The sequence below is a fragment of the Apodemus sylvaticus genome, chromosome 6, assembly GCF_947179515.1.
Source record: "Apodemus sylvaticus chromosome 6, mApoSyl1.1, whole genome shotgun sequence".
Taxonomy (NCBI): domain Eukaryota; kingdom Metazoa; phylum Chordata; class Mammalia; order Rodentia; family Muridae; genus Apodemus; species Apodemus sylvaticus.
In genome coordinates this window covers 113323816-113588898 of record NC_067477.1, presented here as the reverse complement: position 1 = coordinate 113588898, position 265083 = coordinate 113323816, and the positions used below count along the sequence as shown (strand labels likewise).

The following is a 265083-nucleotide window of genomic DNA, read 5'->3' as shown; positions in this document are numbered from 1 at the left end:
TTCTAAAATTAAAAAGCTTATTTTAAAACCTGGTTAGGGAAAACATTTATATACACAAATAGAAGCACATCTATCCTCGTTGCCTGGTTTATAGAAAGAAAACCAGGTCCATATATCTGACAACTTTCTAAGCAGCGTGATTGGTCAATGCACCTCAGAAGGATAAACTTGGTCTCATCTGAGTCCTGAGTCCTGTTAATAATGTGCTGTGAATCCAGGGGGTGGACTGGTCATTCGGTCCTTCCATAAGCCTCATCTAACTGAGCATGCTTTGTTTTGTGTTCTGACGCTATGCTAAGCCATCCACAGACCCAACTTCTCAAGCACTAAAAGGCCTCCATAAACTGCGGTGACCGTTTGCTCATCTCTGTGACACCAACCAACCACTGTCAGTGATAACCACTCTTAAATTTTGATTTTTCTCATACCCTTGTTTTTCATTTGGTTCTATTACACATATAGAACCTGAACAATATGGTAGCTTTGCTTTTGAACTTACCATACTATGTGGCTTGTTCCTTCAGCTCAATAGTATGTGGCTACTTATCAATAATGTGATTATTTTCTCCATGGTGGATTCATTTTTCTCCATTATTTAATAGTCTGTAGCAGAAACATGTCATAGTTTGTTTAAAAATTTTTCCCACTTTTTAAGTATTTATTAATTCATTCTGTATGAGTGTCTTGGCTGCATGTGTGCCTGTGTACCACATGGATGCCAGGGCCCATAAAGGCCAGAAGGGACCAGAACCCTCGAAGCTGGAGTTACGGATGGTTGTGAGCCACTATTCTGGGAACCTAATCAGGGTCCCCTTCGAAAGCAACAAGTACTTTTAATGGCCAAGCCACCTCTCCTGCCCCCAATGTATTTTTAAAGTGTCTTAACTTATAAATGTCTTTGTTCTATTACTAGAAATCTTTATGACATGGTTACCAGGTAAGAACACAGCATTTGGGATGATGAATCCACATTCCTATGCCACAGTCACTCATTTTTGGCTCCAGAAAAATCTTTTATTCCCTATGAGTGAGAGCTGTGTTTGTTTTTACACTGTCACCACATGTATCAGGTAGACAGAAAGATACCAAAACGCCTGTTCGTGGGACCCTGTGCCAGCCACTTCCTGTGGTCTCCATCTGATAGATAAAGGAAAGAAAGCTTGTACGCTAGACACAAGAGTACACAGAGGTCACAGAACTAGTGAGCGGTGGGATTGAGAATTCTCACTGGGTGCGTCTGAGCCTACAGCCCCCTGACCTGGGCTGCTGAGCTAAAATTTATAACTCAAGTAATGAGTGCTGCAGCAGAAGGTTGTGGTGCTATACACACACATACATACATACACATAGAATACATATATATATATATGTATATGTATATACATACATATACACACATACATGTACACACATACATATATACATATACATACACAGAAATATATACATACATATACACATACATGCATACATACACACAAATATATACGTACATATGCACATACACAAAAATATAAAAATACAGCATACATACATACATATATACTCACATATTTGTTCTAAATTCTAGAGAACACAGGGGATACTCTGAACATCTATCTACCAGGAGAAAGCTGGTAGTGTCTTTGCTGTTCCAGTTGCTATAACAAAGTATCACACTGGGTGGCTTTAAAACAATAAAGACTTGGTTCTCACAGTTCTAAGGCTGGGAAATCTAAGATGCTGAGAGAATCCATGCCTTCTCTCTCACAGAAGCTGTCTCCTCTGACTCCACAGGGAAAGGGACAAGGGATCTCTTGGTGGCTTTTTTTTTTTTTTTTTTTTGTAAGGGTACTATCCTTGCCTTCAAAGACTCTGGCCTAACCTACTAACTTCCCAAAGCCCAACTCCAAATACATCGAAAATTAGGCTGCAGTATATGAATTCAAGGGATTTTCAAGCATTCTACCATAGCATGTAGTACAAGGGGGCGTGGCTCAGTGGCAGAGGGCTGGGCTTGCCTTGCACAAACGAGGTCCTAAGTTGAATCCCTACTACCAAAAAAAAAAAAAAAAAAAGTTGAGAAAGAAAGAGGGAACAGGGAGGAGCGAGGGAGTGGTGTGAGCATTGGTACATTGACGAGGAAGTAAGATTTCGGCCTCAGAGGATGGAGTTTATCAACACTGTTTCTTTTTAGTGTTCTCGATGAAGCTCAAGGCCAGTGGTTAGGGAGGAAGTAGTGCTGTCATCTCCATCCCACAACGGCGAGGATTAACACCACACACATGCATGTATTTATGCTTTTAAATTATAATAACCCAGAAGAGTGTCTAGAAATAAAGGATATCCCAAGACTTTACCTTGAAAGGAAGCTAAAGAGCTAAGCTGGAAGTGTAGCCACGGATGAGGCTGAGATCGGTACTCATAGACCTCCAGGAGTTTAAATGTCACGCTCAGTGTAATAGGAATCCTTCAGATGGTTTCAATTAGAAGCACCTTTGTCTACACAAAATGAAATAGAAATACACATTCATGCAGGCCTGCCAGATGGTGCGACAGGTAAAAGGTTCTTCCTACCAAACTTGATGGCCCGAGTTCTGGCCCTACAATGCATTTGCCTGAAGAGAGAGCCGATCCCTGCAAGATGGCTTATGACCTCTTAGGCTCACATATGTTTGCACTCGTGCCTGCCTGCATGCATGCGTGCACATATACACAGTAAACAAACAAACAAACAAATAAATAAATAGATTTCTCAGTGGTTAAGACCATGTTCTGCTCTTGCAGAAGGCCCAAGTTTGGTTCCCAGCACCCAGGGACCCAACACCCTCTTCTGAACTCTGTGGATAGATACTTGGACTTATATGTGTATACACACACACACAACACACACACACACATGCACACACACACATTCCTTTATATATATATACATACATACATATATATATATATATATTTTTTTTTTTTTTTTTAAGAAAAGGGATACATGTGAACTTGAACCAAGTATGGAGTAAAGCGATATTTGGCTTTACCACATAAGGCCTTGCATCTAGTTAACTCCACCCCAGTTGCGACTTTCACTCCCATTCCCCCCCTGGGTGCGACCTGTTTTCCCTTCTACATATTATAAAATCCTACCCATAAAGAGACTAGCAAGCTTTGTGGCTTGAGGAGTAAGCGTATAATCTGGGCACTGCAGATATGAAGCTAGCAATGGCACTGTTAGGATAAACCTGGCTCACTGGCCAGGGGCAGGCCTGGGACAAGGAAGGGGATCAGAGGTCCCCTGGGTTAGAAGGGAAGCTCTAAGATACCAGCTCAGGATTGGAGGCCTGATGTGTATTCAGGAAAGGTGGCCAAGGCAAAGGTGAAGCCCCCACCCCCACCCCCACCCCCACCGCACGCAGTTCACTCCAGGGACGCAGACTTTGTATGCAGTTCATGGATGGGACCAGAGGGCTAAAGACTCCATCAGAAGGATTTGAGAGTTGGTGCTTTCCATCCAAGCCTATACTTTAACGGGTAGAGAAACATTAGGGGCTTCCCTGCCAGACCTTGATGATGTTTAACAACATTGCTTACCTCCTGGTTCCCGACCTCCCTAATGCTGTGACCCTTTAACACAATTCTTCCTGCTGTGGTGAACCCCACCATGAGATTATTTCCATTGCTACTTCATAACTGTAATTTTGCTACTGTAATGAATATATTTGCGTTTTGTGATAATCTTAGGTGACCCCTGTGAAAGAGTCATTCGACCCCCAAAGGACTGTGACCCGCCAGTTGATAAGGTTTACTTCATCTTCTCTTCCAGTATATCTTTAAAATTATTCTTATGCTTTAGTCTCTGAATCTCCAATTATGCATTATCTCATGTAATATTAAAATACTTGTATAGAATGTTTTGGTTCTGACAGCATGAAATACTGTGCTAATGTAAACTAAATCCTATATAAAATTATATGAAATGTAATGACATAGTCAAGATTAGAGAAGAAAAGGAGGGGGGAGGAGGGGGAGGAGAAGGGAAGTCCCAAATGCCAAGAGAAAAGTTAGCTCAGATGAAAGCAGTAAATCCCAGTTATGCAGAGTAACTAGGAAAAGTGGGGTCCTGGTTCTGTGCCTAAGAACCTAGGGCCCAAGGTTATAGACTGAGCTTTCACACAGGAAAATAATATATGCCCACAGACCTGGGAAAGACAGAATTACAACTGGGATTCCTGCACAAGTCCTGCTTAACCCTTGTGAAGTTCATGGCAAAGGGGCATAAAAATAAACGCTGCTCCAGGGGCTCACAGACACAGCACAGGCACTCTATGCTGCTCTAGGGGCTCACGGACACAGCACAGGCACTCTATGCCTGAGGAACTAGAGAGAAAGTCTCCACTGGGGAGTAGGGGTCGGATGGTCAGCCAGTAATGAACTAGGGTATCCTAAATGTACATTAATCTCCACATTAGTCTAGGACCCATAAAATTTCTTATGCTCTGGCAAGAAAAAATACAAAACATCAAGGTAGAGTTAGTCTTACAGTTTAGGGCACAAGATGAAAAGGAAACAACCTCATGCTCCCTCCCACACGGGAATCTCAGTGGACAAAACAGAATTAGAAACAAGCCAAAGTGAGGGAGATCTCACATACACAGCAGCAGGGGAGCTTTGTATCTGAAGAACTGGCTACAACTGCATACGAACTAAGACCATGAAGATCGGTTACAGGCTCATATTCCCAGCTATATGGGAGACTGAAGCAGGGTGCCTGCAGGGTTGTTGGATAATTTTGAAAATGTGTGTGTGTGTGTGTGTGTGTGTGTGTGTGTGTGTGTGTGTGTTGCACACACAGGTATCTGCTAAATCCTAAAGTGGGTGTCTGATGCCCTGGAACCCGAGTTACAACTGATTTTGAGTCACCCTATGTCTTCTATAGAAATGGTAGTCCTCTATAGGAACAGTAAGTATTCTTAACTGCTCCAGCCCAGGCTGCAGACTTAAGGCCATCGTAGGCAACTTACTGAGATTGTCTCAAAATTAAAAGTAAAAAGAAGGGTGCAACTATAACTCAATGATAGAAAGTCTGCCTAGCAGGAATAAAGCCCCAGTTCAAAATCCAGTACTGGAAAAAAGAAAAAAAAATGAAAGAGAGAGAGAGACTATTAAATATGTTAAATATTAAGGAGTTGATATTGAGCCTTTATTCTAAAATATTAATATATTGGATCTTATAAAAATTTAAAACTTCTAGCTGGTAGAATATACAGTTAACATGTGTGTAGCCTGGGTTTAGCACCTATCACCTGGTCTCAAAAATTAATCTCCTGCTCCCGGCATCCATAAATGTTGAAAGATAAGCTATCAACTAGGAAAATGTGGCCCACGGGGATTGAAGAAATATGTGTGAAAAAGTTAAGAGTTGGGAAACCAAAAGGGCACTCCAGGTGTGGCTCAGTGGCTGTCTTAGGGTTTGCTGTGCTGCGACACCATGGTCAAAAGCAACTCGGGGAGGAAAGGGCTTATTTCATCGTACAGCTTGTATTCCATCATCAAGGGAGGTCAGGGCAGGAACCTGGTGGCAGGAACTGAAGAAGCCACAGAGAAATGCTGCTTACTGTCTCGTTCTTCATGGCTTGCTTGGCCTGCTTGCCGTAGCTCCCAGTATTAGCAGCTGAGGGGTGGGAACACATCAGTCATCAGCCAAGAAAATGGACTTCAGATTATCCTGTAGGCAAATCTTAGGGAGGCATTTTCTCAATTGAAAGTCCCCTTTCTAAATGATTCCAACTTGTGACAAGTGGGCATGAAACTGACCATCACAGTGGCAGAGCACACACCTAGCATGCATGGAATCCTGAGTTCGAGTTTCCATACTGAGGGGGAAGGCGGGAGGGAGGGAGGGAGGAAGGGAGGGAAAGAGGGAGTTTGGAGTTACAGAAGGCAAAAACAGCAAGAGAGAAACAGTGTAGTGTTAAAAAGATAACAGGTAAAACTATGCAATACTTTAGAGAAAGACGTAAAAGTGTAAGTCCTCCCTCATATTAAAGAAACAGGAACAAATATACACATACATACACACATTCACATACAAGTGCACTCACCCATGCACACATGCATACACACATGTGGGTGCGCATACACAAACTTGTAGAATACTTGATATGCATGCACAAACATCTAGAATACTAGATACAGGGGCTGGTGAGATAGCTCAGCGGGTAAGAGCACTGACTGTTCTTCCAAAGGTCCTGAGTTCAAATCCCAGCAACCACATGGTGGCTCACAACCATCCATAGCAAGATCTGACGTCCTCTTCTGGGGTGTCAGAAGACAACTACAGTGTACTTACATATAATAAATAAATAAATCTTTAAAAAATGTAACTATTAAATAGTAACAATTAGGAGCTTAGGAGATGGCTCAGTGGGGAAAGCATTTGTCTCACACATAGGAGGATCTGAGTTCATATCCCCAGAGTCCATGTAACTCTGGGTATTATAGCACAGGCCTGTGATTCCAGTGCTTCTGTGATGAGGTGATCAGGACACACTGAAGTCCTGGACCCTTGATGAACAGCTAGCCTGGCATCCTCAGCAGTGAACAAGAGACCTTATCTCTAACAAGGTAGAAGGGCAAAGACTAACACCTAAGATCTTCCTGTGACCACCACATGCATGCGCGTGTACACACACACACACACACACACACACATACATGCCCACATGCGCACACAGACACACACACTTAAAAAAAAAAAAAGAACAACTATTCTCAATGTAACAATAGCATCTCCAGGAATAGATTGTCTTCAAAGAAAGATAAAACTTTAAAGACACTCTCAGACAGGACTAGTGGGTTCATGAGTGTATTAGGAGGAGCTATAAAGCCTGTTGAAGGTGTTTCTGCTGGGACTAACGAAAGAAAATCATTGAAACAAAGGTGAAGACATCAGATAGAACAAAAAAGGACAGTGACCAACAGACAAACTGTCTAACAAATATGAAACATATACAGATATCACTTACATAAATAATAGTAATAATATTTTTAAATAAACTATTTGGGATTAAAAACAAACTGCAAATAAAACACCAGCTAAGAATAGCATACAGCTACAAAGCAGCGCCTGCATGGAAGGTTCAGGGAATCGTGTGGAAGAGGTGGGCAGAAAGACTGAACCAGCCTGAGTGTCAGAAAGTTTGCTGTGAGATTGTATCTCTAAGTAATGCCATACATAAACTCTACATTCAGCAACTATAGATGGCATCATTTCTAAAGATCATTAGTGAGAAGGCAGAAAAACACAGACACTCGGACTATGCTCCATACCTTAAATGTTGTTGTTTTTGTTTTTGTTTTTGTTTTTGTTTGAGACAGGGTTTCTCTGTGTAGCCCTGGCTGTCCTGGAACTCACTCTGTAGACCAGGCTGACTTCAAACTCAGAAATCTGCCTGCCTCTGCCTCCCAAGTTCTAGGATTAAAAGCATGCATCACCACCACCACCCGGCCTCCACCCCTTAAATGAAGTCTTGGGGAAAAAATGGTTTTGGAGCATAAATTGGAGAAGGTGAAAATAAGTCAGAATTTATTTACTTATTTATTTATTTATTTATTTATTTATTTATTTATTTATTTATTTATTTATTTAGAGACAAGGTCTCACCATTGTAGCCTTCTTGACTGGTCTAAAACTGGGTAGGTAAGTAGTCCAGGCTGGCCTTGAACTCAGAGATCTGCCTCTGGCTCCTGAATGCTGGGATTAAAGGAGTGTGCCACCAGACCAAGCAATATTTCTTTTTAATGTTTGAAAAATTTAAAAGATGTTTTTTGATCATTCAGCCTTAGCAAGTTCAAGGACAGGGAGCACAGAAGGGGGCCTACTGATCATGAGCATGTATTGTTTTTAACAAAAATGAAAATCAATGCACTAATTTTAGGCATTAAAAAATGAGTAGCATGTAGAGAGTAGAAGGAACAATAAAGAGAACTACAGGACTGGAGAGATAGCTCAGCGGTTAGGAACACTGACTACTCTCCTTCCTTCCACTTCTCTGGAAGTGAGTTCAACTTCCAGAGACCACATGGTGACTCACAACCATCTATAATGGGGTCTGATGCCTTCTTCTGGTGTGTCTGAAGACAGCAACAGTGTATCCACATACATTAAATAAATCTTAAAAACAAAATAAAACTAGAGAAGCCCATTCTTTAAAAAACAAACAGTAACAATGCAGACCTTTGACAAAACTAAGAATGGACCTTATTTTACCTGTTTTTAGACACTCTTAAATACTTTAAGTATCAAAAATAATTTATAACTGGTGCTATCTAAAATTCAACAAACATTGTAAACCAGTCTATGATAAAGTTGATCCACAATAAAAACAAAAACAAACAGAGCAGGCTCAGGCTCAAATAAACAATATTATAAAGAAAAAACCCTTAGCTATAACCACAATAAAATTTTTTCATCAATATAGCACACATACATCCACAGTTTTTGTTTTTTAAGAAGTAGAAAATATGCTAGACCTATGACCACAAGCAAACATGGAATAACAGTTAAATCTACCACAAAGAAAACATGAGGTTCATGTGATTTTATAGTCAAGTTCATTTCCAGAAAATTGAACTAAAAAATGGAAAATTCATTTTATGAGGCTAGTATATTCTCAATAATAAAACCAGGCAATGACTATACAAGAGAGGAAAATATAAATCAGTCATAGTTGAATCATTAATGTACAAAGGAAAAGTCCTAAACAATTCAAATCCAGATATGTGAGGCTTTTTAATCATGCTAATTTGGATTTATCATGTACTGATTAATTACCAGAAGGAAAAAAATCTGTAATTTTAGCACAATACATTAATAAAAGAAGCCAGCCATGTGACCTTCTCTGAGGATACAGGAAAGGCATTCAATAAAATTTAACAACCATTCAGGATTTTAGAAAAACGCACAACTCTTAGCTAAGTGGGAAGAAACAGACTTTCCTAAGCCTGGGGGTAGGTTATATACTCAATAGTCTAATGTTAGAAGCATTTTTAAATTCAGAGAGAAATGGTGGCCATTATCATTGCATCCAGCTAACAGTGTCCTGAAAATATAAAATATGTAAAGACTGTCATCATAGGGGAAAAGTACCATGGCATGCTAATCAGCTGTTTAAAATTAATATCCCAGGATGATGGTACACCAGTATGTCTACCATATCAGAGGCTGGTTTTGATGATTTTCTGGCCTGTGATTTTTGTGTTTTGCTATGCCTTGAAGTCTTTGGTGGAAAGCCAGACATGATATATACTGGATTCATGAAAATGAAGTAAACAGCTCACTGTGAGGTTTTCTGTTATCTGGTTGGAGGTTAAGCCCTACTTACCGTTGGCCGTGGCTGCGGGTATTAGGAACTAGATGGCCTCTGCTGTCCTTGTTTCAGCGTCTTGTTGGCTTTAGGTTTCTCTAATATAATACATGGTGCCTGAGAGCAACACACAATTGCTTCAGCTATACTCTCTGGTCTTATAAAGGGATTCAAGTGATACAGTGATACAGTATAGGAGAGAAGAAGTCTGTTAGACGTAAGAATAAGAGGCAGGCAAAATGGTCCAGCAGGTAAAGAGCTTGCCACTAAGCCTGAGGACCTGAGTTCTAGCCCTAGACCCCACATAGTGGAAGGGAGAACTGATTTCAACAAGTTGTCCTCTGACCTTCACATGCAAGCAATGGGATGAGAACCGCTTCCCTACACACACACACACACACACACACACACACACACACACACACACACACCGCTGAACCTCCAGTGACTCAAGTGCAGCCTCAATTTTCCTACCCCGGTTCCCAGGGCGGCCCCTGTTTCTGGGCTTCTGTTATGGCTGTGATGTTCTTGTAACTCTAGCTCTTAGTTTAGAGGGTATTAGTTTGCTCTGTGACATCAGTTTCATGTTGGATTGATATACATTATCACATTCATTGATCTTTAGTCGATAATTGATATGTAATTATAAGGTTTAACATGTTAATTCTGCTGACATAATAATTAATATAATATATCTTATACATTTGATTTTCAGCATCATTGAGTATTTCTCTTATGGCCTAGGGTGATATCTAACTATTTTCTTTTCTTTGCTTTGCTACGTTTTGTAGACAGAGTCTCACGTAGCCCAGGCTTGCCATGTAGCCAGTGGTGACCTTGATTCAGATCCTTCTGACCAAAATATCTGAGCCCTGGGATGATAGGCAGGTGCCACCACATCTAGTTTATGTGGGGCTGGGCACCAGGTCCGGGACTTCATGTTTGCTAGGCAAGTGTTCACCTCCTAAGCTTCGCCCCCTGCAAGGGTGACAACTTCCAGCCTTACACTGAAGACCAGAAACCGGGAGGCTCCAATTAAACTGCCTTTATTAATAACGTATATGATTGGATAAATAATCCAAGATAATCCACATTAGAACTAAAAAGAGAGTTCAGTATGGTTTCTATATGTAAATTCAGCAGCATTATTATATATTAAGAACAAGTAGCCAGTCGGTGGTGGCACACGCCTTTAATCTCAACACTTGGGAGGCAGAGGCAGGTGGATTTCTGAGTTCAAGGCCATCCTGGTCTACAGAGTGAGTTCCAGGACAGCCAGGGCTACACCGAGAAACCCTGTCTCACAAAAACAAACACACATATGAACAAAAAAAAATCAACAAGCAAATGAAAATAGTCTATTAACTGTAGAAAGAAATCCCAATGGTACCATTCTAACAAAAGACAAAAAGCCTGCATGAAAAATACAAGGACTTTTGAAAACATATTTCTATTTACTCCTGGAGGATCTCACATGTGCATACAATGATTTTATCGTATCCTTCCCCAGGGCCCCTCCAGCTTCCCCAGTTCTGTCCTCCATCCTCCTTCCTAACTTCTTGTCTTCTTTAAAAAAAAAAAAAAATCAGCCACCGAGTCCCATTAAACAAGTGTGTTAGGACATGCATGTAATCACAGTAGCTGGGAGCTTTTGGCGGGAGAGTTGCAAAGTTCTGGGCAGCATAGGCTATCTAGAAAACTCAAGGCCAGCCTGAGCTACACAGCCAGGTACTGTCTCAAAAACACACAAAAACCTGAGTTAGAGGATATAACATAATGATAAAGTAATCTCTTACAATATTCAGGGTTCTTGGCTTCAGTATTCAACACTGCCAACAATCTCTGTGATTGTGCATCCACCTCCTAGGTCCCAACAATTCTGCTCTATAATACTTGCCTTTTTCAATGTGCCTTTTACTTCCAATGCAAAGGAAACAGTGGCTAACATTGTTAGTACTTGAACACAAAAACAAGACAGTTGCACTAACTGTTCTCTTCATTATTGTATTCTTCACTGTCTTGCACTCAAAGCAAATCAATAGTAGTAATAAATTCCATTTTATAAATGAAGCAATAAATTGCTAATAAATGTTATTAAATCTCAGAAACTGTCCTGAGTGCACATCATTTTTTATTATCTTTAATGAAATGGGAAACATGTATAAAACTTCTGCTTGCCGAGGCTTGATAGCAGTCTTTCCAAGAAAGATGTTTGGGAGTTGTTTTGAACTATGAGCTGAAGTTGCCACTATTTTTTTTCAGGGCATACCACTTTCACTTGAAAGAAAGACTCACAAACCATGGTTATTCAGAATTGGGGATTTGGCAGGCATTTTCTTAAAAAAAGAGAGAGAGAGAGAGAGAGAGAGAGAGAGAGAGCGAGAAGAAGAACAAAGTGAGCTTGTTACTTCGGGGATGGGGACTGGCGACGACTTCTGCTGCCAGCAACGAATGCCGAGCTCTCGGGCAAACCCCAGAATTTTGGAAGTTATGTCCATCACCACAAACTTCACAGTTCAAAAGAAAAAAGCTTTTGATTACCAAATTGGAAGTGTTATAGATAAGTGTGCACTTGGACATTTCATAATGAAATCTGTCCGCATCATAAGGGCACATAGATCAGCCAAGGAAACTAATGTTTCCATATAAGCAAGGTGGGCCAACAGATTTGTGTGACAACACTTGGATGTGATTTCAGAGTCCACAGAAAGTAAACTTTGAAAACTATTACTTGCTGAATTTGGATTTAGATTCTTTGATGAAGAATATCCAAAATTATCTGAGGCTATTAGATGCCTTGCTCCCCTTCACAACTACACATCTGTGTGATGCCTGCGCTTTTTCAAGTACTCCAGTGAAGACAACATATGGCAACAGGTTGGATGCAGAGGCAGATATGAGAAGCCTCAGACGAGAGGACGTCTGTTAGGACAGACATCATTGGGGAGATCTGGAAAAATGCAGAACAAAGCCCCTTTTCTCACTTATTTTTCGATCTGGAAAATAGTTCTTTTTCACTGAAAGATGAAATTTCTTATTGTTGTTTTGTAATAAATTTTAAAACAGTTTTGTTTCTCAGTGTCACGTTTGGATCAATAGACCTAATCCATATAAACAAAAGTCTTTAGTAATTTTTGGACAGTGTGGGCAGTTGTAAAAGGATATCAGGAGATAAACTTTGAGACTCTTTGCCCTAGAGATTTTTATCTCTAAAAATGTCCCATGTCCCACCAAGGAAAAGGAAAAAAAAGAAAAAGCCCAACCAAGCTACTCATAACAGCAAGGTTGGTGATTCCTCTTCAAATCCTATTAGTGAATTATATCAATAAGGGAATGGGTAAACACCTTAAGTCATATGATAAATAGCTTTTGAAGTTAAAATTAATGTGGTTGATTCTGAGATATCAAAACTTGTCACAAAAGGTAAGAGACAGAAAGATACCACTTGTATACATTTCCACACCAGAGAGTCTGACGTCATTACTTATGGACATGCCCATAAACAATAAGAACTCTTCCTTTTTCTTGGGGCTACCTGAGAGATCCAGGCCAACCCAGCCTCAGGAGATGGCCAGGTAGGTAAACCAGTCACTGAATCAGATCCCAGGAACCCATATAAACAGAGTCAGTATGGCTCCCACCTATAATCCCAGCTCACAGGATGTGGAGACATCCTAGCTAGTTAGGTTTGTCAACTGTGAGCTCCTGGTTCAGCAAGAAACATTGCCTCAATTAAAAAGGTGGAGAGCTATTGAGGAAGACACTTGGTGTCAACTTCCAATCTCCACAAAAAATTTGCACACCACCCACACACGTGTAAACATGAACACACACAGGAACACATGCACACAAAAATTAAAAAAGAAAACCCAAATCAACAACACCAGCACGGGAGTGGACAGTGGGGTCAGGGGAAGGAAGGGACATTTCAAATGTAGTCATGCAAACTCCTAAGAAAAATATATGAAATAAATGTAGCACAAAATTAACATTAACTGATGTGGGGCCAATAGGTATTGTTCTGAACATTGTTGTTTTCTGATCATCGCTGTTTATTTGAAATACTCTGGCTTTAAAGCAACAACTTATTTTTAGGTGCCATGCAGTTGCTCTCGATTAGTAAAGAGAAGCCAGCTAGCTAGATCCCAGTGAAATGCTTTTTTTTTTCCATCCAGGGCCAAAGGGCCAGCTGTCCGGCTTTCGCCTGTTGTTTGTTGAGCCTAATAAGCGATGAGCTAGTGGGGGGTTGGGAGGGGGGTGATGTCTTTTCTGTCTGCAAAGCTCTTGATCCTGGGTTCTCAGTCATGGCTGCCGAGGAAATTCTCCCCCAGATTTCTTACAGAACCCCTGCAGCTGTCAGGCAGGGCACGAAGCCAGAATACCCAGTGAACAACTCCAACAGGCACAGCGTAGTTCCCGCTCAGAGCAGAACTCCCTACACAAAGTATCCTGTTCCTGTTCCTTTTGAAGCCAGAGAGAAGCCTTTGATTTGTGTGGTGATGATATCATGTAGCCTGCTGGGTGTAGCTGGGCTCTGGGCACAGAGCTGAGAGGCAACTAACTAATTCCCCCAGCACTTCCTAACTCTCCTGGGCCCGTTGGGTAATTTCAGAATAAAGCAGAGATTATTATTATTATTATTATTATTATTTTGCTTTTAAATCCATGCATCCCATCCAGAAGCCCCTCCGCTTCTTGTTTTCTGAGTTTTTTTTTTTTTTAATTGCAAATACCCTGGGCAATAATTTTCAGACTTCATGGCCTCTGATAAGGAGGAAAGAGCCTGATATTCTGGTTTTGTTTCTGTTTGAGGAGTGTATGCCCAGAGGAATTGTATGTGTCCCAGATTCAACACAGCTGTTAATTAGAGCTGAGAACACTTGGTTGACCCCTATGTGGCTAATTGCTAGAATTGAGAAGCGTCTCTAAGGGCCTCGTATGATAACAACTGAAAATTGTACTGAGCCTCACCTAACGCTTCTGGAGCCAGTTCAGGACGGGAAGCAATAGGCTCCCCGCAGTTCCTGGCACTGGAGAGGCAGCTCTGTGCTGAAGGAGCACTATTAAGGATTCTCTTCAGTGATTAAAACACCCACATTTCACTTTGGATGTGTGGCTTGAGGCAGGGCGGTAGAAAAGGCTGGTGGGAGAGCTCAGAACTGTGCAGTGTAGCATGTGTGGCCTACTTCGGGGGGCTTTGGCTGCTCCCTAATATTGCAGCCAACACCAGCACCACCAGCACTTTCCAGGCTATCTCTATGTTACACGGGGGTGGGGTGGGTTATTCCTGTCGGGGACCCCCACACTGCTTCTAAATGAGCGGCTTGATGTTAAGTATTGGTTCCCACACCTTATGACTGCAATGACGCCAAGCTCTCAAAATGGGGCACACGTATGGAAACCACCTATCTTGCCACCGGGATCACCAGCGTGACAATCACTTCCTGTCTTCTGTCTGCTCTATAAGAAGAAGAGAACAAAAGGATATAACCGGAATCAGAAAGGTAGGGTGAGATCTGGAGCGGGGTGGGCAAGAAGAGGAGGCGAATAGCAGGAGGATATGTAAAGCTGACCCTCAAAGGGCTGCCAGGGTTGTGGGCCAGTGAGAGGAGAACCGGGTCAGAGAGGTGGGGAGAGGGGGAGGAGTCTGCCTGGAAGAGGGCAGATGAGACCTGCCAAACAGAGCAGCAAGGAAGGAGGAGCTTGTCCTTCTCCAGAGCTAGTGGGTGGGAGGGCAGGCAGCGGGGAGTGTTTGGGCCTTCTCAGCCAAGAGGCCCAGAGTATACCTCAGATAGTACTCTGGCCAACTCCACTACCTCAGCCTCAGCTTCAGCCTGGCCGAAGGAAGGTGTGCTGGAGCCAGCCTGTAAGGAGAGATTCATGATCCTTTTTCCAGGAGAGGTTCAAACCGCGAGTCCAATTCCAGGAAGTGATAGCAACCAGAAACGCGACCCAGTCAGCCTCTCCCAGGGCCAGGTTGGGGAGAGACCCAAGGGAGTTGGAGGAAAAGGAATTTATTTCATCGGCTATTAGAGCCAAGATAGGTTGTCAAGGGCACCCTGTTTCAGGGACAACTGGGGACTCTACGGGTCTTTTGTGAGCGTGGGAATCAAATTCAGGGCCTCCTGCATGCTAGGTAGACACTCCGTTCCTGAACTCTGGTCTCAGAGTCTCTGGTCTCTATTCTGCAAGGTCCCAAGCCTTTAATTGAACCTTTCACCTTCCTTCCAACAATATTCCCCACTAATAAATGTGTGTAGAGCCCCCTGGAATGCTTGGCTGTGTCCAACAAAGTAGGGGAAATGAGGGCCGCCAGGTACAGGCTGCAGGCTGCAGGCAAACGCCCTGAAGAAGAAAATCAAATATGCAAAGACTCACAGCATGCAGCCAGAAGAGCATGAAATTACTAGGTAAATGGTGCAAGAGAGACTCAGTGTGCAGAACTGAAATGGGATCGATGAAGGGCTCGAGTAGTCAAGGAGACTTACACGCAAGCGGTGGGCTCCGAGCAGCAAGACCGAGCCACAGCACGGATGGGCTGTCCCCGGATAAACTGATAAGGCAAGCGGGTCTCAGTCACTCAGGGACTCACGCTGGAGACCAAGTCACAGACTGTGAGCGTTGTGAGTTTACACAAAGCGTCAGACGCTGAAATTGGTCATGAACGTTCTCCTAGTTGCTCCACAAGCATCCTATCAACCCACACGGTAGCAGGCCTTGTGTGTGATAAACACGCGCCCTGTCACTGAGCTGCAGCCTCAGCCTGCTCACAGCTCAGAAGAAAGGGCTTTATTCTCAGAATAGGGAAACACTTAATTGTACAGACGGTAGGGTTCAGCATTATACTTGAAAAGATGAGTCCCAAAGAGGTCAGATGACTAACACAAGGTCAACTATAGTCAGGACAGTTCAAGCTTTATTTCCAGTGGATTTGTACTTTTCTTTTCTCTTTTTTCTTTTCTTCTTTTTTTTTTGTTTTTTTGTTTTTTGGAGTTTTTTGTTGGTTTTTCAAGACAGAGTTTCTCTGTGTAGCCCTGGCTGTCCTGGAAGTCGCTCTGTAGACCAAGCCGGCCTCAAACTCAGAAATCCACCTTCCTCTGCCTCCCAAGTGCCGGGGTTAAAGGTGTGCGCCACCACTGCCCGGCTTGTACTTTTCATTGATATGGATTTTTAATTTTTTTTCTTTTTTTGGCAATACTGAGGATTGAGCACATGCATGGAGTCATGATTCCCTATAGATAAGTATACTTTAAAATAGTCATTTTTGATTTTGGGTTTTTTTTTGGGGGGGGGGGTGCAGTACAGAGTCTTTCGTAGCCAAGGCTGTCAAGGGTGACCTTGAATTCCGAATCCTATTGTCTCCGACTCACAAGCGCCCAGATTACAGCCATGTATTGAAAAGCATAATTTTATTTATTTTTATTTTTCCATTTTCATGTGTATATGTATGTGTGTGGTTGTAGGCTGGTGTTGGGATTCATTCTTGGTCACCCTTCTACTGAATTCACTGAAACAATACCCTCTAATCCAACCCAGAGCTCACCGATGTGGCTAGTCTTGATGGCCAACTTACCCTAGGGAGTCCCCTGACTTCCAAGACTGCAATTATTAATGGGCTTCTATGCCCACCTGGCATAGCATATAGGTTTTAGGAATTTGAACTCTGGCCCTTCCGTATGCTTGCTTGGCAAACGCTTTAACCCTTGAGCCATGAACCCAGCCCAAAAGAATAACTTTAAATATTTTTAGTTTTTTATAATAAATGTTTGACCATATAAGCATGTGAAATATAGAAAAACCTCCAAATTAAAATCATTTATAATCACCTCAGCCAATTCAGAGATGTTTTGATAATTAGTAGACAACTCTGGTAGCTTTACTTTAGGAGCAAATATATCTGGTCTCCTTTAAGAAAAAGCATTGTAGGCGGGATAATGTGGCAGGAAAAGCATGAGATGTGAAGGTCAAGACCTCAGATCAAGCACTGTCCAGTCACGATAAGGTGTGTGATCTTCTCCCAGTTAATTAACTTCCCCAGGCTTTTATTTCTCAATTTGCAAAATGATCAAGGTCCAGTGATCCACTTCAGATGTCTGTTCTGAGTCTGAACTTCAAAAAAAAAAAAAAATCAAACATTGTAAACTTGGAACAGTTAATTAAAACAAAAAACAGTATCTGATGTTTTTAAAGGAATGTGGCAGCATGTTAAAATAGGCTTCTTCCTTTCTTGGGAGTTTTGGCCCAAGCTCCAATGCTGAAAACAATAGATTGAAGTGAGTGTCCTCCCCCACCCCTACCTCAACATCCTAAATGGGGTACAAGACTGCCTAGGCAGGACCTCCAGAGCAGGCGAGAACCAGCACTGCCATGATCAGACCTGCCCGGAGCTCCAGGCATCACAAGAGAAAAGTTAAACAAGGAACCTAGCCAATGCCTTTGGACTTAACCAGGAAAAAAATGTCTGCAGTGAAGAGACATCTGGCTGGAGATGTCTCAGGCAGGAGCATAAGGCCTGGGGTCCCAACAGAACACAGTGCACTCACATAAACCATAGGACGGACGGCTTGTGGCAGGTAGCCATGGAGAGGAGATGGACCTCAGTCATATTATGGATCCTAAGAGGTCCTTCTTGATGGTTCCAGCACAGGAAAACACTCTGTGAGATGGGTCCATTGGCATGCAGATAATAAGGAAGGAATTTGAACTAACTAAGGTGACCGTTGTCCACACTGGGACTGCTATGGAGGGAGGGCTAAGGGAGGAAAGGCCTTTAGGTCCTTCAAAACCAGAACGACAGCTGTAGGTCTGCTACTCTCCAAGGGCTCTGGGGTTACAATGGCAAGAGCCACTTCTTGTTCCCTGGCTCTTTCTGTCCTGGGCCCAAGTACAGTAGAGGAGGTGAAGAGACTGACCATGCGCTCCTTCAGCATGTTTGTGAGCCTGGATATGGGCCACACTAGTGGGCGAAAAGCGCTTCGTTTGGATAAGAAAGTCCTGGCATTAGATCAGATTGAATGTTTTAATACTAGAAGATAATCAGAAAACCAAAAGTAGAAAGAAAGATTTGAAAGACCATTTTAATGGGAGCCAGAGAGATGACTTCAACTGGTAAAGCACCTGTCACATAAACAAGAGGACCCAAATTCAGAACTCCAGCATCTATGTGAAAAGCCAGATGTGGCGCTATGCATTTGTGGTCCCAGCACTGGGGAGACATAAACAGATCCCTAGGGCTTGCTGCACCCCCACCCACCCCCCATCTAGCCAAACATTTTAGTTCTGGGTTCAATGAGAGTCTGACTCAAAAAAAAATATAAGGCAGAGAGAGATAGAAGACACTTAATTTTTTTACCACTGGCCTCCACACACATGTGCACCTGCACACACACACACACACATACCTGTGCACTTATGTGCATGGACATGTGCACACACATAGGCAAAGGGCTGTCATAAGATAGAACAATCACTTTCTGCTCAAGCCCTCTCAGTCCATCTTGTTAAATACATTATTTGCAGAAGAATATTCTGGTGAGTTGGGGGAGGATCGCCTGCCAGAGGGAAAGGCCGGTAGCTGTGCTTTCAAAATTAGACAATACAGCAATGGGGACTGAGGATATTGCTGATGTAAATCTGGCAGGAGTTTTAATGACTGTTCAGATGAAGAAGGGAATAGAGTGGATGACTCATGTGAGCTTTTAAAGTCTCAGGCTAGAGTCTCTGGGAGACGGTGACTTGATGGATAGCAGTGCCACTGGTACAGCTAAATGTGACCACACACTCAGGTCAACAGTGCTGCCTTTTTTTTTTTTTTTTTTTTTTTTTTTTTGAGTTCTTCAGTCGAGCATCTTCTGAGCCAATTTATGAGTCATATAGAAGAATTGATCTCATTGCTTTTCATTTCTCCAGTTTCTTCCCCCACAATGTAATCCATCATTTAGCAAGCTCTGGTTGAGTATCCCATATACAATGTATGTTCTGCTGGTCACCGTAGGGAAAGGTCAGCAGGGCACAGAATCTATCCTCAAAAGGTCTCAATCTATCTGTTCTCCCTGTTTCAGTGAAATAATTGGGGTACCCAAGTTTCTGTGGCCTGAGCCCTCATTAAGTCTGTCAAGCCGTTGTTCTTCATATAGAAAGGACAGAGCTTTCTGTACATTGGGTGAATCACCATCATAAGTACATGATGCAGCTGGGCAGTGGTGGTGCATGCCTTTAATCCCAGCACTTGGGAGGCAGAGGCAGGTGGATTTCTGAGTTGAGGTCAGCCTGGTCTACAGAGTGAGTTCCAGGACAGCCAGGGCTACACAGAGGAAACCCTGTCTGGGGGTGGGGTGGGGTGGGGGGAAGTACATGATGCTGTCACATTGTGTCCAAATTGTCCAAATTCAATTGTGCAGAATTTAAGCTGTTATGACATTATCTAGAAATTTGATCTTTGTCAAAACTGTACTTTCTAAATGTCAGCTGGCCTTCAAACTCAGCCTAAAAATCATAGGAAAAGAAAGGAAGAATGAATGAATGAAACAAAGAAAGAAAGGAAGGAAGGAAGGGAGGGAGAGAGGGAAGGAGGGAGGAAGAGAGGGAGAAAGGAAGGAAGGAAGACCTGCCCAAACAGAATATTAAAATTAGGAAATTATAATTGTATTAAAATTAGAAAATTATAAAAATTAAACAATTAAAATTGTGAAGAATTCAAACCATAATTGTTTCTTTCCCAGAGCACATGGCTGGGTATAAAAACAAGTGCAGAGTGAAAGACAAGCTGACATGGAGCAAGCAAATTACACGGGAAGATGTTATGGGGAATCTCACGTGTCTTGTTCCCATCTGAAACCGCAGGAGCATAGCCTTCACTATCCACGTGTCTCCTGGCAGTCTAGTCTTCCAGGCTCCAATCGATGGCTCATTAAACTCTGCTTGAAGCACCTCTCTAGCTCACATCTGCAAGCTCTTCCACATTCCTCCAGCAAACCAGTTCCAAAGACATATGACCCATATTGTCAGGTTTAATCAGAGAAACTAAAACACTCTAGTGGCCAACATGCTCCATTGGCTGCTTTTGCCAACCTGTGACCAAAATACCTGATATAAATAACTTAAGAAAGATTTGCTTTGGCTCCAGCTCAGAGGGTTTCAGTCCATCAGAGCAGAGAAGGCGTCTGTGCAGCAGAAGTGTGAAGAAGCAAGAAGCAATTATTCACATCAGAGCAGACTGGCTAGGAAGGAGTCTTATCACAGGTTGGTCCCTAACGACCTACTTCTGCCATGAAAGCCTCTTTTCCTGAAGGCTCTGGAGTAGTCTGGAGCTGCTCTTCCATAAATCTTTTTTTTTTTTTTTTTTGGTTTTTCAAGACTCACTCTGTAGACCAGGCTGGCCTTGAATTCAGAAATCCACCTACCTCTGCCTCCCAAGTGCTGGGATTAAAGGCCATAATTCTATAGCTAGGAAACCAAAACTCAAAATGTGAGCCTGTGGAGAACATTTAAGATATAAACCATGGGCTGGAGAGATGGCTCAGTGACTAAGAGCACTGACTGCTTTTCTAAAGGTCCTGAGTTCAAATCCCAGCAACCACATGGTGGCTCACAACCATCTATAATTGGATCTGATGCCCTCTTTTGGTGTGTCTGAAGACAGTGACAGTTTACTCATATACATAAAATAAATAAATCTTAAAAAAATAAACAAAAGATTTAAACCATAACAAATAGTGAGTCTTCAGTTTTCTCTTAAGTAGAGTGGTTAGAGAAAGATTCTCTAAGGATGTGACATTTGTGTGTAAAGGTCCCAAGGGATGATGTATCACATGCACTGAAGAACCCAAAAGAAGGCACAGACACCTAAACCACTAGGAAATGTCGAGAGAAGAGACTTAGAGAGAGACAGAGGCCGGGGATGCGAGCAGCAGCAAGGGAACCTAAAAACAGACTTGAAAGTAATATGGAATTTAGATGATCCTTAAGCACATCATTATCTCTCTCTCTGTGTGTGAGTGTGTGTGTGTCAGAGAGAGAGAGAGAGAGAGAGAGAGAGAGAGAGAGAGAGATCCAAAATGTTTCAACACTGGCAGAACAGTCAGACTCCTTTGCATGAAATAACATTAATTTTCATGAAGTTTTAAGATTTACCATATTCATGTTTAACATAAAATTCACATAATTCACATTTTAAACTAGGAAAACCTAAAGAACAAATGGATATTTGCAAACTGCACATGAACTTTCCCCTTCATCACTGGTGTTGCTGGACAGAGCACCGGAGTCCTGTGAACCCCCGCAGCCCGCCCGGCTCGCCCAGAGGCCCAGGATAGAAGTGTGATAAGCTTGATAAGGTGCCCAGTGGGGCGTGAGAGCTTCCAGCTAGGGTGAGGGATGTGGGGCGTGGCTGCTGAGGAGGCTAGAGGTGCTTCTGCTATCGGGCCTGGACTATCGGATGCCACACTATTTCATATCACTGCTGTTACCGAACTTCACCTCCTCAGGTCTCTTTTCTAATATATTCAGCAGCTGTCCTTAGACAGATGTTGTATTTGAGGAACACATGCGTTATTTCCACAACTGTGGTGTTAATTGTCCAATGTGTTCTGTATCTCCATTATTTAATCAAGGTTATGAGTTTGTTTGTGAGACTCACTATGTAGCCAATTCATGACTTACGATTCATGATCTCCATCCCTCAGCCTTCTGAGTGCTGGGGATGAACAGCACGCACTGCCACGTCTGACTGAGACTGGTTTAGGTGGTCACTTATATTGTTCTTATGTCTCTGAGTCGTCACATCGAGCTGCTGAAGTATTTTGTGATAAAGACAAGTCAAATTGGACTGGGGAGACAGCTCAGTCAGAGAAATGCTTGTCATGCAGAGCTAAGTGTGCATCCTCTGCATCTGTGTAAAAAGTCAGGCATGCTCAAGCCTGCACAAAGAACCAGGGAAAGCTGGGAGCAGAAGAGGTGTCCTCCCCCAGGTGCCAAACAGTTAGCGGTGAAAACAAACATACAAGTAACCCTACATGGACTCAACGGGTTGTATTTAGGAATATGTGTATGCAGTAACAATTAGTGGAGGAAAAGGGGGGCATGTATTTGAATGAAAGTGGGGAAAAAGTATATGAGATGGTTTGGAGGGAGGAGAGGGAAGAGAGAGATGTAACTAAACTATAATCTCAAAAATTAAAAAGAAAAAAAATTCAAATTTAATGGTTTAAAAAATAAAAAATCAGCCAGGCCATGGTGGCACACGCCTGTAATCCCAGCACTCTGGGAGGCAGAGGCAGAGGCAGGCAGATTTCTGAGTTCGAGGCCAGCCTGGTCTACAGAGTGAGTTCCAGGATAGCCAGGGCTACACAGAGAAACTCTGTCTCGAAAAAACCAATTCCAAACAAACAAACAAACAAAAACATAAAAAATCCAGGCCTGGGTGACCCCAGGGTTTGCTAGACTGTCCAGCTGAATCAGTGAACTCCAGGATCAGTGAGATACCCTGGCTCAAAAAATATGGTGGGGAGCTAGAACAAGACACCTGGTCTCGTGCGCGCGCACACACACACACAAACACACACACACACACACACACACACACACACGACTAAAATAAAAATTTAAAATATCCTTTATATTTCAGTTCCCAGCTCCCACAGGATGTGAACTGTATCTTCATAGAGCCGGTCTTTTGGGCCTGTGGTGAGCTTCCGCTTGAGGCAGTGCAGGGCAGTTTTGAAGGAACACACTAGTCCACAGGCCCACTATGTGTTCAAAGATGATTTACTCAAAACGCACAGAGCCTGGGAGGCATATGGTGACATATTCAAAGTCAAGCAGAAGTCTGAAAATCAAAATCCAGGTCTTCCAATTCCATTCTAAGTTTTTCTCCACTGGGAAAAATCCCTTTCCCGAGGAAGCTGACATTTAAGCAAATGGGTGGGTGTAAAGCACAGATGCGGAGTGAAACTGAATTACTCTCCAAGGGTCATTTGACAATTCTTCATTGAATGAAAACCAGAGTGTGTGTGTGGGGGGGGGAGGGAATTAGCTTTTTTTTTTTCTGCATGATGTGAGTTTTAATCCTTTTTATCGTTATAACACCTGTACAAGACAAAGAGGCACTGAGAATCCACTCCTGAAGAAATATAATCTAGTTTCTTTCTATAAACACACTGACAGAGGTAGATTTCCTAAAACTTTTCTATGATTCTGTTTTCTTGCAGCTGTACATCATGCCTCCCAAATTCCTCAACATTAACATTTATCAAGTCCCTCTTCTCTGTTTCCAAAGACTAAAAACTCCCTCACCATAGTCATCCTGGAAGACACACGTAAGGTTGGTGGCCAGTGTGCAGTGCGGTGAGTTTGTTGAGAGTACAATGCTTTATTAGCCATACACAGAACCATCAACTGGATCGTTTCTGCGAGTGTAGGTCATTCCCCTGGGGCTGCAGTAATCACTTCCCCGGGCATGTGGCTCACAGATGAAGCACAGGCTACGATTTGATTTTTCAACTCAAAAAAAAAAAAAAAAAAATCTAAGCAGAAATTCATCACCGACATGTTAAGAATTTGATGACTAAAAATAATCTCTTCACAAAGCACATTAATGTGGTGTGCACATTTGGGAAAAGGACAAGCACACCAGGGGATCTCAATAAGAGTTTGACATCAGAAATCAACCAGGGCCCACCTTTTGATTTGACTAACATCAAACAGCTGTCCCACATGTGCAAAAATACACTTGACACTATTAAATTATAAATGATTTAGGATACTGTGAGTACTAGCCTTTGATCCTCCTCTCAACTGTCTAACTCAGCAATGTTCAATAGAAATTCAATATATTTCATGTATGAAATTTTTTCATTCTCTGATATCACATTAAAAGGTAAAAATGTACCAGGTGAAATTAATTTCAATGATACATTTTGTTTAACCCAATATATTAAAATACTGTCATTTCAATATGTGCCACTAGCTACATTTCTAGAACCCATGTGGCTATAGTTTACCATATTGAGCCGTACAACCTGGCATTTCAGAACAGCCTTCCCCATGGCACCCCTCAACCTCCCAATACCCTCTTCTGTGGCTTCCGATATGATCATAGTTCCTCTAGCATAAACGTCTGGCTCACCTAACCAGACAACAGTCCAAGTTGCTTTCTCATTTGCTATTTTTTTGATGTGTCTATGTGTGTGTGTGTGTGTGTGTATGTGTACACATGTGAGTGAAGTTGTCCACCACAGAGGCCAGAAGACGGCAATGTGTCACATAGAACTGAGGTTCCCAGAAGTTGTGAGCCACTGGATATGGCTGCAACCAGTGTTGGAAGCAAACCCAGGTCTTCTGCAAAGCATTAGTTGCTCTTAACCAGTGAGTGCCTCTGCGGCTTCTCACTTGCTTTTCCTCTTTTTCTTTTTTTAAATCTTGTTTTCTCTGCAGCCCCAGATCAATATTTGACTTCAACAATCTGCTCGTTTCTGAGCGACAGACTTTTTCATCTCCCCTGTTTTATCTTTGTAGCCCTTCCTCTTAGCACACTATCTAGGACACTGAATCGCTTGGAGTGTGGGTGGTTTGGAGGGGACTTGGGCAGGAGGGCAGCTCCGAGAGAAGCTGTGCCGGCGAACTCACGAACAATACACCAGTTACCTCTGTGAGTCTTCAGCGTTTGGACAAGCTCTTACCTTTCATGGTTTCACCCAGTTCAAGTTGGCTTTGTGTGTCCAAAATACAAATTGTTTGACAGACTGCAGGGCACAGAGCCTGCCATGTGGCCCTAGCAATGTCTGAGAAACCCAACATATCAGGCAGAAAGAAGCACCCAACTGTTATAAAATCAACTCAAGCAAAGCAGTTGCCTTCCTATACTCAAAGGATAAGCAGGCTGAGAAAAAAGTTAGGGAAATGACACCCTTCCAATAGCCACAAACAATATAAAGTATCTTGGAGTGACTCTAACCAAACAAGTGAAAGATCTATACAACAAGAACTTCAGATCTCTGAGGAAAGAAATCAAAGAAGACCTCAGACAATGGAAAAATCTTCCATGCTCGTGGACTGGCAGGATTAATATAATTTAAATGGCCATCTTGCCAAAAGCAATATACAGATTTAATGCAATCCCCATCAAAATCCCAACTCAGTTCTTCACAGAGTTAGAAAGAGCAATTCTCAAATTCATCTGGAATAACAAAAAACCCAGGATAGCTAAAACTATTCTCAACAGTAAAAGAAATTCTGGGGGAATCAGTATCCCAGACCTCAAGCAATACTACAGAGCAATAGTGTTAAAAACTGCATGGTATTGGCACAGTGACAGGCAAGTGGACCAATGGAATAGAATTGAAGACCCAGAAATGAATTCACACACCTATGGTCACTTGATCTTTGACAAAGGAGCAGAAAACATTCAGTGGAAAAAAGATAGCCTTTTCAACAAATGGTGCTGGTTCAACTGGAGGTCAGCATGGAGGAGAATGCGAATTGATCCATTCTTATCTCCTTGTACTAAGCTCAACTCCAAGTGGATCAAGGACTTCCACATAAAACCAGTCACACTAATAGAAACTAATAGAAAAGAAACTGGGGAAGACCCTTAAGGACATGGGCACAGGGGAAAAGTTCCTGAACAGAACACCAATAGCTTATGCTCTAAGATCAAGAATTGACAAATGGGACCTCATAAAATTACAAAGTTTCTGTAAGGCAAAGGACACTGTCAAAAGGACAAAACTGCAACCAACAGAGTGGGAAAAAATCTTCACCAACCCTAAATCCAACACAGGGCTTATATCTAATATATACAAAGAACTCAAGAAGTTAGACCCCAGGGGACCCTATTAAAAAATGGGGTACAGAGCTAAACAAAGAATTGTCCACCTGAAGAAATTCGGATGGCCGAGAAGCACCTTAAGAAATGCTCAACATCATTAGTCATTAGGGAAATGCAAATCAAAACAACCCTGAGATTTCATCTCACACCAGTCAGAATGGCTAAGGTTAAAAACTCAGGAGACAACAGGTGTTGGCGAGTATGTGGAGAAAGAGTAACACTCCTCTACTGCTGGTGGGGTTGTAAGATGGTACAACCACTTTGGAAATCAGATTTGGAAATTATAGCAGGGTCTTCCGGAGGACCCTGATATACCTCTCCTGGGCATAAACCCATAGGATTCCACGGCATGCAATAAGGACACATGCTCCATTATGTTCATAGCAGCCTTATTTATAATAGCCAGAAGCTGGAAAGAACCCAGATGTCCCTCAATGGAGGAATGAATACAGAAAATGTGGTATATTTACACAATGGACTACTTCTCAGCAATTAAAACCAATGAATTCATGAAATTTTTAGGCAAATGGTTGGATCTGGAAAATATCATCCTAAGTGAGGTAACCCAATCACAGAAGAATACACATGGAATGCAATCTCTGATAAGTGGATATTAATTAGTCCAGAAGCTCTGAATACCCAAGGCACAATTAGCATAACAAATGACTCCCATGAAGAAGTAAGGAGAGGGTCTTGATCCTGGAAAGGCTTGATCTGGCATTGGAGGGGAATATAAGGACAGAGAAAAAGGAGGGAGGTGATTGGAGAATGAGTGGAGAGAAGAAAGTTTATGGGACATATGGGGAGGGGGGAACTGAGAAAGGGGAAAGCATTTGGAATGTAAACAAAGAATATAGAAAATAAAAATAGACTGGGAATGTGCCCTCAAAAAAAATAAATAAATAAAAGAAGAAGAAGCACCCAACTGGAGGTGCTGGCTCGAGACCAAGGCAGCGATACCAGCTAGGAGTTAGACCAAAGGGAGAACAGGCAACAGTATGGGAGCAGAGCATCCTGGGTAGACATTTCTGCAATGGGAGGTGGCAACTTTTTGCTTAGAGGAAACTTCTCACCAGGCCAGTTCCACAGTGTGTGTCTGAGGGTTGTTACCAGAAGCTCAGCCTAGAGCCTGTTCCTCCACCCTCTGTGCTTATATGAGCTGCTTAATAAACTCCTTCAGTCTCTGATATCACATTATGGGCTAGTTGGTATGGGTTTTACTATTGAAACCAAGAACCTAACCCCATTTTGGAGGTTACACCTGTCAGTCTTCTCTAGTACTGCCAAGTGTATTATGCCTCTGTTATCTGATTTATTTCCTTTAAATAAAATTTGTTGAACCTCTGGCCATGAAGGAGTAAGATTTGCACATATTATCTTCTTCAGTTTTGATTATGCAACTTCTTTCTGGTACCAAAGTCCCCCAAATTCTGAGCAGCTGACGTCCCTTGACAATTCCCGTCAATAGTTATAGTCATAAAAGCCACACGGAGACTTCGTGGTACAGGTAGTTTGATTATCCTCCCACGGATTATTTTATGGCCGTGCTGTAAAAAGGAAGAGAATATGGAGAAGAGAGGACTCTCCCACTAAGCCCACACCCACCCCACACCTATCGACTGCCTGTGTCCTGCTATGTGCCTGTGTAGGATGAGAAGATGAGACTCTTCCCCTTTCGCTTCCTACCTAAACCAAGCTGGTAGGCTTTTCCAATACAAGCTGATCTTTATGCTGTGCTCAAGATGTTGAGGAATCCGTTCTGTTTCCTATTTTGTCATGGAGAATGACCATAAAGACACCTTTGCAATACACAGATCCTCTCATAAAAACAGAGAAACCTCAACAGAGCAGTAACCACTCTGAGCAAAGTCAAAAGGCCAGTGACAAAATATTTGCAATTCATATCACAAATGGCTGAAGTCCTGATGTAAAAGATCCTGCAAATCAATAAAGTAATGACCAAAATTACTCCACAGAGAAATAGGCCAACAGAGACAGTTTATGGAAAGGAAACAGAAGGAAAATACTAAGACAAGCAAATCTTTAACATATGCAAAGGAAAAAAATGTGGTTTTTCAAATACTATGCTGACATTCCATTTTTTTTAACATCTTAGAATGCTACAGACCAAAATGTAGGCCAAACCATGGTGCTGGCAAGAGCTGGGGAGATGGGTATACTTATTGGTGAAAGTATAAATTGGAACTTCTAAAAGACAAGTTACAATTACACAAACTCTTAGCTGGCATCCCAGCTCTGGGAATTCAGTCTAAAGACACGCTTACACATACACGAACTGAGCTGTGGACAACTGCAGCATGTATGTGAGAGCAAACCAAGCCCTCATACGCCTTGTGAATGTAAGGAGAAAAGGAAACTGTATCTTGACCAAATGGCTAAGGGGCCTTCATCCTGAGCTCCCTGTGTAGGAAGGAAGGCCATCTTCTGAAGGGATGATCCTTATTAGGATAAGAAAGAGGTTCCGACCACAGTGCTGGAGATTACTTAGGGCATTGAGAGCTAAGAGTAAACACACACACACACACACACCAACAATATGCACTCTTGTGATGCCAAATTGCAAAATGAAAAATCTTGCTTAGAACAAGGCTTTCTGAGCCATCAAGATAGGGACCCACAAGTAAGGGCTCCCTCAGGTTGCCAAACCTGATGACCTGCGTTGCCTCCCCATGACCCACCGGCAGGAGAAGAGGAGCAGTTTCCTCCAGATATCCACGCAAGGGCCCACACACAATAAACAAATATAGTTTTAAAATAATGAAAGGCTTTGTACAGTTCAACCATCTGAGTTCCCTTGGGCTCCATTTCAAACTAAAGAGAGGCAGGAGTAACCGAGCAAGGGAAGGATCCTTTAGAGCCACTGCCTTGCCACTGGCCCACGGGTAGAGGCAGAGCTGCCACCGATGACCAACCCACAGTGTAGACCTTTTTCTCTGCAGAGAAGGAAAGACTGAAGCAGCTTACACAGGAGCGGTTTAGGAACCCCTGTAGGGATCAGGGGTTTTCAGGCAGAGATGGGGCTCACTACTCTGGGGCCTTCCCCACAAGTATTCCAGCCAACCATTGTCTAGGCAGCAGGTCCCCAGGAAACACTATTCATGATGATATTCTGTGTGAATGGCACCCCTCGAAGACAGTATAATTCAGATGTTGTCCATTGGAAATGGGTGTGTGTCAGCCCTGCAGGAAAAGGTGTCCTCGTTCAAAGCTGAGAGAGAAGGGAACAGGAAGCCACACAGATCTTTACAAAATGACTCGAATCAGTGGCGCAGGGCAGGAGCAAGTAGCAGACAACACGCAGAAGGATCTTACCAGAAAACTGGTAAAAATCACGACCAAGATTAAGCTCTGTGAGCTCTGGGGACTAAAGAAAGCTCATCTCTACCTAAGCGAGCTCAAAGCAGAGATGTAAAGTTTCAAGGGGGGAAATATGTCAAGGCAACGGAAGACACAAAGTGAATTGGCCTTTCCCCCTCCTCCCCTTTGGGGAAGAGTTGTGTACAGGAAAGCCTTAGATTTCTACTGTGGTGTCTTCTTAAAGTAACCACACCCATGTAACCAGCCCTCAGACACAGAGATGGTACAGTATCCACACCCAAGAAAGTTCCTCCATGCTCCCACATAGCAAAGAATTCAGTTCTTTGGAAATCTATGGCAGAGTAGTTTTATTTTTATATTTTTTTAAGGTTATCATGCAAAGTATTGGGTCTCATCACAGCCCCTTCATACACACATTTTTATAATTTGTTCTTGGCTGTTCCCCTCCCCCACTGCTTTCTCCTCTAGCTGGTTCTCTTTCTTCCCAACTTCTGCTTTTTAAAGAATTTATCTCATTACTGTTTCCCTCCTCAACTAAGATCTCTTCTTCCCTTCTCAAGATTCATTTTCTAACTTAGCGATCTATATATACATAAGCAAACACACATACATGTGGCTTAATAAAAATAATAATATTTATGTAAATATCTCTGATGTGCTCAACTCGAGCCATTCAGGTGTACACCCAAGTGCTAGTAGTTAGTCACACAGTAGTTCTAGTTTCTGTTTTTAAAGGTATTTTTGTAAGGGCTTCCACAGTGTGTACACAAGTTAAGGCTCCCCCCTCCCCTGCAGTAATTAAGGGCTCCTCTTCCTCCACATCCTCACTGGCATTTGTTGGCATTTTGTTTTATTGGAGACAGCCTTTTTGACTGGGATCAGATAGAATCTCAAGGTAGTTTTCATTTGCATTTCCCTGTTGGCAAAGGTTGTGAAACACTTTTTTTCTTTTTGGATTTGGTTTTTTTGAGACAGAGTTTCTCTGTGTAGTCCTGGCTGTCCCGGAACTCACTCTGTACACCAGGCTAGCCTCAAACTCAGAAATCCGCCTGCCTCTGTCTCTCAGAGTGCTGGGATTACAGGCGTGCACCACCACCACCCTGCTGTGGAACACTTTTTAAAGTCTGTATCTGTCACACACACACACTTCTTTTTATTGCTGTCTATTTAGTTTCTAAGCCCATGATTGAGTAGATTGGTTTTGTGCTATTTAATTTTTACAGTTAAATTTATATGTCGCAAGCCTTAGTAACGTGTGTGATGTGTAGTTGGTGAAGATATTTTCCTTGTTTTATAAGCTGTGTCTTCACTTTGGGATTTGTTTACTTTGGTATGCGGAAGTTTTTTTATTTTTATTTGATTTTTATTTTTTGCGGTATGTGAACTTTTATAGTGTATGTTTTATAGTGTATTGTGTGGTGTATATGCATATAAATGCACAGGTGGACAAATCCATGCCTATATATGTGAAGGACAGGAGGATGTCTACTGTTTATTTATTTATTTATTTATTTATTTATTTATTTATTTACTTATTTATTCATTTATTCATTCATTCATTCATTCATTCATATTTGGTTTCTCCAGACAGTGTTCCTCTGTGTAGCCTTGGCTGTCCTGGAATTCACTCTGTAGAGCAGGCTGGCCTCAAACTCACAGAGATCTGCCTGCCTCTACTTCTCAAGTAAAGGCATGTGCCACCACCACCGCCACCCAGCAAGTGTTTTACTCTTAAGCCTGGTCTACTCTTAAGTGTCTCTCATTAGGGTGGCAACCCACTAACTGACCCCCCCCCCAAGCATTCTGTCACCATCTCTCCTGTGGCACTAGCAATACAGGCATACACATAGCCACACCCAGGTTTTACTGAGGTGCTGGGGATTCAAACTCAGGCCCTCAAGCCGGTACATTGAACACTTTTTAAAAATAGATTTACTTTTATATGTGTGGATGCTTTGCCTGCATATATGTCTGTCCACCACATATTTGAAGGTGGTGTTAGATTATCAGGAAATGGAGTTATAGATGATCATGGGTCACCATATGGGTGACAGGACTCAACCCAGATCCTCTGGAAGAGCGGCTGTTGATATTAACCACTGTCTAATTGATATTAGCCGGCTCTCCAATTAAAAAGAGGGAACGTTTTAAATTTCATGCAATCCCATTTGTTAACCCTTGGAATTGTGTTGTTAGTGTACTGTTCAGAAAACTCTTGCATATACTTAGGTCTTGGAGTGTTCTCTGTAGTTTCCTACAGCATTTTCAGACTGTTAGTATAGGTGGGAGGTATGGGTCTGGTTCCCTAGTGCCATTTGTCAGAGACTGTTTCTTCTCTATTTGTCAAAGGCTGTTTTGACAGCTTTATTGACAATGCAGTATAGGCTTGTGTCTGTGCTCTACCCTACTCCATCAGTCTACATGGCTGCTTTAAGCCAACGCCATGCTGTTTTGTTACTGTAGCTCTGCAGTGTGGTTTGAGACCAGGTGTTCCTCCAGCAACACTCTTTTTTTTTTTTCCCCTGTTGCTTGAGCTGTTTGTGGCCTTGGTGCTTCCATACGAATTTTAGGATTTTTCTTTTTTTCTACTTCTGTGAAGAATGCCACTGAGATTTTAGGATCAGCTTTTAGGTCATATAGTATGTTTCTTTCACTTTGGCACCCTTAAGGTGTTTTCAAGCATAACGGAGTTTTACATGTAATCTGAGCTCTGGGGAGTCTGAGGCCAGATAGGCATGGATTTTGAGGCTATCCTGGGCTCCATGTTGAAATCTTGGAGGAGAGTTGTAGAGTCTAGACCAGAAATTATTCCTCACAGTTTGTGCCTGCTTGGTATTCTTGATCCTTTACATTTTTGCTGTTCTGAGAGGCTCAGCTCACTGTGACCTCCCTGTAATTTACACATGCATCTCTCTGATGTTTAGAAGTCGTCATGGTTGCCATCTCTCAGCCCCTTGGCTAAGATCAAGTGTGAATCATGTTACTGTTTATTTTTTGTAATGTGCAAAGCTTACAGTATTTTAATTGGACTGTCTATCTTTTCCTTTCTGGAATGAAGGTTCTTTATATACTCTGTAGAGGAGCCCTTTGCCATACATATATATAAATATTCGATAACTTCTAGAGCCTGTTTAAGAAACTACTGTTACTTCCCGTTGTAAAAATTCCCTTTGTAAAAATGCTTTATCCATTTAACCTTCACATTTAGTTCTATGATGTCAAATTAACATCAGTGTGTAATGTGGAAAATCATGATGATTTTTTTTTTCTAGATGTATATAGCCTGTTAGCTCAGTACCTTTGCTAACTGGACTGCCTCAGTACCGTTGTAAACAAGGAGGTTTACATGTACAGGTCTGTATCCTGCACTCTGATGGAAAGCCATCTGAGACCAGCTGAGTGTGTGCCTCTTGTGTGTCCTCTTCTCCTGTCCTTCTTACTGTGCAGACTTCTGCTCTGGCTCCTGGCAGACCTCCTCATGCAGCGAGACTGTCTGAAAGGAGCTGCCCTAGTTTACTATGTTGCTGTGATAAAACACTGGCCCAAAAGCAACTTGTGAGAGGAAAGGGTTTATTTTAGCTTATACTTCCGGGTAAGAGTCCATCACAAGGGAAGTCAGGTCAGGAGTTCAAGTCAGGAATCTGAAAGAGAAACCATCGGGGAAGGAGGGTCGATGTCTGGTTTTCTCATTGACTCATGCTCAACTAGCTTCTGTACACACCCCAGACAGCTGCCTAAGGATGGTACTGTGCACAGTGGGCAGGTCCTCTGATGTCAGTGTAACAATCAAGAAGATGGTCCACAGATGTGCCTGAAGGGCAATCTGATGGAGGTAATTCTTCAGTTGATGTTCCTTCTTTTCAGGTGACTCCAGGTTGTGTTGAAAGTAAAAATTAGATGGCAAGAAGGTGAGGGTTAGGGAAAATGGGGCAAAGAGAGAAAAAGTGGGGGAGAGATGGAAGGGAGGGAGGAAAGGAGGGAAAAGGATGGGGATTGATAGAGATCACTCCTCCTACCTTCCCTAGACCATAGACCCTTACCTGCATAGACCCATACCTGCATAGACCCGTACCTGTGGCAGGCTCCAGCTGAAGGCAAGTGGTTACCTTAAACATCAGTGTTAGGCTGTGCTGGTGATGTCCAACCAAGATAAGGATTTTTAGTCCCCAAAGTAGCCAGAAATGTGATGGAGTTTCTTGAGTTCTCATCCAGAAGGGCCAGCAAAGGCTCCCTTCCTCCCTCCACTGAGGAGCTTTAAAGGGATAGGTGGAGATAAAAATAAAGTTGCCTCCATGATTGTAAAACACAGATCCTGCTTGTTCAAGGAGCCTGTGACACCAAAGAATCCTTTAAGAATAAAAGAAAAGATTTAAATCTTAGTACATGAATTTCCCATTCTAACCAGCGTTAATGATTAGGAAGCACTAGCCTTAATGTGTATTAAGGATGGAGGTTGGTGATGTGTGTAGAGATCAAAAGAGAGAATAAGGAGGCTTCGAGCATGTGTGGCTTCTATCAATTACCCGTGCTGGAAGAAAGCTACGAGTGATGACAGAGTGCATGTGTTTAATGCCAAGAATAAACAAATGAAAATCAAAGGCAATGGCTGCTCCTCACCTGGCTCACGCTCGTAACAGGGAACTTAATTATTGGCTTGCACGCATTATCCCATCCGCCACGCCACATGTAAGAAGCAGGGTTGCTGCCCTCTGCGCTCCCCATCAATGACCATGCCTCTTAAGCATTCCGTAACTATTGAACTAAGCCAAGTGCAGGTTTCTGGGCCTTGTCCCCAGTTCCCAAGGACTTTTCCTTCTTTCATGAGCTGGGGACGAAGAACACAACTTATGTGTTCAGATCACGTGCACATAAACACTTAACTTTCTTAACTCTTGACCCTTCTTCATAACCCTGAGTTATGAATGTCTTTGTTAAACATCAGATTTTCAGGCTAGAGACAGCACACCAAAACTGTGGGCCTATTCTTTGCTTTAGAGTGACACTGTAACCCTGGAAAGACACAGCAGGAAGCAGGGAGGGGTAACATTTCATCTATCCGGTGCCTGAGCCATACTCAGATGTTCTAATTAGAAACTTATTTCTTACATTGTATATAAAACATGAACTTTAAGCCAGATATAGCAACCCATGCCTTTGATCCCAACACTTGGGAGGCAGAGGCAGGTGTATCTCTCTGAATTTGAGTTTAGCTGGGTCTACAGGGCCAGTTCTAGAACAGCCAGGAAGACTCTGTCTTGAAAACAACAAAAACAAAAACAAGCAGTATGCTCAAGCAGTATGCTCTAACTATCTTTTACAGCAACCAATCATAACTTACAAAAGAGTTACTAGAGAAGGTTTTCCAACAGTTTTTCCAAGCTCCCTTGCTGGCCTAGTACTCAGTATGTAAACCAAGATGATTTTTGGGGGGGGGGGGGTTGGTTTTTGTTTTTTTTGTTTTTGTTTTTGTTTTTTGTTTTTTTTGTTTTTTTGTTTTTTTGTTTTTTTTTTTTTGAGACAGGGTTTCTCTGTGTAGCCCTGGCTGTCCTGGAGCTCACTCTATAGACCAGACTGGCCTTGAACTTAGAAATCCGCCTGCCTCTGCCTCACAAGCACTGGGATTCAAGGCGTTCGCCCCCACTGCTCAGCAGGGGTACAGTTCTTACATGATATTTCTATGCACATTAAGTTTCCCAAAATTTTGTAATTCATATCACAGACAAGGGCAGATTTTCAAAACTATTAAATGTCCCTCCATAGGAGGAGGTTCCCTAATTGTCTCTTGACTGGGTCAATAAAGATGGCAGAAGCCAATCCTTGGGTGAAGGATGAGGCAGGATTTCTGGGCTGGGCTGGAGGAGAGGGAATTCAGGCCAGCCCGCCGAGCAGAGAGGAGGTAGCCGACTCCGACTCGTGGGGACTGATAGTTTATGGCCTCCGTTCCCCGGGATGGGGCAGAATATTCTTGGCCCAGCCTTTGAGTTATCTGGTCAGTTTTAAAATATAAAAGCCTCTAGTGTATTTCCTACCTCTGGGCTAAAGGGAGCCGAGTGAGAACGACCATTGCTGGCCCCAGGCAGGGAACAGGGATCGGAACCGCTTGGTGAAGCTGGCGTGGGAGCTGATTGACAAGGCCTGGCTGGCACTGGGCAAGGAGCAATCGTACATTTTTAAAATTACACCCAACATTCCCCCTACTAAATAAGAAAATCAGAGTCTCGAGATGGCTCAGCAAGTAAAGAAACCTGCAGTGCAGCCTGACAGACCCGAGTTAGACCCCCGACCTCACGAGGGTGGAGGTGGAAAATCAGCGCCTCCCATGTTGTTCTCTCACCTCCACATGAGCACCGTGGCACAGACGCCCACACACATCATGCACACTCATACATAATAATAATCAATACGGTTTTTTTTTTAAAGGGGGAAACAAACCAATGATAGAAACGAAGCTCCCCAAAGTATGGCTAGTTCCCGGGAGAAGAGATCTAAATTGGGTCATCTCCAAACGAAAACATGTTCAGCTTCATCCCTAGTGAAATGGCGGTGTGACAGCACATGCTTGTAAATCCAGTGCTTGGGAGGATGGACGGGGAGCAAGCGCAAGGCCAGTCTGGGCTACAGCAGCAAGACCCTGCCTCACACAAAATCCCGGCGAAGTGATGTTTTAAGTGAGAATGCAGTATTAGTTCACCAGGCGATCGGAGCGATCTGAAAGCTTGCCGACAGTGCGTTTGGCAAGGCTGAGGAAGACGTCTCATGCACCGCTGGTGCAAGTGTGGACTGCAACTCCTCCAGGGGATAATTAGAAAAACACTCATCGAAATGACAGTCGGGGCTGGAGGTGCAGCTCGGTGGTGAAATGCTTGCCTAGCACGGGCGAAGCCCTGAGTTCAAGTCCCAGCAGACTACAATGGGTGTACTGGTTTGTTTAAATGCACACCAAAGAATTGTATTTTATGTAAATTACATCTTGATTTTTAAAAACCGAAAGAGTTAATGCTGGTATGTATCCTTGAAGTAAATGTCATATTGACTTTAAAGAGTTTGATCTACTAATATTATGCTATGTAACAAATCTTGATATAGTAAATTGAAAACTGGGGTGAAGATCTAGATATAGTGACATATATTTAGAATCCCAGCACTTGAGAGGCCTTTAAGGCAAAAGGATCATAAGTTCAAAGACAGCCTGAGCTACCCAGCAAGTTCCACACCAGCTTGGTTTTATAGTGTGATCCTGTCACAAAACTGCTAACTAAATAAGCAAATAAATGAAAATTTGAGGGCTCAGAATGGTATATGAGCAAAACCAAAAGCTGTCATATATTTAGTCATATGTACATGCCTGTGCATATACATGTGTTATGTGTAGAATTGTGCACATACAGAGTCAGGGGATGGGTTTTTCTGGTACGTGTTTATATCCTGTACATATTTAATTATACTATGCATTATTTTTCAGATATGGTAATACTTTAAGCCTCGGGGAGAGGCCAGGAATGCTGGCTCACACCTTTAATCCCAACATTCAGGAAGCTGTGGCAGTGGGTCTGAGAGCTCAAGGCCAGCCTGCTCTACACAACAAGGTCCACACGAGGCTGAACTATATAAGACCCCATCTCAACAAAACAAATGAACAAAAATCTTGGAAAGAAATTTTAAGCACATATACCCCTTTACACAAGAAAACAAACTCCACTTCTACAAGTTTATTTCAAATATACAGTCAAGGTCTGGGATGCATCTAAGGTAGAGCGCTTGCCTCATATGCAGAAGGCTGAGATTCTACCCTGAAAGAAAAATAAATAAAAAAGACAACACACCCAAGGTTAGGTTGACATATGTACAAGTTTGTTTATGATAACATTGTTTATAATTGCCACAGTTTGGAGTCAGTCAAAATACCCACAGTAGGACACTGTAGAAACCATGTGTTACGAAACAGTGACATTCTGAGAGGCGACGGAAAGGGAGGAGGAAGTTGTGTAGGCAAGAAGCTGGAAGGGAGGCTGAGTCTCCTGCAGTGGACAGGGAAATGACTCCGTGGGGAAGCCATTTGCTGTGCAAGTATGAGGATCAGAGTTTGGATCCCCAGGACCCACAGAAGGGCTGGGCAGGTGTGGCAGCCACCTCGGGCTCAAGAGGCAGACGCAGGGATCCTCGGGGTAGGCTGGATGGACAGTGACTCAAAATATAAAAGTGACAAACAAGTGAAGAAAATGCCTCACAGTAACTTCTGACCTCCACACGTATGTGCATGTACATGCACACACACACACACACACATACACACAGCATACATGTGTACAAAACAGAGAGGTGGGAATCTTCAGTGAAGAGCAAGGGGTCCCATTGCTGAGGTAAGGAAGGTAACACTCACCCATATTTGATTAAATATGAAGAGTTATTGGGGGGCGGTGTTGCAGTTATTCTGGGGGGCCAGTGATTAGAGGGAGAGAGGAGGAGGAGAGAAGAGAGTGGTGGAGAGAGAGAGGCTCTGGGGTCCACACAAGCGGAGCAGAGAAAGACACAGATATCTAGAGGTTTCGGACGTATTTCTGGTTTTTTGGAGAGGTTAGAAATATTGGGATAAGACTTTATCATTGTAAATTGGCATTATGTAATTGGGAGTTTTATATACATAAAGATATTTGGTGAACTATTTAAAAGTCATGCTTTAGCAGGTATTTGGGTGCAGGGAGGGACCCTCCCTTTACTGAGTCTATGGCGGAGGAAACACAGCTGGATGCTGTGAGCCACAGTGAGAGCTGCCCTGCGTGAGACCCGCTGGGACTTGGTGCAGAGGCCTGGTGGTGGGGCAGTACTTTTTTAATTATTTCCCACCAAAAGTAGGGGGGGGTCATCAAAAGATAAAAACGAGGTGGATATGGTGGCACACACCTCTATTCCTAGCACTAGGGAGGCAGAGGTAAGCAGATCTTCGAGAGTTCAAGACCAGCCTGATCTATAAAGTGGGACTAGGCATCTTAGTTACTTATCTATTACACTGACAAAACACCATGACCAAGGCATTTAATTTGGGGCTCATGACCCCAGAGGGTTACAGTCCGTGACCATCGTGTTAAGAACTATGGCGGCAGCAACGAGGCCAAGGCAGGACCTAAGTGCTCACATCTTAATCCACAAAGCCCAAGGTGTGTGTGTGGGGGGGGGGGGGGAGGGAGGGAGAGAAGGGTCAAAGGGAATAACATAGGATTGTAAAACCTCAAAACTCAGCACTTGGGCTCCGCCCCAATGCCACACCTGCTCTAATAATGCCACACCAATCTTTCCCAAACAGTTCCACCTACTGGGGAACCACATGTACAAATATATAAACTTATGGGAGTCATTCTCATTCAAACCACCACACCTGGCTCAAAAAAGATAAAAAGGAATTAAAAAAAAAAAAAAAAGAATCCTATGCTGGCCTCAGTTCTGTCAACCTGACACGAGCTAGAGTAATCTGAAAAGAGGGAACCTCAGGTGGGAAACTGCCTCTGTAGGGTCTGATGGTAGGATACTTTCTTAACCAGATTGATAGGGGAGGACCCAGCTGGGGCCACCCTCCTCCCCATGGTGGTTCCTGGGCTTTATTTATTTATTTATTTATTTATTTATTTATTTATTTATTATATGTAAGTACACTGTAGCTAACTTCAGGCACACCAGAAGACAGCACCAGATCTCATTACTGATGGTTGTGAGCCGCCATGTGGTTGCTGGAATTTGAACTCAGGACCTTCGGAAGAACAGTCAGTGTTCTTAACCACTGAGCCATCTCACCAGCCCTTTTTTTGTTGTTCCTGGGCTTTATAAGAAAGCAGGCCGAGCAAGCCATGATGAGCAAACCAGTAAACAGGACCCCTCCGTGACCTCTACATCAGCTTCTGCCTCCAGGTTCCTGCCCAGTTTGAGTTTCTGCCCTGACTCCTTTCAGTAATGGACCACAAAAGAAAGTGTAAACCAAATAGACCCTTTCCCTCCCCAACTTGCTTTTGGTCATGGTGTTTCATCACAGCAACAGAACCGTAACTAGGACAACATCCCCCTGGGAAGAGGAACTGCAGTTACAGAGGATGGAAGTGAGAAGGAAAGTTTGTATTGTAGAGGTTATCTATTAAAAATAAAACTCTGGTTGGACGGGTGGTGCATGCCTTTAATTCCAGCACTCAGGAGGCAGGAGCAGGCGGATCTCGTGAGTTCAAAACCAGCCTAGACTATGAAGCAAGTTCCAGGACAGTCAGGGCTATTACACAGAGAAACTCTGTCTTGAAAACAAACAAATAGACAAAACCCCCAAATAAATAAGTAAATAAATATCTTCATCCTGATGCAGCACTCCTAATACAACTGTAGGGTAGTCAACAGAGGAGTTGCTTGTGAAGATGACTTTAATCAATAGTATAATCCACGTGTCCTTTAATGCCATAAAGAGACAGAAATTATTGCCTGTTTTCCATTGTGTATAAAAAATAAACCGGAAGCAGGGGCTCAACATCCCAGAGCCCTGCTGTTCTTCTAGAAGACCCAGGTTCAATTCCCAATGCTCACCTCATGGCTCACAACTGCCCATAACTCTCATCCCTCTGTGGGCATATGTGTATGTGCATGCTTGTAGGACACAGACTAGACACACACACAGGCAAGCCACACATACCTAAAACAAAAAAATAAGCAAGCAAACTGAGCCTGTTTCTGGGTATCGGTCCACGAGGATGAACTGGTTACAGCCACTAGCCTTACCCTGGATCTTCAAAGCCCATTACAAAAGCTGTCTTACAGCTTGACAAGGAGGAGGACTCTTAAAGTAGAAAGTGGTAAAAGTCGCCAAAAGGCAGGGTTGGAGATTTAGCTCAAAGGTAGAGTATTTTCTTAGCAAGCAAAAGGGATCTGTCCTTAGATCCTGGGTTGGGGGGTGGGAGGAGGGAGGGTTGGGGTGGGAGAGGAGTCACCAAGGGGAAAGCTGGTAGTTATCCACTTGGGAACTTTTCTGCAGAGAAAAATTTCTCCTCAATGCTCTGCATCTCCAGATGCAGACTCAAATGGCCCCCGGCCAGGCACAGACAGTGTGGTCACAGCAGCTGTGTCAGCCTGCTGTGCCTGGTTCCCACACCGGGGCTGTTGGAGCGAAATGGCAGAGAAACTTGAGACCCATACTTTAAGATGACTTCAGAATGAGAGGCTTATGCGTACCAATTAACTTGTCAGTATTTCTAGATATGGATCACACCATCTTATTCCACGGTATTGAGAAACTGTTTTGATTCCAAAAGGAAACAAATATGCGTGGCCTGTCTTGAAAAAACTTCTCCCAGGGCACATTGTTGTTGCTAAGATTCCATTGAACACACACGATGGAGATTGCTAACGTAAACTCTTCTATGACAAGTGGGAACTATTATTCAGTGAGGTGGACTAAAATTTTGGGACATTAGTTACATGTATTGTGCTGGGAGGTGGTGGGCCACGCCTTTAATCCCAGCACTCAGGACGCAGAGGCGGGTAGATTTCTGAGTTTGAGGTCAGCCTGATCTACAGAGAGAGTTCTGGGAGACACACACACATACACACACACACACACACACACACACACATACAGAGAGAGAGAGAGAGAGAGAGAGAGAGGGGATTTATTTCCTACATATTTTCTACATTAACTTATGAAATATTCAGTATCTGAGGATTTTCTTTTTGGTCACGTGTAAGAAAATATACGATCCAAACAGAGGCTTAAGCAAAACAAGTTATGTAACAAACACAATTCCAGCGCTTCCTCTCCTGCTTCCTCTGTCTCAAGCTTTGTTCAAGGGCTGGTTTCCACTCAGACTATCAGTATCACCATAGCGATTGCGGGCTCATGTCCCCCCGGGAAAACTCTAGCAGGTCCCACGCGGTGTGGTGCAAGACCCCAGCATCCACTGCCGCCTCTGGTGGGCTCCAGACGAAACTCTCAGTCAGAGCAGAGGCTTGCTCTGAGCAGTTCAGTGTGGAAGCAGGGGTACAGCCCGGGTGAAGTAGTGATCCCGGGGACGCAAGGGTTACCGCAGAAGGGGCGGGGTTTCGTGGGGTGGGGGGCAGTGAGAACAGCTGTCTGCGGGCAGCTGGAGCTGGGATAATTGGTGTGCAGTGGAAATCTAGTAGAAATGGGGGTCTGCCAAAACAAGCAAGGGACCCCAAAGGAGAGTGGAGAGGACACAAGAGAGAATTACCCAAATCACTCCATGTTAATATATTAAAGAAATTGATGTTTCTGGACTTGACATATAATTTCAAAAGGAAAGAATAATTGCTTTATTCTTCAGAACTTAAAAAAAAAAAAAACTCCATAAAATGAGCTTTGAGAAGAAAATTTTATCCTGAGAGTCACTGGGAATGTGATTACTCTTCTAAAAGCATGTCAGACATAAAAGACGTGCTGGGAACCAACTACTGTCAGTTCTGGATGGAATGTCTAGCTTGAAAATGATTTATTCTCCATGTAAGGCTCTCTCTCTTCTGTAATATGTAAATTGGAGGTGGTTCGTACAACCCGGTGAGAGCTAGAGTAAGAAGCTTGGCTGAGAAGCAGTGACTTTTAAAAATAGTTTTATTGTTAATCTCAGTATTCATCAAGTCTCTGATGGCAGGAAATTTAGTTCAATCATTTTTCTAAGTCACTGCAGAGAATAAGTAATTATCAAAGGAAGGAAAGCCATTTCGGAATTGGCCTTCGCTCACACATTGTCATGAGACCAGGTATCCAACGTGTGTGCGATTTCTCCTGAGCACCTCTGGCAGGCGCTATCCACAGCTTAGTCCAAAAGTTCTTTCTACATCTTTCTTGATTAAAACAACAACAAACAAAACAATGTTAAATATGTAAATAAAGGCCTTAATTGCTCCAAAATGCAAACCACCACCTCCACTGCACGGTCTTGGTAAGCCACGGTGCTCCTCTTTCTCTCTGCCCCTAAAAAGGGACGTGTAATGAAGTTGTGTGTGAATTCTGCTGGAAGCCTCCATTTTTCTTTCTACTTAGGAAGACTCAGAAAGAAGAAAAAGCCCCTTTGCTCGCCCTCCTTCCTGCCTCTTGGCTCCCTGAAGCGCTGTTTTGAACATTGGCGCCATCTTGTGGCAACAACAAGAAAGGTATGAGAAGAGCCAGCCACCCCGAGCTTCTAGACGTCTGAAATGGCATATTATGGGTGGGGCCGAGCCATCTTTAGCTGCACATATTGTTACTTTCAACCCAAATAGTCCCGAGATGACATCTTCTCAATTTTTTTTATTTGAGGTAGACTTACTAAAAAAAAATCACAGTTAAAATTTGAGGTTATATACTTGCCTTGCAAAAGCTAAAACAAAGGATCAACTCATTCTTGAACAGGCATTTCTTTTAAGAGTTAGTTATTTTTCCTAATTCCACAAATGCATGTAATGCATTTTGACCTCATTGTTTTCTCTTGTTCCGTGCCCCCTTTCTTCTTTCCTAGGTCCCCTTTGAGCTTGATGTGTCCGTCTGTGTTTCAGCAGGGTTGCTTGAATGAGCATCGGTGAGGTGTTGTTTACCAGAGTACCAGCAATTTGCCCAGTGCCTACTCCAGAGAAAAAACCATCTCTCTTACGGCACCAACTTCAAGGATGGAGTGGTGGATGGAGTACGTCCCTCACCTACCCATGTTGGAACATTGGAGGTCTTTTGCAGGTGCCAATGCTGGAGTGTCAAATTTAGAAGACTGTTCTTTCCACTCCCTCGGCGGTGTCCCCTGAGCCAGCAGCGGAGGTGGTACTGTCTCACCTGGGGCTGAGAACTCAGCAGTCTCTGACTGTCAGCCCTTTGAGCAGTCGTGAGTCCCTGGAGTAACTGTCGCCCACTGCAAAAATAAGCTTCTCTGACCAAGGCTGACGGAAGCACTACTCTATGGACAAAACCATAAATATTTAAAAGGTAGATTGATGGGTACTGTAGGCCCGTTTAGTAAATTATCAGCCATAATTTCCTTGCTTAGGGCCTATGGTCTCTCCAACCAAGGTCTTTTTGATCAGTTTTATAATACTATGCCTGGAATGCCTCCAGAATATAAGCAGAAAGGGGCTGGTTACCCCCTAAACAGCCACGACATGATTACACCTCCAGGCACACCTTGCCTGGTGAGCTGTATCTTGCAGGCCCTACACCTGGTAAGAGTGCTTACGATTTTTCTTTCCCGGTCACCCAGATTTTGCATCCACAAGCACTTGGAAAGCTAGCCAGCTGGGAGGAAGCTGTCAGCTTAGTTCCGGCTTGGTTTCTCTCCATCCTAAGAGCGAGCTGTGTGCACTCTTAGCAGTAGGCAGGAGGGGGTTGCTTTCTAGTTCTCGTGGACAACCAAGAGTAGTATCGATACTACTGGGTTGTTTGGGGGCCAGAGGTCTCCTTGACCAACAACCCATCCCTGGCCTGGTATTTTCATCTAAAGCCCATGGCTTTCTGGGAGCAACATTACCCCCCCCCCCATGCCTGGCATCTCCATTGAAACACTTTTTACAGTAGTCTACAGAGCAGCGGGGGCCACGGGCTCCCTTATACAGTCTGAACTGTGTAACTGGCTCCCACCTCCCATTTCTCTCCCAGTCTCCTGCCTGCTCCTCAGCAGCTGTTTCCCCAACTATTCTGTTCATTTGAATTTGGTCTCAGGGCCTAAAAAAGAATAACAAGTTAAAGCCTTTTTATCATTTCCTTTGGAATGCTACTAAATAAGTTTATTAGGAAGATGGCACATCCTCGCAACTGACACCTGTCCTCCCGTCTCAACTATGACAATCAGTAAAATCCAAGGGGCTTGTGGTAAAAAAGAATTTTCACTAAAATGTAATCTAATTTTTAAAATTTATTTTTGACTCATCTATGAAATCACTGAAATAGTACTAAATGTCTGACACATTTAGTGCACTAAGTACTGTTTCAATCAGATTTGATGTACTTATCTCATTAAATACTTAGCTTTTCTTCCTGGTGAATACTTTTGTAAGTGCTTCAATGTGGAATGTGGAATGCATTGTTAGCTAATTATATGGGAAAGAACATTTAACTATCAGATGGAATTCAGACAGTCTGTGTGTATTCCTCCAACTTTCAAATTTAAAGGTTGAAACTTTGTATGTTCACAAATCTTAAAAATTGAAAAGCAATTTTTTTGATTAAGCAAAATTTTGGTTTTTGTTTTTCAAGACAAGGTTTCTCTGTGTAGCCCTGGCTGTCCTGTAACTTGATCTGTAAACCACTCTGGCCTCGAACACACAGATCCACCTGCCTCTTGAGTACTGGGCCTGCTCCACTACCGCAAGGCAGACAAAATTACTTTCATTACCATCCATCCTCCTAAAGTGCTCCACATTTCCCTTCTTTCCTTACTCCTCATCATGTTCTACTCCCGAATTCTATCTTCACCCTATCCTCGCCTCTGTGGGAGACTTCTTAGTTTACAGCTTTAGATTCAAGCTAAACCCAACACATTCACATTTTTCCAACTCTGAATCCTCCTTGGACTCTGCTCCAGAATGTGTTTCCAAACAGAAACATCTCCTTACTTCTACAATGTTCTAAGCACTAAGTGTGTGTGTGTGTGTGTGTGTGTGTGTGTGTGTGTGTGTGTGTGTGTGTGTCCTTTGCTTTGCAACCTAAGTATAATGATTACTTGTGAGAGTGGGGACTTTTAAAAATCCTGTAACCCAAGCTCCACTCCAGTGGATCAAGTGTGTGATATCTTTCAACCAAAGACCAAAGATTCACATTTTTCTTAGTGTGTTCTCTCATCAATTTTGTTTCATAATTATGGAAGAGGGGGGAAATGGATGCTACTTAGAACAGCAACATCTGTTTAGTATACAGTTACACTTGGATTTTATTTTTATTTCCTGTGGTGATGGGGGAGGGAGACCTACATGTACCCCCAGAGTATATGTGGAGACCCAGAGTTGGTTCTCTATCCACCACATGGGTACTGGGGTGTAGAGAGCCTTATTGGGGTGCCATGCCACCTGGCAGGAACTTGACTTTGACCAAGGTGAAGTTCCTCTCCCAGTCTTTGAGCAGGAACTCCGGAGTCAGCCATAATCCCCTCCACCTAGGGTGGAGCACTCAGACCAAGGTCAAGTTCAACAGATCTACAAATTCCTGAATGAAGCAGGTGACCTGCCCAGGCACCAGAGCACTGGAGCCAATGCCCAGTGAACAGCCAGACCAGTGCCCCAGAACACACCCTGGAATTTGGGGGAAGGGTCTTACCTGAAATCTTAAAATTCGGAGTCCTCCATTAAACCTTGAGACTTTGAGCAGCTGGTGTTGTCTTGGTCTCCATCTCTTTTCACTGCCTCCCATACATCTCCAGCCATTCTATGTAATTGTGGGCAGTTACCCTGGGGATGGAACTCAGGTTGTCAGATTTACCTTTATCTACTGAGCTGCCTCAATGGATCCTAAATCTGGATTTTAAAATGAGAAATGTGTGCAGCACACACATGCCCCACCCCACCTCATACCACAGTAAAAGGGTTGGCATGTTTATTAAAAGGTTACCAAGGAAGGTAGAGCTTCTCAAGGGGAGGGGTATTCAAAGGAAAAGAATGATAAATTCTATTCTAGCTGTTTTAAAAATCAATAACATACTTATCAAGACCCCATCTAGAAAGGAAAAGCAAGTTAGAAAGTAGAAATCATAATTATAAATCAAATATTACTGTATCTAGAATGCAATTTTAAAAACATATTACCAGCCAGGCATGGTGAAGCACACATTTAATTCCAGAACTCAAGAGGCGGAAGCCTGGTCTACACAATGAGTTCCAGGCTAGTCAACAGCTACCTAGAGACCCTGTCTCAAAAACAAACAAACAAACACGCCCCAAAACACCAAAACACAGAAACAGACCTTCAGCCCTCTTACCAATAAACAAAAAGTATGGATACTCATGAATTATAACTCCCTTTCAGAGGGTCTGAAAGAATAGAAAGTACAGCCTAACTCCAGACTTCTAAGGAGCCCCAAACACTTCATATTCCAGCGCCTGTTCTTTGTTAGAAACTAGGTAAAAGGTCACAGTCCAGAGCCCGTCCTTTAAGAGCTAGGCAGAAAGGCCTTGAATAGGTGATCCTGGCCCTGTAAGGTAACTGGAAATGGGCTAAACTTATCTTGCTTCTGTAAACTGCTTACGCCATTACTCCTATCTAGGAGTTCACGCAGCTATAGACATCCAAGAAAATAGGAAACTAATTGGTCCACTGAGCGAGGGCTCCAATAATTTAAACTGATTAGCCTAAAAACTATGGAGTGGTACAAATAGATTGGCTGGAACTTCGAGAGCTAAGGAATCATGCTAAGGAATGATTGGTTTGTGATTCGTGGGCTTTGTTGTAAACTTATAAAAGCTGTCACAATTCGGCACTCGGGGTCCACAGTCCTCTACCCCTGTGCGGTGTACGGCTGTGGAACCCAGAATTCTGGAATAAAGAAATCCTCATGTTATTGCATCGAGACCGTTTCTCTCGAGTGATTTGGGTGTTGCGCTGGGGTGCCCTCGGTTTTTGGGAGCCTTACAGGCCATTTTCAAAACCTCATTAGCATTAAAGAACATGTCAGCCACCTGAGACCTTTCTTTAGTCCTGCTTGAGTTGGCTTCTCTTCTATCCTGGCTTGATGAAGTTACTAACAAAGAACATGAAGTGTAATTGTTGTCCCTGAGGCTTACTGCCTCCGTCTGCTAACCTAGTCTTAGTACTGGAAGCTTCTGGCCTCCGTACAATCTTATCTAGGCCTAGAATGTAGTCAGCCTCAGAGACTTACTGCTGAAAAAACTCACCCTTTCTAGTTCTTTATGATCTCTGGCTGGCTGGTTTAACTCAGAACTTGAATTCTGGCTGAAATGTCTCTCCAGACTGACTGATTCAATCTGGCTTCTCTCTTGGCCTCTCCTGTATTGCTCTGCTTGTCCTCAAACTAACTCTAGCAATCCCTTCTGATCTTCTGGTTCCTTCTCATTCTCTGGCTTGTTCTGCCTTCACCCGTGTCTAGCTTATTCTCTCTTCAACCAGTCTCTGTAAAACTGTCCCAGTAAAATGACTTCTCTTCTTTTTTCTTTCTCTGCATTGCTTTCTTAAGTAGCTTCCCCTTGCCTCTCTCTTCTTGAGACAGTTGGGCAGATCCTATTTTGTCAAGTCTTTCTCTGGTTTGTTACCTTGTCTGTCACTCAGTTGGACATCATTTTCAAACATGGCTGCTTCCTTCTTAAACTACCTTCATTGTTTGGGATTAAGGATGTGTACTAAGGGTCTGTCTGTATTCCAGTCAGAGGGATTGAAGGTGTGTGCTAAGGGCTAAACTACACTACAACTAGAAACAGGTTTTTTTTTTTTCCCAGCAAATCTCAGGTTTTGTTTTGTTTGTTTTTTCCTTGCTTAAAGTGTTTCAATCGTAGCCGGGCAATGGTGGCATACACTTTTAGCCCCAGAACTTGGAATGCAGAGGCAGGCGGATTTCTGAGTTCGGCCAGCCTTGTCTACATAGTAAGTTCCAGGACAGCCAGGGCTATACAGAGGAAACATGTGTCAAAAAATAAAAAATTGTTTGTGTGTTTCATTACTTTTTCCTATATTCTGACAGTTGGATTTTTAATTATTTGTAAAAATAACTTGGGAAGTCTACAATGATAGTCTCTGTAATGAGAGTTTTGGTTTCTTTAAAAAAAAAAACCAGTTATGCCAGGCAGTGGTGGTGCACGCCTATAATCCCAGCACTCTGGGAGGCAGAGGCAGGTAGATTTCTGAGTTCGAGGCCAGCCTGGTCTACAGAGTGAGTTTGAAAGGATAGAAAATAATACAGCCTAACTCTAATGACCCCAAGAAGTCACAAGTTTAAAATGCTATCTCGCTTTGTTAGAAACTACGTAAAAGGTCACATTCCAGAGCCCGCCCTTTGTTTAGAGCTAGCAGAAAGGCCTTGAATAGGTGATCCTGGCCCCATAGGGTAACTGGAAATGGGCTAAACTTATCTTGCTTCTGTAAACTTACGCCATTACCCCTAAGCAGGAGTTCACGCAGCTGTAGACATTATAGGAAACTAATTGGTCCACTGAGCGCGGGTTCCGATAATTTAAACTGATTGGCCTAAAAACTATGGAGTGGCACAAATGAATTGGCTCGCATTTTGCAGGCTCTCCATGCTAAGAAATGATTGGTTTGTGATTCGAGGGCTTTGTCGTACGTAAGCTTATAAAAGCTGTCACAATTCGGCCCTCGTGGTCCTCAGTTCTCTACCCCTGCATGGTGTACGGCTGTGGAACCCATAATTCTGGAATAAAGAAACCCTCATGTTATTGCATCGAGACCATTTCTTGAGAGTGATTTGGGTGTCGCCTTCCGGGGTGTGGGGTGCTGAAGCACCCTTGGTTTTTGGGGGTCTTACAAGTTCCAGGACAGCCAGAGCTATACAGAGAAACCCTGTCTCGGAAAAAAAAAGCCCAAATCCGAAAAACCAAAAAAAAAAAAAAAAAAAAAAAACAGTTATGTGAGTATGTTTTTGTTTTAATCCCAGGTGTGGGATAAGAGGCGGCTTCACAGCAGTTCACCTGCAGTGCACCAGCGGGGCTGAGATCACTGCCAGCTGCAGACAGCTTAGTTCTGGGGACTCTGGAGAGGGTACAAATGGGAGAGCCCTAAGGGGGCCTGTGGCCGTGGCTGACCCTGCCGCCGCCGCTGCTCCCCTGCTGCACTTGTTGCTGCTGGACTGCTGGACACTCTGATGGCTAAGACTGCATTTGCCCACAAGGAACCCAATGCCCCTCATCAGCAGGAAATAGCTTAGAGAGGTCTCTGTCCCCTTTTCCCTCAAACTTTTTTTTCTCCCCTGTCTAGTGTTGGGGGCTTGAAAGGGATTAAGTGGAATAAGGGTTGGAAGGGAGGTCAAGGTTAAGAATCCAATACAATAGTAAAAACAAAACCAACCAAACAACCAAAAAAAAAAAAAAAACCCAAAACAAAACAAACAAAACTCCACCACCATCACCAACATTGGTTACCAATGAGTCCTGTTTTCCAAAGACAGTTTTCCTTCTTGGGGACACTAACTACAATCTGCTGCATGTCTGGTCTGTTCAGTGTGCCCTTGTTTCCTATGCATGCCTCCTTAATCCCACTCAAGGTGCATAGTAATTTACCCAGGCTGGCATGGGCTCTGCATGCCAAAGCACTGATCAGGATGACTGAGTGTCTCAAGACAAAAATGGTACCAGTCCATGCCGATGGCCACAGGGTACCAACCATTCGGTGCTGACTGCCACAGACATGCACCTACCCCAGGATCTCAGATGGGGAGTCCTCACACTGTGCACTCTAATTCCTGAAGGACAGCGTCACATCCCTTGTCCAGTTCTGTCTTCAACGGGAACATTTCTCTTAAGTACTTATGCCATCCCTGGAAATGGAAGTCTGATTTCCACTTTCTCTTTTCCTCCTCTGATCCATCCTCTAACCCTTACACACTAACCCTTACACACTAAAGACACACGGATGAAAGAAGTGTATGTTGAGTTTTGGTGTGGATTTCTATAGATTTTGTTGTTGTAGTAGTATATTTTAGAGCAAATAACTTAACTTTTTGTTTACAATTCTGTGGAACAAATTAAAATTAAATTCCTTGCCTTTAGGAAAATTAAGAGAGGATTAACTAAAGGAAATTAATGGAAGATAGAAGATAAACCACGTGGTCCTGGAAAAAAATCAGTGTGGTATCCTCTATACTGATTTAGTCTGTGTGATAAAGAAAATGGATTTATACCTTTAAAACTAGACAAAAATAGTTTTGGTCTCTCAGCCATTCAGACTATTTTGTCGTAATAATCATAGCTGACATGTTTTTCTTTGGACTCTTTTCTCATTAATGATAGGGAAAAAGAGAATTCCTTTGCTGTAAAAAAAAATCAACAAGAGATATTTTACTCATAGAAATGTTAACCTTCCCAATCTGTAAGTGTCAAAGGTCACAGGCATGGTGGCTGTAATGGATGCTGCTCTCAAATACTAGCTGGGTTAGACCAGGGTGTAAGTAACCCCCAGACTCACTCAAAGCTAGCTGCAGGCCCCCTGTATCGTCTTCCAGACACATCTCTTCTGAGCCAGCGACCTCCATCGCCTCCGACAGCCTCCATATGTGGTTGCCATGGCAGGGGAAAGCGAGGCTTCAAGGAGCTAACACGTGCTTTGTCCCAGAAGTGACAAATGTCGCTTCCCCTGCTGGCTCATGTGTCATAACTGCTCACACAGACCCCTAACAGCTAGGGAGCTGGGAAATGTGCAGGAGTGCATGGATATTCAACGACTAATAAATTATAATAAATTATTTTGCTTCAGATGTAATTGAACTTACAATGAACCCCTTAAAGTTCTTCCAACTAAAAGTTATTTCCAAAACAACATAACAACCTTGGTGTGCACTCCAATATCTGGAGAAGCAGACCCTATGCGTCTGCCTCCCACAGTGGCTAATTTTTAAAGAGGCTCTTAACTGCTTCAAACATAAAACACAGCATGGAGGTCCTTTTCTTCTTGGATAGCTGCCTTACATTCAAAGTGAAGGAACTGGGCTGAATGGTTTTAATACCACTTAAGAACCCTTGAAATTAACTACCCAAACTAGTTATTTTTTCTTTTAACTCAAAATATGCCCCTCCCTCAAATTTGGAGTTTTTAACCAAAACTGAAAATATGCGCTATAAATTCTAGCCCTTAAAGCAAACTGCTGAAGTCTGAGGAGCTGGCTCAGTGGGTAGAATCCTTGCTGGAAATTTGTGAGCTTCTGAGTTTAGATCCTCTGCGTGCAAATAAAAGTCTGAAGAGTCCACCTCCAGTAGACAAACAGGGGTTCAAAGTGGAGGGACAGGTTACTAACCCTCAGTCAAAATTCCTGACCCAGAATTGTTCCTGTCTAAAAGAACTGCAGGGATAAAAATGGAGAAGAAACTGAAGAAAAGGCAGTCCAGTGACCAGACCAACTTGGGATCCTTCTCAAGGGGAGGCTCCAAGGCCTGACACCATTACTGATGCTGTGGTGTGCTTACAGATGGGAGCCTGGCATGGCTGTCCTCTGAGAGGCTGTACTGGCTGGTTTTGTGTGTCAACTTGACACAGGCTGGAGTTATCACAGAGAAAGGAGCTTTAGTTGGGGAAGTGCCTCCATGAGATCCAGTTGTGGGGCATTTTCTCAATTAGTGATCAAGTGGGGAGGGCCCCTTGTGGGTGGTACCACCTTTGCGCTGGTGCTCTTGGGTTCTATAAGAGAGCAGGCTGAGCAAGCCAGGGGAAGCAAGCCAGTAAGAAACATCCCTCCATGGCCTCTGCATCAGCTCCTGCGTCCTGACCTGCTTGAGTTCCAGTCCTGACTTCCTTTGGTGATCAACAGCAATGTGGAAGTGTAAGCTCAATAAACCCTTTCCTCCCCAACTTGTTTCTTGGTCATGATGTTTGTGCAGGAATAGAAACCCTGACTAAGACAGTGATAAACTGCAACATGGAAGTGTAAGCTGAATAAACCCTTTCCTCCTCAACTTGCTTCTTGGTCATGATGTTTGTGCAGGAATAGAAACCCTGACTAAGACAGAGGCCCTACCAGCAGATGACTGAGACAGACACAGAGACTTACACCCAAGCATTGGACTGAAGTTGGGGACTCCTATGGTTGAATTAGGGGAAGGACTGAAGAAGCCGAAGGGGAGGGTAGACCATAGAAAGACCAGCAATCTCAACTAACCTGGACCCCAGGGAGCTTCCAGAGACTGATCAACCAGCATGCATGGGCCAGTTCAAGACCCCTGGCACATATACAGCAGAGGTCTGCCTGGTGTGGCCTCAGTGGGAGAAGATGTGCTTAATCCTCCAGAGACTTGAGGCCCAGGGAAGGGGGAGGCCTGGGGAGATGAAGCACCCTCTTGGAGACATGGGAACGGAGGAATGGGATGAGGAACTGTGAGAGGGGAGGCGGGAACGACTGGAATGTAAATTAAAAAGTCCAGGCACAGTAGTACACACCTTGTGATCTTAGCACTAAGGAGGCATAAAACCCAGAACTTGCTGACCAGCGAGCATAGCCAAATCTCTGAGCTCCTGGTTCGGTGAGAGACCCTGTCTCAAAAAACAAAGTGGAGAAGAAACTAATACATGAAGTGTCAGCATCTTGCTTCCAGAGGTCTCTTTGTGCACGTGCGCACACACAAAACAATGCATGACATACAAAATTTAAAATTCTAATTTATTTTTTACTAAATATTAATATAAACAAAGTAAATATAATAAAAGGTAAATAATAAGATAAAAGGCAAATAAATGGGAGAACTATATCTATAGTTTTCTTCCTTCCTTCTTCCTTCCTTTTCTTTCTTCCTTCCTTTTCTTTCTTTCTTTCTTTCTTTCTTTCTTTCTTTCTTTCTTTCTTTCTTTCTTTTCTTTCTTTCCTTTTTTTCCTTCCTTCTCTCTCTCTCTCTCTATCTCTCTTTCTTTCTTTCAAGAAATATCTACTATGGACTGCAGAGATGGCTCAGCAGTTAAGAGTACAAAATCTGGCAGGGCCTTGGTAAGGACAGAATGACTTGGTTCCTGCCCCTTGGGACAGGGCAAGCAGACTTGGGCCTCTAAGAGTGTTGATGGGTGTTGTGGGCAGAAGGCTTGTTTGTATAGTAAAGAACGCATTTTACATTACTCCTTTAAGGGATGTCCTCCCTGTTAACGTTAATACTCCATGAAAAGCAGAAACTTTATGAGTCCTGGAGGTGGAGTGGTTAATGTCTCAGCATAATGGTAAATGCTGGGACCTTCAAGGACAGCCCTTACAGCTATGGAAAAGAATTCTAAAAACATGAGTTCAAAGATATATAATTTCTCAACTATGCAAAAAAATAAGGATGCAATATAAATTATATGAAGGGCTTCATGAATCTAAAGGAACAGAGGCAGCTACACTATGAGACAACTTCTTAGAAAGATACTAAGGAAGGAGATAAATAAACGTAGGGAGTGGTGATCGCAGGAGATCTCACTCAACTAAGATTGTTTTGTTTGTGCTGACAAAGGCAGACAGATTCCTGAGTTCAGGATCAGCCAGGGATAGAGCCAGGTTAGGCCCAGGATGGTAGAAATGGTAATTTCAGGACGTGGTTCCACGCACCTGCATCTGTGCTTAAAAGAGGTCTGAATTCTTTTGCAAAGTTAAAAGAAAATGTGTGCTTGCTAGTCTCCTAAGCATTAAGAGGCTGGGGTCATAGGATGCAGATTCACAGGATAATCAAAAGGAAACCTGGCATAAATGGCTGCATTGATATACAAAATAAAACACTGGGCTTATGATTTGCAGGAGATGAGCTATCGAGAGAAATTTTTAGAACAGCAAGAGAGAACTGCTTGGAGAACTGTCTTAAGGAGAACACAGAGATTGCTGTCTGGAGATTTCCAGAGAGGGTAGATCAGAGAGCAAGAAAGAACCGAGCGAAAGCAGGCTGGAAAGCTGCCTCTAGCCGAGCACTGGCCACCAGCTTGGACCCACAATTTGACTTCGAGTCCTTCATTCTCACTGCTCCCAGACACCCTTGCCTCAGCCTCAGAACCTCTCCACGCCAGGGCTGGTCCGTGTCATAAGAGCACTTACTGATCTTGCAGAGGCATGGGGTTGAGTTCTTGGCATCCACATTGATGATTCACAGTTATCTATAACCTCGTTTCCAGGGGATCCAAAACCTTCTTCCAACTTCCTGGAGTACCAACCACAAATGTGGTCAGATATATACATGCAGGCAACATACACATAAGGTAAATAAATCTAAATAGAAATTTGACAAGAAATAAGCAATATTCTAAATTTTGTTACCTTTGAATTCTTAGGGCTTAAGCATCTTACATATTTTTAGTTTTACATCCTTTATATTTCATTTGGAAGCCGGGCGGTGGTGGTGCACGCCTGCAATCCCCAGCACTCTAGGAGGCAGAGGCAGGCAGGTTTCTGAGTTCGAGGCCAGCCTGGTCTACAGAGTGAGTTCCAGGAGGGCTCATATAAAGAAACCCTGTCTCAAAAAAACCAAATCCAAAAAAAGGGGGGGGGGAAGGATATATTTCATTTGGATGAAATAATATAATAGATACTCCGTGACCTGCCTCTTCTTATTTCAACATTACATTCCTGAGATTTGCCGGTGCTGTTGTAGCTTCACTGTTACATAGTATTCCATTCTATAAATTATACTGTAATCTATCCTTTGACTACTGCTGGATACTGGTGCTGCTTCTAATATTCTGCTATTATAATTAGTCCCACTGTTACTGGAGACATAGCTTAGTGACAGAGTACTTTCTTAGCATTCTCAAAGGCCCTAGAGTCAATCCCCAGCACCATAAAAATAAAACAGCTCCACTGTGAATTAGCTTGTTCCTCTCTGATGCACACTTCTGAGAGTTTCTTAGGATGCTATCTTAGAAATGGGAATGTGTTGTTAAACACCATCTTCTGCTTGACTAGCTGATGCTGTCTTTCAAGTTGTCTCATTTCATATTCCCACTGGCAGAATATAAAGAGTTTTTATTTCTCCATATAAAATTGACAAAGTTCAATATTACTGATAGCTTGCTTAATGTAAAATTGTATCTCTTTTTCCCCCCACATTTTTGGGGAGACAGTCTTACTACGGCACCCAAGCTGGCCTAGAACTCACTACTCTTCCAAATAACTAGAATTACCGCACCTGTACCAGTTACAGTCATGCCTTAATGTAGCCTTCCTCTGTGGGTAAATGTAGCTAAGCAGTTCTCATTGCTGTGTTCCTTTCTTCTCTCAGGATGTGATAAGCATGGAAAGAGCAAAGGATTACTTTGTCTCAGTTTTGGAAGTTTCTGTCCTCTGCTGATTGGCCCTGTTGTTCTGGGCCTGTGCTAACACACAGCGATGCAAACTACAGAAGAGGCACCTTCACTCCATGGCAAAAAAGCAAAGGGAAGCAGATCTACAGCCCACGACACCCTTGGAAGGCAGGAGCCCAGCAATCCAAGGATAAATCCTTAAAGCCTGAGCCACTGGGGCACAGTCTCCGTCCACACCACAGCTCTGAGCTTCTGTCCTAGGCTTTGCTCTTTTTCTTCTGTTCTGATTCATAATTCTTTTCTTTTCTTTTTCTTTTTCTTTTTCTTTTTCTTTTTTTCTTTTTTTGTTTTTTGGTTTTTTGGATTTGGTTTTTTGGATTTGGTTTTTGTCGAGACAGGGTTTCTCTGTATAGCCCTGGCTGTCCTGGAACTCACTCTGTAGACCAGGCTGGCCTCCAACTCAGAAATCTGCCTGCCTCTGCCTCTCAGAGTGCTGGGATCACAGGCATGCGCCACCACCGCCCGGCCTGATTTCATAATTCTTATTTAAATTTTTACATTAATTTATTTAGTGTGTGTATGTGTGTCTGTGTGTCTGCGCGCATGTGTGTGTTGTACTGTAAGACTCTGAAGAGCCTTAACTTACTAGAGACCCCCTGAGTGAACCACGTGGAGGCAGGAATTGATGCAAAAAGCAAGAGGATTTTTATTTAATCCAGCATGCTGGGGTCGCCCTGCACATGGGGAGAGAATGACCACACGTAGCAGGCTGCGTAGGGAATGAGGTAGGTGGCCAATGGACTCTGGGCCTTTCCTAGCTGCAGGGACCTCCCTGTGGTCTGAGGACTATAATTTAGGCTCTCCCTCCTGGGAGGGGCAAGTGTTCCATGACCTTTCCAAAGGTCCCGAGTTAACCCTTTCAGTACCAGTGTGCATGAGTGGTGGTCAGAGGACAACCTGCAGGAACCATTTCTCTTCTTCCACTGTGTGGGTTCTGGGAATCACACTTTGGTGGTCAGCTTCCGGGGCAAGCACTTTGACCTACTGAACTATCCCACTGGCCCTAAAATACTACTTTAAATATACTGAACCTGTAAGTTTAAAGCAGGATATAAAAATGTATGCAAACAACAGGCATTGCCAGAGCTTCTGGCTTCTGGATTCCTATTCACCCTTGAGCCCCACTGTTCTGGGAAGACACCACAGTGTGACCCTGGCACGGCTTTGTGTTCACAGTGTGACACAAGAATCCCGGAGGAAGAAAGCTTCAGGTAAAAGAAAAGATCATGGATAGAAACAGGTGAGACTGATTAGAAAACAGCCTGCCAAGAGGAGTGCTCTTTATGCGTCCCTTTCCTGCCAGTTGGAGGGTAAAGGTCAAAGGTAAACAAATGAACAAAACAAACAAAACCAGAGGGTATCAAAATGCACATAACATTGACTCAATCCTGGTACAAATGTAATTTTATGAATATGGAAAACTGATTCTAAGACATATGGAAAGGGTGAAGCACCAAAATAACTGAACCAAGGAGATGGTTCATCAGTTAAAAGCACTGGCTACTCTTGAAAAGGACCAGGGTTTGGTTCCCCAGCAGCCTCATGGTGGCTTTTAACCATCTGTAGCTCCAGTTTTAGAAGACCTGATGCCCTCTAGTGGCCTCTATGAGCACTGCAGATATACATGCAAGCAAAACATTTATACACATACATTTTAAAAATTAAAAAGTCATCTTAATTACAAGACACCAGTGTCTAGATGTGGCCTCAAAGTTTCCTGGGCTTCAGGATGCAAGGGTTTTCAGCCTCTGGGGTATAGAGCCTCCGTTTGGAGACATGATGCAGCCCAGGCCTGCCTTTGCTCTGTCAGAGCGCTGAGGAAACCTTTGAAGTTATAAAGCTAGATGTTGCCCCACCCCATGTCGCTTCAGCAGTAGTGGCTGGATGTTTGACATAATGAGGCATGCTTCCTTCACATGCTTGATCTCAAGGTGGCATGGCTATTATAACAAGTGGTAGAGCCTCCTCACCCATGTTCTAACCACTCAAAATTCTAGTAATGAGGTTTTCAGAACTCTTATACTACCAGAGCTTTGGAGAAACTAGAAATGGAACCAATGAGCACTGTAGCCAGTGAGCCACAGCCAGAAGGCAAGGGGTTGGGAGGAAGGGGTCACTCTTCAAAGATACTCTCAGAGATTTTCTTGCTTCTTATTGGACAGTGAAGATTTTCTCACTTCTCATTGAACAGGCTTGTGACATTTCTGGACCTCAGGCTTAGATTCATCGTGCCTAGTGATTGCCTTTGAATGGAAATATTGCTTATTAGAAGGAAGAAAGAGACTCTAGAAGCAAAGAAACCTCCTGAATTCTAGAAAGCTGAAATGTACAAGATGCGCAAGGTCCGTCCCAAAGTCATGAGAGCAGTGTAGCAACTCCAATTTTCCATCAGCCCAGCTGCCTGCCAGAGACTTCCCAACCCAAGGAAGGCCAGCAGGAGCTCCAGGATGCTGCCTTCAGGGTAGTGACCCATGCTGGGACAGGCTTTGGTGATAGAGCTGTCTTTGAATCACCTGTGCCTCCTACAAGTAACCCCTTTCCTACACACTTGCAAGTAACACTAATACTTTGACTACAAATTGAACTTTGATGGAATTGTTACTTTGAAGTGTGGTACGTCGTGTTTTTTCCAGGAAAAGTCACACAACAGGCATGACCAAAGTTGAGCTGGTATCCTATAAGGATGTGCCAGGGGCTACTAGGAAAAGTTCCCGCACTCTTAAGAATTCCATGAGAGACTGGCAAGATGGCTCAGAGGGTCAAGACCCAAAGCCTGATGATGTGAATTCAACCTCCCAGAATCTACAAGACAGAAAAAGAGAACTGAGAACTGATCCCCACAATATCCCTTGATCTGTGCTTACACGCACATCACATCCCCCCCCACACACACACATGTAAATGGAGGGAGAGAGAGCAAGAGTTAGCCCCTCAGGAAGGGCAGGTTTCCCTTCTGGATACTGTGTAGAGTGACGAAGCCTAGCTGCAGCCGGGGATTGACTGAACACACAGAGGAAGACAACTGTAATAGACTAGTAAGGAGGAAAAAGAGCCAGAGTCCCTGAATTAAGTTAATCTCAAATCCTAATTTTTTTCTTTTATTTTTTTCTGGTTCTATACTAACACAATGTTGCTTAAGTCAGAGTTTTGTAGTTAATTTGAAGGAAAAATGTCTGAGATACTAATTCCTTGATGGCCTCCTTCAAATCTGTTATGCCAATTATGAGAATCGTTGGTAAAGACATGGTCATAGGGGTCCCAACAGTTTGGCCTGGTCACTCCATCCCTGCAGGGTTGAAAGCAGGATAGGGTTTATTTTCAGTGTAGATGTACCAGGGAGAATAAAGAGTCTAGTGACCTAAAATCTGCCTTTGAGGTGTAAGCACCAGCTTTGTGGCTATATTTAGGGAAAAGCCACAGTCAAGGGGATTTACATAGCTAGTAATCCTGGTGAGACTGCGGTTGGTTATTAGCTTGGGACTGCCAGTGCCACAGAAATCACTGCTGCTTGGGAGGCAGTTTCAATTTCTATCATATCTGTGATCCTAGAATTTAAGATAAACCAGGGGAAGAGAATAACTCAGAGAACAGGTCAGAGAGGGAGACACACCGAATCAGGGCAGTGGCTAGGTCTTCTTCATTTGTACCCCCAGCAGAATCTCCTCTGGGTTTGTTACATATGAAGAATACCCTCATTAGTATGGGTGTAGTATTTTATTTTAAAAGTATGATTTAACTGTGGGAGTTATTGGCTCAGATGTTATAATCTTATTCTTTTTTTCATTTATTTTCTTTTATTGAATATCATCTTCATTTACATTGCCAATGGTAAAACCTTTCCCGATATCCCCCCTCCCCTAAGACCCCAACCCCTCTCCCCCATGTCTCCATGCATATGCCTTTCCACCCAACACATTCCCCCCCCCCCCCCCCCCGTTTCCCTTTGTTCGGGACTCTGTTGAGCCTTTACCTGACCAAGGACCATTCCTCCTACTGATGCCCAACAAGGCCTTCATCTGCCACATTTTTGGCTGGAACCATGTATGGGATGGAGTGACCAGGCCAAACTGTTGGGACCCCTATGACCATGTCTTTACCAAGGATTCTCATAATTGGCATAACAGATTTGAAGGAGGCCATCAAGGAATTAGTATCTCAGACATTTTTCCTTGGTTGATGGTTCAGTCCCTGGGAGTCTTGGGGTGTCTGGGTGGCCGAAATCATTGTTCTTCCCATGGGTCTGTAAACCCCTTCAGCTCCTCTGGACCATCCTCCAGTTTCTCCACTGGGGACCCCATGCCCAGTCCAATAGTTGGTTGCTAGCATCTGCCTCTGTATTTGTAAGGCTCTGGCAGGGCCCCTCCAGAGACAACCATGGCATACTCCTTTTGGTATACACTTCTTGTCGTCCATAGTAGTGTCAGGGTTTGTTGACTGTTTATAGGATGAATCCCCAGGTAGGGCAATCTCTGGGTGGCCTTTTCTTCAGTCTCTGCTCCACACATTGTCTCCCTTATTGCTCCTGTGACTGCTTCCCTTTCTTAGAGGAACCAAAGCACCCTTACTTAAGTCCTCCTTCTTCTTGAGCTTGGTGAATTATAACTTGTTTATTTTGAGCTTTTGGGCTAACATCAGCTTATTAGTGAGTGCATACCATGTGCATTCTTTTGTGATTGGGTTGCCTCGCTCAGGATGACACTTTCTAGCTCCATCCATTTGCCTGTGAATTTCATTAATTCATTGTTTTTAATAGCTGAATAGTACTCCATTGTGTATATATACCATAGTTACTGTATCCATTCCTCTGTTGAAGGACATCTGGTTTCTTTCCAGCTTCTGGCTATTATAAATAAGGCAGCTATGAACATAGTGGAGCATGTGTCCTTATTACATGTAGGAGCACCTTCTGGGTATATGCCTAGGAGTGGTATAGCTGGGTCTGCTGGTAGTACTATGTCTAATTTTCTGAGGAATCGCCAAACTGATTTCCAGAGTGGTTTTACCAGCTTGCAATCCCACCAACAATGGAGAAGTGTTCCTTTTCCCCACATCCTCTCCAGCAACTGCTGTCCCCTGAGGTTTTCATCTTAGCCATTCTGACTGGTGTAAGGTGGAATCTCAGTGTTGTTTTGATTTGCATTTCCCTGATAACTAAAGATGCTGAACATTTCTTTAGATGCTTTAGAGCCATTTGAGTTTTCTCAGTTGAGAATTCCCTGTTTAGCTCTGTACCCCATTTTTAAAAGGGTTATTTGACTCTCTGGACACTAACTTCTTGAGTTCTTTGTATACATTGGATATTAGCCCTCTATTGGATGTAGGGTTAGTAAAGATCTTTTCCCAATTTGTTGGTTGCTGTTTTGTCCTATTGACTGTGTCCTTTGCCTGACAGAAGCTTTGCAGTTTTATGAGGTCTCATTTGTCGATTCTTGTTTTTAGAGCATAAGCCATTGGTGTTCTGTTCAGGAACTTTCCCCCTGTGCCCACAAGTTCAAGATTCATCCCCATTTTTTCCTCTATAAGCTTCAGTGTGTCTGGTTTTATGTGTAGATCCTTGATCCACTTGAACTTGAGCTTTGTACAAGGAGATAAGAATGGATCGATTTGCATTTTTCTGCATGCAGATCTCCAGTTGATCCAGCACAATTTGTTAAAAATGCTATCTTTTTTCCACTGGATGTTTTTAGCTCCTTTGTCAAATATCAAGTGACAGTACGTGTGTGGGTTCATTTCTGGGTCTTCAATTCTATTCCATTGATCTTCCTGTCTGCCTGCATAGCAATACCAAACAGTTTTTTATCACTACTGCTCTGTAGTAGAGCTTGAGGTCAGGGATGGTGATTCCCCCAGAAGATCTTTTGTTGTGGAGACGAGTTTTAGCTATCCAGGGTTTTTTGTTATTCCAGATGAATTTGAGAATTGCTCTTTCTCTATCTATGAAGAATTGATTTGGGATTTTGATGGGGATTGCATTGAATCTGTAGATTGCTTTCAGCAAGATGGCCATTTTTACTATATTGATTCTACCAATCCATGAACATGGGAGATCTTTCCACCTACTGAGACTTTCTTTGATTTCTTTCTTCAGTCTTAAAGTTCTTGTCATATAGATCTTTCACTTGCTTCATTAGGGTCACATCTAGGTATGACATATTATTTGGGACTATTGTGAAGAGTGTCATTTCCCTAATTTCTTTCTCCTCTTGTTTATCCTTTGAGTAGAAGAATGCTACTGATTTGCTTGAGTTAATTTTATATCCAGCCACTTTACTGAAGTTGTTTATCAGCTTTAGGAGTTCTCTGGTGGAAGTCTTGGTGTTGCTTAAGTGTACCATCATATCATCTGCAAATAGTGATAGTTTGACTTCTTCCTTTCCAATTTGTATACCTTTGACCTCCTGATTGCTCTGGCTAGGACTTCAAGTACTATACTGGATAGATAGGTAGAGAGTGGGTAGCCTTGTCTGGTCCCTGATTTTAGTGGAATTGTTTCAAGTTTCTCTCCATTTAACTTGATGTTGGCTACCGATTTGCAGTATATTGCTTTCACTATGTTTAGGTATGGGTCTTGGATTCCCAATCTCACCGAGACTTTTATCATGAAGGGATGCTAGATTTTGTCAAAAGCCTTTTCAGCATCTAATGAAATGACCATGTGGGGTTTTTTTTCCTTTAGTTTGTTTATGTAGTGGATTACATTGACAGATTTCCGAATATTGAACCATCCCTGCATCTCTGGGATGAAGCCTATTTGATCGTGATGAATTATAGTTTTGATGCATTCTTGGATTCGGTTGGCCAGGATTTTGTTCAATATTTTTGCATCAATGTTCATGAGGGAGATTGGTCTGAAGTTCTCCTTCCTTGTTTGGTCTTTGTTTGGTTTAGGTATAAGCGTTATTGTGGCTTCATAGAATGAGTTGGGTAGAGTTCCTTGAGTTTCTATTTCGTGGAAAAGTTTGAAGAGTATCAGTATTAACTTTTCTTTGAAGATCTGATAGAATTCCCCACTAAACCCATCTGGTTCTGGGCTTTTTTTTTTTTTTTAAATGACTGAGACTATTAATGACTGCTTCTATTTCCTCAGGACTTATGGGACTATTTAGATGATTTATCTTATCCTGACGTTAGCACCTGGTATGTATCTAGAAAGTTGTCCATTTAATCCAGGTTTTCAAACCTTGTTGAGTATAAGCTCTTATAGTAGGATCTGATGATTTTTTGAATTTCCACAGTTTCTGTTGTTATGCCTCCCTCTTTATTTCTGATTTTATTAATTTGGATACTGTCTCTGTGCCTTCTGGTTAGTCTGGCTAAGGGTTTATCTATCTTGTTGATTTTTTTTCAAAGAACCAGCTCCTTGTTTTGTTGATTCTTTGTATAGTTCTTTTTGTTTCTGTTTGGTTGATTTTGGCCCTAACTTTGATTATTTCCTGCTGTCTACTCCTCTTGGGGGTATTTGCTTCCTTTTGTTCTAGAGCTTTCAAGTGCACTGTCAAGCTGTTAGCATAAGCTCTCTCCATTCTCTTTTTAGAGACACTCAGAGCTATGAGTTTTCCTCTTAGCACTGCTTTCACTGTGTCCCATAAATTCTGGTATGATGTGTCTTCATTTTCATTAAATTCTAAAAAGTCTTTAATTTCTTTCTTTATTTCTTCCTTAAGCAAGCTACCGTTGAGGAGAGCATTGTTCAAGGTCCATGTGTATGTGTGTTTTCCATTGCTTTTATTTGAGCTTAAGATCAGCCTTAGGCCGTGGTGATCTGATAAAATACATGGAATAATTTCAATATTTCTGTATCTTTTGAGGCCCATTTTGTCACCAATTATATGGTCAATTTTTGAGAAGGTACCATGAGGTGCTGAGAAGAAGGCATATTCCTTTGCTTTAGGGTGGAATGCTCTATAAATATGTTAGATCCATTTGGTCCATAACTTCAGTTATTTTCACTGAATCTCTGTTTAGTTTCTGATTCCATGATTTGTCCATTTTTGAGAGTGGGATGTTGAAGTCTCCCACTGATATTGTGTGGGGTGCACACTGATATTGTGTGGGGTGCAATGTGTGCTTTGAGTTTATTAAAATTTCTTTAACGAATGTAGGTGCCTTTCCATTCAGAGCATAGATGTTCAGAATTGAGAGTTCATCTTGGTAGACTTTTCCTTTGACCAGTATGAAGTGTCACTCTTTATCTTTTTTGACAACTTTTGGTTGAAAGTCAATTCTGATATAAGAATGTCCCCTCCAGTTTGTTTCTTGGGACCATTTGCTTGGAAAATTGTTTTCCAATCTTGGACTCTTAAATAGTGACTGTCATTGTCACTGAGGTGGGTTTCTTGTATGCAGCAAAACGTTGGGTCCTGTTTACGTATCCAGTCTGTTAGTCTATATCTTTTTATAAAAAGATTATAAAAATTTTATAAAAATTGCCTATAGGGCAATTGAGACCATTGATATTAAGAGATATTAAGGAAAAGTGATTGTTGCTTACTGTTATCTTCTTAGTTAAAGGTGAAATTCTGGTTGTGTATCTATCTTCTATTGGGTTTGTTGAAAGATTACCTTGTTGATTTTTCTATGGTGTGGTTTGCTGCCTTGTGTTAGTATTTTTCCACCCATTATCCTTTGCAGTGCTGGATTTGTGGAAAGATATTGTGTAAATTTGGTTTTGTCATGGAATGTCTTGTTTTCTCTGTCTATGGTAATTTAAAGTTTTGCTGGGTATAGTAGTCTGGGGTAACATTTATGTTCTCTTAGGATCTGTATGACACCTTCCCAGGGTCTTCTGGCTTTCATAGTCTCTGGTGAGAAGTCTGGTGTAATTCTGATAGGTCTGCCTCTATATGTTATTTGACCTTTTTCTCTCACTGCTTTTAATATTCTTTGTTTAGTGTATTTGGTGTTTTGATTATTATGTGATGGGAGGTATTTCTGCTCTGGTCCAATCTGTTTGGTTCCATAGACTTCTTGTATGTACATGGGCATCTCTTTCTTTAGGTTAGGGAAGTCTTCATCTATAATTTTGTTGAAGACATTTACTGGCCCTTTCAGTTGGAGATCTTCACTCTCTTCTATGCCTATAATCCTTAGTTTTGATCTTCTCATTTTGTCCTGGATTTCCTGGATGTTTTGGGTTAGGACCTTTTTGCATTTTACATTTTCTTTGACAGTTGAGTCAATGTTTTCTAAGGAATCTTCAGCATCTGAGATTCTTTCTTCTATCTCTTGTATTCTGTTGTTGATGCTTGCATCTATGACTCCTGAATTCTGTCCAAGGTTTTCTATCTTCAGAGATGTCTCACTTTGCGATTTCTTTGTTGATTCTATTTCCAGTTTCAGATCCTGGATAGTTTTGTTCAGTTCTTCACTTGTTTGTTTGATTTTTCCTGGAATTCTTTAAGGAATTTTTGTGATTCCTCTTTAACTACCTGTTGACCCATGTTCTCCTGTGTTTTTTTCAGGGATTTTTGTGATTCCTCTTTAAGGGCTTCTGCATGTTGACCCATGTTCTCCCATCATTCCCTATGGGATTTTTGTATTGCCTCTTTAAGGGCTTCTGCATGTTGACCCATGTTCTTTCATATTTCTTTAAGAGATTTTTGTGATTCCTCTTTAAGGGCTTCTACCTTTTGATCCATATTCTCTTGTCTTTCTTTAAGGGATTTTTGTGTTTCTATCTGTGGACCCATGCTCTCCTGTATTTCTTTAAGGGAATTATTTATGTCCTTCTTGAAGTCCTCCATCAATAATATGACATATGATTTTAAATCTAGCTCTTGCTTTTCTGATGTGATAGAGTATTCAGGATTTGCTGTTGTGGGAGAACTGGGTTCTGATGGTGCCATGTTGCCTTGGTTACTGTTGGTAATGATCTTGCATTTGCCTTTGGCCATCTTGTTATATCCGGTGTTAGCTGGTCTTGCTGTCTCTATCTTCTCTGTCCTGCTAGCCTATGTATCTGTACTCCTGGGATTCCTTTTCTCACCAATGCCCTGCAAACAGCAGATTCTCCAGGAAGTATCAGGTGATGGGGTCTTTCCTGTGGCAGACTTGGCAAGGGTCAAATGCCCTGCAGGCTGCTATTTCTCAAATGCTCTGCTGATGCTGGTTCTCAAATGCCCCACTTCTACCAGTTCGAATGCACCTACTGGTGCCAGTTCTCAAATGACCAGCTTCTGCCAGTTCTTGAATGCCGTGCTCCTGCCTGTTCTCTAGAGAGTACAGGTCTATCATATCTGATGGATGGGACAGTGGCGATTAACCTGCTTCTGTCAGTTCTCTAGAGGGTATCAGGAAGTGGGATCTTCGCCATGTCAGATGTGGCACAGGTCTCTGAGAGCAGGACTCCCTCTAAGCGCAGGACTCCCTGCAGGTCAAATGCTCCCTTGCAGGATATGTGCCCAGACAGCTGTAGAGCTGCCCAGCTCCTATGTAAGAAGGAACCCAGGTGGACTGTGTCCCAAGCGGTCTTTCACTCTGTTGTTCACTGTGTACCTAGCTGAGCTGGCTCATAATCTTATTCTTATTGTAGTTTTGAAGACTGAACCCAGGGCTTCACACATGCCAGACAAGCTCTCTTCCAGTGAGTCACACCTGCTGGGTTTGTCATACACAAGTTTTTAACATTTATATGCTCCTTTGTGATTTCTCCTTTCATCATTCATTGTATAGTTGGTGCTTGGGGCCTAGAAGGAGTTGGGTTCCATGTACTCCAGGATTGCCTTGAACTCTCTGACCTTCCAGCTTCCATCTCTGAAGTGTTGGTATTTGTCTTAGATTGAGTTTCATTGCTATAAAGAAACATCATGAGCATGGCAACTCAGGCCTGGCTTACAGTTTCAGAAGTTTAGTCCAGTGTCATCATGGCAGGAAGCATGGCTGCATGCAGGAAGACATGGTGCTGGAGAAGCCAAGAGTTCTACATCCTGATCTGTAGGCAGCAGCAGGAGACTATGTGCCACACTGGGTGTAACTTGAGCATATAAGACCTCAAAGCCTGTCCCCACAAGGACACAGTTCCTCTAACAGGGCCACATCTACTCCAATAAGGCCATGCCTCCTAATAGTGCCATTCCCTATGGCCAAGCATTCAAACACATGAGTCTGTGGGGGCCAAACCTATTCAAACCACCACAGTGCTGTATGTGTTTGTTACCATACCTGACTCCTTGTAATAGTTTTTTATGTCTTTTTCTCAGAATCTAAAAGCATTTGCACATGCAGGTGGTTCACTGATTATTCTTATGTATCTTGAATTATTTATGAGTGTACACATTTTAAAATTATATATATGTATATGTTATTATATATATATGCCCATGTGTAATAAGTTGCAACCTCATAAAACAGAAAAGCTTTGTAAGGCAAAGGACACCACCAATAGGAGAAAACAGCGGCCTACAGAATGGGAAGATTTTCATCAGCTTATATCTGATAGAGGACTGATATTCAAAATATATAAAGAACTCAAGAAACTAGACATCAACAAACCAAATAACCCAATTTAAAAAATGGGATGCAGAGCTAAACAGAGTTCTCAACAGAGAATGGTGAAGAACCTGAAGAATATTCAACATCCTTAGCCATCAGGGAAATGCAAATCAAAACGACTTTCAGATTCCATTTTACACCTTTCAGAATGGCTAAGATCAAAAACACAAGTGACAGCTCATGCTGATGAGGATGTGGAGAGAGGAGAACATTCCTCCATTGCTGGTAGAAGTGCAAACTTGTACTGTCACTTTGGAAATCTGTGGAGAGCTTTAGGGGCCGCTTTTAGGAATTTGGCAGGAATTTGATATCGTGCTGGGACAATGAAACAGGCTCAAGGCAAACACAGCCAAGGAGTGTATTGTACTCCTTGTATCTGGGTCACCCTGATAAACCCCTAGACATAGTTACCACAGGACTTTCTTTATTGCCTTGATTTTTGCCCTGCTTGTTCCTTGACTACTTTATTTACGTTTGTTTGTTTCTTGACTACTTTATTTATGCTTTGTCTATTCCTTGACTACTTTGTTTATGCCTTAAGGACTGACCATATTCTTTGTATGTACCCAGAATGATATAAAAGTGGACTAGAAAAATTAAACTCGCCTCAGCCTCAGAACTTGCTGGGGTCATGCTACAATGTTGTCTAATCATCTTTTTTCTTTTTAATCTTTGCTCCTGCCCTGGAGAACCAGTTGAGTGACTGAGATGACTTGATGAGAAAGCAATATGGCAGTTTCTCATAAAATTGGAAACCAATCTACCTCAAGATCCTGCTATACTATTCTGAGCATATATCCAAAGAACTCTCTGTCCTACCATAAGGACAGTTGCCCAACTATGTTCATAACAGCTTTATTTATAATAGCCAGAAACTACACACAACCTAGATGTCCCTCAACTGAAGAATGAATAAAGAAAATGTGGTACATTCACACAATGGAGTATTAGTCAGCCATTAAGAAAATGACATTATGAAAGTTGCAGGCAACTAGATGGAACTAGAAAAATCATCCTGGGTGAGGCAGATCAGACCCAGAAAGAAACATAGTATGTACTCACTTATAAATGGATGTTAACTATAAAAGATAATCATGCTACAATTTACAGACACAGAGAGGCTAGGTAACAAGGAGGGCTCAAGGGAGAATACAAGGATCTCCATGGGAAGGGTAGATTTTGTGGGTGCACTTGGGAACAGGAGGGATCAGTTGTTTGAGGAGAATGGAGGGAGGGAGTACTAGGAGAGAATACTGGGAACTGGGGGGCCTTGGGCGTTGAGGTCTAAACCTAGTACAATGGAAACTCCCTGTAATCTAAGATGGTGAACCTAGCAAAGATTCCTAGTAATGAGGATAGAGAGCCTGAACTGGCCATCTTCTGTAACCAGGCAAGGCTTCCAGTGGAGGGATTGGATACCGACTGTCTTAGAGTTTTACTGTTGTGAGCAGACACCAGGGCCATGGCACGTCTTATAAAGTACATTTAATTGGGGCTAGCTTACAGATTCAGAGGTTCAGTCTGTTATTATCAAGATGGGAGCATGGCAGCATCTAGGCAGGCATGGTGCAGGCTGAGCTGAGAGTTCTACATCTTCATCTGAAGGCTGATAATAGAAGATTGACTTCCCAGGCAGCTAGGATGAGGGTCTTAGGACCATGATTTCAGTGATACCTACTCCAACAAGGCCACACCTCCTAATAGTGCTATTTCATGGGCCATGCATATGCAAACCATCACACCAACTCAACCACAAAACCTTGAACCTACAATTTGTCCTGCCTACAAGATAGGAGGTAAAGGTGTCATAGAACTTGTGTGAGTGGCCAACTATGACTGGTCCAACTTGAGACCCACACCATGAGAGGGAGCCCATGTCAGACACTGTCTGGAGGACAAGAAACCAGAGACCTAGAATAGAACCAAACATGACTGGCAAAATAAAATAGAATATAATAAAATAAGATAAAATAAACTGTCAATGAAATGATTCCTAATGGTATTCTACAATACTGGTAGGCCAGAGCTTAGCATAATTATCAGAGAGGCTTCATCCAGCAACTGATAAGAGCAGATGTAAAGAGCCACAAACATTTGGCACATCTCAGTAATCCCTCAGAAGGGAGGGAGGAAGAATTGTAGGAGCCAGAGAGGTCAAGGACACCACCAGAGCACAGCCCACATGATCAATTTGCCAGGGACTCACAGAGATTGGACCAGTTATCAGGGAGTCTGTACAGATCTTATCTAGATCCTCTGCATAAGTTATGGTTGTGTAGCTTAGTGTTCTTGTGGGGCTAACAGTAAGAGTGGAGTTATTTCTGACTCCTTTGCCTGCTTTAGGGACCCTTTTCTTCCTACTGAATTGCCTTGTCCAGCCTTTATGTGAGAATATGTGCACATGCAATAGTCTTATTGTAACTTGTAATGCCAAATTTGATTGACGACCCTGGGAGGTCTGCTCTTTTCTGAAGGGAAAATGAATGGATCTGTGGGAGACTTAGGAGGTGGTGAGAGGAGGTGGGAGGTAGTGGGGGTTGCTGAGAGGAGAGGAGGGAGGGGAAATTGTGGTCTGGATGTAATATAGGAAAGAAGAATAAATTTAAAAAAACAACAACAGCAGGAGAAAAGTGTGAAATTATGACCACTGTGACACTTACATGCAGGTCTCACTCAATCGTTTTTTTGTTTTTTGTTTTTCAGATTAATGTCAAAGACTTACAGTTTGTAAGTTCTGTATGGACTTGGTTGTACAACATTCTATAAGCATTATGCTGGTTGGGAAAGTCTGGCATATAAGACAGCATTTATTTAGATGCCATCAAAGAGATCCGGAATGGCACCTACTTGGTCGAGCATTTGCCTGGTATGTTCCAAGCCCTGGGTTCCATCCTCACCCCATAAGCCTGGGTGTGGTGACACAGCCTTGTGATTGCAGAAATAGCAGAATTGGGAGGATCAGAATTCAAGCTCAGCCTTGAGCTCACAGCCAACGTGGGCTACATGGGACCCTACCTTAAACAGCACAAAGACCAGCACAAAGCTCCTGGTCATCTGGATCAGATATAAGTTTCTCATGCCAATCAAAATCTACCAAACCAGAAGGGTTGGGAATGAGTTCTTTGAATGGGCAGTATTCCATAATTCCAAAGAAAAAGTATATTTAGATATTTATGTGATGGTGTTTGTGTACAGTTGGTTCCATTTTTCATACTTTAAAAGAAGGGAGTATTGGGGTGGGAGAAATGGCTCAACAGTGAAGAGGAGTAGCTGGTCTTCCAGGTGACCTGGTTTCTTTTACTAGCACCCACATGGCAGCTAAGCACCATCTGCAGCTCTAGTTCCAGGGGACCTGACACTATGAGCTGTCTGCACGCCTCTGCCTCATGAGCACTGGGATCAAAGGTGTGCACCACCATGCTCTGCATAAACCTTTTTTTTTAATACAGTTTTTGGGGGAGCTGCCATTAGTTACAATGTGATTGGCAGAACAGTGTTACCTTTAAACTAATTGGTTGATGGGGGGATGAGGTAGGTGGCCAACAGACTCTGGGCCTTTCCTAGATGCAGGGACCATCCTGTGGTCTGAGGAATGTAATTTAGCCTCTCCCTTCTGTGAGAGGAAACATTTGCCCTTCTGGGAGGGGACAATGTTCTATGTCCTTTTCAAAGTTTCTGAGTTAACCCTTTCAAGAGAATGACATTAGCTCAATCAACCCATTTAAGAGTAATATCTAGATAAAATAAAATAAGGCAGATAAGGGAGGCAGGTAATAAAACCATATCTTGGATCTAGGCTGAACAGAGAAGAGTGCTAGGTTTTATGGTCAGGGAGAAAGACTGGCAGGTGTACTGGGCTTATTGTGGCTAAATCCTGTCTGCTGGGTTTGATTAGAGCATTGCCCTGCATAGTTTTAAATGAGGTATGGTTTGGAATAATGTCTTCAAGTGGTTCTCATACCTTAATATGTGTCAGAATTGTATCACTCCTAAGGTTCTTGGGCAGAAATCTTCCATTCAAACAAACATGGCAGGATATTTTTCACAGATGGTACAGCAAACATACTTGGAGAACCACTTATTTATTTTGTTTGTTTTGTTTTATTATTTTTCCTTTTACTTGACAGAATATTCTGTTGGAGTTCACTGTCTCCCTTGGTATAACAGTAAAGGATAGTTCAAAACAGGCTTGACTGCCCATGTAAGCCAGAACTGAGAAAACAGCTGCTCAAAGACAGGATATTTCTTTTTTTTATTTCTTTTTTCTTTTCTTTTCTTTTCCTTTTTCTTTTTTTCTTTTTTTTTTTTTTTTTTTTTTTTGGCCTTTTGGATTTGGTTTTTTAGAGAGAGGGTTTCTCTGTGTAGCCCTGGCTGTAGACCAGGCTGGCCTCGAACTCAGAAATCTGCCTACCTCTTCCTCCCAGAGTGCTGGGATTACAGGCGTGTACCACCACCGCCCAGCAGACAGGATATTTCTAATCCTCTGCTAAGTTTCCTGGAGACAGAAAAACGGAAACCCCGGTATTTTTGTTTTTGTTTTTAAACTGCAAAACAGCAACAAGGAGCCAGACATAGTTGGTTCTGTGTGGTCTGACCTCTAGGGGGAGTACAAGGACTGGCTTACACAAACAATCCTGCTGTGCAGTGGGGGGTTGGGGGGCAGATAGGGAGGAGCCTTGTACAGGTCAAGGACACACAGAAGGTTTTACTGCTAAGGGTGGCACTAAGAATGGAAGGTGTTAAGCAGTAAAAGGCATTTGCTTAGCTATGCAATGCCCTTTCAGGCTGGCCCATACTTAAGTTGGTCTGTGGTCTTAAAACTAGGTAAATTTTATTCTGAAGGACTACCACAAAGTTGTCTTGCAGTGGGTGAAGTAATTCATTTTAATTTTGAACACAGTAAGAACAGGTAGGCATGGGCAGCCTCTGAGAAGGAAGGGATAGAAAATTTGAAGAATTACTAAGAAAAGGCAGGGAGTTATTTTGTAGGGTGGGATGGGTGGGTTAGAGATGGTGTGCACATGTGCGTGTGCATGAGAGAGAGAGAGAGAGAGAGAGAGAGAGAGAGAGAGAGAGAGAGAGAATGTGTGTGTATCTCCCATTAGCCCTGGCTGTTCTGTAACTCGCTCTGTGGAGCAGGGTGGCCTTGAGCTGGCAGAGCCCTGCCCCTATCAGCCTCTGGTGTGTACCACTACACCCAGATTTTGGTTGCTATTTTACTAAAGGGATTTGATAGGACTCTTACTGAAGGAAGGTAAGGACTTAAACAAAGCCTGAAGAACAAAGAATTGGATCAGATAAAACTGAATAAGATTCCTGCTAACCTGGGGTAATCAGACCTAGCAAAGATCAAGACCTACTGTAGAAGGGGCAAAGGGGTCTAACTAAAATTTTGTGAGGGAGACAGTCCTGCTAGGACTGAAGGAGAAAGTGTTCTTTTCCTTTGGTTCTATTGACTGTTCTTCCTCAGAATACAATTAAAGTGTATTCCTGAGGTCAAGGGACCTCTCTACACAGACTTTAGTATTGAAATTCTGCTTAAACTTGAAATAAATATTCAGGGGTCCAGGATCCAAACTTTCTTTCACAGATGACGACCTAGATGATATGAGCATTCCTGGATTTACAGTGGGGCTATGTCATGTCAAAAATGATTTAATGTGATTAAGCTTCCAAACATAGTTTAGCCACACAGCATGCTGCTCTAGAATAATGGCTGCTTGTCCTTGTGTGGCTAGCTTCCCACTGCTGCCAGGATATGAGGTGGTACCACACAGCACATATCCGGCCTGAGAAAACTTGAAGTATGGTTTCTGTTGAATGTTTATGAATATTATACCATTTTAAAGCAGAAAAATCCCACATTAAATCATTGTAAATTTGGAGCTAGCCGTAAAGTGTAGAAGAAACATGGACATCCACATATATTCTGATTTAGAAAGTATGTGTTTAAAAACTGACTCTTGCCAGGTGGTGGTGGCACACGCCTTTAATCCCAGCACTTGGGAGGCAGAGGCCGGCAGATTTTTTAGTTTGAGGCTTGCCTGGTCTACAGAGTGAGTTCCAGGACAGCCAGAGCTACACAGAGAAACCCTGTCTCGAAGAAAACAAAAAACAAAACAAAACAAAAACAAAAAACAAAAAACAAAAAACAAAAAAAATCCCTGACTTTTTGGATTATTATAGACCTACGAAATAAATTTAATTACATGCCCAAGTTTATTAAGACTCCATAGAATGGGTCACAAACAAATTAACCCTGAAATGCCTATAAAACTGCCCTGCCCGGTGGGTACATTCCCCCTCAGGGTGTGGGTAGAACAGGCCTAAGTTACCCAAAGACCGAAGGACTCCTTTAGGAATGAGAAAGATTCAGAAAGGTAAAATAACTTGTCTAAGACAAAACTGATGGAAAAGCAGAATCAGAAATTTAAATGAGGTCTAAAGGTGAACCTTCAAAATCATTCCTATCATGTTACAAAGATACACTTTAAACTTAAAATGAAACCATAGCAATGTTTTATAGCCCCAATGATATGCTCTGAACTTATCAAAAGAACTTCCAAAGTCACTTTTAAAAATAAAAATGTAATACTTCTATTTCAAGTCTGGAAACATCATGACTAATTAGCCAGTACCAAAGTTCTGTGAGTCATGCCACCATGAAACTCATGCCGCCTGTGCTGTGCGGTTGTAATAAGTCCGACCATCTCACCTTGGTGACTCAGTGCTGCCCCCTAGCCCGTTACCCACTGCACTTAATTCAACTCTGCCATTGCAATTTCCTTCTCCCTTAGAATCCCTTCATCAACACTAAGCAAAGGGATGCCAGGATTTTCCAACTTCTTTTTAGTAGGTCATCTTTTGACAAATGCTTCAGGGTTCTTCAGAGAAACAAGAGAAGCCAATGCTCTTAACAGCTGCACTGTCTTTCCAGCCCCTATGTTATGTTTTTTTTAAAAAAGGTTGGCTACAGGCCAAGCATGGCAGCACATCTGTTATCCTTGCATCTAGGAGGCTGAGGATCAGGTCACTCTGGGGCAACAAAACCAAGTCTAAGTCAGCCAGGGCTACATAGAAAGATGCTTCCTCAACTCCTCCTCTACTACTAAACAAGAAGGCAAGGCAAAACTGCATTATGGTAAAACTCCATTTTTGTAAGAATATATGTATAAATATATATATTTACAAACATATACTAAAATTATTAAGAGAAATAATATATATACATATGTATATATGTATGTGTATGTATATGTATATATATGATTTCAAACATGTATTTTCCAGTTTCTGGGATTGAATCCAGGCTTTTGTACATGCTAACCCAATACTCTACCACTGGCTATACCCTTAGCTTACCCCTGAATTAGCATATAAAACAATAGGTTAATGTGGGTACATTTTTAAAAACTGAAAAATCTTGGATTATCTTGTTTTTTTTTAATTAATTACAAAATGAGGTTACAATTATAGAATGGGTTTTAATGGTAAAGATATTTAGTGTAGATAAAACAGTCACTATTGGGGCTGGGCCCTGGGCTGCAAACCGGGGATGGAGAGGAAGTACATACAGTCTGCCTCTAGTAGAGTAAAGCACACATTGCTTCCTGTAGCCTTCTTGTCTCCAAAACCCCACTCATCAGCCCACTTGATTAATCAAACTCACAGAGGCTGATGAACAAACCAGAGACGCAATCACCCTAGGGCAGCCTGGTGCCCTGTGCTTTATTAGTGTTCTCCTCCAGCAGGGTGACTGACATAAAGAACCAATTCATGGGGCTGGAGAGATGACATAGTGACTAAAAGCACTGCTGCCCTGCAGAAGACATGGGCTCAGTTTCTAGTACCCACACCATGGCTGGCAAACATTTGTAACTCAAGTTTTCGGGAATGTGATGCCCTTTTCTAAAGTCCACAGGTACCGGGCATACATGTAGTACACTTATATACATGCATGCAAAATACTCATACACATAAAATAAAATAAATCTAAAAAGAAAATTTAAAAAAGAAGAACCAAATTAAGATTAGAACATGCCTGGACCAATACTAGGGCAGGCAGTATCTTAAAGTGTAAAGGATAAAAGTGTGAAGGGTAAATACAGGTAGATTCCCCTGATAAATGCAGCCTTGCTGAGTGTAAGACAGTGACTGGAAGGCGACTCGGGTTTCTCTGCCTACATTCTCACAGTACAAACAATTCTGCCACCCTGCACACACCCTAACCAATGAATCATAGTAGAGTTTCCAGGGAGCACCAGCAAGGTAGCCTCTGATTCCACTCAATTCTGGCCCTGGTCTACCTGGAAATAGTAGTTCTGGGTTCTACAGGGTAAGGCTCAGCCCCATAAAACACTCCCAGTTTCAGAAGCCAGTTGGCAACTTCTAATCAACTGTGTTTATAAATTGAGATTCCAAAGACTCCCTCCTCCAGAGTGGCTCATAGAACTCAAGGAACCATTTTTTTATAATTACCCATTTTGTTTGTTTCCATGCTTTGTTGACACAGGATTTCTTTGCGTAGCCCTAGCTGTCCTAGAACGTGCTCTGTAGACCATCTTGGTGTCAAACTCAGAGAGATCTACTTGCCTCTGCCTCCCCAATGCTGGGAGGTGGGCACCACCTCCTTTAATTCCAGTATTTGAGAGGCAGAGGCAGGCAGATCTCTGAGTTTGAAGCCAGCCCAGTCTACATAGTGAGTTCCAGGACAGCCAGAGCTACATGGTGAAACCGTGTCTCAAAAGTGAGGGTGGAGGACTAGAGGCTAACTTCAAAACTCACAGAAATCTGCCTGCTTCTGCTTCCCAAGTGATTAAAGGCATACTACTCCTAGTTTAGAGATTCCAAAGGCTTTTAGAAACTTTATATTAGGGAAAGGAGAAGACCAAATATATGTTTCATAACCTCATAAGCACAGTGCTGAACCATTTCATTGAGATCATGCTTTTAGAAAAAGCACCCAAACAAATATACTTCTATTTATATTATACTCTAAAAATTCACATCAGTTTACTCTGGTCTAAAACTGTTGCATTTCTTTAAAATATTTTTTTTGCCAAATTTTATTCTGTAATTTTGTATTTAGATAGTTTAAAAGATGATCTTATTTTCTTACTCTTCTATCTTCAAAAAGCTGGGTGTAGTGATGCACACTCTAATTTTAGCCTTTGAGAGGCAAAGGGAGGAGGAGCTTTGTGAGTTCAAGGCCACCCTAGTCTATATAATTAGGTCTAGGACACCCAGAACTGCACAGTGAGATCCTGACTCAACAAAGCACAGCCGCTACTTTACTGTGAGCTCATAGTGGCCCAGGTGGGGCTGCATCTTAGAACAAGCCAGAGACATCTCCACTCTCACAGGGCATCCTCGTCATGCACTCACATGTTTAAACACATGTTAAGATTTTCAAAAACTAGAGAAAGGCTTTTAACTCCGTGTGGGTAAATAATTAAATGTAGGACAGAGATGAAGAAGTTAGAATGCCACACAAGACCTCCTGCCACGCCTCACTTACGTGGCATCTGAGCCAAATGCCCATGCTCAGTTTCCATGCTGAGGCCTGCCTGCAGGGCAGGAGAGCTGTGTGCAGCTCTCTGAGGAGCCTGGGCCCCTTCTGCTGCTGCTGCCTTTCCTACTCAAAGTGTTCCCACTTGGAGCCAAAGGCCACACTTTCCCCAACATTCTAAAGTTCTGCAGAATGTGGTACAGATTATGTAAGAGACAATCTAAAGAACTAAAGATGTTCCTATGACAGTAGCAAACAAGGTGTGCCTTCAGTGCCAGTGTACTTGCATATGTACACACATGCCTGCACATGCACATATAGATGAAGTTATTTGGAAGTTATTCAACACTTGAGCATTTAAAACAACAGTCATGGTGTAAAGTTATAAAACAAACAATTTACAGAACTTACTGGATTTACTGATGTTAATTTTAAGATCTAATGTATTTCAGGATTTCATTTTTTAACGAAGCACCAAGCATGGGTGCTTTAAGTGTTTATAAACTCTAAACTTTTAATCTGACTTTTGTGAGGTTAATTCTAGAATTTCTACTGCTCTTCCATTAAAACCACACAGAGATCATGTTCATCAGGCAATTCCACTTATGCATTATATATTTTAACATGTCTTAAGCACAGGATAAATTTCTGACTCCTTCTATGAAGCCATAAAGTGTTTCACATCTCACTTTCAACAGATACCAAAATAGCTCTTAAAGTTAATTATACTTAGAGTCAGGGTTTTGTGCCAAACGCCCAGTGCCTAAGCATTAATTATTATTTTCCAAGAATTGAAAGTACAGTAGAAGCTGCTAAGTACATGTTAAAACCTGGTCTCTGCCCCACGGCTCACCCTATAAAATCAAATCAGTTTAGATTACACAGTACCTCAAATTAAAAACAAGGCTAAACTTGAAAGGCACAAAGTTGACGGATCTTTCGGTAAATCTCTAAGGAGTTACAAATCTCACCAGAGCTTGTTGGTATGAAAGTAAAATTTTGTGTTTCTGTTTAAATCTTCTAACAATCTCACTGCTCCTGTTCTAGGGTGGAACACTGACTTCAAGAGAATGCCACAGGAAACAGGTGTCCCACTCCGGGTACAAGGACACAGGAAATGAAGTCAGCGTACAAAACTCATGTATCAAGTATATTGTAGTGTTGTTCTACTCACAACACCTAAGATGCAGGCTCAACCTCAAGACCCATCAGCAGATGAGTAAACAAAATAATGAGCAGTATGTGTACATAATCAAGAAATTCATAAAGAAGAGAGTTTGTCATTTGCAGCAAAATGGATAGATGGATCTGGAGGACATAATGTTAGGCAAAATAAACTAGTTACAGACTGACATGTATCACACATTATCACTTGTGAAAACTTTGAAAAATATAAAAGGTGGGCCTATAAGATTCCCCAGTGGGTAAAATCTCTCACTGAAGACCTAGAACCCACAAAGGAACCAACTCCCTAAACACACACACACACACACACACAAGCACATTAATAATGATACTTAAAATACTTTTTTTGTTTTGTTTTGTTTCTTTTTCCAGACAGGGTTTCTCTGTGCAGCCCTGGTTGTCCTGGGACTCTGTAGACCAGGCTGGCCTCAATCTCAGAAATCCGCCTGCCTCTGCCTCCCAAGTGCTGGGATTAAAGGCGTGCACCACTACTGCCCAGCTCTTAAAATGCTTTTAAAAATACTTAAAAATATTTAAGGCAACCTGAAAGTTTAACATTTCTGGGCACTAGGGAGAGGAGAAGGAGAGGGCAGAAGGGTGCTGGATATGGTCAATGAGAGCTATCATCATTTATGGAAAAACCATAATTTATCCGATTAAATTTTATAATTAATAGTTTTAATAATGACAGAGCCAAATCTTATGGTATGTACCTATAATCCCAGGCTCAGAATAATATTATTAGTGTTTATAGAAACAGAATTTGTGCCGGGCGGTGGTGGCGCATGCCTGTAATCCCAGCACTCTGGGAGGCAGGGGCAGGGGGATTTCTGAGTTCGAGGCCAGCCTGGTCTACAGAGTGAGTTCCAGGACAGCCAGGGCCACACAGAGAAATGCTGTCTCGGGAAAAACAAAAAACAAAAGACAAACCAAATCCAAAAAAAAAAAAAAAAGAAAAAAGAAAAAAAAGAAAAGAAAAGAAATAGAACTTGTTAAAAATAAATAAACACCTAACTACAAAAACACCTAATCACCTAATTGGTAGTTTGGATCAGAGAAGAGAATTGTGGAAACTTCCTTAGGGCCTCTGGTCAATTATTAACCTTGCCGGATTGCAGATAAAATTATTTTCTGTCATAATGCTTATTTTTCAGTGTTCAGTAACATTTACTGAACACCTAATAGAGTTATAATTATTGTTGATTATGGCCATAGACTCTTCATTGAACATATTGCCAGAACATAAAAGCCTATTACCAACTAATTATTTTAGATAAGCAAATGGATTTCAAAAGAAAATGAGTCCTTGTTTCTCATAGTAGATTATTGAGAGACCATACACAAGCACCACATGATGATTTTTAAAACACCTTTCTGCAGGCTGGAGAGCTTATTCAGTGATTAAGAGCCTAATCTGCTCTTCCAAAGGCCTTCAGTTCCCAGCACCTATGTCATGTGGTTTACAACTCCAGCTATTAGGTTTTTGAAAGCTCTCTTCTGGCCTCCGTGGACCACCCTTCCCCCCCCCCCCCCCCATACACACATGAAAGAAAGAAAGAAAGAAAGAAAGAAAGAAAGCATAAAACAGCCTTTCTTTAAGTGTATTATACAAAGAGCTCATGTGAACTGAAAAAATAGAAATATTAAAATAGGATCTGGAGAGCTGATTTAGTGGTTAAGAGCATATGCTGGTTTTCCAGAAGACCTGAGTTTGATTTCCAGCACCCCGTTTGGCCATTCACAACTATCTGTAACACCACCTTTAGGAGCATCCAATACCTCTGGCTTCTGTGAGTGCCTTCATTCACATGCAGGTACACATATACTCATAATTAACAATAATAGTAAATACTTTTAAAAGAAATACTATAATATATATATATATGGACAGTGCTTTAATCTGTCTTGAGCTACCATAATAAAATATCACAAACTAGATAGTAAAATAGCAGACTATTCTCAGCTCTGGGTTGGTGCTTGCAGATTAAGTGATGATTTTTCTTAACAGTTTCCTCTGAGATCAAAACATTCCATCCTGGAGGGAAGATCCTTAAACAGGAAGGTAAACAACTCAAACGAGCTTCAGGAAGTCCCTGAAACCAATCAGATTCAATAGGTCCCTCCCTACCAGAGAAAACAATAGAAATTGAGAGTCCCTCTCTGACTGAACAGAGCTGGGCTGTAAAGAAGACTCTGAGACAGTATGAGATGGTATGGTACCAGCTTTCCTGGAAGAAGCAGAAACCAGCTGAGCTGCCTGAAAGAGGTTTAGAGCAACTGAGATTACTGGGAAGGACAATCTCCAACCTGTTGAGCTGCTTAGTGTGTGCTTCAGGTTCCCAATGTGGGAGCTGTCACCCATGCTGGGGTGGGTATTGGTAAGCAGCTGTCTTTGAGTCATTTCTGCTCCTGCAAGTTACATATTCCTGTAACCCCAATGTAGCAATCTTTGCTACTTTGTGGTTTCTTCTTTTTCCCACTCTTTATCCCTCCCAACACTAGGTAGGAGAGAAACAAAGATAGAAAAGAGAGATGAATTAGGAAAATCCCTGATCTAATTTCTTTCCATTTGTTTCTTCTTTGATCACTGCTACTAGCAAACTGTAACCAACCTCCCTAAACCACCAACAACAAGCCACACAATTGCAGAAATTATTTGCAGCTGGCAATACAATGTTTTTGCTAGTGTATGAGGCAAATTATGGTCAGCTGCTGCAGATAGTCTGAAACAGCTGTACATCCCTACACCTGGGATTAAAATGAAAGTACGTTCTTATTCTCCTCTCCCTCCTCCCTTTCCCTCCCTCTCCCTCATCCTCTCTCCCTCCCTCCCTCTCTCTCTCTCTTTGTCTCTCTGTCTCTGTCTCTCTCTCTCTGTGTGGTATGTGGGGTGTGTGTGTGTGTGTGTGTGTGTGTGTGTGTGGATGAAACTAAAAATCCAGAACTCTTAAAACTGTCACTACACCCTAATGAAACTCATGGTTCACCAAGTTGGATTTTTGGTGGTGTCTATACTTTGGTTTGTGTGTGTTCTCTGTCTGGGATGAGCAGACATGTATGATGCTTATCCCCAGAAAATGTTTTGCCATACAACAAGTGGGGACCCACTTTCTGGTACACAGGTACTACGGTCCAGCTGAGTCATTACATATTACATGGGTAAAAGCACAAGGGCTCTTGAGGTCTCCTTATAAAGGCACTAATCTCATTTGTGGTTAGGTTACTTTAATCATCTCAGAAACTTCACTCCCTAAGACTATTTTTGGTTTTGGAGACAGGGTTTCTCTGTGTAGTCCTGGCTGTCCTGGAACTCACTCTGTAGACCAGGCTGGCCTGGAACTCAGAAGTCCACCTGCCTCTGCCTCCCAGAGTGCTGGGATTACAGGCGTGTGCCACCACCGACCCGCCATTTAATATTTATAATAAAAATTTAGAACCAGCTACAAACAAGAGACTCGTTGAGTGAATTAGGAAGCTCCATTCAAAAGATAGAAAGATAATATACAATTTTGTAAGATAATTTGTAAGAAAATACACTATAGCTAAAAACAATCCAGTTGTGTGTTTTAAGAAAAAAACATGGAAAAAAGCAGAAAGTGCTTTTATTGAAACTAAGTGTGAGATAAATAAGTGCTCCCCTAAAATTACAAAAGCTAAAAACAAACTCAGACTATGATTACAGTACTTATAGATGAATGTGTTGTTCAAATGCTGGAGTTTCTCTGACATTCAAGTTTTCTATTTATGAGAACAACAGAAAGTTCACCCATTGAGGATGGTTTTAAGGTTGAATCAATTTGCAAGTAGCCTATTTCTGCTCTTTGTTGATTTCTTCCATAGGTCTATAGAATTAGGCAGTTCTAAACTGTAAAGACTAAAAAAGATCCACTGGTTGGAAGCATTCAACACAAACAGAAGAAATAGCACTGTGATGGTTTGCCCAGGGAGTGGCACTATTTGGAAGTGTGGCCTTGTTGAAGTAGGTGTGTCACTGTGGGTGTGGGCTTTGCCCTAGCTTCCACAGTATTCAGTATTACTGAAGCCAATATTCAGATAGCATCCTTCAGGTGAAGATGTAGAACTCTCAGCTCTTCCTGCACCATGCCTGCCTGGATAATGCCATGTTCCTGTCCTTATAAGAGTTGCCTTAGTCATGGTGTCTGTTCACAGAAATATAACCCTAACTAAGACAACCACCAAACATCCACTTCATAGTCACTACCAGTCCCCTGAGCAGAAAACTCCTGATCCAGTCGCTACTCCCCAGGCATGATTAGAATCACATTGTTGATTCTACTTTGAGATGTAATTTCATAGCTTGGATTTTGTTTTTATAAGTGAAGTCAAGAAAGGGCAACTCTAAAGGCCTATGTTTTGTTTTGTTGTTTTCTTAAATATCAAAATGTATCCTCACATTTACCTGTGGTTCCCCCTGCTATAGTGTTAGTGCTGGGATTACTTTGTTCCTACTCACCACCACTCCTGGTTTTGTTCTATTTCCATCACTTCCTCTCCTTCCTTCCTGACAGTGTTTTGCTGTATAGCTAAGGCTAGCCCCAAATTTGTGAACTTGTCTCAATCATTAATGAGCTAGTAATAACACGGACATGTGTCACTCTTCTTCTCCTCCCCCCCACCTCTTCTCCCCTCTTCCCTTGCTTGTCCTTGCTGTCCGTCCCTCCTCTCTCCTTTCTTCCCTTTTGCCTCTATTTTCTTCTGAGACAGTCTGTGGTGGTTTGAATATGCTTGGCCCAGGGAGTGGCACTATTAGGAGGTATGGCCTTGCTGGAGCAGGTGTGGCCTAATTGGAGGAAGTGTGTCACTTTGGGTGGCTTTGAGACCCTTCTCCTAACGCCCTGGAAGCCAGTCTTCTCCTGTTTGCCTTCAGATGAAGATGTAGAACTCTCAGCAACTCCAGCACCATGCCTGCCTGGAGGCTGCCATGTTTCTGCCATGATGATAATGGACTGAGCCTCTGAACCTGCAAGGCAGATCCAATTAAATGTAGTCTTTAAAAGAGTTGCCTGGGTCGTGGTGGCTCTTCTCGGCAATGGAAGCCCTGAGACACAGACTTGCTGCATTACTCAGACTGACCTTGAATCCACTGTGCAGCCCAAACAAGCCTTAAACCTGTGAACATGGCTCAGCTTCCTAAGTAGTTGGGATTACAGGCATGTACCTTGGGTCCAGCAGTTATCATTCTTAGGATTCATTTCAAGATACTGTCTTATTTTAAAAAAAAATGCTAACATTAGAAACAAAAGTTTGGTCACTCTGGGTCTAGCAATGCCAAAGGATTTACTCTACGGCATGCTTTTTTTTATTTTATTTTATTTTATTTTTTTATTTATTATATGTAAGTACACAAGAGGGAGTCAGATCTCATTATGGATGGTTGTGAGCCACCATGTGGTTGGCTGGGATTTGAACTCAGAACTCTCAGAAAAGCAGTCAGTATTCCTCTTCAGCCCCTACTGCATGCTTTAAAGTAAAACATTGCTGCTATCTGAATGCAGAACAGCAAGGCATATATGTATATGTGTTTGTGTGTGGTAAAGAGGCAAAAGAAAAAACAAGGCATGAGAAAATTCTCAAATAGAAGGTGAAGCTTGATTTTTACCTCTCCTTCCCCGCCCCCCCCCCAAACAGGGTTTCTCTGTGTAGCCCTGGCTGTCCTGGAACTCACTCTGTAGACCAGGCTGGCCTCGAACTCAGAAATCCACCTGCCTCTGCCTCCCAAACGCTGGGATTAAAGGTGTGCGCCACCCCTGCCCTGCTTTACCTCTCCTTTTTACAAGCCAATCAAGGTTAGATGATCACAAACAGAAATTCAGGAGTGGAAAGTACAGTTTTGTGATATAACACGTTTAGTATGCATAAGACCCTGGGTTCCATTTGCAGCACCACAAAAATGAAAAACTAAAAAGGTAAAAAAAAAAAAAAAATTAAATAAAAGCCCTGCCTAGTGCAAAGGGCTATATTATTAGTTAGGTTATTACAAGAACTCAACTGGTATCAAGTTCGTCTGCAGACAGTAACAATGACATAAGCAGACAGCTGGGGATTCATGCCAGACTGGAACCACGTCTGACTCTTGAATACACACACTGGATTCCCAGTCTCTGAGCTACACCTGCCAGACTGGAAGCCCCTGGTGCTTCAGTCATGAATGAGCACATCCTGTTCAGGGCTTTCTGGCCTTTGGAAGCAGGCCTTTGGTTCCACCCTGCAGTGCTGGCACAGAACCAAGTCTGGGCTGACTTCCCTCCCCAGTTCGCCTGGCACTGCCTTTCCAGTACCATCGGCTTTAAGCCAGCATCTCAAGTTATATACATACAACACCAGCGGCCTGAAAGTGGTTATACTCTGCCGATGCTACAGTTGGAGATCTGCCCCCCCCCCCTTCTCTAAGTCATTCCTATTTTCACTTCTGTTTCTACTCTATACTCTAAAAAGTGTTTGTAAGTTAAGTAGAAAAACTAACCTAAAGATCAGTTTGTCCTGTTGACTATGGTTATGAACTAGGAATATGTGATGTTCTTAATAACTTTTAATTTTGTAAAAACAAATGAGCCACTTGGTGACTTGACAAAGACATCTCATGGAAGGCCTAGGCCTTTCCCTGGGCCTTAAACTCCTACCCTGACCTACTTCCCTGACCTGCTTTTTATCATGTGTATAGCCCTGTTATAATAAAGCACCTCAACCTGGTTTCCTAGATTGCCTTGGCTTTAAATCTTCAAACCTTAATCACTATTTTCAGTAGTTCGTTCTAAGTTTTGAAAGGAAAAAGGAACTGAGAAAGGGAAAACTTCACCTTTTACCCATTTCTCGGAAGAGAGAGACTATAGAAGAAATGCTGAGGTTACGTTTTTTTTTTTTTCCTTATAATCCACTAAAACAGATGCTCTAACTGATGGTAGACATGAGAAGGTCAAAGAGACACGACTTTAAACATTTTCCCAGCACTCATGTCCTCAGATGTCCTGGGCATAGGGAGGGTCGAGCAGGGCTTTGGTGCTCCACAGTGGAGCACAGTTACCCTGTTGGGACATATCTAATGAGTTAAAGACACATGTCGGAAGGAGGGTGATAGCTCAGAATTTTGTGTTTTATTTAGCACGTGCTTGTTATTATCCATGGGTGTGCACATGCCACAGTGCATGTTAGAGGTGGAGGTTTGAGGAGAACTTGTGGGGTGTTGATGTTCTCCTTCCATCCCTGAAACCCAGAGAGCAAACTCAAGTCTTAGGGAATGGCAGTAGGTGCTTTCATCCACTGAGCCACCCGTACTTATTTTAACTCAGTATTTTACATCCATGGATGTAAATTTACATGTAAATATGGAAGCAAGAAACTTCTAAATTTTCATATAAAATGTAAGGATTTGTGGCAAATAGACTTGCACTATGGCGTTAAACACTAAAGAAAGGTCTTTACAGAGAATTACAAATGGAAACTCTGATCCTTAGGAAAGAATGAAGGACACCAGAAGTAACAAATATCTGGGTAAATCAACATGGTTTCTGTTGGCCATAGCCTCTTAATTTCTTTATAAATTATTTGTTTAAAACTAAGGTTACATATAGCATTACCACAGGAAGTCTATTAAGGGTAAAGGTCTTATGTAAAAGACAAGGCCTGGGTTCACACAAACTTCCTATATGATATTTATCTCATGGTATGGTTGAAATCTGGGCATTTTCCTTCTGTCTATTCTAGCCTGTTCTTACCATGATAGTCCTCTTTTGAAGATAGGCTGGACAGGTTTTTGGATGAAGAATGGGATCTTTAAAAACAGGATCTATATGGCTGAGAGGAACATCAAAGGAAAAAAGCTTGTGATTAGGGGTCCCCATGATAAAACCTTGGTTTATAGTAATAGCCTAAGAACTCTCCTAGATTTTGGCAGAAGGGTGGGGGACAATACGGAAGTGCGAAGTGCTCCCTAAGCTTTTCACTCTACACCAATTCCTAATCTTTTAGGGAAATAGACAAGAAACCTAAGTCTCTGACTTAGGTAGGACTTGTTATTCCTCTCCAGTCCACGCTAGAGGTGAACGAATGACAGTGGGATTTGGGATTCTGAGGGAATTCACAGGTAGAGTTTCAAGACCAGCCCACGAGTGGGGAATGAACTGGGAGGGTAGATGCATCACCTACCTGAATCACAAATTCCTAAAGAGTGAGGAGGATGAGAGTTCTGGGTGGAGAGGGCTGACTGACTATTTCAGGTGCTGAAGTTCTTGGTAGACACAGAGCGCCCTGGAATCTGGGTAAAGAAGACACAAGGAGAGAAGAAGGTGTTGCAAGCCTAGAAAAACAAAAGGACTTTTTTCCCCCCATACAAGTAGGGAAAGAAAGATCTAAAGGCAGCAAGAACATTTCTTGGGTTGCTTCTGTGTTTGCCAGCCTCCAAAATTCCATTCTTTAGTTTGCTGAACAGAAAGAACTACTGTTAGCAAGGCCTGCTCAGGAATCTAAGAATCCTTCATTTCTTTTCTTTCCTCATTACTTATATCCATTAAATAAGTCCAGATTTATTCAAGAATCACATATAGGCCAGCCTGGTCTACAAAGAGAGTTCTAAGACAGCCAAGGCTACACAGAGAGACCCTGTCTCACCCCCTCACCCCCCAAAAGCCCTGAGTTGTTTTAGTGTTTTGGATACTGCAGGCAGAAATACAGAACTCCAATTTCTGATAGTTTTGTAGTTTCTTCAAGGGAGGCCTTTAAGTGTACCTCTACCCCACCATCCTCCTCCAAGGATCTAGCAACTTCTTCAGCAGAAAGAAGACAAAGTAAATGTTACCAGGTTCAGAACGTCAAAATGCAAGTGGCACTTGCTAATAATGGAAGGAAAGTGGAGATTAACTATCTGCCCATGAGGAATAAAAATCAGTTTTTACTTGACAGACCAATCCCTACAGGACTGTGTGAGAAGGATTCTCAGGCTCAGACCCTTGGATATGGGCATGAAAATGGTATGCCAGTGCCTAAGAGTGCTTTTCTTAACCCGAGTGGCTTGTTAGGCAGAGAAGTATTAACTGGTCTCCAGGAAGTAAGGGACCTCCTAGACTGGTACCAAGCAGCCAGGTGTCTCTGTGTCACCAAAGCTCAGGACCTGTCTGTCAGGTCTTGGTCAGGTCCTAATCGAAGAGTTAAGAAAACACTGTGAGAGCAAGAAAAGCCTGTTTGTCACCATCGATGTTTGCTAGATTCCTAAGAGTTGGTTGTCCAGTTCAGCTGGGTCTGAGCATTTCAGCTATCCTTTTCAAGTCAGACTTGCTATCTTCATCTGCCTCAACAGGTAAGAAATAAAGTCTGGGCTCATCCGGTCTACACAGATCTCTCACATTTCAACTGAAATCATAGGGATACTAATGTTTGAAAAACAGCCATTTATTTATGGGATTTTTCAAACTATATATATATAGAGAGAGAGAGAGAGAGAGAGAGAGCGCGCCTAGACTGACCTCAAATTCTCAATCCTTCTCATCAGTCAGATTGATGTGACTCTCTCTTGAGCACAGGGATTACAGACATGCACCAGTTTTAGGTTACCAGTTTTGCATCTCAGTACAACCCCTTCCAGGGATATCTTGAATCTTAGACTCCCATTTTGCCCATTAGGAGCCATCATTTCCTTACCACAACCTAAAGAAAGCCTTTTAAGTCCAGAGGGTGCTCTGTCAAATAGTTAGCCCTAGACAAAGAATGGTGATTAGAGTGAGAAGACCACAAAATAGAAAGAAGTTCTGAGTATGAGTTTCTCCTATTAGATAGGAAAGTTTAGCTTCTGCAAGTAGAAAAGACCGGGGCAGTCTTCCTGTGATGAGCTAGCTCTGCTCTTTCTCAGTGTGTGTGTGTGTGTGTGTGTGTGTGTGTGTGATGGTGAATGGACAGCTGACTCTTGGGTGTGGTTAAATCCTTTAAGGGTCTTCAGCAAAGGTGGAGGCAACTCCTTCGCACCTCTAACTTCCCCATTCTTGGGAAATGCCTGCTCACGTTATAAACGAAGAGACCTTCAGTGAATAAGAAGGTTCTAGCATGAGAGAGCAAGCTTCACGCGTGGCCCAACAGGGATGCCCTGGACATCTCTTGGCCCTTCCCAAAACCTTAGGGTCCAGTGTGGCAGGAAACGTCCCACCCAGTCTCCGCGAGTCACCTCGAAGAGGAGGAGCCAGGTGGGTCTTGGCAGCTCCTGGAAGGGCTGTCAGCTGCGGAGCTCCGGGACCTCAAGGGAGGAGAAGCACTTCGGCCCACGCCTTCTGGGGCTGAGGAGGAGCGCCACGCAGTGTCACGCTCCCCGCGGTGAGGAGTCGGTGCCCCGCGGCTAGGCGGGCGGGCCGTCACTGCCCGCCCGTCGCTCGCCTCCCCGCCCCCCGGCTTCCTGCGGAGGCCGCGGCCGCCATGTTGTTGTGGGGCTGAGGCGGCGCCGGCGGAGAGCCCAGCAGCCGTGACAGGCTGCGCAACAGGTTCGCTGCGGCCGGCCTGACGACTGACCCGGCGGCGGCGGCCGCGGCCCAGCGGGGTCTTCCCGGATCCCGGCCGCGCCCGCGCGCCGGTGCTGAGGAGCGCGCGGGGTCGCGCCGTGACGTGAGCGAGGCGCCAGGTGGGTGAAGCCGCCCGTCAGCGCGGCGGAGGGGCGCGGGGCAGGTGCGGCGAACGCCGCCGTCCCGTCCCCAGGCTTCCACGGGCCGGGCAGCGGGGGCCGCGCGCCGCACACTGCCGGGCAAGGTCCTCGCGAGCGCGTGCGGCCCCCGCCCTAGGCCCCGGCCAAGCACGGCCGTGCCGGGCGGAAACCTCCGGCCCCGGGTTCTTGCCTCCGCCGTGGGGCCGGCGGGCCGCTCCTCCCAGAGGCCGCGAAGCCGGGGCCCCTCGGCGCGGCCTCGCTTGGCAGGTGACAGCCTCTTCCTATCGCCGGTGGCGACCGGGTCCCCGGCTTTTCTTAGGGGTATCTGGGCAGGGTGCGCCTTGCCTTGGGGCCCCATTTTATTTTGGCTTAATTGATTTTTCTTTTCTTTCTTTTCCTTCTTGGTCAGGGTTGCTGCAGAGTGTCAGGTGAGCCGCATCCCGGTGCGTCAAACTAGCCCGAGTCACGAGAGGACAGTGGGCGGATGCTTGGCGTCCACTGCTCGCGTTATAATAGCCAAAGTTGAGAAATGTTAAGCTTCGACTTCTGCATTATGCACTTCCAGGGTTTATAGGAAGCGTGGCGAGAAGGAATCTCTGTAGCCAGAGGAAAGTTCATTGCTTATTTAAGGGAGAAGAGGCGCTTGCAAGTGCATAGTGGAATGGGGTAAACTGAGGCTGCAAGTTTCATTCTGCGGAAAGACACTGTTTGCACATACTGATCACACGCTGCGTTATTCAGTGATTGCCCGTGGCAAATAATGCACATTTGAAACTTGAATTCATTATGAACAGCCAGCTACTTTATAATAGGAACTCAAGCTAACACCGAAAGTACGGCTTTTCTACAGGCTTTTTGTCTGTTTCACGGTGTTTATTGCTTACTCAGGGGAGGCAAGGTGTCCCTTGGAATTTTGTGTTGTTAGCTTAATTTAGGTCGGACAGACTGGAGGCCAAGCTAGGTGCTTAAGCCTCTGAGAAATTGCTAACTTCCCTTTGATGGTTTGCTGCATTGTCAGTCAGTGCTGAAACCTAAAAGCAGTCTAGAAACATCGCCTACAACCTTTATAGGAATTGATGTAGGCCTGCAAAATTCAAAGTTATGTGCTTGCCTGTAGGTTGGTGATTATTCCTATGACTGATATGTTGCTGCCTTTCAAAGTAATATTGATAACCATTTATCGCAGTTCTAAGCATTCCCTGTATTTATCTTTATGATGAAAGTGGAATGATTAGTGAAAACTGGACGGGTGTTGAATTATTGAGTTAAAAAAATGTCATTGTTCAACTCATCTAAAGGCTCAAATCCTGATTTCCCCTGAGTGTGAAGAGATGTGTTGTGTATGTTCAGGGGATTGGATTTGTACTTTAAAAATGCATTTTTACAACAATAGAGTAGCACACACCCTTTAGAGAAGTTTTCGAGATTTTCTTTATCTTGGTCATTTTATCCTATGGTTGTTGTGAACATTTTCTTATATAATCTTAGAATTTTTAGACGTGTGTGTGTGTGTGTGTGTGTGTGTGTGCGTGTGTGCACGCACACTCACATATTAAGGAGTAAACCAATAATTTTATATATTCTTAGCATGCTGTCTGCTACCAGGGGCATGCAGTCTCAAGATACTTAGTTTTGATTCATCTTCAACACAGAGTTTCACAGAGTTCCATCCTTCTGATTAAAAAAAAAAATGTATTGTGCATCACCTACTAAACTTTCTTTAGTATCACAGTATATCTCCCATGGTAGTCATTTATAGAGCACTTACTAATATGAGAGTCTATGCTCAGTGTTTTATATACTTATTTAAAGCACACGAAGGTCTTGTAAGTAATATCCTCCCATCAGATAGATAAGTAAAGCGTTAGCGTTTAACTGACTGCTCTAGGCCTCAGAGCTAGTAAGAACAAGTGTCTTGTTTCAGTTTAGAATTCTTTTAACTTCAGTGCCTCAGCTCTTTCTGCAGTTACATAGATCTAAAGCTGAACATACCTCTAAAATGTATTTATATTTAGCTCTTTTTTGTTAAGTTTGTACCATTTTATAGTGGTTGCACATGGACAAACCCTCTGGGGTAAAGTGTGCATGTTGGTATTCTTGAGAAAGAGGAACTGAATGGGGCTGAAAGGATATGAGGCACAGAGGAAATTGGGGGAGGAAGGGAGGAAACTGAACAGAAATAGGACAGTGAATAGACCGAGAAATAATGTATTTTCATAACTCTAAGAGTGCAACGCATTTCATCTGCAGTGCTCTGAGAGATTCACTTAAAGGGCAATTTCACAGCCATATCAAGACACTGAATAACTTTGTTATGTACTGTACAGCTATTCAACTGTGATTATGGCAGTCAGGGGTCTACTACCAGATGGTAGACATTTAATTTGTTGTATTTAACCACCTGTCTTATGTTTTCTGGCTCCTTGTCATTGTCAATGCATATTCATTTGAGGAAAGGTCTGGTTGAATAAAAATTGCATACATATTTACAACTCTGTTGGATAAAAGTATAGGCTCTCTAGTTAGACTTCCTACCTCTGCTCCAGCTCCAAATAGTTGTATGACCTTAAGCAAGTTTCTTTAATTCTCCAATTTCTGTTTCTTCTTCATCTATAAAACAGGGGTAATAATAGTACCCATTTCATAGTGTTGCATATAATATAAAATGCTTAGTGACAGTGCTTAGCATAAGTGCCCAATAAATGTCACCTGTTATCATTCCATTCCACTTTGTCTCTCTCTGGTTTGTGATTTATTCTAATGATTGTAGAAAATAGCTTTTTCTTTAGGGGCTCAGTTTTTAATCTGCATCGAACGAGCCATCTGAGAAGGCTAACCAATGGATCACAAGGTGTGACCTTCAGTTGACACCAAGAGTCTTCCTCTGTAGTGCCCTTCATTTCTACTGCTTTGGATCATCGCTTCAGTGCCTTTGGAGTCAGATGGTTAAGGAATTGCAGTGTGAAGTGGACTTAACTTGGAAGAGGCTGGTGTTGAGAGAGAACAGAGACAGCAAGAGGTCTAATAGACAAGGCTTTGTCCTGCACTGGTCGTTAGGACAGGAGCAGCCTTTGCTTTGCTGTTTTCTTTCTGTGTTCTCTGTCCTCCTTTCTTAGTCTTTCATCTAATACAGTTTTGTGCATTTGTCAAATGACTGCTTTAATATAAGAACTGGGTAGGACAATTGATAAATTTTGTAATTTATGTAATATTTGGTGGCATTACTTTTTAGTATTCATGAAATAGTCCTTAGGGATTATAGGAAATTACTTCAAAGATTAGTGACCACCTTCCGTCAGTTACTTTTCTATGACAAAATATTTGACAAGAAGCAACTTGAGGAAGGTTTTGACACATGGTTTGAGGGTGTAGTCCATCACCGCAAGAGAATGAGACAGGTAGTCAGTCACAAGGGAGACGGACGCCATGCTTTCATGCCTGCAGCACATGGAATAGCAGGCCACATTCAGGGTGAGTCTCCCCTCTTCAGTTAACCTAATCCAGATAATCCTGCATAGGCATGTCCAAAGACTTGCTGTTGGGGGTTTTGTCTAAGCTCCACCCCACACCTACCTGGCAATAGCCAGGTATGCCCCGCCCCAGAGATCTGGTCCACTATAAGAGGGGCTACTTGCCCCTCCTCTCTCTCTTTGCTCTCTGCTCTCCCACACTCTCTCACCTCTCTGCCCCTGGGGCTCTTCCCCCCTCTACGTGGTCATGGCCAGCCTCCTCCCCCCCCCTCTCTCTCTCTCTCTCTCCCTCTCTCTCTACCTCTCTCTACCACTAACTCCCATCCCCTACTCTGAATAAACTCTATTCTATACTATGCTTGTGTGTGTGTGTGGTCCCTCAGGGGCAGAGGTGCCCAGGCAAGGGCCCACCTGGACACCTTCCCCCACACCGCCTAGCCACACTCACCTAACCCCCTATACGCTCCCCTTTTAAGCCCTTTCATCTTGGTGCTGAAAGTCCTTTCACTTGGTGCTGGATCGAATCAGGGAGACCAGAGAGCAAAGAGGGAGAGGAGGAGCAAGTAGCCCCTCTTATAGTGGGCCAGATCTCTGGGGCGGGGCATACCTGGCTATTGCCAGGTAGGTGTGGGGTGGAGCTTAGACAAAACCCCAACACTTGCCTCCTAGGTTGTTGTAGACTTTGTCAAGTTAGCCTTCAGTATTAACAGCCAAGAATGGTGTGACCCACTTAGGAATACAAAGTAGTACTACTTCTTTAAACCATTTTTATTAATATCTGAAAACTCAAATTGTAGAAGGGAAAGTTTCTCACATTTTAGGTTTTTCATTGCTGTGGAGACAACCTGTATTGGAGTTTTCCTCAGCCTCCCCTCTTCATCCCAGTGATTCTGACTGAAGACTCACTAACTCTTTCCAACATATTGATTCCTACAGTGTTGTACAGGTTCAGAGAACTGAGTAGTGTGGATGATTGAGATGTAAAGAACCTCTGGATTCGATTTGGGTAACGGAAGTCTTTTCTGATAATACTCGCCCAGACTTGGGCTTTCTAGTTTACTTATCGTGATGAGGACCTGACATCACAGCTCACTCTTGTATCACTCTCTGATCTGCTCCTCACTACTGTAGCTCTTCTTCATCTTTGTCTGCTCCTCATTCCGAATCATCTGTCTTTTCTTTATTCCCAGCCTCTGTCTTCTGTCTTTGACAGCTAAGGACAAAAGAAGTGACTCATAAATCATAGCATAGAGTTCATTCTTTCATTTCATTTCATAAACATTGCATGATTTCTTGCAAGAAATGTGTAATATATCACTTATATAACCAGTGAATAAAATACACAACACTGTCTTGCCATAGTGGCCCTTAAATTCAGGAAAAGAGAATAAAAACAATAAAATATCTTGAACTTAGAAATTGCCAAGTACTATGGAGAAAATTAAGACAGAAAATATGTGTCTGGCGTGTGTATGTGTATGGAGTAATTGGGAGAAGTAAATTTGCTACCTTCAAAATTATTAAGAAACTCCAACCTGCCCCTCAAAAAAGTCCATAGTGTAAATCCATAGTAGCCTTAATGTAAGTAAGTTATTCATACTTTAGTATACCATATTTAAGATGGTTTTATTATTATTGTTATTATTATTATTGCATATTTGGTTGGTACCTAGCAGACCTCTTGATATTTCTTATTATTGAAATTAGATTAGAACCTTCCCTGACACAGTGTATACTTAAAGCAAAGATTTGTCAAATTGTTTAGAATGAGTGCTAAATTTGTTTTTTCCTAAAATTACTATATTGCTTGGTTTAAAATTTTATTGACTTTTTATGTGTATTATTTCCTGTTATGAATAATAAATGTTCTGTGTAGAAAATTGGGACACTATAGGGAAATACAAAGAACATGATACTTTCTTGATGTAGCTATTGCTCATATTTTGATAGAGTTCCTCCTAGAACATTGTCTCTACAGATAATGCACCTGCTATATTGTTATAAGTTAATGTTTTTTTTTCTGCTGTGCTACCCCGAGCGTTTTGGTCAAGGGCTTATCCATTGAACTACATGCCCAGTTCCTGTTCTGTGATTTTTCTTCTTAGCTCACTAATATTTATCAAAACATGGCTCTATTTTTACTATGTACTTATTTATAATACACTTTTATTAGTGAATAATATGTCCCTACTACTGAATATTAGTAATAATGTCTAACATTTATAGAACAGTAGTTGTATCTTCGTTTTGGTGTTTGGTGTATTTTGGGGACACTTTATATAAATTCATTTAGTCTTTAGCCTCTACATCAGAACTTTATAGTTGAGGAATTTGAGCAAGTATAAGTGTAATAATTTCCTCAGAGTCACCCAACCAGTAAGTGAGAGACCTAGGGTATAAATTTATTTGACTTTGATCATCTGCTTATAATCACTATCTTACGTCACTTCTGTAGACTAAGGTTGTCTCTAATCTTTCTTTAATGTCACGCTGTAGCTCATATCCCTGCAGCGGATGATGGGCATTTCCCCAGGATAAATTTCAGGTAGTAGACATTGGATCAAAAGGTATGAATACTTCTGTTTTTTAGATTATATTAAAGGCAGGCTTATTGGGAGGCTGCTCTCTGGCGGGCAAGTTCACTGAACCCAACAGAGGCCAGACAAGTTGCCTGGGAAAGGGGGGTTAGAGGAGGGAGAGAGAAAAAGAGAGAGAGGATCACGCACAGAGAGAGAGAGAGAGAGAGAGAGAGAGAGAGAGAGAGAGAGAGAGAGAGAGAGAAGAGCATTGGGTACTTCTTAATGCCCATGTAAACTTATTATCAGATTACCTTACAGCAAATTCATTAGTATCAGTGTGTGAGTGAAACCTGTCTTATTTCCTAACATCCTTGAAAGTATTGCCTTTTTAAAATATGCTAACTTATTAAAACAACTTTTTCCATCTCTAAGTGTTGGTATCAGGTCATTCTTTTTCCATTTTTTCTTGAAAAAAATGTTCTTTTCTTGCTTCTTTCCTATTTCATTGGCACATTCACTTTGTTTTGTTGTTTTGTTTTGCAATTGTTTTATTTTGTTTTTGTTCTTTTGTTTCTTTCCTGTCCTCTCTTCCCTCCCTCTCCTTCCTCCCCAATCTCTTGACTGGCCTCTGTACTATGTACTGTGTACTGTGTTGTATACTGTGTACTAGGTACTATGTACTATGTAGCCAAGGATAACAGAGGTGACCAAGATGTCTGATCCACCTGCCTCCACCCCCTGAACACTGGGATTGCAGGCATATGCCACCGCCCCTGCTTTATGGGGTTTTAGGGAACAAGCCTGAAGCTTTGTTCATGGTAGGCAGTCTCCTTTGTTCTTAAGAAGTCTTTGTATGTTAAGCATAGTATATCTTCCATGTAGTTATACATTTTTCAAAGTTTGTTTTTTAGGTTTTAGTTTGTTTATGGATTTAAGAAAATTATGATGGTAGTTAATATCTCTATAGCACTACTCAAGTACATATCTCTTGTATATGCTAAGTATGCTAAGTGTCCTTCATTTAATAACTCATTTCATTTTTGCAGCATCCCCTAGGGGGTAGTGCTGTTTTTAGCTCTTTTAACTTTGTCTTTTTTTTTTTTTTTTTTTTTTTTTTTTTTTTGAGGCAGGGTCTCATGTGTAGCCCTGCTGGCCTTGAACTTGCAGTGATCCACCTGCCTCCCAAGTGCTGGGCTTAAATATGTGTGCCTTGACATCATCTTTTAAAGTAGATTTTTCCTCTATGCCTTTGCCTATTTCTGTTCTCAGTCCTAAAAACCACCCTGTACCCAGTAACCTGCTGTCTGAAACCTATTGTTTAGTACTCGTTACTCAATTTAGAAGTCATTTCCTCTGAGATTACTCATCTAATAACGTTCTAGTTTCTCAAGGCAAAGTGAGGTACTCATCTGCTTTTCACTCCCACGTCACTTACATGAATTCTAAGTTTTGGTGCATTTTTCTTACCCTTTTCTTCTACATTTAATGACTGGGCAAAAACACTGACTCTGGCGGTGTCAAAAAGTGAAAGGCCAAGAGATGGCCTGGTTGATGAAGAGCTTGCTTTCCAAGCATGGGACCTGAGCTTGAATCCCCAGCACCCACATAAAAGCTAAGCACTCGTGTGCACATGTATACACATATACACACACTTACCTGCCTCCTCTAGCCCCTAGTCAAACATGAAAGAAGCCCAGCACTTGGGATGCAGGTGGATCTCTACAAGTTCAAGGCCAGCAGGGCCACACAGTGAGATCCTGCCTTAAAAAAAAGACAATGTTAGAGGAGCTAATAGCAGCATACCTCCTAGGAGATGCTGTAAAAATTAACTTCCAAGTATAGGAAGCAGAAACCTGGACTGAGAAAGTAGCATTGAAGCTGGCCTGAAAGCTAGTGGGGAAAACAGCAGAAGACCAGAGACTAAATCTGAGGGAAAACACAAGTGGTGATTCCCATTATGTGTGCAGTGAGTGTTGAGAATGGTTTTGAGTATTTCAAACCTAGCTTCTGGGAGAGCTTAACAAGTAAGGCCCTGTTTGCTCCAATATGTGTTTGTGGGTGTCTTAGGGTTCTATTCCTGCACAAAACACCATGACTAAGAAGCAAGTTGGGGAGGAAAGCTTACACATTCACATTACTGTTCATCACCAAAGGATGTCAGAATTGGAACTCACACAGGGCATGCAGAGGCCATGGAGGGATATTCCTTACTGTCTTGCTTCCCCTGGCTTGCTCAGCCTGCTTTCTTATAGGACCCAAGAGCTCCAGCCCAGGGATGGCACTACCCACAAGGGGTCCTCCCACCCTTGATCACTTATTGAGAAAATGCCTTACAGCTGGATCTCATGGAGGCATTTCCTCAAGGGAGCCTCCTTTCTCTGTGATAACTCTAGCTTGTGTCAAGTTGACACACACCACCAGCCAGTACAGTGGGTACAGGTGTAGGTGTTTTCTTTTTTGGTTTTGTAGGGATTTTTGTTGTTTGTTTTTCTTTTGTTCTGTTTGCTTTTAGAAAGGGTCTTACTGTGTTGCTCAGGTTGTTTTCAAACTCCTGGCTACAAGTGAGTCCTCCCAGCCCCACCTCTTGACACCTTCCTAGTAGCTGGCACACAGTACTCCAGCTAACTGACCAGTATACTTTCTTATAGTGTTCAGAATATTGAGTCTTATAGAACATGACTCTATTTATCGTCTGACTTAGACCATTTACTAAGATAGTGAAGAACTTGGAGAATCATGACATTATCTTGCTAAGACTCTGAAGGGAAGTTTGGTGAACTCGAAGCCTTTGTCAAAAGTCCCAGAGAAAATCCCTGTGCTCTTGCCTTTGGAGCTTCTCACCTCTAGTCAGTTTCCTAGGTCAGTGCTTTGCATAGACCTCAGCTCTTTCTCACCAGTATTGATTATGCTTCTGATTTCTGTTTTGCCACCACCGCCAGGCGTTTTAAAACTTCTTAAATTTAACTTTACTTCTCAGTAGGTAGTTTAATTTGTTGTTGTTGTTTTTGAGACAGGCCAAGACTTGTGTAGACCAGGCTAACCTTGAATTTTCCAGGATCCTCTTGTCCCTGCCTTTCAAATGCTTGGATTACAGGCCTGTACCACAATACCTGGCCAATATTTTTTTCTTTATGAAAGTAGTACATGCCAACTGCTGAGACTTAGTAAGATAAAAATATATTCCAAGTCTATCTCCCAGTGACAGTCATTTTTAGAGTTCCCTCCATGGGTGTGTGTGCCCAGCAGTTGAAATCAAGAACACAGCTTTGTACGTGTATCAGTCTCATTAAGCCTGCATTTTCTTTTCTTTAAATAGTAGAGATTTTCTGGGTATGGTGGTACACACTTTTAATCCCAGCACTTGGGAAGCAGAGACAGGCAGATCTTTATAGGTTCAAGGCCAGTCTGGTCTACACAGCAAGTTCAAGGACAGACAGATAGTCAAGGATGAATAGGAAAACCTGTCAGTTCCCTCTATTGCTTTTCTATTGCCTGTGTTCCTTCACCAGCTTCCAAAAGTGAGGTTTTGTCCTACATTAAGGCACCACATGGCTGGGCAGTGGTGGCGCACGCCTGTAATCCCAGCACTCTGGGAGGCAGAGGCAGGGGGATTTCTGAGTTCGAGGCCAGCCTGGTCTACAGAGTGAGTTCCAGGACAGCCAGGGCTACACAGAGAAACCCTGTCTTGAAAAAAACAAATCCAAAAAACCAAAAAAAAAAAAAAAAAAAAAAAAAAAAAAGGCACTACATGTAGTATTAAGGTATTTAAAATCCTGGCCCGGGGTTTCTACCCCACCTTTGTTATTGAGTTCCTGATGAAGCACATACACAGCCTTATATTTTCAGTAAGCCTTAATCAGCAAGATAACCCTCCACAGGTATGCTCAGAGGCTGGCGTCTCATGATTCTCTACTCTAGATTCTAGACAACTTATATAACTTGCTGGGAAAAAAAAATAAGGAAAAGACTCCATTTTGTTCTTTTTAATGCCCAAATAGTCTTTTCTTATATGTGTAGATTACAATTGTTTATGTATTTTTTGACAGAAATTTGTGGTGTTCGTGCCTTTTGGCTACTGTGAATAGATGTACTATAAGAAGTTGTGTACAGGTTTTTGTGTAAACATGTTTGCTTCATTTCTTTTAAGCTCATCCTTAAATTTGAATTGCTGATTTATATGAAAAGCTGTGTTTAACCTTTTTTGTTTGTTTGTTTGTTTGTTTGTTTGTTTTTTGGGACAGGGTTTCTCTGTATAGCCATGGCTGTCCTGGAACTTACTCTGTAGACCAGAGTTCAGGCTGGCCTTGAACTTGGAAATCCACCTGCCTCTGCCTCCCAAGTGCTGGGACTAAAGGTGTGCGCCACCACTGCTGCCTGCCTGTGTTTAACCTTTTAAGGAGCTTCCTCATTGATTTCTAAAGTAGTGGAGATGTACTCCCACAAGTGGTGTGTGAAGGGGCTACTTCAGGAGAGTATATTTTGTACTGCTGGTGAGCCACTATACAGGATCATAATGAAAATAATTACTGAAAATTATTGGGTTATATTCATCTCTATTATGGTCCAAGATTCTAAGTCATGAGTCTTTTCCTGATGAATAATCAACCAAATATGTAATTCATCTTGAATAGTTCTCAGGGCTACTGTTCTTCTACCCCCTCCCAAATATCTTAATTTACCAAAATATATTGAAACTTAGAGTTTATAAACTAAAATTTCTTAGGTCTTACTGAAGACTAATTTTTAAAAGAATCTCATCTGTACAATGTTTGCCAGCATTGAAAAATTCCTACTATACATGCCTACATGTGGCTAGACATTGCATCATTGGCATTGTCTTGAGTCGGCTGTTTCCCCACTACCCCTGGACTAACATAATTATAAGATAATATGTACTGGAATGTGAAGATGATCAAGAAATATAAAAGGTCTTATACATTTTATCCTAATTCACTGTTGAGATGAATTAAAATATTAACACCTGGCTGGAGAGGTGGCTCAGTGGATAAGAGCACTGCCTGCTCTTGCAGAGGTCCTGAGCAATTCCCAGCAACCACATGGGGGCTCACAACCGTCTGTAATGGGATCCAACTCCCTCTTCTGGGGTGTCTGAAGACAGATACAGTGTACTCACATAATAAATCTTTTAAAAAATATTAACACCAGTTTCTGATATTTCTTTTAAGAAAAGAATAGCAAAAAGAAAAGACATTTAAAAAATTTCCCATAGAATAACACAAGATGAATATATGAAAGATGCAGTTTAGGGTACATTGGAGCAGGCCTGTAATCTTAGCTCTCAGGAAGATCAGAAAAAAAAGTAAACCCTTTCTTAAGTTGCCTTTGCCAGGGTATTTTATCACAACCACAGTAAAATAAACTATGACAAAGGTCTTCGGGTCAGCCCATTGTCTGCTTAATAAGCTTTCATGCTTCAGATTAGGTGCACCTTACGTGTGTTGTACGCAACAGTGTCTTCCTCTGTGTCCACCTCAGGTTTTGAGACAGGGTCTCCCATTGAACCTGGAGAATGTCATTTCACATACCCGGGATGCATTTCCTATTTCCAGCCCTGCCCAGCTCTGGTCACAGCCTCCACTGCTGTGCCTCGCACGTCCATGGGTGCTAGGTGTTTAAACTCATGTCCTCATGCTTTTGCGGCACGCAGTCACCCACCGAGTCATCGCCTCAGCCCTGCAGTGTGCTCTTGTCATCACACTTGTTAGGTGAGAAGTTAAGAGAAGAGAGTTTAGAGATTCCAAATGTCTTTCCGAATTAAACCAGAGTTAGGGGTTTGTATTTAAGTCCCACTTATTGAAATAATGCAAGAGACTTTATAATTTAAGGCCTTTGGTAATATCTGATAAAATTGCAATGTTCATACACTCTAAAGCACTTCCCATGTGTACTATTTATCTCTGGAAAATCACATAAGTATACACATTTATATTGAACACATACATCCAGAATGTTTATTGTTGGACTGGAGAGGTGCCTCAGCAGTTGAGAGTGCATACTGCTCTTCCAGATGTCCTAGTTTTGCTTCCCATCACCCATGTCAGGCAGCCCACAGCCACTCGTAGCTCCAGCTTTAGGGGGATCTGATGCCTCTGGCCTATAAGTGCATCTACATCGTGTGCACATACATACCCACGTATAGTCACAGATACGTACATGTAATTAAAAGTAAAAAAAAATTAGAAAAAGATGTCTGTTATAGTGTTATTTGTGATGGTAGCATGAAAAAATGCAAAGCAATGAGGTATGCTGAGTGTGATCCTTTAAGCACCCCTCCCCCAGCCCACCCCCTTTTAAGGGTTTGAGACATAGTCAAGTTGCACAGGCTAGTCTTGAACTCACTCTGTAGTCCAGGCAGTCTTTGAATTCTTATACTCCTGCTTCATCTTCCTCAGTAGCTAGGATTGTAGTTGTGGGCCATTAGGCTAGGCTTGCTTGCCTGCTTGCTTGCTTGCTTGCTTTTTTATTTTTATTTTAAAAAATTTTTAAATTAAAAAAATTATGTATTGGTAAAACTAGTTTCCTAGTATATAAACAAGAAAATATCTGGAAAAATATAGTCAAACTTATTAATGGTTGTTATGTTGATAATGAACTTTCATTTTAAATCTCTGTTTGAGGAGGAGATATGTGGTTTTTAAACTTCCTTAAAAAACACAGTGTTGCCAGGCAGTGGTGGTGCTTTAATCCCAGCACTTGGGAGGCAGAGGCAGGCGGATTTCTGAGTTCAAGGCCAGCCTGGTCTATAGAGTGAGTTCTAGGATAGCCAGGGCTATAGGTTTCGAGAAACCCTGTCTCGAAAAATAAAAACACAAACAACAACAAAAATAAAAATAAAAACACAATGTTAATTTACATTTGTATCATTAGGTCTTTGGGTTCCTCATGTTACTATCAAGCGAGAATAAGTGGTCATTTATTTTCCCAGACTACCCGAATCATCTGTATTGTGTACCTTCCTTTATATTATCTTCCCCATGTTCATTCAATTAACAAATGTCTGACAGTGTAGGGCTAAGGTTGATTTGAATGTATACATGTTTGTCTCATTCTTGTAACTTATTTGTGTGTGACCTCTTTTTCTATCTCAGAGAAGAAGATTGCACTTAGACCTTAGAAAGGCCAAGAAATTCCTCTTCAGCTCTCCGCTTTGAGGGAGGGAAGGAACAAAAGAGTGGCAGAAATCTGTCTTTTCCCTGATCGTATTTTTCTGCTTGTGGATTTCCAGTCTTGTGAATATCTGCATTTATCCCTGTTGCCATATCTGAACTGTTTTCCCAGAGCCAGAAACGTCTGTCCCATAGTGTAACTTTATGCCCAAGAGCTATCTAATTCCACTCTCTTAGATAATATTTTTTTTTCACTCCCTTTGGAGATTTTTTTTTAAAATAGTTTTGTTTCCCTGTCTAAAAGTAAATACAGTAATTGTCCTTCCCTTTCTTAAAGACTCAGGCCTCTCCTCCCACCAGTTTGTCTTCCTTTAGCAGCATATTTCTTTTGAATGAAGTTTTGTTTTATTTGTTAAATAGGATCTCTTTTGTCCTCAATCAAACCCATAGAGATCCCCCTACCTCTGCCTCCAGAATGGTGGGATCAAAAGACATGCACTACTATGCCCAGCAGCTATGTATTCTTGAGTCATAAACATTCCCCTTACTGCATAATCCACTTTAGTTGGATTTTTGAGCTGTGCTTGCATTGCAACTGAACTTGACAGGTTGCTAAGACTAATAGCTTAGCCTTTATTTGCGTATCATTTGACAATGGTAACTCCTCCTTGGTACTCTTTTTCTCTTTGCTTTTGAAACTTACTATGGGTCTCACTATGTAGACCTGGCTGGTCCTGAAACTACTATATAGACGAGGCTGGCCCCTAATTTACAGTGATCCATGGCTGCCTTCTGAGTGCTGAAATTAAAGGCATGTGCCAGCATGCCTGGATTCTTTTGTTTCAGATACATTCTTTTCCTGACAGAATTGCAACTATACCCAATCTCCAACAGAGTCTCCAAAGAGCTCCTTCTCTTTCCTGGTCACTCTCACCAATACGTCTTTTAAAGATGTCAAATTAGCTATGCTCACAATTGAAGTCTGTTGTTGTTTTGAGTTGTCTCCCAGCTTTAACATCCACATTTCTGTTTTTCTAGAGCTTCTGTTTTGGTTAAAAAACACTGCTGCAGGTGATACACACTTAGAGGCTAAGTCTAAAGCAGTGGTTCTCACCTTCTGGGTCGCAACCCCTTTCTTTGGCAAATCTCTGTCTCCAAAATTATTTATATTATGATGTGAAACAACAGCAAAATTACAGTTGTGAAGTATGGGGTCATCACAACATGAGGAGCTGTTTTAAAGGGTCACAGCATTAGGAAGGCAGAGAACCACTGCTCTAAAGGGTCATGAGTTCCAGTCCAACCTGAGTTACATATTAAAACCTTGTCTCAAAAACCAAAAATACCTGGACTGGCAAATTGGCTTAGTGGATGAAGGAACCTGCTTCCAAGCCTGACAGCCCAAGCTGGTTCCCCTAAAACCACACAGTGGAAGAAAGAACTGACTCCATTTGTTTGCATTGTGTATGCACACATGTCCAGACACAAACACATGTGCACAACTAAAGGATAATGTAGTAACAAATTTAAAATATATACCTTCAGGAACTGCTATCATGCTTTTGAATACTAGGCCTTTAGTCAAATTTTTTAAAACTATTTAACTATTATGATTCAAAGTAGAGCTGAAAAATCTAAGCTTTCTTTTGTACTCAAAATTTAAAAAGCCTCAGAATTTAGTAAGAAATAAATAAACTTTTATCTCTAAAAGTATACTTAAAAGAAAAAAGTCCCCAACAAGTTATAGAAGACCCATGTTGAAGGGGACAATATGGTTGGTATCTATATTCCTAATGCCTGGAGAAGTTCAAGGAGCCTGCTCTCCTTTCCTAACAGAGCTCCTCTATATATATTCAGTCTTTAAAAATTCTACTTTATTATTAGTGTGTATTTATGCATGTACATGTGTATTATGATGTTTGTATGTGTGGGTGTGTGGGTGCACATGTGCCAGGGCACACATCGAAGTCATATGACAGCTTTTTGAGAGTTGATTCTTTCCCATGACTCATTCTGGGGATTGAACATACATGTCTTCGGGCTTACATGGCAAATGCTTTCCCCCTCCAAAGCCCCTTTCTAGTCTGATAGGTCAAGTTGACATTGCCTCCTCTGCTTCCCTTTGCTTCTTTTTTGTTGTTACTGTTCATTTGTTTCTATGTGAGCCATATTATTTATTTGCTAAATTAACTCATTCAGCAAATATTTAAAAGTATTTTCTATGAAACATTTGGTTTAAGAACAAGGAATACCAAACTAAATAAAAATGAACTGTACCTAGGCCATGTGGCCCAGGTCAACAAGGGTAAAGTGAAATTGAAGTGCAGTATGATAAGGATCATTGTGGTTGAGCGGTGTTATAGACATATGTAAGAGATAGTATCTAATGCCAGGGAGGATAGGCTTCTTTTACAGGAAAGATGTCATTTGAGTTGGGAATTAAAGGATGAGACGCCTCATGACGACTGTGACAGAGACAACACTTCTTTGTGAAAACAAGGCAGAGAAAAAAGTATCTCTGTTTCCAGAAAGGTTTCTGTGCACACCCGTCAAGGAGAAGTGATAGGTAAAGTAGGTTGGAGTGAATGTCTGAAAGTGCGTGCCATCCAAGACCTTGAGACTAACTTGTAAGTCCTGGGGGAGTTTAAGCAGGAGTGGCACACTAGCGAGGTTACAGGAGAAAGTGAAATCTGTGTGACAACATTTTAGGGGAGGAAAACTATTCTAGAAGTTTCTGCTTAATACACATAATGCCTTGCTACTGACACAGTCTCAAGTGATGATGCTGGATATCAATTAACTTCTTAAACAGTGACGTGATTGGCCAGATTGGGGAACTGCTTTATGAACAGAACTGTGGACTAGAGCTGTGTGATTTTTCGGTCCATTCTTGCTTACGAGCTTGTGGGCTTATACAACTTTTTCAGTTTACTTGTCTTGAAAATTGTGGCTTTTGGACTGAATGGCTATAATTTTTCTATAATTGTGTGCTTCTCAACAAACAAAACCCTCAACCTTTACTGAGCCACTTTTAATTTTAAGTGGCTATAATTTTTCCTGGGTCTTAAAGACCCATTTATAGAGGAGTCTCCAGGTCTGGCAGTTGCACTTTTTCTCTCTCTTCAGGATCCTATATTACAATCCCAAATTCATATTTGGTGTTGTCTCCAGATTACATTTGTCTTTGCTTTTTACCTGTTATCCACCTAGCAAGGTCTCTTTAAAGGTAGCTTGCCAGATCTCCACAAGAATAATTAATAGTTAACATCATGACTGCAGACTGCCCATCATTGCACATTATCCTCTTCGCATATAGAACATGGTGTTTGTAGGACACCTACAAACCATGTAACGGAGGAGGTGCTGGCTAGTTACCCTTCCCTTCACAGTTTTATGCCAGGACAGGAGACCATAAACAGCCAGCAGTCCTAATTCATTTGATGCAGCCTTGGGTGTTGTGCAGCTGGGCAGACTTTTCTTCTCCACTAGAACTATCAGCATCAAGTTCACCCACTGCTTGTATAAACAGATGGCCTTTTCACCGTTACCATATTCATCTAGGAGAGGAGAAGGTCCACAAAGGCCAAGAGAGAAGGTCTCAGGCTTTAGAAGAGAGGGGCTTGGAGCCTCCTCATTGTTCCACAGCACTGAATTTGGGCAAGTTATCCAAGCTCGCCCTTGTGAAAGGAGTATGATATCGCCCTTGTAAGGATTTTGTAGGAGTATATTATAGGGTACCTAGGTATCTGAAGCTCTCTGTGCAGAACTAGAATATTGGATTCTTATTAAAACATGATACATGGTAGGTGATTAATAGAAGTGTATTGAATTAATAGAAAACATTAAGCAAATGTTAGCAATTATTTAAAAATGTAAAACAGATATGTGATCTGTTATTTTTCAAAATTTCAATTATAATCATTTCTTAGGCAACACTGGGGATTGAGCCAAGACTGTGTGCATTCTCAGCAGGTGCTTCATCCCTGAGCTCCATCTCCAGCCCCAATTATTAGTGTTTCTCTCCAAATCTGCTAGTAAACTAGGAAAATATAAGCATGGTACAATTAATGATTCTAAAATAGGACAGAAAGTTAATGTGACTAAAACAGACGTAGTGGTAAGCTTTAAGAGCCTATTGGTTCTAACAAATTATGTTATCATAATCAGATGCTACCAGAATCAACCAAATGCTATATACATGTATGAATGCTACAATATGGTGCTTACATGCATGAATAAGTAAATTCTACATATGAGGTAAAAATGATTTTGTATATTAGTATTTTCAGTTTAGCCCAGGAGGCTTGCCCTCCCTGTCCATTGTATTATTTGGTTATTCTCTAATTTTATTTCAGGATTATAACTGTGATAATTGAGTATCTACCACGTGGCATTTTGTTATTCTCACAGGATACATGATACCCAGCCAAAAGTTCTAGACAGATGGTTTGTAAGTTAGACCTTAACTGATTAAAGGCTTTCTGTTATGTGATTCTATTCTCCATTGGTTTTTCTCTATCTCAGTCATCATTGACAGTATATTTATTACTTTAGAGGTTACATAGTATGTTATATATAAGGATCTAGATGGCTACATACTGGGTTATATATAATGCTTTGGACTAGCTTTCTCCCATGTTTAAAAATTGTCTATTACAGGTAACTAGGTAGGTAGGTAGGTAGGTTACTTTCAGGCATACATCGTAATTTTCTTTTATATTGCTATGATCATTTACATAGAGGAAGTAAAATGTAGAACTGTTCTGTGTTTAAGGAAATTATTGTCATAAGTAGTTGATGAGACTTCCTTTTATTAACTTTTCTATCTGGCTATACCACCGTTTTTCCACCTCACATCCTATAATTCTGAGAGCCGTTTTTTGTTCCTTTTATTACATAGTCACTCATTTCAAGAGAATCAGTGAGTTGTGTTTCTTTTGAACCCTGAGCTCCTTCTCTCGCCCAGCTCGGCTCTCCAGCCACCTCTGTTCTAGAGCTGGTGCCAGGTTTTGTTTGCAGCTTGCCTTGCCTGGTCTCCTTGCTGTTGTCTTTCCTTCATAACTGGCTGTCTATCTTAAATGACATGTATGCTCCTCTCTCCAAAACCCTTTAAAGCACCTGTCTGCTAGTTAAATTCAAGATTTATAACTAATTATAATTATATAATTACAACTAATTCTTACTCATCTTGTAAGGCTCAACACCATACCTTCTATAGGAGCTCCAGTTATCCTACCAGAGTTTGGGCATTAATTTTCTGTCACCAACTCCAGTACTTGAAGTTTATCTTTTTAAAAAAGGAATGAAGAAAACCAACACGTTGATTGATAGTAAACTTTTCCCTATCCTGCAGCCTATAATACCAAGTTGATAGTAAACTTTTCCCTACCCTGCAGCCTATAACACGTTGATAGTAAACTTTTCCCTACCCTTTATAGTCTGCAGCCATAAAGCTTATTATTGCTCAGGAAGGACATGCACTTTGACAGGTGGGTAGTAGTGTAGAGTAATTACCACTCCCACTGTAAGCCTCTGTGGAGGTTAGATGAATTAATTTGCTCTGTAGGAGGAAAAGCACCTGTCATTCTCTTGTAAATAAATTAATTAGATTTATGTACCATTTTTTTGTTACTGAGAATCACTAAATCAATGTGAAGGGTAAATACTTACCTAGATTGTTAGAGGATTGGATCCTTGGTAGCATAGGATGCTAGCACGCTGAATTCACTAATATAGTGGGACCTTTAAGAATACTTTTTTAAGCTGGGCGGTGGTGGCATACGCCTGTAATCCCAGCACTCTGGGAGGCAAAGGCAGGCAGATTTCTGAGTTCGAGACCAGCCTGGTCTACAGAGTGAGTTCCAGGACAGCCAGGGCTACACAGAGAAACACTGTCTCGAAAAAAACCAAAAAAAAAAAAAAAAAAAAGAATACTTTTTAAACATCTAGTCACCTTCTCCCCTCCCCCCCCACAGTCGTGCTAACTCAAGTGAACTTTTCCTGACTGCTTTGTTTAAAACCACCTATCTAAATAGTTTTCCGAGACCCCTAAAATTATTAATAATTAAGTGATAGAGGAGGTACCGAGTGGTCTTTTTAACTTCCTAACTAATCCTATCTTTAAGATTCTTGGACCAAAAAAAAATTTTTTTTTGTTTTTTTTTTTTGTTTTTTGGTTTTTTGGATTTGTTTTTTTTCGAGACAGGGTTTCTCTGTGCAGCTCTGGCTGCCTGGAACTCACTCTATAGACCAGGCTGGCCTCAAACTCAGAAATCCGAGTGCCTCTGCCTCCCAAGTGCTGGGATTACAGGCCTGCGCCACCACCGCCCGGCCGGAACAAATTTCTGATTTTGCATTTATATATAGTTAAATAATGCATGGGGATGCTCAAAATGATCCTTCACTTTCTCTGGATGTTTACAGAAAAGCACTCATTTACTGAATACAGACTATTTCAGACACTGTATTATGTTTCATAATACTTAAAAAAAACTGATTGGAAGTATTTTAGACAAGGAATCTAAGACTTGAAAAAAGTAAAATAACTTTTCTGCAGTCACAGTTAGGAATAGAGCCAGGCATATCTGTTATCTACAAAGACCCTTCTCTTACTAGTGCACTTATTCAAATAAGCATGCATTTTGATAATTATGCTGTTTTTGATAATTACTTTTAAACTGTATCTCTGTGCTTTGCTAGACACTCCACTCTTTTAAGATGATTTTTCAAATCTATAGAGCTCAATTAAAAGACACTGTTACATTTATTTTGGACATATTTCTTGCTGGGGATTAAAAAATGCTATGACTTTTCATGTTATTTTTTATATACTTACTTTATGCAGTTGATTTCCTTAAACCGATTCTTGCCTAGTCATAACAGTTTTCTCTCTCCTGAATTTATTTCTGCAGAAATGTTGGTTAATGCCAAAGTTTTCTTCATTCTGCATTTGCTGTTACATAAAATGTTTCTCTTAAATGGCCTTGTACTGAAGGCAGCGCTGTTGCCAACAGAATCCCCTCCTCGTCCACAACTACAAATTCTGCTTGTTCAGCAGCAACAGGAGCTCTGTGTTGTCTTTCTTTGTTGGATGTGTATGCTTAAGGGACAGACAGCCTACAGCTTAGTGCGTGCACTACTGTGACCTGCCTTTGTTGTATTAATGGCACCATGTTCTTTCTTGTGCTGCAGATGGATGAATGCTGCAAGAAGACTTCAGGACCATGATGGCTCAGTTTCCCGCAGCCATGAATGGTACGTAACTTTGTGCGTGGTAACATGGGCTTTGGTTGTGGTGGGAAGTCTATTGTGTGAAATATTTGTGTAGGTAAATTTGATGTTTTAAATATAAAACTTGAAGTATTCTGATTGAAAACATAGAGCATTTAAGAGCATTACCTGAATCATCTTACTAATATTATGCAGTAAATTCTATATTTTTGTTGAAGTGTTTTTGGTAGTATCTGGCATTTGTGCTTCCCACTAAACAGGTGAGAATAACCTAAAGATATATTCTGCTTAATGCATGAAACTGAAGGACAAAAGCTGAGTGCCTTTAGGTGAATAATAAGTTCATTTTTAGGCGCACAGATGATTGTAAATAGGTGAGGCCAACAAGATTCATTTAGTAATATAAACGTAAGATTAAATTTTTCTTTATGAATATTTATATTATTTAATTGTATAATGTCTGTTTGCCCCAACAAAATATTTTTGTCTATTACGTAGCTCATTGCATTATACATAAAAATTATTTGCAACAAATAAAATATTCAATGACAAACATGCTTATGTGAATAAGGTATAAATTATAAATTAGAAAGTGGCTGGGTGGTGGTGGCGCACACCTTTAATCCCAGCACTTGGGAAGCAGAGGCAGGTGAATTTCTGAGTTTGAGGCCAGCCTGAGTTCCAGGACAGCCAGGGCTATACAGAGAAACCCTGTCTCAAAAAACCAAATCCAAAAAAACCAAAAAAAAAAAAAAAAAAAAAAGTTAAGTAACTTGTGTATATCTATTTCCAATTCAACATTTAAAATGTTATTGAAAGTCACATCCATATATAATAAAACTTCAAAAGCAGTTTGTGCACCTCTAGTAAATCATTTGTCACAGTTGTTGATGCTCGAGGCTGTTGAGACTTCCCTGTTTGCACACCTGGATGCAGTAGTTTGTGTGAACGCTGTGACCTTTCATCTAGTTTTGCCATCCCTATTTTTTCATTCTGAGACTAACTACAGACTTTGTAGGTTACTTTGGTTCTCAGTGTGACATCTGTCTGGCATTGTAGCCACATCATCTATTTCATTTCAATTTAAACTGATAAAAATTATGTAAATCCTCCTGCTGCATTTCATGTGCCTACAACCCCGTGAGGCTGAGGCCGCCTTATTGGACAGTGCAGATAAAGAACATTCATATCACGTCCCATGGTTCTAGAAAACCAGCAGCTCTACTCGTCCTGGTGCTTCGCTTCCTTTTCCTTTTTTCTTTAACAAGACTAGAGTGGTTGTCAGTGCCTCACGTTTTTTACAGCAATAGCACTACCTCTAATGTTTGGACTGCAGAACCATCCTCCCAAAGCCTTCCTATCACACTGCTTTGCATCCTGCGTTTAAAACACTGAATACACTTGCAGATTGAGAGAACATGATAGACAGGCCCTCAAGAGCTCAGCAAGGGGTTATTTCAGATACACGTTGTGACTGGTTGATACTGCGATGTGATATAGCTTGTTTCAACCTCAGAATTATGGGGTGCTGAAGACTGAGGAAGAGTTGAAAGCTATCATACTGACTTTATCCATAATCTAGTAAAGAGAGGAAGTGATACAGAATAAAAAACAAAAACAAAACAAACAAACAGAAACCAGTAGCTTCAAGAATTACACCTCCCTCCCGTTTTCTTGGAGTTTTATCACTGGAGACTTAGGGCTCAGTAATATTTCAACCATATGGTTAGGAAACTGCTGAGCTGTATGTCGGGTGTGCTGTCAGATACAGCATTGCACTGTGCTTGAAAAAACCAGGTTTTTTTTTTTTTTTTAAATAGGATATTTTCTTTATCCAATTTATTTCAGATGTTATCCCCTTTCCCAGTCTCCCCCCAGGAACACCCATTCCAAAACTCCTGCTTCTATGAGGGTATTCCCCCACCAACCCACCCACTCCTGCCTCTGCGCCCTGGCATTCTGTTACACTAGGGCATCGGGCCTTCACAGGACCAAGGGCCTCTCCTTCCATTGATGCCCGACCAGGCTATCCTCTGCTACATATGCAGCTGGAGCCATGACTCCCTTGTGCATACTCTTTGGTTGGTGGTTTAGTCCCTGGGAGCTCTGGGGGTACTGGTTGGTTCATATTGTTGTTCTTCCTATGGGGTTGCAAACCCCTTTAGCTCCCTGGGTCCTTTTTCTAGCTCCTCTGTTGGGGACCCTGTGCTCAGTCCAGTGGTTGGCTGAGAGTATCTCCCTCTCAGTATTTGTCAGAACCTCTCAGGAAACAGCTCTATCAGGCTCCCATCAAAACCCAGGCTTTTATAAGTGAAGTTCCCACAACTTAGGCTACAGGTTGGTTTAGAACAGTGTAACGATTTATTTTAGAGATTTAAATTAGTGTTAGACCAGTATACATTATTTATATCTTAAGTGTTATTTGTTTAAATTTGTTTTAATTATTATTTTAAATTGGAGACAAATATCATTGCAGACTATTTCCACTATTTAGTTTTTATTGTATATTAATATATCATGTTTGGATTATTTACACTTAGAATTGTAATGTTGATGTAGTATCTAGCTGTGTTCTTTATGGAAGTCTGTATATTTATAGATATGCATGTGTAGCTCCACACATGAAGACAGGGATGATAGAGTACTGACAAGTTGATTCTTTATAACTCAGAACTTTCCCTTTTCACTGGTTCTGTGAGTGTGCTTAACAGAGCCAGTAGCAAGGAGAGAATGAGGAACGGAGAGTCTTCTGAAAATCCACCCTCCTCACTTTAGTGATGAATTGGGGGAGAAATGTGTAGTGAGAATTTTTGTTTCTTTGAAAATCACAAAACTTTAATCCTGGGAGCAGGGACACGGGACTGCTTTGGACTGTCCGAAGCTACCCCAGTTCTAACCTCAGTTCCCATGTGGTCAAAGTTTTGTTTTGTTTTTCCTCATGCCAGGGACCAAACCCATGGCTTTGTGTTTGTAAGCCACACACTACCACTGAGCTAATTAATGCTCAACTGCCCAAGTTCTAATCTCAGCTCTGCTACTTACTATATTATCTTAAGCCAGTTATTTTTCCACCACTGCTTTTAGTTTGCTTCTCCATAGTAGCCCCCTAATTTATTGTGTGGCTCTGGGTTAATGAGACTGCACATAAGTACCTGACATCACCATGCTCACAGCTGTTCTCATCCCTGTTGTCATTTTCATCTCTTTAATCAATTTTCCCAAAGTTATACATGGTAAAATAAGTTCTAATACACATGATTGTCCTGATCATCACAGGACTTCTGACAGATTTTTTTGAAGTTTCAAATGACTATATTATTATACGTTGTTCTTAGCCATTCCTCCCACACATTAGTCCCCACTATGTACCTGTGTTATTTCTCTAATCTTAATAGGTGAAAGGTGATGGCTAATGTTATTGTAGGTATATTCTGAATTGCATGGATAAGATGCTCAGTCTCTCTGATAATAAACTGATAAGATGAGGAAACTTTTATTGCACATGTGTTTATATCAGAAATGTGTGGTTTAGCTATTTTAGAGCCTTAGTTCGTCCATCATATCTGTTTCTTTATTTTTAACACTAACTCTTAAAACTTTATAGTTTTTTTTTTTTTTAATTCAGTCACTTGCGCTATGGAAAGTGTGTTTATCAAATCAGTTTTAACATCTGAAATGTTAGACTAGGCATCTTTTCAGGGATAAAAGTTTCTTGAAAATTGCCTTTCTAATCCCGATTTTTTTATTCAGTGTGGACAGCAAATATATATGAGTTATGTGTCTAACTACATATGGTTCCTTGTTGAGTGATGTTGAGTAAACCAAAATAGGAGCCAGAAGTGATGTATAGATGATTATTACCCTAGGTGATTTATAAGGCTTCCCAAGGACTCCTTCAGAATGCTAATGATTAAATGTGAAAGGCAGGCAGCAAAGCAATCTCTGAATGGTACGTTCCCTGCATTCCTGACCTGTGTAGTAAGGCACTCTTTATTTTTTTTCTACCTTGTTCCTTCTTTTATTGATCAGACATCTATTCAGCAATCATTTTTAAATGTTTGCTCTTTTCTGGGCACTCAGCTGGTTCCTGGAATAGAAAGGTAAACACACAGAGCCCCTGTCCCCATGTCATAGTCTTGTAGAGCAGAGGGAACATCAGACAGAGCCTTCTCAAGTCCTCTGCAGTAGCCTGACCTTTATCTTGAGAATCTAGAAGAGGAAGCAATTACTGTCATTAAGAGATACCTGGGTCTTCCTGATGGAAGTGACTTCTGCCCTGACCTTGAGAGATAAAGGCTAAAATGGAGGGTCAGGGTTATAGCTTGGTGGTAGACATCTTACCTAGTGCAGAGAGGCCTTGTCAATCCCTAGTGGTGAAAGAAAAAGAAAAATGTCCCTTTGCAGCAAATTCAGACTAGTTATTTCCTGCTGCTTTCTGTGCTCACATTGGTACCTTAGCTGGTAGTAGCCTCTTTGGTTTACTTAGAGCATCTTACATATCCCAACCTCTCAACCACATCTGTTTTGTGTGAGAGAGGTGCTCTTACACCACCTTGGCCCATGGCACGATGCTAACGCTTCCAGCCTGTGCTTCAGTCTCACTCTTTCCTGTATCTCACTTCTGATGTTTCAGGGTGAGAACTCACAGCTTTGCCACACTTCTGCTTAGAGTCCTTCACAGTTAACACAGTAAATGGCAGTCCTTTCTAGGTATTTCTTTGAGAATGAGAATAATACTCCAATCTTTTTATTGCCAATATTTCCCTCATCCTTGTGAGTGGTATACAGTTATTATTCAATAGATGTTAACTGAGTAGATGACTGAAAAGCCTTAGGATTGCTGTATATAGTTGATAGAATTCTACTTTTATGACCTTCAGACATTAAATAGTCTCATCAAATGAATGTTTAAGATTCATGTTTACATGTTAAAATTTTGTGTTCTTGTGAAGGACACAATTTTGAGCAGGCTCATGTACATCCTATAATATCTTGGCATTTCATATATGTTTTAGGAGGGCCAAATATGTGGGCTATTACATCTGAAGAACGTACTAAGCATGATAAACAGTTTGATAACCTCAAGCCTTCAGGAGGTTACATAACAGGTTTGTATTTAATCTTTGTTATATTATTTATCATAATGTGTTCCTGTTTATATATATTATAGTTAATTTTAATAACTGCTATCAAAATTGTATTAAATAATAAAATTTGTATCTATCAAAACTCTAGAATTTAAAGATACTTTATTTTTCCTGAAATTGTCTTAATTTGTTGATTCATTTTGGCATATGGGACTTTTTTCTTGAATTCTAATGGTGGTCAGGAATCCATTTTATTACATATTAATACTATTTCAAGAAGTTTTTTTAAAAAGATTTATTTATTTATTATATGTGAGTACACTGTAACTGTCTTCAGACACTCCAGAAGAGGAAGTCAGATCTCATTACAGATGGGTGTGAGTCACCGTGTGGTTGCTGGGATTTGAACTCAGGACTTCTGGAAGAGCAGTCAGTGCTCTTAACCGCTGAGCCGTCTCTCTAGCCCAAGAAGTTTTTTTTTGTTTTGTTTTGTTTTTTGTTTTTTTTTTTTTATTTCTTATACCAGATATTTTTCTCAGAGATCCCCCAAAAAAACTTTTTAAATTTTTGATTTATTTAGGATTTGTTTGTTTGTTGTTTTGAGAGAGGGTCTTGGTGTATAGCTCAGACTGGTCTCTAACTTGTTACATCCTCCTGCCTCAGCTTCTGCTGAGTGCTTAGATTATAGGCATGTGGCATCCCAAAGTCTGTTTCCATAATACTATCTATCCTTTGAGCCTGTGCTAAGTATTAATTATTGGTGTTAGCAACTCATTTTGTAGAAAGACCATCTGAACAAAAAAAGGGATTGGTTTGGGTGTGTCTTTCTTTTCCATTTTAGTTCCACTGCGTCTTAATGCTTTTATGTGTAACAGTTGTCACAAGGATGACACCTGTACCATTGGTTGGCTTTGTAGTATGCATTACAGTGTTTTACCTTCACAGCACCTCTGTGAGGCTGATACTTTGTTCATCTGTATTTACACAGGGTAAAGCCTAGACTGAGATATGATGTGGGGTTTGCCTAAGGCTATCATGATGGCTACTAATACCTTTCAGGCTGACTTCAGAATCCATCCCCGTATTTGTTATAGTCCCATGTCATTTGTATTCCTGCTGTACCATACCTGCTGTCAGAGGTTGACTTCTCTCCTGATGAGCTGATAGTAGTTATCATCTATGGCTACTTGAAGATCTGAGGATCCTGAATCAGGCCTTTACCCCTAGCAGCTCAGCTGGTGGCATGCACACGGCCATGCGTCTGCTCCTTTCCTTTGTTCCCTGAGTCTGACCAGGATGATAACAGTGTCAGAAAGATACTCTGCCTGCTGGGAGTGCTGCAGGAGAACACCGAGCTCACTCGGAAAAGCCATCATTCTGTAGCAAGTTCGTTTCTTGCTCTAGTGGGAGACATTATTACTTCAGTCTTCAAGATTTTTGATTTATAAACCCAGTTCTGAAAACCCAAGCAGATTGGGTTTTGTGTTCTTGGTGTGCTCAGCAAGTATATACACAAATAAGGAGAATCCATGGGAGATGTTTCCCTAGCTCTTGGTAGTTATAATTAAGCAACTTGTTCAGGGTGAAGATTCAAAGATGGATAACACACTCGTTCTTCACTGGTTAGTAGAATGTTAGTGGTGACTATTTCTCTAGAATGCAAATAACTTTTTATGGACACTTCTAACTTTACTGATTAGAGTTAAGTCAGCATCATGTGCCAGCTGTTGCTATTTGTAAGTGTCAGATAATTCTATTTACTAATGCATCATGTGGCTTTTGTGTTTATTACTTTCAGGTGATCAAGCCCGTACGTTCTTCCTACAGTCAGGTCTGCCGGCCACGGTTTTAGCTGAAATATGGTAAAAACACTTTATTTTATAAATGCACTTAAATTTCTAATGAGCTGCTGTTGTTTTAAATAGTATGGTGTCAACATCAAATTATTTTCATTTGTACTCTGCTGTTAAATAAGAATATTTTGTTAGCTTTTTCAGAAGTAAATTATACTAAGTAATGACTAAAAATGATTTAAAGTGTTCTATAGAAAAAATCTAATTTAATTATAATTCAAGACAGAATGTAAGAGTTAACATTGAAAAATATTTCTATATAATTTGACAAAAATCTCAAATTCCTTTCTATTATTTTGTTGTAGTTTTATTGATTTTCATCATTTGTAAGCCCTGAAGCACCATCCCTTTTCTTGCTCTTACTTTAAAAACATCCTAGTGGGGTGGCAGAGACTCTGTGGCTAAAGCACTGCCTGCTCTTGCACAGGGCCTGGGTTCAGGTCCCAGCACCCACCCTCTTCTGATCTCCGTGGGTACCAGGCACAACACAGCTAGATACTACATACAACACTCATAAACGTAAAGAAGAAAAACATCTCTTAAAATGTTCTAGAATATCTGGGGTTGTGTTAACTGTATTTACAATAAATAAGAACTTCTACCCTATTCTTTTTCCTTATAGAACATTTGTGTGCTTGACAGAATGCTAGTAGCAAACATATTTTTGATTATTTGAACAAGTGAATAGATTAAATCTAGAAATTATGTGCTTATATAAAATATACACACTATGTAGCTTAGATGCCCTAATACTCATTATGTAGACCCGGCTGGCCTCAAACTTGGAACAATTCTTTTCTCTCTGCCTCCATGATGGCTGGGATTTTCGAGGTGTGCTATTGTTTTGTTAGATATTGTCTCTGGCTAGTATTTCTCACTGTGCAGATTTTCTGTTATTCACACACACACACACACACACACACACACACACTTAATTGACAGAGTGAATGCTCTGTCATTGTTTTCTTTATATTTCCTCGTTACCATCCCACATACCAATCTACTCAACTCATTCTCCTTTTAGGGCCTTATCAGATCTGAACAAGGATGGGAAGATGGACCAGCAAGAGTTCTCTATAGCTATGAAACTCATCAAATTAAAGCTGCAGGGCCAACAGCTGCCTGTAGTTCTCCCTCCTATCATGAAACAACCCCCTATGTTCTCTCCACTAATCTCTGCTCGTTTTGGTATGTATTTATTAATTTAGCAGCCCTATTTGATTGTTAAGCTTGATTCCTTGGGGATCAGGAAAGGATTTATTAGCACAAAATGACAGTCCCTAGACTTCCAAGTTACATTTCATACCTTTAAGGGAAGAGATCTTAAATTACTATCATAGCTAAGTGTCCCTGTCTGGTCTTGCCTGAACTGCCTGTCACAGTTCCTAATAGTGAAGTGAATTATCTGCCTCTTCAGTTACAACTGGCTCTAAATATGGTTCCTTATCAGTCTCTTTTGTCTCTCCTGAAAGGAGAAAGCAGGCTGCTAATCACTAGAAGCTACAGAAGGGAGATGATAGTGTTGGGGGTCAAGGACAAATGGTCAGTTGATACAAAATCACTGTTAGAGAGGAGAAATAAATTCTACTTTCTGTTGTATGGTAGAGTGACTATGATGAACAATTTTGTATTGTATATTCCAAAGCAACTAGGAGAGAAGATTTTGAATGTTTTTAGTACAGAGAAATGCTAAATGCTTGAGATGACAGATGTGCTAAATATCCTGGCTTGGTTATCATATGTGTATACATGTATCAGAACACTACACTGTCACTCTTAAATAGGAACAGTATTAATATTAAACAAATAAAACAAGAAGAGTTAATAAATTTAAACACTCCTAGAGGTTTTTAATCTGCATGGTAATTTAAAATCATAGATGATTGAGAATTTTTTTAACTTAAAGGTTAATTAGCCAACTAAATTGAGGCCTAAAGATTGTATGCTTTGTCCTAATTAATTTATATACTCAATTGGTATGTTTTCCATACAATTTTGATTAGCCAGTTCCTTATGAATTATATGTGAAAAGCAATAATTTTCAATGGAACATTCAATAAGATGTCTTTGTGTTGAGAAATGCATTTGTTTACACCAGATGTTAGGTCTGGGCACCTCACTTCCAGAAGATCCTGCTATACCACTCCTGGGCATATACCCAGAGGATTCCCCACCATGTAATAAGGATACATGCTCTACTATGTTCATAGCAGCCCTATTTATAATTGCCAGATGCTGGAAAGAACCCAGGTATCCCTCAACAGAAGAGTGGATGCAAAAAATGTGGTATATCTACTCAATGGAGTACTATTCAGCCATTAGAAACAATGAATTCATGAAATTCTTAGGCAAATGGACGGAGTTAGAGAACATCATACTAAGTGAGGTAACCCAGACTCAAAAGGTGAATCATGGTATGCACTCACTAATAAGTGGATATTAACCTAGAAAACTGGAATACCCAAAACATAATCCACACATCAAATGAGGTACAAGAAGAAAGGAGGAGTGGCCCCTTGCTCTGAAAAGACTCAGTGAAGCAGTATAGAGCAAAATCAGAACAGGGAAGTGGGAAGGGTTGGGTGGGAAAACAGGGGGAGGGAAGGGGACTGATGGGACTTTCGGGGAGTGGTGGTCCAGAAAAGGGGAAAACATTTGAAATGTAAATAAATATATCAATAAATTAAAAAAAAAAAAAAGAAAACACCTTATTCTTCCACCATTGTACTCAGCTGTAGACACCAAATCACCCGGAGGCCGTATTCTTATGTTGTAGTTAGTGATCTGCAGTTAATAAAATAAAAGCTATCACTAATTTTAAAGACTTGTTTTTGAATTTATAGATTTATAACTTGGAAGAAAAGTGAAATAAGTGGTGCATTTGCCAGTAAAACATACATATAAGCAAGCCCACCGTAGCATCTATTAGTTAGAGCCTGTTTGTTTGAAGAATGAGGATGCATGATAGTCTAGTCTGGATCTGTTTTCCTTACTCAGAAAACCATGTAGTCAGGTAAGACATTTTATCTTTGAGTTACTATTGAGGTTGACAAAGATTGCTTAGTCTTAGTGACCATAAGAGAAGGAAAAGAGAAGGCCTGTTTGTAGTTCATACATGAAAAACAATTAATATTCAAGTAGTAGCTTATCTCCTTCACTTCAGATTCAAAGCTACTTTATGGAATATTTTAAGGATAAATTTACCACAGTAATTCTGCAAATTTGAGGGTGCGTTTTGTGCTGTAACTTGTTTTTGAGATGTATTTTATAGTTGAAAATACCATTGGAAAATGTGTTCTCTTTTATCTGTAGGGATGGGAAGCATGCCCAATCTGTCCATTCATCAGCCTTTGCCTCCAGTTGCACCTATAACAACACCCTTGTCTTCTGCTACTTCAGGGACCAGTATTCCTCCCCTAATGATGCCTGCTCCCCTAGTGCCTTCTGTTAGTACATCCTCATTACCAAATGGAACTGCCAGTCTCATTCAGCCGTTATCCATTCCTTACTCTTCTTCAAGTGAGTGTCTAATAAGTCAGAGCTGTAAAGAAGAAACTGTTAAGTTTGTTGTTCAGAGATTTCCTTCTTTGTGGAATTGCCTTTATACAACTCCTTTCCTTTTTATCATTTTCCCTCAGCATTGCCTCATGCATCATCTTACAGTCTGATGATGGGAGGATTTGGTGGTGCTAGTATCCAGAAGGCCCAGTCTCTGATTGATTTAGGATCTAGTAGGTATGAATACTTAACACAAACAACTTTGTCTGCTTTCAGTGTGGATTTTTACTTAATAAGCCCTGGGCTTATCTAGGTTGTTCTTTGTAATGGACAAGTATAAATATTTAACACAAGCTTTCTTTGTTGTTGTTGTTGTTGTTGTTGTTGTTGTTGTTGGAGGGGTTTCTTTGTATAGCCCGGGCTGTCCTAGAACTTGCTCTGTAGACTAGACTGGCTTTGCCTCTGCCTCCCCAAGTGCTGGGATTAAAGGTATGGACCACCACATCTGGATAGAGTGGTATTTTTAATTTTCAGAACACAAAAGTATCATTTATTACCTGCCATAGAAATCATCATAGTTCATCAAAAATGGTTTACAGAGAGTTACTTTTCACTTAGAAAAATATTGTATTGTAGCTTAAATAACCATTGGTTTTGTGATTTTTTTTTTCTTAACATCACTGAACCATAGTTTGACAAATTAAGAAGTGTAGATAATGTCTTTTAAGTGTGTTTGGAAGATAAGAAATGCCATCTGTAAATGCCCTGGCCAGTAAAATACCTGGAATTGTAGATTCTTAATAGATGGAATTGTATGTGTCTATTGCCATTATATTGTATATTGATTCTTAATGTCTTTGTCTTGTAAAGTTTAATTGTATTTTACTTGGTAACAAAATTTTAAATACTTTTCCTTACAGCTCAACTTCCTCAACTGCTTCCCTCTCAGGGAACTCTCCTAAGACAGGGACCTCAGAGTGGGCAGTTCCTCAGCCTTCAAGATTAAAGTACCGGCAAAAATTTAATAGTCTAGACAAAAGCATGAGTGGATACCTCTCAGGTAACTGGCATATAGTGGCTATGAAAGAGCATTGGTTCTTTATGTAAACATCTTTTGAAAAAATGTTACTTGAATTTTTACTTTGTGTCTTATCTAACATTGTTAACAGTTAACATTGTTAACAGTTCTAACATTGAAGGCATTATATATAAGAATATTGTAAGTGTATAATTATTGAAAGATGGATTCGACTTGATTGCCTTCTTCAAATTCTTATGCCAAGTTAAGTGCAAGGGGTATACACCCACTTTTCAGAAAAGCATCTCTCAGAAAGATTAGACTTCATATTGTAAGCTTTGAAGTGAATGAAAACCCCAAACCACAGGTGTGGTAGTGGTAGCAATTAGAGAGAGCAGAGAGAGCCGTGGCTTTCTGAAAGAGAAAGCACATCTTCTCTGCTCTCCTTTTTCATGGCTAACTCGGGTGTTTTTGTTTTTGTTTTCTTATAAAGGACATTTAATTGGGGCAGCTTAGAGGTTCAGAGGTTCAGTCTATTATCAAGTGGGGAACATGGCAGCATCCAGGCAGGCATGGTGCTGGAGAAGCTGAGAGTTCTACATCTTCATCTGAAGGCAGCTATTGGAAGATTGGCTTCCAGGCAGCTAGGATAGGGTCTTAAAGTCCATACCTAGAGTGGCACACCTACTCCAAAAAGGCCACACCTCCAAATAGTGCCACTCCCTGGGCCAAGCATATACAAGCCATCACATTCCATTCCCTGTTCCCCATAGGCTTTTTCAAACATGAGTCTGTGGGGACCATACCCAAACATTGCATAATGCAAAACACATTTAGTACGATTTCAAAAGTCCCCACCATAGCTCATACTTTACGCTTTAACTCGTGTGTCTGAATATTTCAGTTCAGTTTAGAATATTATATAACCTTACAGAGGATGATAAAGTGTTATATACAAGTTATATACTTGTAATACTTGTATACTCCTAACTTACACATTCCCACAGCACATAATTTTCACTCAGGGCAAAGTGAATGATGGATAAGGAACAGGAGTCAGGAAAGACTTGGTGATTTCCGTCTAGAGTCATGCTGAGGACAGTAATGCAAGTCATAGAGAAGAGAGAGCAATTTGGAGTAAAAATTGGAGAGAGGAACATGATAGAGACAGGATTTTTTTTTTTGAGATGCTTGTGAAACATATATGTAGGTGTTTGGTTGGACATAGGAGTATGAATATTGAGGTGAGGTTAGGACATTAGGCTTAAATGCTTCTTAAAAACAGAGAGAAAAGTGTGCTCAGGAGTCCCAGGAAGAATGGCAGCCTCTACAGATCATGTAAGAAGAGAGACAGTGAAGACAAAGGAACCAGTGAAGAGCTGGAGGGAAGGGTTGTGTGTGGGAGGTCACCGCTGGGGAGCCTTCCCTCTGCCTGGCCTGAGGCTGGCCCTTGCTCTCAGAGCTGAGTGGTGCTCCTGCTGGAAGAACACTGAGGAGCACTCCCTCCTTACTCGCTCAGGCTCTGCACTCCCACAGGACTGTGTGTGAGCACTGTGGATCACTCCGCAGGTCTGTGTGTGAGTACTGCGAAGTGCGCTGCCTGGCCACTGGTGCAAACGTTGATGGGAAATGTTCTGAGAAAGCAGCAGCATTGCCCGCATGACTTAATGGAGACTAAAGTCGTTTCTTTTTATGCCTTTCTCACTTCATCAGGTTTTCAAGCTAGAAATGCCCTTCTTCAATCAAATCTTTCTCAGACTCAGCTAGCCACTATTTGGTGAGTGATTTCAAACTATACATAGTCTATTATAAGAAGTCTTTTTGGAAGATTGTTTCTGAAAGAACAAACATAAAATTATTGTTTCTGTAAAAATTTGTTACTTGAGAATGTTCCTTGAAAGTGTTTGAAAGTTACATTCACTAGGGAAGTGTACATTCCTGAGAACTTAACCTTGATTTTATCAACAACAGTGTAGCTTTCTTTCTTTATTGACTTACGTTGCAATCCAGAGATTATCTCATTTATTATAGTGAGTTGAACATGAAGTATGATAAACCACCTTCCCAGATGGGCATTTGCTCTGAGGAGTCACTGTCTTTCTTATTATTTTGGGCTATGAAAACTAAGGGTAAAAATTGACTTTTTTGGGTATGTGTTTACATTTTCCTAAAATATACTAACCTAGAATTTATCCTGTCATTACTTATAAAAATAAAAGTCAGTAAAAATTCTGAGTACTTTGTAACTTGTGAATGTTCACATTGCCTTTAGGACTCTGGCTGACATTGATGGCGATGGACAGTTGAAAGCTGAAGAGTTTATTCTGGCAATGCACCTCACTGACATGGCCAAAGCTGGACAGCCACTGCCGCTGACCCTGCCTCCTGAGCTCGTCCCTCCGTCTTTCAGGTTCGTGTCTGCAGAGCCCTGGCTTGTATCACTTAGGAATTGTTTTCACCTCAGTGCAGTCTGTGCATCAGTTTAGAGGAGAGTTACATATTTATTCTGTCCTCCGGTCTTCACACTTACTGAGTCATGCTGGGAAGTAGATAACAGAGAGGGTGTTTTCACCATGCTAAAAAGAGGAAAAGTTTAACTGAAAAGATTAAGAAAAACTTGCCCACAAACAACAGTTAGCTGAATCCGGATCTGTCTGATTAATATACGAGTATTTTGAGTGTTATGACCAAGGGCCATCCATGCCACGGTGTAAATATCCTTAATGCTATATCTTAAATAGGAATGTGTTTTCATTGTTGATAATCTATATTTTTCAGTCTGAAAATTCTCATTCTTTGCGATGGCTCTTTGTCATTTGTTCTTCTTAGAGCGGGAAAGCAAATTGATTCTGTTAATGGAACGCTACCTTCCTATCAGAAAGCACAAGAAGAGGAGCCTCAGAAGAAATTGCCAGGTGTTAATTTTACACTTTTAATTAATTTATTTCAAAATCAAAATTAATTGTATTTTCTTTAAATTTTATTTTTCAAATACAAACAAATATTTAGAATATTAATAGTCTTAAAAATTATATGCTATATGAAAATAGTGAATGGATGTGATTTGGGTGCATGTGCATGTGTGCGTCTCTGTGTATATTACTGGGAATTGAACCCACAGACTTATGTAACATCACTACCTCATTGGGATATTTTAAATTATTTAGATATTTTAATGAATAAAACTGAAAATGATGAAGGAAGAGGGGAGCATATATATATTTGGAAAATTAGTGTTTCTTCCACATTAGGGAGAATCAGATCAAACTTTGTAATGAAATCTTTAGCTTTGAAAAAAGTTTTAAATATTCATTGAAAAAATGTACACATGATAATTTTAAATTATTTAGAAGTCAGTGAAAAGATTGGGGTTATAGCTCAATAGGAGAATATTTAGCCAGTACCAAGTTTGATCTCCACCATTGAAAACCAAACCAAACCCAACCCAAAACAGCCTTTTCAAAAAGTTAATGACATACATATAACAGATGAAACACAACCTTGATTATTTGAAGAAAGCACTAAGAAAGGTAAACCAGTATTTTTATTGGCTTGGATAGTCAGTGTGTGAATAGGATCAAATGTAGAAAATTGTGGGTTTTTTTAAGTGAATACTTTTACAGGAAAGTAAATACTTTCCTATTTACATTCGAGTTAGAAGTGTCCATAGGGGAAACAGCCAGGGAGCAAGAGCAGAAGAGGTTTTAAGTGACTACCTCCGCAGAACTAGATGAGAGGCTCTGTAGGCTTGAGAGAAAGTGTAATCTCTCCCTCCCTCCCTCCCTCCCTCCCTCCCTCCCTCCCTTCCTCTCTCCCTCCTTCCCTTTCCTTTTTAGTTACTTTTGAGGACAAACGGAAAGCCAACTATGAACGTGGAAACATGGAGCTGGAGAAGAGACGCCAAGTGTTGATGGAGCAGCAGCAGAGGGAGGCTGAGCGCAAAGCCCAGAAGGAGAAGGAGGAGTGGGAGCGGAAGCAGAGAGAACTACAGGAGCAAGAGTGGAAGAAGCAGCTGGAGTTGGAGAAACGCTTGGAGAAACAGAGAGAACTGGAGAGACAGCGGGAGGAAGAGAGGAGAAAGGAGATCGAAAGACGAGAGGTAGTTTTCTAAATGAGAACATGGCGTTTAAGAAGAATATGCTGACTTGTTGTGTGCTGTTCTGAATCATGGCACTGTTCTTTATCCCAAACAGAACTGCATCTCCTTTCCCTTGATGAGGGAAAGAGGATCTCTGTGTGTGAGGACAGTAAGGGCTTCATGGCAGAGCTGTGGGAGCCTGTATCATAAGCAAGTGAGGCCTCAGTCAGGGGAGGACGATTGCACAGCTGAGCTAAGTGAGGCGCTCCAGTTAATTGACATCAGGAAGTCAGGCAGATGAGTTCTCTGGTGGAAGGCAAGCTTAGAATTCAGAATCAAAGTGGGAAGATTTGGAGGCCCAGATTCCAAGTTTAGGGAGGCGAAGGCACAAAGGTGAATCAAGAAGTCAGCACAGAATTATACAGGGTTCCAAGAAACACTGTGTTTTTAAGGCCAGGAATGAAACACAGTAAATTATAGTGTTCTGAAAAATTGTAAATGAAATTGTTTCTCCTCTGATTCCAGAATAAAGGTGTAATTATGTCTCTTGCTTTTATACTCATGAAGTCTTCCTTTGACTTTTTAAAAGAAGAATGACTATAACAAAAAGATGCTTCTGTGAAGCAATTGAAAGGTGATAATAAAAGCTCCCTCTGTGGCTGTCCTACGGCCCATGGGAAACTCCATTTTCTACCCACCCTTAGCACTGGCCACTCACTCCTAAATGCCATCATCCCACAAGGTTGTGAATAATGCAGAGTTTTGTAAATTTAAACATTAACAATAATTTGTTATTTTTAGGCAGCAAAACAGGAGCTTGAAAGACAACGCCGTTTAGAATGGGAAAGAATCCGTCGACAGGAGCTTCTCAATCAAAAGAACAGAGAACAAGAAGAAATTGTCAGGCTGAACTCTAAAAAGAAAAGTCTCCACCTTGAACTGGAAGCAGTGGTAAGGCTAGAGTTTTCGTGAACTTTAGCTGAACAGTGCTGGCATTTCCTGTCCAGCATGTGCTTGAATCAGAAGGGTTCGGTTGCTAAACAGGAAAAAACAACCGAGCTGCTTGCCTAAATGGTCTCTGACCATTTCTTTCAGTTTGAAAAACTAATTTTAAACAAATAGTAATCACTCTACTTAACTGATTCTTACACATCAAATGTTAAAGGGTCAAGTTCATTCAAATGCAAGATGAGAAGCTCCAACAGTCTAGAACCTCGTCAGGCCAGCCTTGCTCAAATCGCAGGGTTCTGCATGGTGGATGCTCGCTTACGTAGTAGAACCAAATTTAGATCTTGTGTAGTGAAAGCCTAATTTTTTTTCCTTGTCTTGAGTTGCATTGAAATTATTTTTAAAAATAAAGCATCATAATACCTTTAGTCAGAAAGATGTTTTTTTATGGCTTTAAATAACTTTGCTTACATACCATGATTATTAATCACATCACAATGCTACAACAGAGGTCTACAACCTTTAACTTCTGTGTGCTGTAAGGGTGTCTCAGAACCATCATTTTGATGATATATTTTTTTTTCTTAAAAATGTTACAAGGTAGACTGACCAGGTGGTTCCACAGGAGAGTGCCATACTGGGCAGGCTGAGGTTAGTCTGCAGACCATAGTGCAAAGGGAACCGACTCCCACAAATTGTTCTTTGACCTTCTTCTCAGACTGACTTTGAATAATAAATGTAAAGTGAAACTTAACTAAATAAAAATACTTTTTTCCTGAGGGGGACCTGTCCTGTTAGCACTTATTTATTGTATATATGTATATGATTTTTGGGTAGAATGGAAAACATCAGCAGCTCTCAGGCAGACTACAAGATGTCCGAATCAGAAAGCAAACACAAAAGACTGAGCTAGAAGTTTTGGATAAACAGTGTGATCTGGAAATTATGGAAATCAAACAGCTTCAACAAGAACTTCAGGTAGGTCTTTTGCTGCTGAATGGCCCATAACCACATACAGTCATCAGCAGTTCTTCCTATAGACACTGTGCTTTTGGAATCATGAGACCCTGAGTTTCTGGCAGAGCTGTGGTATAGATTAAGAAGGCCATAGGCCTCGTAATCCCGCGCAGGGAATGATCTGGGTTCTGCATGAACACGAGCCACATTGAATGTTAGTGAAAATGTCTTTACAAACTGTGTTAGCCCATTGCAGATGAAGGCACTAAACCGTCTGACAGGTTTACCCCACCTCAGAAGCAGTGTCTCTTCCATATGCTCTCCAGTGCCCAGAGGGCAAGGCACGAACTAATCCCGTAGAGAGGGAAAGTCCTTAAGGCTTAATCACTTTCTACAGCCTTACCCCTTAGCACTACAACGCCCTGAGTCCTGCATCAGCACTGGGTTGTAGCAGGACACATGGATTCTTACATAACTTATATTGCAATAAAGCTTTTGCTATTAATTTTAGGAAATTTTGATTAGAAATTACTCTTTTTAGAACTGTGATGAGAGAACATTAAATGTTTCTCTCAGAGACCTGGTACTTATTTACTTATGGAATCTGGTTCAATTATTGCTATTTGAGAAAAAGGTTATTAGAAATATTGTCCACCTGGAGAGTGGTCTCACATAACTTCTTTTACTACAAAGATGGATATCAGTTTTCCTCTTGTCACGGCAGTCATTTCTTACATGGTTTGCACTGCTTCCCTATTTCTCCCTGAGAGTTCAGTCCCTCCTTGATGTGTATAATTCCTTATGGAGTGCTGCGGCCTGTCTACACATGCTGTCTAGTGTATAGACGCCCTTCTCACTCCTTGCCAACTGTCACCCAGTACAGTGCAGAAAGTTTCGGTCTCTAGACACTCATTATGAAGGCATTTTTGATTATCTTTAAATTTCAGCCAACCATTCCTAAGTATTTGATTAAATATTTCCTTTTTATATTCTATAGAATTCTATACTGCAACCATGTAGTGTTTCTATTCTGTGTAAAAGAGATTAAATCATGTTTTAAAGTTTTCAGAAGATTCTTGGAAATTATATGGTTTTAATGATATTCCAACTTTCTTTTGAAAAGGAATATCAAAATAAGCTTATCTATCTGGTACCTGAGAAGCAACTATTAAATGAAAGAATTAAAAACATGCAGCTCAGTAACACACCTGGTAAGACTCTACGTTTTGTTTTATTTCTTTTCTAAATCATTTTTAATATAATTTTAAAATGGCATTATTCTATTAAAATAATATTTTGCCCATAAGTTAGAATTTTTAAAATAATGTGAAAAATTAATGTGTCACATTAACAATCAGTGGGAAGCATGCCTTCCTGTGTGGAGAGTGGAGGAAAGATGGACAGCCACATGCAGAGTAAACTTGGGCCCTCTTATCCGAGACCTGAAGATCAGCTGAAAATGCATTCGAGACAGAAGCTGGGACATAATAATGTAGACTGAGGCAAGAGGGTTGTTAGGAATCTGAGGTCAGTCTGTACTGTTTAGCAAATTCCTTGTCAGCCTAGCCTAAAGAATAAGACCCTTTCTCAAAACCAGCAACATCAAAGATAGATTAAAACCTAAATGTAAGATATAGATTTTAAAACTCTCCCAAAAGAGAACAGACAAAAGTACTGTGACATCTTTTTTTTGTTTTTTGTTTGTTTGTTTGTTTGTTTGTTTTCGAGACAGGGTTTCTCTGTATATCCCTGGCTGTCCTGGAATCCACTCTGTAGACCAGGCTGGCCTCCAACTCAGAAATCGCCTGCCTCTGCCTCCCAGGGTTCTGGGATTACAGGAGTGCACGACTAGCGCCCGGCCATGACATCTTTTGCAAGCATTTTAATAAAATATTTGTATGATTTCTTTGAGAATTTCATACAATGTATTTGGTTCATATTTACTCCCACCCCTCCCTCTAACTCCTCAGATCCCACCACCACCCCAACTCACATCCAACTCATGTTGGTTTTAGCAGAGTTTTTAAACTTTATTTTATGTGTTTGGGTGTTTTGTCTACATATATGTCTGGGCACTACACTTATGCAATGCCTGATGTGGCCAGAAGAGAGCATTGGATCTGCTATAATTGGGGTTACATACAGCTGTGAGACTCCGTGGGGATGCTAGGAATTCAATCCCAGATGTCTGGAAGAGTAGCCAGAACTCTTAACCACTCAGTCATCTCTTCAGCCCCATTAACAGTTTTTTAAAAACTCATAAAACATATAAAAATAAAAATGGTAAATTGTCATAAAAAATAAGACAAGAAATATGAAACAAATCATTTTATATCCATCTAAAAGGTTTCTGTACAACTAAGATAAAAGGTGACCCACAGATTTAGAGAAAAACTGTGTCAACCATATATCTGTTAGGGGTTTGATATCCAAAATATAAAAGGAATATACCCTCCCAGTCTCCAGAATAAACAGGAAAACCCCACATAGTCCAATGTAAAAACGAAAGAAGACGTAAATTGACATTTCCCCTAACAGGGAAAAAAATCACTAGTATTTGAAAGGTGACTATTGCTAATAATTCAATTATCCCCCATACCAGTTAGGATAGATGTTATCAGAAACTTAAGGTACATGTTAGTGAGAGTAAAGGAAAATTTGACATACCATTGGTGGGAAGGTACATCAGTACAGATATTATAGAAAGTAGTAAGGCAGAGCCTTACATAATGAAAAACTGAATTATCATATGACCCACATCTGAATGTGGATCTGAAAGAAGTAAACCACTGTCTCAAAGGCATGTGCACTTCCATGTCCATTGTAACATCTGCACAGCAGGGTGGAGACAGATGTTCATCAATAGGAAAGCAGGTACAGAAAATAAATGTGTGTGCAAGTTGAGCTCCAAGAACACAGTACACTGCTGCTTACCGTAGAAGGGTGAGTTACTTTTAAATGAGCAGGCATAGTGTAGGCTACTGCAGGAATGGAACTAGAGCTGCGTGTCCTACCTGATAAACTATATTATTAAATTTTAAAATAACTGCATACTAGATTCGAGGCTCGGTGGTATAGTGCTCACCTTGCACACGCGTGAAGCCCTGTTTCAATCTCTACTATCACCAAAATTTAAATAAATAAATAAATAAATAAATAAATATATGCATGTTACACAATGCTGTAGATACTGTGAGTCTATTAAGTAAAAGTTGAATGAATATATAGCATATCTTAAGTGTGCATTCATTCATTCAATAATTTATTCATTCATAACAAATGCTTAAAAGGAGAAGTTACGGTTTCAGATGCAGAAAGACTTAGGTTTTTACTCTACAAAGTTTAATTTTATTCAAATTCTATACTTGATTTTTATACCCTAAAAATACAAAATGTTAGGTTATGAATTTAGATAGAAGTTTTACTATTTCATTTTAATAGAAAATACTTTTTTTATACCTAGTTTATCCTCTATCCTTGTATAATTTTTTTAAAAAAATCATACAGTGACACCCTCTCTCTTTACCTCTTAAACTGTATTATTAAATAATCCTGTTATTAATGCTTATTGGGTCCTTGATGTGAGTAGTTCTCTGCTCTTGAGATTATTATAAGTATGTATGAAGGTACTTTAGGAGCATATCCTTCCAACTGAGCACTTACACACTTTAGGCCATGGCTTTAAATTTACCTCACGTAACAAGGTAGATGGTAGCAGGCCCCTTGTGTTTGGTCAGACACCTTTTCTGGTGTGGAGATTTTCAAGTCTTGATCTTTCAGTACAGAAGCAATCTTATATCCATTTCCTTTGAGGGCCTTTACAAGGTGTTATTTGGACATAAAAAGTATTGTCTCTGTATTATATACCTTTTGTATCTCTTTAGTTACATCATTTTGACCAGTCAGGAAATGACATAAATATTTGCCAAATGTGAACTGACTTGATATTTTTGTACTTCAGATTCAGGGATCAATTTACTTCATAAAAAGTCATTAGAAAAGGAAGAATTATGCCAAAGACTTAAAGAACAATTAGATGCTCTTGAAAAAGAAACTGCATCTAAGCTCTCAGAAATGGATTCATTTAACAATCAACTGAAGGTATTTATCTCCTATTATCTTCATGCTTTATAGCTGCTTCTTACTAAAAAAAAGCTACTGTTAACACACGTTACATTTTCATAATTGCTTATGCCACTTCAACTACTAGAATCATAGTATTGTTTTTGATGTTCTCTGAAGTTTAATAAATACTGTGTCATGAGATGAAATATTTTCCCCAGAGTTTCCAGGGTTTGATGACTATATGCTCTTTTTATTGGCAACTGTGCTTTTCAAAAACAGCTGTCATTGCCAGCCCTTCAGAAGTAATGTCAGCAACACTCTGAAGTAGAAAACAGACTGGCCATGGGGTGCACATGGTTAATCCCAGAAGTTGGGAGGCTGACACAAAAGGGTCAGAATTCAAGGCCATTCCTCAGTAACCTAGAGAGGTTAAGACCAGCCTGGGCCACTTGCGAGCCTCTCTCAAAGTGGGGAGGAGGGGTGAACATGGAAATTTCCAAATTTCTTTGATGGTAGGTCTTCCAACACATTAAATTCTTTTTTTTTTTTGTCTCTTTGTTCTAATATAATTAACCTTTTAGAAATAATACAATGCTTAGTGAAATCTAAAGTGAATCTGACCATAAATTCCATCTGAAAAGTTGGTGATTCATTGATTTACTGTTTGCCACTGCAGCAGAGCTAGTGTTCAGCCATACTTCACGTTTTCTTATGGGACAATGGTAATTGGGTACTGAAGCCACGCGAATGGAGATAATATGTGTTAGTTGGATATTGAAGTTTCATTCAAGTTTGGGAGTAGTCTCAATTCACCCTTTGCTAATTATTCATAAAGTTATCAAAGCATACAGTTTTATGTAGTAATTCTTTAAGAAAGCTATTTTTCATATGTTTTTTATCCTGCTGACTTATATTAGAGTAACATTCACAACAACTATGGAATAAACAGTATGATAAAAAAATACATTATGGTGGCTTCAGTTAAGGACAGAAAATTGAGGTGAATAATGCTAATAATGTACTGTACACAAAGATATATTCTTTAGAAAAATTAAAACATGATCATTGGTCAAACAAGCCAGTCCAGTTATCTTCCTTAAATTCTTTTTAATCTGTACATAGTTTAATTGGCCTTTTGTCTGCCTTATCTTACAGTGTGGGAATTTGGATGACTCTGTTCTTCAGTGCCTTTTGTCTCTGCTAAGCTGTCTCAACAACCTCTTCCTCTTACTTAAGGTTATTTTCTAATATCTAGCTTCTTTTTTTAAGTTACTTTACTGTTTTCTTTTTTTAAACTGGACTCTTCTTTGCCTTTATCTGATTATCTTTGTTTGGAATAACGTATACAATAAAACCTTTTTTTCCTTCTGTTTGCTCTAATATGCTTCTGCTGTCTAAATGCCTGTTTGAGTCTCATGCCAGAAATTAGGAAGGCTGTCCACAGGTCCTCCTTCATGAGGAATCAGCTGGTTCCCTTATACCATCCCTGTGGACTAGGTTACCTAATAGGGTGATTCACGAGAAAACTAAGGGACTCTGAAGAGTAAATCACCCATATCCCTAAAGCAAGTACTTAAGTTTCTACTTCCTTCAGTCTAGGGTAGGTAAGGTCATGTCTTGTGTGCACCAGGCTGTGTCCTAATTTGAATGTTAGGAAAAAATGTAAAGAATCAGTAATACAAGGTATCATTACTTGGCAGGTCTTGTATTTTGACATATTTACACTTGACATAAAAATTAATATGGGTGAACCATATGTTTTGCTGTGTCCTTAAATACACAGTCTATGCAAAATATTCAATGAAGTCCTCCTTTAATGTAGCCTAAAGATAGGTGATTTATATTAAACACTTGCCTACTCAGTGCTAAAATGAATACAATAGGCAGCTCCTTATATATTCTGCAGTAATTACACCTCCACTCTTTCGAAAGGTAAGGCAGATTGCAAAAGGTAGTAGCAGCAGGGTTAAAGCATGGCTGATCAGGTTATCTGGTCTTAGAATTTTGCTACAGATAATATAGAGACTAAAGCGTGAATTGCTTCCTTGTAAACTGTGTCCAGTGCAGACTTGTGGACTGTACTCATTCATAGAATAGTCTGATTCTTCAGTTAGCATTGATTCTCTACAGGCCAGCAGACTACTCTGTCTTGCTTCACTTTCTTCCTTCTGCTTCCTGCCTTCTAGTTTTTCACTGCTTATTGATACTTTCATCAGAGGCAATTTAGAACACTAAAGGGGTATGAAATCTGTTAGTCCTGGCTAGGAAACTTGACTGTGGTTACAGAAAGCAGGAAAAGAAGCCTTTGTAGTCGTTGCTGTAAGATGATACAGAGGGATCACTTAACACAGTGCTGAAAACTTCCATTGACTCCTGCAGCAGGGTCCTCTGAGGACTCCCCTGAAAGTACCATCTCAGTTGCAGAGGAAGCAGAAGCTGGGTGCAGGGTGGCGTGGTCAGCAGTGGGTGGGGATGAGGACTATTGACTGCTTCTGAGGTACTCTGATGAGAATAGAAGGCATGAGGCTGAGAGATGTTAAATGAAGGGACAAAGAGTCTGTGAGAGGAAGGATGGGGGCTGATTATACTAAGTATGATAATTATAGCTCACAGGCCCTGCTTACATGTTCACCATGAAAAGGGCCTATGTAAAAGAGCCAGATGTGGCACACCCACCTGTAATCCCAGTGCTAGGGAGACTAGAAGGTAAAGGACCTTGTCTCAAAAACTAAAGTAGATGCTCTGTCAACCATACTCCAGGCACAGGGTAGGCCCCATGCCTAGGAGTCAGCCAACATGAACCTCCGTGGGATTGTTTGTTTTCTTTGTTTTTAAAAGAGAATATGAACTTAGGTGGGTAGGAAGTTAGGAGAGGAGGATGGATATGATCACAACACATAGGAATTCTCAAAGAATAAATTAGAAACATTATTGAAAAATAAGGTGGAAGATATCTAATGTTGAACTCTGGTCTACACATACATATACATGAGAACACACACAAAAGAAGAAAAAGAAAGAAAGAAAGAAAGAAAGAAAGAAAGAAAGAAAGAAAGAAAGAAAGAAAGAAAGAAAGAAAGAAAGAAAGAAAGAAAGAAAGAAAGAAAGAAAGAGAAGAAAGAAAAAGAAGAAAAGAAAGAAAAAGAAGAAAAGAGAAATCTAGTACATAGATTAAGTAAGAAAGAAAAGAAAAAAGAAAAGAAAAGAGAAGTCTGGAACATAGATTAAAGAATTTTTTAAAAATTAATATTTTCACAGACTGGAGGGATAGAAGAGTGGAAGTTGTAATCCTTGTTGAGGTTTTTAGGAAAAAGAATATATGGGGGAATTAGGAAGTTTAGGTGAGAGGGAGAGAGGAGAGAGAACTCAGCCTACAGTAGATGCCTTGGTGGGTGAGGGGAGAGGACGAGTACAAGCCTGAGAGAGGAAAACAATGTGTTGTGCAGTGTTAAATGTCTTATTTTATTCTAGTTCATGAGTTTAAATTGAAGACTTCATGCCTAATTATATGATTTTCCTTCACTTCTTTACAGCTGCTTAGATACAAGTACAGACATGGCGAGTGAAATTGGTTCATGGCTTCAGATAGGTTTGGGATTTTAGCAGACATTGGCTTAGATGGAAGGGAAGGGGAGTTACAGATCTTAATATGAGAATTATGACAAAGATAAACTCTGAAGTAGTAACCAGATGCAAAAGGATCACAGAGGAAGAAGTGCTGATGAAGAAAGGGGAGTGCTAAAGCCAACAGAGTGGGGGATCTCAGTGAAGCTGAGAAAGCCTTGAAGTGGCAAAGGTTCAGAAGCCAAGAAATTAATGTATGAAGAATAGGGTATTTTCCTAGTGGTTGTTCTATTTTTGATATTAATAGAACTCAAGGCATACTAGTAGGAACATTCCAGTAAGAAGAACTTAAAAGGTCTGACCTCAGAATTAGGTTTTGATCAGATCACCAATATAGAGATCAAAGACATTAATAAATGCGATCAGTGCCCTGGTGACCAGTAGGTGATGCTGAAACTGCATGCACACAGGCACAGAACTGGTTGGGTGCTTTGTGAACCATGTGTGCTGTACAAATATACTTGCTGTTCTTATCAAAGAGTTGCACAAAATTTCTAAAATATCTAGTGTGATTTAAAAAAAAACAAAAAAGCTAACACTATTGACTCTCGAGTAGTAACTGAGGAAGTGCTTTTCCATAGAAGGAAAACAGAATCTGCCAACCCCAGAATGTTTAGCAGTATCCTCCAGCTGGCAGGTAATATGTGTATCAGGTATACATCTTCTCTCAATGTGAGGCACAATAGCAGGAAATGTGGACCTGAAGAACTGCTTGAGGCATGGGATAGATATTTTGGTTTCTGAAGCAAAGTATCTGACCCATGTTTACTCTTTGGATTTGTCTCTAGACCTCATTTCATATTTTAAGTGAGGGGCTAGCAGTGTAACCCGAGTTAGAGCATTGCCTAGCATGCACCTGGCCCTAGGGCCAACCCCCAGCACCTCTATATTCAATATAGAAATTCAAGTCTATGTGATTCTACGTTTATGAATTAAATAAGATCTACCTAAAGATACACTGTTTTTAAGTTAAGATACCAAGTAATCTATAACTACAAGAACATCTTCAGTTTCTGTTTTTGAAAATGTCATCAATATAAGTAATATCATGGTGGTTTATTGCTTATATTTGATATTGATGGGAATGATAGATTTCAGATAGCAGTTAGTGAAAATAAAAATAAAATTTGTGCTTAGCCACATTCATGGAATTCTCCTAAAAACAATTTTAAAACTTTAGAAGTACATTGCCCTTGAATTACAGACTGTTGCCTTAGAGTGAAGGCAAAGTACTTTGGTGTGCTCCTTTTCTTGTCCGCTCTTTTCTCTCAGTGATAGAAACTGAGATGGGGATTGTCTACTTTGATTATGTATTTGTCTCTTTTAATTTTGCTTTCTTACAGATTTTCAGGCTATGCTGCTAGTGTGAGCAGATTTAAAACTGTTGTAGTTTACTGGTGGATAGGTCCATCTGTCATGATGTCTCCTCTAGAGATGCTTCTTGCCTTAAGGACTAGTTTTTCTGCCTATAATTCTAGCACTGGGAGACTAAGGCAGGAGGTCTGCAAGTTCTAGGACACCCTGAGGTACAACTGTACCTTTGAGTTCAGTTTGGGCTACATAGTAAGAACCTATCCCCCGCCCCCAAAAAACACACACACACAGAACAAACAAACAAAAAGTGTACTAGGAGACCTGGGGAGATTGCTCACTTGGTAAAGTTATGTGTGAGTGTGCAAGCATGAAAACCTGAGTTTAATCCCAGTTTGTCCACAGAGAAGTCTTCACATGGTGGAATGCTTCTAATCCCAGTATAGAAAGTAATAGATACAGCGTGGGAGGGGAGGCAGAGGCAGTGTTATCCGAGCCAGGGCTTTCTGGCTAGCCAGCCTATCCTAATTGGTGAGCCCAAGGTCCCAGTGAGAGGTTCTGTCTCAAAAACAAGGTAGAGAGCCCTGAGGAAAGATACTCAAGGTTGACCTCTGGCCTACAAGCATGTGTATACATATGCACATAAGCGTGCACACAACACATGCACACACACACACATGCACAATTCTTTCAAGGATAATGTTTCCTGATATAGTAGTCTAACTATCCTGCCTGCCTTTTGCCCTGTTGGCATGGAATACCTTTTTCTACCTTCTTTATAAATTGTTATAAACTGTTATATATTTCATTTATATTTTATCATTTAAGTGATATACAGTTTATAATTTCGGTTTTATATTTAACTGGTAAAGTTAGTCTGTTTAATATACTTACTGACAAATTTAGACTGTAAAATATTTTTTTTGTTATTTTGTCTCATCTATTTTGTTTCTTTTTCTTACCTTGCTCTTTTTTAGTGCATTAGTTATTTGCTTGTTTAGTTTTATGCACATATATAATATACTTTGAGCATAGTCCTTGTACCTATCTGACTATCTATTTACAGTTTCATGCACATATAAGATATATTTTGAGCATAGTCCCCCACCATTATACGTCTTGTACTTCCTAAAAATTCTTTCTCCTCGTGCATTTTTAAAAGCCCATTTCATTTAATTAAGATTGTGTCTGAGCCTGGGTGGGTAGTTATTTACTTAAGCTATGGCAATTTAACAGTGGTTACACCCACCCCTGCCCCAGCAACCATTAACTGTCTGCACTTCCTTCCAGGAGGGACAGGAAGTGACTGTCTTTGTGTTAACTACCTCTTCCTTCTCTGTGACCTAGTTACACCTTCCTTCATTTTTCTGGCAGTAGGTATCCTGGAGGCTACAATTTGCATTCTTGATTTATTTAGTATCAATATTAATCTGCTGATTTGTACATCTGTATACCATGTGCATGCTCAGTGCCTACAGAGACCAGAAAAGAATGTCAGATCCTCTGAAAGTGGAGGTGCAGATGGTTGTGAGCTGCTGAGTGGTTGCTGGGAATCCAACCGGAGTCTTCTGGGTCATCAGCTTTAACTGCTGAACCATCTCTCTATCCCTTTTTCTTAGTTTATTGATTTCTAGTATATATAGCTTTGTTAAATTCCAGCCAAGCTTTTTATATGAAAAAAATTCACAGAAATAATTTGGATATTCATTTGTGATTTGATAAATAAGGTCATCTTCTGTACAGAAGTAATTTTCTTTTGCTTTTGGCAAACAAAATGAATCACCTTAATTCAGTGGCTGACTGAGCTAATTAATTCAAAGCAGGACTGGTATACTTCTGTGATGATTTGAATGAGAATGGCTCTCATAGGTTCATATATCTAAATGTTTAGTCATTGGTTGGTAGAACTGTCTCAGAAGGATCAGGAGGTGTGGCCATGTTGGAGAAGGTGTGTCTCTGGGAGTGGACTTTGAGGTTTCAAATGCCTAGACCATTCATTCCCAGTAGCTAGCTAGCTAGCTAGTGCTCTCTCCTCTCCTCTCCTCTCCTCCCCTCCCCTCCTGTCTTCACTCTCTCCCATCTCCCCTCTCTTCTTTTTTCTCTCCCCTCCCCCTGTTCTCTCTCCCCCTCCCTCTCTCTCCCCTCTCCTCTCTTTTCTCTTTTCACACTTGTAGATCAGATAGATGTATATTCTCAGATACTGCTCCAGAATGTCTGCTTGCCTGATCCATGTTCCATACCACAGTGGGAACCTAGAGCTCCGTATTCTCTTTAGTCCTGGCTTCCACCACTAATCGATAATATTTATTGAGAATCTCAGTATGAAGCCTGCAATACTGTAAGCGCTTTACCTGGATTAATTCATTTTGTTTGAACAGCACCTCTGTGAGACACATTCAAATTAGGAAACTAAAATTTTCATGAGCTAATACAAGCATAATTGACAGAACCTTATTCAAACGTTTGTGGACTTCTCCTAGAGGTGCTCTTCCTAATATTAAACCAGCCTACTTCTCCACATAACCACCATCCTCCTTGGTTTTTCAGTAGAATTTAGAGACAAAAACAACAAATAAAATCATGGAAGCCAAGAGCTGTGTGAGACTTAACCTGAACACAGCATTTGTGTCTCAGACACTTGGACAGTCTCAGTCACCACATTACCCTTAGGCCAGGTACACAGCTCAGTCAGTTTATGTCTGGCTTAGCTTGGTTCTGGAAATATACAGGTTTTCCTGGTTTGGGTTTGGAGTTCTTTCACTAGGAAGGTGAGAGATCACCATACATTTTTTAAAAAAGAACTAAAATATATTCAAATACTATCTAGCTCTCATTTACCATTACTTTTTTTTTTAATTATTTTAGGGATTTCCCTTCGTGTCTTGTCTTTTCTTTTCATTTCTTTTCTTTTCTGTTTTTGGTTTGTTGGTTGGTTGTTGTTAGTTTTCTCTTTCCTTTAGCCTCTCTCTCTCTCTTTCTTTCTTTCTTTCTTTCTTTCTTTCTTTCTTTCTTTCTTTCTTTCTTTCTTTCTTTCTTTTCTATTATTGTTAGGTATTCTGTGGATTCAAAATAGTGGCTATTGAAAGATAGCCTGGATGAGGGAGTGGGAGGCTAGCTTCTGGGAAAGGCTGTTCCTACCACACTGAGCCATGAAATTGGAGACCAGGTGCCCGGGTCCCCATCACTACCTCCTTCTCTAGTCTTGACCTCTGTGCTTTATGTTGACCTCATTCCTGTCAGTCTTGACTCACTGGGTTGTAAGGGGCTCAGATTTAGTTTGTCTCCATTTCATGATCTAGACAAGTTTCTCTTTACAGTACCTAATCAAGGTGTCTGTATCCTGGAAAAAAAATTCTGACCCAGCTTGGATCATATTCATGTCCTTTTGAGCAGTTACTCAGCAGGGAGATGAAGTGCTGTGGTCTGTTAGACCAAGTGCAGTGATTGCTTCTAAATGGGAATTCAGGGAACACTGCGACCTGCCAAAAAGTCATTGTGTATACTTGAGAAGTGGAGACACATCCTTGAGACTTGTTAGGCAGCCAGCCCAAAGTAATAGGCAAATTTGAGGCCAAGAGAGGTCTCAAAAAACAAGGAGTTTGGTGCCTGAGAAATGACACCAAAGTTTGACCTTGACCTCTGGCCTACACCACACACACACACACACACACACACACACACACACACACACACACGCACCTACACATAAATACTTCACAAAATTTTTCTTTAAATGTTATTACAAGCAAATTTTCCATATTTTAATGAATTCCATTTTCTATCAAAAGTAATACTTCAAACAATTGGTTTATTAAATATTTTATGTTCTGTATATATGAACTGATGTGAAAATAGATATGTCTTAGTAGATGCATGAAGTACTTATTGTATTTAAAACTTTTATATCATGTGAATAGGTTTTTTTAAGCCTTCAAATCTCTTTTACATTTGATTATATTTGTCTTAGTATTTTGTTTTTTAATGCAAATGCTGTATTAAATTTGATTAAAATATTTAAGTATTGACTCACTTGTATTTTATCCTTAGGAACTCAGAGAAAGCTATAATACACAGCAGTTAGCCCTTGAACAACTTCATAAAATCAAACGTGACAAATTGAAGGAAATTGAAAGAAAAAGATTAGAGCAAATTCAAAAAAAGAAACTAGAAGATGAAGCTGCCAGGTAATTAATATAGCCTTGTATTGTACTGCACCACTATTAAATGACTATATCAGGAATGTATTGTAATATGTTACTACTGAAATTCTGTTGCGCAGTGGTGGTGTGTGCCTTTAATCCCAGCACTCAGGGTTAGAAGCAGGCAGATCACTGTGAGTTCCAGCACAGCCTGGCCTACTGAGTGAGTTCCAGGACAACCAGGGCTATACAAAGAAACCCTGTCTCAAACAAAACAAAACAACATTCTAGCTTTTGTTGCACATTGCTCTTGTTTATGAAAATTTAAAGGGAATAAAAGTATTATTTTTAAATACTACTCAGATTCCTATTTTATAAATTCAATGCCTTTTAGGCATTAAGTTTTCATTAACAAATTATATGGTCTACTAGTGAAAGTTAAGGACATGGAATCAGACCTGGATTAGGATTCTTAGTCTTCCCTTTACTATCTGAAGACCCCAGCAAACAGATCATTTATCTTTCTAAAGCCTGGTTTCTCTATTTGAAAAACAGAGAATACCATTTACTTCATAGGTAATTGTAGGCTTTAAATAAATTATGTAGCTGGAATCACGTGTATCTTGCACATTACACATAATGAAACTCATTAGTTCTCTGTCTCTATAGTAAATCCGTCTGTTCCCTAGAAGATCATTAAAAAAAAAGATGAACTAATTTCTCGGTGCTGCTAAGACACATCGATCATCTCCATTTAGAGAAGAGAGATGGACGGGGGCATCTGCAGCACAGACCTCTCTCCTTTACAGCTGTGTGGGGCTTGTGTGGGGCTTTTTGGTTTTGTTTTTTGTTAGTAAAACCCTTAGTTTCTCCCGTGCCAGAAATTAGTATAATTGGTAAACAAATATTAGTGAACTGATAATTCTCTTCCTTAGTAAGAAGCAGATGAGTAACATCTGTGGAACAGCTAATAGACATGGGGGAGACAAGAAGTACATTCTCACCTAGTGAGCCTCCATCCCAGGGGCCTGCTGGCCAGTGCCAACACATGCAGAGTGATAGCTTGCATGCGCTGTGGGTCTACGCTGGGCTCTTCCTCCTCCTGGATTCCTTATTTATGTAGTCGAGGGCTCAGACAGTTAAAGAGCATTATGGTCATTCCAGGTACACTGGTCCATGGCCTCCTAGCCAGAGATACTAGAATAATACAGAAGGGAGGGACTCAGATAGTAAATTACTTGCCTTGTAAGTATAATGACCTAAGTTTGATCTCCATAATCCAGGTAAAAATGTGGTGTTACATAGTTCCAATTCACTGGCCAGCCAGTCTAGACTAATTGGTGAATTCCAAGCCAATGAAAGACACTTGCTTAAAGGAGATGGACAGGGTTTTTAAGGGTGGCACCTAAAATTGTGTTCTGGCTCCTATCTGCACACATACAGGCATTAGCATATATGCACACATATGCATGCATGCATGAGCACCTATACATATAAATACATTAGCACACATTTAGCCATGAGAGCATGCACACAGGCATGAACACACACATACACAGATAGGCATGAACACATATATATCATTTTTAAAAAGAATAATGCAGAAATAAAGACAGGGAAGTTCTTCACTTGGCACTTACCTTGTGCCATTTACCATTGCAAAAAGAATCTATGCAGTGGTCACGCAGTCACTGGATAAGAACTTTTTGTGGATACCTACATCTCACAGTTTTTCTCAGGTTTAGAATTATTAGTGATACATATTTTCATTTTATTCATCTTTCTACATTTTGCCTTCTGTAGTAAACCAAAGAAGTTGAGAGAATACAAGTAATGTAGACCTTATCAATCCAGAGCTTCATGTTAGTACCGTAGCTTGATTTCTTGGCCATTTGCCCAGGTGTGGGCCTTTCCTTCTTCTCAGCTATTGGAATAGTTAGGTCTTTATATTTTAGATGAAGCATCACCTGCTTCTGGACCAGTTTTGACTCAATAGCTTGCCTAAGAAGATTATTCAAGAATCTAATTAATTTTCTGGAGTTGTTTATGGTGCTTTAATAGTCAAGTGAAAGGCCACCAGGTCGTCCTTTGCTTTGTATTCCCACTATCCTGCCTAGACCCCAACCAGGGCATTAATCCACAGCTGCGGATAGGAGAAAATGCTTCTAGAAAGAGAACATACTTTTTATATTGTGACCTCAATAAGTGTTTACATTCACTTAGACAACAGCACATTTCCTCTCCTTCTAGGGATGTTTCTTTAACATGACAGCTGAATTAGAACTAATGTGTATTACTAATGTTCTCTCACGGATATCCTTATGACCTCATTCAGAGAAAGAGTTGCCACTTCTACATTTAGAACCTTCCCTAAGCCTCAGCTCTAACAGAGTAGCAAGAGATTGTGACTAGGATTATCTCTGGGGTTGCTCAACACTTAGACACCTTCAAAGTGGGCACCTTGGCTTATTTTTGAGGTCTCTATTCCTTAATTGTTGAAGAAATTTGGAAATTCTTGGTAATTAAAAAAGTGGAAGCCTCCTAAATTGCTTTAAACTTTGTAGTCCTGGTTTATGATTCTGATATGTAGATCTCACTCAGAGCTGTACACAGCTTCTAGAGGAAGTGCTGTGGTGGCATAGAGGCTGGGGGAGCCCTGGAGTCCGGCTGGCCACAGTCTCTGCTACTCTGATAAGGCTTAGGGACTCAAAGCCACAGACAGGACTGGTGAGGAGGACAGGCAGGAAGAATCCTCACACTGTAGCTCAGGCTCAGGGGAACCTGAGGTCTGCAGTGCTCTGGTCCTCTCCAGCTCACCTCAGTCTGAGTCTCTCTTTGGCTCTCTTTCCCCTTCCCCATCCCTCAGCCTCTCTCTTCCCCACTCCTCAGCATTTCCTTGCTAGTTCTCCAGCCAGAGGGAACCAGATCTTCCAGTATGCCTGTCAGTTTGTTTTGGTTTTGATGTTCCACATATTAGGATATAATGTAAACTTTTCACTTCTTTTATTTAAAGGAAAGCAAAGCAAGGAAAAGAAAACTTGTGGAGAGAAAGTATTAGAAAGGAAGAAGAGGAAAAACAAAAAAGACTCCAGGAAGAAAAATCACAGGTCAAAACTCGAGAAGAGGAACGAAAAGCTGAAGCAAAACAAAGTAAGGATGAAGGTAGACCTGCTAGGAGCCGGCAGAGTAAGGCCAGTGACCTGAAGGATGCTCACCTTGCCGAAGTTAGGAAAACCTTAGAAATTCAATGTGTGAAGAGTGTGTTCACATGTGGGAACTGACTGAGGCTAGAATCCTCAACATAACAGGACAGACAGGGTGGTTTCAGTGACTTACATAAAAGACCCCCCCACAGTTTTCAGAATGGATGCAATCTTAAATATTTACTTTGCTTTCCAGTGTAACTGAGCCACTTATTTGACTGAAATGGTGATAAAATTTAAGTCTTTTTTCACATGAAACTTTTCTTAGAAGGCATGATTCCTTATACAGTTGGAGTCCATTCTAACATAACTTCAGTAGTATATCTACTATCTATGAGTAAACTTTTGGATCCATGATAGTGATACTGTGTGTTCATATTCTTTAACAAAATGTTTTAAATGTATCAAGTCCAGTATATTTGTGAGTCCTGCTTTCCCTTAGAACAAACTAGTAAATCTGCAGTTGTATCTTCAGCCAGTCCTGTGTACTCACTCAGCCTCTGGCTTCCCTCCTGTACACTCTTCTCTGCTGTAGTCTCACCTCCACTGACCTGACCATGTCTCTCCCTGCTGAGATGCCTTGCACCATACACAGCCTGGCCTGCCTACTCCCTCCCTCCCTTAGATCCATGCGCATGCCTAAGTCTGTGAGGCATCACCTTGTTCAGCTGCTACCTGTGTTACTTAAGATAAACATTTGTCTTTGCTTTCTGTTGACTTCCTGATATCTGGATCCTTGTAAGACTAACTCAAGCAGAACTTTGTTATACTGTTTGATACTTACTTTTTTGTTTTAGATTTTAAGAGCTCTTTATAGTTACAATAAAGATGTGTTTACTGTAAAGTAGCAAATTATGGGAATTATTTTTTTTCAGGTGAGACAGCTAGTGCTTTGGTGAATTATAGAGCATTGTATCCCTTTGAAGCAAGAAACCATGATGAGATGAGTTTTAATTCTGGGGATATAATTCAGGTAAGAAATAAAAGCCTTTTTGCTCATGAGTAAGCTAATCACAAACCATTATACCATGTTTTCTATAATGTTAACTTTGATTTTTATGTATTTCTAAAAATATTTTTGCCTTTCCAGATGAATTTGAGAATTGCTCTTTCCATGTCTTTGAAGAATTGTGTTGGGATTTTGATGGGGATTGCATTGAATCTATATATTGCCTTTGGTAGAATGGCCATTTTAACTATATTAATTCTGCCAATCCATGAGCATGGGAGATCTCTCCATTTTCTGAGATCTTCTTTGATTTCTTTCTTGAGAGACTTGAAGTTATTGTCTTATGGGTCTTTCATGTGTTTGGTTAGAGTCACCCCAAGATACTTTATATTGTTTGTGGCTATTGTGAAGGGAGTTATTTCCCTAATTTCTTTCTCAGCCTGTTTATCATTTGTATAAAGGAAGGCTACTGATTTATTTGAGCTAATTTTATATCCAGCTACTTTGTTGAAGTTGTTTATCAGCTGGAGAAGTTCTCTGGTAGAATTTTGGGGGCTTATATATGCTATCATATTATCTGCAAATAGTGATAACTTTATTTATTCTTTGCCAGTTTGTATCCCCTTGATCTATTTTTGCTGTCTTACTCTAGCTAGCACCTCTAGTACTATATTGAATAGATATAAGGAGAGTGGGCATCCTTATCTTGTCCCCAATTTTAGTGGGATTACTTCAAGTATGTCTCCATTTAATTTGATATCAACTGTTGGTTTGCTGTATATTGCTTTTATTATGTTTAGATATGGGCCTTGAATTCTTGATCTCTCCAATACTTTTAACATGAAGGGGTGTTATATTTTGTCAAATGTTTTTTCTGCATCTAAGGAGATGATGATGTGATTTTCTTTTCTTTGAGTTTGTTTTTATAGTAGGTTACATTAATGGATTTTCATATATTAAACTAACATTGCATCCCTGAGATGAAGCCTACTTGATTATGATGTATGAACATTTTGATGTGTTCTAGGATTCAGTTTGCAAGAATTTGATTGAGTATTTTTGCATCAATATTCTGAAGTTCTCTTTTTTGGTTGGGTCCTTGTGTGCCTTGTGTGGTTTAGATATCAATGTAATTGTGTCTTCATAGACTGAATTAGGTCTTTCTCTTTCTATTTTATGGAATAGTTTGAGAAAAATAGATATCAGGTCTTCTTTGAAAGTCTGGTAGAATTCTGCACTAAATCTGTCTGTCCCTAGACTTTTTTTGGTTGGGAGGGTTTTTTTGTTTTTTTGGTTTTTTGGTTTTTTTTGGTTTTCTGGATTTGGTTTTTTCGAGACATGATTTCTATGTATAGCCCTGGCTGTCTTGGAACTCATTCTGTAGACCAGGCTAGCCTCGAACTCAGAAATCCGCCTTTCTCTGCCTCCCAGAGTGCTGGGATTACAGGCGTGCGCCACCACCACCCGGCGGTTGGGAGGTTTTTAATGACTTTTATTTCCTTGTGCGCTATAGGACTGTTTAGATAGTTTACCTGCTCTTGATTTAACTTTAATATGTGGTATCTGTCTAGAAAGCCATCCATTTCATCTAGATTTTCCAGTTTTGTTTAGTATAGACTTTTATAGTAGGTGCTGATGATGTTTTGAATTTCCTCCATTTTTGTCTCCCTTTTCATTTCTCATTTCATTAATTTGGATACTGCCTCTGGGCCCTTTAGTTCCTTTGGCTAGGGATTTATCTATCTTGTTGATTCTCTCACAGAACCAGCTTTTGGTTTTGTTGATTCTTTGTATTATTCTCTTTGTTTTTATTCTGTTGATTTCAGCTCTGAGTTTGACTATTTCCTGCCTTCTACTCCTCTTGGATGAATTTGCTTCTTTTTGTTCTAGAGATTGCAGGTGTGCTGATAAGTTGTTAGCGTAAGATCTCCCCAATTTCTTTACCTGGGCACTAAGTGCTATGAACTCTTAGCACTGCTTTCATTGTGTCCCATAAATTTGGGTGTGATGTGTCAACATTTTCATTAAATTTCAGAAAGTCTTTGATTTCTTTCTTTATTTCTTCCCTAACCATGTTATCATTGAGTAAGTTCAACTTTCATCTATTTGTGGGCTTTCTGTTGTTTTTGTCGCAATTGAAGACCACTGTTACTCCATAGTGATCTGATGGGAGGCATGGGATTATTTAACCTGGACCCCTGAGATCTCTCAAACACTGGACCACCAAACAGGCAACATATACCAGCTTAAATGAGGCCCCCAACACACATATAGTAGAGGGCTGCCAGGTCTCTGTTCATTCAGAGATGATACACCTAACCCTCAAGAGCCTGGAGGCCCCAGGAAGTTTAGAAGTCAGGTGGGGTGGGGGTAGGGACATCCACGTGGAGATGGGGTGGGGAGGAGTATAGAATATGGAACAGTCAAGAGGGTGGATGATGGTGGGGGGAACAAAATATGGAATGTAAAAAAAATTAATTAGGTAAAAAGATTTTTCAGCATATCTCACTTAGCCCTCGCAGCATCACTCAGAGCTGTATAGGGCAGTAATTACTACCACAATATTACCAAAAAAGACAGCTCACACTTAGACAGATTGTAACTGTCAGCATTGTGCTAACAGAGTGCACTGAAAGTGTGTCTTTTGACTATGAGTGTAGTGTTTTTTCCATTATGCCATATCAGCTCACCATATAAGAGATGGCACCACTTGTGATGTTTTAATAAATGAACAGTATAATTTTGAAGCGTTGATTATTTTCTAGCAACTGTTAAAAGTGTAAAGTTAAGTTCTGCAATCCTGACTGAATTTGGGCCATTTGTTCCTCTGTGCTATATTATCATAACCCATGTGAAATAGATGAATAAGAAAATACATAGAGAATCACATTGATAAAGGTATTATAATGTACTGGAAAAGCACGGGCTTTAAAAGTCATCCATTGGGATTTTAGTCCCCAAATGATATTAAGGTAATACTCAATTAGCTATTATCAATAAAAAAGCTAAATATGCATCTGTTATGGCCTAGTCATTCTACTCTTAAGTTATCTACCTCCGAGAATAGAAAGTCCATGTCCGCATGAACAAGCGTGTCTATAGCATCCTCGTTTATAACACTTGAAACAATCTGGATGCCATCATCAGGGAAAGCAAGAACAAACTATGATATATCCAAATAACTGCCAATAAAGAGGAATGAAAGCTTTTCTGCTCATGAGTAAGCTAATCACAAACACTGTGCTATGTTTTCTATAATGTTAACTTTGAATTTTATATATTTCTAAAACTATTTTACATATAGAAGGCAAAGAAAACAAGAAAAATATTATACAGTTTCTTCATATAAAATGCAAACTAATCTATAGTAACATAAAGTAGACCAGTGTTTCCCAGAAGGTATGGTGAGGGGCAGGAGAGTGAATTAGAGTGAACAGAGGAGACTGGGGTATCGGGTACCTTATTATCTTATCAAAGGTATATAAATATAACAAAACATTATGTTATCACTATGAAACTTATGTTAATTACATCTCAAAAAGCTGTTTTTAAAAACTGTGGAGGAAAGAAATCAGTAGAGGTGGGAGGAGCGCAGAGTAGAGGACAGAGATGAATTAAAACTCAGTAAATGACATGCATGCATGACAATGTGGTGACAAAACCCACTGTTGTGAACTTTAAAAATGAATTTTAAAATTCTAATGGAATTTGTATGGTTTGATGAGAATATAACATTATTGCTAGGGCGGTGAGGCGGGAAAGGGTAGGGGAGCACCCTCTTAGAAGCAGGGGGGAGGGGGCTGGGATATACACGTGCAGAGGGGAAACTAGGAAGGGGGTTAACATTTGAAATGTAAATAAATAAATAACCAATTGAAAGAAAATAGAGATGAGAGACAGTTGGCAAATTCATTTATTCATTGAAGTAAGCAAATGTGTACTATGCTAGATGGAATAAGTAAAGACTTACAAACAACTAGAAGAGATACACGTAATATACAAATGCTGATTGTGCCAGTATCAGAAGCAGTTATTATTATATGCATAGACATATAGTGGCTCAGTCATGTTGGTTGTACCAGTGTCTTTCTATGGGAGAATACCACCCTGGGCTGAAGCAGTTTAACCAAATCTGAGTGTGAGTAAAGATTGTAATAATTTATGTTATACAGAAAAAGGTGATATTACTTACTGAAGATGAAATTTTAAAAAAGAACTGTTTTTATGATAAAGCCATTAGTTTCACTCAAGATCTAAATGAAAGATAAGAACAGCAGTCTTTTGTTTATAAGAGCTTCAGTTTTAATGGTAAGAATAATAGTAATTGAAGATGGTGTTGAAAGCAAAGAAGGAAGCTCCTGACCTTCCCAAGCCCAAGCCCAAGCCAAAGCTAATGCCTGGAAAACCAATAAGACAGTGCCACGGAGTCCACAGCCACAAACAAAAGATGCTCATGTCACCCAGCTACCAGTGCCCCAAGACCCTGTGTCTCTGGAGGCAGCCCACATACTTTCAAAAGAGTGCACCAGGAGAAGGAGCTTTACCACTATGCCATCCTCAACCCCCCAGCCACCAAGTCAGCCATGAATCAGGTAGAAGACAGTAGCACACTCGTGCTCACTGTGCATGTCAGGGCCACATGCACCGATTACACAAGCTTTAAAGAAGCTCCACAACACTGACTTGACTGAAGCCAATGCCCTGCTCAGGCCTGACTGGGTGAAGGAGGCGTGTGTCAGCTGGCCCCTGATCATGGTGCTCTGGACACTGCCAACCAAATTGGAATAATCTAACCTGAGTCCAGCTGGATAATTCTAAATATACACCTTTTTTCCACCATTTCAAAAGAAGAAAATGAATAGCAATCTGAGAGCTTAGGCCTAGGACCAGGGAGATGGGCTCGATCTTGGTCTCAATCTTAGACTTGAGATGGGCGTTCCCAGCTGGTGTCTAGGTGAAGATATTGTGCAAGGAGTTGGAAGTGTAAGTGTGTCCCTTAGGGAAAGTAGTTCATTTTGAGATTAGAGCTTTAGGATTCAGTATCCTGTAAGAGTACTGGCCAAATTCTAGGAGCAGATGGGTCTGTTTAGGAAGTGTATATGAAGCAAGGTAGCCAACCATAAACTTGGAGGTGCTGTCACTGTTTAAGGCAGCAGCCAGGAAGAACAGAGACATGGTGAGGTTGGAGGCTGATATACTATAGGAAAAAAAGTATTTAAGGGGAAGAAGAAATTGGTTTTTACCACTTGGATAGTAGTACCCAGAGGTTTTCCAGGTCAGCTAAGTCCCACAAAAGTGACTAACTGTAGGCTATGCAAGTTTACGAGAAAGGAAATGTAGTCAGCAAAATACTGTATAAGTCAGATGTGAGGGCTTATAAAGCTGTAACATAGATGTGAATTATACTTGAATAAAATTATGTAACAATATGGATAGAGTAAGAAAGGACAATGAAAGGGAGGTGAATCTTTATTTTTTTGTAACCAAAAGCCAATAGATATTCTTTAAGGACTGAAATAAATCCAAGAAGTAACACTAAAAATAATATTTGAAGCTGGACATGGTGGCCCAGAACTAGAATTGGCAAAAGCAGATTGTCAAGTTTAAGTCCAACCAGGGCTTTGTGAATTCTATTAAAATATGTATACATGGAGTAGAGAACTAATTTCGGTTGTGAACTATATATAATGCTACTTTGTTATAACTTATTTTCATATATTAGCTTCCTGTTATTTATTTTTTGTTTCTTTGTTTTGAGACTGTGTCTCATTATATAACTATGACTGTCCTGGAACTGACTGTAGAACAGGCTGGCTCAAACTCACAAATATCTACCTGCTCTGCCTCCTGAGCGCTGGGTTTAAAGGCACACACCACCAGGCTTGGCCACATATATTAACTTTGATAAAATTTAAAAAGGTAATCTGTCCATGATGAGAAATAATAACCCAATAATTTGTAGAAAATTCCTTTTTATTTCAAATGGGATTAATTCTGAATCTGAGAATGCTGTACAATAGTCTACACTCTTGTGAATGTATAGATTTCTAAGCCCTGAACTTTTTTTTTTCTCTTCTTCTTCTTCCATAGGTTGATGAAAAAACTGTAGGAGAGCCTGGTTGGCTTTATGGTAGTTTTCAGGGAAAGTTTGGCTGGTTCCCATGCAACTATGTAGAAAAAATGCTCCCAAGTGAAAAAGCTCCGTCTCCTAAGAAGGCCTTACTTCCTCCTACAGTGTCTCTCTCTGCTACCTCAACTTCTTCCCAGTGAGTCGGGAGCTAACAGTGGGTGCATGTGTGTAAATTCAAATTCATAACTGGGTCAACCTGATTCTCGATTGTTGTTTTTTCTGGGCTGGCACTTCCAACACTTCAATACTAAAATTTAGTGAGTGAACTTATACTGCATCAGTGTCTTATCTACAAATCCTATTTAAACAGGATACAGTAGACATGTGGGTAAACAGGCAGTACTTCATAGTATACTTACATTAAAGTTTTATACTTACAGACCACTTTGTTCAAACCAACCAGCACCAGTGACTGATTATCAAAATGTCTCCCTCTCGAACCTTACTGTTAACACAACATGGCAGCAGAAGTCAGCTTTTACCCGCACTGTGTCCCCTGGATCTGTATCCCCCATTCACGGACAGGTATGTTATCTCTACTTCTGTGTGCTTTATTGTCGCTTTGCTCTGGGCTCCATACGGAGGCATCCATCTGTCCCCTATTAAGCAGAGCCTTTAGCATTCAGTTTCTGTTCTTGTTTATAAGTGATGTGCGGCTGAAGCTTGACATCTAAGCGTTTGCTCAATAATTCAATCCTGTACAGATTGGGCTGGGGAGGGGCAATGTTTTTTCTTGGCTTGGAGCCTTGGTACTTGGAATATGTGGTTAGATACATTGATGCTACTAAAAGAAGTGGCAGACTTCATCACAGTAAAGCCAGAAATGTATTTTCCAGCATAAAAACCTCTGTTACTAAGTAGTTTATAACCTACTAAGGAATCATACATGCATGTAACTGTGCATCTATGAGAAATGTGGTAACTACATCTGCAAAGTTCTGAGGGCCTATGGAGGGGAGGGCATCTTAGCCGGTCTGTGAAATTAGAGTGTGCTCTAGGAGGAACAGGTATTTGCTTTGGGCCTGCTACAGAAGCAAGGCTTCATCACACCCAGAAATCCTCTAGTGAAAGCAGGTCACTGGGCCACCTGAGTTAGTGGTGTCTGCAGAAAGAGACTTGTTTGCATATGGCTAGATTACACAATGTTGAGCAAAGAGTGAAGTCAGGTTGGACAAGGAATGGTATGGATAAATTCCACCAGAATTTAGGAGGCTTTGAAGATAGCTTTGGCTACATAAAGCTTTTAAGGCTAGCCTGAGCTACATAAGCAAGGCACTGTCTCAATCAGTAAAATATCAACCAACAAGTAACGTTTTTGGGTTTTTTTTTTTTTTTGAGACAGAGTTTCTCTGTGTAGCCCTGGTTGTCCTGGAACTCACTTTATAGACCAGGCTGGCCTCGAACTCAGAAATCCACCTGCCTCTGCTTCCCAAGTGCTGGGATTAAAGACATGCACCACCACCGCCAGGCAACAAGTAACATTTTAAGGTTAACATTTAGAGAGAGGTTGAGGGTTATTAGTGAGGTAGTGACTACAGTACTAGACAGTCTGGCAGTAAGAAACCAAAAGAGGTTGTTGAGAGACCCTGACACTTGGATTTGAATTTTTTCGAGACAAGGTTTCTCTGTATAGCCCTGGCTGTCCTGGAACTCACTCTGTAGATTAGGCTGGCCTCAAACTCAGAAATCTGCCTGCTTCTGCCTCCCAGAGAGCTGGGATTACAGGCGTGCGCCACCACCGCCCAGCTGAGACCCTGACACTTAAAAGGTTTACACTCATGAAACACACTGGCCAGGTTAACAGCTCAGTGGGTAAAGCACCTGGTGTACAAGCCCAGCAACCTGTGTGTCTGTCTCTGGAACCCACATAAAAACTTGAAGCAATAATGTGTGCTCATAGCTGTGGAACGAGGAGTCAGCCAGGAGTCACGGGCTGACTGGACCTGCAGAATATGCAGCATGGCAACAAAAGCAAGCGGAACCTTGTCCCAAACACAAGGGAAAGGCAAGGACTGACTGCCAAAGTTGTTTTCCAAGCTCTGTACTAAGCTGTGACATGTAATTACACACACACACACACACACACACACACCCCACACTAACTTTAGCTAGGGCATAGTGGTGCACATCTTTCATCCCAGCACTCAGGAGGCCGAAGAAGGTAGATCTCTGAGTTTAAGGCCAGCCTGGTCTACAAAGTGAGAAACAGGACAGCCAGGGCTACACAGAGAAACTGTGTCTCAAACAACAAACTCACCAACGAACCAACCAACAAACAAAAGTAACTCTTCAGAGACCAGAGAGGTGGTTCAGCAGCTAAGAGCATGAATTGCTGCTTCCAGAGGAACTGCATCCTGTTCCCAGCACCTATGTCCAGTGACTCACAACTATAGGGGATCTGATACCCTATAGGCAACGTACTGACATTCACACACACACACACACATACATATTCACACACACAAATAAACAAATGTTAAAATATTTTTAAATCAATAACTTCAGTTATTAGCATGAACAACTGAAAGAACAGTAAGATAATTAATTCCCGGGTAGACAGCACAGGAAAAAAGGTTTAGGTTTTAGAAATGATTACATTCAGGGACACTAAGAAAACTCAACGGGAACAGCTAGTATGCATTTTGATGTGCACATCTTGAATGCAGAACATAAAGTTACCCTGAAATTATAGATTTTAAAACCCACAGGCATAAATTAGACTATTTGGGGAAAGTCATACTATAAACATAAAGAAACAGGCTTGACAAAAGGTGAGCTTAACTCAGGGCTTCAGAAACTAAAGGATTTTAATGATGTCCCCACTGGTCAGTGAAGGAGTAAAATAAGGTCTTGGAAACCTTTGTCTTGATATTAGTGTCAATAACCTCATGTGGAAAATGTTCAGTAGGCTGGCAGGACAGCACCTGAGTTAGAAGGATTGAGGGTGACGTCAGAAAGCAAGCTGACGCTCTACAGACCTGAGATGTAGAAGAAAGGGTAAAGGATGATGTGTGAGACATACTGAGGAAGCGGGAGGCTGCAGGGGGCTGCAGGAGGCTGCAGGGGGCTGCAGGGGGCTGCAGGAGGCTGCAGGGGGCTGCAGGAGGGCGGGCTCAGTGTCACTGCTGGACACTGAGTACAGTGTGAGTGAACAGATGACCTGCGAAGGGAGGAGGAAGGTGCTTATGAAGAGGAAACAGCAAGGGAGATGCTGACAGGGGTGGAAGCCATTGGGAGCTGGAGGAGAGGAAATGAGTGCAGTAACGCCCCTTCCATTTCATGTGATGGTTTCATGACTACTTCCCCGAGTATGCATTTCATCAGTGCCAGCAGTGGCCTTGAATGGTGGAATGCTCAGAGAGGTACCCACGGGGCTGTGTGTCATCTTAAGTTCATAGATTGCCCAAGTTGATATGCTCTCTGTTACATACTAGAAACTAGAAATCATGATCTCTGTGGTCTGCTTCTAAGTTTTGGTGACTTTGTCTCCTAGGGGCAGGCTGTAGAGAACCTGAAAGCTCAGGCCCTTTGTTCCTGGACTGCAAAGAAAGAGAACCACCTGAACTTCTCAAAGCACGACGTCATCACTGTCCTGGAGCAGCAGGAAAACTGGTGGTTTGGGGAGGTGCACGGAGGAAGAGGATGGTTCCCCAAGTCTTACGTCAAGCTCCTTCCTGGGAGTGAAGTAAAGCGAGGAGAGTAAGCACCTCCATGTACCTACATGAGCTGCATGTTGGTGTCCTCACCACAGAAGCCAGAGGGTGATTCCTGCTGGGAACAAAATTACTTCACATGTGTATCTGTTTTAGGTCTTTCATTCTACATCATTTGTGATGTTTTCTTTTTCTTTTCTTTTCTTTTTTTTAAGATTTACTTATTTATTATATGTAAGTACACAATAGCTGTCTTCAGACACTCCAGAAGAGGGAGTCAAATCTCCTTATGGATGGTTGTGAGCCACCATGTGGTTGCTGGGATTTGAACTCAGGATCTTTGGAAGAGCAGTCAGTGCTCTTAACTGCTGAGCCATCTCTCTAGCCCCTGTGATGTTTTCAAAATACTCAGTTTTTAGATCTTTGTTTTCTTTTTGCCACCAGACCAATTCATTTTGCTCAAAGTGTTTCTCCATTGTTCACTGAAATCTTTCAATATTTAATGGATTCTTTTCTTAGGTCTTACCCTTTCAAATTGGAGCAAATATTCCCATGCCTCCAGGGCTATTTAAATGTCACCTCCCTATTGTTCATAGTGCTTCTTTATAGTTACTGACTTTTTTTGACCCATATTCCCTATTAAGTCATAAGCCCTATGAAACTATACTCTGTCTTCCTTGATCCATTTTTCCATGTCTACTATAAAATTAATACATGGTAACTACTGTCATCTTAAGGAATGAGGACAGGTAAAAATGAGTGAAGAGGTGAATGAAATACAAATACACAAAACTCAAAAATCTAGCTAGGCTAAGATCTTAAGTCTGCAAGAGTGTCAGGTTGCCAGATGGCTTTAACACAAGCACATAAGTTCCACTGTTAGCTGTGGGTAAGTGCCCCTGGTGCTTACATGGAAGGGGGCCTGAAACAGTGCACTCTAACGTCAGGATCCCGGTCTTGGAAATCAAGAAGCTCATATCCTCATTCTCTGCCTTCACCAAGTATTTCATCTTCAGATTTCTCATTAGATGAAAAATTAAGCTCAACAAACTGTAAGACTCTTTAGTGCTGCATGGCTGCTTACTAGTTCTCAGTTCAGATGCAGAAGTTAACGCCTCAGATTGACCTGAATTTTGAAAGGATGATATAGTAAAAGTCACAACACATACCTGGTGTCTTCACACTACAACATTTATAGCAATTATTTTATTATTCAGATAGCATATTTGAAAGGTTAAGCAAACTATTTACCTGTTAGGAGCTTTTAGGAAAAGGATTATTTTGATATTTTAAGATATTTTAAGATTTGATATATATATATGCTCTATCTGTAAGCCAAGCCAATCTCCAAATGTGCTATAAATGTTTTACAGGCCATTTTCCCCCTAGATTTCTGTTAAATTTCTGTCCCTGAGATGAGTCATGTTACTTAAAAGCCTGAAGTTGAGCTAGACATGGGTATGCATGCTTATAGATTCAGCACCTTAGGAAGTTGAGGCAGGAGAATTTCAAGTTCAAACTAGCATGGGAAAAATAAACCTTGTCTCAAAACAAACAAAACAAAACAAAAAAAATAACCAGAGCCTGGAGACATTAGCATTAAACAAGGCAGTCCCGTCACAAGGTTTAGTAAAGTGCTTTTCTATGCCACCCCATAATTCAGCCACAGGTCTTGGGCTCCTCTCTGTCCCAGTGCTGTCTAGACTTTACACATGATCACTCTTCCAAACCTTTGAAACTAGCATCTTGGAGTAACATGGAAATTACTATTTACCTGTTATGAGATATTAGAAAAAGAATCATGTTTATATTTTAAGATGTAATAAACTAACCAAATAATAACATTCATATACATAAGCATATGCATATACATATACATATACACATACATATACATGTAATTTATCTGTAAGCCAAGCCAAGTCTATGTACTTTAAAATGTGGTGATGTATAATTAGGCAGGTTTTTTTGTTTTGGTTTTTGGTTTTTGGTTTTTTGGATTTGGTTTTTTCGAGACAGGGTTTCTCTGTATATTCCTGGCTGTACTGGAACTCACTCTGTAGACCAGGCTGGCCTCAAACTCAGAAATCCACCTGCCTCTGCCTCCCAGAGTGCTGGGATTACAGGCATGTGTCACCACCTCCCAGCTAGTTAGGCAGTTCTTAATCTAGGAGAATTTTTCATCTAAGAATTTTACTAGTGTAGTTTAGTTGAGAGAGTACTTAATGCTGCTAACCCTGGTGGAGCTTCAGCTCACCGTTATTGAGCTTCTGTTCCTTGATCTTATTTCTCTGTTTGATTTGGTAGGCCAGAAGCTTTGTATGCAGCTGTAAATAAGAAACCTACCTCCACAGCCTTTCCAGTTGGAGAAGGTAAGTTTCTGGCAGTTTGCTTTAAATGGGAGTTTATTATTATTTGTTTACTTGAACACTTGTTGTTCTGATTTTTTTGATGTTTTTGAGATTATGAAAAAAAAAAACCCTGCCCCTCTTTACTTCAGAGTATACTTGGCTGAAAACCCTCAGCATATTGAGAGTTGGTACTAGAGAAATTCAGCCCAGGGGCTGGGATGATGACTCAGTGGTTAAGAACATTTACTAATCTTGCAGAAGACCTGAGTTCCATTCCCAGCACTCATGAGACCACTCATATCTGCCTATACCTACAGCTCTGGTGCCCTTTCTGGCCTCTGAAGACAATCCGATTCCAAAGCGTGCGCGTGCGCGCGCACGCGCGCGCGCGTGTGTGTGTGTGTGTGTGTGTGTGTGTGTTTATACAAAAATAATCAGGTGTGATGGTGCATGCCTTTAATCCCAGCACTGACAAAAGATGAGGAAAGGCTTCTCACAGAAAAGAAAATGAGCCAAGACATGAGAGGCGCCATACCTGCACTGTGGGCCAAGTCTGAGGAGATGAGCAGGAAGCAGGAAGGAGAGCTCGGGCAGACCTTACTTACTGCTGTTTACTCAGACCCTGTAATTACATTTAGTTGTATGAAGTCAGCTAGGAAGAGTGACTCTGGGAGTGTGAATAAATGGGCTTCAGAGTATGTTTCTGATTGTCTCTACTTATGATAAAAGATTAAATTCTATGTTGATAAATATACATAAAAATAGGGAAAAAACAAAACAAAAAGACCTCAAAAATCCAGTTGCTCTTTCTTCAAAGTAGCAGTAACCACAGGAATGAGAATCAAAGAGAATCTAAAACTGGAGAACTATCACATGAGGTCATTCACTAACAAAGACTCATTTAGCGTCTGCTTGGAGCCAAGCACTACTCTAGGAGCTGGGGCCTTGTGCCAGAACTTGATGTTTCCATAACTGTACAAAACAAAGAACAAAGAATTTAGCACATTGGGGTGTCTTTTACATCCAAGGTTTAAAAGATTGTTTTGACTCCATTATCATTCCCAGTAAGTGTCATTTCATTATTTTTAGAGATACTATATGTCTGTAGTTTAGGATAAGTTTTTGTTACCAAAGATGGTTTATAAAGCTGGCACACATGTAATCTCAGCACTGGGGAAGCAGTGAGTTCTAGGCCAGTCAAAGCTAGCTGCATAGTGGAACTCTTACCTCAAACAAAAGGAAAGACTGGCTATCACTACTCTTGTTACCACAGAGCCCTCTGTCCCTGAAGCATACGTAATAATCTTTCCTTTCTTTCATAAAATAATAGCAGTTGAAAAAAAAATGTGAAGACTTTGGTAAAATTTGTTAGCTTTCACCTTGACAGTTATTAACTAATGGCTTCTATTCCATTTTCTACCTGAAGACCGTGTTTAAAGTTCTGTAAGTAATAAGGTCTTTTATAGTAAACATCTAAGTCTTAGAAACTAACCATTTTCTTTTTTAATCTGTGGCCTTAAAGTCTAAAACATTTGCTTTTCCTTGTCCCCTACAGAGTACATTGCACTTTATTCATACTCAAGCATAGAGCCTGGGGATTTGACTTTCACTGAAGGTGAAGAAATACTAGTGACCCAGAAAGATGGGGAGTGGTGGACAGGAAGTATTGGAGAAAGAGCTGGAATCTTCCCGTCCAACTACGTCAAACCAAAAGATCAGGAGGTAATGTTCTTTGCATTAAAACAAAAGCATTCTGTTGTTACCAATCAAGATACATGCTAATATAGAAACCTATGGTTTGGATGCTGCTGCCCTCTTTAACTACCTAGAAGTATAAGTATAAGAAGAAACAAACCTTAATCCATTTTTGAGAAAATGTTTACTAAACCCAAGTCTAAATATTTGTTTGTTCTTTAAAGTAAAAATATTCTATAAAGGCATTTAATCATGGGAATACTTTTCCTTTAGATAACTGCCTATGGTGTATAATAGAAATGTTGCAGGCACACTTCTATTCAGTCACATGGGTTTAAAAAAAAAAGTACATTCAGCTGAATGTCGTGGTACAGCACTTAGGAGGCAGAGGCAGAAAGATTACAAGTTCAAGGTCTTCCTCAGCAACAGCAAGTTCAAGGCTAGCCTGGGCTTCATGAGACCCGTCTCAACTGAAAAACAGGTGTCTAATCAAGATTAAGAGTTGGGGTTGGAGAGATGGCTTGGTGGTTAAGAGCACTTACAGAGAGGGCCTAGGCTCGGTTTGCAGCGCCCACATGGTGAGTCACAGTGGCCTCTAACTGTAGTTCCAGAGGACCTATCAGCCTCTTCTGCCCTTCGATGGCACCAGCCCTGCACTCGATGGCACATACATGCAGTCAAAACCTTCATCCACATAAAATGAAACTAAAACTTTTTTTTAAATCTTAAGAGTTTCTGTCCCAGGACATTCTCAAGTGAAGCTGGCTTTGTTTATGGTGAATGCCAAATTATAATATGTTTTGATGCTGCTAAGTCATTGGCAACGTGCCCACCATTGTGACTGTCCGCAGAGTGAAAAGACATTGTTTTCATCCCACAGACTCCTGAGTTCTCTGAGGACTGACCACAGGGACCTGTGAGCCCATGTGGAGTAGAACAGGCAGCTGGGCTTACTCCTTCCTCTACCACGCAGAGGCTAGATGACCTTTGCTTGTCAGTGCCTTGGATTCATTCTCTGTAAAATAGGGACAGCCATAATTACACAATGAGGTTATTATAAAACCAAATAGCTGAGTGTCTATAACCATGTAGAACACGCCTGTTCCATACACTCACAAATGTTAGTTTTGACGTCAGACCTTCACTGTAGCTGTATTTACTAATAGAAAAGAAAGTCTTCTTAATTCCTCCCTTTTTTATTCAAATTCCTAAAAATAACAAATATATCCAGTTCAATTTATTGTTATTCTCCAGTACTAGGGATTGAACCCAGAGCCTCACAAATAGCAGGCAAACACTCAACCACTGAGCTACATTCTATCTACAGTTTATCTTTTAAAGTCAAACAGAGTCACAGTTGCTACCCATGATATGAATTTCCTATTAAATCAAAATCAGTCTTTCTAGGGAATATATAATAATAAATAGATAAACCTTGCCTCCTATTCAGCAAGCGCTACAGATGAGACAAGGTCCCTTATAGAAAACAAGGATAAAATTCATATATGCCTTCATATATCCCCAGCATCCATGTTTTTTATATACTTACAGGGTAGCTTGTGAGCTACCAAATTAGACATCTAAGAGGCAGGCTCATCGACTGCGAACATGCCCCAGTCAGATCAGCCTGTGGCAAGTCTGTTGGCCATTTTCTTGATTAATGATTACTGGGTAGGCAGCCCATTGTGGGAGGTGTCACCCCTGGGGCAGATAGCTATGGTATAGGAAAGCAGGTAGAGAAAGCCAGGGGAAAGAAGCCGGTGAGCAGCACCTCATGGCCTCTCCAAGTGCCTGCGCTGCTTGAGTTTCTGCCCTGACTTCCCCTCAGGGATGGGCTATTACCTAGAAGTGTAAGAAGAAACAAACCTTTTCCTCCCCAAGTCGCTTTTGGTCACAGTGTTGTATAACAGCACAGAAACCAAACTAAGATACTCCAGTGGCCATGTTTAACATCAGGAAAGCTTCAGAACACAAGCTCTTTCTGTTATGTAATTGCATGCCAACTTCAGCTATTTGTATAAAAATATTGTGTTAGCAGACCAAATCTCTTGCCACCTCTGAATTCTTCAGTTATTTGATTAATGCAAAGTTCATTGTCATTTTGGTCTTCATTTAAAGAAACAAGAATTCTGAGTATTAGAAATCTTTAATTCCTAATAAACCTGGACTATCATTTCTGGTTTGCTGAAAATGACTTAAAAAATAACCTATTTTTTTCCTTATAGAATTTTGGGAATGCTAGCAAATCTGGAGCATCAAACAAAAAACCCGGTATGTATAACAGTAACCTTGAAATCTGATGAGCATTGCTCTGCTGTAATCTTGGATTTACAGTTCTGTTTTCTTCTTTTCAGAGATCGCTCAAGTAACTTCAGCATATGCTGCTTCAGGGACAGAGCAGCTCAGCCTTGCCCCAGGACAGTTAATATTAATCTTAAAGAAAAACACAAGTGGGTGGTGGCAAGGAGAGCTACAGGTACTGTTCTTTTTCAGGTAAAAATTCAGGCTTATAAAAAAGACGAAGAGTCAGGGGGAAAAAGCCACCCCCAGCCATTCTCATATCTGGGCATAATCAGTCAACACTCAAATATATTGTGTTTCCTTCCGTCTTCAGCTGCTTTTAATATAGTTTTATTGATCTATAAGCATTCTGCAGTTTATCACTTACTAGGCCATAGGTCATTTTCTTAAAGGAAAAAGAGAATAATGTCATCTCTGTCTGGGATACCCAGCTTGCCATACCCCTCTAGAGGAAAAAACAAAGAACAAAGGAGGCCATGTGCTGAGAAACTACTCCCCACTGGACCGCCACCGCCACCCCCCACCCCTGGCCTCAGGCTTTGGAAACAGCACCCCAAAGGAAACAGTACAGACTTAAAATCTTTTTCCTGAAGGTATTAACAGATAGTTGCCATTTTCATTTTTTGTTTTTTGGGGGTTTTTTTTTGGTTTTTTGATTTTTTGAGACAGGGTTTCTCTGTGTGGTTCTGGCTGTCCTGGAACTCACTCTGTAGACCAGGCTGTCCTCGAATTCAGAAATCTGCCTGCCTCTGCCTCCCAAGTGCTGGGATTACAGGCGTGCGCCACCATATCCGGCTGCCATTTGTATTTTTATAGAGAAAAGCTTTCTTCTCTCATATCTAATAATTCCTTCCTAGCTTAAATGCACTTTAGGGTTAAAAGATGATAAGAGAAATAATAGCTGTGTTTTTATGAAGTTTGCATGTGATAGAAATGCATTAGTTCTGGCATTATAGTCTTAGAAATCCTAAAGAACAAAGGTATACAGATTGGGTATGTTCTTGACTAAGCCCCTGAATTTCCACCTCCTGATTCACTTTGAACTAATGCCATGAGAAACACGACCCTCCAGAAATGCTTATGACTTCCTGATGACTGACAAAGCTCCCCGGTGTCCTGTCATGGAGCCACGCTCTTGAGAGTAGACTGGAGCTTGCAAGGAGCTTCCATGGAACTCATGGCTCTGTCTGCAGCAGCATTACCTCTTCCTGGCAAGAATTTATGACAACACAAGTTATCGCCACCCAGAGGCGCTGTGGGAGCCCAGGTGTCTGAGCTCTTTGCGGGGTTGTTACGTCGATGTGGTTGATTGTTCATGTGGTAAAGCCACCCCAGCCCTGTCCCCAGAGTGAGCTGATAGGGTATACACCGAGCAGCAGCTGTAGGTCACAGTGCTAGATGTGGCTCCTATGCCTTGCAGGAACACTGAGACACTTGCCAATAATGCTACACCAAAGATTAGATTCCATCCAAGGAACCAAGGGCAAAGGCTGGGGTATGTTGTCATTGGAAAACCTAGGTCTTTAGGTTTTAAGCTATGACTTGATGGTTATTTTTAATTGTTTCTTTTGCTACTTGTATAGGCCCGAGGGAAGAAACGACAGAAGGGATGGTTTCCTGCCAGCCACGTAAAGCTGCTGGGTCCAAGTGCTGAGAGAGCCACGCCTGCTTCTCATGCTGGTATGGAGTGGCTTACCTTGCATTTTGTCTTAGAAGACTGTGATAAAGCACAGGATGTCTTAGATTAGCCGCCCCCTTGGAAGGCCTGGAAAACTTGCCTTTCCTTTCCTCTGCCTCAGAGCACATACCACTGGGAGCGTCTTCCTGCAGAGTTCTGTTACCCTTTGAAATGTGAAATTGCTGCTTCGTCAGATTAATGTGAAGTGCTTCACTCGGATTTTTATCTAGAGTTGCTTAGGTTTGGGGGGGGGGTGTTTTGTTTTGTGAAACAGACTGGGGAAGAAGATTGGAGGGGAGAGAGCATGTAAAGAAAAACTTTAGCCTAATTTTAGAATTTAATAATAATTTAAGTTCCAGGCCAGGGTTGATCCTTGTAGGAAGATTTAATCTAATATTTTGCTGTTCTTTTGACAGTATGTCAAGTGATCGCTATGTATGACTATATAGCGAATAACGAAGATGAGCTCAATTTCTCCAAAGGACAGCTTATTAATGTTATGAACAAGGATGATCCTGATTGGTGGCAAGGAGAAGTCAATGGGGTGACTGGTCTCTTTCCTTCAAACTATGTTAAGATGACAACAGACTCAGATCCAAGCCAACAGTGTGAGTAACATCAAATTACTTCCCTCTCATCTGATATGAAACCTTTATATGCTACATTACTTTCATTTCTATTCTGGGTCAGATCTTAAACTCGCAGTAGTATTTCAAATAAGAAAAGCGGAAAGATAAGAGTTTGCTTAGAAGTTGTGCTGCTTTACCATGAATGTTTTCTGCTAGCTTCAGGCATTAGTGTTAGTTTTTATCTTTATGATAGCGTGTGATTTCTTGTGTGGGTTCTTTGGTGTGGTGGCATCTAAATTGCAGCTTCCCTTTCTCAGCAGCACTGCTCTACTACCCAGCGTTCTGTAGTTCTGTATCAGCTAATAAAAAGTAGCTGGAACGCTAACTTCCCAGTACTGTAGCGTATTCCTCTAGTGTATACAGGTCATTAGCTTTGGAATCTCATTTATTTTCTCTTTGTTTACATATCATCCAGTTTGGGAAAATTAAATAACCCATTTTAAGTGTTTGCAAAACTCCCACTAGGTGATTCCTTAGAGACTATCTCATGCCACAAAACATTAGTGAATCAAAGATCAGTTTCACAGTTGCACCTGTTACATAAAAAAGAAAGGCAGAGGGAGAGACAAAAGAAAGGAAGCCACCACTCTGGAGAACTCTACCTCAAGGTTAGAAGGCTCCTAGAGAAGGAACCTAACTAGAGGGACAGCTTTTTAAACGATGTTTTGGTCTTACATATGCAGCCCAGCGTGGCTGCACATTGGTTATAGGCCTAAGAATGACCTTCTGATCCTCTTGGTTCCAGTTTCTGCTTCTGAATACCTAGATTCTAGGCCTGCACTACCATGCTCAAGTAAAATTCTCTATGTGTGTCTGTCTTCTTTCTCCTCTTCCTCTTCTTCTTCCTCTTCCTCCCCTTCTCTTCCTCTTCTTCCTCTTCCTCATCCTCCTCTCCTCTTCCCTCCAATAGTATTAGCAGTATTGGTGTGGTACTAGAAGTTCATTGAAACTAGGAACTCATGCATGGCAGGCAGTTATGTTCAACTGAGCCATGTTCCCAATTTCTAGTTCTGGAGTGAAGCAGAATTTGAAGGGGTTTTTTTTGGTACACAAATTATACAGAAAGCATGAATTAGTTAGCCAAGGACACGTGGCAAATTAACTTTTGGCAGGCCAGACATGGTCACGCTCAGAGCCCCAGCATTCAGAGGGAATCATGAGCCCAGCTTAATCTAAAGCTAGCCATTGTAGTTAGTGGCTATTGTGTTAGTACAACTGTATAGTTCATGCCCTCATTGAAGTAATATGAGGAAATTATGGTATTTGCACAAATAAAAGGAGGGAAGTCTTTCATTTATTATTGTTCTATACCATTTTAAAGAAATGAAGTTCTCATTTTCTTCAGTCAAGACATTTATTCATTTCATAAATATTCTTTAAGTGTCCACCACATACTTACAGGCATTAGAATCCAAATATTCAGAGGCATGCCCTGCTCTAAAGTAGATTTGGACTTCAATTGGAAATAGTGAATTTTATACAAAGAGAAGGATCCCTAAATCTATGTGGGAAAGAAGTTATGCTTTTGCAGAAGGCTTCTTAAGAGTGCATTTCACTGGGACCAAGGAGGAATTACAGTGTGCTAGAAAGATAAATGGAGATGAAAGGTGATATTAGTTATTTTCTTGATCATTTTGTCTAGTTAAAGATAAGGAAATAGAACAGTCAAGGGACTGGATCAAACTTGAGTAGTTTCAAGGTGCTCTTTGTTATACAGTTATTCTCTATAGCCCATACCTTGGTTGGGGCTGCGGTATATTGGGTTTAATGGTTTGAGTATATATAAAAATAATAGTACTTTCCTAAATGAATGACAAAGGCTTATCACCCATCCTGGAATAAAAAAGCTCTCAGGGGACAGCTCTCAGGATCCAAAGAGATCCTCTGAAAAGTTTGTTTTTCATAAAACAACTGTTTAAATCATCTAGGAGACAGCAAAGTACCTGTTAATGCTTGCTCAAAATAGATATTCTGAACAGCTAGGGAGCCATAATTGCTTTCCAGCAGGGACCAAGGTTCACTGTATCAATAGCTATGAAATTCACTAAACATAAGTTTACATAGGCCTTCATCTTCCAAAGGGTATGCACAAGAAAATGCCTTATGCTTACAGTCAGGAATTTATTTGAGAACATATTTAGCTACTCATATATTTAGAAATGAATAATTTACTAATTATGGTCTTTCTTTGAGGCATTAATGCTGGTTAAATTGTGGATTATCATTTGTGTTTCTCCAGCCTTTATAAACACTATTTTCATTTGAATGTGTAATTGGGACTTTTAAGGTTTAGGATTTTAGTGGTTCAAATGTATTCAGTTGATGTTGCATGTGACTATTAGTCACATTTTTTCTTACCCACCTAATTTACATTATGTTCATTTTATTCCTCATTTTTCTTTTTTTAGGACCCAATGTTGTCTTCCAGTTGTGAAAGCACCCCAGAGACCCACTATCCAAGTTTGACTCTAGCGTGGAGGCAGGGCAGGCAGCCCTGATCAAATATCTCCTACACAAGTCGTTTACTTGGTTTGAATGTTAGAGCCACTTGTGATTTTTTTCTATGTGTTTCTAATTTACAGTTAAAATTTATTTGTAACAATTTCAAGGATAGTGGGTCTTTGTGTGGCTTTCCCTGCTGTTCTCTCTGGCATCCTTTAGCATTTTTCTTCTTTTTTTTAATTTGGCACTTGTAGGTCATTAGCATGCATATTCAGTTTGCCCTTACATGGTGGGAGCACAAACACACAAAGACCCACTATTTGCACAAACTTGTCTCTCTGGTTTGGAATGGTCTGCCATGCTTTTCCAATGCTCTTGCAAATTGTATATTCATTACAGAATTCAGATGATGTTTGTTTATGTTCTACTATTATATTTGATCTAATCCTAATCACAAGGTCCATAATTGGCTCCATCTGTGATTTGCCCTCAAGTAAGCACTGTCTGTGACTTTCTAATATGCCACTATGAGTACCAGTAGTTAGGTTTGTTTGAAGGCCAAGAACTGGAAATAGCCTTTTCTATATTTTCTCTGTAATCCAAGCAGGGGCAATAACCATGGGGGAACTTGCCTTGTCTCACAGAAGAGGAAGGCAATGTGCTCTGACCACTGACTGTAGAGTAGCAAATGTTTAGTCGTCTCAGCTGCCCAAGAATGAGTACAGGCCTAGGGCAGGCTTGATACAGTCTCAGGTGCTCTGGGCTGCAGAGCGCCTAAGCTGCTGTAGGCTCCAGCACATAGTGCTTTATTGATAGCATAAACATAGACTGTTTTCAAGAATGGAAAGTGTCCATCACTGGCTGTGAGATGAGAAACCGTCCCTATCTTAGAGCACTTGTATCGACAGTATATTCTAAAGTAGAATTTATGTTATCTCTGTAGTCAGGTGACTACTTACCCTAGTATACAAAATAACACTTGTTGGCATTCATAATGCATTTAGTAAAATCCATAAGGAAACTGTAAAGACTCTGAAGCAGACCTGAAGCAGACCTGTAGGCTTTAGCCAAGTGCCTGTAGCACAGGAGAGCACGTGAGAGCTGGCGTTCCTCTGTGCCCCGAGGCCTCTTGAGAGGTTAGAATATTGATGGTACTATCCACACTCTCCTGCTTAATATTGTCTCCCACATTGGCTACTTTGGCATAGAATTTTACTTCTTCCTTTGCGTGGAAAGCACCCTAAACGTAGTAGACATTATTATAAATTAATATGTGATAGCACTTAGCTGATATGAGTTTTAATACAGTATTAAACCATATTTGAAAATCAATGAGCAGTTTATGCAATTTAAAATGTTTACAAATTGCTGTGCAATCTACTGTTTGTGAAATGTCAGATAAGTGTATATACAATCAGAGTCTTATCCTCACAGAGTTCTTTACAAAAGCAAAATGCTTTATACCTCTCACTTTAATTTAAAGGCATACTTTGTGCAATATTTATGTTAATGTGCCTATATATAACAAATGAATTATTTCAATCATACATTGCCTAAATCATGACTTGAGAAAAAAACAACAGTTTAGTTACAGTTTTACAAAACCCAAATATCTGTACCAGAAACATTCACATTATTGAGTTTATTAGGAGATGTGTGTGTGTGCTCCCTGGGGTGGGGATTTCTGTTAGAATCCTTAGACCACCTCCATTTTAGCATTTGCCATCATGACAGTATTTTATATAACATTCATAGGAAAGCAATAATTTCAGTTTACAGATGGATAAGAGAATTGCCTGCAGTCACTAAGAGACAGTGAAAGACTGATTGCAAACCAACTTCTCCACAGTATATAGATTACCTCATCTTTTTTTTTTTGTCCCCATCAACATTCTGCCTTTAATCCTTAAATCCCATGTGTAGACAGTTGCTTTATATACTGAGTCAGAAATCCCCACCCACAATTAAGTAAGCACTACTACTTGATTGTGTTGTTTTATAAAGTACCTTTTTTTCTTTATAATTTTTATTTGGGGCTTCTCTACTATACTTATAAATTATTCCAAAAGTATTTTTATTGGTCAAATCCCTTTACTTCGCCATCATGAAAAGTAGATTACTAGCCAAGTGTGGTGGTGCACGCCTTTAGTCCCAGTACTCATGGCAGAGATAAGCAGATTTCTGTGAGTTAAAGGCCAGCCTGGTCTACAGTATGAGCCAGAGAAACCCTGTCTCAAAACAACAACAACAACAACAAAAGTAGATTATTGGAACTGGCATTCAGGTTGAGCTTAGCATCTACAATCAATCTGAAAATATGTTCAACACATACCTGTGGAGTAATAAGTCACACACTGACCCGACAATCAGAGTAAACGTCCTCACTGTGTTAACTGAATACTACTCTGTGTAGGTATTTCGTCATTTATCTGATAGAAAGCTGCAAGAAAGGAAATTGAGTGGCATGTAATCATCTAAATTGTTCTTATAAGTGCATGTGATCTGTGACAATACTCCATCCAGCCACGCATTTGCTCTCTCCCTGATTTAAAACAAGGCAGCGTTCTGTGCCTTAGAAGGAGTTTATTGGAGACATAATTTAAAAATTAGAACACAGTGGATCAACTTGAACTTGTAGGAAACACCAGTTTAAGAGCACACTGTGACCGGCATTTCCAAAGCTTGTGCTTGAGCTTGATGGGTGTTCCAGCAGTGAAGAAAAGGCTATCGCCAAAGCTGTCATTTTAGAAAATCAAAAACTAAAAGGTAAACTTATCGATTATATACTTTCTCTGATTCTTTGAGTCATTTTGAAATCATGCAATACTTAAAACAGCAACTGTTTTAAAATACAATATGATACTAGAGTTCAAAAGAAAGTGATTAGGGTGGGGAAGAAAGGCAGAGAAACAAATACTAAGTCTAGTCCAAAGCTTTATTTGCCAAGTTTTCTTAGAATGAGATTTACCAAGTTATGAGTTCTTGTAAATAAGTAACAGAATACTGAGAACCCTGTGCCTGAATGGCATTATTAGATGCTGCTGTGATGCTACTGTAATGTAATAAACTATTAAATTGTTGCAAAGTGATGTATTTGCCTTAAATTTTTATTTTGTGTGTCTTGAAAACTATAGTATTACAAGGTATTGAGATTGTGCAAATGCTGGGCACGCTTGGCATGAAATAATCTGTTTTTATTTTTACACAATTGTAATATAACTATGCAAGTGTGTTTATTAAAAGAACACAAACTCCATTACTTGTATTGTGTATTTCTTTTGAAGCATCCTTTTAAGAGTCACTTTAATTATTTAGATAATAAGTGTGATTAAATGTCTTTGGGACTTTGCTTTTCTTTTAATGTAATCTCAGGGTACAGACCAGTAGTCAAGATTTATGTAATTTGAGATAATTATACATATCTCAAAAGCAAACGAGATTTTTATTTTGCTATTGCTATGCTGTTTCATAGAGAAGATAACTGTAATCAAAGATAATAGCAATATTTTATTTGCAGTTTTTTCCACAATTTTTTTAAGTATTGAAAGAAACTTAGAAGACATTTCAGTACAAAAAAAAGAGGCTAATAGAAGAACCTGCAGCAGTCCCATATCATATATGGGACCTCAGAGTTGAGCCTTTATATTTGATAATCAAGTCAGTTTTTATAAGTTGACAAAAATAAAAGTACAGACCCAAATGTAACCTAGTATAAACACCATCTTTCCCAGATCCCCTCTCTGCAAAGTCATCCAGCTAACACGTGTTGAGGATTGTTTGCATGAGGCCAAGCAGAGCGCTAGCTGCCAGGATTTACATACCTAAATGAGAATGAGGACATGCCAGCCTGGAGCCAGCCATGGAGTGGGCAGCACATCATTTAAGTCCAAACACTGTGGCAGATTCGTTTTTCCTGTGCATCAAGGAGAGCGCGGAGTACCTAATTGCACCATACATTGGTGAGGCAGGAAGACTTGCTGGATGCAGGCAGCAGCTGATTGAGCATGAGATAAGTAGGAGGAAACCTGGCTCAGTACAGATGAAGGATTATTCTACACACACTAATGTGCTGGGGTGGGCAGGAGGCGTGATAAGAAGCACGGAGTACTGGAAGGGTGGGGCTGGAAGCTGCAGGAAAGTAGGGGCTAGATGTAAGTGAGGGCAACAGTTCTCTAGCTTGGCTTTGTTGGAATGACCTGCAGCTCTAAAATGCTAAGGAGGCTTAGCAGGCGAGGTCTGAAGTTTAGCCTGAGCATGGGGACAGTTTCCAAGTTTCCCAGATGATTCTGGTCTGATATGCATCAGAGGTGAAGAGAATGTGTCAAACTCTAAGGGAAATCTGGTATGGGAGGGGAGGTAAAAGGGTTGGATTCCCAAATTATATCTTGAATGACAGAGTGGGGTGGAGTACTTGTGCCGTGAATGGAGCCAGAGGTGGGGGAAGAAGGTGAATTTGTTTATCTTTGCTTTGTTTTTACTATAAAGAACCCATGGGCAAGCTATCCAGATCCAGTCACCTGGCTCTATAGGAAGATAGAATCCAGACACACAGCATCGAATACACACCAGCTGGAAATGGGCACATTGTGCACACTAGCTGGGGTAGTTGAGGCCCCTTAGGGAAAGGATCAGACCTGTGCGATCCTCAGCTAGGGTGAGACGCAGGAGGACCCAGGACAACAGGCAGCAGGACTTGGGAGAGTGCTGTAAAGCTCCCATTTAAAAAACAAGCACGTGCTCGCTTCGGCAGCACATATACTAAAAAACAAGCAGATCCTGCCTGTGTCAAAAGTGGGACTCCTTAGATACTCTTCTAAGAGCCATGAACATTTTTACAGATGAGAAAATTGAAATGGGCTAAAGTCCCAATAAGGGACGAGTTGACTTGGTGAGGCTGGCTTCTGAGTTTGTGCTGTGAGCCTCATGTACGAGTGTGCTAAAGCTACTACCGTCTTTATGATCGTGAGGCCTGGCAGTGCACGTTGCTCATACCAGTGACAATAGGAGAAACATCCAGAGAAGAGGCCAGGATGAAATATAAGAGCAAGAGCCTGTGGTGCTAGCATCCAGAAGGAGAGGGTTGTCCATAATCACCGCCCATTGAGATGTAATTCATACACCTCTATAAAATGTACAGCTCAGTGGTTTTAACATACTACAGTCATGCAGCCATTTTCATCACCTCAAAGAACTTTAAATTATCACCCTCTTATCTCCTTGTAACCACATACATACACACAACATACAACATACATAGTCCTTAGCCCTACGAAACCACTAATCCACTTTATGCCTCCATGTGTTTGCCTGTTCCGGACATTCCTCCTCTGTGTTTAAGATGTGTGGGGCTTTGTGATTGGCTTATTTCTCACAACATCTAAGTTGTAGGATATATCGATGCATTATTCCAATTTATGTCCAGGTAAAAATGTTATTGTTTGGCTATGTCATGTTTTGGGTTCCTTCGGACAATACCAAACGCATGGTTTCCAGATCTCATAGTATGATGTTCTGTAACAACCACACTGTTCCAAAGCAGCAGCACCGTGCATGGATCCAGCTAGCCCCGAAGGAGTCCCTGCTGCCTCAGTCCGTTCAGCATTTGCTGTTGTGTTGTGGCCTCTGGCCAAGCTAATGCGAGTGCTGGTATTTTGTTTTAATACACATTTTCCTGAAGATAGGTGGTATACAGAATCCTTTTCTAAAGGAGGGGTCTTGCGCAGTATCCCTGGCTAGCCTTGAATTCAGATTCACTTGCCTCTGCCTCCCGACTGCCAGGATTAAAGGCGAGCACCACAGCACCCCTGCAGTTTTCATGCATTCACTTGCCACCTGCCATCTTTGGTGAGGTATTAAGGTCTACAGCCTGTTCTTTAAGTCACATGTTTTTATTTATTTTTGAGTTAGTTGTAAATGTTAGATAACAGTCCCATGCCAGATGTAGGGTTTGTAACTATTTTCTCACAGTCTATAACTTGTCTTTTTTTTTTTCTCCTAACCCTGTTTTTCATATGACAAAAATGTAAATTTTAGTCAAGTCCAGCTTGTGAATTTCCTTGTGGACTATGCCTTTGTGTCATAAGTTATCACTTAGCCTAAAGCCACGTAAGATTTTTTTTCCTCTTCCGTGAGCTCTACATTTTGGTGCTCACACTTGGGACTTGAGTGTGGTGCATTTTCAGTTCATTTTAATGTGGAATGGGTCTAGCTAGGGCAGCACTTATCAACCTGTAGGTCACAGCCTCTGTGGCCAAGTGACCCTTCCACAGGGGATGCCTATCGGGTGTCCTGCATTTCAGACATTTACATTAAGATTCATAAAAGTAGCAAAGTTACAGTTATGGTATAGCAACAAAAAATCATTTTCTGGTTGGGGGTCACCACAGCATGAGGAACTGTACTGAAGGGCTGCAGCGTTAGGAAGGCGGAGAGCATGGGTCTGGAGGCTTACTGTGTAGCAGTCACACGGCCCAGAGCCGTCTGTTGAGATTGTTTTCTGTAACTGGCTGTGCTCCTGCATCAAAGATCAGTTGGATGTTGTCTGAATCAATTTCCATGTTTCCTTGCATCTTCATTGGTCAGTTCATCTGTCCATCCTCTTGCTCAGACCACACTGTCTTGGTTCCTGAAGTCCAGTGCTGGATCCTTTTCCTTTCTTCATACTGTGGTAGCTATTCTGGGTCTTTTGCCTCTCCATGCAAACTTGAGGATTAGTTCTGAATCGTTTTTCTTAAACAAGAACAAGACATTATGAGACGTTATTATGAGAGAGACTTCAGTTTACACTGTTGTCAAAAGGCAACAGTCACTCAGTGTCTCAGAGCAAGTGAAGAGGCAGAATGGCTCTGGGAGGCCATGCCTTGTCTGTCACTGAGGGTGAAAGCCACATTGCACATTTGGTATTAGCTCATGGCACAACACATAGTAAGTTCTAGAGAGGAGAGCTAACATGCCGTGAACATTTTTGTGCAGCATGCGGTGAACCAGGCATTTGGGGTTGACAGATTGGAGCTCCAGCCCATCCTGACTCTGGAATTCTTGTTCCTAGCCACCCCATCTTCTTTTCCTTAACCAGAACCTGCTTTTCCTGCAAATCAGAGGTGAGGTGAAGTGAGGGAAGTCAGCTTTGGGTGAATCCAGGTTGGCCGAGTTACATTCAGAGCCCTGGAAGAGTCTACTGTTGGATGTCAGTGTCGCCATCCACCAGCCACTGTGAAACTAGAGTTAGGAGATGCTAAATAATGGCTGTGTCCTGAACTCACAGTGTAGGGTGCTCTCCAGTTGTGGAATCATGGACAGTGGAAATATGAACTGTAGGAATGTTTGGGGGGAGGGGAAGTGATACCAAGGAAGAAGAGATTTATGAAGTCCCTCTGCCCCCGGACAGCACTGTTTGAGTAAGTCCTAATGGGAAAGTACTGCAGCAAGTTATCTGTAAGGTTCTAATTGTTACCAGGTAGAGGGTGTGCAGAGGGTTGTGTGCCGGGTAGAGAGAGTGTGCAAAGGACCAGTTATGTCACTAGGACACAAAAAGTTAAAGAAAAGGTCTTGGTTTTGTTTGCAGTACTGAGGATGTTCAGACATTCTGGATATTTACTCTAATTCATTCTTTCTCCAGAAATCAGCTCAGCATCAAACCAAATCAGGTGTGTAATGTACACCCGGCACCCAGCGAATGTGGTCTAGGTCCCACTGCGTGTTGTATGCCTTCTGATGTAAGAGACCTGGTGTCTCTGAAGTGCTGCTCAGCCGCACAGCTCCACAACTCCATCCTCCATCAAGAGGCTTCAGAGCCTCTTAGTCAGAGAAGGTCAGAGTGTTAAGAGTCAGAACTTCTAGATTAGGAGCAAGGAAGGAAATGCCCCCTCTTGCTCCATCCCTTGCATACAGTCCAAACTCTGAAGAGAAAGTCAGTTAAGTCGGTGACAAAACAGGAAGCACACGGATCCTAGCCTGAAGTAACTGCCAAGGACAGAGTGTGCACTTCAGTCAGTGCCCTGAAACTTGGGGAGGTACACAAGTGTGAGGACCGCAGTTTAATTCCCTAGCGCCACAAAAGAAACTGGAATCCAAGCAGACATAGGGAGTCCCCCAGAGCCATCTGGCTAACTAGACTAAAATCCATAGGCCCCAGGTTCAGCAAAGACTCCTCCTCAGAAAATGGGGTGGAGAGTAGTCAAGGATGACATCCGACATCAGCCTCTGGCCTCCACACATCCTCACATATGCACACAACACATGTACATATGAACATGCATTCACATACCATACATATGCACACAAAGAAAAAGAGTTCTCTGTTGGTCTTTATGATCTATGTACACAAAGATCTCTTATGATCTTTCACAGCAGATTAGGAAATAAAAATAAATCCAATAAAAGTATTAACAAAGTTGCTTTGGGGACATTCTAGGACACTACTATTATGTCCTAACTTTCTAATGTTCTAAAATATTTCAATACAATTTCATTTAAATAAGCAACCTAAGGCTTGATGTCCAGTTTGGTAGACATCAGAAAGATCCGGAGCCCAAGTAGATGAGGCACAGGGCACATGAGTGTAATCCCAGTTCTTGGGAGGTAAGGCAGAATGATCGGAGTTTGAGGTCAGCCTGGACAGCAGAACTAACCTATGTCTGAAAAAAAGAAGAAGGAGGAGAAGACTTTTAATCTGTTTTAAAGCTTTGGGGTAGACAGCTTGACAGCAGAGCAGTTGCTTAGCATGCACGAAGGTGCAGGTTTGATCTCCGGCAATACCAGCAAATCAATAAAAATCTGTTAAAGACTTATTTAAATTTTCAGACACATATTTCCCCATCACTTCATGATAGAAGCGTACTAATTAATATGCTGTTTGTCTTTAATAAAATATTTACCAAGTAGATTAAAAAAATATATTGTCTTCTAAAATAGCAGTTTTCTAGAGCCCTTCTAAGACATGGTTATGTATTAAGGCAGCCTGCAGAGAGTCACACAGTTAGTCCGCTGGATTTGGGGGCTGTCTCTTCACAGAGCTTCCACACAGGGCAGCCGACAGCCAGTGTGCGATACTCAGGGCGCTGAGCAGGGCAAAGCACAGAGAGCCACATTGTTCTGTGGCCTTGCTCTCCTCCGATGGCCAAGGCCTTTCTGGTCCTTGTGACCTAATCAGAGCAAACAGCCAGCACAGACTGCCCTTTGTCCTTTTGACTTTCGAGATCTTCCCAGATCTTTCTATCTCCCTCCTGAGCATTTCTCTTTCTTTTCTTTTTTTAATTATGTATATTCTTTATTTACACTTCAAATGTTGTCCCCTTTCCTGGTTCCCCCTCCCCCAAAAATCCTGTAAGCCTTCTCCCCTTCCCCAATCAACCCTCCCCTGCTTTCCTGTCCTGGTATTCCTCTACACTACGGCATCAAGTCTTTCCAGGACCAAGGGCCTCTCCCCCATTTGGTGGCCAACAAGATCATCCTCTGTTGCTGATATGTCTGGGGCCATGGGTAACTCCAAGTGTACTCTTTGGTTGATGGTTTTGTCCCTGGGAGTTCTGGGAGTACTTGGTGACTCATAATGTTGTTCCTCCTATGGTGCTGCAAACCCTTCAGCTCCTTGGGTCCTTTATCTCATCCATTGGGGACCCTGTGCGCAGTTCAGTGGCTGGCTGAGAGTTCTTGTTTGCCCAGGGATTTAGAACAGTAGCTTGCCATCAAAGTGGGACAGTTTTTATTAACTATGATCCATAATTTGTTTCCACAGCGAGGGGCTTGTAGTTCAGCTCACTCCAACCATCTGTCTGGGAACTCTGATCTGTCATTTCTTCTCTGTCCATTCTTTCTGTCCATCAGTACCTACACAGAATTTTTCATCGCTTTTTTGTGAGCAATATTGTAGGTCAGAGTCCATCTCATCATATTTTATCAATCCTTGAAGAAAACCTACTAGGGTGCCAGGCACTGTGGATGTAGCAGGTTATAAAACAACAGAAATACAGCCCTCTGCTAGGAGGGTGGAAAATGAACAGATGAGATTAACCAAGTGTGCTGCATCTCAGGAAAAGAAAGGGGGGCTGGGGGAGTGCTGGGGGGGCTAATGGATGCTCAAAGATGTCTCCAAATTGGTAAGATGGGCAGCAAAACCTTGAAGGGCACGGGGGATACCTGAGGAAAGGACCGTTGTAGGAGGAAAGGGCAGCGTACCTGGGACCTGCTGTAGGAGTGTCTGTGATGCTCAGAGAACAGGGTAGTGGCCAGTGTCCTGGAACAGAGGGAACAATAAGGGGGGGGGGACGAGAACAGGGTGGCCAAGGAGATGGAGCAGTAGCTGAGATTCTTTGGGGCTGATTTATATTAACTCTGGCATTTGTATGTAGCAAGAAAACCGCTTTAAAGGGTTTTAATCAAAGGAGAGACATGGTGTTATGTGTTAACAGGATTGCTCTGCTCGATTAGAGTGAGGAAGGGGAACCAGAAAGAAGCAAGTGTCCACTAGGAACCTGCTCAATGATCCAAGCAGAGGTTGGATGGCGGTAGCTTGGATTCTGATGGTGATGATGGTGTGGTGCAAGCTAGTCAGACTGTGGGTGTGTTTTGACATTAGAGCCAGTATATGGATTGACTGTGGAGAGTAAGATCTGAAGATCTTAGCATGAGCTGGGGAGAAGTGGTACTGGCACTGAGTTGGGTTAGGCAGGGATAGGAAGGCGGTGGCTTTCGGTGTTCCATTGAGGAGGGAGATCCTGCGTGGGCAAGAGAACGTACTTTCACATGCAGAGCATAAATGTGGGAATGGGGCAGTGCTTCCTTAACCAGGTCGCTGAGTCCACAGAGAGGAGACCCGAGGCCAAAAACAAAGGACACTCACCATGAGGAGTCTAGATGCTGTGGGGGGGATGAGGAAAGGAGACCTGGAAAGGCTGGGCAAGGATTTAGGACTATTTGAGGAGAGATGCTGACCCAGAGGAAGGAGGGGAGAGGGTATGGCTTGGGGTGGGAGTCTTGCCTTGTGTGGATCTCTAGAAAGAGAGTGATCACAGGAGTTAGTGATGGGTCAGGTAAAATGAGTTCCTGCTGCTAATGAAATAACCCCTGGGGACATCAGGAGGCTCTTTCTTTCTTTCTTTCTTTCTTTCTTTCTTTCTTTCTTTCTTTCTTTCTTTCTTTCTTTCTTTCTTTCTTTCTTTTCCTTTTTTAAATTCACTTTATATTCCTATTCTGCTCTCCCTCTCCCACTTCCCCTTTTCCTCTGAAAGAGTGGAGGACCCCGGGTGTCCCCCGACCCTGACACATTAAGTCTTTGCAGGGCTGGGTGGCTCCTCTCCCACTGGGGCCAAGACAGTTGAGTTAGGGGAACAGATTCCACAGACAGGCAACAGCTTTAGGGACAGCCCCCGTGCCAGTTGTTCAGGACCCACATGAAGACCGACTACATATGTGTGGGGAGCCTAGGGCCAGCCTGTGTATGCTCTTTGATTGGTGGTTCAGTCTCTGAGAGCCCCAAGGGGTCCAGGTTAGTTGGCTCTGTTGCTCTTTCTGTGGAGTCCCTATCCCTTGTAGGTCCCCCAATCCTTCCCCCAACTCTTCCTTAAAAGTCCCCAAGCTCCATCTACTGTTTGACTGTGGGTCTCAGAGTCAGCTGCTGGGCGGAACCTCTCAGAGGACAGCTGTGCTAGACTCCTGTCTGCAAGCATAACAGTGTCATTAGCAGTGCCATGGATTGATGCTTGCCCATGGGCTGGTGATTGCTTCATCATTCCCTCAGTCTCTGCTCCATCACCCCCACCAACCCCCGCATCCCTTCATTTTTTGTAGACAGGATAAATTTGGGGTCAAAAGTTTTATGGGTGAATTAGTTTCTCTGTCACTCTACTGGGGTTCCTGCCTGGCCTCTTCAGGTTCCATATCCACACTGCTATGAATCAATCTCTCTCTCTCTCTCTCTCTCTCTCTCTCTCTCTCTCTCTCTCTCTCTCTCCTCTCTCCTCTCTCTCTCTCTCCTCTCTCAGATTTATTTATTTATTATATATACAGTGTTCTGCCTACATATATTCCTGCACAGCAGAAGAGGGCCTCAGATCCTTTTAAACATGGTTGTGAGCCACCATGTGGCTGTTAGGAATTGAACTCAGGACCTCTGGAAGAACAGCCAGTGCTCTTAACCTCTGAGCCATCTCTCCAGCCCAGGAAGCTGCCTTTATTTTAAGCAAGAAACATTTGGGGACAGCAAGGTGGCCCTACAAGTAAAGGCACAGCGTAATCCTGACATGAGTCCAAAGGAAGAAGAAAAGCTGAACCCACAAAGTTGTCCTCTGTCCTCCATGCAGCATGGCACGTATGTCCACACATAGGCATTGTGCATACATATGAACATGGTTACAGTGAAAACGTTCGAAGGGCTGGTGTGCTGGTTTGTATGTGTTTGGCCCAGGAAGTGGCACTATTAGGAGTTGTGGCCTTGTTGGAGCAGGTGTGGCCTTGGAGGAAGTTGTCATGGTAGGCGTGGGCTTTAAGACCCTCATCCTAGCTGTCTGGAAGCCAGTCTTCTCTAGCAGCCTTCAGATGAAGATGTAGAGCTCTCAGCTCCCCCTGCACCATGCCTGCCTGGATGCTGCCATGCTCCAGCCTTGATGATAATAAACTGAACCTCTGAGCCTGTAAGCCAGCCCCAGTTAAATGTTGTCCTTGGGCATGGTGCCTGCTCACAGCAGTAAAACTGTAACTGAGACAGCTGGCGAGATGACTCAGTGATGAAGCGCTGCCGCACAAGCTGGACACGCTGCCTTGGGTCCCGGGAGCCTACATACAGGTGGAAGGCGAGAACAGCCTCTCCAGAGCTGTCCTCTGCCCACAGGCACGCCATGAGGCACACACACTACACAGAATCATGATAAATCAAAGGTTTTCACGTATTTTAATCATGTGGATGTGGAGGAACGTGTGCATGGCAGTGCAGGTGCCTGTGGAGACCAGAAGAGAGCGTAGGTCCCCTGAGGATACAGGAGGCTGTGAGCAGCGTGAAGTGGGTGCTGGGAACCCAACACAGGTCCTTTGCAAGTGCCCTTGGTCCATGAGCTGTCCCCATACTCTTAAGTAATTTTAAAAAGAAACACTTGAAAGTAGTGTTAAATTTATACATTTCCTTATGTTCACTAAACATTTTCCCATAGATATTGATGTTTGTTAAAATGTGTATTTTCTTATATGTGTTCATATGTCAAGCTTATTAGCTGTTGAACTGCTCATATTGATAATTTTCATTGAAAAGTATTACCTTCACTACTGATTATAGTTTTTTTTAAGGAGGTATATTTATTTTCAGAAACATTCCAACTTTTTATGTTATACTTTGAGGCATTTCTATTGGTTTCAGATAAGTTCAGTATTGTCTCTTCCAGGTGATTCTGTAGCATCTCATGCAGATCCTTTGGTATTTGTTTTATTTTATTTTATTTTATTGGTTTGTTTGGTTGATTCTAGTTTTTTCAGGATATACTTTTGCAGGTTCATTCTAGTCTAAAATTCACTGTGTAGCCCAGGCTGGCCTCCAGTTCATCTCAGTGTCCCTGCCGTAGTCTTCTGAATGCTGTATTACAGCCATGAGTTGCCACACCCAGCCTGGTGATGACTCTTTAGACATTAATGATGCAGTCCGTAAGAGAATAATTTGTCGTCCCAATGCGCCTGCCAATTCTTTTACTGTCCCTGCCTCAACCACTGTGCAGGGGGTGCTATCCTAGTCACTCTGTGTCCTGTGCAGGGTGTGCTGGCTTTGAAACAAGTTTATGTTTTCTGTTTTTCTTTCTGAACACTTTCTTTACATCTCACATTTAATAATTCTTAGATGTGTTTAATTTGATATTTTATCCATTAATGTGGTTCCCATAACAACATCTATTATTTGCTTTTACTTTTTTTTCAAACCTAGGTATTTGTGTGCGTGTGTGTGCCTGTGTCTGTGCTAATGTGTGTGTACATGTGTGCTAATGTGTGTGTACATGTATGCTAATGTGTGTGTACATGTGTGTACACATGCACCTCAATGTGGAGCCAGAGGTCAGTCAGGTGTCTTCTAGTACTCTCTACCTTATCTTTTGACATAATCTCTCATTATGTGTGATGCCTCTGTATATGTGTGTGTGCATGTGTGTGTGTGTGTGTGTGTGTATGTGTGTGTGTGTGAGAGAGAGAGAGAGAGAGAGAGAGAGAGAGTGTGTGAACTAGCTCCTCTTTAGTGGGACTTGGCCTCCTGTTGGTGAGACTGATCTTCCTAACAGCTTATATACTTTCTTTGGCTGAGCAACCCCTGAAGTTATCACCAGACAGGGGCCAATTTTTGTGTTAAATCCTCAGTTTCATAATTCTTAAAATCCAAGTTTTGGTGATGCTCAATCCCAATGTACCCATTCTTCCCCTAGCAGGGACAAAGAGGTTTCTTAGCCCAGCTTTCTATCACCTTCAGTCCCCTGCCAGACCCAGGCAGAAACCAGCTACAGGGGGAGAATAGAAAGAGCAGCCTACAGGCTCTACCTTTGAACAGCCCAGATCAAAGCCAGGAAAGTGTCTCCTTACCCCATCCCTCCCTCCCTCCCTCCCTTTCTCTCTCTCTTGAGTAGCTTCCCTTTCCTCTCTCTTCTCAAGAGAGTTGGGTGTATCCTATTCTCCAAATCTTTCTCAGATTTGTCACTTTATCTGTCAGTCAGCTATCACTTTCAAACATGGGTGTGTCCTTCTACAAACTAACTTTACCTTCATTCCTTCATTGTTTCAGATTAAAGGTGTGTACTAAGGATGCGTCTGTATTTCAGCCAGAACATTAACGTGTGTTCTAAGGTTGAGCCACACCACAACTAGAAACAGCCTTTTTCAGCAAATAACACAATCTCAGGAGTCACAGTGTTACAATAGCCTGTAACAAGAGCTAGTTTATATGACATATTAAAATACAGACTCAGGGACCAACAGTGTAGCTTGTGGCCGACACGTGCTTGCCCCCCACCCCACCCACGGCTGCCGCTGATTATGCACACAAACTGGTAACAAAGACCCACCAAAAGCAAGGCTGGTGTCAGTAGGACCAAGGTGGCAAGGTTTTCCTGCAGCAGTGTCCCTCAAACATCACCGTGAGGGGCTCTTTCTCTCTATGGGAACCAGACTGTGAGTGAGGAGTGGGGGAAAGCTCGGCAACGCTGTGGGAAGAGTGTGTACCGTTGTGAGAACCAAGCCTAGTGCCAGGGACCAGGACTCAAGCTGGGGAGATAGGACAGCCGTCAGTGGAGAGGCTGGGGAGCAGGCTGGAGCAGCACCATGGGGACCCTGGAGCCATGCCTGGAGGTAGACCTTCACTCTGCAAACAATGGGAGCCATTTGTCATTGTGTGAGGAAAGGGACATCCAGAACGCAGGGGCTGGTAGAGCTGCGGAACACAAGGAGTAGAGAGGCCACATGTGAAGTTTAAAAATTCCAGGAGTCAAAGAGACATAAAACCCAACAGTGTTTAATCCAGCGGATCCAAAATATCATTCCAGTATACAACAAGTTTGGTTGGTCGGTTGGCTGGATGTTTGGCTAGGTTGTTTTTAAGAGTCTTACTGTATAGCCCAGGCTGTCCTCTAACTCCAAATCCCCCTGCCTCAGTCTTCCCAGTGTTGGAATCACAGTTGAATTCTACCAACATCTGTCCAATACTGATAGAATAGTTTACATTTTATATTTAGATATATCTTCAGAACCCAGGGTGTGGTGTACATCTGCAGCACACCTTTAATGGACAAGTTACACTGGAAGGGTTCAGTCGCACGCCTCCTCAGTGAGTGCAGGGACAGTGGGTGTTGAGGATAGCAAAGTGTGTATATTCATTCCATGAAAACCCACATCCTCGGTTCATCCAAAGGTTTCTCTTCTTTCCCTCTCTTGTTGAGTGCATTTCAGCAACTGTGAGTGTCTCGAATTGCACATATCTGCAGAGCGGGGCTTCTCAGGATTAAACAGGCTAATGTGCACTATGCCCAGGAAGAGCAGGAATAAAGCTACCCCCGCAGTGTGGCCGGATTCCTGTGACCTTACAGGACAGGAATGCTGTATCCTATTTTGGCATTAGCTGGTTTAGGAGAAGCAGAGATAGTGGCAGCAGGCAGAGGGAGACACTCAGAAGGAGGCACCAGGAAGAGGAACAGGAACATCATCGCAAAGGCTGAGAAGGGACACATCAAGACTGAAGGGGCAGCACTTCTGAGGTATCAGTGCAGGGGCACTAGAGGAGGCTGTGAGCTAGAAGAGGGCACTGAACCCAGCACTGTTGGGGTCCTCACCCTCCTCAGAGTGGTGTCAGCAGAGTGTAGTAGTCACAAGTGTAGACCTCCTTGTGACTTTTGCAATGACACAAAAAAGAGGGCTAGTGGAGTGGGAACGGGGCTGGGGGATAGGTGCTGTTGTGCTTGTCTGGACTAGTGAATAGGAAGGCCAGCTAACTCTGCTTATGTCCTAAAATGATGCCATGAAACTGAATACGGGGGCTGAAAGGGGCACGATGGAAGAGAAGACCAGTTAAGCTGGCTCTAGAAAGAAGCAGGAGTCTAAAACCCTGACCAGGAAGGAAATGAGGGGTAAAGGACAGCCATCTAAGGGACGCTGCCTTATTTCCCCTGACGTCATACGTAAGAACCCCTGAACAGGGTTGGAACCTGAACCAAGGATAGAAATCTAAGGGCCACTGGGATGAAATGTGAAGGGTCAGTGTGGCGCAGTGACAAGTTGACCCCACACTCATCCTGACGAAGCAGACATCTCAGCTGTACGTGGGAACTGCTTGAGGCTCTAAGCTCTCCTTCCAGGAGGGCCAGCGGGCGCACTGTAAGGGAATTCCTTGAGAGTGTAGCGGTGAATTAGTTACTCTGCTCTGACTCCCATAGGGCCACACCCAGCGTCTGCCCAAGAGCTCTCTGCTCTCTAATGAAAGACACACACATACAAACACACACTCTAAATAAACTTACAATGTGATTAAAAATTGCTTAAAGCTGGAGGTGGTAGCGCATGCCTTTAATCCTAGCACGCTGGAGGCAGAAGCAGAAGGGTCTCCGTGAGCTCAAAGCCAGCATGATCTACAGAGCAAATTCCAGGACTACCAGATATACACAGAGAAATCCTGTGATAAGAACAAAACAAACAAAAAAATATTTTTTAAAGAAAAGCAGTAAACAATAATAGAGTTGGGTGGCAGATGTTTTAAAAAATCCCAAACAAAGGACATGAACAACTGAGGTTCTAAAACACGGGGTGAGGGGCTGGGGGTGGGTGGCTCGGTGGTTAAGAACACAGGCTGCTCTTCCAGAACACTCACAACCAGCTCGGGGAATCCGATGGATGCCCTCTTCTGGTTTTGTGAGCTCCAGGCACTCACCTGGCGCAGACACATGCAGGCAAAACACCTGAACACATACATTAGATTTCTGTTTCTAAAGTAAGAGGTAACCTCAGCAAAGGTGCTGACCACCTCCATCAAGTAAGAGGTGCTGTAACCGCAGCAAAGGCTCTGAACTCCTCCATCAGGCACCTGGCCATAGCCAGTGCCTTTCAGGAAGCTGTGAGCAGCACTGTTCCCTGGCTGTCTGCCATGGTCTGTGGAGTAGGGCGGTGAGCTCTGGCTGGCAGCACCCACATCATCAGCTAAAGTCAGGATTTTTCAATATAACAGAACTTCATCCATGCCTGCAGAATTAGAAAACCTCTTCCTCATTAAACTGCATGATAGCCCAAATCTATACAAAACACACACACACACACACACACACACACACTCACACTCACACACACTCACTCACTCACACACACACAGAATTGTTTTTGTTTGCTCAGACAGTGGCTGTATAGCCCTGACTGTTCTTTTCTGAGACTCACTGTGGAGACCAGGCTGGCCTCAAACTCAAGAGATTCAAATGCCTTTGCCTCCTAAATGCTGGGGTTAAAAGCATGTGCCACCATACCTAGAAATACATATTCCTGTAGTTCCTAAGAGGGTGGGTGGGACTCAGTAGAGTGCTAGCCTAGATCACACAAGGTCTCGAGTTGAGGCTCCGGTCCTGAAGTGCTTGCCTCCTGCTCACCAGTCCTTGGTTCGATCCCTGGAGCAGGAGAAGGGAGTCTGAGGCCTGTTTGTTCTCCCTGTGGGGAGTGCTCTCTTCCCATGCTGTGGGCAGCCCTGTGAGGAACCCTGCGTCCTCCCAGCTGTCTTCCCTGTGCTAGGCCAGCTCCCTGCTACCTTGGATATAGTGCCTATCCACACTTCGCTGTCTTTTTCTAGCTTAAAGACAAAACAATAAAAAAAAAAGTAAGTGTGTGTGTGTGTGTGTGTGTGTGTGTGTGTGTCAGAGGACAACTTGCAGGAGTCAGTTTTCTCCTCCTGTCCTGGGAGTCCCAGAGACCAACTCCGGGGCCCAGGCTCCTGGAGCTTGCAGCCCATGCCTTCACCTGCTGAGCTTTCTTTTTTCTATAATTCTTTTAAACTTTTATTTATTATTAGTTTACAAATAATTATATCTCATTATGGCTGAAAATACTCTGCCTGCTACCTCATGTGGCAGCTTCCTGGATACCATCTATGCAAAATTTCTTAGACCTATTCAGTTTAGTAGCATTCATTTGCACAGATAAGCACGGGCTAAAAGTAACTCCTGAATGGTAGTTTCCAGAACAGCTGAGAAGTGAGCCATCAGTGTTACCCAACAGCATTTATCAAACCCCAGGAATGATGGCCACAGAGAACAGCTACAGCTGTCACTGGGTACAGCTTAATTGGTGATCAGGCTGGAAAGATGGCTCAGTGTAAGTCAGTGTATTCTTACAGCAGACCTGAGTTTGAATCCTAGCATCCACATAGGCAGCTCACAACTACCTGTGACTCAAGTATCAGGGGACCTTATCATACCTCTCTGACCTCACTGGGTACATACATGTAAATAAAATATTAAAATAATCATAATCATAAGTTAATTGACCACAGGCCTCCTGCGAACAGCCAGAAAGCAGTTTGTGTGATTAAGTTCTGCATTGGTTTGAACTGTTAACTGCCCCTCCAATCACACAGCCTCCTGCACATTAGGGTCTGCAGTCTCTACCTGCCGCTTTGCATGAGGAGTGGCTTCCCAGGGTAGTTCTTAGGGTTGCTGTTCCCAGCTAACCCTGGCTGTAATGTCAGACTGATGGGCCTGTGAATGGACCTGCAGTGAGGACAGCACCTTCACCCTGCTGGGAGCTGCCTGTGTCCCCTCAGAGTGGCCATGGCTGGATCCTGTGGTGTGTCCATCCCGGAGGCTTTCTTTCAGTGGGCTTGTTGGGAACTGCAGGGTCCTGGGAGCTTTAGATTTTCTATCCTTAGAGCTTTCCTTGGAAAACGCTAGAGACATGTTCTCGGACCTTTGTGTTGTTGTCACAAAATGATTGTAACAGTAATTCAGTGAGTTTTGATCCTTCATATCATATAACTAAGTAAATACATAGCTGAAGCCTTTCCCAGCTCTCCCCAGCGCTGTGTGCATGGTAGACCGCATTTCTTGTGTAAATGTCAGGCCAGCGGTGGCTCATGATCTGTAGTCTGGAAAATATTCGTCTCAAATACTGATTTAATTGATCATTTCAATAATTTTCAAAAGTTGTGAGATGCTGAAACTCTGGTCTCTGTGAGGCCATTTCTAGACTCCTTAATCCGAGCCTAGTGCTCCTGACAGCCAGAGCTGTCCCACCAGCTCTCTGCAAATGGCTGATGCTCTTTTGGAAATGTCCTTTCTGAGCCACATTTGTGGATCCCGCACACCTGCTGAGAAATGTCCACTTTCTATGAGGTGACTGAAGTGTCATTTCAAGTTCTGCCACCATCTCTCTGCAGGGTGTGCCGATCTCCAAGCCCTGGACACAATGCAGCCCATGGAGAGGAAGCGACAGGGCTACATTCACGAGCTGATTCAGACGGAGGAGCGGTACATGGATGATCTGCAGCTGGTGGTTGAGGTGAGAGCTGTTGCGGACTGTCTCCTACAGGAGGTGGAGGGCAGCCGCTGTCTCTGCCCCTCGCTTGGAAACAGTGGGAGCCATCTTGTTTTGGTTTGCAGGGCTGGGCATGAAGCCCAGGGCCTCTCACAAGCCACGCATGTTTGACCATTGAACTGTATCCTCTGTCTGGGCACTACTTCCTGTGACTCCCAGACAGTGACAAGAGCTTCTGCAGCCTAAAGGCTGCCTCTGCTTACTGGTAAGGCTGAAAACTCAAGGTTCCCGGTGAGGGCGTGGGCTCCCTCAGCTGAGCCCGCTCACTCTGTGGAGAGAGGGAAAAGCGGACCTGGGAACGTCCACGTGACTGTTTGACAAGGGCACAGGGCGAGTGTGAATGCCTCCGGATGGGCTTCACTCGTCCTTGGCTAACTAACTGGATTTACTGCCGTTTGGAAGTCTGACATTTCCCTTGGCTTTGATACCTCTAGCTAATGTTTATGTCAGCTTAATAAACCAAACAAGGGAAAATTGTAAAAGTTTCTCAAATTGCGTATGTACTGTCTGTGCCTGCCGTGTGGACAGTGGCATCTAAGCTGATGGCAGTGCCCTCTTGAGAGGAACACTTTACAGTGGTGGGTTGGAAAGCACCAAAGGCTCTATGTTCTCTACTCTTCCCATGACCTGGATAGCAGAGAGGAGCCGGGGGTGCATCTGCCTGCAAGGCCTGCATCTGCCTGCAAGGCCTGCCCTAGCCGGTGGGTAGCAGCGTCTGTTCCTCCACACTTTCCCCACTCCTCTGCTAGGAGGGCCTGTCCTCACACCTGTGTGCTCCGATATTCTCTGGGAGGATTGTTTTGTTTTGTTTGTGTTTGAAATGTGGCCTCAAGTAGTCCAAGATGGCCTTGAACCTGCTGTGTAACTAACTACAGATGACCTTGAGCAGCCGATCCTCCCGCTTCTGTTTTCCAAGCACTGGCCTTACAGGTTTGCAGCAGCATACCTCATCCGTGCAGTGCTAGGGACTAAACTGCAGACTTCCTGTCTGCCAGGCACGCGTGCTGCCAAGGAAGTTAAGGCCTCACCTGCCTGTCTGTTCATCCCCATGCTCAAACTCAGCCTTTGGATGAGCGCTGAATGGATCCTCGCATGTATCTGTTCTCCCCATACAACAGATGACCTAGAGGAAAGGCCCAGGAGCCCAACCAGCCTTCTAGGCATGGCAGCCCTGCTGCCAGTCAGCTCCCAGTCCAAGGGGGCTGTGAACAGCTGTGGAATCTCAAGCCCTCACCAAAATATGAGCAGAAACGGTGTGCTTGCCTGCTCCAGCGAGGCACCTCAGGAATGCCCGCTCTGTCCTCTCACTTATGTTGTAAGAGGCAAAGAGCTGTGAGGGATCAGGTGAAAGCACTGTGCTTTCTCACGGACGTTCTAAAGACTCAGCATCCTTCCCTCTGCTTCCCTCACTGGGCCTGCGCACGTGGCTTCCCTACCCTTCAGGGGCGGCCTGAGCGCAGGAAGACCATGTCTGCTGGGTTGTTGGGTGCTCATCCTGGCAACTCTGTCTCATGTGGAGCTAAGCCATTGCCGCGGTTCGCAGCGTTTCTGGCTGACAGCTATTGCCCACATCAGCTCAGTAAACAGCAGCTGAAGTCCTCGGGCAGAGAGCACAGGTAGCCGAGAGTTCCTGTGTTCATTTACCACAGTCCTGCTGAAGGACACCAAAACGAGGAGCAGTAAGAATTAAAGCCCAGAGAATAAGCCCATCCCCAAGAAGGAAGGGCTCCCCAGTTCTGTTTGGACCACCCTGAGACTGCTCTGCCCGAGGAGGGACTGGAAGCGGACATATGGGGTGTTGGGGACCTAGGAGTTACGCTGGGATGCAGGGATGGATCTCACGGGATGTGAGCCCCAGGGTTTGCATCTCATCACTTGGCTAGTATGAAGCCTTTGCTTAATACAGAGCCCCAAGTCATATGGAACCTGGGGTGAATCATGATTTCTTCATAAGCCAGTCAGGAACACCAGTAGCTCACCTGTATGGCCTATGAAGTTAGATGAGAACCCTGTATACATGCTGCACACCTGTGTGCAGCTATGTGTGTATGGAATCCATGTGAAGAGTGTCTCTGCCGCTGGCTTCTGCTGGGCGCACGCACGGGGATGACAGCGAGCACGGAGGGTCCCCAGAACTCTGAGATGGTCAGCAGCCGCTCTCTGCCCCTTTTTCCTCAGGCTCCACTCTGCAGAGCTCTACCAGCTCCGCTTGGTTCCCTCCTAGGAGGGAGGTGGGACAGCCTCCCTAGTCAGGAGATTCAGCCCTTAAATATCAGCTTTAATTGGATTTTAACTAGTGAAAGTTGGGAAATTGTGCAGCTTAAAATCCAATAGTGAGCCAGCATGGCTCAGCCCATAAAAGCATTTCTAAAATCCATGTGACAAAGTCATATGTGGTAGCACACATCTGTAATCTCCTTTGGCAAGACGAGTGGCCGAGACAGGGAGATCACCCAGAGGCTGGTGAGCCAGCTGTACTTAGACACTGCACTGCCCCATGAAATCATGCTGCCTCAAAAGGGCGGAAGGAGAGAATCCCCCAAAGTTGTCCCCTGCACTGTGGCACGCATGTCCCCATCTTTGTCTATCTTTGTTTCTATCTCTTCTCTTTCATGTGCACACATATGCACAATAATAATAAATGACCTTTTAAAAACTCTAGCAGCCATAACTATGCTTACTTAGAAGTGCCACTGTCTTGCTGTTTGAGTAGCAGAAGGCACGCGTGTCTGTGGGCCTGCGGGCCTGTGTACTGGAGGCTTTCCAAGGAGATCTCTGGGCCTGCCATGCGAGAGTTCATGCAAAGGGGAGCAAGTGCAAGCAGGGAGAAGTTGCTTCTCTTCTGCCACTTCCTCTACTGCAGTTAGTCCACCTCTCTCCCACCAGAGGCCAGCTGGCCAGTGAGGAGTGTGTGTGTGTTGGGGGTGGGGGGAGCTTCAGGTGGCATTTCGGGAGAGTAGACCTCTTCCCAAGGATTACAGCTCTTATGACAGCAGCTTTCAGACTTTGGGGTCGGGTCTGACCTCAGGTATTTCTCATTGGCTTGGTCTGAGAGCTTTGGGAAACCTTATTTGCATTTGAGAGGGCTTGGTGAGGCCCCTACTTGACTGATAGCTGCACAACTCTCTGCAGAGGGGGTTGGGGGATAGGGGAAGCTGTAGCTGTGACAGGAGCCAGGGGCCCAAGGGGCGTGGCCGAACATTGCTGTGCCTTGCAGGTGATAGTTGCCTGCCTGGTGGGTCTCTGGGTCTCCTGTGTTCTAAGCCTGAGCTTGAGCCGGGACGAGGCTACCTGTGCACAGCTCACTGCCCCACATGTAACCACACTCAAGCTAGATCTATGTTTTGAACTTAGGTTTTCCAGAAACGGATGGCTGAGTCGGGCTTCCTCACTGAAGCAGAAATGGCCTTGATCTTTGTGAACTGGAAGGAGCTCATCATGTCCAACACAAAGCTGTTGAAGTGAGTTGTGGGCACCACGTGACATGGTCACTGTAGTCCTTCAGGGCTGCTCAGCAAGAGAATGTCCAATTCTGTTCTGCTCCCTTAGGCTTTGTATTCCAGTAGTATTTGGTGGAATGCCCTATAACTTATATACAGAATTTTTAGGAAAGTAAAGAAATATAATGCAGAACTACATTGATTAGACAAGAAAAGCTCTGTCAACTATGATCTCCAAGCAAGAGGGGAGCAGCAGGCAGGGAAGGGGGTAGCAGACAGGAAGGGAAGCAGCAGGCAGGAGGGGAGTAGCAGGCAGGAAGGGGAGCAGCAGGCAGGGAGGGGAGCAGCAGACAGGAAAAGGAAATAGCACTAGGGAGGGGAACAGCAGGCAGGGAGGGGAGTAGCAAGCAGGAGGGGAGTAGCAGGCAGGAAGGGGAGCAGCAGGCAGGGATGGGAACAATAGGCAGGAAGGGGAGCAGCAGGCAGGGAGGGGAGCAGCAGACAGGAGGGGAGCAGCAGGCAGGGATGGGAGTAGCAGGCAGGAGGGGAGTAGCAGGCAGGAAGGGGAGCAGCAGGCAGGGATGGGAGCAGCAGGCAGGGAGGGGAGCAGCAGGCAGGAAGGGAAATAGCACTAGGGAGGGGAGCAGCAGGCAGGAAGGGAAATAGCACTAGGGAGGGGAGCAGCAGGCAGGAGGGGAGTAGCAGCAGGCAGGAGGGGAACAGCAGGCAGGGATGGGAGCAATAGGCAGGAAAGGGAGCAGCAGGCAGGGAGGGGAGCAGCCACAGCCGGATGACTGCACCTTGCTCATTTGCACTGCTTGTCCAAAGCTTTCTGTCCTTACTTACAAGAACAGAATGCAGGGCCAACTGGCCCGTTTAACCCTGGTCGCATTCCTGTCCTGCCAGGGCCACAGCCCACCATGAAAACCCCAGGCCTCCATTCCAACCCCGGGCAGTATGGCTCCCCAGCCTTTCTTTGGAATTGCTCTCTTTGATTCAAACCAAGAAAAGCAAATTCAAAAAGAACTTTGTCAAGAAACCGAGGCCTAGAAGGCCCCAAATGTATAGCCTTCTCTGCCTTTTTCTTCTTTGCTGGAGCCCCAGGTTGGCTCAGGCGTAGAACTTAGGCCGGCCCTGCCCCTGCCCTCTCCAGCCAGCTGTTCATCCCCAGTGTCCGGGTTCCCAGACCAGGCCCTGGGTGCCATTGCTAATGCTCTCCGTAGCTCTCACCCTCTGATTGCCAAGGAAGGACATTTGTGGAGAACTGATGTGACCGTCCCTTACTTGTAGGGCCTTGCGGGTGCGGAAGAAGACTGGGGGTGAGAAGATGCCAGTTCAGATGATCGGGGACATCCTGGCCGCAGAGCTGTCCCACATGCAGGCCTATATCCGGTTCTGCAGCTGTCAGCTCAATGGGGCAACCCTGTTGCAGCAGAAGACAGACGAGGACACAGACTTCAAGGAATTTCTAAAGGTACGCACCACCTGGGAGCCCTGGCTCTGCTGCTGTGGAAGCACAGTAGCCCTCAGCCTGGAGGAAGCAGCACACCTGCTGCAGATCTCAGCAGCTGACAAAAGTCCCCTCAGTCTCCAAGCAAGCACAGACAGGGCACGCAGCTTCCTGACTGTCCAGGACAGCTTCTTTTCCTCAGCACTAGAACCCTGATTTCACATCCTGGTTAAGTAATAGTATTATGTTGTTTTGGTTTGTTTTTCTGAAGGAACGTCTATAACACCACTTCCTTTTTTGTAATTCTTTACCAATGTGTATGGTGTCTGCCTGGGCCGTGTGTATGTCTGTGAAGCACAAGCATGCCTGGTACCTGCAGAGGTTGGAAGAGGACATTGGAGGCCCAGGAACTGGAGATGGTTCTGAGCTGCCTGCCGCATGGGTGCTGGGAACAAACTCAGGACCTCTGCAAGAGCAGCCAGTGCTCCTCTTAACCGCTGAGCCCTCTCCAGCTGCTTTGTAACACCACTTCTTAATTTTGCAAATTATATTTATTTAATAATCTTATTCCAGAAAGAAAACAAAAAGAGCTTAGTTAAATGCATACAATACAGCAAAGTAAAACTTTAAATAATTAGGTGACCACTTTGTGATTGAAGGAGATGAAAGTACGAGAAAGGAGAAGGCACTTGGGGCGCTTCTGTTGTGTGCTGAGAGAAAGGAGAGAGAAAGCACTGCGGGTGCTAGAAGAGCAGAATCGTCATTATTCCCACCACATAAGCATGGTCACTGATCCATCAGGGCCTCCAGAGAGGACTCGAGAGCCTCCTCCTGCCTTCCTGAGCAGGGGTGAGGCAGGGTTTAAAGTATAAAACCCACAAGCATCTGGGCCAAGTTACAGTTATAATTTTTGCCAGTCGGACTCTGGGATTAAGGGCTTTCCCCAGTGTTCCGTCATTATCAGCTAACATCAAATGTGTTTTTGCCGGACCAATCAAATTCATTTATTCATTGTAGTTAAGAACAGACATTATGTTTTGGGGAACCATTGTTGCTCTGAGAAGGGGTTGACAATAGGTATGTCTTGGGGAACTAGAGGGCATTGATTGACTTAGGTAAAGTGAAGTCTGAAGTCAAAATACATTTTCTTTTATCTGCTTCCCAACAACTTCCAGAGGACCCAAGTTCAGTTCCCAGTGCCCACGTGGCAGCTCACAACCGCTTAGCTATGACCCTGTGCATATCGCATACCAGCAATGACACTGACATCAGATGCCAGAGAAGCTTCTGGAAGCCAGTGAGAGGAGGGGGAGGAAAGGATTGGCTCCATGCTATAGTTACAGACATGAAAAGACTCTACAGATGTGGTGACAATCGCAATTCTGATATACGTTTTCAAGTTCCTTGCAGCCATATAGCAGCTAATTTTTACACCTGGCTACTTTAATGTACTGCCATATTTTTAAGTCAGTCATGGTGGCACATGCCTGTAATCCCTGCACTTGAGAGGCTGAGGCACAGTAAAGTGTAAACTCGAGGCCAGCCTGGGCTATATAAAAGGGATGTTTCAAAAAAAAAAGAGCAGGCTGGAGAGAGGGCCCAGCACTTAAGAGCACTAGATGTTCTTCTGGAAGAACCAAGTTCAGTTCTCAGCATCCATGTGGCAGATCCAGGGGATTTGACACCTTCTGGCCTCTACAGCACTCACATACATGTGGTTCACATACAGATACACATAATAAAAAATACATAAATAAGTAAACACTTTAAAATGGAAAGCAGCATCTAGAGCTAGAGGCATAACTCAACAGTCAAGTGATTTCCTGACACACACAAGGCCCTGAGTTCCATCTCTAGTACTTCAAAGAAAAAATTAAATAAAAGCAAATTTTATCAATATATCATATCTCAAAATGTTAATTTTTAAATTTTTGTCTTTTTGGTTTCTGTTGCTAGGACCTAAACCAAGGTCCTTGCTCATACTAGGCAAGAATTCTTTCTCTGAGCTATAAACCCAGCCCCCAAATCTACTTCTTAATAGAAATAAAAAGCATAAAAATACCTTTATAGCAAAATATGTAGATGGAGTAATCCAAACACCAAAAAGATGACAATCTTTCCTGTCCATGGCTGCAGTAAATCACTTCTCAGTCATTACAGGCGTTCACCCTGGAGTTCTTTCTGGTGGCCTTCTTCAGCTACTGTGCCAAGAGGCCACCCGGTATTGACAGTCTACTGGGACAGACACCTAAAGCATACTCACCCCATATGGCCTGGTGCCCAGAGGAGAGTCACAGAGAGGGGGAGGTGTCCCAGGGGAGAGTCACAGAGAGGGGGAAGGTGTCCCAGGGGAGAGTCACAGAGGGGGGAGGTGTCCCAGGGGAGAGTCACAGAGGGGGAAGGTGTCCCAGGGGAGAGTCACAGAGAGGGGGAAGGTGTCCCAGGGGAGAGTCACAGAGGGGGGAGGTGTCCCAGGGGAGAGTAACAGAGAGAGGGAGGTGTCCCAGGGGAGAGTCACAGAGAGAGGGAGGTGTCCCAGGGGAGAGTCACAGAGAGGGGGGGAAGGTGTCCCAGGGGAGAGTCACAGAGAGGGGGAAGGTGTCTCAGGGGAGAGTCACAGAAGGGGGAAGGTGTCCCAGGGGAGAGTCACAGAGAGGGGGTGGTGTCCCAGGAGAGAGTCACAGAGGGGGGGAGGTGTCCCAGGGGAGAGTCATGGGGGGGAGGTATCCCAGGGGAGAGTCACAGAGGGGGGGAGGTATCCCAGGGGAGAGTCACAGAGGGGGGGAGGTATCCCAGGGGAGAGTCACAGAGAAGGGGGAAGGTGTCCCAGGGGAGAGTCACAAAGAGTGGGGGAAGGTGTCCCAGGGGAGAGTCACAGAGAGGGGGAGGTGTCCCAGGGGAGAGTCACAGAGAGGGGGGAGGTATCCCAGGGGAGAGTGGGGGGGGGGAGGTGTCCCAGGGGAGAGTCACAGAGAGGGGGAGGTGTCCCAGGGGAGAGTCACAGAGGGGGGGGGGGAAGGTGTCCCAGGGGAGAGTCACAGAGAGGGGGGAGGTGTCCCAGGGGAGAGTCACAGAGAGGGGGGAGGTGTCCCAGGGGAGAGTGGGGGGGGGTGTCCCAGGGGAGAGTCACAGGGGGGGGTGTCCCAGGGGAGAGTCACAGAGAGGTGTCCCAGGGGAGAGTGGCCACAAAGAAGTGTGCCGTGGGTCTTGAAAATAGATGTGTATGAGGCACATGAAAGGGGCGAGTAAAGAGTGTGGGTGGTGTCAGTTGTGTCTGATGAAGCAGCCATGCTGAAGAGGGGAATTGAGAGCTGTGCCCCAGACAGATGGAGTGAGGGCTGTGTGTGGGTGGGGAGGAGATGGAACGGGGTAGAAAATGTGGCTCTGGGGGAGGGATTTGACCTCCTGGGGGATATGTTGAGACTGAGTAGCCTTTGGAACAGCTACTGAGAAGTGTAATGTGGCCTGACAGAACTCCAGGAGTGACTGCTTCCTGAGCTGGGCCTCATGTTTTTAAACCTGGGCAGCAGCTACATTGAGAGAAGATGGAGGGGAGGATGTGATGAAGACCAAAGCCAGTGTGCTGGGGGAGGGGAGGCGGTGCTCGGAGGAGAGCTGTTCTAGAAGCAAAGGGAGAATGAGGCACACAACACATGAGACAGCTCAGCAGGGCCGGGCTGGCCTCGAGAGTCCAGAGATTCCTGCTGCTAGCCTGGCATGTGTCACTTCAGACCCTGCCATTAAAAGAAGTCTAGGCAGGTTTGGCCAGTGTTTCCACTGCTTCCTCACAGGCCTCTCTGTTTTGCAGAAGTTGGCGTCAGACCCACGGTGCAAAGGAATGCCCCTGTCCAGCTTCCTGCTGAAACCCATGCAGAGGATCACACGCTACCCTCTGCTCATCAGAAGTGTGAGTCCTTGGGTGGTCAGACTGGGCAGGACCACCCACCTGGCTGCCCAGAGCCAGACACCAGGGAGCAGTGACCCCTATGCCCCCTGCCCCAGGCTCCTGTGTGTAGTCTAAAGGCTGATATCTTAAAGATAAAAGTGGATCTAATGCCATCCCCCTCCACAGGAGGTCTCTGTGCTTCTGAGGGAGGAGGGTTAAGGCCCTCTTGAAGCTGTGAAGCCACCATCAACCCAGAGAGAACATGGAGTCACCCACCAGGAGCAAAACCATGGGCTCCAGCCTTTCTTCTTGAGGCAAAATGCTTTCTAAGGAGATTGGGGGCTTTATAAAGCAATATAGTGGATTTCTTGCCAGCTTGTACTTCAGATACTCTGGATTAGAAAGTCAAACCACCCAAACAAAAAACACATGACTTAACTTATGGGGGAGATCTGATGTACCTGTTAGCCTATGGCCTATTACCTAGACTCAGTCAAACCCACAGTGCTGTCACCCGTCTTAGTTGCCAGTCCCTGTGCCCACAAGGGCTGTGGGACTCTGCTTCCAGCGCAGACACTCTGCCTTTCCCCACTGGGGGTTTCACCTGAGGCAGCCCTCATGTAGGCATCAGGACGTGGTAGACGGGAGTCAGTAGGCTGCTGGGCAGCCAAGGACACATTGTGACCTCCGTGGCACTGCCACTGTCTTCCAGATCCTGGAGAACACTCCACAGAGTCACGTTGACCACTCCTCCCTGAAGCTGGCCCTTGAGCGAGCTGAGGAGCTGTGCTCTCAGGTGAACGAGGGAGTCCGGGAGAAGGAGAACTCAGACCGGCTGGAGTGGATCCAGGCCCATGTGCAGTGTGAAGGCTTGGCAGAGGTGAGGCTGAGCCGGGCTGGGCGCTGTGGGCAAGCCCTGGGTTGGGAGTGTCCACCACGCCTCCCCTAGCATGGACAGACAACACTCACTGTGTAGGCTCCCATCCTGCCCTGCAGGACACCCCTCCAGTGCTTCCCTGCCTTGGGAAGAGGCACTGGGGTGTTTATAGTAAGTTCTTTGAATTTGACTGGTAGAAATCAGTAGAATCAACTATTGACTTTTTTCACAGGGTCAGTAGGAATTCTAAGCGGTGATAAATAGGAAAGTTTTGTTTATATTTTTTCTGGAAAGGTGGGTAATTCTAACTGTATTACCACCTAGAAAGTTTGACCCTGGCAACCTCAGGTTCCGGGCAGTGGCCTTTCACACGCAGTGGGATTATTTGTACTCAGACTCACAAAGTGCCATTTTCTTCTCTTTTAAGCAACTTATTTTCAACTCGCTCACCAACTGCCTGGGTCCCCGCAAGCTTTTGCACAGCGGGAAGTTATATAAGACCAAGAGCAACAAGGAGCTGCACGGGTTCCTCTTCAATGACTTCCTGCTGCTCACCTACCTGGTCAGGCAGTTCGCCGCGTCCTCGGGCTCTGAGAAGCTCTTCAGCTCCAAGTCCAGTGCTCAGTTCAAGATGTATAAGACGGTGAGTGCCACCCACCACGGATGGGGCCATCTTGACTTAAGCGTCCCCTCCCACCTGCTCCTGCCTCACCCTCGGGCCTCCTCCCTGCCTCAGGTGCCTTGTAATGTCCTTTGCCAATTCTCAAGGGAAGGAGCCCTGTGTGACAGACCTGCTGCCGTGACAGCAGGAGCCAGCTTTAGAGTTTGGCTTCCTCCTGGCAAACACAGCCTTGTGCCACAGCCAGTATCTATCTCTCTGTAACTGGAGTCTTCAAGCCAGTCATCAGTGTGCTGAGAGCCAGTCACATCAGCAGCAGGGGCACTCTGAGCTTGTCCCCAGCTCCATGACACTGGGTATTTACTTTGCCAGCCAGGCTTGCTTTTTTTTCTTGGGCACAGACTTTGGGCACCAGGCCCCTCTCGCTCCCTGACCACAAGGCTCTTCCGAATTTTTAAAAGAACTCCCTGGTGGGTAGTGTGTGGCAGCCTGTCTCACAGGCAGTATTTTGGCCTGATTCTTTCAGCCCATCTTCCTGAACGAGGTGCTGGTGAAACTCCCCACAGACCCTTCCAGCGATGAGCCCGTCTTCCACATTTCCCACATTGATCGTGTGTACACCCTCCGAACAGACAACATCAACGAGAGGTCAGTCCTGATCCTGCGGCCTGTCCGAACACTGGGAGGCAGCACGGGCATGTCCCAGTGCCACAAGCCCAGCTCCACTCATCAAGTCTACCAACCCGAACCCCAGCCTCCCAGCCCCCAGCCCCCAGCAGGCTCCAGCTTAGAGACATACTGCCTACTAGCAGTCACTGCCTCCTTGTCGTGAGCTCCCCACGTGGCGGGTCCACGCCTGCTCCCCACAGATGTGCACCCCACACACTCACACCTGGCCAGCTGGCCGCCCTCCCTGCCACGGCCGCTAGCCATGCTTCCCTGCAGTGGAGCTCCTAGGGTAAGCACCTCTGATGGCAATCCCAAGCGCCAGTGCTGTCCCTCTGCCCAGGTCTCTGGTAACCACCGGCCATGCTGAGCTGCCATCAGTGCGGTTGTCTCTTCCAGCTCTGGCCCCCAGTCCCTCCCTCACAAGGACTGTGTGCTGTTGAAAGCTATCTTTAGAAGGTCTGAGCTCAGCTTTAATTAGCAGATCAGTCTGTCGCTTGGACTTAGATGAGGCATGTGACTGGGAACCTGTTAATGAGCATAAAGCTGAGGTCAGCTAGGGAGAGGAGGTGTGCAGCCGGGGCTGGCGTGAACCAGGAGCCGTCTGGCAGTCCTCAGGAGCACCATTCTGTTTCTCCTCCAGGACGGCCTGGGTCCAGAAGATCAAGGCCGCCTCAGAGCAGTACATCGACACTGAGAAGAAGAAACGGGAAAAGGCTTACCAAGGTACCTGCTAGTGTCCGGTGGGTGGGAACCAGCGGCCAAGTGGTCCTCAAGCCCCCAGTGCTGCCCCAGCAGTAACGCCTGGGAGATGGATTCAGATCACAGCAGAACAGCCTGGATACCGCCCCCCGCCCCCAGCTACTGTTCCAAGCTTCCCTGAGCTCTCACACTGTGAGACCAAATGCAGGTCCTGCCTTCTGTGTGGCCAGCTGTTCCTGCCCCTGCCCTCCCACTCTGACCAACCTCACCCTGCTGGGGCATGTCTTGTGCCACTTGACTCCACTTGCTGGGTATGGTACTCTGCCCCTGTCCTCTCAGCCTCTGCCTCCTCCTCCTGGCCTCCAGGACCTCGTACCCTAGGCCTAGTCAGTGCCTCCAGCACCTCAGCCCACCATTCTGGCACACTAGGTTCACTCCACATCTTTTCCCCACTAGCACTCCCAAGGACACTAGTCACCCACCCATTCCTTGCTCCAGCTCTCCAGCTTCCTCTGCTTACACACACACACACACACACACACACACACGCACACACATGCATGCACACACATACACACACATATACATGCGCGCACACACACACCCTCTCTCAGCCCCACCCATGACCTTATACCCTCCCCTGGCACATATCAGCTCAATGCTGGGTTATGGCTATCCTGCAATCCCAGCATTCCAGACAAGTCCCCTCCAGCAGCTCTGCTGTCCTTCCCCAGGACTGTGTCCTTGGCAGAGGCTCCATCAGCCTCCTCTCTTGACAGTGCCAACTCTGTTTATGTGCCAACCCCTGCGTGAGCTCCTTTTAGCCTTTCAAATTAAGGAGAGTTTTTACCCCAAACTCGAGTTCATCCCAACAATGCCTTTGACCTAGCCCCATTCCCCACTCTGTTTCCCATCGCTGTGTCACAGGCCGCTGCCAGGCCTTCCCCTTAGGACTCTACCCATTCTTCAAGGCCCGAGCAGAGCTGTGTTAGGGCTGCACTGCCCCAGACTTCTCTGAAGTCACCACTGACTCTGGGGCACAGGGGATCTGTGTCACACTGTTCATAGGACAGGCCGTCCACCAGCTCAGTGTCCTAAAGGATCCTTGGAAAGCACCTGTGGCCCCCATGGCAGTGCCCACCCCCATCCTCCCAGTGCAGGCCGGCCTCCCCTACCAGCCTCCTCCCTCTCAGTGCTCCCACTTAGGTTCCACTGCTGAAGCCGAAGCTCTTGTGTGTTTTTATTCAGGTTCCCCTTATTTTGTTCTGTGCTCCTGAAGGTATGTGAACATTGCCATTTCCTAACTGAATACTATTTTAAAAGCTTGCTATTGAAAAATCAATGATTGAATCATTTCATAAAACATGTAATCACCTCCTAATTTGTCAAAGTACAAATCATGGTTTTCCTGAGTTTCTCACTGTGTGTGTTCTGCATTCTCCCTTCAGACACAGTTGTGTGCTATGTGCCAGGCCCTGTGGTGTGTATAATGGGGCCTACAGAGTTAGTAAGGCCAGGCTCTGCCTCCAGGGAACAGGGCATGTTCCATGGTAGACATATGAGGACACTGGGGAGCAGGCCGCTGCTTGTAGACCAGGCTACACAGCACTGAGCTAAGGCTAGAGGCCCTCCAGCCTGAGATACCTAACAATACCTTGTCTCAAAAAAGAAAAAAAAAAGATTAAAAAAGAAAAGAAAAAAGGTGAGAAGACTGCAGATGCCCAGACCACAGGACTCACTCTGTCCACATTAAAATATCCCAAGAATCTTTCTAAATAGATTAAACATGAAATAAAACTGCTCACCAAGACAAAATGCTTACATATAATTGAAATTTTGATGAGTAGTTCACTTTGTTATCTGATGTTCACATTTTAACCTTGCCGTTTAAAAACTCTGGCCTAGATGTGATGGTACACACCTTCAGTCCTGCCACAGTAGAGGCAGAGACAGGCAGACATCTGTAAGTCAAAAGCTAACCTGGTCTGTATAGCAAGATCCAGGCCAGTCAGGGTACTCAGTCTCTGTCTCAAAACGAAAAACACAAAGGGTCACTGAGACAGGAGGATTCCAAGTTCAAGGCCAACAGCTCGGGCTACAATGAGACCCTGTCTTTAAAAATTGTGTGAGCGAAGCACATGGTCCTTCCTAAGACCCAGATTTCCTCATCTATGAAATGGGAACTACCTTGTAAGGCAATTATGGAATTAAATATACTCTGTATAAAGATCTAGCACATGCCTAACACCAAGTAACCTGCAGATGTTATTTCCAAGAAGTACTGGACAAACTGCATGCATTTTAAATTAATATAACTATTCACAAGCATTTGCAGGATTGCTACACCTAGAGAACGCAACCCATGCAACACAGTGGTTCCTCCTTAATGTCAGGTCAAGCAGGTTGTAGGGTGTCTCTCAGTCAAGGCTGGTGGTACTCAGAGGGAAGGAGGCTGAGGGGACTGAGACTAGCCTGGGTCTTGATGGGTGAGTTGGATACTGATGGGCAAAGGATGCCAGAAAGGCACCCGGCAGGCAGCACAGCTGGGGAGGCACCACAGGTCATAGCAGTTAGTCCAGGAGAGAGAGACATCGGGAGCTGGGAGCATAGCCAATGGCAGAGCGTGGTAAGGGGAATGGGGTCAGTCTCCAGTGTCAGAGAGAGCGTGTGAGAATAGACAGAGGCCCTGCAGCATGGCTTCTTCCCTGTGGTGGCTGTCTACATTCTCGGAGTAACACGACTCACTTCCTCTTTTGTAGCCCGTTCTCAAAAGACTTCAGGTATTGGGCGTCTGATGGTCCATGTCATTGAAGCTACAGAATTAAAGGCCTGCAAACCAAATGGTAAGTGCTGCTTTTATTCAGCAGATGTGGGAGCACCCTGTTCCTTACCTCTCCAGAACATAGAATAATGGGTGACTTTTAAAAGGTAGCATTTCTGGTGTTGCTAGAACCCTGATAGATAAGCTATCTATCTATTGGGCCAGTATCATTCACTGTTTCCCAATAAGAACCAGCACCTACCATTTTGACTGCTACTGCATGAGAGTACGCAAAGCATGCCACACAGCTACCTGGCCAGGCTTGTGGGAGCAGTCCTGCTGTTAGGACATACACTTGTTCCCCAGGATTGTGACAGCATTGGGAATATGGGGCCATACAGCTGCTAGACTCTAAGGTAACTATCCTGCCAGGGTCTCTGGTGAAGCAACCTACAGACCCCGCATGGTCTCCCTATTCACTTACCATACTGCATGCATGCGTCCTTGGGTTGTTTCTGTGCAGGGAAAAGTAATCCGTACTGTGAAATCAGCATGGGCTCCCAAAGCTACACCACCAGGACCCTCCAAGACACACTAAACCCCAAGTGGAACTTTAACTGCCAGTTCTTCATCAAGGATCTTTACCAGGATGTTTTATGTCTCACTATGTTTGACAGAGACCAGTTTTCTCCAGATGGTAAGTATAACTTGGCATGGACGCCTAAAGGTATTCATAGTTTTCTGGGGTCTGGAGTCTAAACCCAGGGTCCTAAGATGTGCTTATACCCCATGACACCTACAGGAAATGACACAGGCCCCTTGTCAGCAGGAGGTGGGTATTTGGGGAGAGCATGCGCTCTGAATACAGGCACTACCTGTATACACAAGGGAAACCCTGGCGAGGCCCAGATGTGTAGAACAGTCCAAATAAGCAGCTGTTGCCGCACACTTGCCCACTGTTGGTCTCCGAGATCCATGAGCAAGCGAGATCTTTGTCCAGTGTTTGGAAGTTGTCTCAATGCTATTTCAGACGCTCCTGCTTAGGAGTTTTGAGACCTTAATGGGAACAACAATACCTGATCCCCACGTGCTGTTTACTCCCTAGACTTCCTGGGTCGCACTGAAGTTCCAGTGGCAAAAATCCGAACAGAGCAGGAAAGCAAAGGGCCCACCACCCGCCGACTACTCCTGCACGAAGTGCCCACCGGAGAGGTCTGGGTCCGCTTTGACCTGCAACTTTTTGAACAAAAAACTCTCCTTTGAGAGAGGTCTAGAGAGAGATTTGGCTCTCCTGGGCAGAGGAGCATCCCATGGCTTCATCCATCACAAGCCACACTCGCGGGGCCTGTATTCTATTGCACACTAAATTGCTAGCAATCTATGCAAACATGACCTTTTAAACAAACGCCACAGCACAGTGCCTTGTACTAGTGTTAACATGTTCAGCTGTGTTAGATGCCAGGGTTTCCATTTTCAGGGCTATAAAAGTATTATGTGGAAATGAGGCATCAGACCACCGGACGTTACCACTTGGCGAATGTGTCCACTGTGGAGTTGGTGATGTTGGAACCATTCCACACCATGTGACCTCCGCTGGGTCACAGCACTCAGGAGGGGAAGGGCTGAGCTGAAATGCTGCAGCCTGATACTGAAATAGCATCCACTTGTGCACTGAATATACAGAAACTTGATCGTTTTATTCTGATTAGATTTTATCATTCTCTGCTAAGACAATATAGTTTGAAATATAAGGAGGAAAGCTTGATGTACTTTAAATATACTGTGAACTCTAATAATGTGGGAATATTTTTCAACTTTAATTTTCTGAAGTATAAATTATTTATGTAAATTCCTTGTTTTGCATATTTCATAGAACATGCATCTTTAAGCTTTATCATTGCCAACATGTACAGAAAGAGAATAAAAGTATAAGTTTATGAATGTAACTCCTTTCAAAGCTTGGCTCTCTATGTGAAAGGCTTTTTAACAGTTACTTTCAAAAGTTGTTTATAATGAAACAAGAAGGATGGGGTGAGGTGGGGCCAAGAGGGCTGCCTGACCCTCCTACCTGCTCGCCCAGGGCCTTGTGGGCATCTGTCAAGTTTCTGGGCTTGATCTCACTGGTGACTTTGGTGGGCGGGTGAAGGGCACAGGAACTGTGAAGGCCCATCTGAACCAAAGGGGTGACCCACAAGGAGGGGTGAAGGGCAAAGGTCAGGACCATCTACACATCTGTTGCTCTGCAGCTCCAGTATCCAGGTCACATCTTGTCTCCTGTCCTGTCCTGTCCTGTCAGAGCCATAGCCTTACTGCTGGTTTGGCCTTTGGATACTGAAATATATTTTTTAAACGTTTTTAACTAATTTTTGAACACAAAGTTCTCATCCTCTGAAAGGATCACTTGGACTGCTAAGGCAACATCTTTTTCCAAGCAGCTCAGAGAACTCAGGGCTCCTCCATTCTCCCCATTTTTATTTAAATATAATCACTGGCTGACTCACTTGAGAATACAGTTCAGTGTATTGAGATTGGTTTTAAAGACTCATCCCTTACTGACCCCAGATACTGACCCAGCACCACTGGTTAAGAAACAGACAAACCTTTACCTGATACCTAAGACTGAGACAGCCAGCTTGTCTACAGGGGGCTGTGAAGAGCCAGGCTCAGCCTGTTGAGCAAACCTCCTCCGGCTTTCCTGGATTTGGGGAGCATGTTTTGTTGGTGCTGCAAGATGCAACTGAATCAGGGAGAGTTGCTGCAGACAGTTCTGTGTGGAGTATGACATGGCAATCCAGCAAGTTTAAAGTGCTGGGGTCCTTGTAACTATAGCTACACATCAGTGCTACTCTTTCCAGGACAGTGGGGACTTTGATCCTCACTGGGGTAAGTGTGACGAGTATTGTGGGCCTATTGCTCAACTATCAGGATACCTGAGTCAGATTTAGGACACAGGAGCCCTCGGGGTCTGAGTCATATGATTTTTATGAGGGCACAGCCAGCAACTCCAGTTGTACTCTTCACCCAGTGACCCAGATCTGCCTCTGAGGAGGTCAAGTTTTCTTCCCCACTGAAATGTGAGCCAAACTTTCTAGAGGATGTGAGGAGATTCCTTCTGTCACCAAGACGCAGATAGCACTCACACAACTAGAAGTCTCCCCTTGGTGAGGAGTTCCTGTAAGGCCCACAGAGGCAACATGCAGATTTGTTTGCCACTGCCATGCCTGAGTATCTGTGAGGAGAGTGCTCCCCGGAGCAGGAGCAGGACTGAGCTTGAATAAAGCCTGACACCTTGGAGCCGGGCACTGCCCAGCCAGGCACTGAGGGCCCTTTTGAGCACCAAATCCTGGGAGATGATAAAGCTGTCTTGCTGTTAAATGTTTCAATGAAACAGAAACACCACACAGACTTCCTAGATCACAGCCAGAACTTAAAAATCTAGCTGCTGTTATTTGGATATTTCTTGTTATAGCTTCCTACCTAGAGAAAAGCTACACCGCCAGTACTTACAGTAAGAGGTGAAGGGGCGAGGCTCTAGGACCACTGGAGGCCGGATCTGGCTGCCTGCTGCAGGGAGGCCAGGTGCCTCCCCAGGATCTCTGCTGTCATCGCTCTTCGCCTCACAGGGCAGGGCCTCTGCACACTGTCTGCTGCCACCCAGGAGCCTGGTCTCTGCGGCCTGGTCCCTAAAGCCTGTTTACAGAAGACAGGGACTGTGTGTTGGCTAAGCAGACCCCCACAAGAGGAAGAACCCCACAGACCTTTGCTCACAGCTAGCCCTCCTACCTTTCAGACAGGTTCCTAGCTGGTCTGCTTGCCTCACCTCTGTTCGCTTCTGTAGTTCACAGATGAGCCTTTCCATCTCTTCAACCCCACCTCCCTTTATGGTATGGCAGAGGTAACTAGCTGTCCTCAAAGCAATCCCCTCCACTGTGTTCAGACCCTCCAGGGGCTGCCTTCCTCAGCACCTTATACCCTACAGTTAGAGACAGACTGGGTCCTAAGAGAAAAAAACTTACTGCCTTCAGTCCTGTCCCACATAAAAACAGTAGCAGGAATGAGTCCTCAGAGGCCAGGTACTAAAGATGGTGAAGATCCCAAGGTCCTAACAGGGGACAGTCTGCTGACCTGTAAATCTACTCACTAGTGGTATATGAAAAGAAAATAGATTTGCATTTAAAACACTCTCCCGGGCTGGAGAGACAACAGTCAGTGGTTAAGAGCACTGACCGCTCTTCCAGAGATCCTGAATTCAATTCCCAGCAACCACAAGGTGGCTCACAACCATCTGTAATGGGAGCCAATGCCCTCTGCTGGCACATGAAGATAGAGTACTCACATAAAATAAACAAATCTTTAAAAAGTTATTACAAAAGGAAAAAGAAACCACTCTCTCCAGCTTTGTAAATCTTACAGTGGCAGCAGGGGACCACCTCCACCATGACAGTAGAATCTGCATTAGGACCAGACACATGCTTCTACAGAGCAAAGAGGAGAGCGGAGAGTGGAGATGGGGACAGACACACAGACAGTAGGGTGTGTATAAGCAAACTCCCATCCCAGCAGGCATGTCCAGCTTGTAGCTAGTGAAGCACAGTGACCGAGGATCACAGGAGCAAGGCCCAACACAAAAACCAAAACTTAAGCATTAGGAAGGAGGTCTTTTTGCCATTGGTGTGTAACATGATAACACAGTTGTTGAGTGAGTTCTGTAGATAATAATGTCCTGTCTCAATATCTCAAGTTTGGATCTGCCTGAAGGGAGACTTTGTTTCTAAAGAGACTGAGACTATCACAACTGAGAATAAGTTGGGTCACAAAGCATTTGATTATGTGCCAAGAATAGAGATTTATGTGCCCAGCCCTACATAGGGCACCATTCTCCATGCCCCAGCAACCACCATCAAGGATCAGGGGACACTGAGGAAGAGGAGGTAGAATCTAAGAGTCAGGAGTAGTGTCACAGCACTAGAGAGGCAGAGGCAGGTGAATCACCATGAGTTCAAGACTAGCCTGATCTACATAGGGAGTTCCAGGACAACCAGAGCTACATAGTAAGACTCTGTCTCAAAGTGTGTGTGTGTGTGTGTGTGTGTGTGTGTGAGAGAGAGAGAGAGAGAGAGAGAGAGAGAGAGAGAGAGAATGGAGAGGAGCACTATGAACTTAGCAGGTATGTTGCCTTCATGAACTCACAGAAGCTGTAGTACTTTGTCAATCCAGCAAGAACTTTGGCCTAGATGGTGAGGTGGGGAGTGATCACTCAAGCCCATGCCTTACTGAGGAGCTATTGGCAGTTTATAGCTGCTGAAGGAGAATCTTTTTCTTTGCTTTTATGCGTTTGCAGTGGTAGGCTCCCCACACGCTACGGACAGCCCCACAACTGTGCACACATGGGCAGCACTAACTGCATCAGGTGGGTTATCAAAGGAGAAGCAGAAGATGACGACATGACTTTAGGAAGGGGCTGTGCTGAGAGATTGGGGGGGTGTTGGGAGAAATATGGGGTAGATATATTTCATTGTATCTGTGTGTGAAATTTTCAAGAATAAAGACAGTTAATGTAACAATTTCTGAGTTGCTGAGTGCTGGCTCTCAGCACTGGGCAGAGGAGAAAGGAGTCTGTAGAGGAGGCAGGTGCCCGTGCTCTGTGCTGCGGTTGGCCCGGGGGCTCTACACTGCGGGGCTCCACACCACAGGTGTCAGAGGAGGAGGAGAGGGGGAGAGAAAGGGGCCAGGAGCCTGAGCAACTGTTACCCCTTATGCAAAATCTGTGCCAAGAAAACTTTGTAAAGTCTGTCAGAGCTCTCTGGGCCGCCACCCCTTTTTGTATGCTTCACTTCTAAAAGTTCCTACTATAATTGAATTCTAAAAGTTCCTACTATAATTGAATTCTAAAAGTTCCTACTATAATTGAATTCTAAAAGTTCCTACTATAATTGAATTAATAACAATTTTAGTTGCTGATGGTGGTAAGAATATTGAGACAGGATCTTGATTTGTGTCTAGGCTGGCCTCAAATTCTTTTTCACTTTTAAAAATGTTACTTTATATGTATGGGTGTTATTTTATATGTGTGGGAGTTTTGCCTGCATGCGTGTCTGTGCACCATACACATGCAGTGTGCACAGAGGCCAGAAGAAGGCATCAGATCTCCTGGAACTAGAAAGTTGTTAGTCCCTGTGTGGATGCTGGGAATCAGCCTGGGTCCTCAAAAAGAGCAGCCAGTGCTCTTAACAGCTAACTCATCCCTCCAGACGCTGGTCTACAAGTTTTTATCCTTCTGCCAGGGTCACAGCTGTGCACCACCATGCCTGGCTCAGAGCAGGTGTGGTCTGTTTCCAGTACAATGAGCAGTGAGTGTAGGAAACTGTCAGGGGACAGAGGCTGGGGAAAGAGGAGAGCTGAAGTCACAGGTGAACCAGCTCTGGCCAGTCTTCTCGGCCTCACCTTGTAAAGACAGATCTGCACTTTTGGGGTTCAGGGACCCACAAAGGCTGTGTTTCTGGGTCTCTTCCCTCTCAGGTAGAGGAACTGAGCTCCAGCTCCCCACCATCTCGCGGCACAGCACGAAGGGAGCACTTCTGCAGCCTCTGCCTTTTCACTCCACACTTAGGCTGCAGTCTCCTCTCCCAGGGAGGGCTCTGCCAGGTTCACACTGGCGCTGGTGCTCCCTGCATGGTGGGTATTGCAAGCCCTGCCCACCCAACCCGAATCCCAGGCCTCAGCTCACCGGACCCTTCTTTTCGGCCGCTCTGTTCTCCTGGCTGAGCTTTGAGGCTCGGAACTGCCTTTCAAACACAAGCTGGCTCCGACTGACAGCCTTCTCCTCCTTAGGCAGGTGGCACTTTAATGTGCAGACAAGCTTTTCAGAACTGAGGAAAGAGAAGAAAATCTCAACTCAGCGCAAACAATTCTACGATTCAAACCTTGGTTTGGCTAGACGTCGCTGGCGCCTGTCCATCTGCTCCACTTGGGATAATGTTCCGTGACATTCCTACAGGAATGCTGTGGACCTTAAGGATGACCTTAGAGTAGGAGCTGCCGAGTCTGGGGGTGAAAGGGGCTGTGGTCTCCTCCTTTCTCTTTCTCCCTGTTTCCTGAGCAGTCTAACTCTACAAAAACTCCTGCTGTGGTGTGCTACCCTATCAGAGGCCCAAAGAAATCGAGGCTACTTGATTTCAAACTTTATCCTTCCAAACTGTGAGCTAAATAAACCGTTTGCCAGGCAAGTGCCACAGGCGAAGCAGGCTAACACAACTGTCAGGTGAGGCACGGGACCTTTCTCCAGCTGCAGCTGGGGTAGCGCATCAATCCTGAGACCAGGCTTGGAAAGGAGAAGCCATCGGGCAGCCTGTGGGCACTCCGACCAGGAAGCCAGGGAGAACTGCACATCTCATTGGCAGCCCATGCACAAAGCAGAGAGACAGAAGCGAAGCAGCTTGTCAGGAGAAGTGACGGTCAGAAGCACAGTCTCAGGAGGAGAGGACGGGGTCATGGTCCTCAAGCAGCCTGGCTTTCTAATGTATAGCCTTCTCCACCTTTTCACTTGAGAAACAGTCTCTTTGTGCAATCAACTGCCCCGGGTTAGTCTAGTGTATCGCTCTTAAGCTCTTTCCTTCATTTAGCAAGGCACCCTCCGAACATGTCCTCTCAGAGAGTCATTGCCTATCCCTACTAAAAAGATAAGCCTTCTCTTTCCCATCCCTTATCTAATAAGAATTTGTTCATCGTCCATCCCCTCAAAACATCAAGATAAACAGGACACGGCCCTGCTGTGGTGGAGGAGGAGGAAGGAAGACAGAACAGAATCACATGGCCTGCAGAAGCCACAAGTGACATAGTCGCATAGCTGGGAAACAAATCAATATAGTGATAGATCTGCCCAATCTACACATATAGCTTATACATATAATAACTAGATTATATGTTCTTTATACTGGCTTATTGGGGTAAGAACTTACCACAACATCTAGCACTCAAGGGCTGCTTGTTGAGGGGCGGTACTGTAGAGGAATTTCCCTTAATTATCTGATTGGCTAAGAAAGATGACAAATAGCCAATCACTGGGCTAAAATGAGGAGGCAGGTTTTCTGGGCGAGACAGGAAGAGGAGGGAAGGAGGAAGAGTTGGAGGAGACTGAATGGAGGCAGAGCCAGGGAGAGAGTTGGAAGGAAGACGGAGCAGAAGCGCATGGCCTGGAGACACTGCAGGGATTTAATAGCTGGGGAAGAAAGTGGTATAGAGGCGTATCTGCCCAATATAGATGTGCAGTTTATAAATACATACCTGAGTTCTGTTTTCCTTGCACAGGCTTATTGGGGTTGGAGATTTATCGCAACAAAATGGCGTCCAATGTATCGATTAGAACTCAACTAATCTGAGGTAAAAGATCACTGCCCCTCCACTCACTCCCAATACAAGGCCGAGACAGCGATCTAGGCTGCAGCAGTGTGTGGATTGAAAGCTGAGGGTCTGAGGGCTACAGACAACTGCAGAGAGGCTCCCTCCCCAAGCCCCAGGCAGACAGCTTCTGCCTGGGGGCAGCACACCAGCCTGGAGCTGGACTTGGGCAGGCACAGTGAACTGATTAGGGCATCTACACCCGAGAGAGCCTCCCTGTATGCCCCATGTCTACACAGGACATGGACAGCCAGACTGAATTGAGCACAGAGGAAGACACGGGTACAAAGGGCTGCAGATCATACACTGATACTTAGAAATAAGAAACACAACAAATAGCCTTCTGCTTGGTCTGGACCGGTGCCATGAACAGACCTTGGGCGCAAACTCCACAGCCAGCAGCACAACACCCAGAGGAGGCTCCACTCCCAGGCACTTTTACACACCCAGGATCACAGGTTCACAGGATCACAGGACCTTGGTCACACCAGGATCTCAGGGTCCCAGAGGCAGCTTGACTCCCAGGAGCTTGGTATACACACAGGATCTCTAGATCACAGGAACCCAGAACCACAGAGACAGCTTGACTCTGAGGAGTTCTGACACAACCAGGATCACAGGAAGGACAGGTTCCAGTGAGATATACTGAGGGCAGGATGCACTAGAGATAACCAGATGGCAGGAGGCAAGCATAAGAACATAAGCAACAGAAACCCAATTCTTCCACCATAGCAAGTCCTGGATACATTATCACACCAGAAAAGCAAGATTCAGATCTAAAATCACTTCTGATGATGATGATAGAGGACTTTAAGAAGGACATGAATAACTTCCTTAAAGAAATACAGGAGAACACAGGTAAAGAGCTAGGTGCCCTTAAAGAGGAAACACAAAAATCCCTTAAAGAATTACAGGAAAACAATCAGGTGAAGGAAATTAACAAAGCCATCCAGGTTCTAAAAATGGAACTAAAAACAATAAAGAAATCACAAAGTGAGACAACCTTGGAGCTAGAAAACGTAGGAAAGAGATCAGGAGTCATAGATGTAAGCATCACCAGCAGAATACAGGAGATAGAGCAGAGAATCTCAGGTGTAGAAGATACCACAGAAAATATTGACACAACAGTCAAAGAAAACACAAAAAGCAAAAAGCTCCTAACCTAAAACATCCAGGAAATCAAGGACACAATGAAAAGACCAAACCTAAGGATAATAGGTATAGAAGAGAGTGAAGATTCCCACCTTAAAGAGCCAGTAAATATCTTCAACAAAATTATAGAAGAAAACTTCCCGAACCTAAAGAAAGAGGTGCCCATGAACATTACAAGAAGCCTACAGAACTCCAAACAAACTGGACCAGAAAAGAAATTCCTCCCGTCACATAATAAACAAAACACCAAATGCACTAAACAAAGAAAGAATACTAAAAGCAGTAAGGGGGGAAAGGTCAAGTAACATATAAAGGCAGGCCTATCAGAATTACACCAGAGACTATGAATGCTAGAAGATCCTGGACAGATGTCATACAGACCCTAAGAGAACACAAATGCCAGCCCAGGCTACTATACCCAGCAAAACTCTCAATTATCATAGAGAAAACAAGATATTTCATGACAAAACCAAATCCACACAATATCTTTCCACAAATCCAGCCCTATAAAGGATAATAGATGGAAACTGCCAACACAAATAGGGAAACTACACCCTAGAAAGAAAAAGCAAGAAAATAATCTTTCAACAAACCCACACAAACATAATTCCACTTCTAACAACAAAAATAACAAGAAGTAACAATCACTTTTCCTTAATATCTCTTAATATAAAAATTAATATTACCAACATATCCTAATCTATTGAAATTCAAAAATACGAGGAATTAGAATTTTGTTGGCTCTCACCCAGTATATCTCTCTAATTTGGTAATTAGTGCGTTATGTCCACTATTATACAATCCATTTCTACAATCACTTTCTGCTTGTATGTGACAGTGTCCTGCTGTGTACCACATGATGGTCTTGAAATCGTGCTTCTCCTATCTCAGCCTCTCTATAAGTAGGTTTGTTTATTTGATGTTTTCACACTATCCTATGGTTTTCAGAACAGCTTACATATTTCATGATTATTTATACAGCTAAAAGAAAGGTAGACAATTAATTTGGGAGGTGGCTTGTAAGAGAACAACAAAGAGGGAAACTGAATGTTTTGCTTGATATTTATAATTATTGTATCAATTTTAAAGAAGATGAGCTTATAAGTTACTCTTTTTTTTGGAGAAGAGTGCTTTTCAAAATCATCACAGCCAATGAACCAGAATCTTACCCTCACCTAATGTCTGTGCCACACTCCAAGCAGAACCATTGTTCATTGAAACAGTTGATAAATGACTTCATGGATAGACCATGTTAATACACACACCATTTCTTGAATGCCTGTAACCTGTTCCCTGTAGGCTGAGAATGATGACAATCACTCAAGTCAAATAGTTTTGGCCATAGCAGGAAATCTATATCCAAATAATTGTGCCTACAGTTCATTCCTTGGCACAACAGAACCGTCAATTCTTAGCTTAGCTAGTATGGAGGTAAAACCCTTGGTAATATCCCCTCAGATCCAGTATCTGGCCACAAAACTAGTCAGGCTCCTAATAAAAATTTTAAATCAATTAGGGAATGGTATCAAAGGCAGTTACAGACAGTCCAGGCTGTCCATAAGCAAGATACAGCACAGGCTGGCACTTCAACCCTACCCCTAGGAGCCACTGCTGATAAGACACCAACAGCATTACCACTAAAGTGGTTGACTGACCAACCCATTTGGATTGATCAGTGATCTGTGACAAAAGAAAAACTACAGGCTTTAGAACAGCTAGTACAGGAGCAGCTGGAGGCCCAGCATATAGAGGAATCCACCAGTCCTTGGAATTCTCCAGTATTTGTCATTAAAAAAATCTGGCAAATGGAGGATGTTGACAGATCTCAGAGCAATTAGTAAGGTTATTCAGCCAATGGGTTCATTGCTTTCCTTGTTGCCTAAGGTATGGCCTATCATAGTGAATGATCTAAAAGATTTCTTGTTCACAATTCTTTTACATGAACACAATAAGGAAAGGTTTGCTTTCTCAGTACCTACCTTCAATAGAGGTTGCCCATAAAAAGATATTATTGGAAAGTCCTACAACGAGGAATATTAAATAGCCCTACCTTGTATCAATATTTTGTACAACAGCCATCAGAGATAACTCGCAAACAATTTCCCCAATCCATTATTTATCATTGTATGGATGACTTCCTATTGGCTGATCTAGGTATAAATATCCCAGAAAGAATGTTTGATGAAGTGAGAAAACCAAATCAAACCAAAAACAAAACAAAACAAAAAACCTGCCTTGCTGGAGATTGTAAATCGCCCCTGAAAAAAAAAATACAAAGCAGAGATTCTTATTAATTATCTAGGGTACAGAATAGATCTGCAAAAGGTTAGGCCACAGAGGGTGCAAATCAGAAGAAACGAATTAAGGACCTTTAATGATTTTCAGAAGCTACTGAGAGATTTTAACTGGCTGCAGCCTGGAATTGGCTTGACCACTCAAAAGCTAAGCAATTTATTTCAAACCTAACAAGGTGATGAAGATTTAAATAGCCTCAGAAAATTATCAGCCAAGGCTGAGAAGGAGCTCTTGTAGAAAGAAAATTGCAGGATACACATCTAGATCGTATTGATCCAAAGACAGCCTGTGTCTTAGTCATCTTGCCTTCCATTCATTCCCCTACAGGAGTTCTCATGCAGAGGGGAGATTATATCTTAGAATGGATATTTTTAGCACATAAACAGTGTAAGAAACTAAAAAACCTACATTGAGAAGGTCTCTGAATTGATACTAAAGGGAAAAATGAAACTTCAACCATTAGTCGGAATGGATCCAACTGAAATTATGGTACCTTTTACTAACGCAGAGATGGCCTCTGGTATTGGTACAGTGACAGGCAAGTAGATCAGTGGAATAGAATGGAAGACCCAGAAATGAACCCACACACCTATGGTCACTTGATCTTTGTCAAAGGAGCTAAAACCATCTGGTGGAAAAAAAGACAGCATTTTCAATAAATGGTGCTGGTTCAACTGGTGGTTAGCATGTAGAAGAATGCAAAACAATCCATTCTTATCCCCTTGTACAAAGCTCAAGTCCAAGTAGATCAAGGACATCCACATAAAACCAGATACACTGAAACTAATAGAAAAGAAAGCAGGGAAGACCCTCAAGATGGCCTCATTATGGGCAAAAGATGGCAAAGAGCATGCAGTAATTTCTTTGGAGAGATTAACAAAGATACCCTAAAAGCAAGCAACTCCAATTTATAAAAAGAACTAATTGGATTCTCCCTCATCTAATAAAGGGAATTCCAATATCTGGAGTCCCAACATTTTATACTGATGCTTGTAAATCAGGAAAGGCAGGGTATAAATCAGAAGATGTAAGTAAGGTGGCTGAGAGTCCTTATAGGTCAGTTCAAATATCTGAATTATATGCAATACTCATGGTGGTGTCAGATTTTCAAGAGTCTCTTAATAACTGACTCAATATGCAGAAAGGGGTGTCTTACACATAGAGAGTGCTGAACTTATTCAAGATTATTCTGAATTGACGTTTTATTTAGCTACAACAAATGGTCATAAACAGGAGTTACCCACTACATATAACACACATAAGATCCCATTCAGTCTGCCAGGCTCTGCGGTACAAGGTAATAATAAAAGTGACCAGCTATTGATTCCATAAAAAAACACCATGCTAACAGCAAAGGTTTAAAGAAAGAATTCTCTATCACTTGGCAACAAGCCAGGAAATTATGAGGCAATGCCCTACTTACTCATTATATAACCAAACTCCATTACCTACAAGAAGTAACTCCATTACCTAGAGGGTAACTCTAAAGTTACCCAAAGAAATTTTCCATTTTAACAAGTTTGGTAAACTGAAATATGTGCCTCGTACTATAGACACATATTTAGGATTTCAATGGGCAACTGCCTTAGCATCAGAAAAGGCTGATTCTGTAATTACACATTTGTTAGAAGTTTTGGCCATTGTGGGAATACCCCTACAAATTAAAATGAACAATAGTCCAGTATATATCTCTAATAAGATGAAGCAGTCTTTTACATATTATAATGTAAAACACGTTACAGGCATATCACACAATCCTACAGGACAAGCGATTGTGGAGAGATCTAAATCGAACTTTAAAGGAGATGCTTAACAGGCAAGGGGGGGCAACAAAAAACCCCAAAGATAGATTACATAGCACTTTATAAACATTAAATTTTTAAATGCTAATGAACAAAACACTACAGCTGCTGAAAGACATTGGATTGTAGAAAAAAACTACTGAACTAAACCAGTCTGTTTATATTAAGTATATTCTTACATCAGAATGGAAAATGAGAAATGTGTTACACTGGTGTGGGGGGTTATGCGTATGTTTTCACAGGAAAAGAAAAGCTATGGGTTCCAAGTTGATAAACAGCAGACATGACAAAGGAAGACTAAAACAATCAACAAAATATGTGATGTATATGTGGTGATGTATATGCCTCTATCTATGGAGATAGCTCTGGAACTGGCTGAGACTAATATGTCTATACACACTTATTGGGTACAAAAGTCTCATGATTTGTTGTTATATGCCATCCTTTAAGATGGCATGTATAGAAATTTTTATTGCAGTCTGATTATGTGATCAAACTAACCTCTGGAGAAAGGAAGTCGTCTTTCTCTATTGATCTCCACTTACCTATCTGTGTACCCTGCACACTCCATATGAAAGTCTCTACAGAATTATATGTTGCTTGTAAGCTTTGTGTACTGCAGGATAAAGAAGAGAAAGACAGCCCTGACAAGATCCACACCCTGGGATGCTGAGATTCTGGGACCTTCCATTCCCTCCTGGTTTGATTCTACCTCAACTACTTTAAAGCTGCTTTTTTTTTTTTTAAGACAACTTTTCCAGAATAGTTAGCTCACCTATACAGACTTACAGACTGTAATAGTCAAGATGTCAGCTAAGCAATGAACTTTCTCAGCACAGAGTAACTGAAAGATAAATGATGTCAGCTAGCTCTATTTTGACAAAGCCAATTTTCCTATTTCCTTTTGGGCTCCCAGAAGGGGGATTTTTTTTTTTTTTTTGCCCCAATTCAGCTAGAAGCAGACAAAAAAAAAAAAAAAGATCATTGTCCCACTCCCTTATGTTGGGAGGGATGGTTCTGCTTATTTTACAAGTTATAGATATGTTGTCATTTTAAAGGATTCTTTACAAATGTAGCTTTGAACAGGGAGGGAACTAAGAGCTTAAACTCGGGGATTTCTATCTTTCCTTTCTTCTTCTCTGTTCTTCCTTTTTAGGTAAGGGGGGAGGGGTAGAAGACAGAAGGAGGATATAATAATATTATATAAATTAGAGCAATAGATAAATAGGGATAAGTTATCAAATTTGCTCTTGAACAAAACATTGCATAGCTATATCTTACATTGGTAGAAGCCTTTACAATTGTTACAAAGTTAAAGTTATAATTTCTGACATTGGTACAGAATTTATTTTTGATTTATTGTGATACAGACTTAAGGTTTTCATTGATATAAATTTCTTCTATTGATACAAAGAGTTAAGAATACAAAGCTTAGATCCACCCCTCACCCCCCCCCAACCCATCCTTCCATAGCTACTGTTACAAACTGTTTTTAAATGTTTAAGCAATACAAGTTAAGGGCCAGATAGCAAACACATTGTTCTGAGTTAATTAAAAGAGTATTTTCAAGATATTTCAATTAGAGAGGGCTGCGAGTAGTTAAGGTTTAACAGTTCAGATATACTTTGCATAGTAGTTTTCAAAAACATCAGAGATCCACAGAATGTGACATTTACTGTGACTTGATCATTTGATGCTGAGACATAACTGCTCCTCACAGCACCCTCTTTCTTCAGTTCTAAGTTACTGAGCATCTCTACCTCCAGGCGAGGTTGTTCATCGTGCCAACATAGCAGCTGGGCAGAAATTGCCAGCTGTCACATGACACTTCCGGAGGACCCTGCTATACCTCTCCTGGGCATATACCCAAAGGATTCCCCAGCATGCAATAAAGACACATGCTCCATTATGTTCATAGCAGCCTTATTTATAATAGCCAGAAGCTGGAAAGAACCCAGATGCCCCTCAAAGGAGGAATGGATACAGAAAATGTGGTATATTTACACAATGGAATACTACTCAGCAATTAGAAACAATGAATTCACAAAATTTTTAGGCAAATGGTTTGATCTGGAAAATATCATCCTAAATGAGGTAACCCAATCACAAAAGAATACACATGGAATGCAATCTCTGATAAGTGGATATTAATTAGCCCAGAAGCCCTGAATACCCAAGGCACAAATCGCATAACAAAGGACTTCCATGAAGAAGTATGGAGAGGGTCCTGATCCTGGAAAGGATTGATCTAGCATTGGAGGGGAATATAAGGACAGAGAAAAAGGAAGGAGGTGATTGGAGAAGGGATGGAGAGAAGAAGGTTTATGGGACATATGGGGAGGGGGAATCCGGGAAAGGGGAAATCATTTGGAATGTAAACAAAGAATATAGAAAATAAAAATATTAAAAAAAAGAAAGAAATTGCCAGCTGTCTCTATAAATCAGTTAAGTTTTGGAAGCTATATTTTGTGCTACTTATATTTTAGGTAATATTTAAGTCTTTTTCGGATATCTGATGGGGTTGAAGACTGGGTATAGTCTCATAGCCAACTCAAGCTGTTTAGCACTGAGAGATGACAGATTTGAGAGGGTGGTTTGCAGATAGTATATAATCTAAAACCAAGACATAATTCAGCTGTAGAATTAAGCCTTTATAAGCTAGATGGATGGCAGAGTGCCTCATGGAGAAATTCTGTAATTGTTAGTGTTTAAATAAAAATGGCTTTAGCAGTGAAAGAAACTGTGAAAGCAAAGCCCAGCACACATCACCAGGGATGAACTGAAGCAGCGCTGCTCTTTCCAGGACCGCAGGACAGAGGAGTGAAGGGCGGCCGCCTGAACCCAGCACTTGAGAAGCAGAGCTGGGGTGGAGAGTTTGAGGCCAGGCTATGCTGTAAGGCAAAATCCTGCTTCCAAACAAAGGAGGAAAGAGAGACACTTTCTTCTGTGCTTTTGTACAAGAGGGTAAGATTTGCAGAGTGCGTCTCTTACAACAACCAGAAAGAGCCAGACATCTATCTAGAACGTTCATGACTGTGAAGTCACTGGATAGCTACAGAGCAGTGCCAGAGATAAACTTTCAGGAGGGAGTTCTTTTATCTATCTTTCTCTTTCTTTCTTTCTTTCTTTCTTTCTTTCTTTCTTTCTTTCTTTCTTTCTTTCTTTCTTTCTTTCTTTCTTTCTTTCTTTCTTCCTTCCTTCCTTCCTTCCTTCCTTCCTTCCTTCCTTCCTTCCTTCCTTCCTTTCTTTCTTTCTGCAATTCATTCATTTCTATGTTTTGCCTTTATGTATTTCTGTGTACCATATGTTCCCATGGAGGTCAGAAGAGAGCATTGGATCCCCTTAGAACTGTAGTTACAGACACTTGTGAACAGTTGTGCTGGGATTTGAACTTGGGTCCTTTGGAAGAGCACTTTTCCCCTTTCCCTTTTCCCTTTTCCCTTTTCCTGAGTATCTGCACCAAAGAAACTCAGTCTTGCCACTTAGCTTTGTGCCAGAGATCTTTAACAAGACAAAGGAAAAAAATAAAAAGTAAAAGAAATGGAAAACAGCCGGGCCATGGTGGCGCATGCCTGTAATCCCAGCACTCTGGGAGGCAGAGGCAGGCAGATTTCTGAGTTCAAGGCCAGCCTTGTCTACAGAGTGAGTTCCAGGACAGCCAGGGCTACACAGAGAAACCCTGTCTCAAAAATAAAACAAAAACAAAAACAAAACAAAAAAAGGAAAACAATAAAACTCCTCATATTTAACATAATATAATGTTCTTATAGAAAAATTCAGAAGGCTATAAATATTTTTTTGTTTTTTGAGACAGTATTTCTCTGGCTCTTCTGAATATAAATAAACTATTAAAAATAAAAAGATAAGCCGGGCAATGGTGGTGCACACCTGTAATCCCAGCACTCTGGGAGGCAGAGGCAGGCGGATTTCTGAGTTCGAGGCCAGCCTGGTCTACAGAGTGAGTTCCAGTATAGCCAGGGCTATACAGAGAAACCCTGTGTTGAAAAAACAAAATTCAAAAAACCAAATATATATATATATATATATATATATATATATACACACATACATACATACATGTATATAACTTTGTTGCAGGGTTTTTTGGTTTTTTTGGTTTTTTAGCAATGTTTCTGCCTCTATCCATACAGCCTTACATCCCCAACAATGAGAATTGTCTCCAAATATTAATACTCTGGACAAAATCAATCCTAACAAAGTTCCTCAATACAAAGCATTTTCTGGTCCCAAATACCAGTAAGTATCATGTAAGCCTGGGAAATCATGAATGTGGTGCTATGGATTGTTAGCGGTATTCTTATTTTGTTATTATACTTTAATTTTCTGACTAGATATAGAGAATTAAAAATTGATAATCTTTTCTAAACTTCATTACTTTTTATATTTTAATTAATTGAGAATCCCATCCATGTATACATACAGTGCACTTAGATCATGTCACCCCTCACCCCTTAGCTCCTCCCAGACTCACTCACCATCTCTCAGCCCCCACCCCCCAACCCACCAAGACCGATTTGTGCTGCCCGTAGACTCATAAGGGGGCCATCCACTGGAGCAAGGTCAACCTTCCAGGGCCACACCCTCAACACAAACTTATTCCCCTTTCCTAAAAGTCACCAACCGTCACCTGACCCTCCCTGCAATTCTTTTATTTTTAATATTTTATTTATATTTTAGAAGAGCCAGAGCTGCACTGAGAAATCCTGTCTCAAAATACAAAAACAATTATTTCTAGCCTTCTGAGTTTTTCTATATAGAGCATCGTACTATCCGTTAGCTATGAAGGGTTTTATTTACTGTTTTCCATCTCTTTTACCTTTTATTTCTTTCCCTTGTCTTATTAACTAAGACCTCTGGTGGGGGCTGGAGAGATGGCTCAGTGGTTAAGAGCACTGACTGCTCTTCCAAAGGTCCTGAGTTCAATTCGCAGCAGCTCACAACCATCTGTAACAGGACACAATGCCCTCTTCTGGTGTGTCTGAGATAGCTACAGTATACCCACATACATAAAATAAATAAATAAATCTTTAAAAAAGAAAAAAAAAAAGATCTCTGGCACAAAGCTGAAGCGGCGGGAGTGAGTTTCTTTGGTTCATAAACTCAAAGGGAAAACCTTTATGTCTCACTGTGATCTCTATGATCCATCGAGCTACTGCAGAGTAAGTAAGTTCATTTCTATCTCCCTAAACTGCTATTTGGGGGAGTTGTGACTAGATTTTTAAATATATTAATCTTCTATATTTAGTGAAATCATTATGACTCTGTTCCTACTGCTAATGTGAAAAATCACAGTGGTTTTTCAAAAACTACTTTGTTATTACCACTTAAGAATCTACTGAATCTGTCACTGGGGTTCAGTGGCCGCCAGCAGTTGGCCACACCCCTTCCCTCCACTAGGCTCCCTCTTTATTCTTTCTGGATACTTCCTAGAGCTCCCCCCACCCCCACCCCCACCCCACCCACTGCTCGCCCTGCCCCTCCCTTCTGGCTGGCTTACCTGACTCCCTTGTACCTGTTCCTGCCACCAGGCTTACTCTGCATGAACCGCGGACAGGCTCTCTGCCTCTCTCTGGGAACAGGGCAACGGGACCTGAGTGGGAACGGGGGCGATCTGCCGAAGGGAAGACCCTTTTCTTTGGCTTCCTTTTGTGTGTCATGTGGTTTTCCTATAGGAAGACATAAGAGCAAAATCAAACTCTTTAAAAACAAGTCCGGTGCTCTTGGGGCGGGACTATCTGACACTTAGCTGTGTCCTCAGTGCAGCCTCTGGTTGGTCGCACAGCACCTCTGCCATGTTGGGGACTGGTTCCTTTTGCTTCTCTGAGCTCTTGCTGTTTTTGAAACAGACATTCACACGATGAAGACATTTCAGTCTACAGGAGAAAAAAAAGAGACTCTTCCGAGGTCCCCACTACAGTTCACAGTGAGCAGTTTAAATCTGGACCTAAGGACAGGAGCGTGGCCTTACGCCACCAAAGCCACCAGGGTCAACACTCAGGGATAACGGCAGCACACAACACGCAGGTAAGCCTGCTCCAGCGGGGATGGTTCACTGAGTGTAAACACTGATACGAGAAAGGAGGCAAGCCCACGCACACGGAAGAGGCCTTCTCTTCGTACTGTTACTAAATCACTACATCAGTCAATATTTGCTCAGCCATCCCATGCTACACCAAGGCCAAGCTCTGCCCTCATGGGTTTCACAGTGCAGAACAGACAAGTTCCGCCAAGGGCTGCTTGGTCATGAGAGCTCTGCTCATGCCTTTGGGAGCACAGACAGTGGTCCTAACCAGTCCTGGGAGCACGGACAGTGGTCCTAACCAGTCCTGGGAGCACGGACAGTGGTCCTAACCAGTCCTGGGAGCACGGACAGTGGTCCTAACCAGTCCTGGGAGCACAGACAGTGGTCCTAACCAGTCCTGGGAGGAGACGTGTCCCTGGAGCACCGCCCGCTGCTCTTAAAATAGCAAGAGGAGCAGGGTTAAGAAACAAGAGTTTTGGGGTGTGGGAGACACAGAGGCCATTAATAAGGAGTGTCCTCCTCTAAGATAAGCCTTAGGACAAGGCCCTCACTTGCTCCTCTCCACGTCTGAAAGATCGCACGCTTTCATTTCAAGACACTTAGGTTACATCCGGAGTTCCAGCTCCTAAGATACTTAGGAATCAATATCCAATGCACATTTTCTGAAGTTTTGTTTATAAATATACTGGATGCTTTTCAATGTCTCTGACACTCTACCTGCAGTCTTACGTATTTCTTATAAATACCAAGGAGCAAAGGTTCTGTGGGACATGCTTAGAGCCAGCAGAGTTAAATTTGTCTCTGCAAATGAGGACATCAATTCCTGACCTCAAATTGGAAAGCAACTTTAAAATCAGATGCTGGAATGCTGTAGCCACAATGAAGAGAAGGACTGCCCGTCACTAAACTTCTTGGTCACCTGACTGCACTGCCACTCAGTCCCCTTCTCCCATGCCCTGCCTGCCGCAGAGAAGCAGACACTCCTGGCCCTGCAGAGCCGGGACTTGCCATTGACCCCAGCCTGGGAAGCAGGGCTGAGAGGTGCTGGGCAGAGCTGGAGACTCTGTGCTTCCTGGTCAGAGGAGCAGGGTACAGAGTCCTGGGAGCCATTACCTCCCTCTTTCTACCTCCAATGTGGACCTAATGCCTGGAGCTCTGAGCAGCATCGGGGACATATGAGAATGATAGGGACACAGTAGGACAGCAGGGAAAAGCAACAGGAGAGGAAGAAGACCAACCACATCATAGTTATGTAAAGAAAATGATAAACCATACCGGTTTATTTGTATGCTTTAAGCAGTATTCATATTTCACTTGATTTTTTCCAGGTCTTCGATATGAAATTATTTTATCTGTAATTCTCTGCTGAAGAGGCTGCACCACATTTTCAACCCATTTCTTATGTAACATCTCTTTTCTTCTTTCCTTAAAAACAGCCAGGTGCTGTAAATATGTATCCAATCTCTAACAAAGTAATATAAAAAGACAAATTATAAACATTTTCACTTATTTCCATTCTATTAGTGAGGGAGGAAATACCCATTCCTAAACTCTGCCATCTATGCTGCCTACTCCTTACGCCAAGTAACTAACTGGAGTGCAGAATAAACTTCAGAAAGAGAACACAGGACAGGAAGAAAATATGGAAAATTCTAAATCTCTCTGCACCTTCGGATTAAACTGTTATCGAATGCATAAACCAAATTTAGCTTTTCCTAACTCACCAAATTCTTATTTCTTCCTAAAACTTTCAAACTGTTACCCGGTCACACATTTCATATCTAGGACTCACTGCCACAAGGTCTGTGCCTGAGTGGGAAGAGCAATGGCCAGACTGCAAGCTAGCCAGTCGCTGTGTGGCACTCTCTGCTGCTTTTGGTATTCAAATGAGAATCTATGGGCAAGAGATTAGTTACTGCCTAGTCCACTGCTCTCTTACAGTGTGCTCAATAAACTATTTTGAGAGAGAGAGAGAGAGAGAGAGAGAGAGAGAGAGAGAGAATGTAAATTATGAATCACAATAAAAATGCCAAGGAATTGTTGTAATATTCAATTTCACTCTTTCAGATGAGAACTGCTGTAAAGTCTGTTAATCCCATAGAGATTATTAGTTACTTAACTGGTCATTACCCTTAAATACTAATTAATTGCTGGTGCTTTTATATAGCCCAATACAAAATGGTAAAGTAGGGAAAAGAGGCAAGTTTTTGTAGAAAAGATCTTCTGTTTAGTATAAGACAAAGACGGGAAACAGTTCAAACAGAATCCTCACGGGAAGCAGGTCCATACAAGATGTTGTACATTTCAGTGATCCTGCAAGGAGTAACAGATTTTCAGTGCTTAAAGGTGTGAACCAGAGGCGCCTCATTCTGCCTGCAAGTGAGTCTGGCAGAATTACAGCCTCAATGGTAAATGTCCCCCAGAAGAGTGCTGACTTGTGTTTCCAGCTGGTGGGGCTATTGGGGTGGGGTGGAAACTTTGGGAGGCAGGGCTGGCAGATGAAGTTAGGCTGTGGAGAGCATGACTTTGAAGAAGACACTGAGGCTCTGGGTCCCTCATTCCTGGACACCCAGAGGTGAGCAGCTCTGCCACTGCCTGACATTTTGCTCTGCTGAGGCACAGACTCTCAGTCGGTGATGGGTGCACGGCTCTGAGAGCCCCAGTCTCTAAGCCAAACACATCTTCACTCTTTTCAGCTTTGTAACCTTCCCAGCTAAGCATGGCAGCAGCAGCTATGGGCCGCGCTGCCCAGCATCTTGCCTGCTCCTCAGAACACACTGCAAAGCCTGACCTTACCTTCACAACATAGTTTTCTCTAAATAATATTGCATGCACAGCTTCGTCGATGTCTTCTCTAGCTAATACCTAAAAACAAAATTGAATGGTAGGTCAAAAATTCTGAAGGACCAATCAGAATGACAAATCCCAGGGCAATATTCCAATATCACTAGTACAAATCTAATGCCTGTATCTCAAAACATAGTTTTAACTTGTTACTGTGGGACAAGTTAAATACAAGTTTAAATACTATTCTCCACAAACCCATAACCTCGTTTTATAAGTTGCAACTCAATCTCACTTCATACAAACCCCTACTCATTTTCCTGTCACCCACCTAGACTATTTTGAAATACATTCCCTGACATTATATCATTAAACTATATTTTGTTAATGTTCCGAGAAGTTGGGGCTGAAGATGGCTCGGCAGTTATAATCACATACTGCTTGTGCAGAGGACCAGGTTTGAATCCCTGCGCCTGTGCCCAGCAGGTCAGTTCACAGCTGCCTGTAACTCTAGCTCCACACCTCTGCCTCTGTAGGCTCCTGCACTACAGTGCACATACCCACAAACAGCACATAATACAAAATAAAATAAGGCAGTCCCAAGAAGCTTAGTAGTCATTTTTATATAAAATGAGCTCTCTTCTCAGACATTCTTATATCTTAGAAGGCTCTTGAAGATTTGCCTTCTGCTAGGTCCCTTCATACATCAGAACCTTGACTGTTGGGGGTATGGTTCAGCTGGTGAAATGCTTGTCCTAAGCCCTAATGTTCAAGTCCTAAAATGGTGTGCTGGTGTTAGAGGCTTGCCTGGGTTACATGAGACCCTGTCTCAAAAAACTAACAGCAAAACTCAGAAAGTTCAGTTTAGAGCTGGACTCAGAAAAGCAGAAAACTCAGCTCAGAGAAGCTGGCCCAGAGCCCCAGGGCTGCGGGAGCTCGATGCTTTCGTTCTGAGTTTGAGAGCATCGAGGCACCAAACCCTCACTACGGTGCTTTTTCAGCAGTGTGGCTGTGACCCCCTCAGCAGCTTTTCTCCTGAAATGACTAAAGAGGAACAGCTGGAAGGCAATGCGAATCGAGAGTCTGGAAGGCATACACTGTTACCTAAAATCACGGCCCCTCATGAAAACTCTTATACTTTCTTAGAATTTTGTTACTCAGCTGTGGCTCATCCTTCTGGTCTGCCATGCTGGATGCATCAAGACCAACTAAATCCTAACCTCAGGCATTACATCTGTATATAAGTTACATTTTCCCCCCATAATTTATGCTCAAATAAAACCCGAAGTGCTATCTGATTAGCTCATTGGATCTTCTCCAGTGTAAGTTCTAGAATATGTACAATTTTACTTTAAAGCCTGGTCAGAATTATCTTAAGATGGCAATGAAAAAAAAAGTATGTAAAACAAAACATTCCCCTGATACTATACTGTAGACATAGAATAATGATTACTTAGATAAGGAGAAACACATATGTTGGTATCATTGGTATACTTATCACATATTTTAGACTTCTTAGCAAGATTATAAGTAAATGAATGAATGTAATATACACTCTTGGTCAACAACTCTTTTTATTAAAAAAAAAAAGAAGAAGAAGTTAGCTAGGTAGAATGGCACATACCTTTACTCCTACCACTTTGGAGGCCGAACCAGGATCTCCAAAAGTTCCAGGCTAGCCTAGTCTACATAGCAAATTCCAGACTAGCCAGGTCTACTATAGAATAATAATAGTGATGATGAGGAAGAGGAGGAGGAGAAGGAGGGGAGGGAAGAGGAAGGGGAAGGGGGGAGGAGGAGGAGGGGGAGATGATGAGAGGCGGTCAAGCTGGGTCAGCCAGTAAAAATGCTTGCCACCATGCCTGACCAACTGGGTTCAGTCCCTGGGACACACGTGGTAGGAGAGACCCCACTCCTGAAAATTGTCCTCTGACTTCCTGACCCTGCTTGTTTGCCTTCTACATACACACACAGACAGATAAATGTAATTTAACTTTTAAAAAGATATCTAGATAGTCTGTCATTGATAAGTCATTTTTTGAACATTTTTTTCCAAAAATATAGACTATTAGAGATCCATAGCAGCTTAAATGAAATCCCTTGTTCACAAATGCAAAAGTATTAAACTCATATTTCACAATTCTTGTCACCATAGCAAAGGGAGCAAGAAAAATTCTCAAGAGCTTTCCTTACAATGAGGCATCCCATATAATCCTATAAAACTAGAGCTTCATGACAAATCATCATCAGGCATGGAAGGGCAAGCTCTGGGATGTCACATTTACCTTCCTAGTTCACCTAGGATGGCTTTCGGTCATATTTCCACTCCCTGGATCCTTCTACATACCTAATCTAAGCCATTGAAATACTGGAAATATACATGTGATTGAGGCCAAATTGGCCCTAAACTCAAGGAAGTCTGTGTCCCATTGAAAGATACAACCACCCTGGAAATCAGTCTGGCGGTTCCTCAGAAAACTGGGCACGTCGCCTCCAGAGGATCCTGCTATACCACTCCTGGGCATATACCCAGAGGATTCCCCAGCAGGTAACAAGGACATGTGCTCCTCTATGTTCATAGCAGCCCTATTTATAATTGCCAGAAGCTGGAAAGAACCCAGGTATCCCTCAACAGAAGAATGGATGCAAAAAATGTGGTATATATACACAATGGAGTACTATTCACCCATTAGAAACAATGAATTCATGAAATTCTTAGACAAATGGATGGAGCTGGAGAACATTATACTAAATGAGGTAACCCAGTCTCAAAAGATCAATCATAGTATGCACTCACTAATAAGTGGATGTTAGCCTGGAAAATTGGAATACCCAAAACATAATCCACACATCAAATGATATACAAGAAGAACAGAGGAGTGGCCCCTGGTTCTGGAAAGACTCAGTGTAGCAATATAGGGCAATACCAGAACAGGGAAGTGGGAAGGGGTGGATGGGAGAACAGGGGGAGGGAAGAGGTCTTATGGGACTTTTGGGGAGTGGGGGGGCCATAAAAGGGAAAATCATTTGAAATGTAAATAAAAATATATCAAATTAAAAAAAAGATGTCTCAAAAAGAAAATCAAGAGCTGGAGAGATGGTTCAGTGGGTAAGAGTGCTCTTCAAGGTCCTGAGTTCAAACCCAGGGAACCACATGGTAGCTCACAACCATGTGTACTAGGGTCTAATGCCCTCTTCCAGTGTGTCTGAGGACTGCTACAATGTACAACATACAGCTACAGTATATATAAGATTAATAGTTCTTTAAAAACTTTAAAAAGGAAAGAAAGAAAGAAAGAAAGAAAGAAAGAAAGAAAGAAAGAAAGAAAGAAAGAAAGAAAGAAAATCAAGAGGCCTTGAAGTACTTTCACTCAAGTAACTCCCATGTCAATCTTGACAGTGGATCCACAATAGGAACTATCACTTGGCTCCAAATAAAATTACCTCGCTTCTTATGAAAAGGAAAGAAAGAAGGAGGGAGGCAGGGAGGGGGGGAAGAAGGGAGGGAGAGAAAAGAAAGAAAGAAAGAGAGAGAGAGAGAGAGAGAGAGAGAGAGAAAGAAAGAAAGAAAGAAAGAAAGAAAGAAAGAAAGAAAGAAAGAAAGAAAGAAAGAAAGAAAGAAAGAAAGAAAGAAAGAAAGAAAGAAAGAAAGAAAGAAAGAAAGGAAGGAAGGAAGAAAATCTCTGCTATGTTACCTCCATTAAAGAAACAGACTCCGGCTCTGGCCATTCCTTTAGTTTCTCCACACTGAAATGTTCATCACAGTTTGAAGTTTTTGTGTCAGCCATAGGTAGTAGAATTCCTGAGCAAGAAAAACTGAGGAGACTTAGTGTGTCCGTGTGGGAAAAGCATGGCCTTAGAGACTTCGAACTAGGTTTCGACACCCTCTTTCTTGTGTCCTAGAGTCCCCTCCCTCGCTGTCCTGGGACAGACTCAGTTATCATTACTGTTTGCATCGACCGGGGCTGAGGGTGATGGCTCTCAGCAGGGACAGGCAGCCGCCTCGGGCTGCAGGCCTCCCCCCTCAGGATGTCCCTGGTTGTTGAGTGGGTAAGGGCGCTGCTACCTTAGGCCTCAGATGGAAGCTCGGTGGCTCCACCTTAGGTCCCAGGGCCTCCCCCTCTGCGGACTGGTTACTTCAGGCCCACAGGCCTCCGCTCAGATGAGTGTCCCCGCGCTGTTCGCTGGTCACCGCAGGACACAGGCCTGCCCTCCCAACGATGGACCTCCTGTGCGGGTTACTGGTCACCTCAGGCCCACGGCCTCCCAGGTTGCCTCACGGCTGGCCTACGCTCCGGTTGCTCCCTGTGCACACTGCGCACTACCTCAGCCAGTTCCGGTGGGTGGTGTCTCAGCCTCGGTCGGTGAGGGTACGAAGCAAGGCCACGCGGTCTAGCTGGCCTGCGACACCAACGTCCCTGGAGGGGAGAATGGTGTGTCCACAGGAAACTCGAACAGTCTTCAAACTTAGCCTTTCTCCTTGCCTTTCGGAGGCGTTTCCCCTCAATGTGTAGGAGTGTGGGACGTCAGAATCCCTGGTTGTAGTTTGTTAGTAGTTATTGATAGAAAAAATAACTTAAAATTGTAAATACAAGTGTACTTAATTTAAGTCGTGATAGCAAATTGTAACACCTGACTAGTATTAAATAAGGTAAAATATACAATGTAACAGTATCACATTCTGTGTGGTAGTTGTCCACAACCTTTCATATTTCGTCTTGAGCCCAGAGGCTTGCCGGGAACTTGGAATCCTCCTGCATCAGCCTGGGGGAGGAGGAGGGGGATTGCTGTCATGTACAACAGGAATAGGCTCTTTCAAAGGAAATATTTGTGAAGTATTTGGAATTGCTATTCCCATCCAAGGACAGGGAAAGAAAAGTCTACTCTCCACCATCTGAAAAGACAGTGTTTGGAAACAAACATATCTAAGAACTGCTTCTATTCTCTTGTGGTTGAGAACTGTGTAGCAATAAGCAAGACACTGTATTCATTATTGAAACTGGATGAAAATTTGAAATACTGAAAATTTCATTATTGAAATTATCTCTACTTATATACACTTTCCTAAATCTCTCACAATATTTTAAAATTTTTTATTGCGTTTTCACCTGGAACCATGTGTAAAGGAGAGATTTTTAGGATAAGCGTTCTGGAGAATAAGGCAGATAATGAACATGGAATGAGACAGTACAATCACTATCTTATGGCTCAATTTCAATGGTGTCTGGGCAGAAAGAATAACTTAGTCACAAACCAAATGAATTGAGACAGGCATCCAGTAAAATCACCATTTCTATTGGATCCTTTAGTGATATTTTTTTATAAATATTTTTATTTTCTATATTCTTTGTTTACATTCCAAATGATTTCCCCTTTCCCAGATCCCCCCTCCCCGTATGTCCCATAAACCTTCTTCTCTCCATCCATTCTCCAATCACCTCCCTCCTTTTTCTCTGTCCTTATATTCTCCTCCAATGCTAGAGCAATCCTTTCCAGGATCAGGACCCTCTCCATACTTCTTCATGGGAGTCATTTGTTATGCGATTTGTGCCTTGGGTATTCAGAGCTTCTGGGCTAATTAATATCCACTTATCAGAGATTGCATTCCATGTGTATTCTTTTGTGATTGGGTTACCTCACTTAGGATATTTTCCAGATAAAACCATTTGCCTAAAAATTTTGTGAATTGTTTCTAATTGCTGAGTAGTATTCCATTGTGTAAATATACCACATTTTCTGTATCCATTCCTCCATTGAGGGGCATCTGGGTTCTTTCCAGCTTCTGGCTATTATAAATAAGGCTGCTATGAACATAATGGAGCATGTGTCTTTGTTGCATGCTGGAGAATCCTTTGGGTATGTGCCCAGGAGAGGTATAGCAGGGTCCTCCGTAAGTGTCATGTCCAGTTTTCTGAGGAACCGCCAGACTGATTTCCAGAGTGGTTGTACCATCTTACAGCCCCACCAGCAGTGGAGTAGTGTTCCTCTTTCTCCACATCTTCGCCAACACCTGTTGTCTCCTGAGTTTTTGACCTTAGCCATTCTGACTGGTATGATGTGAAATCTCAGGGTTGTTTTGATTTGCATTTCCCTATGGTGATACTTTTTAACTTCAGAGGAAAATATATCTCTGGGGAAAGGTATTGTCATTTCTTTTGTTGTTGTTGTTTTGTTTTTGTTTTGGGTTTTTTGTTTTTGGTTGGTTGGTTTTGGTTTTGGTTTTTTGAGACAGGGTTTCTCTGTGTATCCCTGGCTGTCCTGGAACTCACTCTGTAGACCAGGCTGGCCTTGAACTCAGAAATCCGCCTGCCTCTGCCTGCTGGGATTATAGGCGTGCACCACCACCGCCCAGCTGGCATTGTTATTTCTTAATCATCACAGACACTGAACTAAAACTTGAGAATTTATTGCAGATAAGAACAGAACGGTTCTTAAATGTCTTCCTTGGTCCCTCTCTGAAGGATTCCTCCAAGCAGGAAACTTCCTCTAAAGCATCCATCTTCAGTGTGGGCCCTTGCACAGATCAAGAATCCAGGATATGTGGGCTGTCACAACCTTTGGAAAGTGACAAAAGAAAAGAGTTGAGTGTGACATAGGGATAAAGTGCTTACAGGACCAGAGAGTCCCTTGGCTAAGGGGAGTCAGTCCTTGAAGCCACTCTGGCCAGAGCTGACTCCTCTGACAGAATCTAGCCCTCAGCCCTTCTCGACACTCATTCTTAGATTATCCTATGTATGGCTTCAAATAACATGATATCAGGATGACTCAAATATGATGCCCTACCTAGTAACTACTCTGATCTCTGGACTAATCCACTAATCCTTCCCACGTCATTGCTCCTTTGGGTTAAGTTAAAAGCTAAATGTTGCAAACTATAGCTGAAATTGCTACAATACACTTGGTTTTAGTCTTAGAATCTTTTAGGGACTGTTATGCTTTAAATGTGTGAAGGTAGATCTTACATGATTTACAAAAAACAGTCAAGAATGTGTGTGTGTGTGTGTGTGTGTGGTCTTCCTTTAATCCTAGCATTCCAAAGGCAGAAGCAGTCAAAGTTGTGAATCTGAGGCCAAACTGGTCTATACAGAAAGTTCCAAGATAGGAAGAGTAACATAATAAGACCCTGTATCAGGAGAGATGGCCAGATGACCACGAGAATGAATGGAAATCTGCTACTGACAGAGTTGGGGAGATGGGGGCATTTCTAGGACCAGATAGAGACTTGGGATAAGGGAAACACCAAAGAATCAGTGGGTCAGCTGAGTCAAATGCTGTGAGTCAGCATTGGGGATATGGAACCTGAAGAGGACACCTCCAGTAGCCAGATAGGAACCCAGTGGAACTAAGGATACCAATCCACCCACAAAACTTTTGACCCAAAATGTATCCTGTCTACAAGAAATGCAGGTATGAGGGTCAGGGTGGGTCTGAGTAGAATACAGACTGAGGGAATGGCCAACCAAAGCCCTAACTTGAGACCCAGTCGATGGGCAAAAACCAATCTCTGACACTATTAATGATCCTCTGGTATTCTTGCAGACAGGAGTCTAGCACAGCTGTCCTCTAAGAGGCAGCTGACTCAGATGCACAGACCCACAGCCAAACAGTGGATGGAGCTTGGAGACTCTTATGGAAGAATAGGAGGAAGGTTTGTAGGCCCTGAAGGAGATAGGAACTCCACAGGAAGACCAACAGAGTAAATTAACCTGGACCCTTGGAGCTCTCCGAAGACTGAACCACTAACCAAAGAACATACACAGGCTGGACCTAGGCCTCTCTGTACATATATAACAGATGTGCAGCTTGATCTTTATGTAGGCCCAAACAACTGGAGTGGGGGCTGTCCCAAAAGCGGTTGCCTGTACACAGGATATGTTCTTGTAGCTGGGCTGCCTTGTCTGGCCTCAGTGGGAGAGAATATGCCTAGCCTCTCAGAGACTTAATGTCCCTGGGGGTCCACACTAGCTTAGAGGAGAAGGGGAGGGGGAGAGGAAGGAAAGGATTGTGGGAGGGTGTGGCTGGGAGGGGGCAGTGAGTAGGATGTAAAGAGAATATGTAAAAGAAATTAAAAATAAAAATTAAATTAAAAGACCCTATGTTAAAAACCAAACAAACAAACTCATCTACATTGGTATTTAAAAAGTAAGAGGTTTAATGAGAGAAAATTATTTCTTTTTCTTGAACAATGTTAGTGTTTTCTGGGTCTTCCTCAATCAATACTACAGAGAAGTGAAAGGCGGAGTCTAAACTCCCTCCCCAGGCCTGAAGTCACTGACAGGGCAGCTCTCGCGTACAGAGTCCGGCTCTCAGCCTTGTACCTTGAAGAAGAAGGACTGTTGAGCTAGGACTGTAGTTCTCTTAGCTTGAACAAAGCCCTGAGTCTGACCCCCACCACTGCGTAACCTGAGCACGGAGCAAGCACTCAGGAAGTGGGAACAAAAGGATCTGAAATTCAAGATCATCCTTGGCTAGATGGTGAATTTGTTAAAACATACACACACACACACACACACACACACACACACACGCCTCTACCTAGAGGTAAAAAGATCCCTCATGTCACCTGTTGCAACAGACCAGATGGTTAGAAAATGAATCCAAGTTCCCTCTCTGGAGAAGCATGGTCTCTAGACGAAAGCTACAGAAGGTCCAGCAGAGGCCTAGGTCCAGAGACAACACCAAGAGATTAGCTGGACGGAAGTCATGAGGAGATCGCCGTGACCTTAAGAAGTCTCTCAGTGATGATGAGAGGAAAAAAGAGCCCCCTTATAGCATGTGCCAAGCTTCCTGCCCCCACTACACAGCTTTCCTTCCTCCAACCAAGGCTCTAAAAAGATGAAGAATAACAGAGTTAAGACACTGAGATAAGGGGCTGGAGAGATGGCTCAGTGGTTAAGAGCACCAACTGCTCTTCCAGAGGTCCTGAGTTCAAATCCCAGTGATCACATGGATCATAACCATCTGTCATGGGATCTGATGCCCTCTTCTGGTGTGTCTGAAGACACCGATAGTGTACATATATATAATAAATAAATCTTAAAAAAAAAACAACACTGATAAAAACAAATGAAGAAAAGGATGAGAGACATCACCTCATTCCGGTTTTTTATGCCAATAATGTCAGCAGCCCAGTGATGGTCACACGTTCATCATTATTCCAAGGCCTGTTAACTACTCAGGTGCGACACTCATCAATAGCACTTACCATCTGACAACACATCTGACAACACGGCACGGGGCGGGGGGAACTGCCTTCAACAGAGCACGCCTACTGCTTACTTCTTCATCAGTTTCTCTTTAGAGATGCAGGAGCCTGAACTTTGCGCATGCCAGGGAAGTGCTCGCACTGGCTACATCCCCAGCCCCAGAACATGCTCAAATGAACAGCTAGAGGAAACTAAATTACTTAATACTCGTCCTCTATAAATGTGTATTGTAATGGTAAAAGGTATCTTTAATTTAGCACCAGGAAGCATCATCTTTATCTTTGTACTTCTTCCTTACGCTTGCCCAGAGGTCCACTCAGACTTCTGAGTCATGAGTAGGGCCGTCATCCACCCGGGCCCTCAGGACAAAAATCTCCAGAACATAGTTGACTGTGGTTTCTCACTCTCACTCATTTCTCCTATCAAGCACTAATGTCCTTTGTCAGCGTGCTCTCCGCAGGTCTCCAGGACTACACAGCCATCACTAGGCCTCATGGTAGGTTATTATGCTCCTGTCGTACTACCCTGGCCTGCTAGCCAGACTCTCAGCTTCTGCTTTGACTTGTGTCTCATTGGGTACAAGTTTATCAGGTGTAGTAGTGCAGACCTGTAATCCTAGCATTTGGAAGGCATAGGTAGAAAGATTAAGAATTCCTTCCTTAGCTACATAGAGTTCAAGGCCAGCCTAGGCTACATGAAGCCATGATACTCTCCCTGTCTCTAAGAAACTAGTCAACCACCAATTGGGAAAAGAAAAAAGGAAAGCAAAATAAAAACTACCCCAAAGGGATTTCAATATGTCTCCTCCCCAGAGCTTTGGGATGGCTTCTGCATGGGTGGCATCTGCCTCCTTCCTCTCCAGTCCCCTCTTGTCACCATCACTCCACCCAATCTGCTTTCTACACCAGTCTCTCTTCATGCAGACGCTTCCCCTAACACTCGTCATGGCTCACCCTCAGTATGTAAGACCATGGCTCAACGTCACCTCCTTCAAGAAGCCTTTCCGATTCCTCCATTTAGAGCAGCGTCCTCATCTGTCACCGTTCGTGAACGCCGCTTATCTATGTTCTTCTCCTCGCTTTGCTAACTCACCTGCTGGACATTTGGTTGTTTTCCACCCTTGCCTGCTTTGCTCAGCACCATGGCTCCAGCCCTGACACACGGCCTGACTCAGAGCAGCTCTTTGTCAGAATGTAGGGAGCAAACGACCACATGGGAACACCGAACATGTCAGGAAGACGGCAAAGCACGGTGCTGGCAGCTTTACATGCTTTCATGAGTGCAAGGAAAAGCCCTCTCGGGGCCAAGCCACGCCTGAAAGCGACTGACCCCATGCACACAGCAGTGGGAAGGGGACTGAAGTGTACAAGTACCCGCTATAGCCGTAGTGTCAGGCTGAGTCTGTCAAATGACACCATAACACTGCAGTTACCTTGGGATGAGAGGCCTCTCCAGACACTTTACATTTGGAAGCTATTACTTCAGTTCTTAAAGTTTACTACTTTTAGTATTGGTCCTTTTCCAAACTAACTCTTGATTGAATTAAAAGAAACAATCCTGGGGGCGTGGTTTGACTATAGGTGAACCCAGAGAGGAGAGAGAGGAGAGGTAATATGAAGATTGGAGTCTTGGGCCTCCAGCACTGCAGATGCCCACCATGGGTGCAACACACGGCCTCTCAGTAGATGCCTGTCTCAGTGTCTTCTGCTCTACCTCCCGCCCACTGGCTGGCGCTCCACTGCCTGCTCCCCTCTACAGAGCACCACATCAGAAGCCTAGGCCTGGTCAGCCAGCACTGCCCCGCGTCACAGAGTAGGCAGACTGTCCGCTCTCACCGCGTGCTGGTTAGCTCTCATCCCTTTCTACCTCCTGGCATGGCTTTACAGAATGGTGGCCTTCAGAGTTGGTCCCTTTGGGACTTGGGTCCATCTTCTCCTGGAGACATGGAAATTCACTGTCCAGACAGAAGAGCCCATTGTTTCTGCGGGAGGACCAGGAGAAATCCTTTTAACATTTAACTTAGTACAAGATCTTAATATTTTTATTTAAATATCAAAGTTTATGTGGTCTGTTTAAATCCACATTTTTATGAAAAGAAAACTAAAAAAGAACCACCTTGCTCCTACATTATTTTTGTCTGAAACCTCTGTGCCATGTAATGAAACAGCTGAGTGACGGCCCTTGTCCTGAACAATCCCTCAGAGTTGTGCACTGGCTGCCCCTGGGAAGATGTAACAACCCAAAATAAACCTGTGTAGTAAAACTAGTCCTCTGAATCCCGGTCAGAGTGGCTGTCTTGCAGCAACTGCTATTTATCTGTGCTTTGTGGCAGACCACAGCTACATAAGTCGTGCCTCCTTGTCTTCCCAAGTGTCTGCAGGGAGCAGCAGAGCCCTAACAGGAACACGGATGGAGCACACATAAATCAATTGATCTTCCCCAGGATCTTTCCCTGTGCCTAGCACTGCCAAGCCTGCTGTTATCTACACTGCTTTAACACTAGGTTACACTCTAAACCCAGGTGTCCATGAATTCTGTGTAATACTGAAGCCCTACAGAGAACCCAGCTGGTGATATGGTGCAGTTAGGAACTGGGAGGAGGAAGGACAGAATGGGTCTATCCATACTTACTCACTGCTCCAAAAGCAACCTCTAATGAATTCATTGTACTCATCAGGATGAACTTGAATAAGTCATTTGGGGGGTGTTGACACCAGTCCAGTTTGGGGCAGATGTCAATTTTTTAAGTCCCTGCAAAATGACACAACACCTCCTGTCTCCATGTCTGCTGCCATTGGGCGACTTCTCCGTGCAAGAAGCTAGTCTGATTCCTTCTCGAGAGGGAACTGGCCAGCTTAAGCCTCTAGTCTAAAGTGGAAGTTCCCAAGTACTCAAAACTGCAGTATTATGGGGGCTGGAGAGATGCCTCAGAGGTTGAGAACACTGACTGATCTTCCAGAGGTCCTGAGTTCAATTCTCAGCAACCACGTATTGGCTCGTAACCATCTGTAAGGAAGTCTGGCACCCTTATCTGTCCTGCAGGCATATATACAGACAGAACACCATGCACATAGTAAATAAATCTTTTTTAAAATGCAATATTCTTATCTGGGTCATACTCTGAGAAGTTTATGAAAACAAATCTCCCCTTTTTTGTACCATTGATAAAAATTAATCGTTAAGATGTTTGTTTTGGGGTAAACAAGATGGCTCAACAGATAAAAACACTTGCTGCCAAGTTTGATGTCAAGTTTGATCCACAGGACACACATGATGGAAAAGAGAACTAACTTCGGCAAGCTTTCCCTGTGTACTGTGGTACACACTGCCTGCTCACTATCCTCCCTCTCCCTCTCTTCCTCTCTCTCTCCCTCCCCCTCCCTCCCCTTTCTCTCTCAATAGATATAAATATATAGATACATATAATTAAAATGGACTATTATTTTATTTGTTTTTTGATATAGGGTTTCTCTAGGTAGACCAGGCTGGGCTTGAACTCAGAACTCAAGAGATCCTCCCGCTTCTGTGTCCCTAATGCTGGGATTATAGGCATGCACCACCACTGACTGGCTTGGAATATTATTTTTAAGATGTTAGTTATCTAAAATCTCAAACACATTTACTCTCTTGGAAAGCATGGTGCTTACAGATTATGAAAAAGTTGGCTCCTTTGGACCTGATATACAAATAACCTAGGATTCAGCCTCCACTCTGGTTGGACATGAATCCAGTCCAATCCCTTTTTACTTTAAATCACCCTAATGCCTGTGAGACAATTATGCATGGCAATGCTAAACATCTCCAATAGCTCACTGGCTTCTACCACACTGTACTTAATTAACCACATTCTTAGCTTATTCCAGGTAAGTAAAATTCAGTAGTAGCCTGTAGGTAGATCTATGTTTTCATTTCTTCTGAATATAAACCTAGCAGTAGGCAGGCCATAGTGGTATATGCCTTTAATCCCAGCACTCAAGGGGCAGAGGCAGGCAGATAGACTGAGTGAGTTCCAGGTCAACCAGGACTACATGTGAGAACTCTGTCACACACACACAAACACACAATCCAAATAAAATCCTCAGTATAACTTGTAGCCCACGTGGCAACTTTGTGTTTGCCATTTTAGAAAACTGACAAGCTGTTTCCCAAAGACCCTACACTATCTTACCGTCTCTGTGGCAGTGATGAGAGATCATATTATTTTTAATCAGATTATAAGATGTTCTCTTTCTCTACAGTTATGGAGACATCTCTACCCTCACACAATTCTCTCATACAGGATCTTGCTATGTAGCCCAGGCTATACTCCAGATCTTCCTGCTTCAGTAGTACACAGGTGTGTAACTTTAATTTTTTCAAATCCTACTTTTAATGATGGCTCTTAAACACTTTAACCTCCCTTCTAGCCCACCACCCACCCACCAGAGGCAGTGGAAAAGAAAGGATACAGGGGAAGTGGACCTGTTTAGAAAGGTTCTTTGGAGCAACTCCCGTCTGTGTTGTCTGGAAATCGGCAGTTCAGTCCACAGTTCTGCAGCAGCGCTTGATCCACTGGCAAACACTTCACGGATGTACCAGCAGTTCAGTAGAGTCTGGATAGCAAACACGAATCAGCAGCGGTGGCACTACCTAGTAGAGACAGCCAGGCCTCAGCCTTGGCACGAGTCAGCAGGAGTGACCAGGAGGAACGCCAGGAGAAGTTCTTGGCTGTGCCTCTCTCAGGGAAGCGAAGATCACTGAAGAGACCCACAAGCGTTGCACAGCTAGCTCTCTAAGCAAGCCTAGCTCAGCCCTCATCACTGTCCGTTGAGTCCTATTTATACCCTCCAAACATCTGCGTCCTCCATGGGTCTCCTCAGCATGTGCGTCTGTCTCAGCTGACATCACTCTGCCAAACAGCCCGAGTCCACGGAAACTGCAAGAAACTGCAGCACACCACCAGAAGTTTTTGGTGAGTTTCTCTCTATGGAGTTCCAACAAATGCAGCTCAACTACGCAATGTAAGGCAGACCAATACATGTGTGTTGTTAGCCAAGAATCCTTCATCACGTGTCCTTTCACGTGCTTGCTTTAGCAGAACATCCTCTCTCCTGAGTCTGCTTCAGCGAAACGTTCCTTCACGAGTCTGCCTTAGTCTTTCACCTGTGTCCACTTCAGGAAAACACTCCTTCACGTGTTTGCCCCAGCAAAACACCACCAACACAACTGACTTTCCAGAGAACCCTTAAGTTTCCACTTCACAGGTGTGCACTGCCACACACAGCTCTTCTGTATGTGTGAACTGTCTGATTTTAAGTCAATGCCTAGTTACCGATCTCCCATGGTCAGCCGCAGTTCTGTGAGCCACGTTCCCACGGCACCTTCCACTCCAACCACACTATAGAACTAGTCTCAAACTAAGACTCTCACAACTTTAGTATAAGCTGTCAACCATTTCCCAGCCCCGTGTTCATGCTTTCTGCTTCTGTGCTTTTTATTCCTTTAACCCATTAAAAACCAAAGAAAAGTTACCTTACCTAGAACAGTGTTGAGGCCTTGGCCTTAATGCAAGTGATCTGGAAGGGTGGTAGGGAAGGCAACACAGCCAAACATCTTAAATGAAAGCACAGCAAGTTTATAGAATAACAGGCTTACTTGCAAATGATCATCATTTCTTCCTCCCGGTATTCCAGAAAATTAGGCACCCTTTTCAATGGACTCAAATCAAAACTACTAGCATTAAAATTCATCTTCACTTTGAACCTTTAACAAGAGAATGTGTGTCAGGATGATGCAAAACAATGGTCATTTACATTTAAACAAATATTGTTAGAAACCAACTGCCATAAATATAGTTCAAAATACCATTACTTGACACTAACATGCTGTTTGAATGATAATAGTTGTTTAAGAGTTTTTGAAACTCTAATGGAGACTAATGTGCTGTTTGTTCTCTAAGAACCAAGATTAGGCAGGCAAAGTTGAAATTCTCCCTCTATCCTTGGGAGCTTACACTCCAACGTGGTATGGTGGAGCAGACCCAGAGGCAGGAGGACCACAAGTGCGGCATGCATGGGTGATGCACACATATGGCACTATCTCCTAGGACAGTGGCTGGAAGCCTACTTCAGTGTCAGTGCCCAAGAAGCATTGTCCTCCATTCAGTACACATGCTCCAACTTCCAATTTTGTCTTTCTTTTGGCCCTCCAAGTACTTAAACTATATAAACCTTTTCTTTTATACATCAATGTCTTTATTTTATTTTTCCACCATTATCCTAAGGCCCTCATACAACATCCCTACCAAAAAACAAACCAACAAAACCAAATTCTTGGGGCTGGAGAAATAGCTGGACTGCTAAATCTTTTCCAGAGGACTGGCGTGTTTCCCAGCAGCCACTATGACAGCTCACTTTTGCATTGTTTTGCATGTTGCCTTGTTACACCAGCACCAGAATGGCCAATACCCTCTCCTGACTCTGCAGGAGTCCGCACTCATGCTCACATATCCATGTGCAGGCTCACACACATACACATAAGTTAGAAATAACATCTTTCTAAAAAGAGCTGTCCAGGGGTCTGGAGAGATGAATCAGCCATAAAGAGCACTGGCTTCTCTTCCAGAGGACACAGGTTCAACTCCCAGCACCTACACAGGCAGTTCACCACTGGCTGAAACTTCACCTCCAGGTTATCTGGCACCGTTCTCCTGGCTTCTGTAACACACACACTGCATACTTTCATACACGTATACATAAATAAAATAAATCTTTGTTTCTTAAGGTCTATAGAGTACTACACCAACTATAAGAATACCCAAACTTAGATCAACTTCTGACCAATAAACCAAGTCTCCCAATACTACTGTGTGACAGAAGAGGCAGGTCAGTTTCTAAAGAAAAATATACTGAGTCTGTACTATTTTTACATCCTAAATGTCTAATATTCAATTTTTAAAATCTAAAATTAAGGTCAGGTGTGCTGGTGCATGCCTTTAAACACAGCATTTATGAAACAGAGGCAGGAAGGTCTCTAGAGGTGAGTTTGAAGCTGATCTGATGTACATGGGGGAGTTCCAGGCCAGCCCAGGAAACAGTGGGAACCTGTCTCAAACAAACAGACAGACAAAGCATGGGGAAGAAGAGGTGGCTCAGCAGTTAAGCACAGTGGCTATCTTCCAGGGACCTGGATTCAATGCCTGGCACCCACATGGTGTCTCACATTTAGCTCCAGGCTCAGAGTATCCAATACCCTCTTCTGACCTCTGTAAGCCCTCTGTAAATTATAAAAATCACAAGACACTAAAAATAGGTAAAAATAAAATTCCTATGAAGATATAGAGCAATCAACAGAACCAGACTGAACTGAAAATCAGAAATGATCCTAATGTTGGATCTATCAGATTAGAAATTAACTATGATTAATATGGCCTTTGAAAAACATGTGGTTGAAAAATAGACAGTGTACACCAATGGATGAAGAATTTCAGAAAAGGTAAAAACTATAAAAAATCTAATGGAAATGCCAAATATCATGATGTCACAGATGGTGTGTTTGATGGTTCATCAGTAGACAGCACACACAAGGACACTCAGTGGACTTGCAGACAGCTCAGTAGAAATCATCTAACCAAAACACGAGAAGAAAAGGTAAAGTCAACCAATATCAGAAGACTTACAGAACTGAGGACATTATCCATGGCCACAAATATATAGACTTCTGGGAATTAAAAGCAGACAGAATTGTACCTAAGAAATATTTGAAGTGATAGTGATCTACTCCCCCCTCAAATTAATGAACTATATATAATGACAAAAATAAAAATGTCAGAGGACTCTAAGAGGAAAAAGTAAAAAAAAAAAAAAAAAAAAAGCTTAGATACCTCAGAGTCTATCTGGTAAAAACAAAAGCTGGAGACTCTTGAGGGTACCCAAGAAAAATATCACATACAGAGGAACAATGAATCACAATAGACTTTATTTTAAGAAAATCCTTACTGAAATATACCACTATCTCAAGAAAGAATTTTCAATGTCTAAGAAGACCACACCTTCCATTATGTCAATTATTACCTGCTCCTTTTACAAAATTCACTTTCTATATAACTCATGGGCACTTTAAGCCATTCATTTGGAGTCATACTTTGCCTTGAATTAGAAATACTTGGGAATCTGGAATGCAACTGGGCCTTCTCGATGTCTTTGAATTCTTTCATTGTATAGATTTTGCCTGCAAGAAAATTAGTGACCTAAATCAGCGTGCTTATGTGTAAGTGCTACTGCCTGTGGGCAAGGAGCCACGCAAGAATTCAGTACCAGTCTCACACTGCAGAAGAGTTCGTTTCTCATCATCCTTGTCATACTGGGCTTTTTTCAAGGGGTCACGAAATGGTGGCATGATAACCTACAAAAGAAGGATTTTTTGAGGATGGAACTTTAGTCTGAATATTAACATCCGATCCAACCTAAGCACATGTGTGTGTTCTTAGGCTGGAAAGGTTATGAATACGAGACCTATAAACCATACACCTTTTATATGTATTTAACACATTAAAAAGAGATGGGGGCACTCTGACACTTCTCTAATGGGGTTATATAGCCAAGGAGGAAGGTTAGTTGTGTGTGTGTGTGTGTGTGTGTGTGTGTGTGTGTGTGTGTGTGCATGTGGGGGGGGAGTAGTATACATGTGTTCATAAAATAAAGTTAATGTGGGTGTATGTATGTACGTATGTGTGCATATATACATGCATACATGTGTATGGTTCTGTACAGTCCAGAGGTTGATGTCAGCTGTTCTCTTCTGTCATTCTCTGCATTACTTTTTATGACAGGGCTTCTCACTGAACCTGAAGATCACTGTTTAGACTGACTGACCAGTGAGCTCCAGGATCCATCTGGCTGTTTCGCAAGCACTGGGTTACAGGTTTATGCTATGATGTCAGTCTTTCCCAAGGTGTTAGGGAACCAAACATAGCTCCCGTGCTTGTGTAAGTAGGCACTTTACTAACGAAACTATCTACCCAGCCCAAAGTAAGGTTAGCTTTTATTTCAAAGTTTGGTTTTAGTCTTCATAAACTCTGCTGTCGTTATCATATATCCCTAGATTTAAATATTCACTTTCCTTTAATACATGAAAATATATATGTATATGTTCATCTACATCCTAATACACAACCAGCAACATAATAATTATATAAAACTTAACATGATATTCAAAATGCAGATTATCTGAAAAGCATTAAAGAACCAAATGTCTTCTGCTGACCAACATTACTAAAATAAAATTTCAACATGGGACAACAACATTTGGACTCTGTCCCAGTCATGGGCTAGCCTGCTCCTGTGAAAGGTTACCTATGTGCCTTTACAGGAGTGGTCAGACTTGTTTCCTGGGGGAACTGTAACACAGAACATGACTGTTCAGACCTAACAAAGAGTAGACTGCCCTCTCCAGATTTCCCTATACAAGTTCTGGAGTGTAAACAGGAGGAGCAAGCATTAACTTGCTGTGTAGGGACAAAAGCAGTGTTAGCATCTTCATTACTTGTATGTGACTTTTGATGAATGAAGACATAAACTTTACACTTTAAAGAAAGTAACAACAATCATAAGTTTAATCAATAACTATGTCACATGTCCCTATTTCTAGGGAATTATAGAATTAGGAAACTATTGAATTTTTTTGGCTTTTTTTTTTCGGGGGGGGGGGGGGTCGAGACAGGGTTTCTCTGTGTAGCCCTGGCTGTCCTGAAACTCACTCTGTAGACCAGGCTGGCCTCAAACTCAGAAATCCGCCTGCCTCTGCCTTAATGTCTTGCTTAAAATAAAAGTTTTTTAGCCTGTTTCTGCATATAATCTGCTTTGGTTTGTTGTAGTTGAAGAAGCTGAAAAATGTACACAGCATATAATTAGGAAAGAATCATTTCGACAGCCTTCTCACATCACTGTGAATATTCTTTTTAATAACTATGTGTTTGCATTTTGTAAGTACGGGTACACATATGGAGTTCAGAAGTCAACTTTCAGGAATGGTTATCTTCCATGATGACTTACAGGGACCGGAGTAAGGTTGTAAGGCTTGGGTGGCAAGCAGTTTTACCTGCAAATCCATCTCACAGGGCCCAGTGTGAATATTTTTATTTGACCCTTTATTCAAAGTTAACGTATGACTGTTATCTGTATGGGTGTTCTGCCTGCATGTTATGTCAACATGTGCTTACTTGAATCCTATAGATGTATAAGCATCAGATCCCCTGGAACTGGAATTACAGACAATGATAAGCCGCCGTGTGTATGCTGATAATCAAACCATGTCCTCTCAGAGTTCTTGCAGCCAGTGCGCTTAACTACTTCTTCCCATCCCCAAGTTTCCTATATGTTAGTCAGGATATGGAATCTAAAGCCATGCCAGAAAACATTTATAATGAATCTTTTCCTGTGTATGACTCCAAAGCAGAATGAACTAGTTATCTGAGGGGAATATAGTCTGATATATAAGGTCTTCCAAGAGCTTATACATCCCATTATATTACACCAAGGCTCACATTCACTAATAGCACTGCCTGTCTAGCTACCACAGTCTAGGTAGTCAGAAGTGTGAGTTTTCCACAAGTCAAATATCTGTTGGAAAGTTACATCTTGCCACTAGTAGTGAAAACACTGTTATCATCACTTCATTCATTTTCCAGAAAATATCTGACAACCAGCTAAACTTTAACAACCATGGTTTGCAAACCCTTCTTCCAGGTAAAAGGAACAAAGCCAGCCTGTCCTGCTCTCAATCTAATAGCCATACTTCCTCTCAACACAGCAGAGGTCTCTTCTGTGTGCTTTCATTTGTCAAATATTTCAATGGTTTGCTATGCTAAAGGAACATGATTTAATAAATTTTTTCTATTATTTATTCTATATGTGTGTCTGTGTACATGCGTCATGTGTGTGTGGGTCCCTTGGAGGCTAGAAGAAATCTTTTGATCCCCTGGAGCTGGAATTATAGGCAGTTATAAACCACTTGGCATGGGAATCAAACCTGGGTCCTTTGAAAGTACAGCAAGTTCTCTTAAACACCTAGGCATGCCTCCAACCCCATTTTGTTGTTTTGTTTTGCTTTTTGAGATGTAGCCCAGGGTGGTCTTGAACTTGAAATTCTCCTGCCTCAGGTTTCTGACTGCTGGGATTACAGGAATGTGCTTACACACCCATCCCTAAGTTGAACAATTCTTGAGTACTGCTACATATATTAGATATACAGAAAGGCTGTAGACTGATACGAAAGGAGGAATCAGTCCCCTACACTCCTAAAAGTCAGGTCCTTCCCACGCCAGGAAAGAAGAAGGGTTCATTTGGATTGGCCTCGGCTGTCTCTGGGCTATCAGCAGGCCTACTAGCAGGAGTAAGATGAGCCATTTTCTCTATGTGGGAGGGTGGGTGTCAAGGTGGGAAAAATGGGTAACCATGGACAGCTCTACCTAACAAGCCAGAACTGAGAATAAGAACAATTGTGTTGTTGTGTACTGCAGCAATTCAAGTGCAAAGCTTTGAAGGAGATATCACATGCATAAAGAGCGCAGAGTAGGACAGCAGAAACCCAATCTCAGGGGAGTTTTCCCTGGGTTCTCTCGTTTGAGGCCTTGGGAGGAAGGGCCTGGACTTTAAGGCATGGGGTAACAATGCCAAGCCCACAGACACAGCCAGCATTAGAGCCACAGCACCATAGGGCTACAAGGATGACCAGTGGGACCTTAAAGCTGTCCCTACCAAGAGTTGCTTTGGTAGGGACCAAAAGTAGGCTTTGGGGACTCTCTCAGGATCCACTATAAAACACAGGTAAGAGACCTATGCATATTGAATTTCTATATATTGGGCTGAATTAATATTAGATTTATCCCTGATTTGTACATATGGAGAGTCACATTAGGTCTAGTAAAATGCCTCTCAAAATGAAAAAATTCTTTGATAGCATGAAAAAAAAGGCATCTTTGTAAAGATGGGCATTGGACACAGGGCCTTATACATGCTGAGCGAATGGTCTACCACTGAACTATATCTTTTTTGTTATAATTTTTAAAACTTGTACAGGTGCGTGCAGAGATGCACATACATGCTTGTGGAAGCCAGAGGCCAACCTTGGGTGTCATTCCTCAGGAACCATCCTCCTGCTTTGGATACCAGGTCTCTATAGGAACCTGAGCCTCACTGATTAAGCTAAACTGGCTGACCAGTGAATCCTGAAGATCTTTCTTGACTTCTGGGAGTGTTGACTTCATGTCCAGCTTTTAACGTGAATGCTACAATTGAATTTGGGCATCTAATGCTTGAGCAGCACACATTTACCAGCAGAGGCATCCTAGAGCTCTTTTTTATTTCAGGGTGTTTGTACAATGCCCAGGTCAGGCTTTAACTTGTGGATCTTCATGGTCAGCCAGAGGAGTTACAATTACAGAAGAGCACAACCACACCCATATAAAAACTTCATTAATAAGTTATTTAAATGCAACCATAAATTTTTTTCAGACAGTCCTAGATGTGGTACTGCAGACAGACAGATGGATCTCTGTGAATCCAAGGTTAGTCTGGGCTACATAGTGAGCTTCAGGGCAGTTAACCAAAACTAAACAGTGAGATCCTGTCTCAAAAAAAGAGGTGCAGGGGTAGAGCATAGGTTTGGCAGTAATTAAGAGCACATATTGCCCTTCTAGAAGTCCTGAGTTCAGATTCCAGCACTCATGTTAGGCAGATCATAACAGCCTGTAACTCTAGCTTCAAAGGATCCAATACATTCCTCCGGCTTCTGTGGGCACTCATGCACATATCACATGCAGATATCATCCATACAGAACATGTGCACCCACATATATAAACTTTAAAAGACATCTAAAAAATAAAAATTGGTTGTGAAGTATGGTGACTATAGTTAATATTAATGGTCTATATCATTTAAGATTGCTGAAAGTGGATTTTAAGTATTCTCTTTAAACAGTGGTAAGGGAGACAGCTCAGTCGTAACATGCTTGCCACCCAAGCCTGATGCCTGAGTCTGCTCCCTGGAGTCTACTGGTGGAAGAAGAGAACTCATTCCTAAACTTGTCCTCTTAGCTACCCACGCATCATGGCATATGTATGCACACACATGCCCATAAGACACAAGAAGAAGAAGAAGAAGAAGAAGAAGAAGAAGAAGAAGAAGAAGAAGAAGAAGAAGAAGAAGAAGAAGAAGAAGAAGAAGAAGAAGAAGAAGAAAGCGATAAATATGTGAGCTAATGCATGTGTTAATGAGCTCCATTTAGCCACTTCATTAAGGATTTCCAAATAACATACGGCAAAGTATAATATCTATTTTTATCTATTTTTGAATGCAAGAGCGTATTGGTTCAGCTAACCATATATTAAAGTTGTTTCAAAATGTAAAAACAATGTAGTTTGCATATATCAAAAATGTAACTACTCTTAGGAATGTTAAATGAAATTACATTCAATTTTACTGAATATGACAACATACTTCTTACTATAAGCAGAATTTGGTAATGTGACATATTATCCTGTGGTGGGAACAGTTTTACTACCATGACTTTCAATACCTTGAGTACAAATTCATCACAATGGGAAAGGCAAATATTTAGCACTGTTCTGGAAACAGCTGATCCCAAGTGTCCACAAAGCTAGATCAAAGAATAGCTGCTAAAACTCCAAGGATTCAGATTACTTTAAAAAGGAAGCATGGAATTCAGGTTAAACTACAGCGTGACTGTCTGTATCCCTCCCTTAATTCATATATTGATAACTAATCACCAATGCGACTGCCATAAAGAGGACTCTTAGGACTTGGTTAGATCAAATGGGCAGAACTCTCTTGAGAGAGGCTGTTCGTTCTTATACCATGTGAAGACACACAGAGATTGCTATCCTTTAAGACTGGCCTCCACTAGACACAGAGTGTGTTGACAGCCTCACCTTATACTTCTTAGCTTTCTCAGTTTCTTTTCTATTGATGTGATAAAACCCATGACAAAGGCAATTTCTAAATGAAAGAGTTTAACCGAGCATACAGTTCCAGAGAGCTAAGAGTTTATGATGGCAGATTAGGGCACAGAGGTACGTGGCTAGAGCAGCCACTAAGAACTCACATCTTAATCCATGGCCACAAAGCAAAGAGCACACTGAGAACAGCACTGGATCTTTTGAAACTTCAAGCCCACCCAGTGACACAGCTCCTTCAACAAAGCTTCTTCCCAAACAGATCCACCAACTGAGGACCAAGTACTTAAATATATATATGTCTGTGGGGGCCATTCTTATCTGAGCTACCACACTAGCCTTCAGAATCATGGACAATAACATTTTGTTATTTATAAATTACCTAGGCCAAAGTATTTTGTTACAGCAGCAGAAATGGACTGATAGAGTATCACCAACTCCAGTTTCAAATCACAGTTCCACCTCTATGTTAGTTACTACTTGGTATATTTAAGACACTAAAGTGTAATTCTCACCTATGTAAATAGGGTCTATAGTGCACACACACACACATACACACACAAAATCAGAGGAAAATGGGGAGAACATTGTAAAAATACCAGCAGATTAAAAGTGCCTTATGACCCAGGATAGTTTTATTGGGAAGTTTCTTTGTTTTATAATACCCACTATTAGTAAAAATTAAAATGGATGATAGTTTCAGTATATACACCCTATCATGCAGACAGTTTGGTAATATGAACTTATCAATTTCACTTCTAGTAACTTGCACTAAGGGAAAATAAAACCTAGCTACTGAGATAAGTATCATAAAATCATTTGTAAGAGCAATACTTACATCTGTTAAGAGCATAGAAAGGTGTGGTAAAGGCCTAGAGACTCGTGTGAGCCTGCTACTCACAGCTGGTGGCTTTCTCAAATGACCTATCTGTGCTGTACTGCCTTGTCTTGAATGACCTTACACAGCAGCAGAGGAGATGAATTTAAGAAACCGTAGGGCTAGGGGTATAGCTCAGTGGTAGAACATATGCTTAACATATAGAAAGAAAAGCAAACATTTGGTTAACACCAAATAAATAAGTAAATAATTAAATCCAGAAAGGTATATAAGAATACAATTTTTAGGTAATAAAATTTTTAGGTTTTTTTTCAATCAGTTCTCTCATTTGTTATAAGAATGTAGTTGTGCATGCTTCTAATACAAATACAAGGAAGCAGAGGCAGGTGGGCTCTGTGAGGCCAGCCTAGTCTACATAATGAGCTCCAGGACAGCCAGCACTATACAGAATGACCCTCTCTCAAAAAACAAACAAACAAAACAAAACAAAACAAAACAAAAGAATGCATTACTATTGAGGTAAGTTTTAAAGTTTTTGAAAATGTTTAAACATTTCCTATTACTCAGTTATACAGAATTTTTGTGTTTTCTGGAGATTAACTCATCTTTGGCCTTTGGGTTATTTATTCTTTTGTAATATATGGAGATAGGAAAGCACTCTCACAATGCTACTAAATTTGCCTAAGTCACGACAAGGCAGATCATATGTTGAGGCTGCTTAGAACAACCACACACACTATCAGTTAAGAAACCTACCTACCTTCAAAAAATTGGGGTCCTCTTTGCTCATATAAAAAGGATCATATTCTTTTGGATCATAATGCTCTATAAACGCATTTCCCTATAAAAAGGAAATAAAACCACACATAAGAAAGAGGTACACAATTAATTTTGAGGATATCAGAACTCAAATGTCAACCAGTTTGAACCTCCTGCCCCTCAGTTATAAGGAACAAAACTGAGATATTGAGCTCCAGTCCCTGTCCTACACAGTTCCAGTCGTATGCTTCAAAACATCCTTCCATGTAGAAGATGGCTCAGTGGGTAAAGGCCCCTTACCACCAGACTGATGACCTCAGTTCAATCCCCAGAGCTAACACAATGGAAAGAACTCTGGCTTGACTTACCTGCAAATTCATGAATATAAACACACACACACACACACACACACACACACACACACGCATACATGAACACACACACATGCGCAAATGTGCACGCACACACGCAGGTACATGAATAAATAAATACAATTTAATTTTTAAAAGAATATACTATTTATATCAGAATATAGATTGTATATAAATAGAAGAGAAAGAGGTAGACTATCTGGATAATTAAAGAGGAAGTGAACAAAAGATAACCTTGATTTATTTTTTAAAGATTTATTTATTTATTATATGTAAGTACACTGTAGTTGTCTTCAGACACACCAAAAGAGGACATCAGATCTCATTATGGGTTACTGGGATTTGAACTCAGCACCTTCAGAAGAGCAGTCAGTGAACTTACCCACCAAGCCATCTCTCCAGCCCAACCTTGACTTTTTACACCAGTATTAAAAAGTATAAAATGATCTCTTAGTACCTTCTTATTTGAATGTTTCAAAAAATTGTCTAATTCTTGACGTCTCCTCTTTTTAATGTTCTTATGTGAATGAACCTTTTCTATAATTTTCTTCTGGAGAGGATCTGCCACACGTTCAACCCATTTTTTATACAACATCTCTTTTCTTCTTGTGTTTAAGAAGTCATGGTGCTGCAAATACTTATCAAGTTCCTAGTAAACAGAAAGGCAAACATATCTCAAACATATCTTCCTGAAGCTTTTATATCCAAAAATTGTGTAAGATTCAATTATTCCTAATAAGGACCCTTTAACTGTCTCCACTTGGCACACACTGCCAAAACCAAGGATGCATGGGCAATGGAGGCAGCTTGCCCACCCTTCCTGCGTCAAACACACAGGGCATGAGAGGACTCAGCATGGAAAGTCACCCAAGCCTGGCAGTCTGAATGTGATGCCAGATCCCATATAAAGGTGGAAAAGAGAACAAATTCCACAAAGTTGTCCTCTGACTTCCACACATGTGCTGTGGCACATGTGTTCATACACACGTCATACATCTATATACATCTATAATAAAAATAAAAGTCTTATTTAAATAAAATAAATTAAATATACCACACATTGGGAGGAGAGACAATATAAGCAATATAGTATACATCATAAATGATATATTTTCTCGGCTATATATATCCGAGAAAAATTATTTTATGTTTGCAAATGTGTGGTGTGTGTGTGTGTGTGTGTGTGTGTGTGCGCGCGCAGTGGTACCTGCTTATAAAGTATTGAAGAAGTCCTCTAAAGTTCAGGAGACTAGCAATCACTAGCACACCCTCAGAGATGTCCTCCACTAAATCCCAACTGCTAATGAGTATTTTAGCTTTATGTTCTATATTATCTAAAACTTTGAACTCTACTCAAAATTCTTGAGAAAATACTACATTGAAGATGAAAAGAATAATTAAGATGCATTTTGTAGTCAATTCTTACCTTCATTATATAATTTTCTCTATATAAAATTGATTGAACAGCTGCATCAGTATCTTCTTTAGCTAAAGCCTACAAGAAAAAAATTAGTCCAAAACATCAAATCTTGAAAGATCATTAGCATTTTCTGTGCCTATTATACTTTTATGTGACAGGCATATCCCTCAAGCGTTCTCTGTATCACTAAGCACTTTTTCAAATACTATTTTGATCTTTCCGCTCTTGGTTACAGCTCATTCCAAGGTAAGAAATAATTCATCTCACAGATATTTTCTGTCCAAGGACAGTCAAATGACTTTCCCAGAGCCATGTGAGTTAGAACCATCTCCTCCCATACCTGATAAGACAGATATGCACAGGCCTCTATGTGAGGCATCTTAGCTATTGAAGACAGACTAATCTTGCTGGACATTTAATGCAAGGCTCTGCTGGCTCTGCTTCCCCTAGGCAAAGCTATCCTAGAAATGCGCTGAGAGACAGCAACCCGGGCCTGAGAGGTGGGAGTACTCCACACCATACTCCCCATCTGACTTTTGATAATAAATTCACTGTTGATGTGTTTTTAAATTTGCTTTTTAAAAACCAAAATGTTAAGATTATGGATAAAATGAATCATGGATTTTTATCTACAAAATTACATGAAATGTAAAAGTATTAAAAAATGTAGCTAGATCTTTATAAAATTTAAGAATAGAGTATTGAAATACAAAGACATTTGTCCTTAAAGTCTTCTTACATTGTTTTAAGACAGGATCTTATAGTGTAGCCAGGCTGTCCAGGACTACATTATAGCCCAGGCTGACCTCAAACTAGTGTCACTCCATTCCTTGTCTCAGTCTCCCAGGTACTAGCAGTACAGTCCTGTGCCACCAACCCAGCCCATCTCATAGTCCTTAACTAATTTTCCATGACAACTGACCAGTTGCTTAGTAGACTGAAACATTTTTTTCTCAAAGGCAGTAAGGACATAAATATAACAAATAAATGAATAAATACATTTATCATTCATGAAGATCTTGTAATCAAATGTATGTATTTGTGTGTGGATTTAATGGAGTTTTGCTGTTGTCTGATTTTGAGACAGGGTCTCAATATATGGCCCTGGCTGTCCTAGAACTCAATGTGTACCCCAGATTATCCTCAAAATCACAGAGATCCACCTGCCTCTCCCTCCTGAGTACTGGGATTAAAGAAGTGCACCCCCACACCCACTGGACCACAATTCAAGCTCAAATGTATGTCTAATAGTTTTGAGGAAACAGGATCTAGCTATGTATTCTAACATGTACTAGAACTTGCTCAGTAGTCTCAGTCTTGTGGTCCTCCTGCCGCTACCTTCTAAGAGCAAGGATTACAAGTATGAACCAATGCCTTGACTTCACAATTTATTTTATTTATTTTATTTATTTTCTTTCCTACTTTTGCATGGAGAGTTGCTGATTCTGACAAGACTGCTGTCCTTAAGTAAGACTGGTAGTGGATTAATATTGTAACTCCAGACCAAAAAAAGATTATATATGTACATATGTACACACACAGAGCAATCTGAAAAAAGATTATATATGTACATATGTACACACAGAGAGAGCAATCTGAAAAAAGATTATATATGTACATACGTACACACAGAGAGAGCAATCTGAAAAAAGATTATATATGTACATATGTACACACACAGAGCAATCTGAAAAAAGATTATATATGTACATATGTACACACAGAGAGAGCAATTTGAAAAAAGATTATATATGTACATATGTACACACAGAGAGAGCAATCTGAGAAAAGATTATATATGTACATATGTACACACACAGAGAACAATCTGAAAAAAGATTATATATGTACATATATGCACACACAGAGAGCAATCTGATAAAAGGTTATATATGTACATATGTGCACACACAGAGAGCAATCTGAAAAAAGATTATATATGTACATATGTACACTCACAGAGCAATCTGAAAAAAGATTATATATGTACATATATGCACACACAGAGAGCAATCTGAAAAAAGATTATATATGTACATATATGCACACACAGAGAGCAATCTGAAAAAAAGATTATATATGTATATATGTACACACAGAGAGAGCAATCTGAAAAAAAGATTATATATGTATATATGTACACACACAGAGCAATCTGAAAAAAGATTATATATGGATATATGTACACACACAGAGAGCAATCTGAAAATCTGAAGACACTGGAGAATGACTAAAAGGCCCACCTCCTTTTGCTAGACTAGTTTCAACCAGAGCTAGTGGAGGTAGCTAAAATTCACACATGTGATCTCACTGGTTGAGGAATTAGAAAGCAAAGCTCATGGCAATTTTGGAAAACTTTTTTTCCCTAACAGTGGTGATTAGGCCTTATTTATGTTAAGCAAATGCTCTCCCACTGAAGCACTTGAACGGTCTGTGGACAGGGCTTTATGCAGCCCAACCAAAGTTTAAGCAAAGTAAAGTGGTTTCACCTGCTGCTAACTGTCAACGTTCAGAGCCTGAACTCTGCCAAGTAAACTACCTCGTAAATTCAATATTCATTATGACATAAAAGAAGTCAGGTCCTCTATAACACATCATTCATAATGTCTAAAATAGAATCTAAAATTACTAGATACAGAGGAAAAGGAAATGTGGCCCATACATAAGAAAAAAAATCAGCAGAATCTGGGATGGTACATATATTGTAACTGAAAGATAAAGACTTCAGGAGTACCAGGCAGTGGTGGCACATGCCTTTAATCCCAGCACTTGGGAGGCAGAGGCAGGATTTCTGAGTTTGAGGTCAGCCTGGACTACAGAGTCAGTTCCAGGACAGCCAGGGCTACACAGAGAAACCCTGTGTCAAAAAACAAAACAAAACGAAACCAAAAGAAAAAAAAAAAAAGACTTTGGAAGTACAGCTTCCTTCACAAGCCCTAATCCCAGTTATTCCAGGTACTCGGGAGGCTGTTACAGCAAGACAAAGACCTGGAAACAAGTCTATGCAATAAAATGAGGTCCTATCCGAAGGAAAAAGAGGGAGGGATATTTCCAAAAAATGCTAATGAATAGACAGACTTAGTAACAAACAGAAGCAAGAAACAAAAACAGTGGAAAAATCCAGTTCTTAAATTTTAAAAAGAAACAAACTTCAGTGAGTTTATCAGAAGATCGGAGATGACATAAATAAGAATCAGTAAATGTGAAAGTATAACATTAGGAATAATTCACTTCAGACCCAGACTTAGTGACATGTGCTTGGAAACCGAGCCCCAAGAAGGCTGAGGCAGGAGGACTAGAATTTTAGGACAGCAGAGACAATATAGAGAACCTTGTCAGAGAGACAAAAGTTGGGGGTGCCAAGGGAGGGAAAGAAAGAATACTTGAAAGAGGAAGTGCATTTTGGAAACTGTAAGCCACCCGATAAAAGAAATCCAATAAACTTCAAGAAGTGGAGAAATTAGAGCCATGATACATTGCTGGGGATATATAATGAAATAGCACAGCTGCTTTGGGGAATCTCTCTGCTGGTTTCCCAAAAAGTTATGTATAGAGTTATTTGACCCAGCGAGTCCAAGCCTATGTTACAAGAGAAATGAAAACATGTTCAAACTAAAAGTTATACACAAATGTTCCCAAGAGCAATGTTCATAACAAAACACTAGAAACAATTCAAGTGTTCATCCACTGATGAAATAAAATGTGGTATCCAAGCGCTGTAACAAGACTTCATCATAAATAGGAGGAAGCAGAGACTAGAGAGGCAGCTGAGTGGTTAAGAGTGCTTGCTGCTCTTCCAGGAGGGAGTTCGGTTCCCAACATACACATCAGGTAGCGTAAAACTATTCCAGCTCCAGGGAACCCAACACCTCCTTTTGACCTACACAAACACTTGGACACGTATAATTTAAAAGACCATGAAGTAATACATGGTACAACATAGATGAACCCTGAAAGCATTACTCCACATAAAAGAAGCCTGTCACAAAGGATCACATATTACATATGACTCATCTCTATAAATGTCTAGAATATGCAAATCTGCAGAGTTAAAAAGTAGATTACTGTTACCAATTAACTAGGGGGCAAAGAAAGAAGAGTGACTGCCAATGAATATAGTTGCTTTTTAGGAATGATGGAAAAACTGTTATTAAGAGAGTGGTAGAAGTTTTATATCCTTGTGAATAGACTAAAATGGATACTGAATCATATACTTTAGTAACTGGTCTAGTTTAGAAATTATACCTCAATATTAAAATCTCAATAATAATCTAATTTTAAAAAGAACAAATAGTTGAACAAACTTAACCAAAGAAGATATATAAATAGCATGCAAGACTTGAAAAAATGCCCAACAAATGAAAACAAAGTAAAAAACACCTTCATGATTAATGGGCAGCTTCATAAAAAGTTAATTTACGGTCTCAGCAGCCATTCCACAACTAAATGCTACCCAAGGAAAATGAAAACATGTCTATACAATGACACAGATTTAATAGCTGCACATTGGAAATAACCCAAACGTCCATCAATACAATGGACAAATTGGGATATATCTGTTGAGTAGAAAAGCAGTTGCTTTAAAAAAAAAAAAAAGACTGAAGTATATTGATACATTCAACATCACTGATGAACTTAAAAAATAATTTTAAGTGAAAGAAACCAAATTAAAAGAGAAGATATAGGAACCCAGCACTCTGGAGGCAGTGGCAGGCAGATCTCTGATTTTCAGACCAGCCTGGTCTACAGAGTGAATTCCAGAACAACCAGGATGATTCAGGGAAACTCTCTCTCAAACAAACAAACAAGAAACAAAACAAAACAAAAAAGAATATGTAAGTTTTCACTGCTTAAAATGTTGTTACAATAAGCAAAACCATGACACAATGGTTACAGGAAATGAGGGAAGTGTGAGAAGGTACTCCAAAAGAAGTCGATGAGAAAACTGGAAAGAGTGAACACATTTGTTGTCTTGATGTGTGAAAATGGCTTCAGGAACATACACATGTTAAAACTTATCAAGGTATGCATTTCAAGTGTATGTATTTATTTCATACTAATTATACCTTAATTAAAACTCTTTAGAAAAAAAACAACATATCGAAGTTTAAGTAGGTTCTTAACAGCTTTGTTATATTGTTAAAATTTATAATCAGTGGTTTATGGCTCTACTTTAAGCTCTTAAAGAGCAAAGTCAGCAAGTAACAAAGTTAGTAGAGCAAAGGGGACAGGCTCTATCCAATAGGAAAAATAAAACTATGTTAAGAGGCCCCTTTCTAAGCAAGCACCTCAACAGCCATGCAACTATACCTCCATAAAAGAAAGCGACTGTGGTTCCAACCATTCTTTGGAGCTCTTGAGCTTGGGAAGCTTGCCAGTGACCATATCATCTGGGCTCCTATTTTTCATTGTGGTCCTCAAGTAACAAGAGTCCCTAGAAAAGCTAAAATAGCATTTATTTTATAATTAAAATTGACAATTTTCTCTTCTGTTTAATAATCAACACTCGTGACCTTGGGCACTTCTGGAACAAGGCTTCGAAAACTGGCCATCCACGGTTCCCTTCCAGTTGGCTTGAAACAGGGCTCTCTTGAAACCCTCCTGGCGGGGAATCTAGTTCCCAGCAGTTTTCTAGGTTTGAGATGAAACGTCGAGTTTCTCAAGCTACTGGCAAATACACTCTTAGAGAAAGAAGGGTATTTGGGACAAAATTCAGGCCTTCAGGCTCCGAGAGATCCAAAGCCCTCCCCCGGGACCTGCACGAGAGGGAGAAGGGGACTTCTGGGTCTGCGCCCATGATGCTTCTAGGGTACCAGGCCCGCTCACCAGGGAGTACCCTGTCCCCGATTCGCAGGCTCTGACACCGACCGCGTGCGCGAGCCGCCCTGCCGTGCAGGCTTCCACAGGCGCCTCAGCCCCCTCTGGCGGCAGGCAGGCCTTCGGCTCTCAGCACCGCAGTGAGCCCGCGGCCTCGGCCCGAGACCGTGGTTTCAGAATGCGCGGACGTTCGGACCTCTGTCTCCGGGGACGCGAGCCCACGCGCCCCTCGCCCGGGGCGTGGGGGATGGGGAGACTAGGACGCGCGCGCACCTCGACGAACAGCACGCAGTGGTGCGGCCCTCAGGCCTGGGCGGGAGGCGGGTCGGTGTGCCTGTTTCGCGCTAACAGGCAGCGATCACAGCCAATCAGCTTTTCAGATCCGTACTACGCCCGCCCCTGGCGGAGCCTCGCCTCTTCTGTAGCCCTGGTACTCGGTGTGTAGGTCCCGGCTGCCGCCGGGACTCAGGATTCGGTTTGGCTATCGGCCTCCCATCAATTAGTTCTCCGAAGGGAACGGCGGGAGAGAGTCGTTCGCCTTACTAGGTACCTGCGGTGAAAGAGTGTTTGTGGCGGTTGACTCTATGAGGGCCGTCCAAGATGGCAGCACATGAGCAGGAAATGTAGCTCTAAAGAGCCTCCAAGGTGACAGGTCTTAGAGCTCAGGTTTGTTGACCAGTGTCTTGTCGCCAGCGTTGATGCTGGCCAAGGAGGAGGAATGAAAAGGTTATCTTTATTAACTCGGTGGTGCGCCTTGAGTGGTTTTGAGATTTTGTGGATAACTGGTTGTACCTTCTTGTTATTACTTTATTTCACTTTTATTTATTTGTTCGTTCATTTTTGCGGGGCTGAGAATTGAATGGAGGACTTTACGTATCCAGCTCTACCACCGAAACTTATTCTCAGATCTTTATTTTTCTAAGACGGGGTCTCTCTGGCCTTGAACTTGTGACCTTCCTGCCCTTAGAGTATCCGAAATAATAGGCATGGACTTTTGCTTTTAAATTTCAGGTAAATCATTAAATAGCTAAAAATATTGAGGCTCTGATTTTTTTTTTCCAAACTCAACTTCATAAGCCACTCTGTAAATTCTGATTTTTCTATAATAGTTTTTCTTTCCCTCTGAGTACTGGTGAACACTGGATGATGGACCGCCATTTTCATTCGTCAAACGTTTTAAAGGACACACACTGATAATAAAACTGAAGCGTCAGAAGCACTTGTATTCTCACTCGTGGACTCTTCAACTGCAGTTTCCGATCCAGAGCTGAGGAAGCATGAGTCACTTGCAAAACTTACTGTTAGATACCCTACTGGGGACCAAGCATGTGGACAGTGCCGCCCTCATCAAGCTCCAAGAAAAGACCCTGTGTGTGACATCACCAGGATTTAGTGTAAGAGGGGGAAAGCTTTTTTAAAAAATATTTTTTTAGGTTAGCTTATAAAGTGTTGGTTTTCATATGTCATCTTCATGTATGTGTTGTAAGCTTTGTAAAAATCCAAACATGTTTCAACAATTTCAGAATTTATTGAGTAATGATAAATTCACAAGGTACAATAGTTTCTGTTGTATCAATTTCATACATATCCCTGCTTTCGTTGGTAACCTAACTGGGGCAAACACAGACTCTTTTATTCCTCTATCTTAATTACTAATATCAGCTGGTGAATACATTTTTGATAATATCTATTGATAAATTAACAGAACCAGAGCTTCAGGAAAGAGTCTGGAGAAGCTGCAGTGATGACTTAGGCTCCTTCAAATCACAAGTTTCATAGTGAAGTTACAGAGTTGAAACCAACTCCAGGAATAAAGGGGCCAAGATGGGTCCAGACAGATTGGTAGACTGATAGCTGGGGCAGATCCAGGTCAGTAGGAACCAATACCATCTCAGTGCTAGGTGTTTGCTTCTTTCTGGAGTCAGGTAAGGGAGACACACCCATGCTTTGCTCTGATGTGTAACGGTAATTTTGTGGGCCTGGTTTTTCTGATATGATTTTAATATGTCCATATGACTCTACTATTTCAGCATTCTCTCTACTCCCAGAAATAAGTCATTTTTTAAGTCTGTGCTGAGTGGGTGAGACCTGCTGTTCCTGTGTCCACCCAGGTGTGAAGTCATCCTCCTTCAAAATGGAGTCTCTCAGGGCAAGTCACACTGAAAAACCACTGTTTTGTAAAATATAGAGTAACTTAGAGCAAAGCACAGCCTGATCCCATATGACATTGTATCTTATTTTGATATAGCTGCATCCCCAAGGGCCTTCTATCCACCCACTCCTCTTCAGCTGGTTCTCTTCCTCCCTTAATCCTTCTGTTTTCTTATCGTGTGTACTCCATTTTCCTGTTTCCCACATTCCTTAAGAGATCTTCCTCCCCTCTTAGGATAGTTTATCATAAGTAAATATATGTATACACATAACTAAAGATTTGTTTGATGTGTATGGGTGTTTTGCATGTATGTTCGCACACCATGTGTATGCAGTGCCTACAGAAGACAAAAGAGGGCTTCAGATCTCTAAAACCAGACAGTTGGTACCCACAATGTGGGTGGGCAGTGGGAACTGAACCTGGGTTCTGTGCAAGAGCAACAAGTGATCTTAGATGCTAAATCATCTCTCCTCATCCACATAATTTTGAATCTAGGTTTCATATATAAAAGAAAATGTGTAGGGGCGGTTCTATGGTAATTGTCTTTCTGAGTCTGGTTTGTTAATACGTGACACAATGATGTTTTTTTCTACAAATGTCATGATTTTCTTTTTCTTTTTATCTCTGAGAGAGGGTCTCATTATGCAGGCCAGGCTGGCCTCAAACTCACAGATATCTGCCTGCCTCTACTTCCCAGGTATTAAAGGCATATTCCACCATTTCCAGCCATTTCAGTTTCTTTATGGCTATATAAAATTGCATTGTGTATGTGTACTAAATTTCTTTATCCATTGATCTAGTGACAGGAATCTAGGTGGGTTCCATTTCTTGGCAATCGTGGAAACTACAATAAACACCTACATGTGCCTGTCTCTGCTGACATTGATTCTGCTGATTCAAAGTCCTTTCGTTATATGTACCCACTGGGTACATGATAGTTCTAAGTCAGCTTTGGGAACTTCCATGCTGATTTCCGCAGTGGCTGCATGAGTTTGCATCCACAGCATCAGTGAATTGAGTTCCTCCTCTTTTTCCTCGTGTCCTTGCCAGCTCTTGTTGTCATCTTTTTCTTCTTTATTTTCTATTTTTAAAGAAGGTTCATATAGCTTAGGCTAGCCTGAAACTTACTAGGTATCCAAAGATAACTTTGAACCTCCTCCTCTACCTCCCAAGTGCTAGGACTAAACCCTGAGCTTCAGCACGCTAAACAAGACACTCTACTCACTGAGCTATGCCCCCTGCTTCCACTCGCCTTTGTTTTCTTAATACTTATGTGACTGGCATATGACAGATTCTCAAAGCAGGTTTTTTGTAATTTTTATCTTGTTTATCAATGTTTTAACTGTGTGTGTGTGTGTGTGTGTGTGTGTGTGTGTGTGTGTGACATGCATGCCTGGTGCCTTCAGAATTCAGAAGACTTGTATCCCCTAGAACCATAGAGGTGCTGGGAACTGAATCTAGACTCTCCCCGTGAGCAACAAGTATTCTTAAGCACTGAGCCATCTCTCCATAACTTTTCATTTATGTGTGTGTGTGTGTGTGTGTGTGTGTGTGTGTGTGTGTGTGTGTACATCTGAGTATAGTGCTTTGGGAGGCTAAAAAAGGGATTCAAATCCTCTGGAGCTGGAGTTGTAGGCAGTTATGAACCTGACATGGACTGCGAACTGAACTCCGGTTCTTTGGAAGAGAACAGTGCTCTTAAGTAATGAGCCATCTTTCTAGCCCCTCAGAGCACTTCTAGTTTTGGATTAGGGATTTGGGGGGGTAGGAGGAGGCGATATTGTAAGATAGTTTCTCTGTGTATTCCTGGCTATTCTGGAACTCACTTTATAGACCAGGCCAGCCTTGAACTCTCAAAGCTCTGCCTGCCTCTGCCTCCTAAATGCTGAAAGTAAAGACATATGGCATCGCTGCCAGGCTCAAAGCAGTTTTTAACTTGCATTTCTCTAATAGCTAAATCTTATCTTTTCAAGTATTTGGTCCTTTTGTTTCTCTTTCAAGAATCACTTATTCAATTGATTGGTTGGTTGATTGATTTGGGATTTTGGTGTTCTGAGTTTTGAAGTTCTTTATATACCTTTGGTGTGTCAATCCCTGCCCCGTGTATGTGGTTGGCACTTATTTTTGTTTCATATTCTGCCACCTTGCTCAGTGATAGTTTCCTCTGCTGTACAAAACTTTTCAGTTTCATGCAGCCCTGCTTGTCAGTTCTTACTGTTATTTCCTGTGCTACTCGAATCCTTTTCTGAAAGTCTCTTCTTGAAGGTGTGTCTTTTAAATGAAAAGAACTGTTCTTTTAAAAGCCATTGGCAGTGCCTTAGGATTTTGGACCACACAGCCATAACCATCAGTGATTCTGTGGTTGTCATGGAAGAGCAGCTGTAGAGAAGGCACAAAAGGATAGGTGTAGCTATTCGCTGACACAATCTTACACAAGTTCATGTAATGATGGCATGTCACAAAGTGAAAACCAAGCCAGGCAGTAGTAGAAAACACCTTTAATCCCAGTACTCAAGAGTCAGAAGCCAGCAGACCTCCTGTGAGTTCTAGGCCAGCCTGTGCAAAAGTAACTTATTCTCCTGTTTTAATTGATGTCTGGGAGGCTTACTGCCTCTGGCTGACCTTGGCCCAGTCCTGTATGTTTTTAGCTTCTGCATAATCTAATCTAGGCCTAAAATGTTTTCAGCCTCCAGGACTTCCTGCTGAGTAAGTCCTTTTTGTTTTTCCCGAGCTCTCACTGCCTGAACTCATCTGCTCTAGCTCAAACTCCTCTCCAAGCTGACTGATTCAATCTGGCTTCTCTCTCAACCTCTGAATTGCTCTGACAGCCAGAGGAATTAAAGATCTGTGCTAAAGGCTGAGCCACACCACAACTAGAAACAGGTTCAAATATCCTGTACCAAGCTTGGTCTACAGAGTGAGTTCCAGGACAGCCAAAGCTACACGGAGAAACTCTGCCTCAAAAACAGAACAACAAAACAAACACCAAACAAAGTGAAACCCATTCCCAGCCCTCAGGGGGGATTGTCTAGGGTCCTGCTCTTCTGACTTGGCCTATTTTAACCTCTGCAGGTAATGCCAAGTGATGTTCGAACACTTTTGAATGGATTTGCCAAAAACCCATTATTAACCCGAAGGGAAGGGTTGTATTTCAAGGAAAAGGATTACAAATGTGTCCGGGCAGATGACTGTTCTCTCTATGCTAAGAATGTAAGTATACAAGGGGTAGAGAACTTGCCTAGCATGTGCAAAGCTTTGGGTCTGATATCCTGTACTGAAATTAAATAAAGAAAAAGAAAGCATCCTTGGCCAGATATGCTGGCTGTTGTAAATATTTATTCTGGGATCTGTCAACTAAGCTATCACTTTCTGGTCCTTCATGGTCCACCAGCTGCTTAGCTTGGGTCCCAAAACCCTGGCCAGGGCAGTAAGGAAAGGAAGAAAGACAGACACAGAGATACCAACTGTAAAGCCGGGGTCATGCGGGAGTGTTTAAACACACTGCAAGTTTGTGCCCCTGTTAGGCATAAGAATGTTATGTCAGACACAGAGGTAGGCAAGAGATGGTTGCCAGGGGCTGAGTCAGCCCAGAATGCTTAATTATTGGGCTCCGGACTGCAACACTCCAACGTCTGCATGGACAATGGAGTTCTAACCTGTCAGTCTGTGGTAGGTTCCCTCACAGTATGCATGATCTTAATACAAAAACCTGAAACCTTTTCAGAAAACAGTACTGCATTTCTGAAAAAAGGAATGGGAGATTAAAACAAAAATACATGAATACAAAGAAGTCAAGAAGTAGGGTTGTTGTAGTGGTTGTTGTTTTTAAGTGTCTGGTGGTAACTGCTGATCCTGTGGTTAGGACCACAGGCAGAGTGTTGTGTTTTCTTCTTTATCTAGGAGAACACTGGTGTGGTGGTGGTGAAGACCCACATGTATCTTGTGGTGGCAACTTACACCGCAGGCATGTATCCTAGCGTCTGTGTGGAAGCCACAGAGAAGCTGGGTAAGTTTGGGACCCTACCCAAACTAGTCTGAGGAGAAAGGAAGAATTTCCTGGAGGATCCAGAAGTGGCATACATAACCACAGAAAGTATTGATCATTGGGGAGCCATGGGAAGTGCAGGTGCCACGTAGGGGAGCACTGCTGGGAGCACTGCTGGGATTGTCTCCGCTTCTAAGTGAGTCAGTGTTGATCCATCCCTTTGCAATGCAGCTGCTTCCTGCCCTGGCTTGGTGACATCTCCCTTATTTTCTCTGAGGACCCTGATTTGTGTCCTCTAGTTTACTCCTACCCCCACATCAGTAAGCTATGCCAGAGAGATGGGCAAGGGAGCAGAGAGGAAGCAGGTTACAAAGCAGATAATAAATGTTAGGGACCCAGTCTGTAGAAAGACAGTGCCAGTACAGAAGCAGCCATCTTGTCGGTGTCCCCTTCCCTGGTTTAAATTTTTGTAAATGAAATGGCAAATCATTTTATGTTTTATTTTACATCTATTTTGTGTTCCTGACAAGCTTAGAATTGTTTAAAACAGTCATTTGAAGTAGGAGGGGCTTCTAGCAAGAAAAGTAGCTATCCACTCTTTCATTCGTTCACTTATTCTTGCAGCAAATAACCATGGTGTCCACTCATGTGCCCTGCACTATCTCAGACCAAAGCTGGATAAGACATACCCTCCCCCCCCCCCCCCCCCGTGCCTCTGTAAATGTCATCATACCTGCCAGATGTCCATCCCTGCTCTGTCTGTGCTCCTCACATCTGGTTAGCACATCACGGAAGGTCCGGGCCAGAGCTGGTGGTCTACTGGGCTGCACTTTTATCCGCACTGCCATTGCTATTCCCGCTAGAGTTCTTTGTTAATCTGGATTATGAACCTAGGAGGCAACATGCCTTAAAATCATCCTCCCATCTGATACCTAACACAGCACCTGATTTTGAGTAGGAAACAAATACATTTGATAAACAGAGAAGTGGATGACTTCTACCTAACACAACCCAGGAAAGGTCTACTGAGATAACCTCAAATGAATATGTGAGAAATTAAGTGCCGGAAAAAGAGGCCTGGTTTCAGCAGAGTAAGAGCCGAAACAGAACAGAGACTTCTAATTTGAACTACCGTATCAGTGAAGCATGCATAAAATGAAAGCAGGAAGGCAGGCCATCAGGCCGCCACTAGGCCTGTGAGCTCAGACTCAGGGCCAGTTCCATAGAGCAGACCAGAAAGTTCCTTGACTTCATTATAATGAGGATTCTCTGACCTTTTTTTTTCCCTTTTAAATCCATGGCTACAAAAGACTCCAAAGAATAATACAACTGATACTGCTAGCTAGAGCCCACTGTTGTAGGAAAGTGCCAGCTATGTTAGAAATGTTAGGATCCCAAGGGACAGGCCAAGCTGCATCCACGAGCCACTTGATTTCACTACTAAACTGTGCTCCCTCCTCCTCCCCTCCCTCCCTCCTTCCCTCCTTTTCTAGGATAGAGTTCCACTATGTACCCGGACTGTACTCAAGCCTGCCATCATCCTTAGCCACTAAATTCTGGGATGAAAGGCACATGCTCTGCCCAACAACTATGTTTGTCTCTATCAAAAATTATGATTATTATAGAATATTTGAGAAATAAAGAATCATGGCACCAGGGGGTGGAGGTGGCGCACGCCTGTAATCCTAGCACTCTGGGAGGCAGAGGCAGGCAGATTTCTGAGTTCGAGGCCAGCCTGGTCTACAGAGTGACTTCAAGGACAGTCAGGGCTTCACAGAGAAACCTGTCTCGGGGAAAAAAAAAAAAACCAAATCCAAAACAAAAAACAAAACAAACAATTAAGCAAAAAGAATCATGGCAGTTGATGTTTTTATTCTCTGGGTGCACTAGCTAGCACACACCCTTACCCTAGCCCTCAGGAAGAAAGGTGGGCAAAGCTCAGTGAGTTCAAGGCCAGACTGATCTACTTAGCTAGTTTCAAGCCAGCCAGAGTTACATGGTGAGTCCCTTCTCAAATTGTTTTTATTGTGGAAGATTCTAACAGCATGGCTTAATGACAGCCTTAAGAGGTGAATAAGCAAATAAAATGCTATACTGCTTCACACAAGTTAGCCAGGCTTATTTTTTAAACAACAACTTTGGTGGTTCACATGCATTGGTAAAATGTTAACCACTAATTCTAGGACCTCAGTTTTTAAAAATTGGTATGAAATTACTAAAGAGCTATAATTTTTCCTTAAACTTCCTATGACTCAGTTCCTGGACAACTAAATATCCTAGATCCATGACAGGAAAGTTGCCAAGATCATAACTAAATCCTCATGTAAGAAATCAGGCTCTGTGTTTGGACGTCCAAACACAGAAAGAAGCAGATGTTCAATGGTTTGGGTATTTTGTTTATTTTCATAAGAATATCATCTAAGACCTTATTGCCAGATTTATAACAGAGATGAATAGAAATATATAAATCATTTTTGCTGAATTTGCCTGGCAGTAATTTTTACAGTAAGTTAAGTTTTTAAAGGGCCTTTTTTAATTTGTTTTTTGAAACAAAGTCTTGCTATGTAGCCCTGACCAGCTGAGAACACTGTTCAGACTAAACTGGATTTGAACTTGATATAATATCTCTGCTTCTAATCCCAAATCCTGACTAACAGTCTCCTGACACTCATGTGCTCTCACACTATTTGTATCTGTCATGGCTGCAGCAGAGGAAGCCAATGGAGTAATATCCACCAGCTGGCTTAAGAAAACAGGTAGAATTTTTTATGAATGCAACACAGCTTTCAAATTTTTCTTATTAATCTATTTTTAATGAAGTGCTATTGACCAATTTTGAATGTAGGTATAACCTAGTCCTAAGGACTGGGCAGCAGGTTCTACTGTTCCTTTAGCCCTCACCTATCCAGTTTCTGGTGACAGCTCTATTGCAGTGGTAGTTCACTACTCATTACCTGTTACCATGCTGTGTTCTCTTTCAGGAGAGTATCTAAGAAAAAAAGGAAACTAAGACATCAGATACCTAGTGAAGACAACTTTGTTGTTTTAGAAGAAAAGTATAGATCCTTAAGAAGAATATTTTGTCGTTGAAAACACTGCATGGAAGAGTAAAACAAAGACTTGAGTTAAGGGAGCAAATTTTCTTATTTCAGGAGAGCATCCTCTCTGACTGGAAGGACCTGAGCAGCTTGTTCCTTTTCTTTAAGCGTTGGTCACAGACACGACACCTGAGTGCATTTATGGTTTTTCACAGTGCAAGTCCACTGGGAGTCTTACCTGAGTTCCCACACATCTTACAAGATATGCCAAAAATATAGGCCCTAGGTCATATGTGTGACCCACATGGACATTGAAGCCAGAGGGAAGCCATGGGAGTCACTTCTCTTCTGGGTGATGGGAGTGAGAAGGAGGCCATAAGTCTTGGTGGCACTGAGCCATCTCACTAGTTCTCGGAACCACTCTGTACCTAGGCCATGCCAGTCTCGTGCCTCCTTAAAAGTCTAAACTAACACTTGTAGGAAAACCTCGCTAAGTACTTTCTGTCAAAGAAGTAGAGTTCCTGATTCAGCACCTCTTTATTAAAATATAGACTACATCGCATGTGTGACAGCCTCCTTGTTCTCAGCAGACATGTGGGACCTATGGGGAAGCACGGCGACTTAGAGATCACCCAATAGTGAGCCGCAGATGAGTGCTGATGGATACTCACTGTCTTCTCCTCAGACATCTGATACTGTTCATCAGTACAAAGACCTCTGGACAAACCTCTGGAGACTTCTGACCTCACCTCCCTCACTGCTTCTGAGTCTGTGTCTTAGTAAGGCAGAATGGCTACTGAGAAACCTTTCTGAGAAAGGGGGACTCTTCCTTGGTGACCCTTCCTCAGAGCACCCTTCCTCAGCTCACACTTCCTCTGAGCACCCTTCCTCAGTGACCCTTCCTCAGAGCACCATGGTCTGGTTCTTTGACCAAGAGAGGGCCTGGGAAATAAAATGTAACTCTGCTTTGGCCAGGTTGGATTGTCATGATCCTTAAGGATCATGACCATTTAAGTGACTGCATTGTTCTCCAGGTCCCTCTACAGTGAACTTTAAATGGGCCAAAAGGGACATATGGTGGGTCTCTAAATATGTTAGAAACCTCTGATCCCACATAGGACTCTTGTAAACAAAATGTCTAGATGCACACAGACTAATTGAGACTCGGATACCCCAGTTACACAGTGTCTTAGTCAGGTTTTCTATTCCTGCACAAGCATCATGACCAAGAAGCAAGTTGGGGAGGAAAGGGTTTATTCTGCTTACATTTCCACACAGCTGTTCATCACCAAAATAAAACAGGACTGGAACTTAAGTGGGTCAGGAAGCAGGAGCTGATGCAGAGGCCATGGAGGGATGTTTCTTACTGCCTTGCTTCCCCTGACTTGCTCTTTTATAGAACCCAAGATTACCAACCCAGGGATGGCCCCACCCACAAGGGGCCCTCCCCACCTGATCTCTAATTGAGAAAATGCCCCACAGCTCGATCTCATGGAGGCACTTTCCCAACTGAAGCTCCTTTCTCTGTGATAACTCCAGCCTGTGTCAAGTTGACACTCAAAACCAGCCAGTACAATTGATCCCTTGTCAACTTGACACACAAACACATCACTATTAAGCCTCAACCCTTACTTTCTTATTCATCCCCAAGATCTAATAACTTTAAAAGTCCCATAGCTTTTACATATTAAAAGTTCAATCTCTTTAAAATGTCCAATATATTTTAAAATTCAAAGTCCAAACTGTGGACTCCACTAAAATACTTTCTTCCTTCAAGAGGGAAAAATATCAGGGTACAGTTAAAATCAAAAGCAAAACTCAAACTCCAATGGTTCAATATCTGGATCCAACTCGTGATCTTCCAGGCTCCTCCAAGGATTTGGGTCATTTTTCCAGCTCTGCCCTTTGTAGCACACACCTTGTCTTCTAGCTTCCAGCTGCCTGTACTCCACTGATGCTGCTGTTCTTGGTGGTCATCTCATGGCACTGGCATCTTCAAAACACTGCTGTCTTCCGCTGTAACTAGGCTTCATCAATAGCCTCTCATAGGCTCTCTTCATGGTGCCAAGCCACAACTCCTTTGCATGACCCCTTCAATCCTGGGCCATCAACTACAACTGAAACTGCACCTTCACCAATGGCCTTCCATGGCCTCTTACAGTGCCAAGCCTCAGCTGCTCCTCATGACCCCTTCATGCTTTCAAAACCAGTACCACCTGGGTGACTCTTACACAGTACCAAGACCAACCACAGCACAAAATACAACCATGGCTATCTCTGGAACACAGCCTCTGTGCTTTCAGAAAACACTTCCTGGATGATGTCACCTCAGTGATGCTGGTCTCCTCTTAATCGCCGCTAATTTCTTAGCTCTAGCTAACCAGCATCAATAGTCCCAGTAACACAAAGGTTTGCTTTAGTGGTTCTGGTATCTTGTTAATCACAGCTGATTCTTCAGCCCCAGCTAACCAAA

At 42.3% G+C, this 265083-nt stretch overlaps 5 protein-coding genes across 10 annotated transcripts; 2 read left to right on the top strand and 3 right to left on the bottom strand.

The window, feature by feature from the left end:
* Positions 1-42073: 42073 nt before the first annotated feature.
* Positions 42074-88756, bottom strand: LOC127687493 (fibroblast growth factor 2-like). Of its 2 annotated transcripts, XR_007978395.1 has the most exons (5): positions 87763-87861; positions 85758-85866; positions 85328-85406; positions 45752-45882; positions 42074-43403 (listed from the first exon to the last, which is right to left on the bottom strand). XR_007978395.1 is itself a non-coding variant. In XM_052186172.1 (4 exons), the coding sequence occupies exon 1, from the start codon at positions 88586-88588 to the stop codon at positions 87947-87949; it is 642 nt and encodes a 213-aa protein (XP_052042132.1). In that variant the 5' UTR covers positions 88589-88756; the 3' UTR covers positions 42074-43403; positions 45752-45882; positions 85758-85866; positions 87763-87946. The 2 variants fall into 2 exon arrangements, 1 of the variants encoding a protein (XP_052042132.1); XM_052186172.1 differs by lacking the exon at positions 85328-85406 and having other exon boundaries at positions 87763-88756.
* On the top strand, positions 87596-200523 carry Itsn2 (intersectin 2). Of its 4 annotated transcripts, none has more exons than XM_052186168.1 (39): positions 87596-87781; positions 108538-108600; positions 113592-113684; positions 115462-115525; positions 116541-116704; positions 118829-119035; positions 119155-119251; positions 119935-120074; positions 121746-121809; positions 122305-122442; positions 122862-122947; positions 123869-124131; positions 124912-125061; positions 125896-126036; positions 127139-127226; positions 129977-130116; positions 139063-139199; positions 142168-142304; positions 143233-143330; positions 149397-149572; positions 149817-149961; positions 152930-153135; positions 155397-155461; positions 156996-157162; positions 159361-159406; positions 159490-159611; positions 161020-161116; positions 161531-161722; positions 184041-184162; positions 187553-187659; positions 188929-189112; positions 192897-192995; positions 193687-193854; positions 194279-194494; positions 194997-195118; positions 195780-195862; positions 198598-198681; positions 199123-199296; positions 199705-200522. In XM_052186168.1, exons 2-39 carry the CDS (start codon positions 108546-108548, stop codon positions 199860-199862), a joined length of 4995 nt encoding a protein of 1664 aa, XP_052042128.1. In that variant the 5' UTR covers positions 87596-87781; positions 108538-108545; the 3' UTR covers positions 199863-200522. The 4 variants fall into 4 exon arrangements, with proteins under 4 accessions (XP_052042128.1, XP_052042129.1, XP_052042127.1 ...); XM_052186169.1 differs by lacking the exon at positions 87596-87781 and adding an exon at positions 88124-88209 and having other exon boundaries at positions 118916-119035; positions 199705-200523; XM_052186167.1 differs by lacking the exon at positions 87596-87781 and adding an exon at positions 88124-88209.
* A 1607-nt stretch (positions 200524-202130) lies between these two features.
* On the bottom strand, positions 202131-224860 carry Fam228a (family with sequence similarity 228 member A). The gene is made up of 7 exons (XM_052186745.1): positions 224768-224860; positions 221085-221153; positions 219564-219752; positions 218052-218139; positions 217764-217932; positions 205327-205468; positions 202131-202289 (listed from the first exon to the last, which is right to left on the bottom strand). Exons 1-7 carry the CDS (start codon positions 224858-224860, stop codon positions 202131-202133), a joined length of 909 nt encoding a protein of 302 aa, XP_052042705.1.
* A 4787-nt stretch (positions 224861-229647) lies between these two features.
* Positions 229648-253604, bottom strand: Fam228b (family with sequence similarity 228 member B). The gene is made up of 9 exons (XM_052186166.1): positions 253445-253604; positions 252929-253061; positions 247625-247693; positions 246656-246847; positions 245829-245909; positions 238573-238660; positions 238330-238486; positions 235913-236020; positions 229648-232259 (listed from the first exon to the last, which is right to left on the bottom strand). Exons 2-9 carry the CDS (start codon positions 253025-253027, stop codon positions 232124-232126), a joined length of 930 nt encoding a protein of 309 aa, XP_052042126.1. The 5' UTR covers positions 253028-253061; positions 253445-253604; the 3' UTR covers positions 229648-232123.
* A 294-nt stretch (positions 253605-253898) lies between these two features.
* Pfn4 (profilin family member 4) lies at positions 253899-263167 on the top strand. Of its 2 annotated transcripts, XM_052184769.1 has the most exons (5): positions 253899-254446; positions 254545-254829; positions 258660-258797; positions 259488-259593; positions 262554-263167. In XM_052184769.1, exons 2-5 carry the CDS (start codon positions 254713-254715, stop codon positions 262580-262582), a joined length of 390 nt encoding a protein of 129 aa, XP_052040729.1. In that variant the 5' UTR covers positions 253899-254446; positions 254545-254712; the 3' UTR covers positions 262583-263167. The 2 variants fall into 2 exon arrangements, with proteins under 2 accessions (XP_052040729.1, XP_052040728.1); XM_052184768.1 differs by having other exon boundaries at positions 253899-254829.
* Positions 263168-265083: the final 1916 nt, after the last annotated feature.

What these genes read in the sequence shown, in the direction of transcription:
- Pfn4 (XM_052184769.1), top strand. Translation starts at nt 254,713, where the DNA reads ATGAGTCACTTGCAAAACTTACTGTTAGATACCCTACTGGGGACCAAG. An exon ending in TGACATCACCAGGATTTAGT is followed by an intron (nt 254,830 to 258,659) that starts GTAAGAGGGGGA and finishes TAACCTCTGCAG; the next exon opens with GTAATGCCAAGTGATGTTCG. An exon ending in GGAAGCCACAGAGAAGCTGG is followed by an intron (nt 259,594 to 262,553) that starts GTAAGTTTGGGA and finishes GTTCTCTTTCAG; the next exon opens with GAGAGTATCTAAGAAAAAAA.
- Fam228a (XM_052186745.1), bottom strand. Translation starts at nt 224,860, where the DNA reads ATGGCTGACACAAAAACTTCAAACTGTGATGAACATTTCAGTGTGGAG. An exon ending in AGTCTGTTTCTTTAATGGAG is followed by an intron (nt 221,154 to 224,767) that starts GTAACATAGCAG and finishes TTTTGTTTTTAG; the next exon opens with GTATTAGCTAGAGAAGACAT. An exon ending in TAAAGCATACAAATAAACCG is followed by an intron (nt 218,140 to 219,563) that starts GTATGGTTTATC and finishes TTTCTCCTGTAG; the next exon opens with ACTGAAATGTCTTCATCGTG.
- LOC127687493 (XM_052186172.1), bottom strand. Translation starts at nt 88,588, where the DNA reads ATGGGGCCCCAAGGCAAGGCGCACCCTGCCCAGATACCCCTAAGAAAA.
- Itsn2 (XM_052186168.1), top strand. Translation starts at nt 108,546, where the DNA reads ATGCTGCAAGAAGACTTCAGGACCATGATGGCTCAGTTTCCCGCAGCC. An exon ending in ACCTTGAACTGGAAGCAGTG is followed by an intron (nt 125,062 to 125,895) that starts GTAAGGCTAGAG and finishes ATTTTTGGGTAG; the next exon opens with AATGGAAAACATCAGCAGCT. An exon ending in ATTCTGGGGATATAATTCAG is followed by an intron (nt 143,331 to 149,396) that starts GTAAGAAATAAA and finishes CTTCTTCCATAG; the next exon opens with GTTGATGAAAAAACTGTAGG.
- Fam228b (XM_052186166.1), bottom strand. Translation starts at nt 253,027, where the DNA reads ATGAAAAATAGGAGCCCAGATGATATGGTCACTGGCAAGCTTCCCAAG. An exon ending in TCTTCTGCAGTGTGAGACTG is followed by an intron (nt 238,487 to 238,572) that starts GTACTGAATTCT and finishes ATTTTCTTGCAG; the next exon opens with GCAAAATCTATACAATGAAA. An exon ending in GAAATGATGATCATTTGCAA is followed by an intron (nt 232,260 to 235,912) that starts GTAAGCCTGTTA and finishes GTCCTCCCGCAG; the next exon opens with AAACAATGGGCTCTTCTGTC.